Raw genomic sequence first — 242,375 nt, forward strand, 5'->3', positions numbered from 1 at the left:
TAAATAAATAAATAAAAAATATGGGCCAGTAAGAGGTCATCAGGGGGGCTGGAGAGATGGCTCAGAGGTTAAGAGCACCGGCTGCTCTTCCAGAGGTCCTGAGTTCAATTCCCAGCACCACATGGTGACTCACAACCATCCATTATGAGATCTGGTGCCCTCTTCTGGTGTGTAGATATACATGGAAGCAGAATGCTGTATACATAATAAATAAATAAAATCTTAAAAAAAAAAAAAAGGCACTTGCCACCAAGGTTGATAATCTGAGTTCTCTCTCTGGGACCCAAACATGCCCCATGGCATGAGCACCCTACATATATATCATACCCACTCACACAAAAGCAATAACAAAAATAATAAGGTAATTTTTTAAACCTTGTGTAGACATACTTCCTGTTATTCATGTTTTCTATCCAGAATGCCCTCTTCTTCCTGCCATCCTAGTTTCCTCTCTTCCAAATAAACTGAGTTCTCAGTAAACTTTTCCCAAGTTCTACCTCACAGCATTCCCTCCAACCTGCCAACTGTCTATACCTTTCATTTTGTTCGATAGATAAGAGTTTTTTTGTTTGTTTATTTGTTTTTTGTTTTTCGAGACAGGATTTCTCTGTGTAGCTTTGGAGCCTATCCTGGCACTCGCTCTGGAGAACAGGCTGGCCTCAAACTCACAGAGATCTTCCTGTCTCTGCCTCCAGAGTGCTGGGATTAAAGGCGTGCGCCACCAACACCGGCAAACTTAAAGGTTTTTGTTTTGATCCAGTGAGATGGCTCAGAGGGTTAAAGCCCTCACAACAAGCCTGACAAGGACCCATGTGACAGAAGGAAAGAACGGACTCTTGAAAGTTGTCCTCTGACCTACACACACACACACACACACACACACACACACACACACACACACACACAACAAAAAAAAATCGTCTCTAACCCACTACTGGGAATGGTGCTTTCTAGCATACGTTCTCAAAGGGTAGGTAGTGGGGGAGCTGTACCTTAATTCTCTCTCTCTCTACACCTGGTTTGATGAACTTCCCCAGCAGCCACTTCTCCTGTGACTTTTTTTTCCTTCCACTCTCTGGACAAAGAATGGAGTTACACACTTGAACAGCAGTTTTATATTGGATCAAGGACACGTCTGTCAAACTCTCCAAACTTTGAAATGGCCCAAACTTCTTTCTGTGCTCTACAATATTGACGGACTTCCTTCCACGGAGCAGTCTGAAAGCTTCCAGTTCCTTATCAGAAGCTGTATTCAACACGTGCAAGATAGAGGCCTGCTGTTCCGGGGAGAAGAGCTTGTCCAGTGCCTTCTCAGGCGTCCTTCCTTTTGTATCACAAACACTGGCAACAATTTTCTCAGGTGCAGTAGATTTTCTCCTAGAGCAGATATTATTTAGGACCGGAGGCAGGGATGAGTACTCTGAGACTGGAAGCCATCTCCACCTCCCTAAAAGGAAAATTTAGAAAATTTAAATTGGAATGTTCTCCTTTGAGTGTTAATTTCCAAGCTTGTACAGTCACAGAGACTTGCATATAAACCACGTTATCACAAAGAATTGTCTTTAAAAAAAGTGTTTACACTTCATGGTAGTTGAGCATGCCTTTAATCCCAGCACTAGGGAGGCAGAAGCAAGAGGATCTCTACAGAGCAAGTTCCAGGATAGCCAGGGATACAGAGAAACCTTGTATCAAAAACAAATACAACAAAGAGTAGTTTTAGAATTAATAATCATCTCTATCATTTGAAATTTTTTTGTTTGATTTTGATTATTGGTGATGGGGGGTTTGTTTTTTGCTTGTTTTGAGACAGGGTCTCACTAGATAGTCCAATCATGCCTCAAATTGCTATGTAGGTCAGGATGGCCTTGAGTTCACAGTAATCCACCTGCACCAGGTAGAAACTGCTGCACAGAGGCCCTGGCTTGTGCAGAAGAAACTGTAGTTCCCTGGCATTGTAACCACATATCTATAATCTCAGCAACTGAGAGTTGGTAAGCTTGCCACCAGTCCAGGCTACATGAGACCTTGTCTCCAAAAAAATAAATTAGTTAAAATAAAAAATGGTAGCTTGCCAGGTGTAGTGGAGCCCATCCCGGCATTTGAGAGGCAAAGACAGGCAGATCTCTAATAGGCATTTGCCTAGCCATGGTGTCTATCTCTAGCACCACTTCATTCTAATTAAAATTATTCCAAATGTCTGATCTTTCTGGTATTTGTAATTTTCTCCTTTGTTTTTTGCTTGTTTGAGACAGGGTTTCTCTGTATAGCCCTAGTTGTTTTGGGACTCGCTCTGCAGACCAGAACGGCGTCGAACTCAGAGATCCACATTAAAGCAAGAGGATCTTTTTTTCTTTTTTGTGACATCGTTTAAGATTTTTCTCCACTTCCGTGTTCACTAGTTTCTCATCTGATGGAACTAAAGACAATTCAATCTTATACGTTTATAATAAATGTTTTAACTGGTCACGAGTGATGGTCCTCGCTTGTAATCCTAGCACTTGGGAGGTGGGGGCAGGAAGATCAGGAGTAGAGTCATCCTCAACTACATTGAGTTCCAGGCCAGCCTGGGCAACATGGAGCTTTGTTTGGGGCGTCAGGGGCTGGTGGTATTAACTAAGTGGTTGAGGGGGATTTATTTTGTTCTGCACATTTCTCAATATCTCCAACTGCGTTTTTGCAAGCAAAGCATACACCATGCAATGGATAACTCTGTGAAACAGTAGGAAGTCATTCTGACTTAACGGCCACAGAAAAGAAATGCAGCCAGCACACGCTACTGTTAGTGTCTGAATCCACTGCGAGAAGCCCGGCCCGGATAGGGGCGCACGCGGACCCTGAGCCACAGAAGCACCGGGTCTCCGGGGCAGGGAACGCCGTAAGCTCCCCTACAACTCCACGCGGGAGAGCTGGACAAGGGACAGAAAAGAAACACTCCAGGTCACAGGCTAATGGCAGGCAAGCAATCAACCTCGTGCTCAAGAACCCCTACCTCCGGCCTTGATGAGGGAAGCAAGGTTAGTCCTCAAAGCCATCGCCAGGCTGTCTCCCGCTTGCCTTCCTCCACCAACTTCCGGTTGCGTGTGTTCCAAATAAAAGCGCTCGACTCGGGCTGGGCAGAAGGGTTCCGGGGGAAAAGAGGGTCCGAGGCCCAACCACAGGGAGATGCCCCTCAGTTCCTAGTGATTGATAGCTAATGGTCTCAGAACGCGTAGGCGGGATCTCCGAGAAGGAAAGGACTAGACCAGGTTTAGATCCGCTTTGGGGCGAGACTTCTCTGGGCTCATGGACACACAGAGACAGCCTGGAGCGGACAGAGGGGGAGCTTTACCCGCACAGATAACCCTGTGCTGAGTTGAGAGGAGTAACTAGGAAAGATGCACAGGAAAGGGAAGAAGATCACTTGGACGCTGGGCATTGTTGGCCATTTGAGAAGGATGGAGGGAAGAGACTCTGGAGCCACATTTGATCCTTAGAATGTGGAATGGAACAGTTGAAAAAGTCCGGCAGGACGCTTGCGTTTTAGTTGCAAAACCAGATTGGAGGGGGTTTCTGGGGGAAAAAAGAGTGTGCGGGGGGGGGGGGTGTCATTTGCAACCAAGGTAAGGCCGGATTAGTAAAAAGAGCAAGAGGAGTCGGAAGGTGATTATCTTGCCAAGGCAAAATGAACCTGGGAGATGGAAGAAGAGTGGGGCGGGGGAAAGGATTTTTGCTAGAAGCTGGGTTGGGGTACTTTATTTACCTCTCTCTCTCTTTTTTTTAATCGGCTTTCAGGAGGAAGGTTTGTGTTTATATTAGACATGGTAGCTAACCTGCAATCCCTGCGTTTAGGAGGATGAGGAGAATTACGATGACTTTGAATCCAGCCTGGGCTATATAGTGAGTTTGAGGCCTTCCTAAACTATAGACTGAGACCCTGTCTCAAAAGACAGCAACAAATGTTTTTCACAGCTCAGCCGTTAAGAGCACTTGCTCTTGCAGAGGACCTGGCTTTGGTTCACAACACCCACATGGCAGCTTACAACCATCTATAATTCCTGTTGCAGGGTAACCCAACACCCTCTTCTGACCTCCACAAGCAACAGGCACATATGTGGTACACATACATACATGTAGAAAAAAACTCATACACGTAAAATAAAATAAATAAGTCTAAAATAAAAGGTATTCATGGCTGAGCAGTGGTGTCGCACCCCTTTAATCCCAGCAGTCAGGAGGCAGAGGCAGTCAGATCTCTGTAGGTTCGAGACCAGCCTGGTCTACAAGAGCTAGTTCCAGGACAGCCTCCAAAGCCACAGAGAAACCCTGTCTCAGAACCCCGCCCCCCCCCCAAAAAAAAGGCTCTCATATTCATAAGAGAGCCTGGTGTGGTGGCACATTCCTGCAATCAAACCTGAGTCCCAGGTCAGACTGCTACATAACAAGTTCTTATCTTTTTTTTTTTTTTGATTGATTGATTTTTATTTTAGTCACATTGGTGTTTTGCCTATATTTATGTCTGTATGACAGTGTCAGATTCCCTGGAACTGAAGTTACCGACAGTTGTGAGCTGCAATGTGGGTAATGGGAATTGAACCAGGTCCTCTATAAGAACAGCCAGTGTTCTTAACTGCTAAACCATCTCTCCAGCTCCAGCAAGATCTTGTCTTAAAAAACCAACCAAACAAATAAACCCAGCAGAGGTGGGAAACACTTTTTTTTAAAGATTTATTTACTATAATATACAGTATTCTATCTGCAAGTACCCCTACAGGCAAGAAGAGGACACCAGATCTCATTACAGATAGCTGTGAGCCACCCTGTGGTTGCTGGAAATTGAACTCAGGACCTCTGGAAGACCAGCTAGTGTTCTTAGCCACTGAGCCATCTCTCCAACCATGCTGGGACCACTTTTAATCCCAGCACTCAGGAGGCAGATGCATGGATCTCTATGAGTTTGAAGTCAGCCTGGTCTACAGAGCAAGTGCCAGAACAGCCAGGGCTACACAGAGAAACCCAGTCTCGAAAAACAAAAACAAAACAACCAAAAGAGCATTTCATATGTGAATGGTCATAGAGCTGCTAAATGAACCATGAAAAATTTATTCTCTCACAGTCCAGGAGTCTAGAAATCTGCAATCAGAATGGCACTGGGGTTGGTTTCCTCCAAGGACTCTGCAGGAAATCTGTTTCATGCCTCTCTCTGACCTTCAGGCCTCTAGACCACCTCCCTTGGCATATAGATATGTCATTCCTCATTACTAGGCAATCACATGGACATCTCAGAAGGACAGTAGGCATGCTGGAATGGCATTTCTTTCTTCTTTTTCTTTCTTTTTTTTTGGGGGGGGTTGAGACAGGGTTTCTCTGTGTAGCTTTGGAGCCTATCCTGGCACTCGCTCTGGAGACCAGGCTGGCCTCGAACTCACAGAGATCTGCCTGCCTCTGCCTCCCTAGTGCTGGGATTAAAGGCATGCACCACCAATGCCCCGCAGCATTTCAATTTTTAATTTTAGAATTTTTGTTTTAATGGGCTGGTGAGATGGCTCACTGAGCAAAGGGTCTTGCCACCAAGTCTGGTGACCCGAGTTTGATTCCTGGGACTCACTTGGTAGCAGGTGAGAACCAAGTCCTATAAATTGTCCTCAGACCACCATGCAAGCATAATGTGCATGTGCACAATCCCATCACACACACACACACACACACACACACACACACACACACACACACACACACACACGAATGAATTTTAAAATGTAAAACTTCAGAGTAAGTGCTCCAGAGATGGCTCAGCAGTTAAAAGGCAGTGCTGCTCTTGCAGAGGACCTGAGTTCTATTTCCAGCGTCCACATCAGGCAAATCACAGCCAAACGGAATGCTAGCTTCAAGGGATCTTCTGGTCTCCTTGGGCACCTTGCACTCATTGGCACCCCGCCCCCAGCACACACATACACACATAATTTTTAATTTTAATTTGTATTTATTTATTTATTTATTTTAGACAGGGTTTCTCTGTAGGTTTGGAGACTGTCCTGGAACTCTCTTTGAAGACCAGGCTGCCCTCAAACTCACATAAATCTGCCTGCCTCTGCCTCCAGAGTGCTGGGATTAAAGGCATGTGCCACCACCTCTTGGCTGAAATCTTTTTTTTAAGCTTCTAATCCAAGAAGAAAGGACTACCTTTTCACTCTAGAACCTAACTCTACTTAATGGGGCATTGTGACTGAATTACATCCTTCAAAAAAAGGTATATTGAAATCTTAACTCCCAGTACCTCAGAACGACCTTATTTGGAAACAAGGTCATTGTCTATGTCATTAGTTAAAATAAGGTCAAGCTGGAGTGTGAGTAACTCTTGCACACGTGAGGCTCTGGATTTAAACCCCAGCACTGCACAATCAAAAGAGTGAAAGTGACCGTGGGACATGGTCCCAGGTCCTTGGATGACTGAGGTGAGAGGATCCTCTGAGCCTAGAATTTCAAGAGCACCCTGGGAAGCATAGCAAGATCCTATCCCAAAACACCTCCACCCCCAAAATGAGATGACACTGGACTGGAGCCATGGCCATTCCAGAATTCCTGCTGTCCTTATGACATGTCCATGTGAATGCCTAGTGATGACGGAGTGACATATCTATATACCAAGGAAGGTAGTAGCCTGAAGGTCAGAGAGAGGCATGCAAGAGATTTCCTGCAGAGTCTCAATGACAGTCTGATTGCAGGTTTCTGGACTCCTGGACTGAGAGAGAATAAATCCTCCATGATTCATTTCAGCAGCTCTGTGACACACATGAAACAAACACCTAGGAGAACTGGTGGCGCCCTGAGAGATGTCACAGTTGAGCAAATCCCAACTTAGCACTTGCTAGCCGAGAGTTTCCTGTCTGAGCCTCAGCTTCCTCATTTGGAAATTGGAGACTGAAGTACCTGCCTGACAGAGCTGCTGATAACACCAAGAAATTGGATGTAGAAAACCTGTGTACAATATAGGCTCGGTTAGTGCTAGTTTCTCATCAGAGCATCGCCTGTTCTTCAGAACTAATGATTAATAGCACTGAGAGGAAATGTCCTCATCAGAGTTGTACTATTCAGAGTTGTACTTTGACCGGAGACTGGAGGTGGTAGAGCAAGAGACAACCACATACTCAGGATTCACTGCAAACCAGAACCAAGTTGTTCAAAAATGAAAGTGGTCACCTTCCTCCTGAAATCAGCTCCTTCTCATTTCCCTCTTTTGATTTTCAGATAATTTTCCTTGGAACAAATTAACTTTGTAGACATTAAAATTAGTTCTCCATAGCCAGATATGGTGGTGCACACCTGTAACCTTAACACTCAGGAGGCTAAGGTAGGAGGATTGTGAGGTCAAGGGTGTGTTGGCCAATTGGTAAAAACCTGGCTGGGGTGTGTGTCTCTATCCAGAATGAGGCTCTGGATTCAAGGCCCAGCATTGCACAATCACAGAGTGAAAATGTCAGTGCCGGGGCTGGAGAGATGGCTCAGAGGTTAAGAGCACTGACTGCTCTTCCAGAGGTCCTGAGTTCAGTTCCCAGCAACCACATAGTGGTTCACAACCATCCAGTATGAGATCTGATGCCCTCTTCTGGTGTGCAGATATACATGGGGGGAGAAGGTTGTATACATAATAAATAAATAAAGTCTTAAAAAAAAAAAGAAAATGTCAGTGCCAAGGCCGGCATGAGGGCTCAGCAGGTAAAGGCACTTGCTGCTAGTTCTGAAAGCCTGGTATGTTAAGTCCTTAGAAGCCATGGGGTAGACTTGACTCCTACAATTTATTCTCTTACCTCCACACATGCATCACAGCACACAAGTGTGGTGTGAATACATACATACATACATACATACATACATACATAGATGTAACTAAAAAAGGACTAAACAAAAATTTTATAACTTAGAAATATGTGAATGTTTCCCCCATTCCTTGAGATAGGGTTTTTCTGTGTAGCCTTGGCTGTCCTGGAGCTCTCTCTGTAGACTAGGCTGCCCTTGAACTTTTCAAAGATCTGCCTTCCTCTGCCTCCCAAGTACTGGGATTAAAGGTATGAGGCCACCACTGCCTGGCATTAAATAAAATCTAAAAATATGACACATAAAAATTTAAAAGGGGGGCTGGAGAGATGGCTCAGAGGTTAAGAGCACCGACTGCTCTTCCAGAGGTCATGAGTTCAGTTCCCAGCAACCACATGGTGGTTCACAACCATCTACAATGAGATACGGTGCCCTCTTCTGGTGTGCAGATATATATGGAAGCAGAATGTTGTATATATAATAAATAAATAAATTCTTTAAAAAAAATTTAAAAGGGGGGCTGGAGAGATGGCTCAGAGGTTAAGAGCACTGACTGCTCTTCCAGAGAACCTGAGTTCAATTCCCAGTACCCACATGGCAGCTCACAACTGTAACTCTAGTTCCAGGGGATCTGATACCTTCACACCAAGCACATAAAATAAAGTTAAAGAAGTTAAAAAAAATTTAAAGGAATGTAAAATGGTATGAAACTATGGTTTGGATCATATCAAGTTATGTATGAAAGACCAGAAGGAGACTCACACACACACACACACACACACACACACACACACACATGAGTGTTTGGAGCAGGGCTGATAAGTGCACTGTACAGCTCAAATGCCTGCCGTTGCCTTTTTGGGGAGGTTAGGTTCACAGCTCAACCTGATGCATTGGTGAAAATGTGCCAAGGTAAACTGGATTCAAACCCCAACACCAGTGCTGCATCCAATAAGGGTGCTTCATCTTAGTCATGTGACCTGTAACTAAATGTAACTAGTCAATGTAACTAAATCGCTCTGTCTCTGGGCTACAGTTGCCTTGTTCACCAAGTGGGCCTAAAACTAGTCTCTGACTGGAGGTAGTAACAAAGATAAAATGAACGTAGGCAGCCTGACACAATGCAATCCATGACCCCATCAGTGGGAATGATGTTTTCTTTCATTGTGTTTTCCAAATTCCCTATAATTATGGTTTTCTTGAAAATTCTAAAACAAATATATATATATATATATATATATATATATATATATATATTTTACATTTTCAAAATGGTCATGCTCTATTCCCTGGAGATCTCAAGCCTATTCTGGGAACGTAGTGGAAAGCTTTCTTCCAGGCCTGCTGTGGCTCATCTTAGCTGGACAGCAATGATCTTCCACCAGGCCTAAATGTTTGTGTCCTGAGGAGCCCTGGGAGTTTTGTTTACAGAGGACATTCTGTCCCGGCATGCTGGCTTCTCCATCACTTGAGCAGCTGCTGTCTGGACTGAGCACCCCAGAGAGGCTGTCTCAACCCACCCCCGAGTTCTGGTCTCAGTCTTCAGCAGTGACCTGGGGGCATGACAGCCTCTAGCTCAATCCTCTTCCCTAGGGAACAGCTTCCAAATTCTTTTCTCCTTTTCTCTGCCCACCCCTTTTCCTTTCCTTTCTTTTAAAAACATCTTAGGTTTATCTATGTGAATGAATGTTATCCCATATGTCACAGAGGCCAAAAGAGTGTGTCAGATCCCTAGACTAGAATTATAGGCAGTTGTGAGTCGCTGTGTGGGTGCTGGGAACCAAATCTAAGTCCTTTGCAAGCACAGCAAGTTCTCTTACCACCACACCCCTTCCTTCCCTTTTTGTCAGTATTGGGTATGGAACTTAGGGTCTCATGTGTACTAGGCAAATGCCCTTCCACTAAATTACAAAGCCAGTTTTGTTGTTGTTGTTGTTTTTGGTTTTTGGTTTTTTGAGACAGGTTTTCTCTGTGTAGCTTTGGAGCCTATCCTAGCACTCGCTCTGGAGAACAGGCTGGCCTCGAACTCACAGAGATCCTCCTGCCTCTGCCTCCCCAGTGCTGGGATTAAAGGCGTGTGCCACCAACGCCTGGCAAGCCAGTTTTCTTTTTACTTTTTTTTCTCTTAAAGATTTTTTTCTGAGTCCTTTTGCTCCACAGGCACAGCACAGCTGCTGCACTGTGTCTGTGACATCAGGGTCAGACCCCAATGGCAGAGACCTCAAGGGCTAACCAAAGGGTTGCATAGTTAACATTTTAGCAAGTTACACTTTGGAGTTGGAGGTGTGTGGAAACTGGGTTTTCTGGGGGACATTTAGAAGGGTCAGGGAAATACAAGGAGCTATCCATTCATTTTCATTTTCCAGATCCAGAATCCAGGAAAAATAAGGCTCACCTCTTGGCCACATGTCTGGTCAGGACAGGTGCAGATATGACTTAAAGCCATGGGACTCAGGCGTGGCCTCTATAACCTCACCAGAGACCTACTGTACCACCCATACAGGCTTTGGGCAACTCCAGACTTCTCATCCTGGTAGCCCACATCCTAAATTATGAACCACATTTGGGTTTGACTGTCTTCCCAATATTGGTGAAGTGAGGACTGTGGTAGTGGCACTAGGGGTAGGGGTCCTCTAAGACTCAACATTCCCATCTACCCAACCGCACATGGCCTTAGATGTGATAATTATGTAGGAGGGGGAAACTGGCCTGTAGGTGCTGTGACATAAATTTGTTAATTCTTGATGGGAAAAAAAAAAAAAGCAGATTAGGGCTGGAGAGACAGCTCAGCGGAGTGCTTTTGGTTCTTATAGAAGACCCAAGATGGTGGCTCATAACTACCTTTCTCTCTACCTCCAGGGGATCCAATGCCTTTAGACTTTATACCAATAAACACATGTAAATTAAAAATAAATAATAAGCCAAGTGTTGGTGGCACACGCCTTTAGTTCCAGCACTTGGGAGGCAGAGGCAGGTGGATCACTGTGAGTTTGAGACCAGCCTGGTCTACAAGAGCTAGTTCCAGAACAGGCTCCAAAGCCACAGAGAAACCCTGTCTTGGAAAACCAAAAATAAATAAATAAATAAATAAAATAAAATAAATAATAAATATTTTAAATGATTTATTTTTACACACATACACATATAATAAATACTAATATAAAGCTTTAAAATGATTTGGCTTACTTTTATTTATTTAAATATAAGTGAAATGTATGTGTGATGAAGAAAAGAGTGTCGAATCCCAGGCAGATCTCTGTGAGTTTGAGACCAGCCTGGTCTACACAGCAAGTTCCTGGACCGCCTCCAAAGCTGCAGAGAAACTTTGTCCTGAAAAAACAAAAACAAAACAAAAAAGATTGTCCAGTTCTCTGTAGCAGGACTTACAGGTTGCTGTGAGCTGCCTGACATGGCTGCTGGGAACCCTGACTGGGTCCTCTGCAAGAGTAGCAAGTGTTCTAAACCACTGAGCTATCTCTCCAGCCCCTCTTTTTACTATTTTGTTTGTTTGGTTGGTTTTGGTTTTTTGAGACAGGATTTCCTTGTGTACCCCTGGCTGTCCTGGAACTCACTATGTAGAAAAGGCTGGCTGAAAACTTACAGAGCTCCACCTGCCTCTGCCTCCAATGTGCTGGGATTAAAGGCGTGTGCCACCATCCAGCTTTACTTTTTATTTCTAGACAAAGTTTTGCTCATGTGCCTTGGGAACTCATTGTGTAGATCGGCATGCCTCAAATTCTCAATCTTCCTGTTTCAGCCTCTTGAGCTATCATGAGAGGACCGATACCATATCCCCTTGACTTGTGATTCCGGAACACAGAAACAGAGTAAAGCTTATATTGTGCCAATCCAGGAGTCTGTAACAAAGTTTCTGTTGGGGATGATGAACATGTTTTGAAAATCAGCAGTAAAAATACAGAGTACAAACTTTGAGTTATAAGATGAACACAGCAGGCAGGTGGTGGGTGTGGGTTTTTTATTGTTGCAGTGGTGATGATTGTGTGTGTGTGTGTGTGTGTGTGTGTGTGTGTGTGTGTGTGTGTGTGTGGTGGTGGTTTTAATTAAGGTTAATTTTTTTTAAGTATGTGTAAGCCTGTCTGTCTGTGTTTATGTGCACTTGATTGCAGGTGCCCTCAGAGGTCAGAAGAAGGCATCAGATCTCCTAGAAATGGAATTACTGACAGTTGTGAGCCAACATGTGAGTGTTGGGAATTGAACCGGGTCCTTTGGAACAGCAGCCAGTGCTCTAACCACTGAGCAATCTCTCTAGCCTGGATGTGTTGAATATGATGATCATTACACAGTGTACCAAATCATCACTTTGTTGTATGTTAGGGTATGCACATGGAAGGATAGAGTGGAATTTTAGCTCAGAGATAGAGTGCTTACCTAGTATGCACAAAGCCATAGGTTTAACCCCTAGCACAGAAAGATAAGTAAAAATCCAGGATGAGAAGGAAGAGTGGTTTCATGAAGTAAACAGACTAAATGACACTGTGACAGGAAATCTGGCTGTAGGCACCTGTTGCACACACTATTTGACCACAAGACCTTAGGTAACAGCTCCCCTGGGGCTTAGCTCTCAGCCTCTTCTGTGGACGAAATGCCTGCTGTCCACCCAGGACATCCTGAAGCTCAAAGGCATCAATGTCTGGAGCTTGGTCTGCTGAGCACTCAGCCAGTGTTATTTACCTCCTACCCCCAACACAGAGGCCGGAGGTAAAAACCTGGCACAAAGTACCAGATTACTGTCATTTTTTCTTCTTCTGATGGTTGAAGAGTCCACCTTAAGTCTTTGCTATCTTTTAAACTACAACCTCCTAATATGAGGATGGGAGAAGAAACCCAAGGGGACCTTTTCAGTCTCAGATTTCTCTCAGAACTGAAGGCTGCTGTGATTCTTGATGGGGCTTCTAGGGAGGGAACAGTTAAGAGTTCAGAGGCGCTGGGTGGTGGTGGTGCACACCTTTAATCCCGGCACTTGGGAGGCAGAGGCAGTTGGATCTCTGTGAGTTCGAGACTAGCCTGGTCTACAAAAGCTAGTTCCAGGACAGCCTCCAAAGCCATAGAGAAACCCTGTCTTGGAAAACCAAGAGAAAGAGAGAGAGAGAGAGAGAGAGAGAGAGAGAGAGAGAGAGAGAGAGAGAGAGTTCAGAGACGCAGCAGGGCCCACGCCTTTGATCCCAGCACTCAGTAAGTAGAGGCAGGTAGATCACTGAGTTCAAGGCCAGCCTGTTCTACAGAGTGAGTTCCAGAACAGCCAGGGACACACAGAGAAATCCTGTCTTAAAAAAAAAAAAAAAAAAAACCAGATGCTACAGGAGACTAAGGCTGTGGCTCCAAACGGCCCAGATTTGCAATGAGGATGAGCAGAGGGCAGATGTCCTGGGTCTGTGCCCTCTCCCCCCACTCCCAATACCCTTCTCCCCTCTGCTCATACCTTACATTGTTGCCTTTCCCATCCTCCTCCTGGGAGACTTATTTCTGTCTCTTTTTATCCAATGCAGCGGAAATGAATCATCTCTGAGTTCGCTTAGTAAATAGTTTGATGCCTCCTGACCCCAGCTGTCCCATTTACTGGTTCCTTTATGTATGCTCCTGGGATATTCACCCCCAACCCCACAATATAGTCAAGACCTCTACAGACTGGCTCTTTCTGGAATGTGCTTCTTCTCCCGGTCTGGTGGCGTGACCTCCTTCCTCCACCGTGGGAATGATGAGAAATGAAGTCTAGCCTTCCAGATGAGTCCCATCAGCTGATCAAGAGATAGGAGAAGCAAGGGAAGCTCTGGGTTCAGAGAGCTTTGTGTATCTCAGCATTCCTCAAAATCCTTGTCTCACAGATGAGACCGAGGTTAGGAAAAGGATGGAACAGACTTCCTTCACAAACAGGAAAAGATGGAGTCAGAGCCAATATTCTTATCTTGAATTTGTGAAATCCTAGATTCATCCCACTATATCATGCTATTGTATGCGTGTGCATGTGTGTTGAATAGAAATCCAACATCTCTGGCATTAAGCTTTATATGTGTCATGATGAATGGCAGGAGTCCAGTGAGTCATTGGAGATGGTGTCAAAGAAAGAAATGTAGGGAAATAGGTTCAAAACCCCCCAAGCCCTGCCCACCCCATGATGATGGAATTTCACAGGCTCCAGCTCTGTCCGGGTTGGTCTGCTTCCTGGTGAATGGATAGAGGCTGTTTCCCAGAACAGAATATTTGCTTCCTTGAATAGAATATTGACACTGAACACTATCGAATCCATAGGGATAGAAATTAACACAGGTATCTAAGCTACTATAATGTGACTTGGATCACAGATGTAGTCAGAGATACAGAGGATAGATTACCCTATTAAAGGATTGTAACAGGACCGACGGAGTGCTGGAGACCAGGGTTCATGGAGGGTGTCCTGAGGAGGGAGCAATTTGCACCTAGCTGTCTCTAGACAGATGTAAAACCCGCAGAACTCTTTAACACAAATTAGAGCATGTTCAGTGTTTCCAAGGAGCCCTGAAGTGCAGACACATGTCTCTCTTTTCCTGAAGAGACATGAATAAATGTCTCTTCATCCTATGTAGGGCACCAATGATAGGCTAAAGAAATTGTACCCAAGCCTAGCTTGACAAACCAATGAGTTTATTAAGGCTACTTACAGGAGCATGGGTGACTCAAAAGAAGCAGCATTGCCAAAAAGTCCACCCAGCAGGATTCACATTTCCATTCACAAAAGCTGTTTAGTTGGATTTCCCTGTTCAATTTGTAGGCAGCCCCAGCAAAGTGGCTTCTCTCCAACCTTGTGAATTTTCTATTTTTTGAACTCCCTGAGTCTTTTTATTTGTTTGTTTGTTTGTTTTTGTTTTTTCGAGGCAGGGTTTCTCTGTGGCTTTGGAGGCTGTCCTGGAACTAGCTTTTGTAGACCAGGCTGGTCTGGAACTCACAGAGATCTGCCTGCCTCTGCCTCCCTGGGACTGAAGGCTTGCGCCACCACTGCCCGGCCTCCCTGAGTGTTATGAGCCACACCCCTCCTCACAGAGCAGAATATTTCAATGCTGAGGAAACAGCTACACTGCCCTTCTTTTTTGTTAATTAATTAACTACTTATTTTATTTCATGTGTACTCGTGTTTTGCCTACATATTTGTTTGTGTGTGAAAGTGTCTGATCCCCTAGAGTTACTGGCGGTTATGAGCTGCCCTGTGGGTGCTGGGTTTGAACCGAGGACCTCTGGAAGAAGAGCCAGAACTCTTTTTTATTTTATCTATTTATTTAATTTTTTGAGCCAGAACTCTTAACCGCTGAGCCATCTCTCCAGCCCCTATACTGCCCTTATATGCCTCTTTTTCAGATGTGGAAACTGAGGCCTAGAGAGTGAATAAACCACTTAGCAAGTAGCCAGTCAGGATTATATCTGGAGCATGCCCCTCCCCTCAGGTTGTGGAACTGGACTGCCGGCCTTGGGGGCGGGGTATATTGTCCAGGGGCGTGGTCGAAGACCTGGAGGAGGGGCATGCTGTCCCGGGGGCGGGGCCGGCGGCCGGACTGGACTGAAATCTTGGAGAGCTGAGTCCTTCTCCCGCGGCCGAGCAAACGCAGGACCATGGGCGTCCAGAAGCGGGAAGCGCAGAGGCGGCGGGGCTGAGCCCCGCTGAGACCTCCGGTCCGGCCATGGGCGACCGCGAGCGCAACAAGAAGCGGCTGCTGGAGCTGCTGCAAGTTGCGGGCACCGGCAACGCGCACTGCGCCGACTGCGGGGCTGCGGGTAAGGGCACGGCGTGCGGGGCAGGTGCAGCCAGGCACGGCCCTGGCCCCTGGCTCGTCGGTCCCTCCCCTGGGAGCCCATCCACGCGCGACCCAGCCTCGCTCCTCGCCTGGGACCCCAGTCCTCGCTGGAGCGTCTCCGGCGGCCCGACGGTCCTCCGTCCCCCTGCCCCGAAGCCCCGGACCTCAGTCCTCGCTCTGCACCAAATGCCGTCCATGCCCTGGTCCCTCTCGCTTCCCCACTGGGCATCCTACCACCTTGGACATCGTCTCCGACCCTGGGCCCTTCCCGCGCCCCCGGACCCCGTGACCCCTCACTGAGGCGCGTTGACCCTGAGGGTGCTGATGCGGCTCGCGTCCCTGAGCCTCCGAGCGGGTCTCTCGCTTGCTCCCTCTTCTCGGTTCCTCCTTCCGAGGTCTCCTGGGTGTCGCTGCGCCAGAGGGTGGGCTAATCACGGTTTATGATGTTACCTCAGTTGTCCAAGGTTGGGGACCAAGAGAAAAAGGATTACCGGCGTGGGCGGAGCTGGCCTCCAACTCAGAATCCTAACTGTCCCGGCCCAGCCCGTCCCGGCACCCCAGCCCATTCCTGGTCCGACTCAGCGGCGAACCTGCCCTTCCACCCTGCAGATCCTGACTGGGCCTCATACAAGCTGGGGATTTTCATCTGTCTCCACTGCTCTGGCGTCCACCGCAACTTCCCAGATGTCAGCAAAGTTAAATCCGTGAGACTGGACTTCTGGGACGACAGTATGGTGGAGGTAGAATGGCGCACATATGCAGATTCTTGGAATTGGGCTTGGGGAGAGGAGGCGGGACGCAGATGTTGCTCCTATTCCACAGAGGAGGAAATGAAGCCTAAAGAGGTGCAATGACTAATGAGAGGAACAAAGAGTTGTAGTAGGTGGTGGCTTAGACAAGGGCCCTGAGTTCAAATCCTAGTTAATCACTTGCTCCCCTTACAAGGGGCGAGACCCTAAGTAGTGCCTTTAAATGTGTGTGTGTGTGTGTGTGTGTGTGTGTATTTAAATATATGTGTGTAACTGAGTGTACATATGTGCACCACATATGTGCAGGAGCCCACAGAGGTCAGAAAGAGGTATTGGCTCCCCTGGAATTGGAGTTACAAGTAGTTTTGAGCTACCATAGTAGCGCTGGGAATTGATTGAATCCTGGTCTTCGGAAAGACCAATAAGTGTTCTTAACTACTGAGCCATCTCCCTAGCCCTTGGGCTAGTTCCTTAATCTTAGCTATGGATTCTATTTCCACACCCATGCTATGGACACGTGCCACCCTCTCCCTGGCTGCTGTAAGAATAAAACACAGCTGGGTGATGGTGGTGCGCGCCTTTGATCCCAGCACTTGGGAGGCACAGGCAGGTGGATCTCTGTGAGTTCGAGGCCAGCCGGGTATACAGAGCAAAGTGCAGGACAGCCAAGGCTACACAGAGGTTCTATCTCAAAAAACCAGAAGGAAAAAAAAAAAAAGAATAAAGCACAGGTTGAGCACAGACACAAAGTGAATTAACAGTTACTGTCATCCTTCATGGGAGCCAGGAACTGAGGAAAGAAGAATCCCAATTCGTAGCTCAGGGTCCTTCACGATTCCCTAGCCCACTCTGCTTTCCTGTCCAGTTAGTATGGAGGAGCCTTCAGCCTGGATGAAGCCATTTTGGCCAGAAAACCTGAAGAGAGCAGACAGGTCTACAGCACACTGGTGAACTGAGAGGTTCAAGGGCCATTGGGGAAGCAGGTAACATTGTTGAGCATTCCCATTCTATGGCAGGACTATCTGGACTGGATTTTTACCAGTCAGTACACACAGATGTAACTGTAATGTCCTTGATGGAGAAGAGCACACTGACAAGACAGAGTGACTGTCTAGTCCAGACTTACGTTCTGTGCAGGGGAAACACAGGGACTCAGTCAACCAGCCCATACACCCACAGTTTTTTGCCTTCTAACTCCCTGTTATGTCTTCACTGGGACAGGTGAGCTCCCCCAGTCACTCATTCTCTGCTGGGGTCCACAGGCAATGCTTATCTATGCCATGGCTCCAGAGACCCCAGGGAGGATAATAGTGGTCACTGTATCCAGAGATATGAATTACAGACCTACTGTTCCTGCCTCCCCACCCCCATGTCACTGTCCACCGACACATCAGCATATCACTGGACAGAATGTCCACTCTGAGTCTCAGGTGACATTGGATATGCTATGGGGCTGGCAGCCACTTCCATTCTCCAGCTATCCCAGCTATTCTGTAGACTTTAAGGGCTGTGAGGGGGGCCTGGCTGTCTGTGGAAGGAGTGAGATAAAGAACATGAGCTTTGTGGTCCAGCAGAAACAGGTTGACATCATCACTTTGTATTAACTAGCTGTGTTGTCTTGAGCAAGTCACCTAACTTCTCTGAGACACGATTATCAGTCCTCCATGTTAGGACAAACTAGGGCTTTGCATGCCTGCTGAGACGCTACCTTAGAGGCAGTTTCTCCTGGCCCTACCTCAGAGACAGTGAAAGCCACAGACTTTTTATTTTTTGAAATAGGGTCTCTCTACATAGTCCTAGACTTCCTGGAACTCACTGTGCAGAACAGGCTGACCTCAAACTCACAGAAGTCCACCTGTCTCTGCTGGGATTAAAGGTGTGTGTGCGTCACCTTGCCTAGCAACCAGTCTTTGGGTGGCAGACCATGGTTTCATTTCATGTAATTTTTTTTTAGTTCTACAATTACTCCAATTTTCTCTTGTCTTACAGTTCATGACCCACAATGGAAATCTCAATGTGAAAGCCAAATTTGAAGCCAGAGTCCCAGCTTTCTACTATGTCCCTCAGGTCAGCGACTGCCTGTAAGTAAGTGATTCCCTAAGAACTGGGGAGGGATCTTCCAGGCCCTTCTCTCTTCCTGGTACCTTTGTCTGAGGTGAGTTCTCCTGTGACCTGGTTATAAGTTCTTTCAGGGATGAATTTGGTATCATCACATAGGGCACACAGGAATCCTGGTTTAGATCAGGTGTGTTGGCACAAGCTTGTAATTCTAGTGCATAGGAGGTGAATAAAAAGGGTATGATCAGCGCTGGGCAGTGGTGGCACCCGCCTTTAATCCCAGCACTCAGGAGGCAGAGGCAGGCAGACCTCTGTGAGTTCGAGACCAGCCTGATCTACAAGAGCTAGTTCCAGGACAGTCTCCAAAGCCACAGACAAACCCTGTTTCGAAAAACCAAAAAGAGAAAAAAAAAAAAAGGGTATGATCAGAAATTCAAGGTCAGCCTCAGCTACATAGTAAGTCAGAGACCAGCTTGGGCTACTTGAGACTATACCTCAAACAAAACAAATATTAAAGCATTAATATTTGCGGAGCTTTATCCATATGCTAAATGCTGTGTGTGTTATTGCCAAATATTCTCAGCAAACCTGCAAGTATGATTGTTACCCTCTGTTTGAGAGACAGAACAGGATGGGTGTGAAAGAATATAGAGCTGGGTATGGATCATCTGACACCAAGGGACATTAGGAAAATACAGTTTTAAATAATAATTTAAAAAAAAGGAAAACACAGTTTAGTAGGAGGGTTGTAAAGGGGAGGGATAAGGGGGACCCTAGACCCTGTGACGCCAAACCTCTGAAAGGTTGACTCCCTGAACACCTGGGCCTCCTTCTCAGGGACTTGGCCTCATTCAGGGCAGTCAGACAGTGATCTATCTATCTATCTATCTATCTATCTATCTATCTATCTATCTATCTTTTTAAGATTTATTTATTATGTATACAGTGTTCTGTCTGCATGTATGCCTCCAGGCCATAAGAGAGCACCAGATCACATTACAGATGGTTGTGAGCCACCATATGGTTGCTGGGAATCAAACTTAGGACCTCTGGAAAAACAACCAGTGCTCTTAACCACTGAGACATCTCTCCAGCCCTATATCTATCCATTTTATGTGCATGTGTGTGTGCATGCCGAAGCTAGGCAGCAGTGGTGCATGCCTTTAATCCAAGCACTTGGGAGGCAGAGGTAGGTGGATCTCCATGAGTACAAAATCAGCCTGGTCTACAGGGTGAGTTCCAGGACAGCCAGAGCTACACAGAGAGATCCTATCTAAAAAGACAAAGACAAAAACAAGAACAAAAACAGCCCCCCCCAAAAGGTGGCCAAGCCACCAAATCCCTTGGACATCCTTCTACATGTACTTCAAGTCCCTCTTCAAATGCACTGCAACAAAACCTGCCTTACAATGTAATGTAGGTCAAATGACATCATTTGTTAAGCATCTCCCATGTCATCTAGCATGGTAATTTTAATGCATTTCTTAGTGTCAGCCTTACAGTGATACCAGGTCCCTTAACCCTCTGTGGGTTACGTTGGACACCACTTGAAATAACCTATCCCATCTTTCCCCTATTGCTACCATTCAGTCTTTGCTCCAAGCCCCTGGACAGTGTCACCTGGGCTTTCCATCCTGTCCCCTCCAGCATTGTTTATCATGACTCCTACAAATGTCTTTGCATTTTAATCCCTGTTGATTGAGAGCTGGTGCCTGTTTTCTTCCAGTTCTAACACTACTGCATTCCCCACCACTGGGACTAGAACAGGAGCCCTCAGTGTCTAGTTTTTCCCCTAGTGCTGATCCTATGGCCTAGGATTCCCACTCCCTTGTTGGGTGTGGTGCCGTCCTCACTGTCCCTTGGGGAAGACTGTGCCTGAGGAAGGTATTGGGGGTGTATACTGAGAGTCAAAAGCATGGCCTGTGTATATCCAGCCAGTATTCTTCCTCTGAGCTACATCTCAAACCTAGAAAGAACTCATGATTGTAAGGGACAGAATTCCAACTTAAGCTGGCTCAGGTACCAAAAGATTTGGGGGGTTCTGAAGATCAGACATCAGGAAGGACAGGTGTGAAGCCACCCTAAAAAAGTATCCTGCCAGCCGGGCGTTGGTGGCGCATGCCTTTAATCCCAGCACTTGGGAGGCAGAGGCAGGTGAGTTTGAGGCCAGCCTGGTCTCCAGAGTGAGTGCCAGGATAGGCTCCAAAGCTACATAGAGAAACCCTGTCTCGAAAAACCAAAAAAAAAAAAAAAAAAAGAGTATCCTGCCAAACCAGGTACTGTAGTACTGTAGTGCATACCCATAATCCTAGGATTAGGAGTCTAAGAAGGCTGACACCATCATGGTGTGAGTTTGAGACAAGCCTGGACCGAAGTGAGACACTGTTTCAAAACAACAGCAAAGGCCTACAAGATAGCCCAGTGCATAAAGGCACCTGCCATTAAGCTGGAGAACCTTAGTTCCCATTCCTGGGATCTGCATGAAGGAAGGAGAGGACTGGTTCCCACAAGTTGTCTCTGACAACCACATGTGCACTGCAGAGTGAGCCCTTGCATACACACACGTGCACATAAGATAGATAGATAGATAGATAGATAGATAGATAGATAGATAGATAGATTTTTTAAAGAGAGGAAACAAAAGGAAGGAGGAAGAGGAAGGGAATCATAATACCAGGAGCTCAATCATGACCAAGGAAAAGAAGGGGAGATGGAAGGACCACACCAGATGCTCAAGTGTGACACAGTCCTCATATACTGTCCTGGCACTTGTCCCTGAATCTTTCTCTCAGCCAGATTTCTACCTGCAGCTGACAGCAAATCTACTTGCAGGTTCATGCTGTGTGTCCCAGCATGGCCCAGAGAAGATTTCTGGCCAGTCTCTTAACTTTTGGTTTCTTTTACCCCTAACAGCCCCGGGCAACCCAGAGCTCCAAGTGACCTGCTTAGGCCAGATTCACAGCTCCAGGTCACTCCCATTCCCAGGGCATTTGATCAGCTAACCTTTGAAACATGTACCTGGAAAAGATAAGAAGGAACAAACAATGAAAATAAGCTTGTTCTCAGCTGCACAGGTTTATTGCACCCAAGAATAGCATTGGATTAATGCTAGCATTAAGAACCTACTATGAGCTGGACAGCAGTGGTGCATGCCTTTGATCCCAGCACTCGGGAGGCAGAGGCAGAGGGATCTCTGTGAGTTTGTGGCCAGCCTGGTCTACAGAGTGAGTTCCAGGACAGCCAGGGATACACAGAGAAACCCTGTCTCTAAAAACAAAAACAAACAAACAAAAAAGGACCCACTGTGAGGCTGGTGTTGTGAAGCACACCTTTATCTATCTGGGAAACAGAAGCAGGCAGATTTCTGTGAGTGGCCAGCCTACATAGTAAGACCCTGTCAATGACACAAAAAGTCCTACTATATGTTGAGTATGGTGCTGGGCCTTTTGTAAACCACTGCCCTCCTCAACAGCACTAGAGAAGGCAGGTATGTTACTGGCTCATTTCCCAAATTTAGATCTCTTCAGTCATTTGGTCTGGAATGTGGCACAGGTGGTAGAGTGCCTACCTAACATGCTTAAAGCCCTGGGTTTGATCCCCAGGGCTGCATAAAGCTGGAATGGTGGCACACGCCTGTAATCCCAGCACTTGGGAGGTGGAAGCAGGAAGATCATGAGTTCAAAGTCATCCTCAGTTACTTTAGCCACCTGGGTCAGCCTGGGATACCCTCATCAGTCTGCTCTGTGCAGTGTGGTGGCTCAGGGCCCATCAACAGGTCCAGGACATTTCTGGCTGAAGTTCAAAAACAGAGAGTTTGGGGTGTGCTGAGGATGGGGTAAGTGTCTAGGGAACTCATGTCTTCACCAATGACATAGAGCCCTGAGGGACAGTGCAGTGCTTCTCAACCCACTGGAAAACAAATTTCCCTGGTGTGTCATCTGGAGAGCATAATCTAGGAGTAAAAGCCAGAGGTACTGCCATACATTCTATAAAGCACAGGGCAGTCCTCACCCCCACTACAGAGAATCATCCAGCACCAATGTTAACTATCCTAAGGTGAAGAACCTCTGAGTATTCTGAGATGCTAGGCTGTTCCCACCCTCCCCTATAGGGTCTTGGCAAATCACTGTGGGAATGGGAAGACACTGCAGCAGACACAACTGACCAAAAGTTCTCTTTTTAGAGTCTTAAAGGAACAGTGGATTCGAGCTAAGTATGAAAGACGGGAATTTATGGCTGATGAGAAAGCTGTCTCACCCCCAGGTAAAGTCACTATGAGGTCTGCATGTATGTATATGCACCATATGTATGCAATGCATCCAGAGGCCAGGACAGGGTATTGGATCCCCTGAGACTAGAGTTGTGGCAATTTTGAGCCATGTAGGTGTTGGGATTTGAACTTGGGTCATCTGGAAGGATAGCCAGTGCTCTCAGCCACTGATCATCTCTGCAGCCTAAAGTTACCATCTTATGTGTTGAGGTCTACATTCTAATGAGCTCTAGAAAAATGAAAGGTGGGAGGTAGGCTTGGGGAGGAGCTTGAGCTAGATCCCAGCCTCTCTTCTCACACTGACAGCCCTCCACCTGGGGCAGTTTTCATTCCACTGACTTGAATTCTCAAGTTGGCACTGCCCAGAGGACAAAGCTTGAAAGGACAAAGCTTTCAGAAGATTTGAAGGATGCAAATTATTCTTCACACTAGTGTCTTGAGGTCACTCTTATAACTCTTTTCTTTTTCTATGAGGCAGGATTTCTCTGTGTAGCTCTGGCTGTCCTGGAACTATGTAGACCAGGCTGGCCTCAAAGTTAGAGATCTGTTTACCTCTGCTCCCTGAGTGCTAGGATACATAATTTACAGAAATTATGTATATAATTTACATAATATAAAAATTTTTAGGTAGGGTCTCACTCTATATCCCTGATTTGCTTAAACTTCTTTATGTATCCCAGGCTGATCCTAAACTCACAGAGATCCATCTGTCTTTGCCTCTGAAGTGCTGGCATCAAAGGTGTGTTCCACCAGACACACACTTCATTCTTTTTAGGCAAGATCTCTTCTGTCCCAGGCTGGCCTTGAACCCACTGTATAGCCAAGGATGACCTTGAACTCCTGATTCTCATGCCTCTACCTTCGTAATGTCAGTATTACAGATGTGTGCCACCACAACTGAACTTATGTAGTTCTGGGTGTTAAATCCAAAGTGTCTTGCATGCTATACGAGACTCTGCCGGTTGAACCATGTCCCAGGACCTTTTTCAAAACCAGTCCAGTTTCTTGACACTTGGTCTTCTTTTTTTAAAAAATATTTTATTTATTTATTTATTTTGTATACAACATTCTGCTTCCATGTATGTCTGCACACCAGAAGAGGGCACCAGATCTCATTATAGATGGTTGTGAGCCACCGTGTGGTTGCTGGGAATTGAACTCAGGACCTCTGGAAGAGCAGTCAGTGCTCTTAACCTCTGAGCCTTCTCTCCAGCCCAACACACTTGATCTTCTTAAGAGATTTTTTTCTTTCTCTCCTTACCAATCCTCCTCTCTTCTCTTTTCTTCCTTTTTTTGAGACAGGGTTTCTCTGTATAGCACTGTCTATCCTGGAATTCACTCCATAGACCAGGCTGGTCTCTAACTCAGAGATCTGCCTGCCTCTGCCTCCTGAGTGCCACCACTGCTGGCCCTAAATTACAGAAAACTTACTTTAGTCAGGTTGTGGTGGCACATGCCTTTAATCCCAGCACTCTGGGTGGATCTCTGTGAGTTTGAGGCCAGCCAGGTCTACAAAAAAGTGAGTTCTAGAACAGCCAGGACTGTTACACAGAAGCCCTGTCTCAATAAAAACAAAAAACAAACAAAAAAAATCATCTTTATGTGTACGATTGTTTGGCCTGAATGTCTGACCATGCACTACATGCAACACTAGTTCCCTCAGAGGTCAAAAGAGGGTGTTTGATCCACTAGAACTGGAGTTATGGACGATTGTGAGCAGTCATGTGGATGCTGGGACCTGGGTCCTCTGCAAGAGGAAGTGCTCTTAACTGCTGAGTCATCTTTCTTTCTTATGACAAAGTCTTGCTATGTAGCCAAGACTGGCACCGAACTCTCCTTCCTCAGCTGAAGTGCTAGGATTCAGGCTCTGCCACATCTGTCTTCTAGTGAAGCTGACTGACCTCAGGGAGAGTCAAGATAGGAAGGTTTGGCACAGTAGGTGGAGACTGAAATCATATAAGGTTGGCCCCAGATAGGGCCTTATGCCCTACATCTGAAATAACACAGTTAGACTGGTTGTATCTGAGTGGCAGGTGGAGGCTCTCCCTATACCCAGGACCTTGACGCACTCTTTAGCTGGTTTATGTTGACTTCATGATTCACTTCTTCTCACCCTTGGGGGTTAAGGTGATCGAGAAGTGTTCCTGTGGAAGCGGGGACGCAACAATGCACAGTTCCTGAGAAGGAGGTTTGTCCTTCTGGCAAGAGAAGGCCTCCTGAAGTATTACACCAAGGAGGAGGTAAGAGGCCAGGCTGCCCATGCTTCCTCAGGACCACTCTGCTCACTAAGGCCTTCGTGGACAGTCCCTTGTCTTACGGAGAACTTCCGCCCTGGCAAGCATGACATTCTGTTACTTTTCCTTGGCTACTGTCAATCCAGTCTGCTAGAAACCACAATGTGGTCACTTGAAATCACTTAGGTTAGTCCACTTCATTGTTGTTCTCTATTTTTTTTTCTTTTTGAAACAGAGTATCACTATGTAGCTATTACTAACCCAGAACTTGATATGTAGCTTCCAATAGCCTTGGCCCGTTGAGAGCCATTCCTGAATCCTGGGATTAAAGGAGTATGCCACCATGCCTGGCCAAAAACAATTTTATTGAGATATATGTACATATGTGACTTATTCATTTAAATGGGGTTGAGCAAAGTGGCTGGTGACATTAATCCCAGCACTCAGGAAGCAGAGGCAGTTGTATGTGGGTGAGTCAGAGGTCAGCCTGGTCTACATAGTGAATTCCAGGACATCCAGGACTATATAGAGAGACACTGTCTCAAAAAAACAGAACTAACTAACTAATTAACTAACTAACTAAACATTTAAACAATACTCAGGCATTGGTGGCACACGCCTTAAATCCCAGCACTCCGGAGTCAGAGGCAGGAAGATCTCTGTGAGTTTGAGGCCAGCCTGGTCTACAGAGTGAGTTCCAGGACAGACTCCAAAACAGTACAGAGAAACCCTGTCTCGAAAAAAACAATAAAATAAAAAAGAACTCTCCCTCACCTGCCCAGTGCCCTGGGAATGCTCTGTGGCCAGAAAGTTACCTCCTCTTCTATTTGTGATGTTAGAGATTGGACTCAGGATTTGTGCATCCTGGACCAGCAGTGTATCATTGAGCTAACCCCTCACACAGCTGGGTCAGGTTTCTTCATGGTATAGACTCTGTTTCCTTTCTTTCTTTTTGCTTTTTGAGACAGGTTTTCTCTGTGTAACCAACCACCCCCAACAATGACAAACATCCATAATCTGTTGAATAGCCAAAACCCACCCATACCCCATCTCTTGGGAATGTGGGGATCATTCTCTAGACTGCTTCCTGTTGTCTGTGGGGGGAGGGAGACCTTGAGAATATCAGGATAATTGTTAGGTCTTAGCTGGAGACCTAACAATTGTGAAGCTGGACCATCTCAGCCAGCAGCCTTGAAGCTGTTCTGGATGCAGAACTCTGGGGAGACTGTAACAGAGGCATTCTGAGATGCTGGATCACCTGGGCCATCCATTTTCCTTGGTGTCTGGTCCCCTTGTTCTCAAAATACAAAAACTTTTAAAGGTAACATACATTTCTCTATTAATACAAGTGTAGACTCTGTGTTGTACACAAGTTAGCCAAAGATGATTTTTTTGTTTTATGTTTGAGCAGGTAAAATACACTTTATGTGTTTTGTGGTTTTTCTAATTTTATTTATGTCTTAGCCAGAGTTACAGGGGGTCTTCCATGATCAAACCTGACCCTTATCCACCTGGAATGAATCCACAGCCTCTCATTTCCTGTGGAAATAAAAGCATAGCCTCTCCCCCAAAGCAACATACCTTTTCACTTCCATTTTGAAGTCAAGGTATTTTTTAAATATGTAGGTTGGTTTAATCTTGCAATTTTCATAATCAAATGTCTTTTAGCAGCTATCTCTCCTTTGTTAGTAGTCAAAAAAATCAAAGACATCACAATAGCATACAGAATTCAGACTCTCTGTATTTTCCATCTTTTTTTCCCCAGACAAGATTTCTCTGTGTAACAGCTCTGGCTGTCCTGGAACTAGCTCTATAGACCAGTTGGTCTCAAACTCACAGAGATCTTCCTTTCTCTGCCTCCCAAGTGCTGGGATTAAAGGCTTGCGCCACCACCACCCAGCGTATTTTCCATCTTTACATGCCTTGTTTTTTATTACTTTATTCCATTCTTAAGGACTTTATTATTTTTAAACTACTTTTAAATCTATGACTATATATTCTTTGTCTTTCTTCTCACAAATCTATGTATATTTTTAAACACACTATAAGCCGTTTAGATTTTTTTTTCCAATCTGGATCTATCTTTACTGAGCATTTGTATTGTTTTTTTGATCACTTGAGATGGATCTTAAACTGCTATGTCAGCCACCAGCACTGCTCAGTTTAGTGAATAGTGCTAGAACATGACAGTTGGTGCCTGGCTCTGAATTGTCGCCAGCATGAGAGACATGAGAATAGGAAGCTGTGTTTGCCTCCGTTTTTGTGTGTTTAGAACATTTTTACAGCTTTCTTAGGACATAGGTGGATGTAGGTGCTTCACTTTGGACACCATATGTAGGTGGATTTTTCTGTCCTGCCAATAGCTGCCCAAATAACCACACAGAGACTTCTTACTAATTATAAATGCTTGGCTGATAGCTGAGGCTTGTTTTTAACTAAATCTTCTAACTTAAATTAACCAATTTCTATTAAACTATGTACTGCCCCAAGGATCATTTACCTCGTACGTACTTTCCATCTTGCTTGCTCTGCATCTCATGGCATCTCCTCGATTTTAGACTCCATCCTTCTTCCCAGTGTCTTCCTAGTCTGGCTCTCCCTCCCAATCTCATCCTGCCCAGCTATAAGCCAGATAACTCTTTTGTTAACCAATGAGAGTAATACATATTTACAGTGTACAAAGATTGTTCCAGAGCAATGCATACTTTACCATTGAGCCCTGCCTCCATCCTGGTGATGTTATATTTCTTTTGAAGTTAGCAAGAAGGTTGGGCATGATGACATACACCTTTAATCCCAACATTCAGGAGACAGAGCAGATGGAGCTCTGTGATTTTGATGCCATCTACAACTGCATAATGAAAGTCTGATTCAAAAGGAGAGAGAATATTGATATAACTATGCATTTTTATTGTGTGTTCATAAATAATCTTGCATATGTAATATGCATATTTATGTGGTTTTTGTTTTGTTTTTCTAGATAGGCTTTCTCTGTGTAACAGTGCTGGCTGATTTGTGGACCAGGCTGACCTTGAACTCACAGAGATCCACCAGCCTGTGCCTCCCAAGTGCTGGGATTAAAGGTGTGCCCCACCACCACCTGGTTATTTATGTGTATTTTATAATGTGTTCCTGATATATTTATTGTTCTAGGAGTTGGTATTACTCTCTAATAGATGTTATGAATAATTTTTCATATTAATAATACTGATGGGGACTGATGGAGAATCTTTTTGGGGTACTTGTTTTCTTGTTTTTTTTCAAGACAGGGTTAATCTGTGTAACAGCTCTGGCTGTCCTGGAATCTACCTTGTAGAACAGGCTGGTCTTGAACTCATAGAGATCTGCTTGCGTCTGCCTTCTGAGTGCTGGAATTACAGGCATGTTCTACCACAACTGGGAAATTTTGTTTTGTTTTTTGAAGCATGATTTCTTTGAATAGCTTTTGCTGTCCTAGAACTCACTCTGTAAACCATGCTGGCCTTGAACTTAGAGATCCACTTGCTTCTACCTCCTGAATGCTTAAAGGTGTGCACCATCTCTGCCCGAATGGGAAATCTTTTTGTCAGTGCTCATGATAGACTGGTGGTATACCTCTGAGCTACATCCTAGGCCCTGTTTTCTTTTTCTTTCTTTCTTTCTTTTAAGATTTATTTATTTATGATGTATACAATGTCCTGCCTGCATGTATGTATGCAGGCCAGAAGAAGGCTCCAGATCTCATTATAGATGGTTATGAGCCACCATGTGGTTGCTTGGAATTGAACTCAAGACCTTTGGAAGAGCAGCCAGAAAGGAAGAGCAGCCAGTCCTCTTAACCTCTGAGCCATCTCTCCAGTCCCCTATGCCCTATTTTCATTGTTGTTGTTTTATTTTGAAACTGCATCTGGCTTTAGAGCCCAGCCTGACTCAGAATTCCTGAGTACTGGGAGTATAGGAGTGTTTATTATTATTATTATTATTATTATTATTATTATTATTATTGGTTTTTCAAGACAGGGTTTCACTGTGTAACACCCTCAACTGACCTGGAACTCACTTTATAGACCAGGTTGGCCTGGAACTCACTGAGAACCATCTGCCTCTGTCTCTGCCTCCCAAATGCTGGGATTAAAGGCATGTGCCATCAATGCCTGGCCTATTTTTCAATTCTGTAGTATTCCATTGTGTGCCTATACTATGTTTTTTTAACCCATTATAATTGATAACATTTAATTTATTTCCCTTGTTGTTTTGTGGTGTGTGTCTGTGGTGTGTATGTGTGTGCTTGTGGTGCTGGGATTGAATTTATGGCCCTGGACATGCAAAGCAAACAATCTATCACTATGCTACATTCCCCAGAATTTTTGCTACTTATACAATACTATAGCAAACATGGTTTGACATATGTTTGCATAGTCATGCAGTTATTTCCTTGTAGTAGATTCTTAGATGCAAACTGTAGGTCAGACAGCACTCAGGTGAGGAAGGTGCTCATTGGGTGAAAGTGCCTGGCTGTCTGAGTTCAAATCCAGGAGCAGATGATGGGAGGGGAGAACTGACTCTTGAAGGTTGGCCTCTGACTTTCACGTGTGTACCGTGGCACACATGTACCACGCAACAACAATAGTATTCACATCGACATTTTAACAGATAAGACCAAGTTTCCCTCTAGAGATGTTCTGTAGAACTTTCCTTGGTGATGACGTATTTTGTGTATGCCCTGTCTGGGTCTCATAGCTTGCTAGTGAGCACTTGGCATGAAGCCAAGTGTAACTAAGAATGGAATTTTTAAATTGTGTTTAAAAATTTTGTGGATTCGCTGTGGCTCCTGCAGGTGTGGGGGGCTTGGAATCATCATGTCTCTGGTCAAGATCTCTTTTTGGTATCATTTGGTGCTCCACCATGTGTCAGAGCCCAAGGATCAGGCACCGAGAATGTGTGTGTCAGGGGTGCTCTGAGCCCCCGCTACTGCTTCTATCTGGCTGTTTATTTCACGCCTGGTTGATTTACTCTAGGCATGTTTCTGTGGTTAAAACATGAGAAAAGTTCAAAGTGAAAGGTTTCTAGACCAGACTCCAGCTCAGAGGGGCCAGTGTGACTAGGCAGGAGGAGGAGGATGAGTGTAGGCAATCAGTAGGACAGCTGTGCCTTTGGCTATTAGAACAACCCAAGGCTATATATTGGGGGATTCTTTGTATTAAAGGCACCTATTGCCATCAGTATCTTGAGAATCGTCTTTCTCTCTTCTAGGGTAAAACCCCAAAGGCTGTCATCAACATCAAGGACTTGAATGCCACCTTCCAGACAGAGAAGATAGGACATCCCCATGGGCTGCAGATCACCTACAGGAGAGAGGGCCACACCAGGAATCTCTTTGTGTATCATGACAGTGGGAAGGTGAGATGGCTCAAGTGGCTTCTGCAGTCTCCAGCATGGCATCCGCCCTTTGGGCTCTGCTCACTACTTCTACCCCACAGTTCATCATGTGCTTGCTCAGCAGCCCCTGAGACCGGCTGCTGCTGCTGCTGCTTGCCTTAGTCTGTTTCCACTTTGTAATAAGAGATCTGAGGACAGTAGAATGGGATGTAGTAGATGAACCTTCCAGGTGCTGAGAACAAAGCCTAGCAAGGCATAGTCATCAGTGAGGGAAAAGGTAGCAAAGGGGGCCATAGCTAGAAATGGCAAATCCAATGGTTGTGGCATCACACACCAGGCCCCAGCACTCAGGAGGCAAAGTCTGGTAGATCTCTGTGAGCTTGAGGCCAGCCTGCTCTGCAGAGTGAATTCTAGGCAAGTCAGGACTGCATAGCGAGACAACAACAACAACAACAACAACACACACACACACACACACACACACACACACACACCAAACAAACAATGAAGAAATGGCAAGTCCAGGTAGGCCTGAGATTGTGATTTGGGAGAAAGAGTGGATAGATTGGGCCAGGGCTTTCTTTCCACATGCCACACACTGGACCGAAGTTACCTAAGACCTTGTGAGTCTTGTGGCTGGAAGAATGGCTCAGTGAAGCATTTGTTGCTTTTGTAGAGGACCTAGGTTCAGTTCCCAACACCCACATGGTGGTTCACAACTGTCTGTAACTTCAGTTTCAGGGCAACCAATGCCTTCTTCTGGCCTCTGTGGGCACAAGGCACTTGTCTATGGTGCACAGACATACATGCAGGCAAAATACTTTTACACATTAAATAAAAGCAAAGAATTATTTTAAGAAAATTATTTTATGTATGAGGTGTTTTTGCCTGCAATTCTGTCTGTGTATCATGTACGTGCCTTGTGCTCACGGAGGCTAGGGTGAGGTATCTGATTCCCCTGGAACACAAATTACAAATAGTTGTAAGGTACCATGTGGTTGCTGGCAGTCAAACCTGGGTCCTCGGGAAGAACAGCAAGTGTGCTTAACTGCTGAGCCATCTGTGCAGCCTCCAAATAAATAGATAAAAGGACTAGTCTTAAGACACTCAGACCCTCTCAATTAGAAACTTTAACAGAGTCTTGGGTGATTAGAACATACAATAATGCTTGAGAACCATTATGTTTTTATAATACCAGAGGTTGGCAGGCTGAAGCAGGAAGATCATGGGTTTGAGGTCAAATTAGACTACATAGCAAGACTGGGACATAGGTCCAGTCAGAGGAGGGCAGTCAGGCAAAAGGGTATGTGTGAGAGTGAATTGGGTCAGATCATCAGCACAGTCAGTGATGGGACAGGGTGGAGATGCCAAGTGGACATGGCAGAAGCACTGGCTGACATTTTGGGATCATTTAACTTTGCTAGACGTGCTCTTGGTGGCTGTTAAGCCTTTTTTGTTTTTTGTTTTTTTGTTTTTGGATACAGGGTTTCTCTGTGTAGCTTTGGAGCCTGTCCTGGCACTCAATCCATAGACCAGGCTGGCCTCAAACTTACAGAGATCCTCCTGCTTCTGCCTCCCTAGTGCTGGGATTAAAGGCATGCACCACCACCACCACCGGCTAACTTTCATTTCATTAGAGACAGGATTTCTTTCTGTAGGTCTGGCTGTCCTGAAACTCAATCTAGACCTGGCTGGCCTCGAACTTGCAGAGATCTGCCTGCCTCTGCCTCCTGAGTGCTAGGGTTAAAGGCTTGTTTTCTATTTTCAATGCTGGGAACTTAGCCATGTGCATACTGAGTACCATTTTTTCTGGGGTGGCCCCACTTATGTAATACCTAAGACCCAAGACCTTTTGTGTTTAATGTTTTACTTTTCTTTCTTTTTTCAGGAGGACTTATGTTTTACTATGTAGCCCAACTGGTTTTGAACTTGGAGCAATCTTCCTGCCTCAGCCCTCCTCCTGCTGAGATTATAGACATAGGCCAACATACCCTGCCGAGAAAGCCCTTAACAAACACCAGGACAGGAGAGCTCATATATCCTGGGAGAGAGAACCTAGCTGATAAATCCTGTCCTACCTCTGTATTGGTCCAGCTGCTATAGTTAAGTCAGGGTGGGAATTTTAGGTGTGAGGTTGAGGATTGGGCCAGCAATTATCAGAGAAGAAAGGCTGGGATGGGAGCCAAATGCCTGAGAATCTATCCCAACATCTAAACTAACGTATGTAAGGAATGGACTGTTGTAGGTAAAAGAGGGGGAAGGCAGGAGGGAGGAGGGCATGAGGTGGTGTGAGTGTGGGTAGTGAGTGAGGTGTGCACCATCTTACTCTGTGTTTCATTTTGTTATTTTATGTATGTAGGTATTTTGCCTGTGTGTATTATCTCTAAACCATATGCATGCACTGTCTGTGGAGGTCAGAAGAGGGAATCCCCAGGAACTGGAGTTACAGATGGTTGTGCGCTGCCATACCAGTGCTGGGAATCAATCCCAGGTCTTTGCAAGGACAGTGCTCTCAATCACTGAGCCGTCTCTCCAACCCCTTGCTCTGTATTGACACTACCAATTGTCTTGGTACAAGTTTTCTTCTTGTTTGTTTGCTTATTTGAAACAGGGTTTCACTATGTAGCCCTGGCTGTCTTGGAACTCACTATGTGGACTATGCTGGCTTCAAATGAATATAGATTTGAAGTGCCTGCTGAGTGCTGGGATTAAAGGTGTATCTACCATGCCCGCCTCAGTATAAGCTCTCAATGAAAATTCATTTAGGAAAGAAAGAAAAAAGAGAGAAAGAAAGAAAGAAAGAAAGAAAGAAAGAAAGAAAGAAAGAAAGAAAGAAAAAGAATAAGTGTGGTGAAACACACATAATTCTAGTACTTGGGAGGTAGAGGTAGGAGGCTCACAATCAGGTTCAAGTATGGACTACATGGCAAGACCCTGTATCAAAAATAGCAATAAAAGGGCTGGAGAGATGGCTCAGAGGTTAAGAGCACCGGCTGCTCTTCCAGAGGTCCTGAGTTCAATTCTCAGCAACCACATGGCAGCTCACAACCATCCATTATGAGATCTGGTGCCCTCTTCTGGTGTGCAGATACACATGGAAGCAGAATGTTGTATACATAATAAATAAATCTTTAAAAACAATCAAAATAAAATAAAAAGGTATAGTGATGCACACCTGCAATCCCAGTGGTGGGAGGAAGAGGCAGGAGGATCAACAGTTCAAGGCTAGCCTCTGCTACTTAGCAACAAGACGAGCTTGAGACTGTACCTCAAAAAACAAAAAGCAAACAAACAAAAAAGTAAAAAGGCTCTGGCGATACAGATCAGTTATAAAGGGCTTCCCTAGATACTGTAAAAAGCAGAGGCTGGAAAGATGTCTCAGGAGTTAAGAGCACTTGCTATTCTTACAGAGGACCTGAGTTCAGTTTCCAGCACTCACATGGTAGCTTACAGCTGCTTATAACTTCAGTTACAGGGAATCCAAGGCTCTCTTCTGTCCTCTGCAGGCAACACACACATACACACACATGCACACATGTAGGTATTCACACATACACATAAAGTGAAAGCATGGAGGTAGACTGAAGAAAGGAGAAAGGATGTCTGATTGGAGAGCAGCTGAGAACTCCAGGCGAGATGATGTTGCCCCGTGATTATGTAGGATGTAGTCTCTCACCGTGGCAATGTAAAATTCCATCCAGTTGTGGCCCATGTGCATTCCAGGTCCTGAGCATCTCTGATGGAGGAGCTTCTCCATATGCAATCCCCCCCCAACCCAAAGAAGTGTGTGCATCTTAGGGTGAAGGGGTGTAGTCTCAGCCCACTCCACACCATTGAGTCTCCTATTAGCAATCCAGGGGATCCTCACAAACTTTAGGAAGTGAACTAAACCGTTTTGTGCAGCTCACACTGGTCTTTTTTCGTGGCTGGGAGCTCTTCCTGTCTGTGACTTCCGACTAGCTTAGGGCAGTCCCCTGGGCTCTGACATCACCCTCTCCAGATGTCTCTAAACAGGACTGCGTGATGTGTCTACTGATGTGTTTGCTGAACACGTGTGTGTCTTTGTAACCCTGATACCTCGAGCCCTGCCACTCGGGCCCTCACACATCCACCCATCTCACCACTGTGTATACTTTGAATTTTCCCTGGCAGGAGATAGTGGATTGGTTCAATGCTCTCCGTGCAGCCCGCCTGCAATACCTAAAACTGGCCTTCCCTGATCTCCCAGAGTCTGAGGTGAGCTAAATGTGGGCCTAGCTTCTGGGTCTCCCATCCCCTCCCCTTTCCTCTTCCTGTCTCCTGACCCCTAAAATACTCAGGGGCTAGACCAGGTTTATTGTAGGTAAAGCCCAGGGAGACTGGAGGATAACAAGTCTCTGCAAGGTCAAAGGTCTCAGCCTTCAAACATCTTTCTGACCTCACCCATATGCAAATGGGCACCACATACTGTATGCACAGTGTTTTTTGACCCATTTTATCTCATAACCCCTTCTATACAGTAATTACTCAGACCAGGCAATTGGGCTGGGTGATTATTCCTGTTAAGTGAGTAATGGAACGAACCCTTCCCTTCCCCAGTGTATGCTGTGGTGCCCTGCCCTTGGGAAGGTGTTGGGGTCCTCATTATTACTGGGGTGCATTTGCCTGTGGTGGTAAAGGTAACAGTAAACTGAGAACTTCGTTTTGATTGTCTCAGACATCTGGGACCTCTATCTATTTCCCCAGTCTTGTTGAGGGACACTGGAATGACATGGAGCAGAGGATGATGTTTTAAGTCAGGAGGTCTAGGCCTCATGGATGCCTGGTCACTGATATGCTATGTGACCCCTACAGATCTTGATGCCTTTCTGAGCATGGGTCATATTAGGAAGATGGAGGCTGGTCCCTTTACCTAGGAGGTTCTACAATTGAGGATATGGTTTGCTCCTTTTTTTTTTTTTTTTTTTTTTTGTGGTGGTGGTATTTGTTTGAGGCATAGTCTTAGTGTGTAGCCCAGTCCGTCCTGGAACTCACAGAGATCCACCTGCCTCGGCCTCCTGAGTGCTAGGATTAAAGGTGCTCGACACAGACACCGTGCCAGCCTTGAGGACATTTAAGCTTCCTGTTAAAAGGACTTAATTAAGTGATAGGAACAAAGGGACCATGCTGATCCTTGAGTCTGCCTTTCTTTCTTTTTGACAGAATCTTTTATAACTGAAGCTGGCTTAGAACTCACTGTGCAACTGACGATGATCTTGAACTCCTCACCCTCCTCCCTCTACCTCCCAATACTGATATTACAAGCCCAGTCACCACACCCTGAAATCCTGAACTTTCCTTTTCTTGAGGCTTTCTGTCTTTCTCTTTCTTCCTTCCTTTCACTTTCTTTCTTTCTTTCTTTCTTTCTTTCTTTCTTTCTTTCTTCCTTCCTTCCTTCCTTCCTTCCTTTCTCCCTTTTCTTTTCTTTCTGTCTTTCTTTTTCTTTCTTCCTTTCTTTCTTTTTAAAGTTTTTGACATATATTTATTCTTTGTGTGCACTAAGTCATCTTACCAGCCTTAATTCTGTGTGTGTGTGTGTGTGTGTGTGTGTGTGTGTGTATACACCTGGAGGCCAGAAGTCAGCCTCATGTGTCATTCCTTAGCTGCCACCCACCTTTATTTTCTCAAGACAATAATCCCTCTTCATTGGCTTGGGCTTTCCCATTAGGCTAGGATGACTGGCCAGAGAGCCCCAAGGATCCTCCTGTCCGGTGCTGACGTTACTGCACTGCACTCACGGCCATGCTCAGGTTTTGTTGTTTTTTTGTTTGTTTGTTTGTTTGTTTCGTTTTGGTTTTGGTGTTTTTTGTTTTGGGGTTTTTTCCTTTTTTTGTTTTTTTTTTGTTTTGTGTTTGTTTGTTTGTTTGTTTTTTGCAACAGGGTTTCTCTGTGGCTTTGGAGGCTGTCCTGGAACTAGCTCTTGTAGACCAGGCTGGTCTCAAACTCACAAGAGATCTGCCTGCCTCTGGCTCCTGAGTGCTGGGACTAAAGGCGTGCGCCACCACCGCCCGGAGTCCATGCTCATTTTTTAATGTGGGTACTGTTGCTCAAAATTGGGTGGGTCCTCATACTGGCATGGCAAGCATTTTACCCACGGGGACCATCTCCTCAGCCTGATCCTGGAGTTTCTCGGTCTCCTCCGTTAGACCTTAATTGAAAGCCTAAATGTTCCTCAATTCCCAGCATTTACAGGGAGCTGGGTGTCTGGGAGAGGGATGACTTCAGGCCCAGTGATGTACCCATTTAGCAGTTCCCAGGCACGGTTCCAGCAAGGCTAAGGGCCAGGCCTCAAAGCTGAAGTTGCTGTGCTTAGTCAGCACCCAGAACTGGTTGCTGCTGGCTCAGTGAAAAGTGCAGGGTGCTGACTGCTGACCCAGGAGAGGGGAGGGTATGGAGCAGGTGCTCAGCCTTGTTTAATCTGGCTTCCTGTGTTTGCTAAACTGTGTGGAGGAAGTTAGTCTTTGACCAGTGCTCTCCATGCTCCCTTGTCTCCTTCATCAACCACAGTCGTACCTGCCCTGCCTGCTCCTCTTTCTTGCCTTCCCTATGTTTAGTGTGGTGCCTGGGCTTAAGAAATTGGTGCTGGAAACCCAGGAAGTCTTTGCAGAGATGTAATCCTCTCATCTGAAATGCACTGTGGCTCAATAGCAGAGGGCTTGCCTAGTTTGGGTTAGACCTTGAGTCCCATTCTCAGCACTGGAGAGAAAGAAGCTGGGCTTGGTGGTCTGCCCCACCCCCGAATCACTTTGGGGGCTGAGGTGCTAAAAGTCTGAGGCCAGCCTGGGCCACACAGTGAGTTCAAAATCAGGCCAGCTTGGGATACAGAAAACATGTTGAGGGTAGAAGAAGGAAAAAAAGGAGGCATGGAGGGAGGGAATGAAAAGAGAAGTGTGCCAGGTGGTGGCGCACACCTTTGGTCCCAGCACTCACTCGAGAGGCAAAGGCAGGTGGATCTCTGTGAGTTTGAGGCCAACCTGTTCTATATAGCTAGTTCCAGGACAGCTAGGGAAACCCTGTCACAAAAAAAAAAAAAAAGAAAGAAAAGAAAAAGAAAAAGAGAAGTGCATGTAGACCCTGGAGTCAGAGAGCCTAGTGTGCTGCCCAGTAAATGACATCATCTTTGAGCTTCAGAATGCTCAACTGTCATGTCACCATGGCCTGATGCCACCTGTCAGACTACCATGAAAATAGTGAGCCAATGTCTAAAGTATAGTGATGAGTACTCCAGTCAGGTGGTTTCCTTTGTTTCTCTTGTCCAGCTAGGCCTGTGCTACCTCAAATTCAGAGTTTAGAACAGTGGAGGGCCCTATAATCTCCAAACAGAAAAAATTCCTATAGAATGTATTTGAGGAGAAATGGAGTAGTCTAGTGTAGATTTTAATTTGGGGCCTCAACTTCTCTCTCTTGCTTCCTGTTGTGATTCCCCATATCCCACCTCAGTTTTACCCCTGTAACTCCAGGGACCCTACTGTTTTACTGCCATTGGAAGCTCTGGATTTGTCCATTTCCCCTCTCCTCACTTCTGAGAAACACAGGAAGTCATGATCAATCTGTGGGAGCTTCTTTCTCCAAGCATAGGAAAGCAGGCTGTGAGGGCTGTTGGAGGTCACAGTTGGAAATGTACCCCCAGAGACAGAAGTCTTACCAAGGTAACAGCTGGCTGAGGCCAGAAGTGGTGCTAAGATTCTAATCGCCTAACACCCAGTCCAGAGCTTTCTCTATTTGTCCTTCCTGCCGTTGCCTCTTCATGGCCTGTGCCAGAATCTGGGAGCAGGTCCCAGCTGGCATGATGGGGAGTCTGGTCAAAGGGCTCTGCCATATTTATATAGTGTGATGGTACACAGGGCTGCTGCCTGTCAGCCCCGAGTGTGAGTCCCACCTCTTCATTCTATCAGCCACGTGACTTCAGCAAAGTGTCTGCTCACATCTCTGTGGCCTGGTTTCTTAGTGAGTAAGGCAAGGCTTATGAACTCTACTACCCAGTGTGGTAGGGAATTGTACCCAGAGCCTGTTGCGGCAGACAGGCTCTCCCCATCCCCTTCTTCTTTTTGGTTTTTTTAGATAAGGTTTCTCTATGTAGCCCTAGATATCTTGGAACTCACTCTGTAGACCAGGCAGGCCTCAAACTCAGAGATCTGCCTGCTTCTCTGCTTCTCCCAGGGACTGGAATTAAAGGCAATTGCCACCTGCCTGTTGACAAGTGGGTCTCTTGCAACCTTGCCTGAAGGAAGGAAGGAAGAAGGGAAGGAAGGAAGGAAGCACTTAAATCATGACTGGGCCATGCTGGAAAACTCTACAGACACATCAGGGGCCCTTTGACTGGCTTTGATGAACTATTTGTATTATATCCAGCACACACTCCAAATATAACCCATCATCCATGTGTATACTCCCTTCTCCACTCCAAACTTTTGTCCCAGGCCAGAGTTCACTCTGGAACCTGAAAGCTCTGGGTGTGAGTAGGGAATCAGCCTTGTCTCTCCCTGCAGCTCGTGCCTCTCATCACCAGGAACTACCTCAAACAAGGCTTCATGGAGAAGACTGGTCCCAAGGTACATTTTCTGGGCTATTTAACATGGTCCTGTCCCAACCCCCAATAAAGCAGAAAGGTGTGGGTGGAGGTGGGAGGGAGGGCTGAAAAGAGAGGGAAAGGAAGAGTACCAGTATTTGTGAGTTTCTGTGTTGAAGGACTGAGTAGAGACTAGGAGTTGACTGATGTGTGATCCTCCACATTGCTCTAATGTCTGTTGAAAAGTTTTATACCTCTATGAGCCTGTCTGCTGAAGCAGCAATCTGAATTAGATCAAATCAACCCAAATGAGAAGAAAGCCCATGTTTAATGGATAAAACACTCCTGGATGATTTTCCAACCCCCCTCCCCCTCAGAGAGGAGTTGGAAAAGGGAGACCAGGAATCTGTTTTCTGGGGGACAGTTTAAATACCCTGTGGGAGTGGTCTTGAGCATTTCTGGGGGAGGGGTCATCATTTGGTGGGCTTTCTGAGATGTAGCAGATTTTGGAGATAGTGGAGGGATTGGGGTGGCACTTTCCACCAGAGCAGTTGTGTACCACCCTGTCATGTTCATTGTGTCTGTCACCATTAGACTTTAGCTAATCCTGGGAAAGCAATGCTGAAAAGGAGTTCCCTAGTGAGACGGTTTTGAGACAATGTTTCTGAATCCAGGAGACAGGGATAGTTTGAAAAAGCATGGCAAAGTATTCTTTCTCCTCCCAGTCTGGCTCCTCAGTGACTAAGCCCACCCCCTTCACCACAGCCTGTGCCTTCACACTTATCTAAGGAGGAAGAGGAGCTGCCCCTGAGGGGAGGAGCCTGGGGTTTCCTGTGAACCAGACAAGGGTTGCACAAACCCAGATTTTTAGGAGGCTGAGTCAGAAGAATGAAAGCTATCTTGGCCTACATAACAAATTCAAAGTCAGTCTGCACCCCCTCCAATCTCAAAATAAAAAAAAATTTAATAAGGTGGGATAGGGTGCGATGTGTACTTCAAGGTAAAGGGCTTGCCTAACATGCATTAAGGTCAGGTTCAACGCAAAAGCACAATTATAATGTGTTACAGGATGCTTTTTACGAGGACCCTGAAAGGTGTTGGAGTGAAAGAAAACCTTAGGAGCCAGGCTGTGGTGGCTCACACCTTTAATCCCAGCTCTTGGGAGGCAGGTGGATCTCTGAGTCGGAGGCCAGCCTGGTCTGCAGAATGAGGTCCAAGATAGCCAAGACAATGCAGAGAAACTATGTCTCAAAAAAAAAAAAAAAAAGGAGGAGGAGAAGGAGGAAGAAGGGGAGGAGGAGGAGAAGGAGAAAGAAGAAGGGGGGAGAAGGAGGAGCAGGAAGAGGAGGAAAGGAAGGAAGGAAGGAAGGAAGGAAGGAAGGAAGGAAGGAAGGAATGAAGGAAGGAAGAAAGGGAGGAAGGAAGAGAAAAGAAAGCCTCAGGAGTTGAAAACTTAATCAAATGGTATACAGGCTCCTTCCCACAGAAGCCAGGCACAGTCCCTGTGTTTTGCCTCAAGCCTTTCACTCCCCTGACCTAGGTTACAGTTGAACCAGAAGCCAGTACTTTCAACTTTGTGAGCAGGAGCCACTTCTGACTTCCCTGGCTTCCTTTTTCTGGCAGCCTGAGAAAGAGGGAAGTACCTCTTTCACTCCCAAGCAGCACCTGGCAGTGCAAAGCAAAGCCAAGGGTAGTGGGTGGAGAGGGGCTGGGCTGAGCCTTCAGAGTCTGAGCGAGTGCTGGCTCTGTGGTGTACTTCTTTAATTCCAGCATTCCCGGGGGTAGAAGCTGAGTGATTCCTGTGAGTTCCAGAACACCCAGGACTACACAGTGAGACCCTGTCTCAAAACAAACAAACAAACAAACAAACCAGAGTCTGAGTAGGTGTTCAGACCAGCAGACCCCAGAACCAGTTTGGCTGGACTCCAGCCCCAGCCCTGCGGGTAATGGGAGAGCATGCGTTCCCAGGATCTAGCCCCAGGGAGAAGCTGTGGTGTCTGATTGCAGAAGCCGGGCTGGAGAACCAGTGTGATGACCTCTTCTCTAAACTGGCTCTGACTTTTGTGTCTGCCTTCGCCATGTGTGATAAGAGGTTCCTCCTTTTGCAGCAGAGAGAACCCTTCAAGAAAAGATGGTTTGCCCTGGATCCCCTGGAGCGAAGGCTGCTGTATTACAAGAACCCCTTGGTACGAGCCATTCCTGATCCCCTCTTAGCATGTTCCCAGTCAGGTGGTCTAATACAGAAAGACCATCTCTTAGACTCCCAGGACAGAGGAACCAGTGACAGGAAAGCCTGTACCCTTGCTTCTCACCTGTGCCTCTGCTTCTCACTCAGCTCCATTCAGGATGCCCAGAGCTGACAACTGTGGTGAAAGTAAGGTGTAGGCAACTACTACTGCCTTGTAAGGCAGTAAGGAGGTCTGGAGTGGAGTGGTTAGGGCTGTGGGGCTCAGGAACCAGTTTGGCTGGACACTGGGCTCTAGTCTCAGCCCTGCCATTGTAGAGCCATGCCCTGGGCTGGGTATGCACTTAGCTTTCTATGCTGCATTTCCTTTCTTACCAAAATATTGGCTTAGCATGAATGCCTTGCTCAGAAGTGGCCATGATGAGTATACATGTTGCTAACATGTAAACCACTTGAGCTGGGCCTGGGGGTACCAGCCTGTAATCCCAGCTACTGGGGAAGTTGAGACAGTTGGATTGCAAATTCAGACTCCCTGGGCTTCAGAAGAAGTTCAAGGCCAACCTGTGTAATTTAGTGAGACCTTGTCTCAAAAATTAAAGAGAGGGGCCAGGGCTAGGCTCAGCAGTAGAGGGATTGCCTAGCATGTTTCAGACTCTATGCTCAGTCCCCAGTGCCTAAAACAAAGCAAAAACAAACAAAAAAACCCAAAAACAAAACAAAACAAAAACCCAGCCTTTGAGTTCCCAGTGCCTGGTGTATTCTCTGTATGCTAGTGTCTTCAGCAGATTCGAGTGCAATATACTTTGGGTTTAAATGTTTCAGATTAGAAGTCTGGCAATGACATGAACATCTCTTTACTAAGCCTGACTTTGGGAATGGCAGGGCTGGAAGGGCCCCTTTGCCCCAGAACAGCCTCTGATGACCACATGCCTTCCACTTGCAGGATGCTTTTGAGCAGGGCCAGGTTTTACTGGGAAGAAATGGGCAGGGATATGAAGTATGCGAAGACCTGCCCAAGGGCACCCGAGGGAATCGCTGGAAGGCTGGACTCACTGTCATCACTCCAGAGCGGAAATTCATCTTTACCTGCCCTAGTGAGAAGGAGCAGAGAGAATGGCTGGAGAGTCTGCGGGATGTCCTATCCAGTCCCTTGTCACCCCTCCAACTCCTCAGTGAGAATCGGGGCTGGGGGGTGGGCCTGGGGGCTCTTTTCAGTGAGGGCAGAAAAGGGCTCTTTCACTGTGGTCCGGGAAGGGCCTGACTCAGTGTTTTGCGTTACCCTTAACTTCCGGCCAGAGAAAAGCACACACATTGCACATTATTGCCAGAAAGTCCCCTCTGCACCAAGTTCCTCTATGCAGCTGTCCTCATGAGCTTCAGGAGGAGTCTGGCCCTAGCAGAACTGTGGAGACAGGCTCTGCCCAGCTGTTCAGATTCCCCACACCCTTGTCCTTTTTCTCATAAGAAAATGCTGGCCTGGTATCCTTAGCAGAGGTCACCCTGCCAGGCACCTCCTAGGATTCTGGATTCCTCCCCACCCAGAGGGGAGGCTATTTTTAGTGTTCTCCCTTTCCTTAACCCTCTCTTTTGTCTGTCTCCCTCCCCTGTTCCTCCTCTTCACCCCACATGTGTCACAAGGAGACTGTTCCCATCTGTTGACAACTCTGTGAAAAGCAGAGATGTGCTGAGCTAAGGAGGAAAAATCTGGCCCAGGGCCGAGCTTCTGGGGCATAAAGGAAAAGTTCTTGTGTTTGGAAAAGTACAGACTAAACAGGTGACCCCAACAACCCCTGGGGGGAGCCCTTGTGTCTTGCTAGACTCACCAGTATAAACACAACTGTTACATCCTGGCATGGTAGCTAATGCATGCCTTTAGTCCCAGGTAGCTAGTGCATGCCTTTAGTCCCAGTAATTGAGAGGCAGAAGCAAGCAGAACTCTGTGAGTTCTAAGCCAGCCTGGTCTACATAGTGAGTTCTAGGACAGCTGGGGATACTTAGTGAGACCCTGTCTCAAAACAAAAAAAACAAAACAAAACAAAACAAAAAGCAAAAACAAACAAACAAAAACCCCACTATCCACAACTTCAGCACTGCTCTCTGTTCTCTGTGGGCCTGCTCTGTGTCTCTGCCCCTGCCTTCCTTTCCCTTTTTACCTGTGTGTCTGTCTCCCATCTACCTCCTTCAGTCTTTTTTTTTTTTTTTCTGTTTTATTCTCCTTTAAAGTTTCTTTCTGCTTTCAGTGCTGTTCTGGCTCCCTGTGTCATCACACACTTCTCCCCTTGGCTATTCCTTTCTTCCAGCAGAACAGTGCTAGCATGGCCACCTTCCCCAGACCTCTTGTTTCCTTTGCAGATGCATCAGCACAGAGTGGCTGTGGCCTCAGGTGACCCATCTCAGAACTGACTGGCCACTGAGCACTTAAAATCCTGGAGAAATGTTCACCTCTGCCCTGGTTGTCCAGAGGAAGCCCCTGAGGCCAGAAGCTGCCCCGTCAGTGAACTCTGTCAAGACTGAGGGTGTGGTTTATCTTGTGGCTCCCATCATCCTTCCAGCAAACAGTTTTCAGTCTTAGGGAGCTGGTACCAAGAAGAATTTAGCTCTCCAAGCTCAGAAGTCCTGAGACTTTCTCATATCTGCACTGAGAGCTGGGTGTGGTGGAGCATGTCTGTCATGAGGCAGAAGTGCCATGAGTTCAGTGCCAGCCTGGACCATACACGGAGTTCAAGTCCAACCTAAATTACATAGCAAGACCTTGTCTCAAAAAACAAAGGAAGCAAACAAACAACAACAAAAACTACAGAGAATGGGTGGAGACACTGCACTAAAAAAAGCACCCTTGAAAGGTAGTGGTGGCACACACCTTTCATCCCAGCACTCAGAAAGCAGAGGCAGGCAGATCTCTGTGAGTTCAAGACCAGTCTGGTCTACAGAGTGAGTTCCAGGACAGCCTCCAAAGCTACACAGAGAAACCCTGTCTCAAAAAAAAAAAAAAAAAAAGCACCCTCAGCATCAAGATTGTACAAGTAGAAAAACCGTAAAAGTTTAATGTGAACCTAAATATGAAGAAATAATCAGACATTCAAAAATTACATGTTGCTATACAACTAGCCTGGACTTTTCAAATATAATATTAAAAAATAAAATTGGCAGGACATGGTGATGCATGCCTTTAGGCCCATGCACCCATCAGGCAGAGGAAGGTGGATCTCTGTGAGTTTGAGGCTAGCCTGGTTTATATATCAAGTTCCAGGAGAGTCCAGGATATACAAAGAGAATTTGTTTCAAAAAAACTGAGGGGAAGTCTGGAGAGATGGCTCAGTGGTTAAGAGCACTGGCTGCTCTTCCAGAGTACCCAGAATTCAATTCCCAGCACCCACATGGCAGCTTACAACTAACTGTCTGTAATTCCAAGATCTGACACCCTCACACAGACATACATGCAGGCAAAACACCAATGTACTTAAAATAGTAAATTAAAAAAGAGAAGCTGGGGTTGGAGAGATGGCTCAGGAGTTAAGAACACTGGCTGCTCTTCCAGAGGACCTGTGTTTAATTCCCAGCACCTTCATGGTAACTCACAACTGTAATTCCAGTTCCAGAGAACCTGACACCCTCACACCAATACACATAAAATAAAATGATTTTTAAAAAAGAAGCCACTGTAAAGGACATAATTGATGTTGCAGAAATTAGGACCTGGATAGTGTTCCTGTTCTTAGGGGATGCGTGCTGAAGTAAAGTGTAAACGATGTCTGTGGCCAACTTTTAAATGGTTCAGCTAAAAGAAAAAATCAGTATATGTAGACATGTACACAAGTAGTATGCACATATGTGCACATCTCTATCTATGTACACAGAGCACACCACTAATGAATCTAGATGAAGCATAGATGGGCATTTATTTTCATACTTGTGAACATTTTACACGGATTTGAGTTTTCATATTAAAAAGTTGATAAATCACCCAGTCTTGGCAATGGTTTTCTTTCAAGAATCCAATATCCCTGAAGCTGGGCATGCTGGGTACATCTGCAGACTCAAGCACTCAAGGAGGTTCTGCAGGGCCACTTGAGCCGGGAGTCTGAGAACACCGTTGGCAACTGGCTAAGATATTGTCCCAAAGTTCCTGGGAGCAGTGGAAGGCTGTGTATTTGTGTTCTGCCAGGAATAGTGGTGACCAAAGGGAGGTACTGGGGTAAAAGCCTTTACCAAACCAGAACAGATAGAAAAAGATGAAATAAAATGATGTGCCGGGCGTTGGTGGCACACGCCTTTAATCCCAGCACTGGGGAGGCAGAGGCAGGAGGATCTCTGTGAGTTCGAGGCCAGCCTAGTCTACAAGAGCTAGTTCCAGGACAGTCTCCAAAGCCACAGAGAAACCCTGCCTCGAAAAAACCAAAAAAAAAAAAATAAGATGATGCAAAAGAGACAGAGATGCTGGGCATTGGTGGCACACACCTTTAATCCCAGCAGTGGGAGGCAGAGGCAGGTGGATCTCTGTGAGTTCGAGGCCAACCTGGTCTACAAGAGCTAGTTCCAGGACAGGCTCCAAAGCCACAGAGAAACCCTGCCTCAGAAAAACAAAACAAAAGAGACAGAGACGTGGAGAAATCTCAGAGAACTCCTTTGCTGCCCAAGGGAAGGGGGTTCCTGCATAACACCTAAGGGGAGGTATTTGATTGAATCTCCTGTGCTGGTTGTGTATGCTTCAATCATTAGCACTTAAATAAACAAAATAATTAGTTTTTATTTTTTTCCACAAGAGGACTGGAGAGACAGCTCAGTGTTTAAGAGCACTTGCTGCACTGATAGAGGACTCTAGTTCCTGGCACCCACAGGGAGAGATGGCTTAGTGGTTAAGAACACTGATTGCTCTTGCAGAGGACCTGGGTTCAATTCCCAGTACCCACATGGCAGCTCACAACTGTCTGTAACTCTTGTTCCAGGGGATCTGATACCAGTGCACATAAAGTAAAAGTTAAGTAAATTAAGAAAAGAAAAGTTTCAGCCAGGCGGTGGTGGCGCAAACCTTTAATCCCAGCACTGGGCCTGGTCTACAAGAGCTAGTTCCAGGACAGCCTCCAAAGCCACAGGGAAACGTTGTCAACCCCCCCCCACCACCAAAAAAAGAAAAGTTTCTTGGAGAACTCCATTTTTGTGCACATTTGAGAAGAAACAAACCGAGATAATGAGAAGATGATGCCCCCTTCATTATCACGGCAGATGAAAGAAAACGGGCCGAGGAGTAATCTTGAAAACACAAGAAAAGTCACTTCACTATTTGCCTTAATTTTATATTTAAAAAGAGGAAGTCGGTAAGTTGGATGGCTCAGCAGTTAGGAGCACTTTCTGTTCTCCCAGAGGGTTTGAATTCCCAGCAGCCACATCTGCCAGCTCACCAGTACCTGGGACTTCAACTCCAGGGGGATCTATCCTCTCTGGTCTCCATGAGCACACACATGTGCACAGGTTTAAAAATTAAGTTTAACCTTTTTTAAAAAAGAAGAAAATAGGAGGAAGCTGTACTGATTGATGAAACTCAATGTAAATTACATGTATTTGATCACTAGGCAGGCTCGAGCGGGTGGTCCCTGCTGTAGCCGGCAGGGGCAGCAAGGAGCAAAGTGCTTAGGCTGCAATGAGAGTGGTAAGTGGCAACCAGGCATTTGAAAGGAAGAGGGAGCAGGGAAGCCTTCTTCCTCTTCCCTCTCCAGAAAGTGACATTAAAGTTGAAAATTTCCAAACTGTGTAGAGGTTAATCAAAGGGAAGGGGTAAGAAAAATAATTCAAGTTGAGGAAAGAAAATGCTCAAAGGCCGCAAGCTAGGAAAAGAACACTTAAAGAATTTTATATTGAAAGACTTAAAAAATTAGCAAAGAAATATAGCCCAGATAAGGAAACTCTCCAAACTGAATGTAGGGCAGTCTAACCCAGAAACTAAGGCCACTACTATGACTTAGTGCCTGGAATTTACCAGCTTACAAGGTTATAAGATAACTGGGTATCAAGAATTCCCAGATGGTCACCCTCCCCGAGGGGTCATGGAGAAAACAGATTGCCCCACTGGCCAATAATGTGTCAATAATGCGTCAATAATTAACAATTAAGGGTCCCTATGAAACAAAGAGATAGCTACCATTTGCTCAGGCAAGATAAACGTATCATGAGGTCTGCAGGTTTTACAACTGGTGGGTCAGGAGGCCATCTGATTCCCAGTCCTCTCCTCAAGACAAAGGGCCTCTTAGAAACCCATGACTCTGGTCACGTACTCAACGAACAGAGAGTCGAGGCCCCTCCCTAAGCTTGTGGTTTTTGCCTTTAAAAACACCTGTGCCTGGGGGACAGGACTGCTCTCTAGCCTGCATGCTGAGAGAGCCCGTTTGTACAAATGTCCATCTTTCATTAAAGCCTCTTGCTGTTTGCATCAAGTTTCCGCCTCCTCGTGGTGATTGGGGTGGCCGCAGTCCTGGGAAAAGATTCTGGAGGCCTGAGTTTCCATGTTTGGTGGCTTGTTGTTTCTTCTTATTTCAGGGAAAATGCAGAGATGTACTGGATGTTCTCCCATCCAACAGACTGAGATGTAAATATATATACATGAATATATATATATATTATTCATGTATATATATATATATATATATATATATATATATTCATAGAGTCTCATGTAGCTCAGGCTGGCCTTGTTTTGTTTCTTTGTTTTTGAGACAGGGTCTCTATGTAGCCCTGTCTGTTCTTGAACTCACTGTGTAGAGCAGTCTGGCCTCAAACTTACAGAAATCTACCTGTCTGCCTCCTATGTGCTGGGATTACAGAGAAGTGCCTTCATGTCTGGTGAGATTCTCTGAATTGACTGTACTTTCTTTGAATTCCCCCAAAGAAGCAGCAGCACAAAAATTCTGGATGTCTCTTTGCAGAATAAAGCTCCCGAGGGAAGTGAGTCCTCTCTAGCTACTAAAACTCTTTGGATACATCTACTGCATACCTGCTAGAGCAGTTGTTCTCAACCTGTGGGTCTCAATACCTATCTCCAAAAAACCTTTTTGTTATGATTTATAATAGTACCAAAATCCCAGTTATGAAGTAGTGACGAAAAGAATTTTATGGTGGGGGGTCACTACAATAAGAGGAACTGTATGAAAAGGTTGCAGCATTAGGAAGGTTGAGGACCACTGTAGAGCATGCATTAAGAGACACTCATCTGCCTATGCCACCCCTATGTGCTCCTAGGAGGGTCTATGTGGCTAAGTTCTGGGATAGGGAAATGAGTAAAGGCATGGCTTCCATACTGAAGGAACTCACCACCCAAAGGGGCAGTAAATAAGCAGTCATACCACTGATTACAAGGGAGAGGGTATCTAGGTGGGTGTTTCCCTCAGAGCAGCAGAGGAGGACTGACAAGAAATCTCAGTGAGATATAGCACATGGTCTGGCTTGGCTCCTAACCTCTCTGGATCTCTCTGTCTTGGTTTCTGAAGCTACCTCTCTGTCTTTATTTTATTATTTTCTTTTTAAGCGGAGCAAATGTATTTTTTTGTTTTGTTTTAAGGAACAATGAGGCGAGAACTTCCAAGAGTAGAAGTGGCCTCCAAGGCATAAATACTGTTTTCCCCCTTTGGGTTAGGTAGTTAGTTATTATTATTGTGTACCTGCGTGCATGTGCGAGGGAGTGTGTGTCACAGCATACTTGTTGTGAGAAGCAATCCTTTGCATCTTTCTGTGGATTCCAGGATCCAATTCATGTGTCAGGCTTGCATAATAAACACTTGACCTGTAGAGGCATCTCACCAGTCCTATTTGATTTCTTTTTCATTTTTATTTATTTTTTGTTCAAGATAGGGCTTCTCTATAACAGCTCTGCCTTGTCCTGGAACTTACTCTGTAGACCAGGCTGGCCTCAAACTCAGAGCTCTGCTTGCCTCTGCTTCCTGAGTTCTGGGATTAAATGCATGAGCCACCACCACCTGGCCCTATTTTATTCTTTTAGAGAAATTCTTAAGTATCCCAAACTGGCCTCCAACTGACTGTGTAGCTAAGGATGGCCTTGAACTTCTGATCCTCTTCCCTCTACTGGGTGCTGAGATCACAGGCCTGTGGCACCTTGCTCGGTGCTGGAGGTCAAACCCAGGGCTTCATGCACAAGGTAAGGGCTCTACCAACTGCTTTACATCTCCAGCCCACTCCTCGCCCCCTCCCCCGCCCCTCCCTCCCCCCACCAGCCCTTTGCAACTTGAACTACAGATGAATTTGATTTGACAGGCTGGTTTTAGTTAAAGTAGTAAATATTCTTCATAAATTCAGTGAGTTCAATTGACTCCTCCAAACTTTTAAACATATTTCAAGTATATAACATAAAATCCTTGCAAAAACATTAGCCTTCCAAAGATGTATTGAAATGAACAAGGGTCTAATTTTCCATTTTGAATATATAGGCTTAAACAAAAATACCAATAAGTAGAAGCTTAACTGGTTAAAATTGAGATTTACTTGACAAGCCTTAGAAAAAGGATGTTTGGCTTTTCTGCCTGCTATCCTCCCCCCCCGCCCCCCCGCAGCGCCGCTCTGGCTGCACTGCGCTTGCTCGGGACCCTCAGGCTAGGGCTTCTGTCCCCAGCCGCCTCCATGATCATCTACCCCGGACCTCATCAGCTATGACAGCTGTTCTCCACCATCTACAAAATCTGAGAGATCACGGACCGGCTGTGCCTGGAGGTGAAGGGCAAGATGGTCAGAGGGTAATAATGATGACTTGCTCATCGGTGGAAATGCTTCTGCCGAAGACCCAGAGGGCGAAGGTACAGTAGTCACCACTGTTGATATTTATGGTCAGGAACCACCACTTACAAGAAGCCAGCTTCACCAAAGAGGCCTACAAAAAGCACATCAAAAATTATGTGAAAGCACTCAAAGGCAAAATTGAAGAACAGAAACCTGAAAAAGTAAAAGCCTTTTATGACTTGGGTCGCAGAGCAAATTAAGCACATCCTTGATAATTTCAATAACTACCAGTTTGTTTGTTTTTTTTTTATTGGCGAGAACATAAATCCAGATGGCATGGTTGCTCTCCTGGACTCTGTGAAGATGGTGTGACTCCAGTCATGATATTCTTTAAGGACAGTCTAGAGATGGAAAAATGTTAACAAATGGGATCTATCACCTGTCACCATAACCGGCTGCTGCTTACCATCCACACAACAACAGGACGTAGGACAAATAGGACTGAGGTCATATTAAGATTTTTATTTTGACCATGATTTATTTGGGGTGGAGACTTTCCCTCCCCCTCCCTCCCTCCCTCCCTCCCTTCCTCCCTCCTCCCTCCCTCCCTCCCTCCCTTCTTTCTTTCTTTCTTTCTTTCTTTTTCTTTCTTCCTTTTAAGAAAAAAGCATGGGGGCTGGAGAGATGGCTCAGCGGTTAAGAGCACTGCTCTTCCGGAGGTCCTGAGTGCAATTCCCGGCAACCATATGGTGGCTCACAACCACCTTGAATGAGATCTGGTAACCTCTTCTGGAATGCAAGCAGAAGACTGTATACATAATAAATAAAATATTAAAAAAAAAGAAAGAAAAAGAAAAAATATGTCGGGGGCTGGAAAGGTGGCTCAGAGGTTAAGAGCACTGGCTGCTCTTCCAGAAGTCCTGAGTTCAATTCCCAGCAACGGCATGGTAGCTCACAACCATCTTTCATAAGATCTGGTGCCCTCTTCTGGTGAGCAGGCAAATATGCAGACAGAATACTGTATACGTAATAAAAATAAGTAAATAAATTTAAAAAAGAAAAGAAAAAACATGTCATGTAGGTTATTTAAAAATAAAGTGCATTTAAATTTTTTTTAAAAAAGTTTTTTGGTATAATTCCTCAAAAGTAAAAAAAGTGAATTTTGCTTGTTTGTTCATTTGCTTGGTTGTTTGTTTTTCCTACTTTTTTTTTTCTTTTTTTTTTCTTTTTTTTTTGAGACAGGGTTTCTTTGTGTAGTTCTGACTGTCCCGGAACTAGCTCTGTAGACCAGGATGGCCTCGAAGTCATAGAGATCCACCTGCCTTTGCCTTCTGAGTGCTGAGATTAAAGGAGTGTGCCGCCATCACTGCCCGGCCCAAAATAAAATATTTTTTTAAAAATTCAATTAAAAACCCTGCTAGGAGATTATTAAAAATAATTTCTGGGGACTAGAGAGATGGCTCAGCTGTTTAGAACACTGCTCTTCCGAGGACCGATGTGAAGTTCCCAGCAGCCACATGGCAGCTCACTACTGTCTGTAACTCCAGTTCCAGGGGACCCGACAGACACATGTGCAGGCAAAACACCAATGCACATTATAAATAAATAAGTAAACAAACAAATAAATAAAGTTATTTTAAAAAATAGGCCGGGCGTTGGTGGCGCATGCCTTTAATCCCAGTACTCGAGGATCTCTGTCGGTTCGAGGCCAGCCTGGTCTCCAGAGCGAGTGCCAGGATAGGCTCCAAAGCTACACAGGAAACCCTGTCTCGAAAAACAAAACAAACCAAAATAAATAAATAAATAAATAAATAAATAAATAAGTAGTCAGATGGTGTTGGTGCACACCTTTAATCTCAGCACTGGGTAGGCTAGAGGCAGGCAGATCACTGGGAGTTTGAGGCAAGCCTGGTCTAGAGAGCGAGTTACAAGACAGCCAAGGATATACACAGAGAAACCCTATCTCGAAAAACTAACAAACAAATCTGAATTCATCCTCAGCCTCGCTGCACTGCTACTCAGTCGTTTTTTTTGTTTTGTTTGCGCACATCTCAGAAAACAAAATGCGACACCTACTGGGCGCAACACTAAAATGAGTTCCTGTAGCGAGCCCTCTTCATAGTTTAAGTTGTTAGGGTTGCTTGTTATGGATGTAGGAGCGGGAGTCACTGGATTGACAGATGATTTTCCAGGCTGGAGGTCAACCAGCTAGCAACGCCAAGCACTTTTAGAGGCTGGGAAGAATGAGAGCGGCTGGGAGGGGCATACGGTGGGCTAGGCGGAGCTAGTAAAGTGGGTGGGGCAGACCAGAGCCTTCCAGGCCACCGCCCAGTATGGCGGCCCCAGTCCTAGGCACTTCGATTCCTGTGTGGTTGAGCGAGGAGGACCTGAGCTGCATTATCTGCCAAGGGCTGCTGGACTGTCCCGTCACGCTGCCCTGCGGCCACAGCTTTTGCCACCGGTGCCTCAATGGCTTGTGGGTCACGCAGCGCGCGGGTGTGGATGGCCGTCCCTGGGCATGCCCCACCTGCCGGGAGGGCCCCGAGGCGAAGCCAAAGCTGCGCAAGAACCTGCTGCTGCAGGACCTGGCGGACAAGTACCGCCAAGCGGCGCTCGAGCTCGAGGCTGGCCCCGCAACCGCGTCCGCGCCCCGGTCGCCGAGTCGCCCCGCGCCACCGCCGGTAGGAAGCCCACACCGCTCTGGCAGCCCGCGTGCGCCCCCTTGGGCCTCTCCTGCCTTCGCGATCTCTTCTTCCGCTACGTGATTTTATCAGTTTAATCTGTTTTCGGGAGTATCTTTGAAAAGTTCAGACTTGTATAAAGAAGTAGAAATGCCCGGCGTGGAGATCGCACGCCTGTAATCCCAGGATTTGGGAGGCTGAGACGGGCATGCCTCACAGCAGCCAAAGCTACATAGTAAGGTCTGGTCACAAACGATAGTTAAAAATCTCATAATAGTTGAAAATCTAAATCCCATCCAACCGAGGTGTATTTCCATTTATTCGACAGCCTTTCTGTGATGTCTAAAAAATTTGCCATTTTAACATTGTTTAATTCTATTTATCGGGGCAGGATCTAACTAGTGTAGACCAAGCTGGACTTGAACCTGAAGTGAGTAATGATCTCTGCCTCCTTGGCTTTCCAAGTCTGGGATTACAGGTGTGAACCACTTGAACTTGCAGAGCTCTGCTTGCCCCTGCTTCTCAAGAGCTGGGATTAAAGGCATGTGCCACCATGACTGGCCAACCATTTGAACAATTTTTTTCAGTGTACAGTTCGATGGCATTTGTCATATCTCCAACACTGTGCATCTGTCACCGCTGTTGCCAAAGTGATTTTATCGCCACATAGGACCTCTGTACCCACTAAGCTATAACACCTGATTCCTGTCCCTCCAGCCTCCGCACATGTCTCATCTACTGTACCAGGCTTTTTCTTTTGAACCACCAATCAGCTCCCAAATATGACTCCGAGACTTCTTTTTTGTAGACCAGGCTGACCTTGAGTTCACTGAGATCCACCTGCCACTGCCTCCCAAGTGCTGGGATTAAAGTTGTGGGCCACCACTGCCGGGTTTGACATGGAGCCTTCTTATTAGTTGTGAATGTTCAGCCTAGTTTAGGCTCGTTTGTGGCTAGCTCTTTAAGTTAACCTGTTCCCCCCTTTTTTCTTTTCCTTTTGCTTCAAGCTTTTTACTTTTCGTTCCTAAGGTTTATTTTAATTTACTGCTTCTCTTCTCTAGCTGGCTGGTAGCTGCCTGGCATCTTGCCCTGGGTGTATATCTCTCTTTCTTCCCTCATTCTCTCCCCTCTCTCCCTTTCTCCCTTTCTCTCTCTCTCTCTCTCTCTCTCTCTCTCTCTCTCTCTCTCTCTCCTGTCTCTCCCTTTCTTTCTTGTTTGCTTTTAAGATTTATTTACTACGTACACATTCTGCCTGCATGAGAGAAGAGGGCACCAGATCTCATTACAGATGGTTGTGAGCCACCATGTGGATGCTGGGAATTGAACTCAGGACCTCTTGAAGAGCAGCCAGTGCTGTTAACCTCTGAGCCAGCCCATGCCTAACTTCTTTCATTCCCATAATATTTTCAGGGCGAATTCATGTTGCAGCATGTATCAGAACACCCTTGCTTTAGGTGGCTATCATATCATCTATGTAGATATATCACTTTCTAATCAATTTATTTGTTAATGAACATTTAAATTGTTTCTACATTCGACTATTATAACTACTGCTACAATGTACATTATCTTACAATTGAGTTCCTATTTTCAGTTTTACTCTTTTCAATTGGGGACTTATCTGAGGGCCCCAGGGGTTCCAGGCATGCATTCTCACCCAGCCTCTCATTTGATTTTCTATATAGTATTGGGCAAGAATCTAACTTCAGGCCAGGCGTTGGTAGTGCACACCTTTAATACCAACACTTAGGAGGCAGAGGCAGGCAGATCTCTGTGAGTTTCAAGCCAGCCTGGTCTATGTGCAGAGCTCCAATATAGCCAGGACTACGTAGAGACAACCTGTCTCAAAAACAAACCAAAGGATCTAACTTCATTGATTGGTATAGGGATATACATTTCTAGTTAGTATTTGTTGAAAATACTTCTTGTGCCTTTAAGTAGTCTTGGCATTCTTGTAAAAATCTATTTCATGGTATATCTGAAGATTTGTTTCTTGTCTCTCTCTTCTTTTCCATCACTCTAAATGTTTTCTTTCATGTTGCTACCTTGGCGTTTATAGCTCCCTTTGTTGAGTGGTGGTTCTGGGTCCAGTTTTTGGGAACCAGAAGCCCAGTTTCACTCTTTTAAAGGTGGCAGTACAGAAAAACACCACAGAAGAGGTCATCCAGGAGCTGACAGAACTGATGCAACAGCTTGTAGACATTGTCAAGAGCCTTCAAACATCAAGACCGGGATCTGGATTGGACAATGAACTAGGCATCCTGGGCATGGTAGGTTCAGGTGGGAAAGGAGGGGCCAGGGTGAAGGACAGCTTCCAGCTAAAGCAGTATGACACATGGGATGCAACAGGTCTCATGTTTCTCTTTACTACCAAATATGGGTGATTAGAAATCTGGCATGCTCGACATGAGTTAATGGAAGCTTCGAGTAAGCTGGGATCCATCCTTCCCACTCTACCCAGTCAACTCTCTAAAATCACCAGCAAGCTCTTGGTAAATCCCACAGATTTGAAAGTCCTTATCTTCAGTGACCTTTACATTTTTTTAAAGATGTATTTATTTTATGTGTTTGAGTATTTTGTCTACATATATATATATATACACACCATGTGCATGTCTGGTGCCTGTAGAGGTCAGAAAGGGTGTTGGACCTCCTGGAATCAAAGTTACAGATGAGTATGAGCCATCATGTAGGTGCTGTGAACTGAACTCAGGTCCTCTACAAGAGCAACAAATGTTCTTAACTGCCAAGTTAACTCTCCAGCCCCATTCAGTGACCTTTTAAAAATATTTTATTATTGTATGGAAGAAAGAGTTTGTGTGTGTATATCAGCGAGTGTGTGTGTGTGTTGTAGGGGAGCGGAGAGGAGAGAGAGAGTAGGGGAGGGTATGGGTTTGTAGGGGAGATCAGAGCATAACTTTCAGGAATCCATTCTCATCTTCCACTGTAGGTCCCAGGGATCTAACTCAGGGTGTGGGGTTTGTTCAGCAAGCATCTTTACAAGCCAAACCATCTTGCTAATGCCCCCTTTCTCCTTTTGAGATGAGATTTTGTTGTGTTGTCCAGTCTAGCCTTCAACATGAACTCATGGTCTTCCTAAACCAGCCTCCTGAGTATCCCCATTGTGCTCACTCTCCAGGTTGCTTCATTTGCTTTTGTTTTATGCTACAGGATCTGTAGCCTAGGCTGGCCTTGAACTCAGAAAGTTGGCCTTGAACTCCTGATCCTCCTACTTCTACTACTTTCTTGCATCTCAACTTTTCCTCTTGGGTCTCTCAAAACCATCACAGTTAAGTGCCCCAATCCTCTGGGGATTCTCCATCACTGCCTTGGTCTCATTCTTCCAAATACACAAGCCAGAAGCCTGGAAGTCATGTCACTTCCTCTACCCTAACCGGTCTAGCAGCACACTGAGGTTCCACAGCCAGCCGAAGTATCTTCCAAATCTATTCACCCTGAGCTCCTATGAGAATTCTCTAGTCCAAGCCTATGATGATCTTTTGCCTGGATTGTCATCACAGCCCTGCAAATATTCCACTCTATTTTAGTCAACTCTCTTCATACAGATATGACCATGTAACTCATCTGCTTGAAATACTCTGATGACGTTTGTTTAACCCGAGACAATCAGTTTTTAGCTCTCTGTTTACAGGCGCCCATTGGCAATGGCAGAAACATGTAGTGTGCAGAATCTCGGAACTTCATGGCCGGGGAGTAGAAGAGAGGTAGAGGCAAGGAGTGGCTCATGCCCCCAATGGCCTAAAGAGCTTACTATGCTCACCTCCTAAAGGTTTCACTACCCCATTTATGGCGCCCTGGGGATTAAGCATTACTAGATGGCCTTTGGGGAGCCATGTATGATCCAAACTATGGCAGTGTCTGTTTGGGATTAAAACCCCAGCAAAACCATAAGGGATCCCATGCCTGTGTCCTCTCCTGACCACAGCCCTCCTGACCTCCTGGCTCTATGCTCTAGTCACCCAAGCCCAGTCAGTTCCTGTAGGATGTCTTGTTTCTTCTCATTAGAGGAATGCCTTTCACAACATTTGTTTCCTTTATTCGTCACCTAGGGGATGACTATGCCTCTGCCATGCCCTAAATCAGCACTCTCTGGGAGAGAAGCCTTCACTGATTTCTTTGAATGAGTTAAATTCCCTATCAGAGGTTCTTAGGATTCCATATGCCTTTTTTTTTTTTTTTTTTTTTAAATCAGTGATTACTGCTGCAACTTTCTGACTTGTGCAGCCACAGGCTAGGCAGGGTCTCTCCCTGAACCTGGGGCAAGACACAGTGATGTTACTGTGATTTGGAATTGGGGTTACAAGTGTGCCAGGGCTGGGGGAATGAGATTAATGTGATTGGCCTCACTCCAGGTTCAGTGAGAGACCGTGTCTCAAGGGAATAAGGTGGAGCCATGCCAGAACAGGAAACCTGATATCCTTTTCCATGTGCACATATACCAAGCCCCTCCCCCCGCATATTCTCTCTCTCTCTCTCTCTCTCTCTCTCTCCATATGCACATAACAACAACAACAAAATAAGAGAAAATAAAAAGTATCTTATAGACTGGGGATGTGGCTTAGTAGGAGAGTTCATGCACAAGGTTCTGGATTTGATCCCTAGCACCATAAAAAATACATTAAATAAATAAATGATACATCTTGTGCAATAGGAGGCCAGAGAAATGGCTCAGCAGTTAAAAGCACTTGCTGCTTTTCCGGAGGACCTGGGTTGATATTCGGCACCCACACAGTGGCTCACAACCACCTGTATCTCCAATTCTAAGGGATTTGATGTCCTCTTGTGGTTTCCTTCGGCACCAAGCACACATGTGGTACATACACACAAACCGGTGGGCAAAGAATTCATAAACATAAAATAAAAAGAAATTAATGTGCTGGGCGGTGGTGATGCATGTTTTTAATCCCAGCACTCAGGAAGCAGAGGCAGGCGGATCTCTGTGAGTTTGAGGCCAGCCTGGTCTACAGAACAAGTTCTAGGACAGAGAACTTGTCTACACAGAGAAACCCTGTCTTGAAATAAAAAATTGTGGAAAAAAATGCTTGAGCATCATGATTTTTGTTTTGTTTGAGACAGAATCTTTCTCTATAGCCCAGGTTAATGTTGAACTCATAGCAGTCCTCTTGCTTCAGGGCTCTTTCTTAAATTCTTTTTTTAAGCTGTATTCAGGACTCTTAAGTGCTTGTATTACAAGCTTGAGCCACTACATCCTGCTAGAGAATATTGTTTGTTTGATTGTTTTTATGTGTATGGTTGTTTTATCTGCATGTATGTCTGAGCCCACATGCATGCCTGGTGCCATGTGGGTCCTGGAAGAGCAGCTATTGCTCTTAACCATTGAGCCATCTCTCCAGCCCCTAGTTTTGTTTTTAAAAGCCTGTTTAGACCTAAACGAAAAGAAGACTGAACGTGGAAGGCAGCCCTTGAGTGTGTTTGATGAGTTCCCTAGTTGGCTTTCATTCACTTGTTTCCTCGTTGATCAATAGGCTTCTTCCTCTGAGAAGAAACAGTCCTTGAGTTCTCCAAAGCTAGTAATGTCCAGTGCATCCGAAAGGAAAATTCGAGAGATTCTCCAAAATCTAGAAGAAATTCAGAAAAAAATAAAAGGGAGTGTCACATGGAAAGAAGATCCTGGAGAACAAGTTCAGGGTGAGTAAGCTGATGTTACTTAGTTGAGCAGGACTAAGGAAGTTGGGTGGGAATGGCCCAGTGCCCCTGGCTTGTTCTTTGGGGACAGGACCAAGAGCATGGCTGCTTTTCGCTGTGGTGGTGTAAATTGAGTAGGAGTGGGCCGAGGTATGCCTGTGGCTGTATGCATTTAGGGATATGAACAAGAAGCATTTTCTGTAACATAGGCCCTGAATAAAGCAAAACCCACATTTTTAAGACTCGTGAACCAGGACCCCAGCTTATGGCTCATCTTTGCTATTTATTTATTTATTTATTTATTTATTTATTTATTTCTGAGACAGGGTTTCTCTGTGGCTTTGTAGGCTGTCCTGGAACTAGCTCTTGTTGACCAGGCTGGTCTCGAACTCACAGAGATCCGCCTGCCTCTTCCTCCCGTGTGCTGGGATTAAAGATGTGCTGCACCACCACCACCACCACCACCACCAGGCTCGTCTTTGCTTTTTGCCTGGGGAGTTTGGAAATAGGCTGATTTGGACTTTTTGTTTTAAATTTTACTTACATATGTGATGGTTGTTGGTGGTGGGCATGTGCCTGCTCAGCTCACATGTGGAGGGAAGTCAGAAGATAACTTGAAGAAATTCTCTCCTTACACAGCGTGTGATCTAAGGATCAGCTCAGGCTGTTGGGCTTGGCGAGAGGTGCTTTTACCGGCTAAATCATCTCTGGTCCCTGCTTTCATGGTTTTAGAGTTATTTCCTGTGTGGGGTGTTTGAGAGAGAGAGAGAGAGCTCACTTGGAGGGTTTTTTATTTATTAAGAGAAATGGAATGGAAAAGGAGAGGGGAGAGAGAGGGGAGACATCTGGGGTAGGCCAGGAGTAAGTAGCAGAAGAGAAAAGAGGGGTGGAGGAGACAGAGACAGGCAGAGAAGGAGAAACAGACAGACAGAGAAAGATGGGAGGTGGGCAGGGTCCTTTTAAAAGGGAATTAAGTGAATGTGCACAGGAGGTGCTCCTAGTGGCTGCAGCTGAGGGTGTGTCCTGTCAGAACCCCAGGGGCAGGGCAGTACAGATGCCTGAATAACAGCAGTTTACCAGCATGTGTATGCCTAGTGCCTTCAAAAGTCAGAAGAGGGTGAGAGCACCAGATCCTTGGGATTGGAATTAGGGATGGTTGTGAGCATGTGGGTACTAGGGCCCAAACCAAGGTCTTCAACAAGAGCAGCAAGTGATCTTAACTGCTGAGCCATCTCTGCAGCCCCCAGTAAATGTTTTTACTAACAAGACATGAGACTAAGTGTAGCAGTACATACCTCTAATCCCAGCACTTGGGAGGTAGAGATGGTAGCATCAGTTCAAGGCCAACCTAGGCTATATGAGAGAGACACTGTCTCAAAAAAGAGTGTAGGGGTGGGGTGGAATATTAGTAAGAAGGAAAAGAAGGCATGCAACTATATAATTGCTTCTTTTTTTTTTAAAGATTTTACTTTATTATATATACAACATTCTGTCTGAATGACAGAAGAAGGCACCAGATATCATTACGGATGGCTCTGAGCTACCATGTGCTTGCTGGGAATTGAACTCAGGACCTCTGGAAGAGCAGCCAGTGCTCTTAACCTCTGAGCCATCTCTCCAGCACCTTATTTTTGTTTTGCTTATTTTGAGTCTCTCTTTGTAGTCCTATCTGTCTTAGAGTTTGCTACTTCTTGATATATCTTATCAAAAATATAGTTTTGGCTGGGCTTAGGGACACACACCTTTAATTCCAGTACTCAAGAGGCAGAGCTAGATTAGATGGGTCTCTAAGAGTTCCAGGTATTCACAGTGAGATCTTGTCTGGGCGGGGGGATCTCTATATTGTATTGGAGAAATGTATTAATTTTAAACATTATCAATGTGAAGGAACCACTGTTCTTTCTCTTGTTCTCCTGGACTTACATATAAAAAAAATAATGCCTGTTAGGCATTAGACATTGGCTCTGGCCTCCCAAAACACTACTCACCTTGGCTACTGCTAGCTTTATGTACTTAGAAATGTGTATCTTATTATAGCTTTTTAATATTTACTCCTTAGATTTTGTCTTGGGGCTACTGAGGATAGACCCAGAGCTTCACACATGCTAAGCAAGCATTTACACTGAGTTTCACTCCCCCCCAGTTGCTTTTTTTAAATTTAAATAATATCATTTTTTCTTTAAAAGGTGTTCCTCTTTAAGTCGAAAAGTATGATTTCTTTGATAACGTTTATTAGAAGTTAGCTTGAAAAATAAATGTCCTCTTAGCTGTATGTGCTCCAGAATCCAGATTTTTTTCTGTTTTCATTCTTCTTTTTGTTAGTTTCTTTCTTCCTTTTTCTCTCTCTCTTTCTTTAGTTGCTTACAAAGCAGTCATTTAAATTATTATTATTTATTATTATGTGTGTATGGATGTTTTGGCTGCATGTTTATCTGTGTGCCACAAGCATACAGTACCCACAGAGGCCAGAACAGGGCATCAGGTCTCCTGAGAATAACATTAGAAAAGGCTGTGAAGGCCGGGTGGTGGTGGTGTACTCCTTTAATCCCAACACTTGGGAGGCAAGAGGCAGGTGGATCTCTGTGAGTTTGAGACCAGGCTGGTCTACAAGAGCTAGTTCCAGGACAGCCTTCAAAGCCACAGAGAAACCCTGTCTCGAAGAAAAAAAGAAAGGAAGAAAGAAAGAAAAGAAAGAAAGAAAGAAAGAAAAGAAAGAAAGAAAGAAAGAAAGAAAGAAAGAAAGAAAGAAAGGGCTGTGAGCCAAGGGGTATATTTTGGTAATCAAATCTGGATCTTCTACATGAGCAGAGCACTCTTAACTGATGAGCCATCTCTCTAGCCTCCCTCCCTTCCCATTGTTGTTTGTTTTGAGACATAGTCTGGCTATGATGCGTAAGTTGGTCTCACTTATGATCCTCTTGCCTCAACCTCCTAAGGTCTGGCTTTGTCATATACTTTCAAAAACCTAATAGATCTAGTAGGTTAGCAGTTTGGTTTATACTCAGGAAGTATAATTTACCATAAAACTTCATCTCCTTAAGTCACTGGTGTTTAGAGCTGTGCCGTCATACCCAGCTTTTAAAACAACAACAACAACAACAACAACAACAACAAAAACTAAGTATATTGCCATGCTCGCCTTGGCAGTATATACACCATCTTCCTCCTCCTCCTCCTCCTCCTCATAATAATAATAATAATAATAATAATAATAATAATAATAATAATAATAGACTTGAAAAAAATGGAATAATAAAGAAAAGATTAGGATGGCCCCTATGTAAGAATGACACACAAGTTCATGAAACATGCATACTTGCAGGCAGTGGTGGCTCACACCTTTAATCCCAGCACTGGAGAGGTAGAGTCAAGTGGATGTCCTGAGTTGGAGGCCAGCCTGGTCTATAGCATAAGTTCCAGGACAGCCAGGGCTTGCAGGGAAACACTGTCTCAAAAAACTAAACTAAGGGCTGGAGAGATGGCTCAGAGGTTAGGAGCACTGACTGTTCTTCCAATTCCCAGCAACCACATGGTGGCTCACAGCCATCTGTTATGAGATCTGGTGCCCTCTTCTGGTGTGCAGATATACATGGAAGCAGAATGTTGTATACATAATAAATAATTAAATAAATTCTTAAAAAAAAAAAGAGTACAGGTGTTACTATTTTAAAAAAACTAAAATAAAATAAAATAAAAGAAGTGTATTGCCATATTTTGAATAATCATTTATTCATTGATGGATACTTGAGTTATTTTGGTACTGACCTGAATTTTGAGACTGGCTCTTCATCCAAGCCTAGTGGTGTATACCTTCGATCCTAGCACTTGGGAGGTGGAGGTAGGAGAAGAAGGAGTTCAAAGCCATTCTTACCTTATTTGTAAGTTTAAGATCAGCCTGGATTACAAAAGACCTTGTCTACAAACAGAGAGTGGCTTCTGGTTGGCCACTGTCCTGCTCTCCTGCAGTAATCACAGCCCTCACCCTAGACAGTCTTTCACCTCAATCTGAGCCTTAAATTTGCTCTATTCTGCTGTCACAAGGTACAAATTGGGGGTTGGGGTGACAGCTCAGTGCTCAAATCATTTGTTGCACAAGTGTAAGGATTGGAGTTTGGATCCCTGGAACCCTCACAAATGCCAATTGGTTGTGGTGGTTCACCTGTAATTCCAGTTTGGAAAGGAAGTGATGGGGGATCCCCAGAGCAAGCTGGCTAGCAAAGCCACACAGACAAGCTCTGGGTTTGATTGAGAGACCCTATCTCAATGAATAAGGTGAAAGAGTGATTGAGGGTGAATCTCAACACTACTATCAGGCCTTCACATACACCCATGTACACACATATGCACAAGCAACCACACATGCAAAAATTTACATATACACATACACACACACACGCACACACATATACACACAAACAAATGGAAAAAAGAACAAAAACAATTCAAATGGAAGATTTCATCTTTGCCATGCTGTAGGTTTTCCGTCACTTTCTCTGTCCTGCCTTCCCATGGTCACTATGGTTAGCATATATAATTGCTTAAGTTAATAATTATACTTTGGCTGGGCGGTGGTGATGTACACCTTTAATCCCAGCACTCAGAAGGCAGAGGCAGGTGGACCTCTCTGAGTTCGAGGCCAGCCTGTTCTAGAGTGAGTTCCAGGACAGCCAAGGCTATACAGAGAAACCCTGTCTGGGGGGGGACCACCCCCCAAAAACAAAAAATAACAATTAAACTTTGGAACATGGAGAGGGAGTTGGAGGTGTCTGAAGTTGACATGAACCTTAAATCGGCTCAGGTTACCTGGCTTACATAATAATGGTTTAGGGTGTTGACATATGGGGGTTGTGGGTATTTTGGATATGAGGGTGCTACAATCTCCTGGAACTGTATTAATTTATTTGATAAACATGCATAAAACACTTTCTATCTCTGCTGCTTGTATGGGTCTTAATGCTTAGAACATAAAGATGAACAAGACCTCTGCTAGCAAGCAGTTTGAGCTTTTGTGGGGGAAACAGTTAAAAAACAAAAAACAAAAAAACAAGTCCCACATATGGGACTTGATATACTTAGTCTGAATGTGGTAATCTGGCACAACCCAGACACCCAGAAATGTGCTAATGAGAAAGAATGCAGGCCTGTGCCCATATCATGACAGTTGGGTACCTTCAGCTTGCCTTTTGCTAATGGGACTTCTTCCTCCCAATTATTCTTTTAATTCCTAGAAATGCCATCTTCTTCCTTATGCCAGCTGCCTGACCAAAGGTGTCCTGTACCCAGGAAATCTTCCCAGTTTGCTCTATGTAAGTATGAGGTCCACTTAAACATACCTACTACTAGGGCTGGGATATAACTCAGTAGATTAGCCAGGCGCTGGTGGCACACACCTTTAATGCCAGCACTTGGAAGGCAGAGGCAGGTAGCCCAGCCTGGTCTACAACCAAGGCTACATAGAGAAACCCTGTCTTGAAAAACAAAACAACAACATAATAATTCAATAGATAGAGTACTTTCCCAGTATGCAAAAGACCATGGGTTCAGTCCCCAACACTTCGTAAACCAGGTGTGATGTTACATGCATGTCATCCTAGAACTTGGGAGGTAGAGGCAGGGGATCAGTGTTTTAAGGTTATCCTTAGCTATATGGTTTGAGGCCAGCCTGGGCTACATGAGACTCAATCTAATAAAAACAAATAAAACTACTTATATATGAGGCTGGAGAGATGTCTCAGTGTTAAAAGCACTCACTGCTCTTCCAGAGGACCCAGGTTCAGTTCCCAGCACCCACATGGCAGCTTATTACTGTCTGTAACTCCAGTTCCAGGGGATCTGACACCTTCACACCAATGCACATAAAAGGAGGGAGGGAGGAAAGGAGGGAGGGAGGGAAATATTATATATAAATTTGGAGGAGTTCCAGGACAGCCTCCAAAGCCACAGAGAAACCCTGTCTCAAACCACCCACCCCCCAAAAGATAAAATGCTACCTTTTGCTATTAAGTTAATGACTTCTAGCATGGATAGTCAAAAACTGGCTATCCCTAGCTGGAGGGACCGTTCAGTGGTTATGAGCACTGGCTGTTCTTCCAGAGGACCCAGGCTTCATACCTAGCACCCCCTTGTTGCTCCTAATGGTCTGGAGGATCTAACACACTCTTCTTGACTTTGTGGGCACTGCATGTGTGTGGTGCACAGACATATATACCCATACCCAGGCAAAACACCCATACACATAAGTGAAAAAATAACTGACTGTCCATGTTCTTGCGGTGTTTATTTCTCCCCAGGGGCCATCAGTCCAACATTTGACTTAGGAAGCATCTCCTGTAACCTGGTGGTTTCCAACAATTGCCGGAGAGTGACCGTGTCTCATTGTCAACAGCCCTATCGTTGGAGTCCTGAGAGATTTTTAATTAGCCAGGTCTTATGTTCCCAAGCTCTCTCTTCTGGCCAGAAGTACTGGGAAGTGGACACTAGGAACTGCAACCACTGGGCTGTTGGAGTGGCTTCGTGGGGCATGAAGCGGAACCAGATGCTGGGAAGGACTAAGGATTCTTGGTGCATAGAGTGGAAAGGGCCTGGCCAGTTCTCTGCTTGGGCTACAGAGAAGAAAACTGACCTTCACTTAGGCCGCCCTGAGGTCGTGGGTGTGTGGCTGGACCTTGAGCTGGGTGAGCTTGCCTTCTACTCATGCTCTGAACAGGAGAGGCTTCTGTATGAGTGTGAGGTTTCTGTCTCCTTTCCACTGCACCCTGCCTTCTGGCTGTATGGCCTAAGTCCTGGAAACTACCTGGAAATAAAGCAGGTAAACTCATGAAGCTTCCCCAGGGTTAGAATAGTGGCTTCCTAATCTCTCTGTTTAGGGGAAATTAGGAGAATTCCACTTAAGGAAACTGGATATGGTAGTATGTGTCTGTAACCCAAGCACTTGGGAAGTTGAGACAGGAGGATAACTGCAAGTTTGCGGCCAGCCTGGCGGTCAGCAAAGTTAAGGCCAGCTTGGACTAAACGGTATGACTCCACCCACTTTTGAAGTTATTCTTTTTTGTGTGGGACAATATTAACTAAATGGGCTTGAGCTCTTTGAACCTTGGGCATTTCAGAGAAAGAGCTGGCCTGGAATGTCTCCCAAAGGCTACCTCTAAGGCCTCAGAATAGCCTGCCTCATAAGAGGGACTTTGGACCATTGTCTTTCACTTAGGCCTCATCTGGGACTGTTGGTTCAATCATCCTATGGCCAGTGAGTCACACTTACATGACTGACCCCCTAGTTAAAAGCCTAATGCCACTGCATAGCTGGATAAACATCCCTAACTAGCATACACTATATATGTTCCATGTACCACTGTTGGGAGGGTGGAGCACTGTCCAATGACAGTGAGAGGGAGCCTTTCTGGATCCTACCTTGTGTGTCTTTAATATTGTTCTTTTTATCATTTAGCCTTTCAATGTAATAAATTGAAATCATGAGTATCACAGCTGTACTGGGTTCAGTTTGTCCTTGTGATCTTGGAAGCAGATAGTAACCATAAGGACCCACAAGTAAAGGGATATATGCTACTTAGCAATTGCTGTGTAATAGTGTTTCCATGAATTTAGTGTTTTAAAGTAATACACCGTTGGGGTGTGACTTAGTAGTAGAGCCTTTTCTCTGCACACACAAAGTCCTAGGTTCTATTCTCAGCTTTCCCTGCTGCCAGAACCAGGACTTGATGGCCAACCTGAACTTAATGATGGCTGTTACCTAGTGCAATCACCTTGAGTTTTCTATTGCTTTTGTTTGTTTTTTGAGACAGAGTCTCTCTGTATATCCCTGACTGTCCTAGATCTCACTCTGTAGACCATGCTGGCCTTGGAACTCAGAGATCTGCCTGTCTCTGCCTCCTGAGTACTGAGATGAAAGGTGTGCACCACCACTGCCTACCTTCTTCAATATTTATTATCTGTATCTGTAGTAAGCCAACCATGGATGAAAAATACTTAGGAAACAGGCATGGTGGCACACACCTTTAATTCCAGCAGGCAGAGGCAGGTGGATCTCTGTAAGTTCCAGGCCAGCTGTGAGTTCTAGGACAATTAGGACTGTTATACAGAGAAAACCTATCTCAAAACACAGTAACGGGCTGGAGAGATGGCTCAGCAGTTAAGAGCAGTGGCTGCTCTTCCAGAGGACCTGGGTTCAATTCCCAGCATCTACATGGCAGCTCACAACTGTCTGTAACGCCTGTTCCAGGGCATCCAACACCCTCATACAGACATACCTGTAGGCAAAACACCAATGTACATAAAAATAAATAAATTATTTTTTTAAAAAGCCACAATCTATGTCAAGCAATGTAGTGACATGTGGACCCACACTCCATGTCAAGCAATGCAATGAATGCTTCGCTAACATCGTTCCTTCTCAAAGAGAGCCCATGAGATAACTTTGTATGATAGATGAGACTTATGCATTTCAGAGACATTATGCTACTTGCCTGGTGCTGAACAGCTGGCAACGTATTGGAGAAGAAATGCAGAATTCATGGTCTGTGCCTTTAACTGCCTCATAAGGGGATTCAGGCCATTTGTGGGGGAGGTGATCAGATAGTTTCTCAATATCAACTCTTATCATATCATCTCTTAATCAAGAGCACTTGTTTGCCACTGTACTTGAAGGAGCTCGAGAAAACTCAGAAGACAACTAGATGTTTCCTAATCAACAGATGAGGTCTGAAATGTTTCTTCCACAGGGTAGTGGTGGCACATGCCTTTAATCATAACACTTGGAAGGCAGAGGCAGGAAGATCTCTGTGAGTTCAAGGCCAGCCTGGTCTACAGAGTGAGTTCCAGGATAGTCAGGGCTACACACAGAAAGCCTTTCTAGAAAACAAAAGAAAAACATCTTTCCCAACATAGTTTTGAACAAGTCCCCTTAAACTAGCAATTGTGCCAAGTGATATGCCTTCAAGCCAAACCAATCAGAGACTTTGTCCTCTAGGGACTGACTCTTGGTACATAAAACCACAGTTCTCATCTTAAAGGGAATAAGATAGTTTATTCTGGAGCCATTTTGAGTGACCATAGCCCAAGAACACATTAGGTTATCCCAGATACCCCATGTTCCAATGTGGAAGCAGTTTCATGAAGTTTGTATAGTTTTACAGAAAGAGAATGTATCAAGATAAGTTTAAAATACATTGGTGGGTACGTAGGAGACACAGGTATATAGAGATGACAGAAGTTTTTCTATGGGTCAAGATGCTGTCTGATGGTATTCTTTGCTTTTGGATTGGTAGAAGCTGAGATTCTAAGAGCCTTAATCTATTGTCACAAGATGTTAGTTTTAATGGGGTTGAATGGCTGTTCCAGAGGCCAGAATTTAGCCCAGGATAAGTTGCCTCTGGACCTGCAACATTCCAATGTCTCCACAGTACTGAACTTCTAATCAGCCAGTTGGTCTCTGCAGACACAGACTGCTTTTAGGAGCTTTCCTTCTTGGGGCCATGTAGAGGACATGGGGATTTGAACACTGAATCAAGATCAACTTTGCTGAAAGCCTAGAGAACATTTACCAGACATCAAGGCATTATACTTTTTCCCTGAGAACAGCATGGTAGGAGGAAAAGCAATAAGCCTTCTTAAAGAACAGAAATGAATAAGGGGAGCCTGTGGGGCTCCTGGTAGAGCAAGACTACAATCCTGGCTTCTTGAGAGGCTGAGGCAGGAGGATGCACCTGTTTAGGTTACAAAGTGAGTTCAGGCCCAGCCTTGGCAACTTGGTGAAGCTCTGCTTCTGAAATAGGAAGGGTGACAAAGGAGGTTAGGGCTATTACTCAGTGGTGGAACACTTAGTATGTACAAAGCCCTGTGCCAATCCCCAGCACTAAGAAGGAGTGAGGAAAAAAAGTGAAGACAAGGCAGATAGATGATAGACACTTCTTTGGGTTTAGCTTGAGAGCCCAAGATAGATGGCCCTGAGGGTGGGATTGAAGCCAACCCAGTTTTATTTGGCTTCTTGCCCAGGCCAGTGAGGAACTTCAGAATCACAGATGAAGCCCTTGTCCTGCCCAATGTCAGTCATCTTCCTGGCACACCATCTCTTTTACCCAGCAGGCCTGTCTACTAGCCTGGGATGTTGCACCCTCCTGGGACTCAAGAGGTTGTGTTGCAAGTTCTCCCTTTGATAGGCACAAAAGACAGATCCTTTTATCGGTAGGCAGAGCCCTTTGCTCTCACTTCTCAATGGTCTCTGCAGGGCAGTGGCATAATGCTGTCTTGTGAAAGAAAAGCTCCCCATTAGCACACTGGAGTAAAATCCCATCAGTGCCTTCTAGCTGCCAACATGTCCTCTCAGCTTCTCTCGTTCTATTTGATACACTCAAATAAATCTGTGATAGTCCATGGTAGGGTCACTGCCAATGATGACTTCTTCCTTTTGTTTTGTGGTTGTGTATTTTATCATGGGGCTTGATCCTCAGACTCTGAGAGGTAGACAGAAGTTACTTCCCTTTAAAGGGTGTGGTGCATATGGCCCTGGAAGGTGAGGGAAGAGGCAGGCAGAAATCAGAGTTCAAGGATAGCCTAGTATATATATTGAGTTACAGGACTGCCAGGACTACATAGACTCTGTCTCACAAACAAAACAAGAAGTTACTTCACTCAGAATTTATTTTATATTCAGTATTTAAATATCATTTACCATGTACCAGGCAGTATTCTTAGGGATTTCTCATTATATAGGTGTAGCCCAAGTAATAAAAACCCAGAGACAGATAGTGGGGTTAAAGATGAAGATCAGAGAAGCAAAGTGGCCATCCCCTAGAGTTCTGACCTCTACCAATGCTTAGACCAAAGGGGTGATCCATTGAACCTCAGATTGCCTTCTGCCTAGACTGCATCTGTCTGCACCTAACTTCGAACTGCAATGATTTCCCATCTCCTCCTGCCTTATATTCTTCTCGTCAACCAGCCCAAGCCATATCACTTCTGTCTCTACCTTCCCAGTGCTGGGATTAAAGGTGTGAGCTCTGTTTCTCTTTTAGACTGATTTACTTTCATGTAACCCAGAGTGGCCTTGAACTCATGGAGATCCATCTGCCTCTATCTCTTGAGTGCTGGGACTAAAGGTATGTACCACCACTGTCTGACTTTTATGGCTGTGGCTAGCTTTGCACTCTGATTTTCAGGCAAGCTTTATCAGATCATAAATAAAATACCACCACATATAGGATAATTAATTTTCATAACAATCTCATGTTAATATGTCCTATTGTTGTTTCTGTTTGGCATGGGTGGCAACAGAGAGGCCAAATAATTTGACTAGTAATGCCAAGTAATTGGCAGCGTTGATGTTCAGAACCAAGCAGGGGAACTCTGAATTCCCTGCACTTACCCATGATCCAAGCTATCTTTAGGAGAAAGTCTGAGTGACTTCTGGTAGACATTTGTTAGCATCATGAAGACATGGCTCAAGGCAAACCATGGGGGCCAGACTGGCTCAAGGACAGGGAGGGAGAGAGGGAATGAACAAAGAAACACATCAGGTGAAGGAAACTCCAGAGTGTCAGATTCTCTTTTCTCTCCTTTAACGAAGTTCTGGCCTTGGTTAGTATTCATCCATAAATATTGCCAGCTGAAATTGCTTGTTGTCACCTCCTTCTTATAGGTCTAGGTTTTTTGTTGCTGTTGTTTTGCTTGAGACCATATGGTGCCCAGGCTGATGTTAAACTCACCATCCTCAAGCTTCAGCCTCTTGAGTGCTGTGATTATACCACCTTCAGTTTGGATTGTTTTGCTTTATTTATTTTATGTGTGTGGGATGTTTTGCCTGCATGTATGTCTGTATTGTGTGTGCATGCTGAGTGCTTCAGAGGCCAGAAGAGGCCACCAGATCCTCTGAAACTGGAATTACAGGCAGCTGTGAGCCACCATATGGGTTCTGGGAATCAAACCTGGGTCTCTGGAAAAACAGCCGGTGCTCTTAACTGCTGAGCCATTTCTCCAGCCTCTCTGCTAGGATTTTAAAGTAAGTGTTATTTACAAAGTGCAAGAACATCAGCAGAGTCCTTCCAAATCAACATTTCTCCCTAGATCCTTGCTTAGCAGACTTTCCCCCTTGATAAACAAATGTAAAAACATTTAGCCAGCCCACATCTACCATACTGTCAAAGCATCACCTCTTTGTCATATCACAGAGTGGGGTTTTGTTGTTTGCTTGAGACAGGGTCTCACTGAGTAGCCCAGGTTGGCTTCCAACTCATGTGAAAGACCCCCGAAGAGGTACTTTCGTAGAAGGAGACCCGCACCCAGGAATCAGCGAGGCCACGAACTTGGATGCAAAAGCAAGAGGCTTTATTGGAGACGTGGGTACCCGGGGCGACTTAGCTTCTGTGTGGCTAAGCGCCCCGAGCCAAGGGAAAGGGGTCCTTATATAGGGAAAAAGGCGCAAGCTAGGAGCAGGGATTCTATTGGATAATTCTAATGAGGCATTGTACAGAGCTATTCCCATTGGTCAATGTATATGAGGCGCTATACAGGGTTATTCAAATGAGGCAAAGTACAGAGTTATTCAAATGAGGTGAAACATAGAGTCTTTCAAATGAGGCGAAATACAGAATCATTTCTATTGGATGGTTCAAATGAGACACAGAGCCATTCCAGATCAGCATATTCTCAAGGTCTGGTGTCTGGTACAACAGACTCAATTCCCCCCCCCTCCGCGTCCAGATGGCTGACCTTGGGGGCGGAGACCTTGGGACGGAGTGTTTCTCATCGGGCGGGGCTCAGTCCAGGCCGGCTCACTTGGTGTTCGTTCTCGTGCCGGCCCACCTGGTGCTCGTTCTCGGGCCGCCCACCTGGTGCTCGTTCTCGGGCCGGCCCACCTGGTGCTCGTTCTCGGGCTGGGCGTGCGGCGGGTGGCGGGGGAAGTGGAAGCCGCCGGGGGTGGGGATCGGGGAAGCCGCCGACAGGAGGAAGAGGAGACAAACTTGAGAAAGAAAGGGCTAAGGGGCAGGGGTCTTTCACATGATCCCTCTTCAGTTCTTCGACTGCCAGGATGCTATGGTGCATACCACCACACTTGCCTTCCCAGGCAATTTTTAGAAAGGATTTCCTTCTTTCTATATATGTATATCCATATCTATGTGAGACAAATAGGGTGAATTACTGTAGTGTCCATAAGGCATTTGCCTTCATGCTCGTGAAGAACTGTTTTCGGGCTTTTACGATTCCCATGCTGCCTGAGATCAACAGAGCACATCCTAGTCCTGTCACAAATGCTGGACATGGCAAGACAGTATATTTTTCTTTACAACCCCCTAGGAGGAAGGTATCACTATCACCGCCATGCCACATAAGAAGGAATAGGTTCAAGAAAGTAAATGAACTTATTCAGGATCATGTATCTGTTGGGTGATGGAATCTGGATTGAAACCCAGGAAATTGCTCAACATGTCTGAGCTGACACACACCACATGACTTATAGATATCATATCCACATTTGAATACCTTTAAATTAGTTCCATATGTGTATAATATATGTATAATTTTTGGTGTGTGTGCTGTTTTGAGACAAAGTCTCCTGTAGCCTGTCTGGCATGAAATTTCTCTATGCAGATGAGGATAGCTTTGACTACTCAACCCTCCTGCCTCCACTTTCAGGTGCATAGCACCATGCCTGTTTAGGGCTCATCCTATAGCCCAGGCTAGCCCCAAACTCATGACAATTCTTCTGCTTCAACCTTCCACATTCTGGGAATTATCATACCCTGCTTTAAAAAAAGTGGAAGTTTGAGACTGGGTCTCTCCTCATAGCCCCGACTGTCCTGGAATTCACTATGTAGTTCCAGGCTGGCCTGGAACTCACAGAGATACACCTGCTTCTGTCTGGAGTGCTGGAACTAAAGGCGTGTTCAATCACACCGGCCAACTCATGCCGACTGTCCTCTGACCTCCACACACTCACCTTGGAAGGCACTCAAACAAATACAAAATAATACATTCTGAAAAACAAACTAACAAATAAACAGGGTGATGTGCTCTGGGGAGTATACACACCCCGGGAGCCAGTCACCTTGTTCAATAAATCATTCTGAAAACCAGGTAGGCAGGTCACTTGCCCTCCTGGACCTTATCGTTTAGTGAGAAGATTGCCCGCTCTGAGTCATGACCAAACTCCTGTTGTGTGACCCTGGACAAGGAACTTACTCTGTTCTTTTTCTGTAAAACAAGTGGGACCTGGTCCTGGGGGGATGGCTCAGAGGTTAGGAGCCCTGGCAGCTCTTCCACAGGTCCTGGGTTCAATTCCCAGCAACCACATGGTGACTCACAACCATCTGCAGTGGGATCTGATGACCTCTTCTGGCATAAAGGTATACATTCAAGCAGAGCACCTGTATACGTAAAATAAATAACATAAACTAGCTTAAAAAACAAAAGCAAGTGGAATCTGACTACGGAATCTGACTACGGAATCTGCCACCTACATCTCTGGCAGTGTCCGGAGTGCGATGACAAACTTCCCGGGTTTTGCGCTACCGTCAGCCTGCGGCATGCGAGGGCGCTCTTCCTGCCACGAGAATGTTGGCGTTCCGAAAACGCTTGTCCCTCGCCGCACGCCGTCGTCCTCGCCGCCGCCCGCGTCCGCGGAGCCGGAGGAGGCGGAGCTGGCTTGTCCCGGCTCCAGAGCGGAGCAGCAGCCGAGGAGGCGGTGCGGCGAGTCCGGGCGGCCGAGGCTCGGGCGCAGAGGCCCGAGAGGCTGGCAGGAGACGGCGGTAGCGCGGGGAGAGCGGCGCCACGGGCTGGGCGCTCCCGGCGTGAGGCGTGCGCTCCATGCGTGCGGGCCGAGTGCGGCCCCTGCGAGCCTCCGACATGAAGAAAGACGTGCGGATCCTGCTCGTAGGAGAACGTGAGTCCGCGCCCGGCCCGGCCTCGCAGCCCGGGTGCCTCCTCCGAGCCTGTCAGCCCCTCATCTCATCCCTTCCCAGGCTTCGGCCCTGTCCCCTCAGTGCTCCTCGCAGGCCTCGTCCCCTTTAGTCCCTAACGCCCGACCCTTTCGCTGCGAAGGTTCTGGCCGTCGCCTCCTCGAGTCCTTTCCTCTTGGGCCTCAGCGTTTCTCGGGCCACCTCCTGTCGGACCCTCTGGTCTCCTGTCAGTCACTCACTGCCAGGCAGATGCTGGAACAGGCCGACTGAGCACTTGGGACTGCGGGAACGGGCTCGCGGGGACACGAGGGGGAGGAGGAGTGCAGAACTAGGCGACTGTGGGCAAGGTCAGGTTTCTGGATTTCTTTTCTTTTTCTTTTTCTTTTTCTTTTTTTCTTTTTTTTAACTTGCTGCCTTCGCTGCTACTGTGCATGGGCATTAAGAGACAGGGCTGGGTTGCTTGTGTAGCTCAGTAGTAGAGTTCTAGCACCTGAATACATAAAGACCTGGGTTCAGTCTCCAGCACAAGGGAGAAAAAGACAAGACAGTTTAAGGTAGCGGTTTCTTTTTTAATAAGATTTTTTTCTTTTGTTTTTACCTTTTGTCATACTTGTGTCTTGCGTTGGGCCAATTCCTAGTAGTCGAGATATTTCTACAAAAATTTACTCGCAACTTCAAGTTAACCCGAGAGTACTTAGTGAGCGGTACTTAACTAGGGAGGCACCTTTAGTTGAGGCAATTGTTAACCTAAAAGTCTTAATTTCTGCTTCTTGTTAGCCATGCCATAGTTATGTGGTATTTTATGAACAAGAGAAGACATATAAGACAGAAGAATATATACACGCCTGCCTACCCAAGACTCCCTAGAAACTGTTAGGATTTGCTTTCTTCGGGTAAAAGAAAGCAAAACAACAAAAACAGCGCTTTTGCTGGCCGACATGAAGACTACAGTAGGGATTCCTGATCTCACTGCAAGTTACATGACTCAGTTATAGGCACTACAATTAAAGAGGACTAAAAGAGGACTTGAATTGGTTTAAAAGTTCATTAGTTAATGTTTTGCTATTGCTATTTACAGTACTTTATTCTAAGCCCCGTTACATTTGGAGAAGCCTCTTAGGTCACTGTGATACATTCCAAAGGAGGAAAATGCACATTTTTTTTTTTTTTTAAACTTGGGGTATGAACCCTAAGCCACAGTTACAGGTGGTTTGAGCCACCCTACTGGGTGCTGAGAACAGAACTTGGGTCCTCTACTCTTAACCACACCAGCCCCAAGTCTGCAGATTTTTACTATGGTTATAGTGTTCTTTGAGAAACCTAGTGTGGTGACTCATGTCTGTAATTCTGGGACTTGGAAGAATTAAGGCAGGAGCATTACTGTGAGTTCAGTGCCAACCCAGTCTACATAGAGTTAGAGTCTTCTAAGCCAGTCTGGACTAAGTGAGCTGGCCTCAAAAAGAGGTGTGTATGTGGGGTGGGGGGTGGGGGGAAGAAGCACAGTGCTGTAATGCTGGACTATTTAACCCATGTAGCTGTAGTTTTTTGTTTTTTTTTCTTTTGAGAAATCTAGTCAGAATTTGGAAGTAAGCTTAGCTTGCCTTTTGGCTTTCAGGTTTGTTTTTTAGGTTTTATTTATAATGATATATATATTTTTAAAGATTTATTTATTTATCATATATACAGTGCTCTGCCTGCATGTGTGTCTGTAGGCCAGAAGCGAGCACCAGATTTCATTACAGATGGTTGTGAGCCACCATGTGGTTGCTGGGAATTGAACTCAGGACCTTTGGAAGAGCAGGCAGTACTCTTAACCACTGAGCTATCTCTCCAGTCCCAGCAAAAACCATTATATGTATGTATTTTCCCTCCTCTCCTTTCCTCCCTTCTCCTCCCCTTTTTTCTTTTCTTTTTTTTTCTTTTTTTTGGAGTGGGAGGGAGAGGGAGGGGTTCCAGACAGGGTTTCTTTGTGGCTTTGGAGGCTGTCCTGGAACTTACTCTGTAGATCAGGCTGACCTGGAACTCAACAGAGATCCACCTGCCTCTGCCTCTGGTATGCTGGGATTAAAGGTGTGTGCTACCAATACCCGGCTACTCCCCTTTTTTCATTTGAGATAAAGTATTAAATTTGCTAGACTGCCTGTCTTGAACTTTTTATTTTCCAGTTGTATTGCCTGAGAACTGGAATTACTGGCTTGAGCCTCACTTCTTAAATCATTCTGTGCTTGGTATCAAACCTAAGGCAAGCATTCAACTGAGCTCCTCAGCCCTTGGATACATAGGTTTCCTAATTTTAATGTTATAAGTATAGTTATACCCAATTGAAATGTAGGATTTCAGTTATTTTAATGGCTGGTATTTGATAGGGAAATTATTTACCCTTTCTTGCTTCTTTTTTTCTTGTTTTTCAAGACAGGGTTTTTCTGTGTGTAGCCCTGGCTTTCCTGGAACTTGCTTTGTAGACCAGGCTGTCCTTAAACTCAGAGATCCACCTGCCTTTGCCTAGTGAGTTCTGGGATTAAAGGTGTGTGCTGCCACACACAGCCTAAGCCTTACTTTTAAAATTTATTTCTTACATTTGTTTATTTGTATGTGTCTAAACCTGTGTACAACTTGAGGGAGTTTGTTCTTCCCTTCTACCATGTGGGTTCTGGGGACTGAACTTAGAGAGTTAGGTTTTGAGGCAAGTGCCCTTTTCTGCTGAGCAGTCTCACAGGCCCTACTTTTTGAGAGTTAATGTAAATACTTGTCAGCCTTTAGTGTAGCATTTTAAATCCTAGATTTCGTTCATATACTTGTCATCCTACTCAGGAGGGAGGCAATACCACAGGTTCAAAGCCAGTCTGGCTTTTCTAGTGAGTTTCGGGCAAGTCAAGTCAGCACAGTCAAGTCAGTGAGATACTATCTAAAATGATACACAAAAAGTATTTTAAAATTTAATGATGAAATATTAGGTAAATGTGTGTCAGAGACTGTTTTAACACAGATTTGACACATAGTATCAGTTCTTCTAGTACTAGGAAAAGTAGTTATGATTTGAGCTTTTCATATATTTATTTAAGCATATCTAGTTTTCAGTTGTTTTAAGATGGTTGGGGTGGAAGAGGCAAGGAGAAAGTATCCATCCTTTCTAGTATTGCCGATTTCAAGTCTATTCTTTTGTGTCACTCTGTTACTTTGTATTCTGTCAGTGTCTGTCCCTGAACCAGGCAGTGGCAACTTCATTCACTGTTAATCTGAAATGAATGGTTTCAATATTGTGCTGTCTCAGTCATCCTGCTGTACTGCTGAGGTGAAAAGGATATTTTCTTGGCCCATTTATGATCCATCTAGGCATCATGCTGCTAACTACTTAGTGAAAAGATGAAGGAACTTAGGTTGTCTGTTAAATCTTAAGACATTTTGTTTGCAGAGAATGACAGTATTTTAAATGTTATCTATGCCATAGCTTAATTATTGTTTACCAAATACCATTCAGATCAGATCAAAAGTGAATTACTATTATGAAACATATTCCTAAAAGTTTTTAAAAGTGCACTCATAGTCAAATGGTAGCGGAGGCACAAGCCTGTAATCCCAGTATAACTAGAGAATCAAAAGTTCAAGACAGCAGCCTAGCAAATTTAATACTTTATCTCAAATGAAAAAAAAAGGGAAGAGAAGGGAGGAAAGGAGAGGAGGGAAAATATATACACATAATATGTTTTTTGTTGTTGCTTGGTTGGTTAAGGTTTTTTTTTTTTTTTTTTTTTCAGTCAGGGTTTCTTTGTGGAGTCCTGACTGTCCCAGCAGTCAGGAGGCAGAGACAAATGGATCTCTGTGAGTTTGAGGCCAGCCTGGTCTACAAAGTGAGTTCCAGGATAGCCAGGGTTACACAGAGAAACCCTTTCTCAAGAAATACATATACAAACACCTACACACACCTTCATGCGCACTCACACACTGCACTTGCATAACATGATAAGGCCTTGGTTTATGAATTGTAATGTAAGCATACGATATACAGGGTATCTGGTATGCAACCTCTATAAAAGGATGTTAGACCCCTGTCCCCAAAGTCAAGACCCACAGGTTGAAGACCACCCATCTAGGACACTCTGTGGCTAAGGATAATCTGTAGTCTAGAGAATGATCTACAGTTGCCATACATTGATTGTGAATGAGTGAGTTAGGTATATAGCAAGCCAAAGTAAAAGAATAAATAGTAAGTAACAGATAGGTGATAGATAGTAAAACATCCTCATATTGAATGCTCAGAACATTTAATAGAAATTGACTAGGCTGCTGGAGAGATGACTGAATTGCTAAGAGCAGTTGCTTTTCCAGTAGACCTTGGTTCTGTTCTCAGCACTGACATGGTGGCTTACAACTGTCTGCAATTCCAGTTCCAGAGGATCCATTGCCTACTTCTGACCATTGTGAGCACCAAGCACAGAAATATATGCAATCAAATAACCCTTCACATAAAATAATAAAAATAAATCTCTCAATTCTGATTGTGGAAGCTCTAGTCAGCTAGAGTTCAAGATAGAGGGAGTTTCCAGGCAGAGCAGTGTGTCCCCTGCAGTGAGGCTTCCAAATAAAATAACAAATAACTGCAGAATGTTCGTCACTCAAGGGCTTATAAATGTCCAGAAGAAACAGACTGGGGAAGGTCCTTTAAGGCAACCAGCTATAGTTCATTATTGAGATTTCTCTCCATGAATAAGCATCCCATGACTGGCTGAACTTCTGGCTTGTTTCCTATGGCAAGCACTTTTTTTTTTTCCTGGGTTTTTTTCGAGACAACGTTTCTCTGTGGCTTTGGAGGTTGTTCTGGAACTAGCTCTTATAAACCAGGCTGGTCTCGAACTCACAGAGATCTGCCTGCCTCTCGAGTGCTGGGATTAAAGGCATGTGCCACCACCTCCCGGTTTGGCAACCACTTTTATATCCTGGGATAAATAATAATAACCTCTGTTGGAAATGGTTAACCTTTTAGCTATTCTTGAGGACACAATAATTTTGCTCTTGGGCTGTTTTGCTCTTCCCCCTTCCATCTCCAAAAGAAAGCCTTGGTGGACACTGTGAAACAAACATGTTTGGGTCTGGAATGGGAGTGGGAGCAACCCTGCTTCCAGAACAAGGTTCTCAATGAGCTCAAACAAGACATGACACCTTACCAGTACATCATACATTACAGAATGTTTGCACAAGGTAGTCTGTTCATGAAGAATATATTGTTTACAGAAAGACTCTATGTCACTCACAACTATCAATCAAAATCTACCCTTAAAGGTTAAGGAGGCCAGGAGTTGGTGGTGCACACCTTTAATCCCAACACTCAGGAGGCAGAGGCAGGCAGGTTTCTGTGAGTTCAAGGCCAGCCTGGTCTACAGAGTGAGTGCAAGGATAGGCTCTAAAGTCACAGAGAAACCCTGTCTCAAAAAACCAAACCAAACCAAAACAAAGGTTAAGGAGATGGATCAGTTGGTAAAGTGCCTGTCACTGTCACTGAAGCATGAAAACCTGTACTTGGATACCCAGCACTTACATAAAAAAAAAAAAAAATGGGCATGGAGCTGGAGAGATGGCTCAGTGGTTTATTGAGACAGGGTTTCTCTGTATTGCTTTGGAGGTTGTCCTGGAACTCTTGCTCTGTAGACCAGGCTGGACTCGAACTCACAGAGATCTGCCTGCCTCTGCCTCCCAAGTGTTGGTATCAAAGTTGTGCCACCTGCACTTGCAACATCACATTTGGCTAAATCACCATAAATTTAATTGTTCCTTGGGAACATAGTTATCTCCTCACTCTTTTTCTTCCTGCCCTTTTGAGACAATGTATCACTTTGTAGCCCAGGTTTGTTTGGAAATCATTATGTAGGCCAGGCTGGTCTCACACCCATGGCCATCCTGCTTTAGCTTCCCATTTTGGGGAAGATCCTTGCTGGGATTATTTTTCCTAATGCTAAAAGTTATTAGTTAATAAGTATAACTTCATAGTCACCCTCCTCCCCATTTTATTATGATTACAGTTGTTTAGGAAGAACCAATACTTTTTTTGTTTGTGTTTTTTGAGGCAAAGTTTCTCTGTGCGGGCTGGCAACTCTGTAGATCAGGCTGACATGCTCACAGAGATCCACTTGCCTCTGCCTCCAGAGTGCTGGGGTTAAAGGTGTGCGCCCCTATACCAAATGAACCAAGACTTCTTAGTAAAGAAACATAAAATGAAAAGAACCTTTTCTTTTGCCATTTGAAGAAAAGGGTGTTTGTTAGCAAGAAAACTAGCCAACATGGCTGGAAGAGTAACTGAAATGGCAGAATGTTATTTCTCCTTCATAAATATTAGGAATTTTCTGTCATTTGGAACTACACATTCAAAAGACCTGATAAAAAGACAGAAATTTCAAACCCAGATAAACCTAGATAATTTATTTTATATTATATTTTTCCAAGGATGGCTTGTTTAGAAGCATGGAATTTCAGACAGGTGATGTGTTGTAATGAGTTGGATCAGTGGCCTCTGTCTTTAACAATAACTATGACTTTGCATTTTATAAATCACTTAACTATTTCTCAGTCAAACTAGAATAGAGAACATTAGATAGTTGGCTAACAAAAGATAATGTGTATCCTTCATATTAATATGTTATATATTTATATAAAATAAACTTACATTTCAGTTTATATGTTGCTTGTAACATTTTATTTGTAATACATTGTCATAGACTTTATTATAAACATATTTTATATAATATTTATGCTATAATCTTTATAGTAAGTATAAATTTTTAACTTGTTAGTATTTAAAAAGAATTGAGTATTTCTTTTTGTCATGGAAATGTTTCTGGAGCAGTTGAAAGGAAAAAGTTCTATTTATTTTTGAGACAGGGTCTCACTATGTAGCTCTGGTTTACCTGGAACTCCTTATGTAGACCAGGCTGGCCTTGGACTCAGAGATCCTACTGCCTCTGCTTCCTAAGTACTGGGATTAAAAGTGTGCCATCATGTTTGTCTCTAGATGGAATTTTTATGATGTAGCGAGTTAAATTGCCTCAGATTGTTTTTTAGATGAGGTAGGATATGAGCAAATAAATAAAGTCACACTTTGAGAAGTGGTAACTGATACAAATTACTTTAACGGAGTTATCCACACTCCTTGGGCCCAGTGTTTTGTGTGTCCGTGTCTTCAAGCATCAGTAAAGTTGTTTAGTTGTCTTCTTTACTCCGGCTAGTGTTAGAGGCCTTCCCTACTGAATATGTCTGGTCACAAATCTGTGGTTTAGTAGGAGCCTGCTACTGTTCAGGCAGTCAGAACTGCCCTTTGGACTGATGAGCTGAACAGTGAAGAAATCTGAATTTCCTCATAATACTGTTCTCTCTTCTGAAACTCATAGGAGACCAGTCGATCTGTGGCAAAAGAAGGCAGCCACACTAGAAAGAATAAGGTTCTAATGAGTTTGTCATTTGGTTTCCTTGGTGCTAGGGATGCTGTAGTGAACAACAAATAGTCTCTGCTCTTGAGAATTTCTACTGATTTTCTAGAAATGCATAGTAGCCGGTGAGAGATATCCCATTTTTATTAAAGTTTAGGAAGACCCTCAGGAGCCCACTGTTGATATGTTGGAGGGCTGTCTGGATCTTATGCAGATGCAGCATTCTTAAGAATGTACATTTCATTTCTTTTTAAAAAAGATTTATTTATTATTATCAGTGTTCTGTCTGCATGTATGCCTACATGCCAGAAGAGAGCACTAGATCCCATTATAGATAGATGTGAGCCACTATGTGGTTACCTGGAATTGAACTTAGGACCTCTGAAAGAGTGCTCTTAACCATCTCTCCAGCCTGTTTTGGTTTTTTTTGGTTTTTTTTTTGGTTTTTTTGTTTTTGTTTTTGGTTTTTCAGTGCTGGGATTAAAGGCGTGCACCACCAATGCCTGGCTGCAATTGACATTTATTGGTAGATAATGAAGGCAGATAGTTGGAAACTAAGAAATGTCTAAATGAAAGAATCAGAATTAGACAAAAGGCAAGCAGAGAGAGACAAAAACAAAACAAAACAAAACCTCAGGCTCAGTCCAGCATGGCAGGTGCCATTGGTTCTAGCACTTAGGAGGTGGGAGAACTGCTTGGAGGACTGCCCAGGAGTTCCAGACTAAGTTGGGCAATGTAGAAGGTCTCCTCTAATAACAGTGAGAAAAATTTAACAGAATTTCAATGCAAAATAAGAAGCTGAATCAGGGATTGCTGTTTATCCTGCTGTGTAGAAACAAGTGTTGACTCTATTGATCATTACCTTAAAGCCTGTTAGGATGTCATTTTTATAAAAGGAGTGCACTTGCCTAGCACTTGAGAGGCCCAGTGTTTGATCTCAACACACACAAACTGCATACACACAAGAAGATATATACTTGTTGAAGACATAAAAGAAGGTATCTCAGCTGGGTGTTGGTGGCACACGCCTTTAATCCCAGCACTTGGGAGGCAGAGGCAGGTGGATCTCTTGTGAGTTCGAGACCAGCCTGGTCTACAAGAGCTAGTTCCAGGACAGCCTCCAAAGCCACAGAGAAACCCTGTCTCGAAAAACCAAAAAAAAAAAAAAAAAAAAAAGTATCTCATTTGTCAATATTTAAGATCTCAGTTGATGTCTGTAATCTAGAACGTGCCAATTTTTACCACAAAAGTAACTTTAAATTGTACTTATTTGGCAGTTTTTAGTAGCATAACTTTTATTTTAGAAAATATGGAAGGCCAGGCATGGTGACACATACCTTTAATCCCAAGAATCAGAAGTCAGAATCAGGGTGATTTCTGAGCCCAAAGCCAACCTACATAGTGAGTTCCAGGACAGTGAGACCCCACCTCAAAAATAAATAAATAAATTCAAATTTATTTTCAGTTATATACACATTGTGAGTTCAAGGCAAGCCTAGTCTATATGAAACTCTGGCTCAAAACAAGCAATGCTTCCAGTTTAAAAGAGACTAAAGAGACATGACAGCCATTTTTTTTTTTTTTTTTTAATTTTCTGTAAAGGATAGTAGTGAATAAAGTCAATAGATTGAATAGTGGTACTTTGTCTACATAGGAAAATGAACTTACCTTTAGGAAATACTAAGATACAATTATTGGGGTTAGAGAGATGGTTCAGGGGTTAAGAGCACTGGCTGCTCTTCTGGAGGTCCTGAGTTCAATTCCTAGCAACCACATGATGGCTGATCTATAATGGGATCTACTGCCCTCTTCTGGCCTGCAGGCATGCATGCCGACAGAACACATAGCCCCCCCTCCCCCCCCAAAAGATGCAGTTATTCTCAAATAGTCCTGTGTCTGTGTCTATTTCTAGCCATTTCTTAGTTGGTAAGCTTATATGATGTAGTTGATACAGATACTGCTAGAGAAAGAGTGAGACAGATAAAGGATAATGCACACACAAATTCTGTAATAATGTTGTATGTCATGGGGATATTTGGATTAAGGATAGACATAGCTTTAGCTTGGTGTTTTATGCCTGTAGTTTAAGCACTTGAAAGGCTGAGGTAGGCAGAATGCTGTGAGTTTGAAACCAGCCTAGTTTAGACTTTGAGTTCCTAGACTATATAGTGAGGCCCTGTCTCAAAGAGGGGTAGGGGGAAGCAAGCCTGTGAGATGGCTCAGTGAGTAAAAGTGCCTGCCACCAGCCCTGAAGGCCTAAATTCCATCCTTGGGACCCACATGGTGGAAGTAGAGAACCAACTCTCACAAGTTACCCTCTGATCTTCATTATGGGGCTTTGGCTCAGGTGTGTCCATATACAGATCCACAAAGACACACAAGTAAATACATTTTGAAAAAAATTAGACATAAACCTTTGTAGGAAATATATTTTTTGTCTGAACTTTTCTCAAATTAAGTTTGAAAAAGTAAACAAAACAAAATCCAGGTGGCACATACCTATAATCCTAGCCCTTGGAAGGCAGAGGAGTTCCAACCTGGCCTAGGTACAGAGCGTCTTCCAGGACAGCCAGCACTGTTACATAGAGAAACCCTGTCTCAAAAAAGCAGAAAACCTGGTTTGGTGGCATATAGATTAGAAAGGCAGAGACAAGAGACCAATCTGGTCTACATAGCAGGTTCCAGGGCATCCAGAGCTACATAGAGAATCTTTGTTTCAAAACACATATGTAAAACCACACACATACACCCAAAACAAACAAACAAAAAGAAAGAAAAAAGTAAAAATTGAGTGGGTGTTACTCTAATTAGTCACCAATGAACCAGTGACTGTTTTAACTAAATTTATTACTGACTTGTGAATGCTGCATGCTGACACTAGATAACCATTCCTTTCTGTATTCTTAGCAGTCTTTAAAAGTATGGCATAAGAGAACACTGGCTTGACCATCAGGAGACAAGCGCTTCTCTTAGGTCCACAGCTCATCTTTTAGTGAGATCTTAAGGAAATCACTGTCTTTGAGTCACCTTTCCTGTCTGAAAACTGGAGAGCTGTATAAACTAGTATTGTTACTTAGGTTCTAGAAGTTTTGTGATGTTGGCTTTAATCAAAACCAATAATTTGTTGTGGGCCACATGAAAAAGGCTTGAGCCTTTTTGACACAAGACAATCAAAAAGTCTATAGAGGGGCTAGAGAGATGCCTCAGTAGTTAGGAGTGCTTGCTGTTCTTCCAGAGGACCCAGAATTGTTTTTCAAGCACCCACATGGCAGTTCACAACTGCCTGTTTTAGGAGATCCTATACTATCTTCTGTACTCTGTGGGTAGCCACATGTGTACATATACCTGCATACATATATACACGTACACATAAAATAATAGAAGTATTCTTAAGATAGTCTATAGAAACTAGAGCTAGAAGCCACCTGTTAAACCATATAATTTGTCCCTCAACTTGCACAAACTCTCCATGCTGTTTGGACTGTGCACTCTCCTGTGTGTTGTAGCCATTCATTGTTTTCCAGGATCTGACTTGTGCTTTCAGTTCACTCTTTCTTTTAATCACTTAGGGAGGGACTGAGGTTGTTCTTAACTCTCAAAAATTACCATCTTTCATATTTGGACTTGTTTTTGAAATTGAACTTTGCCCCTGTGGCAGAGACTAACAGGCAGGTGTCTGTTTTCCTTGGGGAGCTTGGACAGACTTGGTTGGTAAGAACTTAGTTTTGACTGTAGTATTTATATACTGCAATAGAGAAGTCAGATTTCAGGATAAAGATTGAGATTTTAACTTTCCTTTATTAAAAGATCACTGGGACAGAAAATTTGGGCTTTTAACCTTGTAACCAACCCTTAAAATACAGAACAAAAGGAAGGAATGTACACATGTAGGAATATAGGCACTCTGATACCCTTCTGTTGGTGAGGATGTAAATTGATGTATTCTTTTGTGAACATAATTAACAATGTCAGTTAAATACAACAGAGCAGAGCCCAGAGCTAACTTAAATTTCACTTCAAGGAATTTATGCTGTAGAATATGAATTACAACATTATTCATAAAGATGAAAATTTAGAAATGATCTAAATGTTCATTTGGGAACATTAAGCAGTTTATGTTATGGGATCCGTTCTTACACAACTCTCAGAAGGTAATGCAGGAACGTTTTTGTTACTGTGTTCTGTTCCCTTCTTTCCTCAAACCTGACATTCTGTTATATCCTCAGCCTCCCCAAGTAGCTGGAATTACAGGCAAGCACTGATACACTTGAGCTGCAGGAGGCTTTTGTAGTGCTGCGAAATGGGCTTATGATTGCCTTTCCTCCAAACAGCTAATAAACTCCCTATGTGGTTACTGGAGTTGAGTTTCTGTAGAACCAACATAGTTTATTAAAGTAATGATTTTTCTTTTCTTAACAGCTAGAGTTGGGAAGACATCACTGATTATGTCTTTGGTCAGTGAAGAATTTCCAGAAGAGGTAAACATTTAATTTCTTATGTAATGTTTTTTCTTGTTTGTTTGTTTTAATAGCCAAAAAAAAAAAAAAAAAAGTGATATGTCAATGCCCCCTTCAACAGTCAGGATTTTTGTGTGTGTGTGTGGTTTGAGTACTCTGTCTGCATGTGTGCCTGCCAGAAGAGGGCACCAGATTTCATTATGGATGATAGGACCTCTCAAGAGCAGCCAGTAGCCCCCAACAGTCAGGACTTTTAAAAAGCTATATTTGTGAGCTGGGCTATAGTGGCACCCCCCTTTAATTCCAGCACTCTGGAGGGGCAGAGGCAGGCGGATCTCTGTGAGTTCGAGACCAGCCTGGTCTACAAGAGCTAGTTCCAGGTCAGCCTCCAAAGCCACAGAGAAACCCTGTCTCGAAAAACCAAAGGAAAAAAAAAGCTATATTTTTTTATAGAGGATATCACTTTAAGAAAGATCCTAAGTTCTCATTTTGTGCCTTTGACTTTGTCATAAAATTGTTTTCTTTTACATTGTGTATGTTTGCACACATACATGTATGTCTCAGCACAGCATGGCTATCAGAGGACAACTGGTGGGAGTCAGTTTTCTCCTCCTTCCACAGGAGTTTAAGGATTGACTTCAGATTGTCAGTCTTGTTGGCAAGTCACTGAGCTGTCTTACCAGCCAATGGCCTTGTCAGTTGTCATCTCTTTGTCTTGGGTGTTTTATTTTATTTTATTATTATTATTTTTTCGAGACAGAGTTTCTCTGTGTAGCTTTGGAGCCTATCCTGGCACTCACTCTGTAGACCATGCTGGCCTCGAACTCACAGAGATCTGCCTCCCTCTGCCTCCGGAGTGCTGGGATTAAAGGTGTGTGCCACTACTATCCGACAGTTCTTTTATTTTTAAAATAGTGGCAATAAGGATCGCCTGGGTAACCTGTTCTTAGAAGTAAAATGTTTTCCAGAACCTCAAATGTGAAAGAGATAGTAAAAATACAATTAATGTTGGAGTTTGCAGTTACCCTTTCTTTACTCTTATTTAGAAAGAAATAACCTTATAGTTTTATTGCTGAGCTAGGAATTTGATGTGTCATGTGGCAGTGTCTGTGTTTTTCTTGATTCTTGTGGCTGGGATTAAATCCAGGGTCTTGTGCATACCAAGCAAGAGCTTTACTACTGAGCTATATCTCCCATTGGTAGTGTTTTTAGCATTCATAATTCTGTGACTGCTTATTTTCTTTGTTCCCCTTAGCATTAAGGAAGAATCAAATAGTAATTCCTTAATTTGAAAAAAAAATGGAGTATATTGTGGAATCACTAACATTAGTTAAGAATTATTTAGGTTGTAATATATAAAGTTCTCTGCGAAAGGACACCAGGCATGCATGTGATTCACAGATACACATGCAAGTGAAATCTATACATGTAAAAAATAAATTAATTAAAAACAAAGGAGTAAGCCACCACACTTTGCAATTTTGCTAAAAATATGCATCTTTCTGAAATGTGGAGTTATAAACACAAGACTTATGGAGCCAATCAGTTATCTAGCCTAGGTAAAATTAATATTTATTGGTTACCTTGAAGGTTGTCACTTGTTTTGTGTTTTTGTGGGTTTTGCAAGGCTGAGGATTAAACCCCAGACTGCACGTGCAAGACATCATTGAGTACACTCGTCAAGACTGCTTTGGATTAACCTAGCTGCTTATTTGTAAAGTGTTTTAAATTCTCAACAAAATAGAATGAAAACCATACAGTTTTTAAAGAAATCTAATATTTGAATACCAAATTAAGAATTGTTTTAAGTTCGTGAAAAACTTGAGATATCGTTATTATGGCCTCTGACTACAAAGATAGAGTTTTTTTCCCCTTTAACCTAGGGCTGGACATTGCTAGACAAGCACTCTATTGTATGTACTCTGCTGGGAACTTATTTTTTTTCTTTGCTTTTTATTTTATTGTTAAAATTTTTATTTGTTATTTCTATGTGCATTTGTACCACAGTACACATTTGGAGGCAAGAGGACAACTTGTGGGAGTAGGTTCTCTCTTTTTACTATGACAATTTCAGGGATCAAAAGTCTGATCACTCAGGTGGTCAGACTTAGTAGCAAGCTCCTTACCTACTGATCCATCTTACTAGTTCTTAAAAATGTTTTTATGGGGCTGGGGAGATGGCTCAGCAGTTGAGAGTACTGGCTGCCCTGGATTCAATTCCCAGCACCCACAGGGCAGCTCACAACTGTCTGTAACTGCAGTTCTAAGGGGACTGACACCCTCACACAGACATACATGCAGACAAAACACCAATGTAAATAGAAGTAAATAAATTATTTTAAAATGTTTTTATTGTAGTTTTATATAATAAAGCACCTCAATGAAAGCATTTTAAAATGCAGTGAATAAGAGTAGCTTTTGAAGAAGGGCCTGATATAGATTAATCTACATGGTCTATTAGAAGATTGATGGATAATTTCTCCACATTTATTCTTTTTAATATTTGTTTTCAAATAAAGGTTCCTCCTCGGGCAGAAGAAATCACCATTCCAGCTGATGTCACCCCTGAGAGAGTTCCAACACACATTGTCGATTACTCAGGTAATCAGTGGTCTCTTGTGGTGAGGCTCTGCAGTTAATTTAATAGCCCTGAAAATAGAACCTCACTGAGCTTGTAAAAATGTTCAGAAGTTCAGCATTTAAGATCACATAATCCTCCCGCCCCTTTCCCCCCCAGGCAGGGTTTTTTGTGTAGCCCTGACTATCCTGGGATTCACTCTATAGCCTAGGCTGGCTTGAACTCACAGAGATCCACCTACTTTTGTCTCCTGAGTGCTTTGATTAGAGGCGTGTACCACCATTACATGGCTAGGTCATATACTACTCCCCAGCATCCACATCAGATGGCTCACAACCTCCTGTAACTCCAGCCTCAGGGTTATCCAGTACCTCTGGCCAACACAACGTGTATACCATATACACATATTCAAAACAGAGTCAGAAGATTCTGAGTCTTAAAATTTGTTGAAGAGCTGAGGATGTAACTCATTTACATAGTGTTTTCCTAGCCCTGAATTTGATCTCCTGGATCACACACAGACATGTAAATATTCTAATGATTTGTTAAACTCTGTATGTGTTCTTAAATTTCTCAGCCTTTGAGCCGGGCAGTGATGACGCATGCCTTTGATCCCAGCACTCAGGAGGCAGAGGCAGACGGATGTCTGTGAGTTCGAGGCCAGTCTGGTCTACAGAACAAGTTACAGAACAGCCAGGGCTACACAGTGAAATCCTGTTCGAAAAAACAAAGAGTAGAAAAGAAAATAAAAGCATTACCAAAGATAAAATTATCTGACTACATTTTTTTTTTAATAAAGATTTATTTATTGCCAGGTGGTGGTGGCGCACGCCTTTAATCCCAGCACTCGGGAGGCAGAGGCAGGCAGATCTCTGTGAGTTTGAGACCAGCCTGGTCTACAAGAGCTAGTTCCAGGATAGGCTCCAAAGCCACAGAGAAACCCTGTCTCAAAACCAAAAAAAAAAAAAAAAAAAAAAAAAAAAAGATTTATTTATTATGTATACAGTGTTCTGCCTGCATGTGTTCCTGCAGGCCAGAAGAGGGAATCACTCTTATTTTGGTACTTTGTCTAGTTCTACAGTATGTCATTTTGAAGATTAATTGTGGGTTTTTTGTTTGTTTTTTGTTTTTGAGACAGGGTTTCTCTGTGGCTTTGGAGGCTTTCCTGGAAGTAGCTCTTGTAGACCAGGCTGGTCTTGAACTCACAGAGATCTACCTGCCTCTGCTTCCCGAGTGCTGGGACTAAATGTGTGCACCACCACCACCCGGCAATTAATTGGTTTTTATCAGAATGTGTCTGTGCCTGCAGGTATGTAAAATGTTCAAGCCTAGTGCCCATGGAGGCCAGAAGAGGGTGTAGGATACCCTGAATCTAGAGTTATAGATAAGACTATACTTTCAGGGATCATTTCTATAGTTCGTTACTAGAGTTATTGACAGTTATGAGCTGCTGTGTAGATGCTGGGAACCAAACTATGGTCCTCTGAAAGAGTAACAAGTGCTCCTAACTACACAACCATCTATGTTGATTTTGTTAGGTGGATGTTACATGAGGTTTTTTGTTTTGTTTTGTTTTTTTTGCTTGACTGTTAGTTATGAAATTTTTAAAATACAAAACATTGACTTTTATCATTTGTAGAAGCAGAACAGAGTGATGAACAACTTCATCAAGAAATATCACAGGTATTCATAACAAAGTCCTTCTGTGTGTGTGTATGTGTATGTGTGTGTGTACATGAACAATGATAATTCTATGAGTCTATTTTTGTAGTTCTCTTACCAAGATTATGCTTTTTCTGAGGAGCAGTTGGGTATGGAGACAGTTTCTTGTAGCCCAGACTGGCCTTGAATGCCCAGTGTAGTTGAGACTTGTCTTGACCCCCTCTGCCTCTACTTCTTGAGTGCTGTATAGTTGTGTGCTATCATACTCCAGTTTACTAGGAGTTTCTCAACTCTTTGTTGTCATTAGTGTTTGAGTATGTATTTTTTGCTCCTGTTCTTTAGGGATATTTTCCTCTTATAAGCAAGTTTTTCTTCAAAAAATTTCCCCCTTTGGCTCAAAAATCTTAGGTAGTTGATAATTAAATCCTGTTGTGTATATTTTACTTCAAAGTGCCACTAATTTGTTAATTTTTCTTCTAGGCTAATGTCATCTGCATAGTTTATGCTGTTAACAACAAACATTCTATTGATAAGGTATATTTAAATTTTCTTTATATTTAAATTAAATGTGACACTATTTATTTACTTACTTATTTTGAGGCAGTTTCTTTTATTTTTCCAGACAGGGTTTCTTTATGTAGCCTTTCTTTTATAGGAACTAGTTCCATAGACCAGACTAGCCTTGAACTCACAGAGCTCTACCTACCTCTCTGCCTCCAGAGTCCTGGGAGTAAAGGTATGCGCCACCACTTCCCATTGAAACAGGTTCTTTTTTGTTGTTGTTGTTTGTTTGTTTGTTTTGGAGCCTGTCCTAGAACTCTTTCCATAGACCAGGCTGGCCTTGAAATCACAGAGATCTGTCGAAGCAGATTCTTAATATGTAGCTGAGGTCTGGAATTGTTATATAGCTCAGGGTGGCATTGAACTTGCAGTCCTCCTGCCTCAAGTTTTTGTCTCCCCCCCCCCCCAGACAGGGTCTCATTGTGTAAACTTGGCTGTCCTGGAACTCTCTCTATGGATCAGGCTGGCCTCAAGCTCATAGAGCTCCATCTGCCTTTGCCTTTCAAGTGGTGGGATTACAGGCATGTACCACCACTGCCCCAGCTTTGTTTTGTTTTTAAGGTAGAGTCTGGCTCTGTAACCTAGGCTGACCTGGAACTCATGATCTCCTGCCTTACCCTAGGATTCCAAATACATGCCTAGTTTTAATGGGTCATATCTGATCATCCAGTCAGTTTTATGGAGAGATGGCTCAGAGGCTGCTCTTCTTCTGTAATTCCATTTCAGTTCTAGGGGTTTGCTCTCTTCTGCCCTCTTGCCCCAAGCAAGCACATGCAGACTGAACACTCATAATCATAAAATAACAATTATTAAAAAGTATGCTTTTTCTTTTTTGTCCTGCAACCTTTTATTTATTTTTTTAAAGACAGAATCTCTCTTTGTAGCCCTGACTGGCCTGGAACTCCATATATAGACTAGGCTGGCTCAGAAATCTCCCTGTCTGTCCCTCCTGAGTGACAGGATTAAAAGTGTGCAGTTTTTCTTTTCTTTCTTTTTGTTTTTTTTGGGTTTTTTTTTGGTTGGTTGGTTGGTTGGGTTTTCAAGACAAGGTTTCTCTGTGTAATAGCTCTGGCTGTTCTGAACTTGCTTTGTAGACCAGGCTGTCGTCAGACTCACTGAGATCCACCTGCCTCTGCCTCCCAAGTGCTGGGATTATAGGTGTGCGACACCACCACCCAGCTAGTGTGTAGCTTTTCAAAGAAGATCTGTATCACGGTTCAACTCCTAATTATTTTCATTTTAGGTAACAAGTCGATGGATTCCTCTCATAAATGAAAGAACAGACAAAGACAGCAGGTATTTTTTTCCTTCAAACTTTTTTTTTAAAATTTCACACTTAGAGAAAAGATGTAAGAAGCAGTAACAAACGTATCTGTAAAGCCTTTACTTAGATCTACTGGTTGTTAATGTGTTCTATGCTGGTTTTTCTTTCAAATATTTATTGTGTGTGTGTGTGTGTGTGTGTGTGTGTGTGTGTGTGTGTGTGTGTGTACATAGGTGTCAGAGTGACATATGCAAGATTTAGGGCTGAAGTGGATAAGAGCACTTGTTTCAAAGGACCTGGGTTTGGTTTGGATTTCAAGTGCCTACATAGAGGCTCACCACCTCCTCAGGCACCAGGCACAAGTGTGGTACACAGGCATACATGCAAGCAAAACACTCACACATAAACTAATAAAAAATAAATCTAAGTGGGTGGTGGTGGCACATGCCTTTAACCCCAGCACTCAGGAGGCAGAATCAGGTGGAGCTCTTGAGTTTGAGGCCAGCCTAGTCTACAAATTGACTTCCAGGACAACCACTGTATTTTTCAAAAGGTTTTTATGGGTCAGTGAAATGGTTCTGTTACTAAAGGTGACAACCCCGTTGACATATGATCCCTAGAATACACACATACACACGCACACGCACACACACGCAGAGAAAGAGACAGAGACAGAGATTAAGTAAATAAATTAAATTAATAAAAAAAATAAAAATAAAAGCTTCCAAAGCTACACAGAGAAACCCTGTCTTGAAAAAAACAAAACAAAAATAAATAAATAAATAAATAAATAAAAGCGTTTTCCAGAATTTGAGATAGCTTAGTTGGTAAAAGTTCTTGCTGACTAACTTGACAACCTGAGTTTGATCCCCAGGATCCACATGGTAGAAAAAGAGAAATGAATCTACAAAGTTGTCCTCTGGTCTCTACTTGGACATGGCATACTTGTACACATACACATAAACATACAAATGTAGTAAAGAAATGTTTTAAAGAGCCTTTTTATTTATTTCTTTTACTGTTTTCATTTTGGTTGTTTTTCTTCAGTGAGTGAAAGCTCATAATTTTATTGTCTTCATGACAAAATCATCTTAGCTGGGCTGTAGTGGCAGATCTCTGTTGAGTTTGAGGCCAGTGTGGTCTACAGAGAAAGTTCTACAACATCCCGGGTTACAGAGTGAGACCTTGTCTTGAGAAACAAAAACCTTAAAATCATTTTAGACCGCATCACTTGGCTCTTTCTCTTCTTACTACCTCCCAGTTTATAGAGCTCACATCTATGAATAGCCAGCATCCTCTTAGATCTGCAGTCAAGCTTAGCACACTCAAGCCTTAGCAGTCTTTGTAACTTGAGCCTTTTTGTGGAAAATAAGCATAGTCTGCCTACCATAGCTGTTCCACCTCCTGTCATAATTCTACTTTACCTAGACATACAAAGATTCCTTCCCTTTCTTATACTGTGTCACTTTGTGGGGCTGGTGCTTGCCACATTTCTTGCAGAAAGTTTGGTGTCTCTTAGGAACATTCACCATGTTTGTAAGAGTTATCAGCCAAGGGTGGGTGGGTAGGTTCCTTCCTTCCTTCCTTCCTTCCTTCCTTCCTTCCTTCCTTCCTTCCTTCCTTCCTTCCTTCCTCCCTCCCTCCCTCCTTCCCTCTGTCCCTCTCTCTCTCTCTCTCTCTCTCTCTCTCTCTCTCTCTCTCTCTCTCTTTCTTTCTTTCTTCTTTCTTTCTGTTTTTTGAGACTGGGTTTCTCCATGTAGCCCTAGCTGTTCTGGAATTCACTCTGTAGACCAGGCAGGTCTTGAACTCACAGAGATCCCCCTCCCTGCCTCTGCCTCCCCATTGCTAGAATTAAAGGCATGCACTACCACCTCCTGGCTCCAAGGCTGTTTCTTTTGTTTGTTTGTTTGTTTGTTTTTGTTTTTGTTTTTCGAGACAGGGTTTTTCTGTGGCTTTGGAGGCTGTCCTGGAACTAGCTCTTGTAGACCAGGCTGGTCTCGAACTCAAGAGATCCAAGGCTGTTTCTTAATGAGAAAATTCACACATAAATAAGAGAGAATAGCTGGGTGTGATGGCACATTTGTTTATTTCCAGCACTTGGGAGCCAGAGGCAGGCAGATCTCTGAGTTCAAGGCCAGCTTTGTTTACAGAGTGAAGTCCAAGATAGCCAAGGCTACATAGAGAAACCCTGCCTTGAAAAACCAAAAAGAGAGAGGGAGAGAGGGAGAATGAGAAAGTAAATAATGTCACTCAGCTTCAACAGTTAATTCAGGACCAGTCTTGTTTATCTATCCCATTGGGGCCATTTTGAAGCAAACAGACTTCATACCAAGTTGTAAATACTTCACTATGTATCTCTGAAAAGTTGCTGATCACATTCCCAGAACCCACATGATGGCTCAGCAGTTAAGAGCACTGGCTGCTCTTGTAGAAGATTTGGGCTTGGTTTTGATCACCCACATGGTGGCTTATAACTGTCTATAACTCTAGTTGTAGGGGAATCCAATGCCTTCTTCTGAGTTCTGTGGGTGCCAGGCATGCACGTGGAGTACATACTTTTATGCAGGCAAAGCACTTATGGATGTAAAAACCTAAAACAAAACAAAAACTTTAGTGTTGAGTTCAATAGTATCAGATACATTAAAAATAGTAATAATAAAAAACATTGATTAGATCAGATCTTGCCCCTGCTTTAACTCTTCATTGATTTCTCTTTTATCCTAATGATTCAACCTACATTCCTTATAAGTCTTAATGTACTTAATGTATCTGCCTGTTCATCCTCAGTGTAACCCACTTTTTTTTTTTTTTTTAAAGATAAAAAGCACGAGGCTTTATTGTTGTTTAACGAGCTAACCCATGTTAGCTCGGGTCTTTCATCCACCTGCCATGGTGGATGGCTAGAAAAGATCGTAACCCACTTCTTATGCTTTCCTTGTTCACCACTCTCTGTTCTGGCATGCTTTCCTGTTCTCTGACCGCCCCCCCCCCCCCAGGATGTTCATGCCTCTCTTTTCCCCAGCAAACTCTCCTGCCCTCCATGTGGCAGATTCCATCTTGTCCCTCAATCCTTGGCTCAAATGTCATCTCCCTCCCGCTATTCTGTCCTGTGCCTCCCTTTTCAGTTCCTTCATTATACTTGAGCTAGAAATTATTTACTGCTCATTTTCTGGTTTGCACTATTTGAATGAGAGGGACCTTTTCCTTCCTTCCTTCCTTCCTTCCTTCCTTCCTTCCTTCCTTCCTTCCTCCCTCCCTCCCTCCCTTCCTTCCTTCCTTCCTCCCTTCCTTTCTCCCTTCCTTCCCTCCTCCCTCTTCCCTCCCTCCCTCCCTCCCTCCCTCCTTCCCTTCTCTCTCTCTCTCTCTCTCTCTCTCTCTTTCTTTCTTTCTTTCTTTCTTTCTTTCTTTCTTTCTTTCTTCCTATTTTATGTTTATTGGTATTTTGCCTGCATGTGTGTCTGTGTGAGGGTGTCAGATCCCCTGAAACTATAGTTTCAGATATTTAGTTCTGGGTATCGAACCTGGGTACTCTGGAAGAGCAGGCAGTGCTCTTAACTGCTGAACCATCTCTCTAGCTCCCAGGAACATTTTTCTTAATGCCTTTAATATTTAGAAGAGTGTGTGACTTGAAAGAGGCACTCTATAGATGGGTATTGACTGACTGAATAAACCTACTCTCTAGGGGCCTTGGCCTGAGAATAGTAGAGAAGTTTTGTTGGGAAGTTAGATTAAAGCTTTTTAGTTAGAGTGGGCAATGGTGTAAGTGGAAATATAAATCTAACATCTTTTGATTTCTTTACTGAATTAATGTCCTACTTATTTCAGGCTGCCTTTGATATTGGTTGGGAACAAATCTGATCTGGTGGAATATAGTAGTATGGAGACCATCCTTCCTATTATGAACCAATATACAGAAATAGAAACCTGTGTGGAGGTATGCCTGTGGGAAGGGGGGATTATGTGGGATGGTATAAATTTTCTGTTCTTTGTGAAGTCATATAAACCAAATAAAACAGAGAATTTAGGTCGGGTGGTGGTGTTGCAGAATTTGAAAGTTTTCCCCTTAAGCTAGATGGAGACATTGGTACTGTCTACAAAGAAAAATTTATTATTTAGTTTCTTCAAGGTATCTTTTTTTGTTTGTTTTCTTTTTATTTTTTTCTTTCTTTCTTTTTTTTTTTTTATTTCTCTATGTATCTTTTAAGCCTGTCCTGTAATTCACTTTGTAGATCAGGTTAGCCTCGAACTCACAGATCCACCTGCCTCTTCCTCCTGAGTGCTGGATTAAAGGCATGTGCCACCACTTCCTGGCTCTTCAAGGAATCTTACTCTTACCTTATTGCCTTCCCCCTCCCCCGACTAAGCTGAGTATATGTAGTAAGAGAAAATGAGGAAAACTCCTGAGAGTGGGAAGGGTTCCAAGGGAGGAATATTATATTGACACTTGAAAAAATTGTTTTTAGCTATCATAATTGATTTCAGAGTACAAAATTTAAAACTTTTGTTTTTTATTTTTATTTATTTTTTAGTGTTCAGCAAAAAACCTGAAGAATATATCAGAGCTGTTTTATTATGCACAGAAAGCTGTTCTTCATCCTACGGGGCCTCTGTACTGCCCAGAGGAGAAAGAGGTAAACCCCAGGCTATGTTCTGTGGGCCTGAATGATACAGTATGGTTGTGGGTTTTAGTAGTGTTTAGCATTTTATAAAGATGAAACTACTGAAGTTGAATTGTGTTGATTATTAAATTGTTAACTTGGGTGTTCTGGTTGTGTCTTCATTAAAGTTTCCAGTTTCAGTATTCTTTCAGGTAGTGCCATTGGCACACAGAACTGGTGACACTAACAAGGCAGCCAAGACTCGATTGTTTACTTTGCAACTATAAAATCTATGAATTTTCCTCTTAATTTTCTATTTATTTATGTTGTGGGGTCCATGTATGCCATGGCGTGCCTATAGAGGTAGGAGGACAGCTTGTGGGAGTCAGTTCTTTCTTTCTACTCTTTGGGTCGCATGTCAGGCTTGGTAACAAATATTCTTTACCCACTAATCCATCTCATCAGCCCTGAAAAATCTACGAATCTAAGCAAAAACTTGGGTAGTAATTTTGTTTGTTTTGTTTTGTTTCAGTTGATCTCAGGGCTTTGTGCATAGAAAGTGAGTGTGCTACCCCTGAGCTACCTTCTTGGACCTCTTATAGATTTTCGTCCTGTGTACATGTGATGCAACTTGGATATACTTTTTTAAAAATAATTTATTTATTTTTATTTTATGTGCATTGGTGTTTTTCCTGCATGTATGTCTGTGCGAAGGTATCAGAGTCCCCTAGAACTGGAGTTACAGACAGTTGTGAGCTGCCATATCGTTATTGGGTATTGAACCAGGGTCCTCTAGAAGAGCAGCCAGTGCTCTTAACTGCTGAGCCATCTCTCCAGCCCGGAAATACTTTCATAACTAAGAAATACAGTAATTCCACTGAGAAATACCCAGAATTTAATAAAATTTTGCAATAGATTTAAAACTGAGTTTTTAAAAGATATATAACACAAAGCTCACTTCTTTCATATATACTATTAAGTGATTTTTAGTATATTCAGAAAGTTACATGCCTCTTATATCCTTCCCCAGAAAAACCCTGTGGTCATTAGCAATCACTCCCCAGCCATCTCTGTCCCACCCTTGGCAACTGCTGATCTACTCTGTCTCTCTTGGATGGTCCCCAACGGTGGAGTCACCAATGAGTAGCTTTTATTTCTCTCTTCTTTCACCAGCACTGTGTGAGGTTCACTCGTGCTGTAGTGTGAATCAGTATTACTTTCTAGTTAAATAAAATGTCATATGGAGGGAACAACTCTTCATCTTTTTATCTTTTGATGTCTACTGAAATAGTTTCTTCCGTTCAACTATTGTGAATAGGCTGCTGTTCATGTTAACTTGTTCTTTTGTTGTTGTTGTTAAACTTGTTCTTCACATACAAGTTTTTTTTTTTTTTTGAAACACCTGTTTTTAGTTTTTTTTTTCAATCTATATGTACTGTTGGCATTGATGAGTAACAAGACCACTGTATGTTTAACTAAGGGAGGAACCGCCAGATATTCCCACAGTATCAGGTAATATTGTCCATTCCTACCTGCCATGTATAAAGATCCAAATTTTGTTTGTTTGTTTCTTTGTTTTGTTTTGTTTTGTTTTTCCAAGACAGGGTTTTTTGTCTCACTGTGTAGCTCTGTCCTGGTGGTATTTTCAATAGGCACTAACCTTGCCTAGTACAGTCTGGGGTTGTAAATTGGCATGGAAATTTAAAGCAGGTTCTTGTTGGTGCACAGCACAAATTAGTTATATATGGGATGGTAGTTTTTTTTTGGGGGGTGGGTTTTCATCTTCAGTTGTCTCTGATGTAGCTTATATGAAGATAATTGTTCTGTTAACTGAATATCACTCTAATTGCAAAAAAAAAATTGCAACTGTTTTGTTGGCATTCTGAATGCTTCTAAATAAATACAATTTTTTTTATTAAAAAAAGAACTACAAAAATAAAACCTAAAAAACTTGAGGCTATGTGAAGTCTCATTACAGATCAGCAATGATGTATAAGAATTTGCAGCTGATCTTCCCATAGAGAACACTGACTTTGAATCTTAAGTTAGTAAAATTTGATACATTCAGAAGAATTATTTTTTGTTTGTTTTTGAGAAAGGATTTCTCTGTAATCCTGGCTGTCCTAGAACTCACTCTGTATTCATGGCTGGCTTCAAACTCTAGAGACCCGCTTACCTCAGGAGTGCGTCACCACCACCCTGTGAATGCTATTTTTTCTAGTGACCTACATGACAAAATTATACTTACTTGTTACTACATTAACATTTTAATGTCAGTAAAAAATAAGGGAATTCATGCTATGTAAATAAACCCATGATACCCATATGATTTTGCATATTTGGCTCCAAAACTTAAAATGTTTACTATGTTGTCTTGACATAAAAGTTCTCACTCTTGGTAAATATAATTAGTCTTGAGTTATCCCTTAATCTGACTGTGGTTTCTCATTTTTTATTACTAATTTATGATTTCTTAAGTTTTTAAAAATTATTCGTTAACCTAGTGTTTCCTAGACTTGTCTCAACAAAGTTAACTGGTCAGAAATGTATTCCAGTCCAGTCCAGCTAGGAGCTATATTTCATAGTCAGTGAAATTTTAAAAATATTATTATTATTATTATTATTATTATTATTATTATTATTTGGTTTTTCGGGGCAGGGTTTCTCTGTATTGCTTTGGAGGTTGTTCTGGAACTCGCTCTGTAGACCAGGCTGGCCTCGAACTCACAAATATCCTCCTGCCTCTGCCACCCAAGTGCTGGGATTAAAGGCGTGTGCCACCAATGCCTGGCTTTAAAAATATTTTTGAATTATAGAAATTTATTTCTGAGACCTTTACCCCAGGGATACATTGAATTCCCTATTAGGTGTTTTTTTGTTTGTTTGTTTTATTTTTTATTTTGTTTTATTATTTTTTTTAAAGACTTTATTTATTATGTATACAACATTCTGCTTCCATGTACATCTGCACACCAGAAGAGGGCACCAGATCTTATAACGGATGGTTGTAAGCCACCATGTGGTTGCTGGGAATTGAACTCAGGACCTCTGGAAGGGCAGTCGGTGTTCTTAACCGCTGAGCCATCTCTCCAGCCCCCTGTTTGTTTTATTTTTAAGACAGGATTTTTTGTGTAGTCCTGGTTGTCCTGGAACTCACCATAGCGTGCTGGAGTTAAAGATGTTTGCCACTACCACCTTAGTTTATTCTAAATTCTTTAACTGTTGCTCTGTTCTTAGGCCTGTTATTAGGCCTAATTTGCTGATCTCCTGTTCTGCCCCCAGTCCCTGAATAAAACCATCTGCTACTCTGTTTTCAGGTATATCTAATAAAATACCATATGAAATTTTTACTTTTAGACTTTATATTTTTTTTATATGTGTACATGCTTTAAGTCTAAGCTTTACCAGAATTTTTTTCCTTTACCAGAATTTTTTAAGCTTTTCCAGAATTTGTAATAATACTACGATGCCTATGAGTTTAATCACAGCACTCAGAAGCAGGTGGATATCTGAGTTGGAGGCCAGCCTGGTCTATAGAGTGAGTTCCAAGACAGCTAGGGCTCTGTAGACAGACCCTGTCTCAACAAACAAAACAAAAGAAATGTAATAATAGTAATTTGATGAAATATATAACTAACGATGTATATTTTCCATCAGAGTATGAAATGCTTCAGAAACTAAAATGCTCTAAGGTGTTTTTCCCCCACAAATATGTCTGTCTGCATGTGTATGTGTGTGGGTGAGTATGGAGGTCAGAGGATACATTTGGAGCTGGTTCTTTTCTTTCCATCATACTAGTCCTGATGATCTAACTCAGGTCGATGGACTTGTAGGCAGGCATCTTTACTGCTAAGCCATTTAAAATTCTGCAATTTGGTTTCATATTGCAGTCACAACTATTAACATTACCCTTTTGCTCCAGGTAGTCATAGGAAATGACATTATGAATTAATGAAAATGCTTTTTCATCCTGCCATTTTGTTTCTCTGATTCAAATGAATTCGTAAGCCTCTACCACCAGAAAATATATGTAAAACATAATAAGCACTCTCTTTTTTTTGGGGGGGCGGGCGGTTTCCAGACAGGGTTTCTTTGTGGCTTTGGAGCCTTTCCTGGAACTAGCTCTTGTAGACCAGGCTGGTCTTGAACTCACAGAGATCTGCATGCCTCTGCCTCCTGAGTGCTCGGATTAAAGGTGTGCGCCATAAAGAGATTATTACAGTTTGTATTGAATTTGACATACTCTTGCTGAGAGAGGGGAGAGGGCCAATAGGAATGAATCTACCTCCAAGTTTAAATAAACTTCAAAGATCTTCCTCCAAGTGTGATGGGCCATACTTTTAATCATAGCTCCTGGGAGACAGAGTCAGGTGGATCTCTGTGAGTTCAAAGCCAGCCCAGTCTACATAGCAGGTTCTAGACAGCCAAGAAGACATAGAACAAATCTTGTTGTTGTTGTTGTTATTGTTTTTGTTTTTTTGAGACAGAGTTTCTCTGTATTGCTAGGAACTCGCTCTGTAGACCACACTGACCTCGAACTCATAGAGATCCGCCTGCCTCTGCCTCCCAAGTGCTGGGATTAAAGGCATGTGCCACCAACACCCGGCCAACATAGAGAAATTCTGTCTCCAAAAATCTTCCTGATAATTTTTTTCCCTGAATAGTGTTGGGAATTGAACCCATAGCCTTAGGCAATGCTACACAAGCATTCTACCACTGTATTGTATTACTAGTCTCTAGAAGTCTTTTGTTAAGCATTGTTGGCAATGATTACCTTGTAGATAAGTATCAGTCTTTGTGTGCGGTGTGTGTGTGTGTGTGTGTGTGTGTGTGTGTGTGTGTGTGTGTGTGTATGCATGTGACCAGAGATTAATGTCAGGGTGTTTTTCCTCAATCACTTTTCCATCATACTTTTTGAGACAGGCTCTCTAACTTGCTGTTTCATCTAGTCTGGTTGACCAGCATGCCCAGGGATCTGCCTGTCTGTACTCCAGCATCAGGTTTATAGACATGGGCCACTATGCCAGGCTTTTATGTTGCTTTTAGAGATCCAAACTCAGGTCCTCATGCTTCTGCTAAAAGTACTAACTGAACTATCTCTCTAGCCCCATGAACCTTATTCTTAGGTATTCTATCCTTTATATATCCTAAAATAATTAAGGAAGTTGCCACAGTGAATTTCTGTCACCATTACTTACATGTTTTACAGATCTCAGAAAGACAATATTCATTTTCAAAATATAAGTAATCTTACAATAGCAAGATAGTAAAAGTCATATACTTACTAACCATGATATTTTGTAACCTTATTTGTGAATAATTTCATTTTTTACCTAACTTTTACATATGCATGGAATAAATAAAAATATTGAGTTCCTTTGGTTGAGATTATACCTCAGTGCTTGGTTAGTAGGAGGTCCTGGGTTTGATGCCCAGCATGTTTGTTTATTTATGCACTCTTTCACACGCACAGAACCAGGTATGATGGCATTTGCCTGTAATCCCAGCCTGAGCTATATTATTGTAAGACTAAGTCTCAGCAAAAAGGGGGAGGGGAGAGAGAGAGAACACAGGAGAATATAATAAAAATCATGGGCATTGCTGGTCATACTGGGGCAGGCATGCAATCCCAGTTACTTGGGAGGCTAAGCTTGGGCAAATAAGTGAGGCCATGGCTCAAAATACAAAGTAAAAGTAAAAATAAGATGGCTGGGTAAAGTGCCTGCTGCATAAGTTTCTTGAGAACCCACCTAAAGCTGGATGCAGTATCCTGTGTCTATAATCCCAGAGCTCCTCCGTAAACATGAGAAGGTGAGACAGGAGACTCCCCATAAGCAGGCAATAGATCTTGTCTCAAACAAGGTGAGAGGTGAGCACTGACAACCAACGTTGTCCTCTGACTTCTACACTTGGCACATGAACAAAATTTGGGGAGGGAGGGCGGCGCTGGAGAGATGGCTCAGAGGTTAAGAGCACTGGCTGTTGTTCCAAAGGTTCAATTCCCAGCAACCACATGGTGGCTCACAACCATCTGTAATGAGACCTGGTGCCCTTTTCTGGCATGAAGAGACACATGCAGGCAGAATACTGTATACATACTAAATAAATAAAATTTAAAAAAAAATGTTTGTGGGGTTGGGGATTTAGCTCAGTGGTAGAGCGCTTGCCTAGCAAGCTCAAGGCCCTGGGTTCAGTCCTCAGAACTGGGGGAGCGGGGGTGGGGGGGGGTGGGGAGACAAAATAACAAAAAAGAAAAAAAAAAGTTTGTTTTTTAAAAAAATTGGCCTGTAGGCAAAAAAAAAAAAAAAAAATGAAGGGGGCAGATTAAAATTGGATTGAGGAGATGGCACAGTTATAGAATGTTTGCCCAGCAAACCATAGTTTCAATCCTCTGTACTTAATTAAATGGCTGAGCTTCAGTTCATTTCTTCATGTTGTCAGTTTTTGATGCTAAATAAAAACTATTAGAAGTTTTCTCAGTATTGTGAAAATTATATTTTAAATTATTTTTTCTTTTCTCTCTGTTGTGTAGATGAAACCAGCTTGTATAAAAGCCCTCACTCGTATATTTAAAATATCTGATCAAGATAATGATGGCACTCTGAATGATGCTGAACTCAATTTCTTTCAGGTAACTGTGTTTAGCTTCAGATTAAGAATGATAGGATTGGGGCTGGAGAGATGGCTCAGAGGTTAAGAGAACTGACTGCTCTTCCAGAGGTCCTGAGTTCAATTCCCAGCAACCACATGGTGGCTCACAACCATCCATTATGAGATCTGGTGCCCTCTTCTGGTGTGCAGATATATATGGAAGCAGAATGTTGTATACATAATAAATAAATAAAATCTTAAAAAAAAAAAAAAAGAATGATAGGATTAACAGTATGCCTCTAAGCAACCTGTTCTCGTATCTGTAAAACTATCACATCCAACTATTAAATCTTATGATGAAAAGCCTATTATGCCTAGGAACTGAGACTTTGATAATTTGAAGTTGTGGTATTCAGTGGGTGTATGAGGAATGACGAACTCTAAATGACTGTGCCTTCTGGATTTTGTATTATGTGACCACACAAAGACTTTTATGTTTCTGAACCAGAATGAGGAGTGCTGCAAGGCTTCTTTCTTCAAGGATGACGTCCTTCCCTTAGATAACAAGAAGTAGGGATGGCATTTACTTGTTTCTTTTGGGTGTAGCACTTTGATTTTGTAGATGAGCATTTTTACATTATTTGTGGATTATATTCTGGTTTGTTTTTAAATTTATTTTATTATTATTTTTTTTTTTTGCTAGAGAATTTGTTTCAACACTCCTTTAGCTCCTCAAGCTCTGGAAGATGTCAAGAATGTGGTTAGAAAGCACTTAAGTGACGGTGTGGCTGACAGTGGGTTGACGCTGAGAGGTAGGGCATGGTTTCTTTATCACCTTCTTCCCAGGTGCCTTAGGGCCTTACTCACGTAGGGCATATACCGCATTCATTGCATTTCTAGCCCATTTCCCACCCCTATAAATTTAATATTTTCAATAGCATAATTTATACATTAAGGAAATGTTAGTATTGGTGGGAGATTATTATCTTTACTTTCAATATAAATTAGAGGTAGGGTAATTGGTTAGATCAGATATGCAGAGAGCTATGTGATGGAAAGATATACATGTAATAAGCATCTTAGTACTCTTAAGCCATCTTTAGGCAAAAGTTACTTTTAGGGACTGTGTATGTGAGTCAGATTTACCAATTATAGTGTTTCTTGTTAAGTATATTGCTGAGTTATGATATAATTAAAAAATGAAATTAAAGCCCAGAATTTTCCATTATAGAAGTAAGCCAGGGGACCTGTACATCATTTTCATTTGTTTTTACCATATAGCTCTGGCTGTCATTGTGTTTCTGGGGATGTAAATTTGTCCCTTTTGTCCATTGCTTGCTCTTGCAGAGCTGGGTGTTTATGGGAAATGAATCTGAAATGAGCTTCTTCAGACACTGAGGGACTGTGTTTTGTTCCTCACTGTGAAACTAGTTCATAAGTTCTCACAAATCCAGCTCACATTGTATGCTTTCCTCCCTGCCACAGTTAACAGTCTTCACATCAAGTGTATTTACTGATTTACTTTATTTCAGGTTTTCTCTTTTTACATACACTTTTTATCCAGAGGGGGAGGCATGAGACAACTTGGACTGTCCTTCGACGATTTGGTTATGATGATGATCTGGATCTGACGCCCGAGTATTTATTCCCCCTGTATGTACCTCAGCTTTCTAATTTATTTCACTTGCCAAGTATTTTTTAAGTTGTATTTAGTTTATGCATAGTTTTTGTTAAGTGCCTGATGACAAATTTAGAATTATAGAAAGTTACTCAAGTTTGGCATTCTGAACATTTTGGACCAGAGAGTTTTTTGTCTCTCTATTATGTAGTTTCAGAGCCTGTCCTAGAACTTGCTCTGTAGACCAGTCTGGCCTCAGATCTACCTGCCTCTGCCTCTGCCTCCTGAGTGCTGAGATTAAAGGCATGTTGTAGATGTAGGTTCTGTCCTGCCTGGTCCTGCAACTGTGCAGTCCCATATAAACACACTGAGGCTTATATAAATTATAAACCATTTGGCCAATGGCTCAGGCTTCTTACTGACTCTCTCTTAATTATTAACCCATTTCTATTAAACTATGTATTGCCACCTATAATGCTCTGGCATGTTACTCCTTTGGCAGATACATAGCATCTTTCTGGCAGCTGTCTCTCTGTTTTCTTCTTCCTAGTCTGGTAGCCCTCCCTATACTTCCTGCCTGGCTACTGGCCAGTCAGCATTTATTCACCAACCAATTAGAGAAACATGTATTCACAGCATACAGAAGGACATCCCCCATCAACGTGTACCACCACACCCAGCCAGAAAATTCTTTATTGTAGATATTGTCTTGTCCTCTCCGCTATAGGATGATGAGATCCTTAAATGACAGAAACACCTCTTCAGTTTTGACAAGCAAAAAACAACCTCTCATAAGTAAAATCATCCACTTGAGAGCCAGTACATAATAATCACTTTTCTTTTTTTTTTTTTTTTTTTCTTTTTGGATTTTCGAGACAGGGTTTCTCTGTGTAACAGCTATGGCTGTTTTGTAGACCATCCCACTTTGTAGACCAGGCTGGCCTTGAACTCACAGTGATACACCTGCCTCTGCCTCTGAAGTTCTGGGATTAAAGGTGTGTACCACCACCACCTGACTACTTAGTTGAAATTTTTTTCTTGTTTTAAGGTGGGTTCTCACTGTGTAGACCAGGCTGGCTTTGAATTCACAGAGACCTGTCTGTCTTTGCTTTCCAAGTGTTGGGATTACACATTTGGGTAACCATACCCAAATTTATGAATCGTTTAAAAAATTTTTATTGAGAACAGAGGGGTAAAAAAGATACTGGGTAATCATATTTTTAGAGTCAAAAGTTGAGAAAAATGTTAGTTAACATTATTCCCTTTTTTATTATTTCTTCCCCTTCACTTTTATGGCTTTTTTTCTAAAGATGTATTTATTGATTGATTATGCTTACAGCGTTCTGCCTGCATGTATACGTGCAGGCCAGCAGAGGGCACAGATATCATTACAGATGGTTGTGAGCCATCATGTGGTTGCTGGGAATTGAACTCAGGACCTCTCGAAGAGCAGTCAGTCCTCTTAACCTCTGAGCCATCTCTCTAGACCTATGGCTTGTTTTTAATGCACATTAAGTACTTTTTCCTAAACAACTGATGTATGTGTAGTGATTTTCCTTTGGCAGTGCTGTTTGAGTCTTATGTGTTTAAATGTGGGCTCAATGATGCCCTTCCAGGAGAGAATGCCTGGTCTTGGGTGCCTCTTCTCTACTTTTGGGAATTGTGGTCTGTCACAATTGGGCCTTGACATCTTCTGGCCTTTCTTACGTTTTAGTCATATATCACCTTCAATGTGCCAAGGTCTAAGAATTGTATCTCCAACTATCTGTGCAATGGTTCAGAAAATGTTCTTCTAACCTCCATTCCCAAGGAGCCAGAGCATTTTTCTCATTTGATTATTGGCTCATTACTATGTTCTAGGTTGCAACTTAAGGAACTGAATGATGGCTAAAGTTCAACAGTTTTTCAATACATATGTACTAAATAAATGAGTTTATCCTAGGACCCGTCACAGAATTTTCTTTCCTATGCTGTTTATATGAGTGCATACATTCTTCAGGAGATTGATTATTATTATTATTGTGGGGGATGCATATGTGTGAGTGTAGCCTTAGAAGAGGACATTGGTTGTCCTATTCCATCACTCTCCTACTCACTCTTTTGAGACACCCTGACTGAACCTGGAACAACTCTGGCAGCCAACAAGCCCCCTTGATACTCTATGAAACATCTCATCCCCCACCCTAGCCTTGGGGTTATGGGTGTTTATGTTACCCCCATGTTACAGCCAACTTTTTATGTGGGTGCTAGCAATTTAAATCCACTGCGTTGCCTCTTCAGTTCCAATCACTTAATTTTTTTTTGTATGGATATTTTGCATGTATAAATGTCTATGCACAATATATATGTCTGGTGCCAATAGAGGTTAAAAAAGGGCATCTGATTCCCCCAGAACTGGAATTACAGCAGATAGTTATGAACCACCATGTTGGTGCTGGAACACAAAGTAGGATCCTCTGGAAGAGCAGCCAGTATTCTCACTTGAAGAGCTGTCTCTCTAGTCCCCAATTATTACATTTTTGTGTGTTTTTGGTTTTTTCCCAGGCAAAGTTTCTCTGTGTAACAGCCCTGGTTGCCCTGGAACTCACTCTGTAGACTCAAACTCACAGAGATCTGCCTGCCTGTGCCTCACAAGTGCTGGGATTAAAGGTGTGCACCACCACTGCCTAGTTTATTACCCTTTTAAGAAGTGGCTTTTCAGGGCTCGAGAGATGGCTCAGGAATTAAGAATGGTGCTGCTCCTGCAGAAGACCTACCTGAGTTCAGTTCCCAGCCTTTATATTGGGTGACTCATAACTGCCTATAACTCCTCCTCTATGGAATCCTAACATCCTCTTCTGGCTTCTACAGGTACCTGCATTCACATGCCACATACCCACATACAGACACACATCTTGTCCTGTAATTGTGGTTCACGTCTCACTTGAATATATAATTCTTAGAATTAAGGAGCTGTAAGTATAACAAACCAAAACAATAACTAATAGTGCAGAAGAGGGGGAAGTCTGATTCAGTGTTAGTGACAACACAAATGAGCATGGAGGTTCCTCAGAAACCTAAGAATAAAGTTTTGAATGACCTGTATGACCCAACATTTTCACTGATATCATATGTAATAGAAATGGAATCATCAGAGAGATACTGAATTTCCTGGTTTGCTGCAACACTGGTCGTTAGAGTCACAATACAGAGTGGGTGAATAAACAGTTCTTTAAGTTGTGGCTGGGTAGCTCAGCAAATAAAGGTGCTTCTCAAGAAAGCTTCATACTTGAATTCAAACCCCAGAATCCACTTAAATGTTGAAAGGATGAATTCACTCCACAAAGTTGTCTTCTGACCTCCACAACATATAATAAATAAAAAGGTGCTATATGAATATAATTCCTTAGTGGAATGTTTATTTGACCATAAAAAAAGGTCAGAAAATTTTTATTTATTTTTTTGTTTCTTAAGACAGGGTTTCTCTTTGTACAACCTTGGCTGTCCTAAAACCAGCTCGCTTTGTAGACCAGGCTAGCCTCAAACTCATTGAGATCCACCAGCTTCTGTCTTTTGAGTGCTGAGATTAAAGGCATGTGTTACCGTAGTCCAATAATTAAAAATTTTTTAAGGTTTTTTTTTTTCATGTTTGTGAGTGTTTATACGTATGTAAGTAAATCATGAGTGTGCCTGGTGCCCATGGAGGGCAGAGGAGAGTGTTGAGTTCCATGGAACTGGAGTTACAGAGAGTTGTGTTCAGCCACATAGTTGCTGGGAATTGAACCTAGGTCATATATAAGAATAGCCACTGGGCTCCCCCCACACACAGGGTTTCTCTGTGTAACAGTCTTGGCTGTCCTTGAACTCAGTTTGTAGACCATGCTGGCCTTGAACTCACTAAGATCCCTCTGCTTTTGCACCCCACCCCAAGTGCGGGGATTAAAGGCGTGCGCCACTATTGCCGGGCCCCAAACAGGGCCAAAGCCACTGTTTTTAAACTGTTGACCCATCTCTCTAGCCCCAAAATGATAGATGACATCTTGTTATCTGTGATAAGGTGAATAGAACTTGTGGATACTAAGTTCAGTGAAATAGGCAGACAAAGAAGACAAATGCATGTCCTTACTCATTTGCAGTTGTTTAAATATTTGATCAGGAAGTGAGTACTAGGAGAGGAGAGTGAGTGGACAGAAGTTACTAATGGGCATCAACCTGCAGTGCCATGAGAAAAAATTCTGATGTCTATTTAGTATGGCAGTGTAACTATAGTTCTTTTTTTTTTTTTTTTTTTTTTGGTTTTTTGAGACAGGGTTTCTTTGTGTAGCTTTGGAGCCTATCCTGGCACTCGCTCTGGAGACCAGACTGGCCTTGAACTCCCAGAGATCCACCTGCCTCTTCCTCCCGAGTGCTGGGATTAAAGGCATGTGCCACCAATGCCTGGCTACTATAGTTCTTAATAATTATACATTTGAAAATCTTTGGAGCTGGGCAGTTGTGGTGCACACCTTTAATCCCAGCACTCAAGAGGCAGAGACAGGCAGATCTCTGGGAGTTCGAGGCCAGCCTGGTCTGCGGAGCGAGTGCCAGGACAGCATCCAAAGCTATAGAGAAATCCTGTCTCCAAACTCAAAAGGAAAGAAAGAAAGAAAAGGAAAGGAAGAGAGAAAATCCCTAGAGAAAAGATGTCTAAGGGTGTCTAACATGTAGACATGATGGTATTTGAGGAGATAGAAGTACTAATTATTATGATTTTATCATATATTTTATACAGATAAGTAATTTTTTCCTCACTATGTAGCCCTTACTGGCCTGGAACTTACTATGTAGTCCAGGCAGGCCTTGAATTCACAGAGATCTGCCTGCCTCTACCTCCTTGGTGCTGGGATTAGACATGTACACCACTACACTTAGCACAGATATGAATTTATAATACTGTAGTCTATAAATAAACACAAATATTCCATGACAGTTGTCTTAGGGTTACTATTTCCTGTGATGAGACACCATGGCTAAAGCAACTTGACAAGGAAGAAGTTTATTGGCTTTCTCTTCCACACTACAGTTCATCTTCAATGGAAGTCAGGATAGGAACTCAAGAATGGCTTTAGCTGATGCAGAAGTCATGGAGGAGTGCTGCTTACTGGCTTGCTCACCATGGCTTGCTCAGTCTGCTTTCTTATAGAACTCAGGATCACCAGTCCAGGGGTAGCCCCACCTACAATGGATTGGACCTTCCCCCATCCATCACTAATTAAGAAAATTCTCTGTAGTTTTGCCTATTGCCTGGTCTTATGGAGGCATTTTTCTCAATTGAGGCTCCCTCCTCTCCAATAACTCTACTTCGTCAAGTTGACATAAACTAGCCAGCACACCTAAAAATAAAAATTAGTCAGGCTTGTTGGTATACTCCTATCATCCCAGCACTTGGGAGGCTGAGACATGATTCAGAGGTAAAGGAAAAGTTCAGCACAAAGGAAATTTATTTACCCAAGAAGGCAAAGGACAGACAGGAGAGACAAAGACAGGAGATAGAGAAGGGAGAAGGGGAAGGGTAGAGAGGAGATGGATGTGGCACATGGGAAAATGGCAGTTAACAAAGGTACAAGGGGAAACCTTGTGTTAGGATGAAGTATCTAATTTTAATTGGGCAAGTTAATTAGGAGAGACAAAGGATGCTTCTGATTGCTGGACGCCAATACTTTGATAGCTGGACCTTGGTAGTCAGCCTTAGGAGGAGGAAGTAGCCAAATAAGGGAATAGACCTTGGTGGCTAGCTTTAGGAATGTAATCTAAAGTTTTTTATCAAGGCAGAAGAAACTAGGGAGAAGGGCAAGACCTGCCAGAGCCACATGCTCAAGTGAGCTAGTGTCCCTTTACAGAGTCCAGGGTCATTTTGGTTTGTGTAGTTTTTGTAGCGCTGGTTGTCCTGAAACTAGCTCTGTAGATCAGGCTGGCCTTGAACTCACAGAGATTCATCTGTCTCTGCCTCCTGAGTGCTACAAAGTCTTGTGCCACAACAACCGGCAGATTTTACACTTACCTTATTATATCTGAACAAATGTACAGGTGGGTTTTGTCTTAACAGTGACATCTTGTCTCAAAAATGAATAAATAATGAAAAATTCCAAGACAGTAAATAAACAGAAATAATTTTTTAAAATTCTAAAGTAGGAAGCATATTTTGTTATTTCTCTAACACCCAACTTACTACATTTGACATTTGTTAAATACTATCTCCATATTTCAATTCATTACAATACCACCATTAATATTAAGCCCATAGTTGTGACTTACACCATTGAATTTTTTTTTTCTTTGTTTCTTTTGTTGTTATTTTTCGAGACAAGGTTTCTCTGTGTAGCCCTGACTGTCCTGGAAATCACTCTAAGACTAGGCTGGCCTGGAACTCAGAGATGTGCCTACCTCTGCCTCCTGAGTCCTGGGATTAAAGTCATGCACTGCCACTGCCCTGCATGAATATTTAATATATATTTTAAAGATTTATTTATTATTATGTATATAGTGTTCTGTCTGTATCCCTGCAGGCCCCAGGAAGGCACCAACATGTGATTTCTGGGAATTGAATTCAGGACCTCTAGAAAAGCAGCCAATGCTCTTAACCACTGAGCCATCTCTCCAGCCCCTACTTATGTATTTTTTAAGAATTGTTTATTCATGTATTTTTATGTATATGAGTGCTTTGTTTTCATGCATACCAGAAGGGGGACCACATCTCATTACAGATGGCTGTGAGCCTCCATGTGGTTGCTGGGAATTGAACTCAGGACCTCTGGAAGAGCAGTCCAGTGTTCTTAAGTGCCAAGCCATCTCGCTAGCCCTGTGTCTATATTTATAAGTGTATAAAAAATATAATCTACTACCAAAAAATGAAAAATCTGTGAATGCTTAAAACTAGAAAGACAATTGCCTTTATGTTCATTACTTACACTTAGTCCTTCCTCATCCCCTAATACTGACCATTTCTTGTTCTTCTTTCTGCATATTATATTGTACCCACTGGTACATTTGCTTATATATATAAGCAAATAACATATATATTATCTTAATATATATGTATATATAATATATATATTATTTGCATATATATTAGGGTAAGAATTCAATAATGAAAGTGTAATATCTGATGGTTGTAGTGGTGCATATCTTTAATCCTAGCATTTGGGAGACAGGTAGGTGGATCTCTGTCAGACCAGCCAGGTCTACAGAGCTAGTTTCAGGATAGCCAGAACTACACAAAAAAATTCTGTCTCAAATAACAGCCAACCAACCAACATCAAAAAACATTTGTCTTTTTATCTGTGTCCTGGGGATGGAACTCAGGTTCTGATGCTTTTATGACAAACATTTTACTACTGAAATATTTTCCTAGCCCCTACCTTTAATATTCATTTATTTGTGTGTATATCATATGTGTACACTTGCTTATATATGTGTACATGTTTATGAGGGCAGGTGTGTGTCATGTTACATGTTTGGAGGTCAGGAAACAACTTTAGGTATTAGTCTTTACCATATACTTTTTAAAATTAAAATGTATCTTTTTTTGTTTTTTAGTACATTTATTTATTTAGTTTGTTAGTTAATTAATGTGAGCAGGGGATTACAGACAGCTGTAACATCTTTTGGCCCCTGTTTTATTCTTGTTTTTTCTGTTTTCAAGACAGGAGTTCTCTGTATAGCCTAGGCTATCCTAAAACTCATTCTGTAGACTAGGATGGCCTCAAAGATTCACCTGCCTCTGCTTCCTGAGTGCCGGGACTAAAGACAATCAGTTTGCATTGGCTCCTGTTTTTTTAAGCATGGATATTAGGGATCCAAACTTAGGTTGTCAGGCTTGCTTAGCAAGTGCTTTTATCTGCTAAGTCATCTCCTGGCTCCTTTTTAAAATTTTCTATTGTTTGAGATTGGGTCTGAAGTTGTACAAGCTGGCAGAAGGTGCCCTTGAATGCCTGATCCTCCTGCCTCCACCTCTGGAGTGCTTGGATTATAGACATGTGCTGTCACTCCCAGTATATATTGTTTTGGAAATCAAGCTGAGGGCTTTGTGCATAGACAAGCATTTTGCCAGACGACCAGGTTGTTATTTCAACCTGCCCTAATAACATTGGGAAGAATATGTATATGTTGCTTTGGAATGAACATTATTAATAAGTCTTCTGAGGAATGCCATAATCACCCCAGAAACTTTTCCCTAAGAATGTCTGTCTATGTGACTTCAGATCCTACAAAAAATAGTTACTTCAATTTTTTTATTCATTTCTTGTTAAATTTTAATCTTTGATTAATGATTTATTCTTAAATTATTTCGTCAACAGGCTAAAAATACCTCCTGATTGTACTACTGAATTAAATCATCATGCATATTTGTTTCTTCAAAGCATCTTTGACAAACATGATTTGGTAAGCCTTTGCTTACAGTTTTACAAAGTACATAGTCAAATACTTTTCTTTTGGGGGAGGGGGTTGTTTCTAGACAGGGTTTCTTTGTGTAACAGTATTGGCTGTCCTGGAACTCACTCTTCAGACCAGGGTGACCTTGAACTCACAGAGATCCACCTGCCTCTGCCTCCCAAGTCCTAGGATCAAAGGTGTGTTCCATCATGGCTGTCAAAATTCTCAAAGCATGCCCGGCTCAAATATTTTTCTGTGAGTGATTTTCTTTTATCCTTTGAGCTGCCTGCTGCTTATGATATGTCACCCAAACTTTAAGCTTTTTAATTCAGTGATCTTATTGTTTTATTAGGACTAAAAATATCTAGTTTTCTGGTAAGTAGTAGACCTTCATAATGTGAAGAAATATCTTTTGTTTTGTTTTGTTTTTTTGAGACAAGGTTTCTCTGTATAACAATCCCTGCTGTCCTGGAACTCCACTCTGTAGACAAGACTGGCCTTGGACTCACAAAGATCTGCCTGCCTTTACCTCCTGAGTAATTGGATTAAAAGTTTGCAAGTGGTGACTGCTTGGCTTGAGGAAATGTCTTAACAAAATATATAAAAGTTCTTATTTTAGGCAGGGTGGTAGTGACACACACCTTTAATCCCAGCACTGTCTTGAAAAACAAAACAAAAACAACCACACACAAAAAAATTCTAAGTGCTGGGATCAAGGGTGTGTTACACCATGGCTGGCAAAATTCTCAAAGCATAATTTTACTAGGCTAGGTAGCTTGTTTGAGGATTTTTCTCTCAGTGACCTGAATGTCATGTTACTTCCTTATGTGTCTTCAGGACAGAGACTGTGCTTTGTCGCCTGATGAACTTAAAGATTTATTTAAAGTTTTCCCTTACATACCTTGGGGACCAGATGTGAATAACACAGTTTGCACAAACGAAAGAGGCTGGATAACCTACCAGGGCTTCCTTTCCCAGTGGACGTGAGTATAGAGCTCATCTCTTTGTTCTACAGTCATAGTTACTTTTAAATTATAGTGGTGTTGTACTTGTCATTTTGTATCTCTGTTAAGTTTAGCAAATCCTTCAATCCTAGCTTCCTCTAACCAGCATGTCTCTGAGAAGAACTGTGGAAGTTTTATAAGTTTTTCAAGAAGGGGCTGTTTTCTTCCCATGATGTTGTAGGAAATAGCATTACATCAAAATGAAACTAAATTTTGTACTTTTTGTTTGATTAAGCACACTGGAGCTTTTGTTACTATTCACAGTCCTTCAGCAAATGGGGAGAAGCATATTTTACTGGGCACTGGAGTTTGGAGTTTGCATTCTTTTTAAAATGATTTTTAATTAATTCTCTGTAAAACTTAATGAGGATATATCTAAAACCTACTTAGAGCATGGTTGGCATTGTGCCAAGAGCATTAAGGGAATTCTCTGTTCTTCATGATGTCATCATTACTTTAGCATTGCTGAGAAAAGCTTCTTTTTTCCATAGAGGAAGTAGATGTATTAGGAAAGCCAGGCTTCACCTCAAGGAAGGTACCTGAGGCAGACTTTTCAACATTTTTTCTCTCTCTTTCCCTCTTCTCTCTGCACCACCTCTCTCCCTCTCCCACTCTTCTCCCTTCCTTCCCTTCCCCCTTCCTACCCATCTCCCTCCTTCCTGCCCACTGTCTCTCCCTTTTCGTACTTTTTTTTCTTGGTTGTAAGCCTACTTTTCAACAACTGAGCCATCCAGTCCTCTCTCCCTTTTCTGAGTCCAGGTCTTAGCTGTCATAAGCTGTCCTGGAACTTACTATGTAGGCGAGATTGGCTCTTAACTCCTAATCCTCCTGCCTTTACCTCATAAGTAACTAGGATTTCATACTCATTTTATGTGCTGTTAGCGATCAAACTATCAAGTGAGCTACATCCCAAACTCTCCCACCCCCCAAGTACATAAGAAGAACCAATTTCGGGTACTCTCAGGATATATTTTTTTGCTTTTCTGTGAAACCTTTTCTTATCTGCTTAGTTTTTGTCTGGTCAGTGTGTATAGGATATTATGTTAGCCTGGGAAGCAGATACTATAATGTATCTGTGTTGTAGGTTGTAACCAGCATTTATCTGTACAGCAGCTCATTGCCCAGGCTTGCTTCCTCTGGCAGGTGGAATACAGGAATTCACCTTTATCCTGTATTTTCCACAGGAATGGCAGTATAGGAAAAGTTATGGTTGGATACTGGGGAGACAGCTCAGTTGGTAATACACTTAGAAGGACCTGAGTTTTATTTTAAGGACCAGTGTGAAAAAAGCACAGATATACCATGTCCTTATCATTCCCTCAGGGAAGGTGGAGCCAGGCAGATAGATTCCTGAACCTCATCTGCCCTCAGCTTATCTTTCTTGGGGAGTTCCAGACTAGAGAGAGACTATCTCAAAAAACAAGGTAGACCTCTCCCAAGAAATGATACCAAAGATTGTCCTGTGACCTGCACAGATGTGAATACCCACTTTTATATTTACGTACATACAGACACATACACACAGAGTCATAGTTGGACACATAAGACAGTAGAGAAGCCTGGCAAATATTATCTGAAACCTAACAGTGGGTAATTTTTTTTTTGAGTTATTGGAATTTTTTTCTGTGAATGTTCATTTAGGACATAAGCCTTGTAAACTTCCTGGTTTTAGGCTCACAACCTACTTAGATGTGCAGCGTTGCCTGGAGTATTTGGGCTATCTAGGCTATTCCATACTGACGGAACAAGAGTCTCAAGCTTCAGCTATTACAGGTAAGTATATATGGATTCCATTTAGCTCATGACTATGATTTTTTTTTTTAACTTCAGTTTAGGGGGAAGGGAGTATAGCTCAGTTGATAGAGTGCTTGCCTAGTGTGCATGAGGGTCTTATCCCTGGTGCTGCATACCTAGTATCAGCAAGAGTTCAAGGTCATTCATTCTCAGCTACAAATTCAGTTTGAGGCCAGCCTGTGCTATATGAGACCCCTCTCTCAAAATAAATAAATAAATAAATAAATAAATAAAAATAAAAAATGACGGATCTGAGCAGATGGCTCAGTGGTAAAGAGTTCTGGTTGTTCTTACAGAGGACCTATGTTAGGTTCTCCAAACTTCCACGGTACCTCACAGCCATCTATAACTGTTCCTGGAGATCCAGCATTCTCTTCTGATGTCCATGGGTACCAGGACATCATATATATAATATATATATATATATATATATTATATATATATATATATATGTAGACCAAACACTCATACACATCAATAATTTTTTCTTTCTTTTATTATTTTATTTTATTTTTTTGTTTGTTTTTTGAGCCAGGGTTTCTCTATGTAGCTTTGGAGCCTATCCTGGAACTCCCTCTGTAAACCAGGATGGCTTCAAACACATTCATTTTTTTGTGTTTGCTTTTGTTTTCCTTTGGGTTTTTTTGTTTGTTTTTGTTTTTTTGAGACAGGGTTTCTCTGTGTAGCCCTGGCTTTCCTGAAACTCACTCTGTAGACCAGGCTGAATTTAAATTCACAGAGATCCACCTGCCTCTGACTCCCAAGAGCTGAGACTAAAAGTGTGCACCACCACCCAGCATTAGTAATTTTTAGTAATTTTTTTTAATTAAAAACAAAAACATCCTAGAGCCTTCATCCAGTAGCTGATGGAAGCAGAAGCAGAGATCCATAGCTCAGCATGAAGCTGAACTCCTGGAATCCAGTTGTAGAGATGGAAGAGTGATGAGCAAAGGGGTCAAGACCATGCTGGGGAAACCTACAGAAACAGCTGATCTGAGCAAGTCGGAGCTCATGGACCTCAGCCAGACAGCTGAGGAACCAGCATAGGCCGAAATCAGGCCTCCTGAATTTGGGTGATAGTTAGGAGGCCTGGGAAGTTTATGGGGCCTCTTGGAGTGGAACCAATATTTATTCCTAGTGTACAAATGGACTTTGGGGGCCCATTCCTCCATGGAAGCATACTCACTCAGCCTAAATACACGGGGGAGGGCCTAGGCCCCGCCCCAAATGGCTAGACAGACTTTGATGATCCCGCATGGAAGGCCTCACTCTCCCTGGAGGAGAGTGGATGGGGGTTGCTAATGGGAGGGAGAGGGAACTGTGATTAATATGTAAAATAAGATTGTTTCTAATTTAAATTTAAAAAAATAAAAGAAAACAGGATTATTGCACAAGGTCTCACCCCTCTCTGAGGATGTATAGGAAGTTAATACTTGCTGTGGGAAGGAGGAGATATTTTCTTTAGTGGTATAGCCACTGCTAAGTGGTAAGATGCCTATCCCTGTAAATAACCCCTCATGTTCCTGTAAGTAATGCTAATGAGTCAATAAAAAAACCAAAACATGAAAATGGGGCTGGAGAGATGGCTTAGTGGTTAAGAGAACTGGCAGTTCTTCAAGAAGACCTGGGTTCAATTCCCAGCACCTGCATGGTACATCACAACTATCTATAATTCTGATTCCAGGGGATCCAACATGCTCACACAGACATACATGCAGGCACAATACCAATGCACATGAAATAAAAAAAAATAAATTAATTTTTAAAAAGACATGAAAGACTGGTTGGAAAGGAGCAGGGATCAGCAGGAGTGGGAAAGAAGAAATGAGATGGTCATGGGGAGGATCTTAGGGCACTATATCCATGTGTGAAAGTGAGACCCACTACTATAATAATACATACTAATGTAAATATTTAAAAAGGATTCAGAAATAGGAATGAAGTTATCAGGAGGCCAAAAAGTAGAAGAAGAAATCATTTCAAATATTATGAAGAGTGAAGTTAAGCTCATCTCACTCTATGTCTGTATTAGTTTTGCTCATGATTTGGCAATTTCTGTTATTATTTATCAAAGGGAATAGAATTCTTTTACTTCTGTTCTATTCATTGGTGCTCCAATGATGAAAGTGAAGGTGTGTTTATCCTCAGCTAGTAAGGAGTTAGAAGTCTGTCTGGATGACATGAAAATCCCACCTCAAACTCCCCACCCCACCACCTCCAAAAGAAAGAAATATGGTGCCTTATTGTGCTGATTACATGGCTTTGTTTGTTTCTTCTTTTTTGTTTTTGTTTTTTTTTTTTTTTTTTTGAGATTTTTTTTTTGTGTAGCTCTGACTGTCCTAGAACTCACTCTATAGACCAGACTAGCCTCCAATTTAGAGATCTGTTGGGATTAAAGGCTTGCACTACCACTACCCAGCATTATGTTTGTTTATAAATGAAACATTTCTAAAAGTGAGATGCACCAATACCTAATTTTATAGATGGTGGAGTAGAGGCTTAGTGAGTCTTAATGGTACATGTTTATGTTTTTTGTTTTTCTTTTTAGTAACAAGAGATAAAAAGATTGACTTGCAGAAAAAACAGACTCAAAGAAATGTGTTCAGATGTAATGTAATTGGAGTGAAAGGCTGTGGGAAAAGCGGAGTTCTTCAGGCTCTCCTTGGAAGAAACCTAATGGTGAGGATTGTCAGAATATAATTTCTTCTAACAAATGTTTATAATAATTTTACAGCCGGGTGGGTGGTGGTGGTGCATGCCTTTAATCCCAGCACTTGGGAGGCAGAGGCAGGCAAATCTCTGTGAGTTCGAGACCAGCCTGGTCCACAGGAGCTAGTTCCAGGACAGCCTCCAAAGCCACAGAGAAACCTGTCTCAACCCCCCCCCCAAAAAAAAAAGATAATAATAACTTTACAAAAGTTTTCATAGACATTATCCTTTTAGGTAATTATTAGAAGCCATTGGCCTACTTACATTAGTGCTATACACTAATAGGTATAAACAATAGGTACACCCAAGAGGCTAGTCTTAGATACATAGCTAGTTCCAGGCAAGTTTGAGCTACTTCGTGAGGTTCTGTTAAACAAACAAAGCAACAGTAATCCTATTGAAGTATGTATTTTGCTTTACTGGTTTTAGCTGTCTTTTAGAAAATTAGTATTTAGATAGGGATTAAATGACTGCACACATGAAAGCACCTGAGTGTGGCATAAAGTTCATGTATCAAATGAGTGCTGATACTTAGTTCTGACTATTCCCTTGGCTAAGAATACTGTTTACACCGAGCATTGGTGGCACACATCTTTAATCCCAGCACTGGGGAGGCAGAGGCAGAGGCAGGCGGATTTCTGTGAGTTCGAGGCCAGCCTGGTCTCCAGAGGGAGTGCCAGGATAGGCTCCAAAGCTACACAGAGAAACCCTGTCTCGAAAAACCAAAAAAAAAAAAAAAAAAAAAAACTGTTTACATATGGTTCTCATGTGAGGTCAGATTGCATATGACTTGCCAGCAGATGGCTCTAGAATCTATTGATGGGGGATGTCCTTCTGTATAGATGTTTGTCTTATTGGTTGATGAATAAAACACTGATTAACCAGTAGCCAGGCAGGAAGTATAAGTGGGGCTATGACAAGAGAATTCTGGGAGACAGAGTTAGCAGAGAGATGCCATGCAGCTGTTGGAAAAATAGGACATTGGGCTGGGTGTTGGTGGCGCACGTCTTTAATCTCAGCACTTGGAAGGCAGAGCAGAGGCAGGCAGATCTCTGAGTTTGAGGCCAGCCTGGTCTACAGAGTGAGTGCCAGGACAGCCTTCAAAACAATTCAGAGAAATCCTGTCTCGAAAAAAAGCAAAACAAAACAAAAAGAACAAAAAGATAGGACACTGGACGTTCTCTGGTAAGACAGACCATTTAAGATACTCAGTCCACAGTCTATGCTCACTAATCCTGTTTACTTCCTCTTCAGCTTCTGCTTTTACTTTATGCAAATAAATGCACCTTTTGTTCAAGACCCTCAGAACTAAGAAATATAAAACCTATGTTCCGTTTTTACTGATAAATAGCAATATATAGAGAGATGAATGCCTTTTTGTTTGTAATACACCCACATGGACAAAGGTATGTGCTGATGAAGTTACTTTAATATTTTACTATAAACTGAAGTTTTTGGTTCTGTTTTTAGAGACAGAAGAAAATCCGTGATGATCATAAGTCCTATTATGCAATTAACACTGTTTATGTATATGGACAGGAGAAATACTTGTTGGTAAGATCTTCTGTGATAACAAAGACTTGAAGTATTGGGTACATTTTTAAATGAGTCTGAAATAAATTAGCTTCATTTAATGGTTGTATGTAGAATGTGTGTGGTACTTTTTATTTTGGGTTATTCATTGGAATGTTAATTTCATTGATTCTGTGTGATTATTACACGAGTATAGATAAAGGTAAAACTATTTATGCACTTAACTGTATGTTAGCTACCCCATAAATAAGAAAATCAGACAGGGCTGGAGAAATGGCTCAGTGGTTAAGTGCACTGACTGCTCTTTCAGAGGACCTGGGTTCAATTCCCAGCACTCACATGGCAGCTCACAACTGTTTGTAACTCCAGGATCCAACACCCTCACAAGACATACATACAGGCAAAACAGTAATAAAAGAATAATAAATAATAAATAATAAATAAATAAGAAACTCAGAAGGAAAACAAACCAAAAAATCTTCCCTTTTCATTCTGCCATTTTGATTTTAGAAATCTGTTGTTGGTGGGCTAGAGAGATGGCTCAGCAGTTTAGACCATGTACTCCTCTTGAGAGGATCCAAATTTGATTCTCAGCACCTACCTACATCCAGAAATTCACAACCACCTATAACTCCAGCTCTAGAGAATCCAGTGCCCACTTCTGGTCTCTAGAGGCAAGAACCTCATGCACAAAATTCAAACACCCCCTATTTCCCCACCCTCACATACACACAAATACATAAATCTTTCTGTTTGTTTAGTTTTTGTTTTAGGTATTTTGTTTGTTTTTTATATGGTGTCTCACTTTATATCTTTGGCAAGCCTGGAACTCGCTGTATAGACCAGGCTGGCCTCAAGCTCAGAGATCCCATTTGTCTTTGCCTCCCAAGCGCTTTATTTATTTATTTATTTTTTAAAGTTACTGTTGGTGAGATGGCATCAGTACTTGCCACAAAACCCGGTGTCCTGAATTTGATCCCTGGAATCCACATAAAGATGGAAGAAGAAAACCAAATTCACAAAGTTATTCTCTAATGTTCACATACATGCAACACATATGTGCCTTCCATGCTAATAAATTAAAAAAAACAACAACTAATTGCTTTAAAATAATTAATTTTAAATTCTAGTGTTATTGGCTAGAAGTTAGTATGAAATCAGTGTTGGTGCTTGGTGATTTTTCTATAATCTGAATCAAGTTTATGTGTTTATCAGGGAGGAGTGTAGTATATAAAAAGAGGAAAAATAGTGTGAAATACAGTAGAAAGATTATATGCTCTCTTTGGATGCTATGGTTTCAGTTTCAGACTTGGTTCACAATAAATTAACTTTGTGATAACACAAATTTCTAACCAAGTTAGAACCTTATGGGGAGATTCTATCAACTAAGTATTAGTAAACATCCACAGTGGTGTCATATGCTTTTAGTTCCAGCACTTAGGAGGCAGAGGGAGGTGGATCTCTGAGTTCAAGGCTAGCCTGGTCTACAGAATGAATTCCAGGACAGCTGAGACTATTGTCTCACAAATACCAAAAAGAAAAAAGAAAACATCCACGCTTTGTTTTTGGAAATAGTTTCTCAGATAATCATATTGAACAAATATTGTACATTTTATGATGTGATAATATTTTACTCTTTCTGATAAGGGTTTTGTGAGTTTCTTATTAAATAGTTTATTTCATGTAGTTCTAAATATTAGTACTCAGTGGACATTCCTGACTATTAATATTCTTACGTTATTCTTTGTTAATCAATCATTTTCTGTATTTTGGGCTATGCATGTTTTCATAATGTTTTATTTGAAATTTCTCAAGCCACCTTTATACCAATATTACGATTCTTAGTTTCCATTATCTTTTTCTTTTTACAAGCTGCACGATATCTCAGAGTCGGAATTTCTAACTAAGGCTGAGATCATTTGTGATGTTGTGTGCCTGGTATATGATGTCACTAATCCCAAGTCCTTTGAATACTGTGCCAGGATTTTTAAGGTTTGTTCTTATGTGCATGATTAATTGTAACTTTATTAGGATTTTATGAATCTGTCTGCAGCGTGGTATTTCCTATTCAGAAAAGTACAACAAAATAGACTGCAGAGGGATTTTTGTTGTTGTTGTTGTTGTTTTAAATATATGCATCTATGTGCCCTATTCCTGAAGAATCCTCATTTCATTGTACACCAACAAAGTCCCAGTCATGTGACTTTGATGTGTATTCCTGATTGAGAACGTTTAATGGAAGGTCTTCTTGGCTGTTAGGAATGCAAATGGATTATGTATATTGCCATTATCTGAAGAATAACAGCCAGAGCAAGGGAATAAACCACAGGTTTGCAAAATGTATCATTCATTTGGAGATTATTGACAAGAGTCTATAGAAGGAGAACGCTATATGTATAAAAGTATTTAGCCTAGTATTGCTTTTAATATCAAAAACCTTTAAAAAAATCCAGATATCTAACAGTTGAAGAGTGGTTTTCCAGAAAAGATAATATCTTATGAAATATTAAGCAAACACTAAAAACAATAGTTTTACATTCTACAGTACAGAGATGATATAACTTTATATTTTTAAATGCTGTGTGTGGCATAACTGCAGCTATATAAATATAAATGTATGTGGTAAAAGTCTAGTGGCAATATAAAGAAAATGATACTTTTCAAAATAGAAAATAGGTATATATTGAAAATTAGGGTAGGTCTGTTTGGTTACCTATACCAGAATAGCAGTCCAGGTTATGCATAATGACAGGAGACTGACCTAGTGCTACCAAACATTTCTTCTCACTTCGTTTTCTCCCTTTGGAATTACCGTTGCTTTGTCTGTCTGGGGAAGTCTTTTCATTTAGTTAAATAGTAATTTTTGAACTTGCCATCAATATTTGATTTCATTTTTTTATTCCATAGCAACATTTTATGGACAGCAGAATTCCCTGCTTAATTGTAGCTGCAAAGTCAGACCTGCATGAAGTTAAACAAGAACATAGTATCTCACCTACTGATTTCTGCAGGAAACACAAAATGCCTCCACCTCAAGCCTTCACTTGTAACACTGCTGATGCACCCAGTAAGGATATCTTTGTTAAATTGACAACAATGGCCATGTATCCGTAAGTACTTGCTCTGTCTTCATTTTCGTGTTGCATGGTTCATAGTAACATTGCATGCATGCCATTAGCCATGGGTTATCTTTGTCACATAGAAATTGTTCAGCAACAGAAAGAAACTTTGCAATGAGAAGGGATAAAATTTGAGCAACTGCAAGTTTGGTTTGCATGTCATAAATGATATAAACAGTACTTCTAGAGTACTTGTATGTTTTTTCAGCAGGCTGTAGCTGTCTTAACAGGATAGCATAACAAAGCATAGATACCACCCAGTATTGGACAGTAATCCTGCTATGATAAAATGGAGTTGACATCATGTCGCTTTATGCGTATAAAGCATTTCCACATGGACACAATTTCATTTTTAAATTTTTCTGTTGACTAATTTTTCTTTGGTGTGTCAAGACTTCTGAAGTCTTTTGATAATTTACATTGAATTTGGGTTTATGTTTGAATTCAGGATTTGTCTTTTTTTAAAGTGCTTTAAAAAGTTACAAGTGGAATGTCCACTATTTAGATATTTTACATTATTATAGCCACAAATTTCATGTACATTTATTATATCTATACATGCATATGTACAAGCATATAACTATGGTTATCTTCATAGTTCACTAACTGCCTTAAAAATTGCATGATCTTAATGACATCCTACTCAAATAGTGTGCTTGTATAAATTCTGTTTTGTAACAAAACAGCTTTTCAGGCAGTGCGTTTCTCAGGACTTTAGAGCATATTCTGTTTATTATTCTGTTAGCCTTGAAGTCATTTTCTCATGAAAATTAGAATAAAGTATAATCAAATACAACAGTAGTAATTAAACATTGTTATAAACAAAGACCAAAACTTTCCAAAAAGGTATTAATTTGTACAGATTTTTGAAGTCATGGTATACTGGTATTTTATTAAACATTTTTAAAAAAGCAGCAAGCCTTTGACTTTCTATTTGTATTGGAAGACAAATCATTCCTATTAATATAAGATTTAAAAAACCTTATTTCTGTTTTACCTTTGCTTTAAAACTCTCATGTATGTTATCTACAGAGAGGATCATTACAGAGGCAGCCTCTCCCGAGACATGGGCAGCACTGATAGAATAGAGAATTTGAGAAAAATCTGGGTCTTTCTAAAAACTGCTTTGTAAGTTACTTTTTCTTTATGATTCTGTGGGATTTTGTTTACATTTTCTTATAGGGTGGCCAAATCTCCTTCCTTGCTGTTAATATTTAGAAATATCTAGAAACGCACTGCTTGGTCAGACTCACTGCCTAGCTGTAACTTACGGTGCCGTCTCTCTTATGTCAATGTATTTCTTCAGCCTCATAGGTAACTGCAATGTGACTAGAGCTGCGTCTCTAAAGCACGTCATGCTAACTCGTGTGTGTGTATATATGATAAATGTACATACATAGACACTTCTTATGTAATTAATACCAAACTACTTCTCATGAAGCATCTCCCTGTTGCTCAGCATACTTTGCATCTCTCCTTTTTGGTGGGTGGAGCCTTGTGGATGTGGAAGTCAGATTCAGTTTATAAAATCACAGATGGATTCCAGTATGACAGCTGGCAGTGTCTTGGTAGCAGTGATGTAATTCCTTATCACAAGCCAGGTTTTAAAAAGAAATATCTTATTGATTCTCAAAATTCTTGTTTTTCTTCATATTGGGAGTTAGGCACTGTTGGGATGCTGCTAATGCCCACAACCATGCCACCGTGCACTGTGGTCTCATCAGCTCTCACAAGCTAAGCCAAGGCAGATTGGGCCAGTCCTTTGACTGAGAAGCCTGTAAAAATGATCAGATGTCACAGGAAGTGATGGCATTAATTCATCAGATGGTGCTCTTCTCAGTGGGTTCTGCTCCAGTCAGTACCTCATCATGGGTGGTATGATGGCTTTGTTTGTCTGACCACTGAGAAGTCATTGAAGGTCCCCACATTGTAATCAGGGTTTAGGTGAAATGGGTCACGTCATGTGCCTGCGCTAACCGGTGAAACCACTCAACCAGAAAGGAGTCAGAAAGCCCTTTAATTTCATAACTGATTCAATTGGCTCACTAGATTTTTACATCCTTAGAGTCTCATCCATCATACTTATAGCTGCTGTGTTTTGTAGCTGAAATTAACCCTCTATTTCTTCTAGTACAAATTTATGAAGCACTCTGATTTCCTTTGGGAGCCAGGGTGCTTGGTGAATTAAAGACGATGTTGTTCATATCTTCTCAGGGTTGAATATACTCGTCTGTTGACTTTTGTGTATTTGTTACTCTTCTCCTTCCTGGTTTTCAGGCATGTGTGTATGCTGAGGGAGGAGGAAGAGGAGGGAGTGGTTATTCAATGCTAGCAAACCTTGTCCTTTCAGTTGGTGCTATGGCTTACTCACAAGTTTCATTTTTATTAATTTAGATGAGGGTGCCATCTATTGCTGTGCATATTTATTCCACTAAAACTCATCTAATAATGATTCCATTCCCCCTCCAACATTTTTCTAAAGTGTTAGCTAATATTCCCTAGATTTCCTATAGGGAGGAAGAACTATTACTGCTTACTATGTTTTCACCAAATGTGGAATTCTGCACAACTTTAGCATGCCCCACACTGTCCTTTTCCTTTCTACAAAGAGTGTTGCATATGCCTAAATCTTTCTTTTTTTAAGTTGGCACACTCGACTTGTGCCATATTTGTAAGAAAGAACTCAACCCTGTCCTTCTGTGTGTTTTCACAGCCATGCCCGGTTACGCTGTATGTGCACCTGCAACAGGTGTACATTTTGCATCTGTCAGAACTTCCTCAACTCAGACTTGCTGCAATCTGTAAAGAACAAAATCTTCACTGCAGTTCTTAACAGGTTCTTAACTTTATTTACTGGGTACCAGGCATTCTGTTAAAATACAAGAGAAAAAGTGAATAAGTATTTATTATACAGCTACTCCCTACAAAGGCAACAAGTCAACTGACCCCCCACTAATTCCCACTGAAAGTCTCAATGTGGTGACAATGTTTAGTTTGGGATTCATCACTAATAGTGTCTTTTAAATTAATAGCTCTATTTTGGGAACTATAAAACAAGGTTTTGAGTCTTTTTTACTAGGAAAGTTAGTTATCTGTTCCATTTAGGAGATAATATGTACATGGATCTTTTGGGTGTGAGATGTAAACTAGGAGGACTTTCCTAGTAAGGAAAAGACATGTCAGTCTAAAATCAGAAACATTGTATTGTACATAGTTGGTGTTCCTATGATATATCAGGTGCAAACTATACTAATATGAACCAGATTCTCTCTCCTTGAAACCATTTATAATTCCAGTATTCCTTTTTGGGGAATGTGTATCTGAAAGAACATGACTTCTGGAAATGAGAGTAATAATCAACTTTAAAGACTTTAAGGAATATGGAAAAAGAAAAAAAGAGCCATAATGCTGTGCTGGATCCTGAGCCCCCCTCCTCCAGGTTTATTAGTCTTGTTTATTGCAAACAGGCAGATTACTTATTGAAGTCATTTTAAGTAAGCTAAACTATGACATAGCCCTATAATATAATGTATTCTTTCAAAAATGAAGGAGGGAAAGGGATGCATTCATTCTCTTAAAGCAGTGAACTTTATTCTTATTCTGGTCATGCTACTTGTAAATCAGTGATTTTTTTTTTTTTTTTAGTTTAAAAGCCTACATAATGTTAGTTTGTATCTGTTTAAGGATGAGTTTGGTTTTTGAAGTCATCTAAATATCATTAAGAGCCAGGCTTAATTATAAACAGATGGCCAAGCTAAATAACAGACTTGGTTTAAGATGGCCTAGCTACTTGGTCCTTCCTTGAATACTCTAGCCACATCTGTATCCTGGCTAGACTCTAGCTGGATCAAATAATCATGGTATATAGTTACCACCAACATAGTAGCTGAGCCTGTAAAATGCTGCCTGTTCTCCAAGAGTTGGAAGCTAATTTTGAAGGCATTCTGTAAGTGTTTCGGTGATGCTTTTGCACACAACAGCTCCAGAATAAGAATGCAGACCCTGAAGGCACTGCTTTGAAGGGATTGCCTTGCTCTGCCTCTGACCTTTGAAAGCATCTTATAAAGGAGTAACCAGACTCCACCTTGGTGACTGACAGAAATGCAAGGCTAGTTCAAACAAACATAGGAGCACTAGTGTTGGGGATCTTCAGAGTTGGAAGATTCTGGAATGCATCTGGCTATTCCCATGATAATGCTTCCTTCCCTGCATGCCTTCCTGAGAGGTGGCTATTTGCTTTGGCCTTTTTTGGAGAGAGAGGCTTTGCTTTTGCTTTGAATTTTTTAGCTAAAATTTTTTCCTGTAGCTTTCTCTCTGTTAGTTTAAGTCCTGCCCTTTAGAACAACTTATAACCACTCTCCCACATCAACATAGCAATGCTTCAGATATGCAAGAACAACTGTCGTGTCTCCCCTTGTTTTCTATTCTCCAGGTAGAACATCCCATTTCTTTTAGCTTTCACTTAAATTAGGTACTTTTAGTGACCTCATCATTCCTGATTGTCATCATCTGAAATTCCCTTAAGTTAGCAGGTATCAATAAGACTGGCTAACAGTGCTCCGGTTGTTGTCTGACTGATTCAAAACTGAGAGCAGCCATGTTATGAACATGTTCAGCACCTTACTAGTATGTGACTAAAGTTTTTATCAGCCCATCTCACTGTTGACATATATTATTAACTTGGGATTAATTGAAATTGCGTTTTTTCTTTATATGAAGAAATATTAAGGCAAATGTCCCTTCTCTCTAATTGTGTTTTTAATATTTAGTTGACATTTTAAATGTAAATGTAGGTACATATATCTCTTTACTAAGCATTATTTTTAATCCATGTGTTCTAGCTCAGTCAAACATTATTTTTGTAATCTGTCCCATTATATAACTTTCATTTTGTTATTTGCAAATTGCATAGGTTAGATGTGTTTTAGTTTTTAAGTTACTGATAAATAATACTGCCTACTAAAAAACTGGAAAGAGAGACGTGAACAAGCCAGAGGGAACTCTGTCAATGATAGGTGTAAAATTCAGTTAGTGAAAAAAAAATATTCTTGAGCCATGTATGAAAGCATACACCTGTAATCTGTTTCTCTTTATCTATTTTTGCCTCAGAGCTTGCTTGCTTTCTTTTTCTTTCCCCTCTCTCCCTCCCTCTCTCCCTCCTTCCCTCCCCCTTCCCTACTTCTTTCTTCCTTACTTTCCTTTTCCTATCTATCTATCTATCTATCTATCTATCTCTCTCTATCTATCTATCTATCTATCTATCTATCTCTATCTATCTATCTATCTATCTATCTATCTATCTATCTATCTATCTATCTATCTATCTTTCCTGCTGTCTCCATAGCTGGGGGCTGCTTCTCTTTCTCACTCATTCTCCTCTTTCCCCTCTCTCCCTCTCTCCCTCTCTCCATCTCTCCCTCTCTCCCTCTCTCCCCCTCTCTCTCTCTATTCCTCCTATTTATTCTCTCTGCCACCAGCCCCACCGATCCCTCTTCTGCATGCTGTTGGCCCTTCATCTTTTTATTAGACCAATCAGGTGCCCTAGGCAGGCAAGGTAAAACAAATGCAACACATCATTACATAATTAAACAAATATAGCATAAACAAATGTAACACACCTTCACATAGTTAGAGTAATATTCTGCAGCATAAACAAATGTAACACATCTTTGTCTAGTTAATATTCCACAACAGTGGCACACACCTGCAATCCCAGTACTCAGGAAGCTGAAGCAGGAGGATCTGCAGTTCAAGGCCAGCCTAGTTTACACAGTAAGTTTGAGGCCTGACTGAATTCCTTTCCGAGAACCTAGCTTCAAAAAAATCAAAATAAAATATTCTTACCTAATACACATTGCATATTGTATTATTATCTAGTATACATTGCATATTATTAACCTATTATAATTTCTATATTACCTAGTACTCGTTGTATTGCCTAGTATACACTGCATATTGCTATTTAGTATACGTTGTATGTTACTGCCTAGATATATTACCTAGTATACATTGTATCTTCTTATCTATCAGGAGTTTCAGGGAAGGTTTTTCTGAAATCAATGAATAATTTTTATCACATTCTCCTGACTTACAATGGGTTGTTTTCTTTATTTCTTCCGCCCCCCCCCCCCAGACAGGGTTTCTCTGTGTAGCTTTGGAGCCTGTCCTGGCACTTGCTCTGTATACCAGGCTGACCTCGAACTCACAGAAATCTGCCTGCCTCTGCCTCCTGAGTGCTGGGATTAAAGGCTGCTTGTCCGTTGTTTTCTTTTTTAAGAAATATTTATTTATGGGGCTGGAGAGATGGCTCAGAGGTTAATAACACCTGCTGCTCTTCCAAAGATCCTGAGTTCAATTCTCAGCAACCATCTGTAGTGAGATTGGATGCTCTCCTCTGGTATGCAGGTGTAAATGCAGATAAAGAACTTGCATACACAAAATAAATAAATCTTTAAAAAAAGAAATATTTATTTATTTATTGTACATCATGTATGTCTGTATAAAGGTGTCAGATTCCCCTGGAACTGGAGTTACAGACAGTTGTGAACTGCCATGTGGGTGCTGGGAATTGAACCTGGGTCCTTTGGAAGAGCAGTCAGTGTTCTTAACCACTGAGCCATCTCTTGAGCTCCCAATGGATTGTTTTATCTACTAAATATGAAATGACATCTGTTTGACATCTTATTCTTGGTAAACCCATCTTGGTTTACAGTAATTACTGATTAAAAACCACCTATTTCATTATCTATTCTAGAAGCTCTTAATTGCTATCATAGGAGACCGATTCATTTCCTTTGTCATTAGTGACAGTTTTCCCTGTAGGTTGATTCAGTTTCCAGGTGAGATAGTTTAGAGATGTTTTAAATTAATGTGCTTGCTCTACAGTGTGATCCTCAAACAAGGCAGACCTTTCTGTCACATCTGTTACAATGGGAAGTAATTTAATAATGGTGTCAGCACTCATCACTGACATTTGGTAATCAAGAATGGAAAGATGAGGAGGAAAACTATGTTTCAGAGGACTCCTTTCTTACCTCAGTTGCTGCTTCACCATGCATTGGATAGAAGTGCAGTGAACTTCAGGGTTTCTGTACTAAATTTCTTCTGTGTTATAAAACGATGTAGGAAAGCAGCGTAAGTGGGTTGAAGTCAAAACTCAGTTCCCAAAGGATCTAGAATTCTGAGTGAGTGATGTGGAAGTGTGAGGAGAGATGGCGGCTGAGACGGGCCTGTATGTAACAGGCTGTATGTACCCCTGTGCTTTGTAGCACTGGTGATGGCTGGATTTCTGATTCTACATAAAATTTAAAAATCAACAATTTTGCCGGGCGTTAGTGGCGTACACCTTTAATCCCAGCACTCAGGGATTAAAGGCAGAGGCAGGTGGATCTCTGTGAGTTCGAGGCCAGCCTGGTCTCCAGAGTGAGTGCCAGGATAGGCTCCAAAGCTACACAGACAAACCCTGTCTGTCTGACATGAACTTGATATGGTGGCCCATGTCTCTAATCCCAACACTAGGGAGGCTCAAACAGGAGAATTACTATGGATCTGAGGCCATCGTAAACTACAAAATGAGTTCTAAATCAGTCTGGGATAGACTCAAAAACAAAATTAAATCAAGCCCAGTGTAGTGGTGCACACCTTTAATCCCAGGCACTTGGGAGGCAGAGGCAGGCAGATCTACAGTGTTTGGCAGTCTACAGAGTGAGTTCCAGAACAGCCAGGTCTACACAGAGAGACTTTGTCTCAAAAAACAAACAAACAAGCAACAAAAACAAACCAACAAAACCCACCAAAAAATAAAATTCAACATGAAATTAACGGGGAATTGAAAAAATACCAATTACAAACTTTAGAAATTATCAGGACAAAGCATGTTTACAAGCCACAATTTAAGGTAAAATTCCCTGAAAATGAAAGCGAACAGAGTATGGTGTAGTGAAGCAGGGATTGCCACAAATTGAAGATCCTGTCACAAACAAATATGACAGAATAAAAGACCACCCAAGGAATGACAGTGTCTGTTCTTTATCCCACGGTTTACTACTCACACAAGAAAAAGTGCTTGGACGGTGGGATGACAGTATTTGGTGGTTTGTCAGTATTGGTTTGCCAAGTTTAACATGTCTTAGTTAATATAATTAATATAAGCAGTATAAAAAAAAGAAAGAAAAAGACCAGTTATTTTATTAAAAGTCATCGAAGGATGTTTTGCTAAGCTTTATTCCCTGAGGAGGGTTTTCACTTTGCACTAAGTGTTTGCTTTAAAGGAAGTGGCACGTGGTGGTAGGCTCACAGATGCCTGGTTTACATAGTTCTAGGACATCAAAGGCTGCATAGAGACACATATTTCATATCTGAATCGTTTTGTGTTTTTCTTTAAAACAACTATGAATAACTAGAATTGTATGAATTAAAATATATTTGAAGGGTGATTAACATGTAGGAAGGCTGGGCAGTGGTGGCACCCGCCTTTAATCCCAGCACTTGGGAGGCACAGACAGGTGCCTGTCTCTGTGAGTTTGAAGCCAACCTGGTCTACAGAGTGAGTTCCAGGACAGTCTCCAAAGCAGGAAACAAATGGAGGTGGGGTATGGGGAGTGTGTGGGGGAAGCATGTAGTCAGAGGTTAAGAGCACTAGCAGCTGTTCCAGAGGTCCTGAGTTCAGTTCCCAGCAGCCACATGCTGGCTCACAACCATCTATAATGAAATCTGGTACCCTCATCTGGCCTGCAGGGACACGTGCAGGCAGAACACTGTATATATAATAAACAAATCTTTAAAAAAAAAGACAAAACAAAACTAAAAAACATGTAGTCAGATTATTTATCTTTGGGAATGCTTTCATTTTCAATGGTGCAAAATAGCTAATCAAGAAAACACCTTTTGAGATTATTTTAATTTTTACATACTTTTTTGGATCTGAAGATGGTAAACTGAGTATATAGGAGTGAGCTTGAATGTTGGTCTGAACTACCCAGAATTCTTACTTATTAGCTATTATTCTGACTTAAGAGCACTCCTCCTTTATGTGATGATGTATAAAAGGGTGCTACAGAATCGATCTGTCCTTTAAATATTCTTTTCATTCAGTCACCTGTGCAGTGATTTTTAGTCATCTTTTTCAATTTTTCATACAGTATATTTTGGTCATATTTTTTCTCACTTTTTGACTACTCTTGATCTCTTTCTTTCTTTCTTTTTGTTTTTGTTTTTTTTGTTTTTGTTTTTTGAGTCAGGGTTTCTCTGTGGCTTTGGAGCCTATCCTGGCACTCTCTCTGTAGACCAGGCTGGCCTGGAACTCACAGAGATCCACCTGAGTGCTGGGATTAAAGGCGTGTGCCACCAACGCCCAGCTCTTGATCTCTTTCAAAGCAAGGTTTCTATATGTAATCTTCCCACGTTTCCTAACTTACAATTTAATCATAATTGTTAATTTTACAATTCATCATTTTGGTGCTATTTTCTTTGGTGCTTAGTTTGGTTTTAGGGTCTTTTTCATTCCATTTTATTTAAATTAGATATATAGATTTTTCATTCATATTTGGTGACTAGGTGCATAATTTATGCTATTTGCTAACGTAAAGATACTATGGATAGACATTGTTCCCATTGTATTTTTAATACATTTTAAAACTGACTATATGTGGAGTTTATTTTAAGCTATTTACTGCTGGGTTACTTGTCTGTGTTTCTTTGATAATCACCCAGCTTATTCCCTTATAAAGTTTGAATTCATGTTACTTTAGTTAGATGCCCTTCTAAAAGAAAGACTTTATTATTGTCACACCAAAATGAATTGCTTTTTCATAGAATTGTCTTATGAAAAAGATGGGTTCTTAGAATCATAGATTCCAGGAAGTGCTCTTAGAATACTATGCTGTAGTAAAGTAACATATATAAGGAAATCCTGTTTTAGTGTCTTGTATGCATCATCTGCTTTACTTTGTTGAATCTCTATAACATACAGATGATAGTTTTTTTATTTATCTTATTTTATGTATATGACTTTTGCCTGCATGTGTTTATGTACACTACCACATACATTCTTGGTGCCTGAGAACGCCAGAAGAGGGTGTCAGATCCTCTGGAACTGCAGGTACAGGTGGTTGTAAGCCACCATGTAGGTACTGGGACTTGAACCCAGATCCTCTGTAAGAACAGCCAGTGTTCTTACCTGTTGAGCCATCTCTCTGGCCCCTATAGTTAAATTTAAGATAACTCAAGAACTTGTATTACAGATTTTCATCTGCTGATGGTTAGGATTTCAGATTATTTTCCATTTGGTTCGTATATTAAAGAACATGACAAGGTGGAGTATGCCTGATTTGCTCTTTAAGCATCCGTAGTCAATAGAGATTGTGGAGCATTTCCTGTGTATCTAAATCATGTATAAGCTGCGGTCTTGCTGCTTGGGGAAGCATTTCTTGACACTGGTGCATATCTACACCCTTTTCCAAAGGATGTCGCTATTAGACGTGCTCAGCTAACAGCTTGCTTGTGATTTCTGTCCCAGTTCACCTCTATTGGGTGCTGTACACTGATTTCTTGCTCTCTCCTTTAATTTGTTAAATTTAATATTTCATACCTTCTAGCTAGCTCTGTTAGAACTGTACTAGCAGGGCCAGGATTGTAGGTCATTGTTAAGAGTGCTGGCCTCGGGGGCTGAAGAGATGGCTCAGAGGTTAAGAGCATTGACTGTTATTCCAGAGGTCCTGAGTTCAATTCCCAGCAACTACATGGTGGCTCACAACCATCCATTATGAGATCTGGTGCCCTCTTCTGGTGTGCAGATATACATGGAAGCAGAATGTTGTATGCATAATAAATAAATAAAATCTAAAAAAAAAAAAAAAAAAAAAAAGAGTGCTGGCCTCACATGTCTTAGGCCAGGCTTTGATCCCTAGCACCACACACATACCAAAAATGAAGTCAAAACAATAAACTGATAGCAGTAATGGCATTATAATTGAACGTAAATGTAGGAAATACCAAGTAGAAACACTTGAAGAATTGAAGCAAGGAGGTCCAGAAACCTTTTTTCATAGAGTATTTAGAAACAGAACTTGATTGTAATTTGGTAACTTTGGTATAGTTTTAAACTTTAAATATGTAATTAGAAAAAAGCTATATATAATACTTCTGTGTCCTAATAATGCAAGCATTACAGTTATCTAAGAGTATTTTCTTTTTTTAAGATTTTATTTATTTATTATATATACAATATTCTGCTTCCATGTATATCTGCACACCAGAAGAGGGCACCAGATCTCATAACGGATGGTTGTGAGCCACCATGTGGGTGCTGGGAATTGAACTCAGGACCTGGAAGAGCAGTCAGTGCTCTTAACCTCTGAGCCATCTCTCCAGCCCCTAAGAATATTTTCTTAAAGTTCAACCCTGAGATACATAAATGGAGTTGTAAAATTAGAATACCACTTATATTAGTGCATTTGTTTCCTATGAGTTATAGTTAGAAAGGATAAATGGAAAGCTGAGGGGAATGAAAATTAAAACTTCAAATTCCGTTCTAAGAAGTTATAGAAGAATACTAATTAAAGTAACACTGAAAGTATAACAAATGGGCTAGAGAGCTGGCTCAGTGGTTAAAAGCACTTGTTGCTCTTGAGGAGGACCCAGTACCCACTTGATGGTTCATAACTATCATAACTCCAGTTCCAGGAGATCCTATATACTGATACTCTCTTTCTGACCTGTAAGGGCAATAAGCACACATGTAGTGCATATACATACATAAAGGCAAAACACATTTTAAAAACCTAGTAAATTTAGCTGGGCAGTGGTGGTACATGCTTTTAGTCCCATTACTCAGGAGGCAGAGGCAGGCAGATCTCTTGAGTTGAGGCCAGCCTTGTCTACAGAGTAAGTTCCAGGACAGCCAGGACTACACAGAGAAACACGCCCCCCCCAAAAAATAGTCTAATAAACTGTTTAAAAAATACAACAACAAACATAACAAAAAGAAGCTGGCTGTGGTGGCACTGTTTAAAATCCCAGGAAATGAGGGCAGAATTAAACCTTGTCTCAAATACAAATAAGGGACCAGCAAGATGGCCCAGTGGATACAGGCACTCTCCACTAAGCATGATACCCTGAGTTCAATCCCTGGGGTGTACCAAATGTAAGGAGAGAACTGACACATTGTGGCCTCTGACCTCCACATGTATGCCTAGTCACCACCCTGTCCCATTTCCCTACCCCCATAAGTAATAAAATTTGAAAATGACAGCAACAAGGGGAGCTTTGTGAAGCACATATTCATTTAAGGGCTGCTCGTTCGAAGTAATTCTAGTAGAACTAATGTGATTATGGCTAACTTTAATGCTAATCCCTTTCTCTGCACATGTATACTGAAGAATAAAGGAGAAAATTAAAAACAAAAGCAAGCTGTCTGGACATTGTGGCTCCTGCCTGTAATTCCAGCCCTGGGAGGCAGAGATGGACAGGACCAGCCTAAGCAGCATCACAAATCCCTGACTTGAAATAGCTCAGAGATGGAAAGTGCAAGGCTCTAGGTCATTCCAAAGTATTACCCACAAAATATGCAAAGTAGAAACAAAAGCTCTAATATATATTCAGCCTGTGCTATTATTTTAAGTCAGTGGTTCTCAGCTTTCCTAATATTGCAACCCTTTAATACAGTTCCTCATGTTGTGGCCCCCAACCATAAAATTATTTTGGTTGCTACTGTTAGAATCATAATGTAAATATCTGTTTTTTGATGGTCTTAGGCGACCCCTATGAAAGGCTCTTTGGACATCCCTTCTCCTACAGTGTTGAGAATCACTGCTTTAAGTCATCTCTATTGGAAATACAAACTGTTCATCTCAGTATGGATCCTTGATGTTCTAACAGTTTGGAATGTTGTAGTCATTTTTTTAGTGGATAGGACTTTTAACTTTTCAACATTCTGAAATTCTAAGCATATAAACTTCATGATTAGTGATTGTTAACGTCAGTTGAATGACTGGGGCATATGTTGTCAGGTAATGTTTAAGAACAGCCTCCTAGGAATATGTAGGGGATGCATGTAGCAGCTTCAGATTTCCTTGTTCAGTGTATGAATGTTTTAAGAGTACATGGAGATCATTTTTAACTCAGCAATTATCTGTGTAATGCATATATTTTAAATATAGAAAGCATAAGATTCAATCTTATAGAAAAGCAACCCGAAATATATGTAGGATGTTTATATGAGAGATGCTATTTTAAGTTCCGTTCTTTGGTGAGCCCTGCTGTGAACTGCCAACTGTGTGCATGTGTATGAAAGGTTAAAAGCCCGTGTAGCTGAGTGGGGTGCCATGCTGTTAGCAGACGACGAAGGCAGTATTACTCACCAGGTGCACGCCGTCAGCTCTGTAGAAGATTCCATCTTCATGGAGTCATCTCATGGTCAGCTTTTTCTTGACAACAGGTAACAGTTCCCACCACCACTGGGTTGACCTTGTTGGAATCTTCCCAGCTAGAAAAACTGAAATTTCAATGTTCTCTTCCCTAACCCTTTAAAAAAACAAAACATTGCCTGTTGGAAGAATTAACTTGCAATGTAGAATAAACCTGTGTTATCACTTTGCTTTGTAAAAAACGTAACTGAGAAGAGACTGCTGGTGAGAACTTGATGTGGAGTGCATGTGTTGTTTGGCTGTGGTGACCAGCATGGAATACTGGCTGTGTTGCAGTGGTTTCTAGAGAAGAACAGATTACATTTTCTGAGACTAATCCAAACAGTCTGTAACTATCACCAAGGCTAAGTAGTTGTGTACAGTTTGAACTCTTAACTCGTTTGCATATGACAGCATTTTGGTCTTTTAATATCTGACTTTTGCTTCAAATCTGCCTAATTGTAAAGTAACCAAGACTGTCTCACTAAGCTCTTAATTCTGGAGGTTTTTACATCACCTCAATTGTGTGCACTTAACCAAGAAGCAAGCCTAATTCTTTTCATGGGCACTTAAATAAAACGTCCTAGCCATTGTTTTAAACTTTATCCTCTTCATGGTAAGCTGTCATACTTGAGACACCTGAGGGTGCTTAGCAGTGTTATTAACTGAGCATGCTCACAAACTCAGTTTGGGTGTTAGGCTGTCCCTGTTCTTGTTGTGTATAATATAGCTTCATTTGTATCATTACCTTTTGATGCATCATATTCCATCATGCCCTTTATTTGGTGTCATTATCACTGCCTGTCTAACATCAAGGTTTGTTGGTTTTAGTTTTAGTTTTTTTCTGTTCAATTAGCAGTAACCAATCTAATGCAAGCTGGTCAGTCTTCCCTTCCTCTTTGGGGAGAATTTCGTAGAGGGGGTGAATTTTTTATAAGTCTCAAGTTTTTCACATATTAAGCATTGCTCTTGAGACAGTATTATTGACACTTGTCAATTCACTGCTTACAAGATAGTTTTTGACTCCTGAGTATAGAAGAATTTGTCTTACATTTCATGAATATGACCCTCAGAATTGTGAGACTCCAGCCTAATTCTCATTTTGAAGGACTGTGGTGACATTAAAATGTACTCAGCTAATTTATCTAACTTTATTTCCCATGTGACAAAAATATATAACATTTTAGATGTCAGCTTCCAAGTAGTCGCTCATTGTAAAGACGTTTGTCTTTACTGGTGTCTATATTGTGTGTATAGCTATACTTATAAATGTTTTGGGTAAGCATTACTATATGCAGTTTGCCTGACAAGTGTGCTAATACTTCCCCCAGATAGATTATTAGATGATTGCTGTAAAAATTTCCTACTAATGTTTTAAATATTAATTCTATTTTCTGACTGCAGGCATGTGACACAAGCTGACCTCAAGAGCTCCACGTTCTGGCTTCGAGCAAGTTTTGGTGCTACCGTTTTTGCAGTCTTGGGCTTTGCTATGTACAAAGCATTATTGAAACAGCGATGATTAAAAAAAACAAAAACAAAAATGGCCTACCAAAAGCAAATACTTTTATGTACATTCTGAATGCTTTAAATTCTGCTAGAAATATTGAGATATTTATACATGCAGAGTTACTTTATTAATGTTTGTAATTCATGCATAAGAGTATTTTACTGATAGTAATGACTGCAGTATTGGATGGCATGTGGAGAGAAAACACCTTAGTAGCCAAACTTAAGTGGCTAAATTTCATAGGCCAAAAGGGAATATTTTGTAAATAATGTATATATTCAAGCAAGATATGGTTTCCCACACTGAGTTCTAGAAATGGTATTTGCAAACATTTCTACATTAGTGTCATAGTGTTCACTTGGCTCATCCTGCTAGGTTTCAGTCACCAGAGATTGTGTTACTCATGGATCACATATTTATTTCACATTGACTCAGGATGATCCTTTGGCTTCTAGAGCCATTTCTCTGTGTTTTTAAGATCACACAGGAGTCAAGGTCAGCTTTCCAAAACCACTTCGTTTCTGTCACAGTAGGCTAGCATCAAAGCCATTGTAAAATCTAGAAAATTGTGTAGCTGAGTGTGTGACTGAGTACTGAGGCAGAAGCAGTTAGCAAAGGTGTTACCTATGTGACTATATTGCTTCTTTGTCAGTGTGTGGGATTTTATAGCCCTTTCAATCAAATGGGAAAACAATTTGTATATTATCAATGTTTTTAGTTTAAATAAACAAGCCACCCTGACCACTGCTGAATTTCACCTGAAGTGAAAACCATTCTATAAAGGCTGTGTCTGTTGTATATTGCTATAGCTGCATGTGTCATGAAGTGTTCTATATCTGGCCAGGATAATCTAGAGACAACACTTTTTTAATGGTAAAATAAATCTAATGAATATAAACTCTCACAATAAACCTATTTTTTCCATCATTGACCTTTTCAGGTATTTAAATAAATAAATGCTGTGTAATGTGATCTTGGGGTTTTTGTCTTATAAAGTAAGTGTCTCTGTCTAGATGTGAGTCAGCTCCTCTGGTTTCTATCTTCCTTAGTGGTAGAGTTGATTTGAACTTACAGATGTACCTCCCAAGTGCAAGGATTAAAGGCTAACAGAGTGTGCCACCATGCCCCATTTGTCTTTGTTGGTGGGTGACCCACACCGTACAGCCTGGCTACCCTCATCTGTCAGCTGAGACAATGTGGTGAGCAGAGGTCATATCACTGCTTCCTCTTCAACTTGGAGGTGTGTAGGTGTGTTCCTTTGTCTTACATACTCTTTAGGAACAGTTAATATGGGAAAAAACAGTTTTTTCTGACTTTGACAGTTTGCTCCAAAAAATGCAAGCTGTGAGAATACTAAGAAAAATGAGAGAGTCAGAAACTAAAGAATCACAAAAAAAAACTTTCACTGAATACCAGTTGCATTATCTTTTAAATGGATAATCCTGAGATTACTTGTTACAATGCTTCTCTTTGAACATTTTCCTATTTATACTTTGCATTGTCTTTTATAATTGAATAACCCAGAATTTGTTATCAGAGTGATACGTATCAGAGCGCATGTAGCAGTTTAACTTAAAGGTTGCAAACTCTTTCTGTAAAAGGTGCAAACAGCAAACATCAGGCTTCCACTACAGAACCCTGTGTAGAATGAAGACCCCTGTAGACACAAGGTAAGCAAATGTGACTACATTCCAGTAAAACTTCATGTATACTGAAATTAGAATATCCCACAACCTCTACATGCCACAAAACAGTCTTTCTGGATCAGTTTTTTGTTTTTGTTTTTTTCTCTTGTGTAATGTGAGTTCATGTAAGTATATTAGAGTATATATGTGTGTATATATCAGTGTATGTATGTATAAGAAGGCCTAAGGCTGACTCCATGTGTCTTCCTTAATTGCTTTTCACTTTATTGCTGAAGCAGGGTCTCTCATTTGAATCCAGAACAGGCAAATTTTGCTAGTCTAGCTAGCCAGCTTTCTCAGGGGAATCCCATCTCTTGAATTATGTGCAGACCTCCATGCCCAATGGGCATTTACATGGGTTCTGGGATCTGAACCATAGTCTTTATGGTTATACTGAGTCATCTCCCCAGCCCCTTCTATATATTCTTTCTTTGTTTTATTTTTTGAGACAGTATCTCACTAAACATGCTATTAGATCAGGCCAGCCTCAAATTCACAGAGATCCACCTGCTTCTGCCTTCCAGGTGCTGAGGATAAAGTTATGAGCCACCACACCTGGATCCCTTGGATTTACTTGACAATTAAAAATCTAGAGTTCACTGGGCAGTGGTGTTGCATGCCTTCAATCCCAGCACTTGGGTGGCAGAGACAGAAGGATGTCTGTGAGTTTGAGGCCAGCCTGGTCTACAAAGGGAATTCTATGACAGGCTCCAAAGCTACACAGAAATCCTGTCTCAGGGAAAAAAAAAAAGAATCTAGAATTCATACTTAGATGTACAGAAACTGATTTAATTGAGCAGCAGTTGTTAAATCACCTGATTATCTTGGAAATGTACAACACTGAGAAGAATGTAAAAACACTGTACTCATGTTTGTATGGAAACAAAGATTGGAGGTAGAAGAGGTGTCTATGTATTTGGAGCCTCCTTTATATAGATTCTGCCCTGGGTGTTAGGGCACGTGTGAAATAATTTGGAATGGTGGTGCCTGATCTTCCACTCCCATGGGGAGAGGCCATAGTAAGCACCACAAGTGGAGTAGTTATAAGTGTGGTGGGAGCTAAGCTCAGCCACCAGAGATTTTTCTCCAATTGAGTTCCCAGTAAGTTCTACAGAAGGTGATGTTCCATTTAGACCTGAAATAATTCACACTTAAAAAGTTGTCTGTCAACTGTGAGGTAGTGGCACACACACCTTTAATCCCATCACTTGAGAGGCAGAGGCCAGCCTGGTCTACAAAGAGAGTTCAGGACAGCTAGAACTATTATGCAAAGAAACCCTGTCTCAAAAAAAAAAAAAAAATTCTCTCTTACTGAGTTGGAAAGTTCAAGAGCCTGAGTGTTTCTTGCTGGGGTTGGAGGTCAGTCCCTATCTCACTGAAAAAACTGCCCCCAGCTTGGGTTGTATAAGAATTGAAATTCATACTTCTGTAAAATCTGTCAAAACAGCAGCTGAATGTGAAAGTACCCTGTGTAATAATGTGCTTGGAACAGGATAGGTATTCATCTCAAACAGCATGGGAGCAGTGCTTGGCTGTTAGCTCTGAGTGGCAGCTGAAGTACACCAGAGTACAACTCTGTTTCCAGCCAGGTGTGGACAGAACATAGGATTCACCTTTGGAAAGGAGGAGTGACTATGTCCAGACCCAATGAGAAGCTCTGCTTGGCTAGCAATCAGATAAAAAGAATTAAGAGATGGCTGGCCTATACAAGTTCTAGGCTAGCCAGCCAGATCTACATGATAAAACCCTGCCTTAAAAAAAGGAAAAAAAACTATATATATATATATATATATATATATATATATATATATATAGAGAGAGAGAGAGAGAGAGAGAGAGAGAGAGAGAGAGAGACCCTTCCGGAGGCATGTGGATCTCTATGAGTTCAAAGCCAGCCTGGTCTACATATTCCAGACCATCCAGGGCTACATAATGAGACCTTGTCTCAAAAAAAAAAAAAAACAACAAAAAAAACCCCCAAAGATTGTGAAAAGAAAGTCAACAAGTCCTTTGAAAGAGGGTACAGCAGGTAAAGTATCAACTAAAGAAGATGGTTAATTTTGCAGATAGATTTTTTGAAATCATGTGTCCTAGAGAAATAGGAGTTCCCCTGACAGTTTCCAGGGTGGTCCTCTGCAGTGCATCAAGCAGTGATAGCCTTTGTTGGAAGATACAACTTAGGATACCCTGAGTTTGCAAGGCAAAAATGTGCACCATCCTGGCCTGGGACAGTCTGAGGTCCTGGGCATGGAGAGACCATAAACTTGGCTCCCGTGCAGAACAAGATGGAAAGGATTTAGAAGCATCTGAATTTATCAGGTTTCCAGTTTTCTGTCCCCAGTCCTCACCTTAACCCTCTGTAAAGTGTGAAAGGAAAAACCAACTCTGCTCTTACTAAAAGTGCCTCAGAGTCTACTCACTCTTTCAGGACAACTATAGCCTCGTGGAAAACTTGACCTTAGGGGAAATTTCTGGCCTGTGAATATCTCACATTCTCCTAGAATGCAGCCAATGCAGAGTTTTAATTGAACTAAGCAATCCTTTTTTAGGGATTTATTCACTAGCTTTCATTTTTCTTTTCTTACTCTCCCTATTTCTAGAATTCTGGGAGCTGTACTGTTCATTGTTTCTACCCATCATTAAGGGAAAAGATAGGGAAACATTCCCATGGTAACAGCTTCATCTCAAAATATCTGAATGCTCTCAGTTGCCCTCCTACTCCAGGGAAAAGATGAGCTGCTCCCTCCCCCCCCCATCTTCTCAGAATACAGCAGATTGGTCCATCTCATGCTGCAGTGAGGACTGCTCAAACCAGGACCAGAGAATCCCAGAGAGCCAGACTATCCAGTGAATTCTAGGACAGCCAAGTGAGTTCTGAAACCCTGTCTTGGAAAAACAAAACAAAAACACAAGAATAGAGGTTCTGTCCAGGCCTGGTGGCCCTTTAATCTCAGCACTCAGGGTTTCTCTATGTAGCCCTGGCTTTCCTAGAACTTGCTCTGTAGACCAGGCTGGCCTTGAATCAGATATCTGCTTGCTTCTGCCTGCCTAGTGCTGGGACAAAAGGCATGTGTCACCACCACCCAGCAGTTTTGCTTTGACTGGCTTCAAACTCATGAAGATCTACCTGCCTCTCCCTCTGGGACTAAAAGTGCGCTCCACTGCTCCCAGCCACCTTCGTTGTTATTGCAATAAATCTGCAATCATCTGAGACTTTATTGGATTCCTTCTGTCTGATTTATAATTGTTTTGCACATTTATTTATTTGTGAGGCAGGGAATATGTACATGCCATATAGTATGCATGTGGAGGTCAGAAGTTAATTTATAGGAATCAGTTTTCTCCTTCACCATGTGGCGTCTGGGTATTGAACTCAGATCATCAGACTTAGTGGTGTCATTATGGATGGAGATTGCTCGCTGGCCTTGCATTTGTAAGTTTTTTTATTTACTTTTATTTATTTTTATTTATTTATTATTTACACACATTTTATTTAATGTGTGTGTTTTGCCTGCATGTGTGTCTTTGTGCAATTTGTGTGCAGTGACCAAGGAGGTCAGAAGAGGGCATCAGATCCCCTAGAACTATAGTTTCAGATGTGGGTGCTGGGAATTGAACCAGGATCCTCTGGAAGAGCAGAGGAGCTCAGTTTTTTAAACTACTGAGCCATCTCTTCAGCCCCTTTAATTTGTCTTTTTAAATTATGTGTATGTGTGTTCAGAGTACAGAGTCCAGAAGAAGGTACTGGCTCTCCTGGAGCTAGAGTTACCTGTCAGGGCCTCTGTTGGTGCAGTAGGTGCTGTTACCCACCTTGCCATCTCTCCAGCTCCCCCTCCTCTGGGCTCGATGTACACAGCTGCTTGATGTTCCACTGGTCACTGATACTCGATTGATTTTCGTTTTTTTCCTGTGTTTGCAAGCTGACTTTTTTTTCCTCATGTTTTCCAATGTCTTTCTCTTTAGACATTATATTTATATCTCTAAAGATCCAGTTTGGGTTTTGTTTGTTGTTTAATATCTCTAACCCTCCCAATTTTCATTTTTGCCCACCTTCAGACTTTTCTACACAGGTCACCTAGAGTGCTCCTAATATGGTAGAACATGAGAGAGCTGGAGTTGGTGGCACTCACCTGCAATGCCAGCACAAAGGTGATCCAAGCAAGAGGATCATGAGTTTGAGGCCAGCCTGGCTACATAATGATACTCTGCCTCAAACATGAGCAACAGAATGATATAGCACAGGCACTGATCTTTTCAATGGCTTCTCACTTTAGATATAAAGACATTTTTAGACATTTTTAAAAGTGGCCAATAAGGCCTCTCAACACAATGTTACCTGACTCCATCTCATACTTTCACTCCTCCAGCTACTCTGCTACCCTTTATTCATAAACTGTACAATGTAAGCATCTACTCCAGGGCCTCTGCACTTGGTTGCCACTCTGACAGACGTACCTATCTACCATATATCCACATAGCATATCTGACCTCCTTCAGGGTGTATTCAGATGTCATCTTAAACAAGTTCTTTTCTTTTTTTTTAATTTATTATGTATACAACATTCTACTTCCATGTATATCTGCACAACATTCTGCTTCCATGTATATCTGCACACTAGAAGAGGGCACCAGATCTCATAATGGATAGTTTTGAGCCGCCACGTGGTTGCTGGGAATTGAACTCAGGACCTCTGGAAGAGCAGGCAGTGCTCTTAACCTCTGAGCCATCTGTCCAGCCCCAAACAAGTTCTTTTCAGTCTTCCAACTTAGAATTCATGCATCATACAGGTACTTCCTATCATGAATACTTCATTTTTATGCATAGTGCTTATCACCATCTTAAACACGATGGTCTTTTAAAAAGATTGGCCTGCCAAAGCCAGAGGCATTGAATCCCCTGGAGCCAGATGGAGTCACAGGCAGCTGTGAGCTGCCTGACACTGAGAATTGAGTTGAGGTCTTCTGCAACAGCAGTGAATGATTGAAACGGATAAGCCATGTCCTCACGCCCATGCTGTGTCCCCACTCTCTTTGATACAGTCTTATTTTGTAGTCTGAGCAAAATCGGTCCTCCCATCTCAGCCTCAGGTACTAGGATCATATTCCCAACCACACCCAATGCTATATGCTATATTATACTCTTTTAGGTTTTGGGTTTTTTTTTTTTTTTTTTTTTTTTGAGACAGGTTTTCTTCTCTGTGTAGTCCTGGCTGTCCTGTAACTCACTCTGTAGAGCAGGTTGGCCTCGAACTTACAGAGATTCACCTGTCTCTGCTTCCCAAGTGCTGGGATTAAAGGAGTGCACCAACACGCCCACCTATACTCTTCTATATAATCAGTCAGCTTTGTTACTTGTTAATACTGAAAGCTCCCTAAGGCCATGATTTTGTCCGTTTTAGTCACTGTTTCTAGGATGGTATCAGGAATAGCAGATGCTGAGGTATTTATTGAAGTGAGAGAGAGAGATTCCATTTAAGGCAGAGCTTCTCAACCTGTGGGTTTTCACAGGGGTCACCTAAAACCATCACAGAACACATGTTAGATTACAATTCATAATAGTAGCAAAATTATAGTTATGAAATAGCAATGAAATAATTTTATGGTTGGGAGGTCACACCAAGAGGTGTTAAAGAGTTGAAGCATTAGGAGGGTTGAGACCATTGATTTGAGGGTTTGGTAATGTAATAAAAATGTAAAAAATAGCCAAGCATGGTGGTATACACCTATAATTCAAACACTCAGAAGTCAGGGAAAGGAAGATCACTTGGCCTACATAGCAAGCTCCAACCTGTGGTTACAGAAGGAGACCCTGTCTTTTAGAGAAAAAAAAAAGGAAGAAAAGAAAACCACTGAAAATTAGCACATTTTATAAAATGTGATTTCTAGAGTTCTCACATGTCATTTAATTATAGTAACGAGGAATCAATTATTACCACCACCACCCCCATTATGAATACAGTGGTGCTGAGGCTAAGGGAGTTTGGTTAGCTCAATGTAGATCTAGCCTTGCCTTAGGACTAGGCTTAGCCCTTGTCCTGTACTTACAGATGCCACCTTGGCCTTTAGAGAGAGGCAGAAAAGCTCTTCCCAGAGTTGACTCTGCTTGTGAGCCTTCCCCCTAGGGAACATGCAGAGCCTCCCCCATGGACATGGTATAAGCAGCCCAACATTTCTGAATTACACTAGCTCGAGAAAAGCCCAGCATGGCACAGTGAGCACACCACCTGCAAATGCCCAGGAGAGCTCAGGGCTTATTTTTAGCCAGGATAGGGAAAGTGCCGAGTATCTTCCAGAAGAGTTGGCAGCTGGCAGGCTGCTGATACAGTTGTGCTTATGTAAGCTGGTGGCAGAAGGGAGTCTGAGGTTACAGAGAAGCAGGAGCTTGCCCCACCTCTGCTTGCCCAGGCTCTGTCAGCCAGCACATTCTGTCGGGTCATAGGTCAGGAGTTGTTGCTGGAGAGAGTGTGATTTGGAGTGTGCAGAGAACATAGGAACAGCTGGCTGGTTCCCTCGGTCTGGGTAGACGTTAAAGCCGCCCCTTCAAAGTTCTGTTCACCAGTGTCTGGTTCTCCCACGCTGTTACCCAGGGTAAATAAAAGAACAGAGCTCTTTCAAATGGTACAGTTGTTAAGCAGAGCAGTTCAGCTCATTTGACCACACATCTCGGGTGTGCCAAAAGAAAGTGAGCTATAACATCCCATCCTGGAGAAGCTGCCAATACCCAGCACTTGCTTTGTTCTATAAGCAGCAACAGCTGACTTTTACTGGATCTGTGAGCCCTTTCATGAAGAGTCAAGATAGAGTGTTTTTTTAACAGGGATTGATTTTAGTTACATCTAAATCAAAAACAAAACTTAGAGCCAACAGTGTAATGAAGCCTCCTGTGCCCATCACCAAGCTCCAGCAATAATCAACATGGCAGTCTTGTTTCATCTGTTCTCCCACACACTCTGGAATTATTTGGAACATATTCCAGACAACACATTATTTCACCTGGAAATTTTTCATTGTGTACCTCTTTTTTTTATATAATAAGGTTTTCTTTATTTGTTTCTCTGTGTAGCCCTAAATATTCTAGAACTTGCCACCACTTCCTAGCAACCCCTAATGAATTTTAAAGAACAAATGTGGTCTGGTGGTAATGGTGCACACCTTTAATCCCAGCACTCGGGAGGCAGAGGCAGGTGGATCTCTGTGAGTTCGAAACCAGCCTGGTCTACAGAGCGAGTTCCAGGACAGCCAAAGCCATTACAAAAAGAAACCCTGACTCGAAAAACCAAAACAGAAAAAACAATAAAAGAAAATGTGACTGAAATGTCTGTCTCTAATTAATACAATTAGGAGAGCACCACTTGTAAAGTGTGTTGATTGTTACTTTCTGAAGTCTGCCTTGGTGCCTGCACTGCTTAGATGTTAAGGAGTCGGCCCTGGCTGTGTTTCCCGGTGACTTGTTGGTCCAGCGGGGGCGCTATGGCTGTTCTTTCCACTAGAGGGCACTGTGGCTCCAGGACTTCACGTGGCTTCTAGCCAGCTTTGCTACTGCAGTGCCTCTTAGGAGGCAGTATTTAGTGAGTGCATTTTTATTATTAGGCACCAACTGGGTGCTTCCTGTGTCAAGGATGGAGGTAGAAGAGGCCAAACACAAAGTCCTGTGACATTGTATTGGGAAATGGTTTCTTCGTATTGCCTTTTTTTAAAAAAAAAAAATTTATTTATTATGTATACAACATTCTGCTTCCACTAGAAGAGGGCACCAGATTTCATAACAGATGGTTGTGAGCCATCATGTGGTTGCTGGGAATTGAACTCAGGATCTATGGAAGAGCAGTCAGTGCTCTTAACCTCTGAGCCATCTTTCCAGCCCCTTTGTATTGCCTTTTAAAACATCAGCTATACTGGGCAGTGGTGGCGCAAGCCTTTAATCCCAGCACTCGAGAGGCAGAGGCAGGAGGATCTCTGTGAGTTTGAGACCAGCCTGGTCTACAGAGCGAGTGCCAGGATAGGCTCCAAAGTCACAGAGAAACCCTGTCTCGAAAAACCATCAGCTATGTCATCCGGTGGAAACCAATTTTGCTCTCCACAGGGGGCTGCCTCCTGCTATAAACTGCAAATTCGGTTACCTGGTTAGATTTTTCTAACCGCCATCCATATATGGTCTTTTTAGAATGTGAATGTATTCAAGTAAGATGTCAAGGTGAACTTATCTTTGAAATAATTTATTTCTGATTTTGATACCATGTGTCTGTTGGCAGGAGGGAGGAGACTGATCCTTACAGAGATCTGCCTGAGCCATACCCTGTCCATTTTCTCCTTTTTATCTGCATCCTAGCAAGATGGATGGTAATAACCTATTTAAATCCCAAAGAAGAAAGCCAGACAGTGATGACACATACCTTTAATCTCAGCACTTTTTTTTTTTTTAGATCAGGCTGACTTTGAACCACTGAGATCCACCTGCATCTGCCTCCCAAGTGTGAGGATTAAAGGTGTGTGCCATCAGTGCCTGAATTAATCTCAGCACTCTTGAGGCAGAGGCAGGTAGATCTCTGAGTTTGTAGCCAGCATGGTCTACAGAGTGAGTTCCAGGACACCAGGACAGCCAGGGCTACACAGAGAAACCCTCTCCTGAAAAACAAAAGAAAAGTTCCAAAGAAACATGAGGCTAGGCGAGTAGCTCAGTGGCAGAGCACCTGCCAACTTTATATAGGGCCTTGCATTTGATCTTCAGCACCACAAAAATAAAACACTGGCCGGTGCAGTGGTGGCACATGCCTTTAATCCCAGCACTCAGGAGGCAGAGGCAGGTGGATCTCTGTGAATTCGAGACTAACTTTGTCTACAAGAGCTAGTTCTCAGGAAAGCCTCCAAAGCCACAGAGAAACCGAGGTCTCGAAAAAACCAAAAATGTTAAAAAAAATAAAATAATTTTAAAAACACTGGTAACTGAAAAGAAATCTGTCAGCTTTAAACTCACCCTGTGATCCTATTGGTTGGAAGTCAGAGGCAGGAAGATCACTAAAAGTTCCAGGCCAGCCTGGTCTAGGTGGTGAGGTCCAAGCCAGTCAGAGCCGTAGGAAGAGACCGCGAATCAAAATTAGCACCAAACTAATTAAATAAATAAACACAAGGAAGCAGATTCATTGAGGCTAACTGACCACTTACGAGTTACAGGTGGACTCTTAGATGAATAATTTTTTTTCCCACCAAACCTGACAGGGCTGCTGTGGTCCTAGAATATAGAAAACATTGGGCTTTATAAAGACACCTTGATATTTAGGAGGTCTTGGCGATAGCACTACAACACGGAAGTGACAATAGACATCTGATTATGAGATTCTAATGAGTGTTGTTGTCATGACGCCCCATGTACTGGTCCCCACAAACCCATAGCTATGATGCTGGCTTCTGCAGAGGGAAGCCATCTATCATTAGTAACATGACATCATCATTGGGCTTTGTTCATGGAGATACGTTTGTGCTGATGTCCACTTGCCTCTCCCCTTCTCCAGGACCAAGGCTTTTTGGGGTATTGGCACAATGCTCCCCCCTCCCCTCCCATATACCTGAAACAGGTAACAAAGCCAAGACCCACCAAGTCTCTATTCAAATCCTGTAGTTTAGTGAAGAAAGACATGTATGATCCGAGCAAAACCAGTGAACTCTTGAATGTTCTGTATTAACACAGTGTGTGTATTTAAATGCTTTCCAGCTACTCGTTTGAAAACCCACTTATACATTCCCTTCTCCTGCCCTGGTAACACTAGACCCCTGTCATCAGAACTCAAGATGTGCCTGTTAATGCCTTGGTTACATTAAGGAGCAAATGACATCAGGCAGTGGGGAGGATGGATTTATACTGGTTTAGGTTAGGAAAGAAGATACAGGTGGTAGGTATCAAAAGCAGCAGAGCCAGGAGGCGGTTAGAGAAGCCCAGTCCTGAAAATTCTGCTTTAGGCAGTCACAGAAGCCAGGTTCTGGGAAGCAAGGACAAGCGTGGGTGTGTTCCAAGTCACCAAACTATTCCTAACAACCCTGGGATAATGAATGAACCTTCAGCGGGAGTCTTCTGTCTGGTGAAAGGACTTCCCCCTCCAGACTGTCCCTCTGCAAATGCCATTGTGCTCCAGGAGCCATCTGGCAAATGTGCTCCTTCCTTCATTCCTTCAGTGTTCCTGGTAATTCCCCCTTCTTGGATATAAATTGCTGCAGCAAGCCAAGCCAGTTGAATGTTTACTGGAGCTTCCCAGGCTTTCCCTAGCCCTGTTAACCGCATAGCTAACTGCCTATGGAGCTACTCACAGCTAATGAGCTCTTGGAAACATGTCTCTCCCTTCTCTACTGTTCTTGTGCGTTTTGGTGTGTGCAGAGCCAGGCACAGGAGCTGCAAAACAGAGCTACAGCAAGCAGATGGAGAAGCTGGGCAAAGCACATGCATTCTTATGGTAAGACGTCCTTCCTAGAGGAGGGACAGGCTAACTCTAGCTCTGCAGAGGACTTGGACCACTCCCTGAGGAGCCACTGCAGGCTGCCACAGCTGTAGGGCAGATCACATGATCTATGCTCCTGCTGCACAGGGGTGAATGCCTAGGAAACAGAAAACTGCCCACTGCAGCCTCTGGTTCCTGTTTTACACAAAACCAGTTTCGTCCTCTGACCTGGCTTGATGGTATACAAGGCTGGAAAGTTGAGGGTCATGTTGGGACCATTTGAGCAAGCCTCCTGCTTCTAGCCTGCTTCACTGATTGCATTCAGAGAATAGAGATGAAAGGATAGATTTGGTTTGTTTGTTTTTGAGACAGGGTTTCTCTGTGTAACAGTTCTGGCTGTCCTGGAACTCAATCTGTAGACCAGGCTGGCCAGGAACTCAACTGAGATCCGCCTGCCTCTGCCTCCCACGTTCTGGGATTAAAGGTGTGTGCCACCATCACCTAGCTAGATTATTTAGTTGTTCACTGGTGGAGCCCTTCACAGGCATTGATGGCCACACTGAATTCTCGACTGTAGCCCTACTCATTCACAACCATGTGGTCACTGGGTTATCCTAAAGGGATTGAGAGATGAAGCAGTCAATACCTAAGACTGAGAGTGTCACAATCACACTAACAACAGCAAGCAGCTCCTATGCAGATTCACACCTGATCTTAGTACACACAGCCCTTCTGCCTTGAATACCTCAAGCCCTATCCACTTGTTGATCCTTTAGGATTTAGCTTTAATCACCTACTTGGACCCCCTTTTGCATTCATCTCTACTCGGTACCTTCAGGTACCTGACACTGTCCTCACTAAGGCAAAGCCATGCCTCACTAACCTCTGTGTCTGGATACAGTGTCAGGAAAGATGTTTATCTGCAAGGGAAAGCCAGAAATAGAGATGCAGTTCAGTTGGTAGAATGGTCATCTAATATGCATCAGCACCAGCCCCAGCACCACTTAAACCACTTGTGATGGCTCTTGCCAATGATGCCAGGAGAGTCAGAAGTTCAAGGTCACTCTCAACTACATAGTGAAATAGGGGTTGACCCAGGGCTATCTGAGAGCCTGGAGGTAGGTTGGGGTGAAAGAGACATTTACAGAAATTAGAGATATAGCCTCCAGGAGCTGCAGAGATGGCTCAGTGGCTAAGAGCAGTTGCTGCTCTTTCCTAGCACCCATGTTGGACAGTTCACAGCCACCTGTAACTACACCTGTATCTAGGGGATACAGTACCCTCTTTGGCTTCTGTGGGTAACAATATACATGTGGCATATATTCACACAGACATATGAAGAGCACATCTTTAAAAAATATTTTAGTGCTAGGTGAGGTGACACATACTTTTAATACCAACACTTGAAAGGCAAGGACAGACTGAGTTCAAAGCCAGCCTGGTCTACAGAGCAAGTTCCAGACTAGCCAGAATTATGTGGTGAGACCATGTCTATAGATACATAGATAGATAGATAGATAGATAGATAGATAGATAGATAGATAGATAGATAGACTAGAGTAATATAATAGCTCAGCAGTAAAGAGTACTGGATGCTCTTCCAGAGGACTTGGGTTCAATTTCTAGCATCCCATATAGTACCTGGCAACCATCTATAAATCCAGTTCCAGGGGATCTGATGCCCTCCATTGGCCTCGAAAGGCACTGCATGCATGTAGTACACATACTCACATTCAGGCAAAACATGAATATACATGAAATAGTTCAATTTAACTTTAAAATAGACACACAGAAATCTATCTCCCAGGTTCTGGGGCTAAAGAGTATGTGTTTTCTTTTGTTTTTTATTTTTATTTTTATAGATGCAGCCTTCTGCAGAAAACTCCAGGTCCTCTCCCCTGTTCCACAAAAGATTAGATTAGGAGCTGTGCCTTCCCCAGAGTCATAGGGCTAAATAATGACAGAGCTGGAATAAGAACACAGCTCTACTGACCCGTTTTCCTGCTGCCAGGCACTAAGGAATCATATCCTGAACTGCATTTTCTCTGTCCTGTCTGGGAAAGAAGGCTTGTGGGTAATGATCAAGCTTCTGGGCTAGCATGAGAGAGAGGAGGGTTAGAGAGACAGCTAGTGAATCTTGGAGCTCGGAGGGAGGTCATGGCTCATCTAGTCCAACCTCTGCATTTGCAGATGAGAAAATGGGGGCTGGTGCAGATGAAGAGATTGCCCAAGGTCACATGGCAAGCTGGTGATGGAGTTGAGCATGCGCGCCTCCTGCTCTCTGGGGCTGTGCTCTTGTCCAACTGCTACACTCCGGGGAGCTGGGAGTTAACCTCCCGTCCCAGAAAGGTGGATGGCCTAGCCCTCCCAACCAGCTGCTCTCCAAGGGGCAGGTCCCTAGGGACCTTGCCTCTTCCAGGCTTTTCTTCCTTCTCTTGGTGGCACCATGCTTAAGTAGGGTGTGTTGTGCATAAATAATAATGAACATTCTCCTTCCAGGGAGGAAGGCCACGTCTGGGCAGGCAATGTGACAGATGGTATTTACAATGCACACTGAGGAGTTCCCCCAGAGCCTTGCTTGGGCTGTGTAGATGAGACATGGAAGAAGCAGAGTTAATGCCCACTGCCTCACTCCCTCCTCTCCGACTCTCAGGAAGCTACTGCTGCATTGCCATCTACAGTAGCTCCCAGGTGCTATCTGGCTCTTATGTTCCTAAATGTGAAGGTTCAGGGTGCTGTTCCTCACTGCTGCTGCCACTGCTGCTGCCTTGTCATAAAACCTGCCTTGTGCACTTCAAGCCATTCTTCACAGAAACCTGCACTGACATTCTCCCTAAAAGGAGCCTGGTGAAGTCCTGTTAGGACACACTGCCTCTGAAATGCCATTGAAGGCCTGGCGGAGTAGAAAAGAGATGGACTCATTCATTGAGTGCATATTTTTGTGTGTCTATGTGTATGCAAGAATGTTATTGGCAATTGAACTCAAGACCTTGTGCATGTTGGGTAAGCACCCTACCACCGAGCTACATCCCCAGTTCAGGGCATCATTATAACTTAGGCTGGCCTTGAACTCACTCTGTAGCCCCAGGCTAGCATTGAAATTGGCACCATTCTGCCTCTCCTTCCAGTTTGCTGGAGTTACAGGTGTGTGCCACCACACCCAGCCTTTTTGTAGATTTTTCTATGTGTCAGGAACCAATTAAGACACTACAAACAGTACTAAGTCCTTGCCTTTTTGAACAGTGCATTCTCTAAAGATTAACCACAGACACTGTAGCTAACTGCCTTTGGTTCTCCAAGATCCCCGTCAGTTCTCTACCTCTGGAATCTGTTGAGCAACTGGTACCTGGCTCTGTGCGGTGGTATATCAAGGGAAACCACCCCTGTCATTCCACACATAGCATCTAAGAAAAAACGACAGAGGCTGAGTCAAGATCATGAGCCCAAGGCTAGCCTAGGCTACACAGGAAGATTTTGAGAGGTAGGTACAAAGTGCAATCTGGTATAGTGGTGTGCACTGATGACCCCAGCCATTAGGGATGCTGAAACAGGGGGATGTGAGGTTTAAAGCCAGTCTGTACTGCATAGTGAGATGCCACATCCTTTTTCTTCCTTCCTTTCTCCTTCAAGAAACAGACAAGTAGACTCATGTTTGCTCCATAATGTGGGATACACCCTAAGTTCCTGACCCCTGCAAACCCATACCTAGACCAGTCCTATTTGGCACTCTGAGCCTCACTCAGTTGCTCTGGGAGAACCTTGTTGCTGGTTTAAGCCAAGGGCATTTATACCATCATGGACAGGAGGTTGTACTGTTTGTTTATTGGTTCACTTGTTTGTTTTTGTTGCAGTGCTAGGAACTGAGCTATATGTCAGGTCAGAGCTCTGCCACTGAGCCCTATACTTTAACTGTTACAATGAACAATTTGGTGAGAGGAATGGGTATTCAAACCTCCTCCAGTTCCAAGGGTCTTAATGTCCCTTTGGTAAAGTGGAGGTGCCTTTCTGAGGATAACGTGAAATGACAAATGAAGAAGCATGTTGAAATAAAGGCTCACGCACATGAGTGTATCGTTATTATTATGCAGAATCATCTTTTCTTCATAACATAAAACTTGTCTTTTGTTGGAGGCTGAGAGTAATAACTATGTAATTAGACTTTGTGTCATATCAAGCCAGGCATGCTCTGTTTTTCATTAAATAGACATTTGTTTGGCTTCTACCGTGTGTAGCCTTGTGCAATGTGATGGATGTGAAAATTGAATAAGCCACAATCTTCTTCAAAGAATGCACATGCTGGTATCAGGGAGATAAAACTTAGATTAATGCAATGCAAGGTCAAAGGAAGGAAGTGCTTCCGAAGGAGGGAGGGAAGAAGGGAGGGACAGAGGGGGGGGAGGGGGGAACAAGTAGGGAGGAGGAGGGAGGGTGGAAGGGCCCACCTTGGTGAGAAGATTGGGGAAAGGCTTGTTGGGCCTCAAGGTTTTCACCAGAGGGTTGGGCAACATGGTAGGACCTTCATCCAACTGACAAGACCTAACCATTGCATAACCAAATGTCATACAGAAGAGCTCCAGGCCCAGAAATGGGACCCTAGGGACTAGCCAACCCCCAAGGAGATGGCAGGGAAGGAAGGTGAGATGAGGCAAAGCAGCTGGCAGGGGATCCAAGTGTGTGATTAGATCAGTCTTGGGCCTGGCAAAGTTTCCTCTGTGCCTTTTTGAGCTCAGCCTTTGGGTGCCCACACCTCTCTTTGAAAGGGTTTGGTGTCTGTGAACCTAGACATCTTTCAATAATGATTTAAGTTACTCAAAAAAGTGAGGGCCCTGGAGTGAAGAGACGAAAGGAAAGGGGAAAAAACTCTGCTTAGCAGCCTTGTTCTGTTTGATCTCACAGACAGCAGGCAATAACGGAAGAATGCTGGAGTTGGGGATGGAGGGTGGTTGGATTTCAAGTGATGTGATGGCCTCCTCCTGGAGCTAGGTCTGCTGTTTGGACTTGCAGACTTCAAACATGACTCGGGGATTCCTGGAAGACAAAAGAATTCAGGGCTGAACCTTGGATCTCAGTCAAAAATAACTCATGTCTTCATTTCAGGCAGGCAAAGGCAGCAGCCCATGCCTGGCTTGCCAGCTCTGCAGAAGACTGGAGCTACAGGTGCACTGAGAGGGTCAGCTTAGATTTGCTGTGGAGAAAGCAGAAGCCTTGAAGGGGTCTGGCCCTGGCTGAAGATGATAGGAAACCCACATGTAAGAGGTTATGATAAAAGCTGCCCTTTTCATCCTGCTTCCGGGTGCTGCCTGCCATTTGCTTTGAGTGTTAATTATACCCCTTAATGTTCCTGCCCTGGCTTCTCATTAGCTTTAAGTATCCACAAACAAACAACTTGCTTCCATGCCTCTTCCTCCCCGTTCCTCCTGGCTTCCCCTGCCCCTTCAGTACAGTGGTTGGAGCCCAGGGTCTTATGCATGCTAGGCCAGTACCCTGCCAGTGAGCCATTGAGTCCCTTCTGGCTTTTCAATGACAGCCAGACTGTTCTAGCACTGAAGGCCAAGTTTTCCTCCCTGAGAGGCTATGATTGAGAGACAGGCCCCCTGACATTCTCTCTGCTATATTATGCCACTGGGTTGTCATTAGAGGGTTGTCTAATTTTCTTCCAGAAGGGCAGGCTTGGCTCTTTTCTAACAGTTTGTAGTCTCAGCACCTTGGCCAGGGTCTGGCAAATAATGGACACTCAAAACATGTTAGTTGAAGGTGCTATTGAGCAGCTGCCAGCTTAATCCTCCTAAAATGCTGCTTGGGTTAGAAGCTGACCGCTTCTCCATTGTCTGCCAGGCAAGGGTCAGCCTCCTCAGACCGCATGAAGGACTTTCTCAACTCGGTCCTCCTCATTGGCTTTACCAGACTTATTTGTGTCCATCCATTTAGCTGTTCCCCCTCAAGGTCTGCCATGGTCTGACCTGTCTTTACCACAGCCATTTCCTCCATGCAGGAACCCTTACACATGCTATCCCAAAGCTGCCTCATTCTCACAGTTCATCCCAGCGGTACTCTCCTGCCCCCAAGTTTGAACCACTCTTCCCCAGTGCTATAATTTGGATAATAAAAATTCCCCAAAGGATCATGGATTAAAGGCTTGGTCCTAGCTTGGAGCTCTTGGAAACTTTTAGGCATGGAGTCCTGTTGTAGTTTGTTGTGTTCTTGGGGTATGTTCTTTGGTTATCCCTTCTTTTCTTGTTCTTCCCAGCCATTAGGTATGCAGTTTTACTCCGCATACCCCACAGTGTGCTGCCTTTCCATAGCCCCAGAGCAATAAGCCCAAACAATGATGGATTTCCAAAAGTATGAGCCAGAATACATCTTCCCTCACATGTTTTTGAAGATAGAGCCTCACCATGTATATAGCCTTGGCTTGCCTAGAATTCACTGTGTAGACCAGCCTGGCCTTGAATTCATGGATATCCCCTTGCCGCTGCCTCCCAAGAGTTGGGATTAAAGATATATACCACCACACCCAGCTGTAGGGGAAATGCTGGCCATGCCCATTTGGAGGCTGGCACACAGACCACGCACACTTGGGAGTAGTCAGAGTGACGTAGCACCCAGCTAGACCTTTTTGGTTGTTTGTTTGTTTTTTGTTTTTTGTTTTTTTGTTTTTTTTTTTTTTGGTTTTTCAAGACAGGGTTCCTGGAACTTGCTCTGTAGACCATGCTGGCCTCGAACTCATAGAGATCCACCTGCCTCTACCTACCAAGTGCTGGTGTTAAAGGCATGAGCCACTTTTTTTTTTTACAGATTTTATTTATTTATTATGTATACAACAGTCTGCTTCTATGGTTATCTACACACCAGAAGAGGGCACCAGATCTCATTATGGATGGTTTTGAGCCACCATGTGGTTGCTGGGAACTGAACTCAGGACCTCTGGAAGAGCAGCCAGTGCTCTTAACCTCTGAGCCACCTCTCCAGCCCCCACCTTTTTTCTTTATAAGGTGTTTGTGTCAGATACTTTGTTACACTGGCAGAAAGTTGACTTACATACTCAGGACTTGCCCTTGTTCTCAGTTGCTTCAGTCTGTTTTGTTGGGTACTTCAAAAGAGGTCATGGAGCTATGGGTACTGCTTAGTAGTAGAGGACTTGCCTAGGATGTATGAAAAAGAGGGTTTGACCACAGTAAAACACACACACACATACACACACACACACACACACACACACACACACACACACACACACACTTAAAGGTCAACAGCTTTGCTTGCTCACATTTGTCACTAGACTCTATGTATGGACTCAAGGCAGACTCATGTACAGTATGCCCCTACCACCTACAGCATGCTGTTGAATGAAAGTGGCCATTCCTTTCTCTGTCTTTATCAGAATGTTCTGGTGCTGTTGGCCTTATATTGGAATGGAACGAAAGCTACCAAATTGTCAGGTTGTTCTATTCTTTGAAGGTTTCTAGGCATGGCTGCTGGCTCCAAGTCCCATTGCCTGCTGGGTGGTGGGGGAGGGACGTGGTAAATTCTCCTAGAATTAAGAGATGGATCGGGTTGTCTGGGGAAGCTGGACATTCCTAAGACAAAAGGGTGAACTCAGATTTACAGAGATTGGGTGTCACAGATGGTCTTAATGGTTTCCAAGACCAAGTAGTCATTCTCCTTCCAGCAGAGGACTCCTACTGGGGTGATTCCTGGAGAGAACCCAGGGTTCTTTCCTAAAGGGTTTGGGGAACATGGGCAAGGTTGATCACCTGTTCCTAGGGGCAGCAGATGGTATGTATTCTCAGGTCCTTCTCCCCTTTGTCTTAACTGCCGATACTCATGTGACAGTTCCTGTCCTCAAACCGAATTCCCTTTGAACTACCATTAGAAGGATTTACTTATTATTGTATTGTGTGGGTGTTTCATCTGCATGTATGTCTGTGTATCATGTGTGCAGAGCCCAGGGAGGCCAGAAGAGGGTGTCAGATCACCTGGGACTAGAATTACAATTGTTAGCCACTGTGTACGTGCTGGGAATCAAACCTGAGCAACCAAGTGCTGTTAACTGCTGAGCCATCTCTCTCCAGCCTCTATTTATTTATGAATGAGATGAGGTCTTACAATCAGGCCTGATGTGCAGATGTATAATCCCAGCCTCTTGGGAGGCTGAGGCAGGAAGATTCCCAAGTTCAAGGCCAACTTTAGCAACTTAATAAGACCCAGTCTCAAAATAAAAGTGAAGGGGCTGGAGAGATGGCTCAGGGGTTAAGAGCACTACCCGTTCTTCCAGAGGTCCTGAGTTCAATTCTCAGCAACCACGTGGTGGTTCCCAAACATCTGTAATGTAGTCTGGTGCCCTCTTCTGGAGTGCAGGGATACATGCAGGCAGAACACTGTATACATAATAAATAAATAAATAAATCTTTTTTAAAAAAAAAGTGAAGAGAGGAAGGGAAGAAGGAAGGGAGGGAGAAAAAGAGAGAGAGTGCTATATTGACCTGGCCTCTTAATATATAACATCCTCTGGGCTCAAATAATCCTCCTGCCTCAGCCTCCCAAGTAGCTGGCTCTGAAGGCTCCTGCCATTGCATCCAACTAGAAGGGATGTTTTTCAAGTGTTACTGTCCTGCTCGCTGTTCTTCCATGCTGCCCTTAGGATGGAATCCAAACTCCATTTTCAGGAAACCAGCAGCCCTCACACCCCTGTCCCTCTAGGCTGGCCACTTCTACTGATGCTTTACTTTAATTTCCAACCATGCCAGACCCCTTGCAGTTCCCTTCCCATGTTGCATGCTGTCCCCTCTGCCTGGATTGCTGCGTCACCTTCCACTTGACCTAGTTATGGAAGAACTTTCTTTGGGAAGACCTCCTGGTTCCATGAAGACCCCTCTTCTTCCTTACACCCTGCATGACCTTGAGCGTCTATGGAATCCAAGACTTGTTGAACACGGCTGTGCCCCACCCATCCCCAGCTCTACATGCTTGCCCAGTCAAACCACTTATGGAGGACAGAGTTTGCGTCTTACTCGTGTCTGTACTTTCAAAGATCTCCCCTAGTATTGAATAAGAAGTCAATAACTGTTCAGTGATTTCATGGAGCCTGCAAAGGTACCTTCCTCAGGAGGGGGTGACTGAGTTGACTGTGTTGCTATGAGCTGTCGGTCCCGTGTTGTCTTTCTGTGCCCCCCCCACTAGAGAAGAGAAAGTACATGAGGAACAGAACAGCTGAGATCCCATCAGTGGATGCTGGGCTGCTGGACATCTCTGCAGAGTGACCATCTTTTTCATACACCTGTCTCTGTGTCTTTCCAATTCCCCTGTAACCAGGCTTTCTGAGCTATCTTTGCTGCTGAAGTCTGAGTGTTAACAGAGCCAGCACTATGCATGTCATGTCAAGTCAACAGTAGCGGGGCTAGGAGACGCAGGGACCCGTGGCCTCAGGGCCCCCAGCAGCTGCTTATTCTTGTAGGCTTCTTTTCACAAAGATTCCAGCCTCTCTTCTGTCCCCTGAAGGCTGTTTTCAAAATCACACCCCCATGCAGACAGTTTTATTTACAAAGAAATCTTGGCAGGATCTTGACTTGTTAGTAGAGTAGGGATGGGGGAGGGTGGTAAGAAACAAAAATAGTTGAAATGATCACACTTTCTGAAACCGAGATGAAAATTGGTGTCTGTTGCAAACTCACCTAATTAGGATGGGACTAATTTTCTTCTGTGTTTAAGGGGAGTAGTCATTGCTGGGCGAGATGGTCACAGGTTGGATCCTGGGGTTTTGTGATGCAGTTACATTTGTTTTTTGAAAATGAAGGCGTTAATTGCACCTTTTGCTAATAAAACAGATGCTTCCCTCTGACAGGACGTTGAGAAGGGTGAAACTGATGGCAAGAGGCTAAGGGGCATAGCCTTGGTTTTATGGGGGCTGCCTGGGGCACTGCACCAGGAATGGGTCCTCGAGCCTTCCTTGGGGAGCATCTACCCCAGCCTGGGCACTGGCACAAATTATAGTCATTCCGGAAGGCCGCCTTCCCGGAGGGCTTTTCCCGCAGGTAAACTGCCTTCCACTCTTCTTTAAAGATCTATTACTGCTTTGCTAACTTCATTGCTGCTTTTTAGTTTTAGTTTTTCCTCCCTCTCCCGCCCTTCTCTCTGGCTGGGCGCTTTCCTGGGTCAAGAAGCATGAGTAGGACTTGCAGCTCTGGATAGAGGTAGGGCAAAGGTTAGGATTTGGGGGTCCCAGACCTCCTGACTTTTCTCTCAACCCTAGGCTCTCCCGGTCCTCCCAGAATCTGAGACGGCAGTGAATAAAAGACGTGAGGGTGGCTGGTGGGATCCACTCCTCACATCTCACTCTCAATTTCAGTCCCAGTTAACCCCGACATGGCCACCTCGTGGGAACCTCGCTTCTGATTCCGTCACACAATCTGCCGCCTCCATGTGATGGTCAACCAGGTGCCGAGCTGAGAAGGCTGAGGGTAACGCAGTCCCTATCCCTGGGCGTGAGGAGCAGCCGCTCGCTGCCCGCCCCGCCGCAGCCTGCCCTCCCTCCCTCCCTCCCCGCGGGCGGCCTGGGGGGCGGGGGCCCCGCGAGCAGCCCCGCCCCCGCTGCGCGCCGCCCCGGAGGAGTCCGTGGGGAGGAGGTGGAGGAGGCTCTCGCGCAGAGCGGGGGCTGCGCGGAGCGGGAAGGAGCACGGGGAGCTGTAGGGCCCGGCCGGCCCAAGGGCGCCCTCGCCTCGGGCCCGCGGCGGAGGCGGAGAAGTTTGGCGGCTCGGGGCCCGGCGCCCCGGGGTCGCGGGGGCCGCGGCGAGGGCGGCGCGGAGAACACGGCCATGGGGATGAGCGCGGAGGTGGCGAGGCGCGCAGCGAGCTCCTGGAGCGAAGCGGCCGAGGCGGCGCAAAGTTAGCCCGGCGCCCCGGGACGAGCGCCGCAGCCTGGGCCATGGGCGAGCACCCTAGCCCCGGCCCCGCAGTGGCCGCTTGTGCCGAGGCGGAGCGCATCGAGGAGCTGGAGCCCGAGGCCGAGGAGCGGTTGCCCACCGCTCCAGAAGACGTGAGTGCCCCTCCTGTGCCCCTCAAACTTTCTGGGGGGAGCCACGCGGGGAGCCGCCGGGGCCTCAGCTCCCTACCCTGGGGGCAATTCGGAGGCTTCAAGGTTATGTCACTGGAGCGTCCGGGATGAGCTAGGGGCCCCGCGCGTGGGAGGGATGGGTCTCCCCAGATGAACCGGCGCGCTCCCAACCCCGCTCGGGTTCCCACGGCTTCCCTGCGGGATACAGCCTCGGTCGCTGCGCCGGGAACCTGTCGGCAGCGGGAACCCCCTCCCCGCCGCTGGTGCAGTGCCCGGGACACGGCGTTTTCCTGCAGAGACGGCCGCGTCATTGTAGTGACTCCCCCTCCCCTCCCCTCGGCGACCTGCGGACTCTGCAAGCCCGAGGAAGGAACCGACTCCCCAGGCTCTGGACAGCGCAGATCAATCTGGAGACCCCCCCTTCGCGGATCCCAGATTAGCTCGCGCTCGGCATCTGCCTTGTCGCGACACTGATTGAAATTCAAACTGGCCTTAGTCCCTGAACCCTGCTAGAGCTAAGAGAACCAGAAAGCTGGGACGAAACGCTCCCAGCAGGGGGCTCAGGAGTCCTAAACCACGTCCGTGCCAGGAATGGTCCCCCGGGGCAGGCTAGAGAGAGGCTACCCCAGAGGGTTTCCCTGCCATCTGCCGCTCAGATCTCTTGTCCGGTTGTCCTCGGATTCGAGGTTGGGGTCTGAACTGGGAGGCCCTGGGCAATTGAGTTATTAAAACTCCTCCCTCCCGCCACCCTGCTCTGACCTGTCCGTCCCCTTGGGTGAAATTAAGCCGGGAACCCCAACCCACTGAAACCACAGCCAGCAAATCTGAATGGACCGGGAGCCTAGCATCTCTCCGGCGTGTGTGGTCAAGCCTGTCACTTTGTCCTAGCCCTAACTCCTGAAAGAGTCTTATGTACTCAGTACTTACACTCAGTCTTGGAATCATATTGAGGACCCCCCCCCACACACACACACAGAAACACACACAATCAAGTAAGTCTCCTGAGTACAGTCCTCCAACAGGCAGGGTCTGAGTACAGTCGGACTCCGGGTGTGGATGTGGACCTGACCTTTTGGCAGCAGAAGTTATCAGAAACCCTGAGACATGGTTGGGAATCGTCCTTGTTCTCACTCCTGCATCTGACTGTCCCATCCCAGAAACACCCCATTTCCACCCTGTACTGTGCGTTTCTGCCTTTGCTCAGCTGGGGAATTTTCGGAGTTCTTCTGGTGGGCCCCTGAGCCTGGTTCTGACTGCTGGGCAGCAGCTGGGAGGTGATGTTGGAAACCTCAGAGGTCTGCAGAAACCTGGGTGATAAGTGCCTTTCTCTTCTTCCTTTGCTGCATGGTCTCCCTCTCTACCAGCACTGGAAAGTCCTGTTTGAAAAGGTATGTGAGCAGTTAAATCTCTCCTTTCCTCCCAGCCCTGCCTGAAACCGGTCTCAGTCTCCCTGCCTGCTTGCGTGGGCTTCGCTAGCTCAGTGCTCCTAAAATGGTGACGTCCTTTGGAGGCGTGGCTTAATATTATCTAGGGCGGAGCCACACTGCTCTGGGCATCCAGAGACAACAGTAGGCTCCCTAGAGAGAATGCTTTCCTCCCTCCAAATTCTTGCACAATACCTGGGCTTACTCCACTTAGGAATTGGACAACATGTGTAAAGTTTTCTATATGCAAGTATGTTGCAGTAAGAGGTGAGGGAGGTGCTTAAAAAAAATCGAACTCCCTTTCCGCTCCTATTATGAAAAATGTCGTCGTCGTCCCCCCAGTAACAAAATCTCTGTCATCCTTGAGGAGGAAGGTTTGTTCACAAAATGGGTTCTTTGAAGGCCGATCTTGTGTCTCATTCTGCAGTGAGGATGGGCCAATGCTGGACCGTTTACAAATGAAAAACGGTATGTGATTATTTGCAGTGCCTGGAGTATGGGCATGAGGAATGCAGCTAGAAACTGGAGATGGACACTTGACCTTCATCAGGGAAATAGTTCTTTTTTGCTTGGTACTTGGGTACTACTGGGTATTTCCTTTCCATGTTTGTACCATAGTGCAGGAGAAAAGATAAGGTGTTCCAGTGTGGGTGGATACGGAACACTTCAGTCACAGCCAAGAGTAACTATGTCATGAAGTTTGTGCAACTTGAGGAGATCTGCTTGATTAAGCCAGGCATGGTGGCACACACTTGGGATGCCTACAGTTGGGAGGTAGAGGTAGGACAGTCAGGATCAACTTTGGCTATAGAGCTACTTTGAGGCTAGCCTGGGTTAGTGAGTGGGGAGGTGGGTACCAAAAGGCATCTTGATCCAGACCTTTGTCACAGGTGGAGTTTTCAAAAGCTTCTATTGGTTTCTTAATGTGTATGGGCATTTTGATTGTATGTGCACCTTCTGTGTGCAGTGCCTTCTGAGGCCAGAAGAGAGCATCAGACCCTCTGGGACTGGACTTATTGATGCTTGTGAGCTGCCATGGGGTTGCTGGAAACTGAACCTGGATCCTCTAGAAGAGCAGCCATCTCCAGCTCCCTCCCCTCCTTTAAAGCAAGGTTGCAGGATCCAGATGAGAGAGGTGATACAGGGATACAGGAATGAGGAAACTATTTAGGAGCTGGTGAAGGGAATGCAAACAAGCAGCTCATGTTAGCCAGTTTTCCATTGTCAGTATAGAAAGAGAAGAGATTTATTTGACTTGTGGTTTTGGATATTCTTTTGGGGGCAGGGGTGGTTCTTATTTTTCTTGACAGGAGACAGGGTTTCTCTGTTTATCTCTGGCTATCCTAGAACTCCATCTGTAGACCAAGCTGGCCTTGAACTCAGAGATCTGTCTGCCTTTGCCTCCTGAGTGCTAGGATTAAAGGAGTGAGCCATGGCCTGGGTGGTTTTAGATATTTGTCATGATTGGATGGCCCCTGCAAGGCAGTAGACCAAAGCAAGTATGTAGTGGGGTGAAAGTCACTGGCCTCTTGACCATAGGGCCAAGAGAAGGGAGACACTGGAGTCCCACAGCTCCCTTCCAGATGTACTCAGTCACCTAAAGGCTTCTTACTAGACCCAGTAGCTCCGAGATAGAGATCAAACCTTTGACACATGTCACTTTGAAGGTGACAATGAGGTTGGAAAGGAAAGATATGGTGGTAGGAGACTAGGAGGATATTAATAGACCTGAGTACCCGAGGGGAACCACATCCCCAACTGAGATTCTGAACTTAAGGGGAGAGGAGAAAGTGGGGGTGGGGTTGACAAAAACCAACAGCTTTAGTTACAGACAAGTTTCATGTGGGGAGTCTGCCAAATGCAATTACCCCATGGGACTGAACATGTGGGCTTATGGGGGAAAGAGCCTGGGTGAGGATCTTGGGGGATATAAGCCTTGATGCCTGGCTCCCATCATGAGGGCCACCTACTCTCCCTCTGGTCCCTAGGAATATCCCAGCTGCCGGCCTGACATCTCGAGGCAGGAGGGAACCATGGTGCTGCCACCACTGTTACTCTTCCCACCAGGCTGCCAGCCCTTCACACCTCCCGCCAGATTTAGACTGAGAGCGAACCTAGAACAGAGTGTATCATGCTTTTTTTCCTCTGTGTCTTTCACATTTGACTAATTTCCTTTGCCAGTTGCTATGTGTGTATTTACATTTTAAAACAAACCATTTAGGTGAATGGAAGAGAACTTCCAGAGGAAAGTGTGTGCAGCTGGAGAGTGTGTGACACTCAGTCTCAGCCATCAGTCTGTAAAATCCTACTGGAGGCAAGTCCTGGGCATCTTGTAGAACATACCCCCTGCTTCTGGAGAAGCCCACTTAGAAAGCCTCCTAGACTGGGGATGTAGTTCAATGGGAGAGTGCTTGCCTAGCATGCACAAGGCCCTGTGCTAGACTTTTGGCACTGCAGAAATGAAAATAAATAAATAAATAAAAGGAAAACCAATCAGTCATGCTGACAGACAAAATGAATTCTAGGAAAGCAGCCACCGGGTCTTATTCTGAGCCATTTTTCTCTTACAATAAGTTCTGCCTGATTTCTTTTTCCTTCCTTCCTTCCTTCCTTCCTTCCTTCCTTCCTTCCTTCCTTCCTTCCTTCCTTCCATGGTTTTTGGAGACAAGTTTTCTGTGTAACTGGTCTGCTTGTCATGGAACTCACTTTGTAAATCACTTTTCTTTTTTCTTAAGATTTATTTTAAGTTATGCACGTGGTTGTTTTACCTACATGTATGTCTGTGTACCATGTGTGTGCAGTGCCCATAGAGTCCAAAGAGGGCGTTGGATCCCTGGAACTGGAGTTACAGACAATTGTGAGCTGCCATGTGTGTTCTGGGAATTGAACCCAGATCTTTTATAAGAGCAGCCAGTGCTCTTAACCACTGAGCCATCTCTCTAGCTCCTTGCCAAGTCCTACTGTTCGCTCCGCATAAGGCATCTGAAGCCTAATCCTGCCTGTGGCTCTTCTGTGTTTTAGGGTCACTGCTTCAGAGCATGACTTTGGGCTCTGTTCTGTGTCCAGGCCCTGTGCACTCACCGCCCTGATCTTTTGACCCTCCCTAACAGGGCTAAAGAAAGCAGGTGTGAAGCTCCTTCAGTAGACACTTGGCCCATGTCAGGTTGTTTCCAAAGCAGGTTTGTCTTTCCTGCCTCTGCCTCTGTGTCTGCCTAGAAGTAGGATTTGGCCATTGGTGAACTTGTGACCACTGGAAAGAAAGTTTGGTTGGAGATGGCAGGTAGGCTGCCCAGCATTTGCTACAGAGGTCAATAGCCTTGACAGGCTATCTAGTTAGTGAATTGGTGAGTTAGGGAGACATGGTACCTGTCACAGTCCCTGCAAACTCATGTGGTCCATGAATTCACCTCCCAGAGGTTGTTAGGGATAGAGCCTGGGCCTTGACAACCCTAACAAGCAATACTTGGCCACTCACCCTCCATTAGATCAATTAAACAGACACACTTGCAGGAAAAAGTAGAGAAGGAAGCTTTATTCAATGTGGCCACCTTGGAAAGAGCAATAAAGAGATCTAGTGGTCCTCAAATCCATTTTCTGTGCATAGACACTTGGGTTTCGGTATTTATGGCAGCAAGAAATACGCATAACTAAGTCATCATGGTCAAGGTGTGGTCCCACCTGTCATTGAGCCATCTTTACCTTACTCAATTCTCTCCTGCAAAATGCTGTGGCTAGTTAGCGTTTCTATTGCTGAGAAGAGACACCATGACCACAGCAACTCTTACAAAAGAAAGCATTTAATTGGCGCCAGCTTACAATTTTAGAGGCTTGATCCATCATTGCTTGATCATGCTTCTCCAAAGGAAGGGGTACAAAGTTCTCTTCAGAATAGCTTTATTCCTGCTGGTAGTTACAAAGGTCAGAGGTATTGGATCCTGGACCCACTGGGGCAGGGCATGTCTTCTTTCCCCTTCTTGGGTCAGGGGGACACCAGTGGTCATCTGTTTCCCAGGTATTGGAAGTAGAATTGGCTCAACTTCTCATGCCATGTGGTTCTCTAACATTCTGGGAAGCATTGCCCAGCATGAAGCTGACTGGACCTCAAGGGTGAGAAGCCACCCTGTTAGCCTTCTGTGTTGACCCTTCAAGTAAATGGTCAAGTTGCCTTCTGGGGATTGGTGGTGAGGAGATCAGGTGACCCTGGTCTTTTGGAAGCTTCTCTGTCCCTACAGTTCTGGCCCTTGTCTGATGTGGTCACAGTGACACAACAGGTATTGTCCCTGACACTCCTCATATAAAAGGTAGGAAACTGAGCTAGGTGGTGGTGGTGCACACCTTTAATCCCAGTACTCCGGAGGCACAGGCAGGCGGATCTCTGTGAGTTCGAGACCAGCCTGGTCTACAAGAACTAGTTTCAGGACAGTCTCCAAAGCCACAGAGAAACCCTGTCTCGAAAAACTACACACCCGCACACGCACACACGCGCGAAAAAAAGGATGAAACTGCAAGTTTATTTTCCTGTCTACCTAATGTCCTGTGTGTTCTCTTCACCTCTCCATAAGGAGTTGTCTTTTCATTGGTGGTGGGGAATAGAGGGGATCTGGAGAGATTTGTCTAAATATTTAAACAGGTGCTTAAGTTACTAGGCGAATGAGATGGCTCAGCAGGTGAAGGTACTTGTGTCTAACACTAACGATCTGAGTTCAATTCTTGGAACCCACAGGTAAAAGAGAAGAACTGACTCTCAAAAATTGTTCTTTGACCTTCGTGTGTGCACTGTGTCCCATGCCTGTCCACAAAGAGTACTTGTAATCAAGTTAGCATGAGACTAGGGGTATAACTGAGAGGCAAAATGGTACATAGCATGTGTGAAGCCTTGGGTTCAAATCCCTAGTGCTGCAAACAAACAATTAGTAGTAATAGTAATAACTAAGGGCTCTGTGTTGTTATAATGCAATATCATAGCAAAAATACCATTTTTTTTATTGCTAAGTCTTTGGGACATTTCTTTCACAATTCCTTCTGTGGTTTCAGATCTGAGACCGTTTCTGCCTCTCCCCTGGCCTCTTTTTTTTTTGTTTTTTTTGTTTGTTTGTTTTTTTGGTTTTTTGAGACAGGGTTTCTCTGTGTAGCTTTGGAACCTATCCTGGCACTCTCTCTGGAGACCAGACTGGCCTCGAACTCACAGAGATCCACCTGCCTCTGCCTCCCGAGTGCTGGGATTAAAGGCATGTGCCACCAACACCCTGCTTCCCCTAGCCTCTTAATTAATCCACTCTTCTATATGTTACTGGAGTTACAGAGATGTGCTTGAGAGACGCCACGTGGGTACTGCTAATTGAACTGTGGTCCTCTAGAAGAGCACCAAGTGCTTTTAACTGTTGGGTCATCTCTCCAGCCCCAAAAGTCACTTTATTCTTAAAAGTTGAATTTAAAAGTATAGATATATGGCTGGGCACTGGTGGCGCACGCCTTTAGTCCCAGCATTGGGAAGGCAGAGGCAGGTGGATCTCTGTGAGTTCGAGCCCAGGCTGGCCTGCAGAGTGAGTTCCAGGACAACCAGCACTGTTTCACAGACAAACCCGTCTCAAAAAAAAAAAAAAAAGTTTAGATTTGTATGTGTATTTATTTGTGGGAAGCGTGCATATATGTATGTGTATAGGTCAGAGGACATCTTGTAGGAATTGGTTTTCCATTCTTTGGGTCCTGGGGATTGAACTCGGCTTGCCAGGGTTGGCAGCAAGTGCTTTAACAGCTGAGTGAACTGTTTCCTAGGTCCCCCGAAACACTGCTGAGCCCAAAGGAAATTTCTGCTTTTTTTCCCCCAGAGTCCCCTGAGCCTGTGGGTCTTCTCTTGGCCAGACCCAGACTCTGACCTCATTAATAGTTTTCCTGCAAGCTGGCTGCAGGTGTGGGGGTGGTCATGGTGCATTGGTAGATGAGAGGAAGTTCAGATGAGACAAAACTGCTGAGTGGATTATGGATGAGCCACAGAGAAAAAAACCTTCCCCGGAGACAGTCACATTGGTCATGGCCCCGGAACACATGATTAACCAGCAGAGCAGGGGTCTCAGAAAACAACAAAGCCATGGTTTAGCCAGAACCCACCCTTGGCCTCTGCATCTCAGCTCCATGTCAGGAGCCTCCAGGACCACATCCCTGCCCTTTTCCTACTCCAGTGACCTGGTAGATCAAGATTCTATTAACTCTTTGATCCCTGACCATTCACAAAAATGCAGCCAGCAGTTGAGCAGCAGGGCCAAGAAATCCTAGCTTATGTACTGCCTTGTGTGTAATAGATCACAGAAGTTTGAATGAATGACAGGTCAAACTACATCTCCGGGGGTTAGAAAGATGGCTAAGTTGTTATGAATCGTAAACAACAACAAAAACAAACAAACAAACAAACAAAAAAGCAAAACTGTAGCCCTGTGTGTATTACTTGGGGCTAAGGTATCCATCCTCTCCAGGAGCAGCCCTTGACCACAGGGCTTCATGATCAGTGTTCACCCTCATCCCCACCACTGTGAGCTCCTGCCCCATCAGGGGCCACAGGTTATTAGACAGTGTTCATTCTGCATGTGAGGAAAGAGGATCTCTTGGTATGATGATGGTATGAAAGAGATCCTTGGTAAGGATCTCTTACTTAATAAGCTCCTGTGTGCTTGCCACCAGGTACTGCAAGCTCCTTTGCTTGGTTGGTACCCTGAATGGTGATGGAGACAGGTGAAGAGATGACACCCCACTAGTCTGGCAACAGTGGGCGAGCCAGGCAACCTCCCCAAGCCACAGACTTTTAATGGAAACCATAGAATAATAGCTGACCCAGCATTGTTGGGAGGATGGGTAGAGTGTGCCGAGCTCTTGGCATTGCTAGGAAGCACCAGGTAAATACTTTTGTTACTGGCATAAAGTGAGGCCTGTTTCCCAGATGGGTTTGGAAATGTAGCACATCCAAGGCTTGAATCAAAGTGTCCAGATTCCTAGTCTGTGGGGGCTGCCTTCCTAGGACAGGAGCTAAATACCACATCCCCTGCTAAACTCTCCAGAAAGAGCCTTTGAACAAAGCTCTCTCTCTCTCTCTGGTACATGTCTGTCTGCTCACCTGGTTTGTCTGTGCACTGCAAGTGAAAGGTGAAGGGCCAGGACAAGGTATTTAGCCACCATGTGGGCAGGGCCAGGCCCCTTCTCTTCCTATTTGGCAGGTTCTTACTGACCCTTGGTGGCATAGTGACATTGGGCCCAGGGTACTGTCTTGTTGTAGGAATGGAGTCAGTGTGTCTTGATCTGTAAACAGACATAATCCCAAACCCCTTTTGGAGATATTTGTTTGAAAATTAGTCTCTGCATGAGTCATCCCACCCTTTTGAGATAATTTCAATATAGCTCCTGCTAGACTCAAACTTACTTAATATGCTTCAGCCTCCTGAGTGTTGGGATTACAGGAATATGCCAGGTAAAATTCCTTTGAGAGAAGAAACACAGGTGTCAACTGTGTGTGTACATGTCTATCATCTCGTCTACCTTAATTTCTCAGCAAACTGAAAGGTGAGGCTGTTATGTTCCTTGTTATTGTTTTGAGACAGTATCTTACTTTGTTGCCTTGGCTGGCCTGGACCTCTATATATAGACCAGGATGGCTTTGAACTCACAATGATCTACCTGCCTCTGCTTCTCCCTCCCAAGTGCTGGGATAAAGGGTGTGTACCATCACACATGACTCTGTGTCCTCTTTATAGAGGAGGAAATTACAGATGGAGGGAACAGGGCTTCCCTGGAGATACAGAACAAAGTGGGAGCCTCTGCTGTGGGTGGGTCTGTTTGTCTGAAAGCCTTCTGGGTGGCTTCTGCAACCAGACAGGAGATCAAGGCTCCTTCATTCCATTTGCCTGCTTCCCTTCCACCTCCCAACTTCTCCTGGACTGTTCACTCCCTCTGTTCTGGGGACTAGACGGATTCTGGGGGTTTCTAGGGAAGGTAGCAGGAAGCAAGAATTTGGGCAGAGGAGTCAGGGCAGGGCAAATGTCAGAACCCCTCCTGGTCTCACCTCCTTCTGCTACTTCTGCCTGCTGCTCCCTGGAGGCTTCTGGATTTATGGCTATGACTCGGCTTTGGTCCCTGGGTAGCCTTGGGTGGCTGGGCCAGATGAGTCAGTCCAGGCACTACGTCTATTCCTGATCCCCTGGGATATTGCCTCTGAGTCACAGCTCCCGTTTGTCCCCTCAGAGCCTGTGACATGGCCAAGCAAGAGGAGGGAGAGCTGTCCATGAGCCTCTCAAGAAGCTCTGGGGTGGTGCTGAAGGAGTGGGGGTCTTCTGGGGGCAGGCTGACAAGTGGAAGGGCCAGAGTCTGGTAGAGGGAGACTGCTCCTGCCAGTCAGTGTTCTCCAGTCACAGTTCCCTACACTCTGGAACAGGCCGGTCTCTTCCCTCCTCCAGTTGTTGGCAGAGAAGGTAGTTTTCTGGAAATGCTGTTTGTCCTGCCTCTCCAACCAGCCTGCTACCTAGCCCCAGCCATTGGGATTTTAGCTCTGTGACCCCATAAAATGAGAGGAAGGATGTTCAGGAGCCTGGCATCTGGGTTGGTGCCTGGAGAGGCCTGAGCTTCATCTCTAGCTGCCTACAGTCGTCTTAGGACCAGTTCCTTTCTACTCAGACTAAGGCTTGAGGTCTGGGGAGAAACACCCCTTGCTCATCCTAGAGCAGGTCAGGTGGGACATCTCTAAGGGCTTCAGTTTCTCTGTCTGTTAAATGGGACTAAACACTTAATTGTGTTCTGAAAGTCAGTGTTTTGAAGAATTAGAGGAAGAAGGTCATGGAAAGGACAAGGGTGGGTTCTCTCTCTCTCTCTCTCTCTCTCTCTCTCTCTCTCTCTCTCTCTTTCTCTCTGTCTCTCTCTCTCTCCTCTTTGGCTGGATCAGTGTCCTCATTTGCAAGAAAAAAAGTAGGAGAGAAAGCCCCCACTCTCCCATCACCAGCCTCCTGACCTCGACAGCTGCAGCCTGGACTTTTTAATTTATGGGGCTGTAAATATCCATGAATGGGCCAGAGTTCCCTGGTGGGCTATGGCGTGCTGGGTGGGGAAAGCTCTGTTGAGCCAGGAACTCCCCGTAGCCTCATTAGTTTGCTCCGCTTAGAGACCCAGGAATGAAATAAGGAGCTGACAGATGGGGGACACCCCACCCCCCAGGAGGGCAGCTGCCTGCATCTTACCCTGTCTACATACCCCATGGCCATTTCCTTCTGGAAGACAGGAGACATTGTGGATGAAGATGGGAACTTACCCAGGTCCCAGGTTCCCATGTTGTAGACCTCAGAGGTCTACACAGGATGGCAGCTAGCTTGTCGGCTCCAGATGTTGCCTTTGGTATCATTTGAGTACTCACAGCTTCTGTTCATGATCTCTATACATGTCGGAGGACAGGGTCTGCTCAGGAGCCAGACTCGTGATTGTCCCAGAAATGCGGTCTGTGCAAGTCACACAAGCATAATAGATAGGAACTAGACTTGTCCCCATCTCCTCTCCTGCCTTGAGAATGCTGGGACATTCTGAAGCCTGGGGCAGCTTTCTGGCCCACAGGGGGAGCTGGGACGCTGTCCTGGGTGCTGAGCAGGCAAACCCCTTGCTCTGTCTGGCAGGGTTTGTCCTTGAGAGCTCAGCTCTGTGGCCCCATGAGGGCAATCGATGATTTCTCAGCCTCTCTTGGGACCTGGTATCCCCAGTCAACCTTTTAGCTGGGACTGGATCCCATGAACTTCTAGTATCAGCTGCCTGAGTGCCTGTGACACTCAAGAGCTGGAGGCAGAGTGGCTGCCTAGGTTTCATGAAGGGAAGCATGATTGTACTGTGGACTTGTGGTTGTTCCTAAAGGTTCCACATAGTGTTAATGTGAAAAAATGAATGCTCTGGTCAAATGAAGTTGGTAGGAAAATGTGGGGCTGGACCAAATCATTCAGGCTTTTCCACTGCTGGGCCTGACAGAGCTCTTTCTGTGGGTGCTTGCATCACGCCCTTCCAAAAGGGCTTTCTAACTTTGGGGGGAAAGGGAGTTTTTGCTTAATGCCAGATTTCCACCTGTGCCTCCTCTACCCCCATCATCATCATTCCATCCCATAGCCTTCTGTCTACGAGAAGGGATTAATGTTCCCACTGTACTCTCATGGACCACCTTGGGTCCAGGGTTTCATGAGACACACATTGGGAAGATCCTGTGTCAGGAGTTAGATCTTTTGTACAACTGAACAAGGCTGAGGAAATCAAGGGAGGGCAAGGCTGGGGCCAGTGAGGCCCTGGGAGAAATAACCTCAAGTTATTTCTCTCTTGGCCACTCATTCACTCTTTAACCTTCAGATATTCTTTCTGGCTATTTTTAGTCTCTGCTTTCTTACCCATCCATAAGATGAGGGTGATGCCTGGGCCACAGTGGATCCTTAGCAAACATGTGAGTTGGATGGATGTGTGGCTGGATGGATGGATGGATGGAAAGATGATGACTGGGCAGTCTTTTGAACTCTTTAGCTATAGAACCCCAGTGGTTGGAGGGGGCCCAGGCTCTCTACTCTCTAGGTATGAGTTTATCTAAATGAATTGCCATCTGTTCAGACTTGAGCAGCTCAGCTCTTCCCACCCTACTCCTGCCCCTAAGAAGTGGCTCTCATAATAGTAAATACCTTGTAGATTCTTGTAAGGTGTAAATAGAAGGAAGGAAGACCATGGAGTTTTTCAGCCTAGTTAGGACACCTTAGAGTAAAGGAGGCACAGTGAGTCAATGTTGGAGAATACGTGTGAACCGGTATGACCTCAGAGAAACCAATGTGGATGGTGAGCTGAGGGTTCAGTGAAGTTAGTACCTAATACTTAGTGACATCCCACATACCTCAGCTCCAAATGTTGTGTTGTTCAATTGGGAAGGAAACAGGAGGCCAGAACATAACCAGGCTCAGTAGGGCTGCTTGGCACAAGGAGGGGCCTTAGTAGTCCCCTCCCTACTGCCTCTGGGTTCACAGGCCTCAAAGCCCCTAGCATTCTGCAGTGCCCTATAGGTTCCTTCCAGAAACTTTGGGGGCTTTGTTTTTGTTTTGAGGTTGGTATTTGTGTGTGTGGTGTTTTTTGTTTTGTTTTGTTTTGAGACAGTGGTCTCCTGTAATCCAAGCTGGCTTCAATTTGCTATAAAACAAAGGGTGACATTGAACTCCTGATCTTCCTGCCTGTCTTCCAAATGTCACTATTAGAGGTCCTCACCATTATACCTGGCTTCCATTCCCACTGTTTGAACCCAGATTTATGAGTTCCAACTGTCTGACTTGCTAAATAAATGGTTCCAGTACCTCCTCACTTCTCATTTACTCTTCAGTGGTACTGGGGCTCAGAATAGAAGGTCAGCTGCCCCCAAAGGCTTAATGGGCTATGATTTTCTCCACCCTATCCTTGCTTCTATATCCAGGGATGGATATGGCCTCTTCCATTCCCACAAGAAGGCAAGAAGGCAGAAGAGCTCCTCCTACTAATTCTTTGATGGGGAAACTGAGGCACTGTAGTTGATGAATTTCCCTCTCCGCCCCACAGCAACTGAGGATGAGCTCCTACCTAAACACAGGGAGAATTTGGCGGGTCATTTCCCCAGACTAAGTGGGCCAAGTGGCCCAGGAACAAGCAGAGGGTAGGAGATGATAGGAGATGAGAGATGAAAAGGTGTGTGTGTGTGTGTGTGTGAGAGAGAGAGAGAGAGAGAGAGAGAGAGAGAGAGAGAGAGAGAGAGAGAGAGAGTCCTCAGACTGGGAACAGCAGCCACCTAGGGGATTAGCAGCCTATGAGCAGGGCACTGGTGGGATTAAAAATCCCCTTGGAGCCTGTAGAAGCTCTTTTCAAGGCTGAGGGAGGACTCTCTGGCCTCCTCTGTGGTCAGCCTCCTATGCTTGTGTTGAATGTGCCCCCCAACCCCCTGCACTCAGTGCACCCCTGTCCAGCACTGGGCCCTCTTCTGCAGATCAGGACCCACTTTGGCTACTGCCTTCTTGCCAAACTTCTGCCTCACTGACTGATATATCCATTCCTCCAACTGCACTAACTGACCATTCTAGCCCTGAGAGGCTGCCTCCAGCCCATGCCACCCCTAGCTCATCCTTCAAGCAGCCTGCTGCTCCAAAGAGTGATTCTAGGGCCAGGACCTTGGAAGGGAAGCTTCAGGGGCTCTGGCATGTTCTTAACAGGGAAGTTGTGTTTAGAGGATTTGCTCTGTCTCCCCGCCCCCCACTTCCCACCCAAGTCGCACCCCACTCCTGGTGTGATCTCACTCCTATAGGCCTGAGGGCAGCTGGCAAGTAGACAGACCTAGGAGACAGACCCCCATTTGAATAAGTGATGAGAATAGCCCTTGGTTAGCAGCTGCCCCAGGTTGATATCAGCCCACCCAACAGATGGGCCAATCAAGGCAGAGCTGTGCAAAGACAGGAGTGTGATTTTTGCTTTGCTTCCTGCCATCTTGAGGGACACACAGTCTCAGTCAGCTTCCTTCCTAATAGTGGGACCTTCCTCTTCTGACATCTGTGCATAATACCCCCCTGCTCCTTTTGTCTCCTCCTATCTCTTTTGTGACCTACACCCTACTGGGTGCCCTATGCCCACTGCCAGCTCTGCCCTCACCGCCGTCATTGTCTGAGGTATTTGAACCCCAGCAGCCAGCCTGGCTCTAGCTCTCCCCCACCCCCAGTCATCCAGAGTCCCTGAGGCCTCATTATTAGGGTAGTGGTGATCCTCCCCCCCCCCCATTGTCTGGCCTATCTGGCCCTGGCACGAAAGGTAGAGTTTTGGCAGAGAGCAGAGGCTCGGCCTGATTCCAGCTAGTTCTCTGCAGTGTAGATAGAGCCTGTAATGTGTTTGGGGCTAAGAGGCCTGGGGAGCCACAGGGCAGCCCCTGTCACTAGGACAACAGCAGGGAGCCCTGGAGGGGTCAGGGAAGGAGGAGAGCAGGTGGCTCTTTGTCTGGTGCCTGATCCCAACCCCTACTTCATCTTCCTCTGCAGGCAGCCCTGAGGAGGCCCCTGGGAAGGGATTGTGGGCTGTGTTCCCAGCATGTGCAAAACCACTGGGCTTCCTCCCCTAGTAAGGCAGAGGAGGTCCTCTGATATGAAGAGGACCCTTGAACCCTGCAGGACCCAACGGGCTTCTTCCCAGGGCCTACAACACAGTCCTGAGGTCAACATGGCATGAGCACAGTCAGGGCTAGGTTATAGGGTCCCCATGTAGAGAGTCAGGGCTGGTCCTTGTGGATTAGGGTAGAGATCTCCTGAATGGACTATTATCAGTTTCAACCTTTCCTCCCTCTGGTCCCCTCCCACTCTCCCTCTTCTTCCCTCTCTCTGCTCAGTTTCCATATCTAGCATCAAGGAGGCCAGACCAGCTCTGTTTGGACCCCTTTCCTACTGAAAAAACAAAAACAAAAACAAACCTTTTTAGGGGAGAACGGAGGGTTCCTGGAGCCCTATTTCTCTCTGGTTAAGAGTACCTGTTGCTCTTTCAGGAGACCTGGGTTCAATTCCCAGCACCCACATGACAGTTCATAGCTGTCTGTAACTCCAGGCACAAATGTGCTGCACAGATATTCATGCAGGCAAAAATCCATACATATAAAATCAAAAATAAATATATCTTTAAAAAAAGAAATTCTCTACAAAAAGAACATCAGTGTTTGGCTCATGAAAACATGGAAATATTAGGTGTTATAACTCTTTATATAAAATTACATTTAATCAGGCGGTGGTGGCACATGCCTTTAATCCCAGCATTCAGGAGGCAAAGACAGGCTGATCTCTGTGAGTTCGAGGCCAGCCTGGTCTACAGAGTGAGTTTTAGGACAGCCAGGACTGTTATACAGAGAAACCCTGTCTAGAAAAAAACCCAAAAAATAAAAAATAAAAATAAATTATATTTAGAGTATGGGTCTGGGTATAATGTTTCTGTCTGTCTTTCCATCTGTCTGTGTGCCACAGCACGTGTGAAAGTTAGAGGGCAACCTATGGGAGTCAGTTCTCACTTTTCTGCCGAATTAGTTTTGGGGATTGAACTCAGGTCATCAGGCTTAACTACAAGTGCCTTTACCTGCTAAGCCATCTCCTTGTCCACTCCCCCCCCTTTAAATCTATAATTAGCTAGGTATGGTGTCACATGCCTTTAGTCCCAACACCTGAGAGGCAGAGAGGCAGGGCTCTGTGAGCTCAGTACCAACCTAGTCTACAGAGTGAGTTCCAGGACAGCCAGGACTATAGGGAGAAACCCTGTCTCAAAAAAACAAACAAAAATCTGTTGTTGTTGTTGTTATTGTTGTTATTGTTATTGTTGTTACTAGTATTATTATTCTGTGGCAGGGGGCTTATGTGGAAATATCAGAGAATAGCTTTTGGGAGTCAGTTCACTCCTCCCTCCAGAGAGTAAAATACAGGTTGCTTAGCAAGGACCTGTTGAGCTATTTCGACAGCCCTAACATTTTTAGTCTTGAAAATCCTTTTGAGTTTCCTGAAATACTTGATGGTAATAAGCAAATAGGTGTCATGTACACCTGGTGCTGGGGAGGAGGGTGTGATCTGAATATGGGCCTTCTTAGAGTTTTCTCCAAAAGAGTTCTGGAGAGAGCTGAAGTGTCCCTGGATGTGACTTCTGGCCGTCAGTCTTAGATTGTCTAGAAACACTGTATGTAGAACCTGCTTTCCCCAAACAGCCTTTGTTAACCTTATCCAGAGAAACGGGCAACATGGGTTTGGCCTTCCAGCCACACCCCTATACATTTCCAAGGTCCATTGTAATTTAGTGCCCCTATCCCTAACTGGGTCAGGAGCTCCTTTGACCAGAGTGCTTTTGGTACCACAAGAGATGGGGTGTCATTCTCTGGCAGGGTACAGAGGTTGGGCTGTGGATGAGCTCTGTGGAAAAGGAGCAAAAAGGGATAAAGGCCTTTTCTCCCTGAACCGAAGAGGCTTCTCATGGAGAATTAGTACCTGTCTGTTCATCTGAACATCCCATTTATTCATCCAACAAATGTCGATTGAGTGCCCGTAAGGCAGACACCGTGACAGGAGGCACTGGCCTGGGAGGAATTGCAGCCCTGGGGTGAAGCAGAAGTAGCTACAGACAGGTTGGGTGGGAAGCCTGGCTGCTGTCCAGGGCACAGAGGAATTTCAGATTCAAGAGAATGGTGTAAGATGTCCATTGCCCACACAAATGCAGAAGCATACCCCCCACCCCCAAAACCAAACAACAGAGCACATATCTTCAGTGAGTCGGCCACCCATGGATGGGGTGTGAGTAGGACCCTGGGACTGTCCATGAGGAAGCTGGGTGTACCTCCTGCACAGAGGAGGCTCAGGTCCTTCTTTTGCTGTCCCAGAAGTCCTTTGTCTCCTCCACTTACTGAACTCCATCCCTGCTTTCCTTCCCACAATTAGAAGTGGAGGGGGAGGCCTGGAGGATAGTTGGGGCTGGGTTGTAGAGTACCAGTACCATTGAAAGGAAAATCAACTGGCCATGGTGGTGCACACCTTTAATCCCAGCATTTGGAAGGCACAGGTGGGCAGATCTCTGAGTTCGAGGCCAGCCTGATCTACAGAGTTCCAGGACAGCCAGAGTTGTTACACAGAGAAACCTTGTCTCAAAGAACTAAAATCATTATCATCAGCCAATTGTGGTGCATATGTCTTGCAGGAAGGTTACTTTTAGAAACAAAATAAAAGACCACAAGAGAGTAAAGGAGAGGGACTTTCTTCCTCCCTGTCTCAGTTTGCTTCTCCTTAGGAGGTAGTCAGATTGGATGATTCTGACTGTGTCTTTAGAAATGCCCCATGGGCCCCTGTGGGGAGAGGATGGAGGTGGGAGTGAGGGAGGTCTGGGCCCAACATCAGCACTGGAAGGGATGGTACCCCACTGACTCCTCTGCTTTCTGTGCTTCACCCTCAGTTTGACACTGGGAGCACCGGCTACATCAGCACAGGAAAATTCCGGACCCTCTTGGAGAGCCACAGCTCTAAGCTGGACCCACACAAAAAGGAGGTGCTGCTAGCTCTTGCTGACAGCCATGCAGATGGGCAGATCTGCTACCAGGATTTTGTCAACCTGGTGAGCATTCTGGAAGGGGTGGGGCTTAGACACTGGAAGTAGTTTTAGGCAAAGGGGTTTCTTGACTGACAGAATTTGAGCAGCTACAGCTTCAACAGGTGAGAAGACACCACAGTCACTGGGGGAAATAGCTCTCACTTCAACAGAGTAGGACATGGTTTGTTCTGGGGCAGTGTGAGTGACCATGGCCTGAAACCATGTCAAATACCATGTTTCCAGAACGAAGTTTCATAGAGGTTTTTATAGTCATAGAACAAAGAAAGTTATAAATCAACATGTTTTTACAAACACATTAAGTGTAAACTTCAAAGAGATGGGTTAAACAAGATGGCAGCCTCTTTCCTATAGACTTCAGATGCTGACACTGACACACACACACACATACACACACACACACACACACACACACACACACACACACACCAACCTCAGATGCTGTCCAATAGCATTCTTAGCATTTGGATTGATGGAAGCTAAGTTAATAAATTCCAAAAGGGTTGGGTGTGGTGGCATATGACCTTAACCCCAGCAGAGGCCAGCTTGGTCTACATAGTGAGTTCCAGGTCAGCCAGAGATACACAGTAAGATCCTGTCTCAAAACAAAAATGAAAACAAACAAAATAAAAAATTCTATTAATCATAGCATAACTGGAGGTCAGAGCTTTTAGAATGCTAGTGATTGTCCCTGTTCATGGGAGACTTCGTGAGTCTTGCCTGTTGTCTGTTATCTTTGGTGGAGACACCCTCCCCCCACCCCCCCACCCCCGCCTTCCTGGGGGTTGATGCAGTTCTTTCAGAGGGTGCTGTGAGTGGGTACACTGGGCTTCAAGTGACTTAGGCAAGCCACATTTCCCCACTTCATGGACGGGACATCAGTTCAAGCTACATGGACTAGCAAGGTAAATACAAGGCAGGATGCCTTCACTGGTTCCCCATTGGTGCGGCTGTCCAATCTCTTCATGTCCCCCTACCCCCATGAAGGAGAAAGAACTCTGTGAAGTCCCCTGTATTCTTAGGCACTGAAGGCCTCAGGCAGGGCCAGGGAAGCCTGCTGTCTCCGTCCCATCTTAACTCTCTGTGACATGGCTGCCCAGATAGCAGCTTCAGTGGTCTCTCAGCTGCAGGTTGCCAGTCTGTGGATTTGTGGGTTTGCAAGGAACTGCTACAGTCTTTCAGCAGTAGAATAGAATTCCACTATTGTGAGTAGACCCAAGGAGCAGACCTGGAAGCCTGGGCCCAAGCTGAGCTTAGACAGCTGCTCACAGACTGGGCCACAGAAGTGTCAACCTCACCAAGAAGCAAAACATGAGCCTGCCTCTGGCTTGTGCCCAGCCTGACCCATATGCACCATGTGCCTGCCCAATCTCAAGGCCTGGCCAGGCAAGGTGTTTGTCTCCTGTCTGGCTCCATCCCAGTGGAGCCCTCTGTGTGAGCTCATGACATGACATTGTCATGATACTGTCACATTTTTCTGTCCAGACTCTGACCTGGAACAGCTAATCATAGCCTGCATTCATGTAAAGGGGACCACCTTAGAGCCTTGGTCCTCACTTTGCTTTTGCTGCCAACTCTGCTTCTCTTTTTCCATTTGTAAAATGAATCTAATGGTTCATACAGGTTTCTTTTTTTTTAACAAAGGACTGAATATGATAAAGGACTATATTTGCATGTTTCTGCTTTCTCTTAATGTACTTCTGGTGGAAAATCTCCCTGCATGATTGCTATGGCCCTTCTTTTACCAATCCACGCAGAACAAATCACCATCATCTGGAGGGCAGCCATGGCTAGAAGGGCTTCACTGAGGCCAGCCAGCCAGAGAAGGATGACTTGATGCCACACGGGGAACAGTGAGAAGCAGGACTCAGGAATGTGGAAGGGGCCTCTGCAAGGGAGGCTCCCACTACACAGCCTTATCTAAACCTGGATCCTTCCAGATGCCCTCCAGGAAGAGCCTCAGACTCCTATGCCCTGCTCTGGCCCCATTCACTTTGCTAGACCTGCCTGGATTTTGCCTTTGGGTCTGGCTGCATTATCTCCTCCTGTGGTCTGAAGTGTATCAGTAACTACATGCCAGTAGCTATGGGCCCCTGGGCCAGGAGATCTGGGTCTTTTGGGCTTTCCCTCTGGGAATAGTTTACAGTATAATTTTGGCAAGAAAGTCAAGGCTGGCAGAGGCTTCCAGAGGCTGGAAGTCAGGCTAATCACCAGGTGAAGCAGATGGTTCTATGGGGGCCAGGCCTGGAATGCTGAGGGCAAGACCTGGTCTTGGGTAAGGCCCTGGGCTCAGCGAGTGTCATATGTCCCAGGAGACACTCGGGAGTCATAGCTTCCATGACATTGGGTTCTGACTCTGGCAGTTTCTAACAGCTGGCTGAACCAAGACCTGCTTGCACCTTCCCAAGCTGGTATATCTGAGGATACTCACATACCCCTGGTCTTCACCTGGCCATCACCTCCTTCAAGAAAGCCCTTGATGGCCACCTTGAGATACATTGGCCGGCATCATGTGCCTTCCCACAGCAGCTGTCACTCTGAACTGTGACTGCTGGTTTCCTCTCTGTCTGAGGGCCACTGGCTCCCATGTCTGGGGATGGGGGATAAGAATGAGTGGGTAGGAGGAATGTATGAGTACAGGCCTGGGTTTGAACCTGTGTCTTCTTGTGCGCTCTCTGTACCTCAGTTTTCTATTAGGAGATGATCTGTGAGGTCAGAGGTCGACACAGTGGCATTCAGGGAGTGCTACTCAGAACTCAGAGAAGAGGGTTTAGGATTGCTCTAGGGGACACACAGGCTGAGGTGTGGGTATGGTGCGCCTGACCGGCTCTCACCCTCTCCCCACATCATTTCCTGTGCAGATGAGCAACAAGCGATCCAACAGCTTCCGCCAGGCCATCCTTCAGGGCAACCGCAGGCTGAGCAGCAAGGCCCTGCTGGAGGAGAAGGGGTTGAGCCTCTCACAGCGGCTCATCCGCCACGTGGCCTACGAGACTCTGCCCCGGGAGATTGACCGCAAGTGGTACTATGACAGCTACACCTGCTGCCCTCCGCCCTGGTTCATGATCACAGTCACCCTGATGGAGGCAAGGACCAGGGTGGAAGCATTTCTAGACCTGGGGTCGTGTGGGAAGAGAATGTCAGAGGTACTGAGGGGAGAGAGAAAGTTTCAAGTCAAATAGCAGTTGTCCTGCAAGTCAGCCTTGCTAGGGAAACCAGGGGTTATTATTCTTTGGGCTGCAAAGAGAGTCCAAAATTTTGGGGCTTTGGGGTGTGTGTGTATGTGTGTGTGTACATGTGGGAGTGCCCACTGAAGCCAGAAGCCCACTGAAGCCAGTGGATGTGGAATTGCAGGCTGTTACCTTGTGTGGATACTGGCTTTACAATCCCTCTGGGAGAGCTTCAAGGACCCTTAACTACTGAGCCATCTCTCCAGCCTCTTGTTTGTTTTCTGGGTTTTTTGTTTTTGTTGTTTGTTTGTTTGTTTGAGACAGTATCTTACTCTAGTCTCAGGCTAGCTGGATCTCACTAAGCAGCGCAAGCTGGTCTCTAACTCTTATCCCCTAGCCTTGGCCTTCAGCTCCTAAGCTGGCCTATGCCAGTTGCCTAGCCTAAGTGCTATCAATGTACACTCTCCCAGGCAAAGATTACTTGAGGCAATTTTTTTGCTTCAGCAAAGTCCCCTTATTTCTTCACCCTTCAAAACAGCAAAACAATGCAATAAACTCATGGATTTGGGGATTTATCCAGACAAACTCAATAAAGCCAATTTATGTAAATTCCTCTCCCAGAAGGCTAGAATGACAGCTGTTAGCCACTTGGGACTTAATTTTCAAACTGTAAAGCAGGAGTCACCAGAGCTTCCCCATGCTGTCACTGGAAGGACACCTCCATAGTGTGAGAGAATGGCTGGGGTGTTTCCTGAACACAGAAGCACACACTTGCCCCTAGGAGGAAGTGTTTGTGACTAAGAAAATGAAGTTTTTAAAGAACATTCCCTCTTTAGGGAATCTGCCATACATTGTTTAACAAAAATTACAGGCCAGTGCTTCCCCAAAACAAATCATTTCAACCAAGAGCCATTCCTTTTTTTTCCACTTTATTGTGTGTGTGTGTGTGTGTGTGTGTGTGTGAGAGAGAGAGAGAGAGAGAGAGAGAGAGAGAGAGAGAGAGAGAGAGAGAGCTTAATCCCCTGGATCTTGTTGGCAGTCGTGAGCCTCTAATGTGGATACTGGAGACGGAACTGGGATCCTCTGAAAGAGTAGCCCTCCTAGCTATATTTACTATCATACAAAAAAAAAAAAAAAAAAAAAAAGCCTGTGCCAACAAGGGACTCCCCAGGTGCTCCTGCTGTGTCTTGCCCCTGTGTAGTGGAACTCAGTTCTCAGTTCAGCAGGAACCCCAATAGCCCAGCCCACTCTGGCTCCTGTAGGGATGCCTGGATTCCCTTTGGCATTTTCCAGTCTCTGGCCATTTCTCCTCCAAGGCCATCACCACCTCTGCACGAGGTCTCATGATGCTCCTACTTCCTCAACTGGCCAGGTCACTCAGTTTTTCGGCATCCTTTTTTACTAAATCAGAAGTAATTGGTCTGGCTGAGCTTGGTGACTCATACTTGCAATCCCACAAAGGGTCACCATGAAATAAAGGCCAGGCTGAGCTACGTAATGAGATCTTGTCTCACAAAACAGGACTGGAGAGATGGCTTGGTAGTTGAGAGTATTGGTTGCTCTTCCAGAGACCTGAGTTTGATTCCCAGCAGCCACATGGCAGCTCACAGCTGCCTGTACCTCCAGTTCCAGGGGATCCAACTCTCTCTTCAGGCCTCTGGATGGCACCAGGCATACTTGTGGTGCACAGATATATGTGCAGTCAAAACATCCACAGAAATAAAACAATAAAAAATAATAAAGAAAAATATTTTAGCTGGGCAGTGGTGGCATACCCTGGAGGCAGGGGCAGGCAGATCTCTGTGAATTTGACACCAGCCTGGTCTGCAGAGAGAGTTCCAGGACCACCCTGGCTACACAAAGAAACCCTGTCTCAAACCCAGCCCCCCAAAAAAGAAAAAAAATATTTGTAAGAATCTCTAAAACACAAAACAAAACAAACAAACAAAAAACAGAAACAAATGAAAACCTACCCTCTCTGTTCTGCAGGTCGAAATCTGTTTGTTGTTACGGTGTTTTTCTGAGTTTTTCTTCGATATGTTCTTCCACTGCTTACTGGGTGGAACTATTTATTAACTTCTATTTGAGGACCAAGAATAATGAGATACCTTGGAGGCTCTGCTTGTTGCCAGGACACCTGCATAGCATTATGTAGAAAAAACAACAGAGAGAGAGAGAGAGAGAGAGAGAGAGAGAGAGAGTTAGTCAAGCACACTACCGCTGGTCTCTATTCCCAGCTGCCCAAGCAACTTCTTGGAGAACAGTAGGGCATGTAGCCTTTGTAATCTAAAGCTATGTCCAAGCATGGTCCTTAATTATAGCTTCCTTCCCTGAGTGTGTGCTGCCTTGAGGTGCCCCTTTATGTTAAACTTGATTGTTTGCTATTGTTGTTATTTTGTCAATTTAAAGTTTTAAATAACACTTATCTGTTTGTTTACTTGATTTGTGTGTGGAGAGTGCACGCACAGTGCCCGTGTGTAGGTGAAAGGGCAGCTTGCAGGAGTCTGTTCTCTCCTTCTACCATCTAGACTCTGGGGCTGTGCTCAGGTTGTCAGGCTTGTTGGCAAGTGCCTTTACCCACTGGACCTTCTGTCCCTCCCCACCCCCACCCCACTTTTAAAAATATCTCCTTTAGTAATTCAAGATACGGTTTTTCTATGAAGCCCTGCCTATCTTGGCACTCGCTCTGGAGACCACGCTGGCCTTTAACTCACAGAGATCCGCCTGCCTCTGTCTCTCGAGTGCTTGATTAAAGGCGTGCGCCACCACCGCCTGGCTGAATTTTTTTTCAGTTTTTATTACATGTATTTACTTTATGTGAATGAGTGCACCACATGTGTCAGAAGAGAGTATTAGATCCCCTAGAGCTGTAGTCATAGATGATTGTAATCTGCCACGTGGGTGTTAGGGACTGAACCCGAGTCCTTTGTGCTTTGTTTAATTTATTTATTTATTTAATTTTTTTATGAGTGTATGCGTGCCTGAGTGTATATATGTGCTGGCAGCCATCTTGTTCTTTTAAGAAAGAACATACTGGGGCTGGAGAGATGGTGCAGCGGTTAAGAGCACTGACTGGTCTTCCAGAGGACCTGGGTTCAATTCCCAGCACCCACATGGGCAGCTCAACTGTCTATAACTCTAAGATCTGACACTCTCACATGGACATACATGCAGGCAAAACACCAATTAACACAAAATAAAAAAATAAGTCATAAAAAATATATTAAAAATAAAATTAAAAAAAGTCGCTGGGTGTTGGTGGTGCACGCCTTTAATCCCAGCACTCGGGAGGCAGAGGCAGGTAGATCTCTGTGAGTTCGAGGCCAGCCTGGTCTCCAGAGTGAGTGCCAGGATAGGCTCCAAAGCTACACAGAGAAACCCTGTCTCGGAAAAAAACAACAACAAAAAAAAGTACATACTGGTGCATGCCTTGAGTCCCTGCACTTGAGGCAGAGGCAGGCAGATCTCTGAGTTCAAGCCCAGCCTGGTCTACAGAGTGAGTTCCAGGGTAGCCAGGACAACACAGAAAAACCCTGCCTCAAAAAACTAAACTAAATAAATAAATAAGAAAGAGAAATAAAAGAAAAGGTCTCACTCTTTATTCCAGCTACCCGCAGACTTACAGCCTTCCTTCCTGTCCTGCCTCTGGAGTGCTGGGGCCAGAGCTGAATGCCACCACTCTCAGCTGCAGTATCACTTTGAAACTTGCGACCACTGGACAGTCTAATTATTGGCACCCATTTTCAGATATGGAAATCAAGGACCAGATAATTTGAGTAATTTGCTTAAGTTGGTCCAAAGGATGTCCAGACTGACTCAGATTTTAAAACTCTACAGCTGTATGAATTTGAGCCATTGATACAGAAAAAAGGGAACTCAAACAGCTGATTTAACTCTCTTGGAGCCCAAGGCTTCTGTTTTCTAAAGAGCTCTAGTAGTCGGAGTCTTTGATTCCATAACAGATAGAAAATGAAAGAACACGGAGCCGCCAGCCAAGTCCAATGACAGCAACACTACAGAAACCACAGCTGGCAGCAAGAGAAGAAACCAAAGAACAAATTCAGGGACACTGTGTTTAGAAGGAAAACCCTACCCTCCTGGATTTCTGTACTGTGGTAGCCCAGCCTGGTACCAGAGTTTCTTTGTGTAACAGTCGTGGCTGTCCTGTCCTGGAACTCACTCTGTAGATCAGGCTGGCCTCAAATTCACAGAGATCCACCTGCCTCTGCCTCCCAAGTCCTGGGATTATAAAGGCATGTGCCACCACTGCCTGACACCCAAACATTCTTTTTTTTAATAATTTATTTTTATTTTATATGCCTTGGTGTTTGGGCTGCATATGTAAGAGTGTCAGATCTTGGAGTTACAGACAGTTTTGAGCTGCCATGTGAGTGCTGGGAATTGAACCTGGGTCCTCTGGAAGAGCAGTCGGTGCTCTCAACTGCTGAGCCATGTCTCCAGCCACCCTCCCAAACATTCTTAAATGGCTTTGCATATGCTCTAGATTATGAACACAAGAACACAGCGATGACTTTTACAGTGAGTTCCAGAGAAATCACTAGGGCCTGGATAAATATACTTAGTCATCTAAACAACAACAACAAAAAAATCAACATACATGGTCCATAGGTGAAGATAAGGAGAAACCAGAGACTGTGCTGTTGATGTGAGTGTAAAATGGTACAGCCACTAGGAAAACTGTCTGGCCTTTCTTCAGAAAATGAAACATGGGGCTGGAGAGACATCTCAGTGGTTAAGAGCACTGGCTATTCTTCCTTTGATTCCCAGCACCTACTACATAGTGGCTCACAGCCACTCTAGGTCGAAGGTATCTGATGCCTTCTCTGGCCTCCTTAGGCACCAGTCACACATGTGGTGCATAGACACATTGCAGGCAAAACACTAGTACCATAAATAATAACTTGCTTTGTTTTGAGATGGGTTCTCTGTGTGGCCCTGGCTGTCCTGGAACTCGCTCTGTAGACTAGGTTGGCCAGAAACTACTCCCAGAGATCCACTTGCCTCTGCCTTCCCAGTGCTCGGACCAAAGGCACTTGCCACCTCATCTGGTTTTAAATAATAATAACTTTTAAAATTTAAACTTAAGATTGCCATATAGTAGCAATTCCACTGCAGAGTTAAAAGCAGTGAATAGAGGAGCTACTTGTCCACCTTGTTCATAGAGATTCTCCCAATAGCAAAAAGATGGCAACAATCCAAGTTCCCACTGACAGAAGAATGCATTGTCAAAGAGAGGCAGATACATACACTGGAACTGCTTTGCTCTACTCAGAGTGGTAGGGTATTTCTGTGAGTTTAACACTTGAGATGCTGAGGCAGGAGGATCGTGAGTTAGCAGGCAGTCTGGGCTGTATAGTGATTCTAGACCAACCTGGGTTACTTAGTAAGACCTTGTGTCATAAAAAGAAAAGGGGAACTGACATGTGATATAATCAGGTCATCCTTGAGAATATACAGTTTAAAATCAGCCAGTCACAGAAGGAGGAGTACTGTGCAGCCCATCTGCATTCTTTGCAACCCCGGCTGCCTGAAGCAGCAGCAGGATAGGCATGCTGGTGGCAGGACCTAGAGGGGGGGGGGGGGGGATTGCAGGGAGGAGCAGCAAAGAGTTCCTATTCCTGGGTACAGAGTTTTAGTTTTGCAAGGTGAAAGGAGTTTTGTGGCACAATAGTGCCTGTAGCTCAGCAAGGGTATACCTGGTGCCATCAGCTGTATGCTGAACACTGGCTAAGATGCTAAAGGTAGGCTAAGATGGCGCAGCTGGGGAAGGCACTTGCTGCCAAGTTTGGCAATATCTGAGTTCAGTCTCTGAAACCCACATGATGGAAGGAAAGACCCAAATCCTCCAAGTTGTCCTCTGACTTCCACAGGGTACCATGGCACACAAGTGTGTGGGCATATACCACACATACACACACACACACACACACACACACACACACACACACACACACACACACTCTTACACTAAATAAATAAAGTATTAAAAAAATTAGCCAAACAGTGGCGGTGAATCCCAGCACACAGGAGGCAGGTGGATCTCTGAGTTCAAGGCCAACCTCATCTACAGAGCAAGTTTCAGGACAGCCAGAGCTACAGAGAAACCCTATCTCAAAAACAAACAAACAAACAAACAAAAACCAAAAACAACAACAAAAATTTAAAGGTTCTAAATTTTATGTCTGTTCTACCACAATTTTTTTTTTAATTTCTTCTTTAATAAATCAACCTATATGAAATGGGAGAGTGAGGTTTTACTAGAATTAAGGTTTAAAATCATGCCCACCAAAGAAGCATAGACAGAGAGATCAAGTGACCCCATTACACAAGAGTATCAGATGGAAGTGGAGTAGGGGATGTTTTCTGATAAGTGGGTGCTGGCTATGGGCACCTTTCATGCATGTGGGATTGCAGCCTGTTGTCATGTGCCCAGTGCCCGTCAGGAATACCGTCCTGAAGGAATGCCAGTCTTGTGCCTAGTAACTGGCCCCTCCACTCCATGCTTCGTCTAGGTTGCCCTTTTCCTGTACAACGGGGTCCTATTGGATCAGTTTGTGCTGCAGGTGACACATCCTCGCTACCTGAAGAATTCTCTGGTTTACCACCCGCAGCTCCGTGCACAGGCTTGGCGCTATGTGACATACATCTTCATGCATGCAGGGTGAGTATGTCTTTCCACAGTCCCTGCAGAAGTGTGAGTGGCCTGATTATCTGGGGTGAAATTATTACATATTATATATACATATGAAATATATACATTTTATATATAAAAACATTATATTTACATATGTATGCCTTTAAACTAAATTTTTTTGGGGGGGACAGGGCTTCTCTGTAGCTTTGGAGCCTGTCCTGGAACTTACTCTGAAGACCAGGCTGGCTTCAAACTCACAGAGATCCACTTGCCTCTGCCTCCCAAGTGCTGGGATTAAAGGCGTGCGCCACCACCGCCTAACTATAAAAGTAATTTTTTACAGTATTGAGGATTGGATTTAGGGCCTCTGGAATGCTAGGCAAGTGCCCTAAAACTGAGCCCCAAACTCTGGAATTACATTTTGGGTTACTTTTATTAACTTGGATGCAGATCTGAGATAGCTTTTTGAAACTAATCCAATACCAAACGTACTGTCCGTTACTGTGTGTGAGAAAGGACAGGCAGAGAGAGTCGGATGCTGAAAGCTAGCAATGAGATTGGCACACACAGTTCACAGTATGGTTCTATGCACTTCCAAGCAGTAAATTGAGATGTTCCATGCTTCCTAGTGGCCAAAGCAAAAATGGTCATGGGACCGACCAGCCACCAGAGTTATTCATAATTTGTGTGTGATTGTTCCCACAAGCCAAGTAAAGGACTAATTTATTAGAACTACTTATTTCCCAACATAGTCTGTTCCAGGGGAAGAAAGCCTGGGGTCTCTTCCCTAGCCCTAAGAAGTCTGGAGTAAGTAAAGTGGTCAGGCCCCTTCTCACTCCAGAAAGAGAACTTCTCTCTATAAGATTTAAAGAGAGCCGGGCAGTGGTGGCGCACGCCTTTAATCCCAGCACTCGGGAGGCAGAGGCAGGCGGATCTCTGTGGGTTCGAGACCAGCCTGGTCTACCAGAGCTAGTTCCAGGACAGCCTCCAAAGCCACATAGAAACCCTGTCTCAAAAAACAAAAAAGCGAAAACAAAACAAAACAACAACAACAAAAAAGACTTAAAGAGAAAATATTGCATTGCTAAGTTACAAGAGTTCTCAAATGCTTCGAGAGCATCTGTGATCTCAGGCTCCATAGTGCTTGTAGGTATGGTGAAAGATCAGAGTGAGCCCAGAGCTGGTGAATGGCTCAGGTCAAGATGATCGGACTCCTGGGCTGTGACTTCAAGCTACTCACTGCCATTCTCTGAACCTTGGCATTGCCCATGTTAGCCCTTGGTGCTGCTAGGTCTGGGCATGGCTAGTCCTTATCACTGCTGCAGATGCAGACTGTACCTGTCACCACCAGGTCCCTTATGTGTATTCTGTCCCAGCTGGAAGGAATTTTTTTCCATGGCAGTCGTCCCCTCCCGAGCCCATGAGCTGCTCAAAGGCAGATATACCTTGCACCCTGTGGCTCCGCAGTGTGTTGGCACACAGTATTTGTCAGGTGAGTTAATGAATGTGGTCTGTCACAGGGTAGAACACCTAGGACTCAATGTGGTGCTGCAGCTGCTGGTTGGAGTACCCCTGGAGATGGTGCATGGAGCCACCCGAATTGGGCTTATCTACGTGGCCGGTGTCGTGGCAGGTAGGCTGGTGGGCCCTGTGGTGACCCTCCCAAAGGAAGGTCAGAGGAGATCCTGTGGGTAGAACATCTCCAAGGTTCCTGACTCTGGATTGTCCTCCAGGCAAACTTCACGTAGCCACCCAGACAGGGAAGTGTGTCCTAGTAGCAGGGCAGAGCACATGATTTGGAACAGGACTACTGACAGAATTCCTGTTGACAACCTGCCATGCTCTAGCTGTGTAAGCCTGGGGAAATTCCTTGCTCCTTTTGGTCCCATCAAGTCTGTAAACTACAAAAGCTGCCTGCTGTTGTTGGGAGGCCACACATGTGATAACAGATTCCTTCTGCTGTGCAGGATTCAGAGGGACACCTGCAATGTAGATGAAGCCAGGCAGCTCTTAGGCCAATCTGAACCCATAGGGAGCAGCCATGGATCCCTTGATGGACACTCTGAGGATAGTGCAGTCTGGCCTAGGAAGTAGTGAATACTCCTGTTGGAGGAAGTCTGTGTGACTGATGTGGGGAGGTGGGACAAATGAGGTGAGCAGCAGGACGATTTCTCCAGGGAAGGTAACTGCAGGGCAGCCTCTGAGTGCCAGATCTCCAACTTTACTGCTGCCTGGTGAAGCTTTGCCACCTCAGCTCTTCGGCTTGACAGCTGAGCCCAAGTGAGCTCTGTGTGTGTGTGTGTGTGTGTGTGTGTGTGTGTGTGTGTGTGTGTGTGTGTTTAAGATCTTAATCCTTTCTGAATGGCATTAAATTTGTCATCAAGAGAGCTGGGCAGCCTTGCAGGCATACATGAAGGCAGAGCAGTGATGGAAGTGACTTCAGAGCAGGAAGTACTCCACTCTACCTCCAACAGGCTACCCTGCTTGGTAGTAGAACCTGTGCCAGGAAGAGCCTCTCCCTCCCTGCACTGTCCCTGGCATTTCTGTGTGTGCCCTTGCACCTTGGACTGTCACAAGCCTTTCCCTGAATCCAGCATCTACTGTGTCCTTAACAGAGGTTTAGTGAGCACCTCCAGGTTCCGGGCTGTCTCAACCACCCACACACCTTACAGTCATGCCACCTGGGATTTATAGATGTACGTTCCCCACCTAGATTCTCCGAGTCCCAGATGTTAAATGGCAAGGAACGCGCGGAAGGCACTTGTAACACTTGCAGTTAGTAGTCAATTAGACTGGGGAGGGAGGCAATAACTTGGAAGACAGAACTGAGATTTAAAATGACTCAGCCTTCACCCAGAACAGATGACACAGTGGGGAGACAGCACGAGCATCCCTTCCCAGTGATGTCAGTGCAGGGTGGGAAGGTGCAGACAGAAGCAAAACACATCACCAGGATATGAGACTGTGAGGCTGCAGCCTGGAGCCAAGGGTACACAGCGCTCTGCCTGAGCCATCGATTCAAGCCACAGGGCTTTCTGGTCACTACAAATCATGTCATTGACCTCCATGATTGAGTGGATTGATCTCTCTACGGTCTCCCACTCTGTATCCCCAGAGGGAAACCCTTACAGACAGGTAGACCTTGACTAGAGAGCTAGTTCTTACCTATGACCAGCATGCATGGTGACCTCACTTCCAAGCCATGTGGCCAGTAGCTACACTTCTCTACCTGGTGTGGATACAAAGCCTGAGGCTGAGGTGTGGTGGCATATTCCTGTAATGCCAGGGCTTCAGAGATTATTACAAGAGGATCAAAAGTTCAAGACCAGTTTAAGCTACATAGTGAGAGAGCAACAATAAAACAAATAAACAGAAGCCAGGGTTTAGAGGAACAAGTGACTTGCCCAAGAAGACATAGCTCATAAGTGGTAGACATGGGTTCCCACACAGATTCTGTGACCCCAAAGATTGCCCTATAAACACCAGAGAATCAAAAGGCAAGTGTTTGCTTTTGCGAAGAAACTCTCAGAAACCAAGGGAGGCCTTGATCAGTATCTGGCCCTGCTTTAATCCCTGCCCACCAAAGTAGTCCAAACCCAAGGCCATCCTGTTTTATCGAGCGATGGCTAACTGCCACAGCACATATATAGAGTTCAGGCTTATGGTACAGGTCTTGTGTGTCATCACCAATACACATCACAATTTTATAAGATCTCTAAGGTGTCCACTATCACTGCCATTGTACAGGCCATTCAGAATGGTGAAATAAACTCTAAGCAATCAAATAAGGGTAGAGCCCTGTGCACCGATCCAGCTCCTGTGGCCAACCCTGAAGACGGACACTCACATCACTAGCAGTCTTTTAAACCCAGTATCTTAGCAGGGCATGTGGTCACACACCTTGGAAGGTAGAGGCAGGAGGACCAGGAGTTCAAGGTCATCCTTGGCTGTAGAGTGACTTTGAGACTGCCCTGAGTTACGTGAAATACTATGTCAAATACAAACAAACAAACACAGTAGCATTTTATTGCAGAGTTGATAGAAGCCAGTGTGCATCCCTAGAGCTCCACACCTGTTAGGTAATAAATATTTGTAGAGTAGATGAAAGAATACATGAATAAATAAAGTAACATTGCTCAGAGGTAAATGTTCTGCCAGTGTTAATTTGAGTTTTTCCTAATGGCCACGGGAGTTGTTGGAGAACACCTGCCTTCAAACTTTTCAGGCTAAAACCACCGCAGCTGTGCCTTAACAGCAAGGCCACCAATTCACCTGCACAATGGCATGGACTCACAATATGTTTTGGGAACCAGCCCCTTGGTCTATGCTGGTCTGTGCTGTGCAGAGGTGAGGTGTGGTGTTCCAGCTTGCCATAGTCTTCCTGGCTTCTGTCCCCACCACCTTCACGGGATTTGTCCTGACCTTATGGACCTGACAACCATGAGTTTCAAAACAGGCTATAAGGGGATCCTGCCTGGTCCACAATCTCCCTTGATGTCTTTTACTACTCTATATGTGTAGATTCCTGTGTCTTTTGGTCCCAGCCAGTCCCTCCAGCCCCCAGCTGATGCATGGACCTTAGGAAAGTCTTGGAATAGGGTTATCAAAGGAGACAATGGTGCATGCTTGTTACCCCAGCAGCAGGAGGCAGAATGGGAGGGTTTCAGCAAGTTAGAGGCTAACCTGGTCTACATAAGACCTGTCTTTAGGGGGCTGGAGAGATGGCTCAGAGATTGCATGATGGCTGCTCTTCCAAAGGACCAGGGTTCAATTCCCAGCACCCACATGGCAGCTCACAACTGTTTATAATAACTCAGGTTCCGGGGGATCTGATACCCTCACACAGACTACATGTTGGCAAAACACAATGCATTTAAAATTAAAAAATAAAAATAAAGAAATTAAGACCTGTCTTTAAAAGATATGTATATCTCAGTACAAAAATCGGAGCCAAACCTGGGTCCTTGAATTTCTGGTCTGGGAGGAACTGTGGAGCCCCCTCACGTGGGAGACAGCTTTGCTCCCCAACCCCACCCTCATAGCCCGAGGGTTCCCTGCTCTGCTCAGTGAATTAGGGAACCCAAGAAAAAGGTGTTTTCACTGCTCGGAATGTTGGAACTTTAGACTTCCTTGTGTCATACAAGTGAATACTGAAGGCAAAAGAATTTAGGAGCAGTGCCTAAGGTCGCAAAACTGGTTGGTCACATCTCCCATTGCACACTCCTGCTGGGATTCCTAGCTGGCCCCTGGCCCAAGGGTCAAGACTCTAAACATGGGGAGGGTGAGGGAAAGGTCAGTGTGGAGTAGGCTTGCCCCCAGTAGGGCCATTCTGTCCCCGGAGGCTGCCCTGGTGGACTGTTCTGGGGCACAGAGAAGGGACCAAGTTGCATGGGTCTGTCAGGGAGAGGGAAGGGACCAGCTGGGTGAGGCTGGGGCTTGCTCACTGCAAACAGTAATTAATGAGGAGCTGGCTTGGGCAGCTGGCCCAGCGCTATTCTGCAATGCAGCCCTCACACGGCGGCCAGGAGAGCGTGGGAATCTTTTGTCATGCAGATCCTGCTGCCTGTTTGTTTGCTGCGGTGGGATTCCCTACCCCCACCCAAGGTCCCCTGCTTTGGAATATTTATGGCTGAACCCTATGGGTAGGCCAATAAAAGGAGAAAGTTATCAGACAGTTGTTAGAAACCGAATTAAGGCTGGAAGAAAAACAAACATGACAAAGGTAAAGGAAGATTTTCAGTTGCCATGGGCTGGGAAAAGGACTTCTGAGTCCTCGGGTCATGATAGCTTGTGGTTTGTCTGTTTAATTTTTTTCTGAGACATTACATAGCAAGAATTGGTCATAGGGACCTGGAAAGGGGGTGCCAAAAGGTAGGCAGTCAACAGTGCTCCCATGGGGACCTCTCTCTGGGTCCCCATCCAGATGGTCTTGGGTCCTGGTTCAGGAACTCCCTCCTAAGATGTGGGCCCCCACCTTTGTAGAACTTGCAGATTTGGGCTCTCAGCCTGTTCCCCCTCTCTCCAGCCCTCTCTCCAGCAGCTAATTGACTCCTGAGCCTTCAGGCATTTTCCAACCGAGGTTTCTGCTTGCTCACCCTGGCCAGCCGCTATTCACCCTCTGTGCCCTGGGCTCTACCTCCTAGTTATTTTTAGTCTCCTGTGCCCTTCCCTGGAAGCCAAAGCATTGATCACACTTAAATTCGACCAGAACAATAAATTTCCCATCTCCTCTCTGCCCACCTTTCCTCCTAGGACCAAAGTTTGTCATCCCACACACCAACAGCCACGGAACTGCTCTCTTCCCAGAGTGTGATGTCATCACTCTCTGGACCTCTCAAGGACATTCTCCCTCCAGAGAGGCCCCACTTGGGGGAGGTCCTGTGGGCCTTTTGTGCTTTAGCTTGACTGGCAGGAGGTGGGAGGTGATGTTAACCAAGTTTATAGATTCAGCTGAGTACAGAGAAGTGGACGCAGGCAGGAGCCACCTCTGAACTAATGTGGGAAGTGGCTGCCACTGAGGCCAAGAGCGTGGGTTTTGGTCAGCATGGCTTTCAGGCAGGGGGAACTGCTCTGTGATAGACTGCTTGCCCAGCTTATGTAAGGCCCTGGTTTAATTCCTGGTGCTGGGGAAGAAGGAAGGATTTTTGTGTCAAGGAGCAGGGTTCAAATCCTGGTTCCAGTGTTGGGATGATATCCTTTTCTGTGTCTGCGGTGAGTCTGTTAGCATCTGCCTCAAAGGCTGGCCTTCAGGATGGAAACAAGCCTTGAGGGTAGGAGGTGGAAACGTTTGTACACTGCCTACCTGGCTTTTTGCCGCCTCCAGACATTGCTGAAGCAGATGACCTGGTTTGGAATCAGTCCTATTTCTCCCTTCCCATCAGTAAAATGGGAAAACTGAGTCAAGGCGTTCATTCCATCCTACACAGATCTGGCTGGTCCAGAGGAAGCATCGAGGCAGCATGGCATCAAAAGGGAGAGGAGTTGGAGCCCCTCCTGTGGAGCAGTTCTGCTCTGGTGGCAGAATACACGGGCCAGGGCTGGGCTGCACAGTGAGTCCAACATTCTTGATGGTTTTCACTCTCTCTGTGCCAGGCTCCTTGGCTGTGTCTGTGGCTGACATGACCGCACCTGTTGTGGGCTCTTCCGGAGGGGTGTATGCACTGGTCTCTGCCCACCTGGCCAACATTGTCATGGTGAGCAGCCCCTGTTCCCTGTGGATGTACCCTGTCTCTCCTCTGCCATCACTGGGCTTGGACATTAAGCCCCCGCTCTCCCAGCCCGGGCCAGCCTGGCTGGAGCACGGTTCATGTCTATATCTTTCTCTGCAGACCCATTTCAGCTGGATCCGCCCCAGATGAGGTCCTATGTTCTCCAGCCATGCTCAGCCTGCAGGTGTGCCTGTCTCCGTACTCCACCTGGTCCCTCAAAAGTTGTTAAACTCTGGCTACTAGTGTCTTAGTTAGGGTTACCATTGCTGTGATGAAACACCATGACCAAAAGCAACTTGGGGAGGAAAGAGTTTGTTTGGCTTACACCATAGCATCACTGTTCATCCGTGAAGGAAGTTAGCACAGAAACTCAAGTAGGACAGAAACCTGGAAGCAGGAGCTGATGCAGAAGCCACGGAGGAGTGCCGCTCACTGGCTTGCTCATTATGGCACCAGCCCAGGGATTACACCTCCCACAATGGGCTGGGCCCTTCCCCATCAATCACTAATTAGTAAATGCCCCACAGTCTTGCCTAACCCATTTTTTGGGGGGGGGGGAGCTCAAGACAAGTTTCTTTGTGTAGCCCTGGCTATATTGGAACTAGCTCTGTAGACCAGACTAGTCTTGAACTCAGAGACCCGCTGGCTTCTGCTTTCCAGTAGTTGGGATCAAAGGTGTGTGCCACCACCTCCTATATCTTATGGAGGCATTTTCTTTTTTTGTTATTGTTGTTTTTTGTTTTCCGAGATAGGATTTCTTTGAAGGTTTGAAGACTGTCCTGAAACTCTCTTTGAAGATCAGGCTGGCCTCAAACTCACAGAGACCCACCTGCCTCTACCTCCTGAGTGCTGGGATTAAAAGAGTGCACCACCAAAGCCCAGCTGGAGGCATTTTCTTAAATAGGTTCTCTCCTCTCAGATGACTCTAGCTTGTGTCAAGTTGACAATAGAACTATCCAGCACAACTGGTATACGTGGTCTTCAAAATTCTTTGTCATAGAGTGTGCAAAGAGGACTTTGGGGCTGAGGAGATAACCCAGTCCGTAAAGTACTTTTCACACAAGCATGAGGACCCAAGTTTCTATCCCCAGCAGCCACATAAAAAGCATGGTAATGGTGCACACCTGTAACCCCAGTGCCAGGGCAGCACATGCCTAGAGTTTGCCATTGCCAGCCATCCTAGCCAAATCAATCAGTGAGCTCCAGGTTTGATGCCTCCACATGCACCATGAGCTACACACAGGCACACATACGTAAGAGAGCCTTAATGATCATGTCAAACTTCTCAAATAGAAAAAGAGCCCTTGTAGGGGTAAGTGATCTGCCCAGTATCAAGCCCGCACCTCCTGGCAGTCATCCAGTGTTGTCCCCTGCTCCTCGAACTGTCAGGGTCCCATTCTCGTTCCCTCCCTCCCCTTTGCAGTACAGTGGTAAGGGTCTGAGCATGGCCCAAGGGGACAGGCAACCTAGGTTCCAATCCCTGGTGCCCACTGCTAAAAGGTCACCAGGGTCAGGACACATGCTTCTTCGTACCTTGGGTTCTACACCTCTGAAGTGGGGTGGTATGCAATAATTAAGAAAAAATGAACATCAACACTTAAATACTAACCTAATTCCTCATTCCTTACAAAAGAACCCAGGTAGACTCAAACTGGCATGTTGAAGCCCTGTTTTATGAAGCTTGTCTAGTTTAGAGGCAGATAGAGGCCTCTCTAATGGGACATAGCTGTCTGGCCTCACACGCGCATTGGCCTAGGAGCCTGTGTTCTACACCTATTCCCCTGTGCCTGACATACTCATGCTGCCTGTAAGATTTGGCAGGGAGGGAGGGGTCCAGACAGGTTACAGATTCTCATGAGCCCCTTCTGCTCCTGCCCTGTTCGCCTTCACCTTTTTTCCACCTGGCAATTACGATGCTTGGTGGTAGCAGTTTTTTGGAGTCTCTACATTCTCCCATGGCTTCATCTGGGTTTTTGCTTTTCAGTTGGGCAGGTCATTGCCACATAGCCTAGGAACTCAATCCTACCTCAGCCTTCCAAGTGAAGAGTCTGCCTTCTCTTCTATCCCTCCCTCCCTTCCTCTTTTTGTGGGGTTGGGGCTGGGGGTGGGGCTATCCCTAGCTGGCCTGGAAATCCCTGTGTAGTCCAGGCTGACCTCAAATTTGTGGCAATCCACCTGCTTTGGCAGCCCAGCACACCTGCTGGAATCCCTGCTTTCTAGACCAGCCAGTCCAGTTCTTGCTGCCTCTCTCTCTCTGAACGCTCTCTTCTTCTTTTCACTTCCACCCCCTTTGTGAGTTGTGAGAGCAAGGGGTGGGGGCGGGGAGAGGAGATGCTGAGTGACTGACTACATTTGCTGCTGAGCTAAATTCTGGCAACTTCCAGTATGTGTTAGTAGAGAGACTGCAGGTGGGTGTGGGAAATCGTGTCTGAGTGTGAGGGTTCGGGGTGTGTTCCTGTTTACACACACAGCACAGTCTGCTGAGGGTCTGTGTGCACAGGCCTGCCTCACATGCCCCCTTTAAGTGGGTCATTCTCTGTCAATGCTGTCTTTTCTCAGACACAGCTATTCCTCTGAATTCTGCCTCCTCCACCCTCCCCCTGCCCCAATTCCTCTCAGTTGGAGAAGAAAGTACTGACCTCCTCCCTCCTTTTCCTACAAGACAGGGATGGGGACAGGGATGGTGGGGGGATGAGCAGGCACAGTGGAATGAGAACACAGGAAAGAAGGAAAAGGCAGGAGTTTATGAAGATCTGCCCACTCTCCAGCTCATGAGATGCAGCCATGGTACCCCAGAAGTTCCCATGGGGAGAAGAGTCCACTCAGCACTGACAGACTGGCCACATGCACCTGGGGACCTGTAAAAACAGTTTTGTTCAGTTTACACTCCCATAGCCATGGCCATGGAGATGAGCAGTCGGGTTTAAAACCCTAGACCTTACCAGAAGAAAGCAGCTCCCTGCCTGCCTCCTGGGAACTGACACTCCTAGAGTTCTCTGTAATGGGCCACTCTAGAGAGGTGTGTTGTGCTTGTGACACTGAAGAAGACTTATTCTTATGACAAAGGTCAGTTTCCTCTCATCAAGGGACTGCCTTTGCCCAAATTAGCTCAGTGCTGAGCTGTATCAGGTCAACCCATTTGAAATAGTACACGCCTTTAGTCCCAGCACTGGGGAGGCAGAGACAGTTGAATCTCTGAGAGTTCAAGTCTAAGAGTTCCAAGACAGCCATTTCTGTGGCTGGAGAATGTTTAAATGTTAGCAATTTCATATTCTTCACCCTAATAGATATACTATTGATGTACTTCCAAAATGAGAGTGGAGTGTTTATTTATTAGACAGTATCTCATCAAGATACAAGGTTGAAAAACCATGGTTTTGATGGTCAGGAAATCTAGATTGAGAGCCATCTGACGGCTGAGTCTGTTGCTACAAATCTTTGGGGCTCCAATTGCTCTCATAAGGTGGTTGTTACAAACTGGAACATGCTTTCCACATGGCAAACCACCACTCAGCAGTGAGAGCCTGTGTGGATGTACATTTGCATATGTAACTCATTACATTTATGTTTTATTTTGTGTGGGGGTGGAGTGGGGGCGTCATGTGTGCCACAGGGCAAGTGTGGCAAAGGACAGCTTTGAGAGTCTGTCCTTCCCACCTTGTAGTTCCCTGTGATTGAACTCAGGTTTGGTGGCTAATGCCTTTACCTACCCAGTCATCTTGGTTGCCTTGTGTGCTATTTTTTTTAAATGTGTGAATTATGTTTCATATGTACGGAGAAATCAGAAAATGTTCTCTTTCTTTTCTTTTCTTTTCTTTTTTTTTTTTGGGGGGGGGGGCTTTTCGAGACTGGGTTTCTCTGTGGCTTTGGAAGCTGTCCTGGAACTAGCTCTTGTAGACCAGCCTGATCTTGAACTCACAGATAACCACCTGCCTCTGCCTCCCAAGTGCTGGGATTAAAGGTGTGTGACATCAATGCCCAGCCTTTTTTTTTAATGTGTGTTGGTGTTTTGCCTGCATATATGTTTTTATGAGGGTATCAGATCCCCTGGAACTAGAATTGCAGACAGTTGTGAGCTGCCGTGTGGGTGCTGAGACTTGAACACAGGTCCTTTACCACTGAGCCATTTCTCCAGCCCTAGAAAAGTGTTCTTTTTTTTTTTTTTTTAAGATGTATTTATTTATTATGTATACAGTGTTCTGTCTGCATGTATGCCTGCAGGCCAGAAGAGGGCACCAGATCTCATTATAGGAGGTTGTGAGCCACCATGTGGTTGCTGGGAATTGAACTCTGGACCTGTGGAAGAGCAGCCAGTGCTCTTAACCTCTGAACCATCTTTCCAGCCCCCCAGAAAATCTGTTCTTAAAGCTTCTGATATATCCCAGGAAAATGTGTAGCGCTTCCGTTCTCAGGTCTAGCAGTTAAGTTAGAGATTTAGCTTTACATAAAAGTATGTCTTATGGTTATGGTGATATACACCTGTAATCATAGCTTTTAGGAGGCAGAGGCAGGAGGATCAAGAGTTCAAGGCCAGCCTGGGCTGCATGGCAAGCTGATGTCTCAAAAAAAAAAAAAAAACAAGGAGCTGGGAAGATGGCTCAGTAGGTAGAGTTGGCTACAAAAACATAAGGACCTGAATCCAGATCCCCAGAACCATGTTGAGCTGGATGTGGAAACCCATGTTTGTGATTCCAGTATTTCTGGAGGTGGGACAGGAGAATCCCCATTAACTCATGGACCAGCTAGGCCAGAAAGTAGCAAACAGTAAGAGACCCTGTCTAGATAAGGTGGGAGGAAGAGTTGTCCTTGACCTCCACACATGTACCTGACACACACGTGCCTTCACTAACATGCACAGGCATGCAGACACACATAATATACATACATACATCACACACATATAGATTAAGCCCTGAAAGTAAGTGTGTGTGTGTGTGTGTGTGTGTGTGTGTGTGTGTGTGTGTGTTCATTTCTTAAAAAATTCCAGTTTCCACCAAGGAATTAAAGTCAGATGATATTTCAACCAAGGACGTGGCTCACAAAAAGGCTTTCAATCAAGACTTCTTATTTTAAACCCTGAAAATAGGAAGAGCCACCTGTGTGAATAATTTATTAATTGCCTGCTACTGGGGCCCATAAGCCAGAGTTCCATTTTTAAATATGCAAGATATTTACTTACACTTTGCTGTGTGTTAGGTGTTTTCATAAAATATTTGAGAGCCAAATATTTGCAAATTGAATTTCATTGTTAAAGCTCAAGAAAGATAACTGTTAAAAGCAAAGAAAAGCCTCTGCCATAAGGTTTAAGTAATTAAATGAGTAGCCTCTTGTAGGATAGATAAATCAGGAATGATTTATATGCCATGCTTTTGTGGTTGGGGTGTGTGTGTGGTGTGTGTGTGTGTTTGTGTGTGTGTGTGTGTGTGTGTGTGTTTTGTGCTGAGCATTGAACCCAAGGCCTCACACATGCTAGGAAAGTGCTCTTAATTGGTTGGGTGAACTTGATATTAAGGCAACTGGTTACCTTCTTGTTCTCGGTGGCTGAGTTACCATCTCACCCTGCTAGACTGGGGGAGAGAATGAAATGAAAGGGCCTTTGAAAGGTCTGGCTCCCTAGGGGCCGGGCTCTTCCACATTTATAGCAGCAGCAGTGCCTGCTGTGTGAGACCCCTCTTCTCTGCTGTTGTTTCCTTGCACTCATGTTATTGGAGGGAATAATGGGTCCTGAAATGGCCAGGGAAGACTTTCTAGTTTAACCTCTTCACTGCTGGGACATTACAATTCACTGGGATTCCCTCAGCTCTGGGAGCAGCTGGGTAGACAACAAAGGCAGAGAAAATGTTTCACAGTCTCTTAGAGGGTGGTTGACAGAGCTGTGGACTGGGAGGACCACCATCTATCTGCCTGTTAACCTCCTGGGATCTTGCAGTAGCCCTCCTGGATCCTCATCTTCCTCCCTAAAGCGCATGCAAGGTGTTGAACTGGATAAGATCTGGCAATTCAGAGCACTAATTTGCAGCTGGGGCCAGGCAGGTTTGTATAGTTATGAAACTAATGGACTGGAAGCCACACCTGTAATCCTAGGAAGTTATGGAGTTGAGGACATCTTGTGGCTGCTGCAAAGTGAGTTTGAGGCCAGCCTGGGATACCTGGACCCTGGGTCAAAACAAAACAAAACAAAACATGAACTTGGCCTCAGTAGTGCTACGGTAGAGCAGAGCTTCAACTCTGTCCAGGGTAACTTGGACTCTATATTTGTTTGTTTTGAGACAGTTTGTCTGTGCAGTCCTGGCTGGCCTAGAGCTCACTCTGTGGACCAGGTTGGCCTCTAACTCACGGAGATCCACCTGCCTCTGCTTCCTGAGATTAAAGACATGCACTACCACCACCTGGCCGAAATTTACCTCTTTATTACTTTTCCTTTCTTCCTTTTTCTTCCTTTCCTGTTTCCCTCTTTCTTCTTTTTCCTGGGTCTTGTATTTTCTAAGGAAGCTCTCCTGCCATCCTGCCTCCTTCCCACCCCATGGTAGCCATTCCATGTGCTGTCCAATGGCATCAAATGCACTCACACTCCTGGGCAGTAGCCAGCTCCATGCTATTTACCAAACTTTTTTTTTCTTCTTTTTCTTGAGGCCACGTGGCCCACCACCTTCCTGCTGCAGGAGGCAGGAGGCTCACTTCAGAGATTGGATTGCTGGCTCCATGGGAATCACTGACCCCTGTTTTGTTCCCTGTCTCTTTGGTCAGGTGCTGTCCCAGTGTTAGCCTGCCATCTGCTTCTAAATAGAAAACTCAGCAAGCAGATGTTAGACACTCTAGTTCAAGAGGGGCCATGTGCTCCCCACCTCACTACTGAAGAAGCGTCTGTTTCCCATGCTGGCCTGGGACTTGCCATCCTCCGGCCTCCCAAGTGCTAGCCGATCTCCTCTTTTAATTGGAAAGAATTTAAGTTTATTGAATACAAAGCACTTGTGATTTGCAAAGCAATTAGCAAAATAAATTATTAATTATTAATACCAAAGGGGTATTATTTAGACATTACATTTTAAAATACTCCTTATTTAATTTTTTTGTCTTATTCACTTGTGTATGGTGCTGGGGAGCATGTGTGCCATGGTACATGTGTAGAGAGATTGGAGGACAACTTAGAGGAGTCAGTTCTTTCCTTCCACTGTGTAGGTCCTGGGGATACAATTCAGCCCAAACATGGTAGCAATCCATCTAGCCAGCTGACAAAAAAGTTGTTTGTTGGCTTGTTTGTTTGTTTTTTTAATCTATAATTGTACATTTGATTTTTCAAAGTTTACATGACATCACCACAGTGCCAATGTACACATAGTCATCAACTGTAGAAAACACAGAACTAATGGGAGAATTACCAATACGGAGTCAGGTAAAAATATAAGGGTATTTATTAGGGAGATGCCTTACTTACAGAGCAACCTAACCAGCCTGCAGGGCAGGAGTAAGTACAGCAAGCCAATGATGAAAAGGAAGAAGGGGCATCCATGTGCTCTTAAACCTTCCCTACATCACCCTGACCATGCCCTCGAAGGCGTACCTGTAGCCAGTCCCTAGCAGGAGTGGTTATGGTGTCCCCTACACAGAACAGTGTCTGTGATGGAGCAGAGGGATGCTTTTCTTTTTCTTTTGGTTTTTCGAGACACGGTTTCTCTGTGTAGAACTGCCTGACCTAAAACTCCCTCTCTAGACCAGGTTGGCCTTGAACTCACAGAGATCCACTTCTCTCTGTTTCCCCAGTTCTGGGATTAAAGGCGTGCACCGCCACAGACTGGCAGGAGCCCTTTCTTTATCTTAAGAAAACGAAACTCTGCTCAGTAAATGAGTAGACTAGCCTGGTCTACTGATGGAGTTCCAGGACAGCCTCCAAAGCCACAGAAAAACCCTGTCTCGAAAAAAAAGGAAAAAAAGAAAATGAAACTCCTACTCCTACAAGTGAAAGCTTGTTCACAATGTTAAGACATCAGAATACTTTAAGCAAATCCTCTTTGTCTTTAAGAAACAAGGATGTTGCCGGGCGTTGGTGGCGCACGCCTATAATCCCAGCACTCAAGAGGTAGAGGCAGGTGGATCTCTGTGAGTTCGAGGCCAGCCTGCTCTACAGAGCGACTTCCAGGACAACCTCCAAAGCAACACAGAGAAAACTGTCTCGAAAAACCAAATAAATAATAAAAAAAATAAAATAAAATAAAGATTGTATTATGTTCATCGACTCTGGAGGCTCCGGGTTTTCAGAGACTCAGGAAAAAGAGACTTGTTTGGAGGCCATCTGGCCCACTCTCCTCCTGAAGCTCTCTCCTCAAGTGCTGAAGCCCCATTAGGAACCGTGGGGACAGGAAACTCATGACCGACACAGCCAATCATTCATTACATTTTGTTCATATAAGAAATGGAAACTTGGCCAGGCAGTGGTGGTGCACACATTTGATCCCAGCACTCAAGAGGCGGAGACAGGCAGATGGCTGTGAGTTCGAGGCTAGTCTGGTCTACAAAGTGAGTTCCAGGACAGCCAGGGCTACATAGAGAAACCCTGCCTCGAAAAACCAAAAAAAAAAAAAGAAAGAAAGAAATGGAAATTTGTCTTGAACAAGCGCAATGATTGCATGCTGGCATGAGAGAGTGAGCTGGAGAGAGAGCATGGACTGAAGGGCTCCATTGACCCCTGTGTCTGAGAGCTGTAGGATCCTCATTCATTCTTCCTGGATTCTGATAGTTCCACTTTGACTTTGCTGGGTGTCCTGCCCCACATTTCTTGTCACCTGTGGGGCACAGCAAAGAATTCTTCTTTCAAGGAGTTCCCTGTCTGAGGTAGGAGATAAAGACTCTTGCTGGATCTACGTGCTCTGTGCTGTGTGAGTCAAGAACTTTTATGACAGGGATAAACTTAACATTGCCTGAAATCCCAAAGCCACGCTGTATTGGTGTACTGCAAAGCCCCAGCCCTCACTTGGTGCATCAAGGGATGGCTTCTGTGTACTGGCAAGCTGACAGAACTCTCTCTCTTTCCTTTAGAACTGGTCAGGCATGAAGTGCCAGCTCAAGCTGCTTCGGATGGCTGTGGCCTTGATCTGTAGTGAGTACTGACGGGGCGGGCGCTCAGGGTGCTGGGGGTAGGGGTGCAGGAGTACAGAGATACAGGCTCTGTCTTTGCCTTCCAGAACTTGTGGTAGAAAAGAAAAGGTGAGGCATTATCAGTAATGTGCCCAGAGCAGGGACAACCTGAGGAAACCTTTCTCTTTACCCTGCTTGATCCTTCATGATCTTTTGTTGTTTTGTTTTTTGTTTTTTGAGACCAGGTCTTGTGTGTCTCATGTTTGCCTTGAACTCACTAAATAGTCAAGGGTAACCTTGAACTTTTGATCCTGCTTTCTTCTCAAGTTCTGGGATTAAGACTTGGGTCACCACACTGGTTTTTATGTGGAGCTGGGCTTTGGGCATGCTAGGCAATCACTCTCCCCAGACCTTTATTATTTTTCTTTTTTTTTTTTTTTTTTGTGGCTTTTCTAGACAGGGTTTCTCTAAGTAGCCCTGGCTGTCTGAGAACTCACTCTGTAAACCAAATGCTGGGATTAAACTTTAAAAATTATTCATGTTTGGGCTGGAGAGATGGCTCAGCGCTTAAGAGCACTGACTGTTCTTCCAGAGGTTCTGAGTTCAATGCCCGGCAACCACATGGTGGCTCACAACCACCTTGAATGAGATCTGGTGCCCTCTGCTGGCATGCAGGCAGGATACTGCATACATAATAAATAAATAAAATCTTAAAAAAAATTTTTCACGTTTATTTTATGTATACGGGTGTTTTGTCTACATGTATGTTTGTGTACCACATGCATGCCTGATGTTCAAGGAGGTCAGAAGAAGGCATCAGACCCCTAGAACTGGATTTATAGACAGTTATGAGCCACCATGTGGGCGATGAGAATTGAACCTATGTCCTCTGCAATAGCAGTAAGTACTCTTAACTACTGAGCCATCTCATCTCCCCAGCCCCACTTCTTAAACGCTTCATAGACATAAAGTGTGCAAACAGAAAAGGGTCCAGTGACCAGAGGGATCAAGAGAAATAGTTTCGTGACTTCTTGATGTGAACTTGACCTTTTAGAATGTGTTTCTTTGTATGTGCACCTGTGTGTACATGCACATCTAAACCTGCAGGGTCTTCAGGCTGTAGAGATATCTCAGAGGTTCTCAGCACCAACACAGCAGTTCATAACTGTTTGTAACTCCAGCTCCAGGGAATCCAAAGCCCTCTTTTTGTCCCTGTGGGCATCGAACATGCCTGGCGCACATACAAACATACATGCAGGCAAAACACATGTACACATAAAATATAAACAAAGAAATTTCTTTTTTGAAAAAACTTGCAGTCTTAACCAATGGTATGACACATGGCTATACTCCTAGCACTTTGGGAAGCTGGGGCAAGAGGGTTGGAATTTTTAAATTTTTATTTATTCATTTTCTTGTGCATGGGTGTTTTGCCTGCATCTTTATGTCATATGTATGAAGTTCCCAGGGAGACCAGAAGAGGGCATCAGATCCCCTGGAATAAGTTACAGATAGTTGTGAGCTACCATGTGGGTGCTGGGAATCAGATCTACCTCCTTTGAAGAGCAGCCGTTGCTCCTAACTGCTAAGCTATCTCTCCATCCCCAAGAGAATTGAATTTTGTAGCCAACCTAGATGACAAAGTAAAATGATGTCTCGGGCTGCCCCTGCCCCCACACTGAAAAACTTGACCTTATAGTAGAGTCAAAAACTGTGGTGACTTCTTTCTTTCTTTTTCTTTCTTTCTTTCTTTCTTTCTCTCTTTCCTTTTCCTTTTCTTTTTCTTCTTCTTCTTCTTCTTTTCTTCTTCTTCTTCTTCTTCTTCTTCTTCTTCTTCTTCTTCTTCTTCTTCTTCCTTGGTTTTTTCGAGACAGGGTTTCTCTGTGGCTTTGGAGGCTGTCCTGGAACTAGCTGTTGTAGACCAGGCTGGTCTCAAACTCACAGAGATCTGCCTGCCTCTGCCTCCAGAGTGCTGGGATTAAAGGCGTGCATCACAGCCACCCGGCAGTGACGTCTATTCTTAGCTTGTACTGGGACCTTAATCAGACAGGTCAGTTCTACTGACTGAGAGGCCTGAACATAAAGACAAGCATGGCTAAGCAATTGACCAAATACAAGAGAACATATCTTGGTGGTATACACCTTTAATCCCAGCACTTGGTAGCCTGAGGCAAGAGGAACTCTGTGAGTTCAAGGCCAGCCTGGTCTACATGGACAATTCCAAGCCAACCATATACAGTTAGACTGTCCAAAAAAAGAGGAAGTGAGGAAGTAAGTGGCTTGTCTGGCAGAGGTGCCACAGGAATAAAGGACTTGGTTGGCAAAAGATGTTGGCAGGGAAAATGGGGGCTTGGGACTGTGTATAGTTGTGACAAGAAATAAAGCTAATGAGATCATAATGGTTAGATGATAGTGGCTTTAAAGGCAAAGGCAGAAACATGCATCACCCTACGTATACTTTGAGCCCACTGCAGGCTTGTGGCAGGAGAGACACTGAAGGTGTGACACATAGGAATGTAGCTGCATTGTGATGTAGAAGAATGGATTGAGGGGCTGGAGAGGTAGCTTGGTGGTTAAGAACCATACCACCTGCATAAAAAAAGCCAAGCATGGTACACATGCCTGTGATCCTAGTGTTGGGGGCTAGATAGAGGAAGCTCCCAGGATCCCACTGACTGGCCAGCTCATCCTAAAGAGTGAGCTTCAGGCTTCAGGTTCAATTAGAGATCCCATCTTAAAAAAAGACAGTGAAGAGGGGCTGGAGACATGGCTCAAGGGTTAAGAGTACTTGCTATTCTTGCAGAGGATCTAGGTTCAGTTCACACATCAACTCTCAACTACAACTCCATTTTCAGGGGCTATGACACCCTCTTTTGGCGTCCATGGGTACCAGGTATGCACACAGTACACATATATACATGTAGGCAAAACACTCATATATAAGTTTTTAAAAGTAAGGTGAAGAGCAATGGAGGAGGGCATGTAATGTCTTCTGTCCTCCATATGTGCATGCGTAGGTGTGTGTATGTGTGTTTTGGAGGCTGTCTTGGAACTAGCTCTTGTAGACCAGGTTGGTCTCAAACACAGAGATCCGCCTGCCTCTGCCTCCCAAGTGCTGGGATTAAAGGCGTGCGCCACCACTGCCCGGCCAAAGGGCTGTCTTTTAATCTGTCAGATTTGCCTTGGCTTCCCTCCCAGTCTGGAAAGTAAGGATAAGAATACCTACTCTCTCAGGAACTAAAGAAATGACTCAGTGGTTAAGAGTGCTTGCTGCTCTTCCAGAGGACCCAAGTTCAGTTCCCAGATCCCACATCGGGCAGCTCACGATGATCTGTAACTCCAGCTCCAAGACATCTGATGCACTCTTCTGAACTCAGCAACACTTTCACATTCACACACACACACACACACACACACACACACACACACACACACACACACACACACACCCCTGTGATTTAAAATTAAAAAGGGGAGTGTGCTAGAGAGGGCTCATCAGTTAAGAATACTGGCTCCACTTCCAGAGGACCCAGATTCAATTCCCAGCACCCACATGGCAGCTCAGAGCTGTCTGTAACTCTTGTTCCAGGGGATCTGACAAGCTCACATAAATATACATGGAGGCAAAACACCAATGAACATAAAATACGTATATTTTTTAAAAGGCCAGATGATGGTGGTACACGCCTTTAATCTCAGCACTTTGAGAGGCAGAGGCAAGCAGATTTCTGAGTTTGAGGACAGCTTGGTCTACAGAGTGATTTCCAAGACAAGCAGGGCTACACAGAGAAACCCTGTGTCAAAAAAAAAAAACAAAAAAACAAAAAAACAAAAAAACAAAGCCGGGCATTGGTGGCGCAAGCCTTTAATCCCAGCACTTGGGAGGCAGAGGCAGGTGGATCTCTGTGAGTTCGAGGCCAGCCTGGTCTCCAGAGAGAGTGCCAGGATAGGCTCCAAAGCTATACAGAGAAACCCTGTCTTGGGAGAAAAAAAAAAACAAACAAACAAAAACCAAAAAAGAATACCTGCCTTCAGCCAGGCTTGATGGTGCACACCTTTAGTCACAGCACTTGGGGAGACAGAGCTCTGTGAATTCATGGACAGCCTTGTCTACACTGAGTTTCAGGATATCTGGGACTGCATTGTGAGGCCTCGTGTCAAAAAGAGAAAGGAAAGAAGGAAGGGAGGGAGGAAGTCCTTTTGCTGGCCCTTGGGTATTGGGAAATGGGGTGGCACTATTGTCCAGCCCTTTTCCTTCCAAAGAGACAACATCCTATTTGATTGACTGACCTAGAAGGTTCACAAAGGAACCATAGTTGGTGACATGCTGGGATTGGTTAAGGGAGAAATTCTAAGGTGTGCTGGTGAAAGTGGAGTTCAGACTATTAGTTTAATTCCTTGTTTACCCTTGCTCCCTCTCCATCTCTTTCTCCCAAGCACAAAGGCACTGGCTCTCAGTGTTTCTAGGTAACACATAGAAACACTCTGTGGAGTGTTCAGAGCATATAGGAGTTGTTGACCATGTTCTACTGGTGCAATCAGGTACACTGGGGCTGAGCGTTTATACCAGTGGACAGATGAAGAAATGGCCCTGGGATGTAGCATGGCCACAGAGATGCCAGGGCCTTGACAGAGCTGTGCCTTCCTTAGGGTCTTCTAGCAAAGGCCCCCTTAACATTCAGATGACAGTTCAAACATTTCCTTTTTTGTTTGTTTTGTTTTTGTTTTTGAGATAGGGTTTCTCTATGTAACAGCTCTAGCTGTTCTGGAACTCCCTCTGTAGACTAGGCTGGCCTCGAACTCACAGAGATCCACCTGCCTCTGCCTCCCAAGGGCTGAGACTAAAGGCCATCACTGCCTGGCTTCAAACATTTCCTCTTACGAGGCTCTGTCTGACTCCCCAAAGAATGCCCTGCCTTGTGCCCATCATAGATTTTATATTGTCTATTTGCCTCGTGTCTGTAGCTCTTAATGAAATTGTCCTGTGAATGTAATTGATTGTTGATTTATCGACAAGTCCTGTAGGCTCTTGAGATACTTTTGTCTCCTTGATTACTGTATTGGGTGACGGGGAGGCCGGTGTGCCCAGCCTCTCCCCGGGGCCCTGCTTGTGATGTCTCTCTGTCTTTTCCCCTTGCAGTGAGTATGGAGTTCGGGAGGGCTGTGTGGCTCCGCTTCCACCCATCGGCTTATCCCCCATGCCCCCACCCAAGCTTCGTGGCGCACTTGGGTGGCGTGGCTGTGGGCATCACCCTGGGCGTGGTGGTTCTAAGGAACTATGAGCAGAGGCTGCAGGACCAGTCGCTGTGGTGGATCTTTGTGACCATGTACACCATCTTCGTGCTGTTTGCTGTCTTCTGGAACATCTTTGCCTACACTCTACTGGACTTGAAGCTGCCACCACCCCCCTAAGGGACTGGAGGACCAAGGCAGGGAGGGGAAGAAGCATCCAGAGGAAATACCGGCATCTGTTTCTCATCACCAATTCAGGGAGACCAGGGGACGCAGGAGACTCTCTGGGCCGGATATCAGTTTAGAAGGATGGGGGAGGGGATGGATGCAGCTGCTGTCATTTTCCTAGGCTGATCTGATGCTCTGGGGTCAGGGGAAGGTCTGGGTTAGGGTGAGAGTAGCTGTCCCGTGTGCTCCCCTCTCACTGGCACAGAGTAAGCAAGTAGCCTTCTTCCTGGTCCTCCACCTGGAGAGACACTGGGACACAGAGAAGTTTTGAGGGCACCAATAGCCAGGCAGGCCTTCCCCATCCCAGAAGTAACTGTAGGCTAGGTCATGTTCTCTCTGCAGCTCAAGGTCTGGTGCTCTCTGGTGGTAGACATGTTGGCTTTGATCTGGGGGAGCCCAGAGCACCCCAGGCTCAGAGCCTTTCATTGGGTGCGGTAGCATGGCCACTAGGACAGGGCAGGGTGGGGAGATGTTATATTCTTGCCCTGGGGTATGTGTATGAACTTCATCCCAGGTTCGCCTTGGGAAAGGCCCAGCACCAATTTTCTCTCTTCCTGCCTGTAGTCGTGAATACTGACTGGCCTCTCACACCATTGCTCCTGCATCCATGCCCTACCTGGACTTTAGGGTCTTTTCTTTCCTCTCTACTGCCCTGACCCTACTTTGTGCCTCTTTTGGGTGTGGAGACAGGGTTTTGGTGTGCGTGCATGTGTGTGTGTGTGTGTGTGTGTGTGTGTGTGTGTGTGTGTGTGTGTGTGCAATGTCAGGCAAGTCAGAACCTCAAAGGGAGGAAGTAGGGGCATTGTACACATGAGGATGTCTGTATGGATTGCTGGAATGGGTATCTCAGTGTGCTGCAGTGTGCTTGCTCAGTGGCCTTGATTTTAGCATAATTCACTCCCCTTCCCAAACACTTCCTGAGCATCACTGGCCAATAGAGAAATTGTCCACGCTAGAGGGAAGACCAGAGCTCCACCAGGACCTTTGGGAGGGAAGGCCCAGCTGTGTTCTTGTTCCCTCTGGGATAGCCTTCATGTCTCTTCTGCCTCCTGAAGAAGAAAGTCTTTTGGGGCCGGGCAGTGGTGGTGCATTAAAGGCCGGGCTTTAATCCCAGCCCTTGGGAGGCAGAAGCAGGCAGATCTCTTTGAGTTCGAGACCAGCCTGGTCTACAAGAGCTAGTTCCAGGATGGCCTCCAAAGTCACAGAGAAACCCTGTCTCGAAAAACCAAAAAAAAAAAAAAAAAAAAGTATTTGGGATAGAAGAAAGCCCAGGACAGTGATACTATGGCCATCTCTCCAAGGAAACTGTAGTAAAAGGTATTTTGGTGAATTTGCCCTAGAGAACAGCTGCTGGGAGCTTGGGTAAGTGTCCAGGGTGAGAGCAGCTGTAGATTCGTTTGATCTAGAGAAGAGTTGGAAGTGAGATTGAGGGAATGGCCTTGTGCTGCCCATGTCCCAGCAGCCTCAGCTGCCAGGTCAGAGGTTTAGCAAGGCACCCAGTGCCTCTGCCCCTCCAAGACAGTCTACTCAGGCTGGCACCAGGAGCGGCTGGGAGCTCTAAATGGAGGCTGTGAGGAAAATGACCTTTATGTCAGCTTTGGGAATCTCAGCTCCCCCCGCCCCCCCCACTCCCCGGAGAGTCTAGGATAAGGAAGCACAGGGCTGGGAAATGAGGGGCAGGGCCCACAGGAACAAGGAGAGGAGGATGGGAACTACTCCTGGGTCCCCTCACCATCCCAGCAAACAGTTGCCACCTGCTCTCTATTCTCCTTGAGTCCCTCAACCCTTCCTCTCCACTGTGGCCACCAATTAGGGCTGAGATTCAGAGAGCAGTGTCACTCCTCATGCTGGTGGCCTTAAGTTGGCCTCAAAGGCTGGGGAATCCCCAAACAGCAGCTATGTAGACTCACTTGCTTTTAAAGGGGAGAGGAGTCATGGAAACCAGGGAAGGGAAACCAGGCCTTCAAAAAAGAGAAATTTCACTTTAATGACACCATTCATCACTCGTTTTTTAATTAGGAAAAGCTCCCTAATGGGCCTCTTTCGACTCTCAGTTTCCATGTGAACCATTCTTGCCTACAGCATTAGTGGAGGCATTGCTCACCAGACCCAGATCTTCCTCTAGTGCCCAATTCAGTTTGCAGATAATGAGGATTGCCCAGTGCTGTGTGCTTCCCAGGGCTGGCTGCAAAGTGGTGACTCTCCTCTGCCTTAAAAACAGTGCCCGACAGTGAGCTGCCCCTCCAAGGACTAAGTAAGTGAAAAACAAAACACTAGCCACGGTGTTGGTTTCTAAATATTTTTGTATTGTGTACATTCTGTATATTTTTGTTGTAACATATTATTTGAGCACAGATTCCATTAAAGATTTTTTTTAAAGCTATCAGTTATTCAAGAAGTGACCACAAGGGCTGCCATGGGACTGTTTTGTCTTCGTCTAGCTCCTGGTGGGTGGGAGAAGGAAAGCACTGGTGGTGGTGGGTTGGTGGTTTGGGGCACTGGTGATTGGCACTGTTTCCCTTACCCTTCCCTGAGTGGCTGGTGAAAACTGATTGTTCTTCCCATAGCAATACACTCAGGAAGGGAGACTTCTGGACAGTTTTGAAGGTGGGTGCCAGTAGTTAGGGAACTTAGCCTGAGTGACAGTCTCAGTGCCAGTGTCCCCTCAGGCCTGCCTTCCCTTCCACTCATCCAGCTGTCGTAAGTGCCTCGCTCTACACTGCTCTAGGGATTGACACGTGGCAAGGGAATGAAGAAACAGCAAACACATGAACTCAAGGACAGAAAAGCTGGGATCCGATGGTCATGGATGGAGAAGCCACAAGCCTGCCCCACAAGCTCAGTGTTTATTATATACTGCTGAACAGGAAAGGAGGCGGGGTCTAATCTCAGATAGGCGCAGTCTCTGTTAGGGACACTGTCTTCAGGACATAAACATGTGGAGGAGCAAAAGCTGAGCTGGACATTTTCTACACATACTGTCTCAGAGCAGAAGAAACATTTGCCATCCCTCTGAGCCTCACTCAGCGGAGGCTTTACCACTCACTCCCTTGAGTGACGCTGACGCTGACACATTGGGGTCCTTGACATGGCCTTGGTCATGTCAACAATACACTTCACTCAGGACTTCACTCACTATACAAATGCCCCCCCACACACACACACGCTTAATATATGATTGTTATTATTAGAGAAGTCTTTGAAATGCCTAAAAGACCTCGTTCTCTACCTCAGTAAGCCTAGTCTTTAGGTCCTCCTAGGGGCCATCAACAATTTAATGTTGAAAAACAGGGCATGGTCAAGTTCACATCCAGAAGGGGAAATGAAAGCAGCCTATATGCTGAAGGCAAATCCTAGGACTTCTGAAGTTTAGTAACTGAGCTGGCTTTACATGGATGAGGCCTGGAAAAGCCAACTGTGTGCCCACCTTTTCTAGATCAGCATCAGCCTCTGTGGCTTCACTGGTAACAACTACTGAATGCTTGAAGATTAAATTGCCCTGTTAAGTGTAGAATGGGGGTCGTTTACCTTCACTATCAATTTCCTGTGTATTACTGAAAAATGTTTTCAAACACTGCAGGAGCCATCCCAAAACTAACATCAAGAGTGCATTTAGTTCAGGCTAACTAAACACCCACTTTTACTTGCAAAGTGCAGAGCTGAGTTGGCTGCAAACATTTTCCACTGCGGCTTCCTAAGATCCAGATATCTGAGGCATCAAGGCAGCTCCTTGGAAAATCAAAAGCTGTTTAATGAAATTTGCCTTTGGCCTCCTCCCATTTCCCTTTACTTTTCTGTTTCTTCCTTTCTGTCAGATTCTCATTCATCATATAATGTACTAAAATGTTTACCAATGATAATTTTAAAAAATGAAAACAGAGCCGAGCGTTGGTGGCGCACGCCTTTAATCCCAGCACTCGGGAGTCAGAAGCAGGTGGATCTCTGTGAGTTTGAGACCAGCCTGATCTACAAGAGCTAGTTCCAGGACAGCCTCCAAAGTCACAGAGAAACCCTGTCTCAAAAAAGCAAAAACAACAACAACAACAACAAAAGATGTTGATGTCCTAATGTTGCTCATTTTTACAAAATGATTTCCAAGTGGCCAACCAAGTGCATTAGGAAGAGTCCAGAAAAGTGCTGCAGAGCCGCTGACTATCCAGTCGTCAGATGGCTATAAAAATGCTACTTGGACTCTTTTCTATACTGCCTATAATTCAAGTTATTAAACTTTAAAGCCATATGAAAGCATTTATGAAGATCCTGAATTGTATTTCCCATTAAAGGAAAAGAAAGGGCGTCATGTCCCTAGGCTGACATATGGAGAGAGAAGGCAGAAGGCCACTGTCACTCATGAGTTTACAAGCAGTTAAGAGTTCCTCTGGTTTACATTGAGAATATAAGGCTTCTGTTTTTCTAAACCAAAGTTATCAGCAAATGGATTCATTAAAGAGCTATGCAGAACAACTATGTGTGTGGCTGTAGCTGGCATCCATGGCAATTAGAAATGGCCACCCAGGGGCACTTATAATTGAGTCAGGGTAAAATAAGGCTGTGACACAGGCCCAAACAAAAATCAATGTGCAATTGTGAAAGGAAGAATTTGTTTGCATTTTTAAATTTTGTTTTTTGTTTTTTTCAAGACAGGGTTTCTCTGTGGCTTTGGAAGCTGTCCTGGAACTAGCTCTTGTAGACCAGGCTGGCCTGGAACTCACAGAGATCCGCCTGCCTCTGCCTCCTGAGTGCTGAGATTAAAGGCATGTGCCACCAATTCCCCAAGGCATTTTTAAACTTTTTAAAATATTTACTTATTAAGACAGCGTCTCACTAGCTCTGGCTGACCTGAAACTTGCTATGTAAATCAGAACACCAGGCTGGCCCTGAACTCATAGAGCTCCAACTACCTCTGGCTTGTAGAGTGATGCATCAAAGGGACCCATCCACCACACTGGCTTTCAGTTTGCATTCTTATATTTGCTTGTACAGGATATTTACTGTGCTTGCTGGTTTTTTTTTTTTTTCTTAATACTGTTTAAAAACCCCTGCATTTTCATCTAAAACAAAAAAGGAAGAAAATACAGGCTCCTGGCAAGTAAATACCTATAAATGATGTGGCCCCTTCTGCAAAAGTTTACATCTGAGAGAATGTTTCATATTGAAGCTAGTATAGCCATTTCTTTCTTTCTTTCTTCCTTCCTTCTTTCCTTTCTTTCTTTCTTTCTTTCTTTCTTTCTTTCTTTCTTTTAGATTATTTTATGTGTGTGAGTGAAGCCTGCATGTAGATCTGAACATTACATATGCCCCTAATAGATGGATGTCAGAACGTGGTATCAAATTCCCTGGAATTGAACTTACAGCTGTTGTAATCCTCCATGTAGGTTCTGGGAACCAAACCTGGATCTTCTCCAAGAGCAACCATGCTCTTAAGCTGCTGAGCCACCTCTCTAGCCCCCTATTTCTTACTGTATTTATTGTATGTGCATGTGTGTGGGAGGGTGTCACAGGGCAACTTGTGGGAGTGGCTTCTCTCCTGCTGTGTGGGAGTGGCTTCTCTCCTGCTGTGTAGGAGTGGGCTCTCTCTCTCCTGCTGTGTGGGAGTGGGCTTCTCTCCTGCTGTGTGGTCCCTGAACATAGGTTGTCAGACCTGGTGGCAGGCTTCTTTGCCTTCTGAGCCACCTTGCCAGCCCCAAAGCATCTATACACAATGTAAAGATCATTTTTAAACTTGTATTTTATTTTTTGGTTTTCAAGACAGTGTTTTTCTGTGTAGCCTCAGCTACCCTGAAACTCACTCTGTAAACCAAGCTGGCCTCAAACACAGAGATCTGTCGGCCTCTGCGTTCAGAGTGCTGGGATTAATGAAATTTGTCACCACCACCCAGCTCACTTTAAAATTCTCATACACTTATTTTATTTGCACATTGGCTTTAAAAAGGTGGCATCATTGTTCATGCCAACCATCAATATGTATCAGGCATCCACAGGGTAAACAGTGTGGTCCTGCAAGTGAGACCAGTATGATGATGGTTGCTGTTAGTCCAAGCTGGATACAAACTTAACTCTTGTAACAAGCTGGCCTGCAACTTGAAACCTCCTGCCTCAACCTTCTGAGTAGCTGCGATTACAGGCGGTTATCGCATTTTACTAGGATCACATACTTAAAAAATTCTACAGTCAGCCGGGCGTTGGTGCCCCACGCCTTTAATCCCAGCACTTGGGAGGCAGAGGCAGGCGGATCTCTGTGAGTTCCAGGCCAGCCTGGTCTACAAGAGCTAGTTCCAGGACAGCCCCCAAAGCCACAGAGAAACCCTGTCTCGAAAAACCAAAAAAACAAAACAAAACAAAACAAAACTACAGTCTATTGAAAAAGAGCTACTTTTTTTTTTTTTTTCCTTGAGGAGAAGGAAAACCTGCTAAATACTAGAGTAAGCTCCTGAGAAGGCAAACATCACTTCCAAAGCTTTTGAGGCAGCCACATGTTTGAAGCTTAAAATTTATGAGACTAGCAATGTAGTAAAATTCCACAATTGTAATAGACATTATCTGCCTAGGACTCTGTGATGATAATCCTCAGATTTTTGTGTTTAATTAAGTTCAACAAAAAAGTACAAAAGGAAGAAAGAGCCTGGGTGTTTCCAGTCATCTTAGGATCAGTGTAATCCTATAAACGATGACAACTACAGTTCCACACATGCATCCTCAATACACGTCATGATCAAAAGCTCAGTCGAGTGCTTCTCTCATGAATTCTTCAAGGACTGCCACCACACTTTTGGCTTCGGGCATTTCTTCATGTTCCACTTTAACAATCTTCAAAAGAATATCTCCACTGCCACAGTTCTTAAGGAACAGGTAACATTTAAACAAAGCATAGTGATTCATCTCTGCCTGTCGGATAAATCTCTTCAGATTGTTTGTGTCTTGTATAGCCTAGGAAAAAATTACCCAGTTAAATCTATTTAGTGAAGTAATGACAAGATGTGAAGAATGTCCCCTCTCAAGCTGAACACTCAGTGTATGTTGACAATATAGGCTTTTGCTTTATTTTGTTTTGTTTCTTTAGGATAGGGTCTCACTATGGAGCCCTGGCTGTCTGAAAACTCACTTTGTAGACCAGGCTGACATCAAACTTATAGAGGGTTTGCCTGCCTCGGCCTCCCATTGCTGGGATTAACGGTGTGCACCACCACACCTGGCTAATGTTGGGCTTTTTAAAAACCACCCCATTATTTCTATGGCTAGTATGCTTTGCCTTCGGTGTAACAGAATCTCACATTTAAAAAGACTTTAAAAAAAAGTCTTCTGCCAGGCCTTGCTGGCATACACCTTTAATCCCAGCACTTGGGAGGCACAGGCAGGTGGTTCTCTGTGAATTCAAGGCTGTTACACAGAGAAACCTGTCTCAAAAACACACACAAAAATTTTTTTTTTAATTTAAAATCTCCTAGGTGACAGCACTTAACTACCAGAATTTGAAATCATTTGTTTCTGTATATTGTAACTGATATGCATCACAAGTTATCAGCTTGATGTCCCCTAAATATAAGCAAGCAATTCACCACAAAGTACTGGAAATGAAATTGCATGCATGCAATGCTGCTGGCCAGCAGGTGCCTTTTGTGACACAAGAACTGAGGAAGCCTCATTTAAAGAGCACTGTGACTGTGAAAGCCAATCACTGATGCTACCACCTGCAGTAATTAGATTCAGAACAAAAACACTGTACGTGGCCCTTGGCATACAGCCAATTCATTACCTTTAGTTTAAAATTCTCCAGGATTTGTCTGAAAAGAAAAGGGTTACCCGCTTCAGCACCATGTAAAAAAGCCTGCATCCAGTCCTCACAAAAACGGTTGCTTCCTAAACAGTAAATAAACAAAATTAAATACCACAAAGCATGTGTGTCAGTTTTAACAGATCTTACATTCATTATTTTCTTGTTTTGTTTTGTTGAGACAGGGCTTCTTTGTGTAGCTTTGTAGACCAGGCTGGCCTCGAACTCACAGAGATCCGACTGCCTCTGCCTCCCGAGTGCTGGGATTAAAGGCGTCCTGCTGAGTTGTGTGTTTTTCTCTGTACCTGTTTCACTAAATAGTATGTTTCAGAGACATATTAACATGTATCTCGAGTTTGATTTTAGCCGCTCTATATTCCATTGTGTGAATATTGATTTCTTGTTGTTAAACATTTAAGTTGCATCTAATTTGTTATATCAAAAAAGTGTCTTTAGAAGCCAAGGTGTGTTAGTACACACCTTTAATCTCAGCACTCAGGAGGCACAGACAGGTGGATCGCTATGAATTTGAGGCTAGCCTGGTCTACAAAGTGAGTTCCAGGACAGCAGCTGGGGCTACACAGAGAAACCCTGTCTTGAGATGGCTCAGAGGTTAGGAGCACTGACTGCTCTCTCAGAGGTCCTGAGTTCAATTCCCAGCAACCACATGGTGGCTCACAACCATCCATTATGAGATCTGGTGCCCTCTTCTGGTGTGCAGATATACATGGAAGCAGAATGTTGTATACATAATAAAAATAATAAACTCTTTTAAAAAAATCCAAAAACAAGAAAATGCCTGTAAGCCAGGCATGGTGACTCATGTCTATAATCTCAGCACTTGAGAGTCATGGAGGTAGGAGGTTTAGAAGTTCAAGGCCAGTATAGCCTACATGAGACCCTTTCTCAAAAGCAATCAACCAAACAAAAAAACCTTTATATGAAACACACTTGTAATCCTAGGAGAGCTAGGCAGGGGGATTGTCAGATCAAGGCCAACCTAGACTATACCATGAGAATCTGTCTCAAAATAAAAAAACAATTTTAAATGTCTGTATGAGCATTTTTATATTTGTTCCTGTGTACACATGTGTGAGTTTTCTTATGTGTACTGAATGGACTACCAGGCATGACTTCAGTCCCATGTTTCTAGGATCACTAAGGGTTCAGCAGGCTTAATTCAGCACAAAAACATGTCTGTGTCATGTGTTTTCAGTGCAGGAGTCCCACAAAAACTGCTTCTAGCTTTCCAACTCACCTGCATTGTAGAACTGAGGCTGGGGGCCACTACAATCAACGATCACAGACTTATGTTGCTCCTCTGTCATGGCCATGCACAAAGAGTTCATGGTGCCTTCATGAATAAGTCCTTGGAGACTGGCCACACTCAGAAACCTGTCACATACACAAGTCCTTTTCCACAAACAGTATTGCAGAGCAGGAGAAAACAAATGCATTTTGTACTAGGGCTGGGAGGTTAAAATGTAGCTGTTCCGCTTGGGGTGGGTGGGTGGGGGCTTTCTTTGGAAATTATGTTCTTTACCTGTTAATGTCTCTCTTTGTTTTTTCATCTGATTCTTTAAGTTCAACAGGAGTATAACTTAGAGCCTATGAGAGAGGGAGAGGAAACCAGTTTGATACATGCCTCCTCTGTTCCTCACTGACCCACCATTCCCGCTCACATGCACCATCTGCCGTGTGATCACACGTGGTTACTATGAACACTGCCCATTGAACCTTTTGCTCAGTGGCTGCCTGTAACATTTGAAGGCAAAATTGGTTTTCCATTGCTGCAGATTATACTCAGGACCTTATATACCCTACACAATTGCTCTATGATAAAGCCCTGCTCAGAAATGCTTTGTTTTTATTTATTTATTTATTTTTGGTTTTGAGAGACAGGGTTTCTCTGTGTAGCTTTGGAGCTGGAGACCCAACTGAGTGCTGAGATTAAAGGCATACACCACCACCTCCTGTTTTTTTGTTTAGTATGTTTTAAGATAGTCTTGCACTGTGGAGGTCAGAGGTCAAGTTGTAGGCATTAGTACTCTCCTTCCAGCCTGAAGGCTCCAGGGATCGAACTGAGGTTGTCAGGCTTGGCAGCAAATGTCCTAATCTATTACACTGGCCCCCAAATCTGTCTATTTATTGTGTATGTGTACATGTGTGTGCTTGTATATAAAAGTGTCAAGGAGTACATATGGAAGTCAGGACAATTCTGGGATTTGGTTCTCTCCTGCCACCTTGTGGGATCTAGGCATTGAATTCAGGTCATCAGGCCTGTGCAGAACCCAAACATTTTCACACGGTTAAAATGAGTTTGCATTTTGCTTTCGTTTTCAGATATTCTGGAAATGACCCGTCTCCTAGTATTTTAAACAGTAGTTATTTCTGGCAGGTGTGGCTGGGCAGGTCCATAATCTCAAGAAGCTGAGGCAGGTAAGATTGAAAGTTTGGAGTCAGGGCTAGAAATGGCTCAGTTCAGTATAAGTGCTAGCTGTTCCAGACAGACAGCCTGTGTGCCATCCCCAGAACCCACATAAATAGCTAGATCTGGGGGCATGCACAATCCCAGCACTCTCACTGTGCCATAGGGGGCAGAGATGAGATAATCAGCAGAAAGCCTGAGGGCCAGCCAGCCAGCCTGTTAGTGTGCCACACAAAAACAAGGTGGGAGATGAGAACTCACAAAAGTTGTCCTACACACACACACACACACACACACACAACACACACACACACACACACGATTTAAGTCTTTAAAAGAAAAAAGTTAAGTCATCCTAGGCTAAACAGCGAAGCCCTATCTTTATTTTCTATTAATTTAATTTCTTTTGGTTTTTTTTTTTTTTTTTTTTTTTTGAGACAGAGTTCCCTTGTGTAGCCTTGGCTGTCCTTGAACTCCCTGTATAGACCAGGCTGGCCTCTAACGGCCTGCCTTTGCCTCCCAAGTGCTGGGATTAAAGGCATGCACCCACCACCGCCACCTGGCTTGCCGAGGAGTTTCTACCTGGGCATACTCTTTGATGCACAATACTTACGGCATGTAGCAGAAAGGTCAGTTTCTCCTGAAAGAGAAGAACCACCCTTTGGATCGGACACACCACATCCTCATACCAGCTGTTCAGATAGGACTTTACATCATTCCCCAGGCTGCTTTCCTAGATTGAGAGAGAATGTCACTTGCTTTAATATCATAAAAGCTCACTTAGTGGACTTTTTTCTTCAATATACTCTTTCTCTGTGTGCATGGTATATATATTTGTGTGTATGTGTAAACTCAGCGTTGACATTAGGTGTCTTCCTCAATTGCTCTCCACCTTAATTTTTTAAACTACACTTTTGGAAGTGGGGTGGTGGTGGTAGACACAAAGTATGCCATGGTGTCTGTGTTGGATCAGAGGACAACTTATATAAGTCAATTCTGGCCTTCAGCCATGTGGGTGCTGGAAATGAACTCAGGTCAGTCTTGGTGGCAGGTACCACCTCTCCAACTTCTCCATCTGCTTTTCTTGAGACAGGGTCTTTCACTGAGCCTGGAGCTCACTGATTTGCTAGGTTGGCTAGCTAATGAGGTATAGGGATCTGCCTGTCCTCCACTGGGATTGCAGGTGCATGTCACCATACCCAGGTTTTTATGTGAATACTGGGGGTCCAAACTCAGGTCCTCAAAGCCACCTTCTTAGTCCCTTCTTCAACACAATTATTAAATTTGTGTGTGTGTGTGTGTGTGTGTGTATTCTTGTGGAAGCCTCCCTGAGTCCAAAAGAGGGTGCTGAACCCTTCAGGACTAGAATTATAGGTGTTGATGAGCAACCAGACTTTGGTGCTGAGAACTGCATTCTGGCCTCCTGGAAGAACAGCAAATGCTCTTAACTGCTGAGCCATCTCTCCAGCTCCTCTTCAATATACTCCTAATGGTTGGAAAACAAAAACTAGGACAGGTAGCTTTTCTGTTTACTTTTGAGACATGGGTTAGCCAGGTAGTGCAGGCCAGCCATGAACTTGCAATCCTAAACTCTCAGACACTGAGATTATAGGTATGTGCCAATGTGCCAGCCATACTTTCTTTTTTCCTTTTGTGTGTTTTTTATTTGTTTTGTTTTTTTATTTGAGAGGGAGGGGCAGATTTCGAGACAGGGTTTTTCTGCGTTACAGTCCTGGCTGACCTGGAACTCACTTTGTAGACCAGGCTGGCCTCAAACTCACTGAGATCCACCTGCCTCCCTAGTGCTGGGATTAAAGGCATGTGTTACCACTGCCTGGGTGTTTTGTTTGTTTGTTTGTTTGTTTGGCTTTTCAAGAACCAGTGTAGCCCTGGCTGACCTGGAACTCAAGAGATCTTCCTGCCTCTGCCTGGGATTAAAAAGTGTATGCCACCACTACCTGGCTATTCTTTTTTTTTTTTTTCCTCAAACACAATAAAAGGAATTTTGAGCCATGCATCTTTGTGCAAAACTGTAGTTTCAAATTTAAGGCTACCCTGAACTACAAAGTGAGTTTGTGAGACAGACTACAGAACAAGACCCTATCTCAAAAAAAAAAAAAAAAAAAAAAAGTAATTATGACATAGTTTTTCTGGGATTGGACTGCAGGAACAGAGTTCTATGCAGTTCTTCACTGCACTTCACCCTCACTGGAGAGATGCTTCAAGACAGTGGTTCTCAACCTTCCTAATGCTATAATGCTTTAACACAGTTCCTCATTTTATGATGATCCCCAACATAAAATAATTTTTGTTGCTACTTCATAACTGTAATTTTGCTACTGTTATGAATCATAACGTAAATATTTTTGGTGACAGAGGTTTGTTAAGGGGGGTCTCGCCCCACAGGTAGAGAACCAATGCACCAAATAATCTCATTTCTCCATCTTGACTTTGTTTGAACACATTAGAGAGTGCAGACAGTAAGTTCACTCAGAATGTAAGAAGGGAGACAAGGAAGTAGTTAAAGTATGGAAACCCACTAGTGATCAGACATGGTCCCATGAGCACATCTGGCTCTCTAGATCATGTTGCTCTCTGGGGACAACTGTCACACAGGAAGAGCTCCAGTCTGGGAGAGTCCAGGACCCCAGCAGCAAATCCTGGCTCACAGCTCTATTGTCCTTTCCTCTCCTCCTGCATTAGCTTCTAAGTCCAAGAACTATCACTAGATGTGATAGGAGTCTTGACTAATAGCTGCTGTAAGCTAAAGGTGTAGTCTTTTCAGACAGGGTCTCACAGAATTTTGGTGGGTTTGAAACTCTCTGTTGCTATGGCTGGCCTTCCACTCCCTGAAAGCACAGTTTTGACAGGTTTGGATAAATTAGTCAATATAGACATGTCTAATTTATAAACGAGTAATAAAGCTGGAATGTTTTTAAAATATCTGTAGACTGTAGCAGAGCCTATCTCTGATGTCATAAGTTGCATGGACCCACTCGTGCTAATCAAAATATAGATCCTATGTGCCTACAAATGAGATAAAAGGCATCTTCTTCCCCATCACTGAATTTTGCCTAGATTTGTCTGTTTTTACACTTTATTTCTATGTATATGTGCATGCAGGTGACATATATATGCAGAGGTCAGAGAACAACCCATGGAAGTCATTTCTCTTCTCACAGTGTGAGTCCTGAGTATCAAACTCAGATAGACTTGGTGGCAGGTACATTTACTTTTGAGCCATCTCACCAGCTGTGCTTGGTTTTTAATTTATGTGGACGGGGGATTTTGTTTTGTTTTGTTTTAAGATTTTTATTTATTTATTATGTATACAACATTCTGCTTCCATGTATATCTGCACACCAGAAGAGGGCACCAGATCTCATAACGGATGGTTGTGAGCCACCATGTGGTTGCTGGGAATTGAACTCAGGACCTCTGGAAGAGCAGTCAGTGCTCTTAACCTCTGAGCCATCTCTCCAGCCCCTGTGTACGGGGGATTTTGCCTGTATGTATGCCTGTGTATCACATGTGTATAGTGACTACAGAGGCCAGAGTATGGTGTCTGATCCCCTGGAACTAGAGCTACAGATAGTTGTGAGCCACCATGAGGGTACTGGGTTCTCTGGAAGAGCAACCAGTGTTCTTTTTTTTTTTTTTTTCAAGACAGGGTTTCTCTGTAGCTTTGGAGGCTGTCCTGGAACATAGACCAGGCTGGCCTTGAACTCATAGAGATCTGACTGCCTCTGTCTCCTGAGTGTTGGGATTAAAGACATGGGACACCACCACTGGCTACATTACAACCAGTGTTCTTAACTACTGAGCCATCCTTCCAGTTCCTTGTTTTCCTTTTGAGACAGGGTCCAACTCTGGTTGGCTTGGAACTTACTATGTAAACTAGGCTCGCCTCATACTCTGCCTCCCAAGTGCTGGGAAGACAGATGGGTTTCCACAACCAGACTGAACATTGAAGTTTTTTCATCAATGCTACACATCAAAAGCAGAATCATAAAACCTTCAGCACCTATAACACAGCTGCATCCCCTGCTTGTGTCCTATATCACTTATCTACTGCCTACAGTAAGGTGAGGAACTTAGAAGTGAAGTGTCTGGTGGCTACCACCCACTGACCAGAACCCGAACAGTACAGCAGTCCTGATATGTCCATCACTTTAAAGTCAGTTATCTTACCTCGCAGTTCATGTTATTTTTCAGCCCTTGAATATACTTGTCCAATTCAAGCCTGAAAGTATGTTCTTAAGGAAGAGATATAGAATGATCAGTCAATACTTTTACCTCTCAGCAAGAGATACAAGGTTGCTGGGTGATGGTGGTACACACCTTTACTCCCAGCACTTGGGAGGCAGAAGCAGGCAGATCTCTGAGTTTGAGGAGGCCAGCCTGGTCTACAGATCGAGTTTCAGGACAGGCTCCAAAGCTACACAGAGAAACCCTGTCTTGAAAAAAAACAAAAACTAAAAAATTAATTAAAAAAAAATACAAGTTCTCAGATGGGCATCATGGTGCACAACTTTAATCTCAGCTCTCAAGGTCAGAGGCAGGTAGATCTCTTTAAGTTTGAGGCCAGCCTGGTCTACACAGTGAGCTCCCTGCCAATCAGGACTACAAGACTACAAAAAAAAAAAAAAAAAAAAGAAAAGAAAGAGAGAGAGAGAGAGAGAAAGAGAGAGAGAGAGAGAGAGCGCCTCTCAAATAACACAAACTGAGTTAAAACAAGCCTAGGCAGGGCTGGACAGATGGCTCAGAAGTTAAGAGTGGTCCTGAGTTCAATTCCCATCAACCATGTGGTGGCTCACAAACATCTATAATGAGATCTGGGGCCCTCTTCTGGTCTGTAGGCAAACAGGCAGACAGAACATGGTATAAATAATAAATAAAAGCAATCTTTTGTTGTTGTTGTTGTTTTGTTTGTTTGTTTGTTTTTTCCGAGACAGGGCTTCTCTGTGTAGAAATAAAATCAATCTAGCAGGGCAGTGGTGGCGCACGCCTTTAATCCCAGCACTCGTGAGACAGAGGCAGGCAGATCGATGTGAGTTTGAGACCAGCCTGGTCTACAAGAGCTAGTTCCAGGACTGCCTCCAAAGCCACAGAAAAACCCTGTCTTGAAAAACCCAAAAAAAAAAAAAAAAAAAAGCCTAGGTAAATAGCCACAATTGACATTCAGACACACCCTATTGGGTGGAGAAGGTGGTAGCAGGATGAGAGCTACTAGCCCTTCCCCTGGATGTTTTCCCTCCTGATACCCTCAAATACCAAAGAAAGGATATAGCTCCAGTCCTTTTTCAGACCCTCCTAAGAAGCAGACCACATACTCAGAAGGGTTATGTTCAGATCCCATTGCTGCTGTTTCAGGAAGCAGTTTGTCCTGCTGGAAAAGGCAGTAATAACAACCAACTCGGTAACCTGGAATTCTAGAAAAGGAAGAGAAAGGTAAAGTGGCAAATCTGGTCCTCATGCTCCTCACTTTGCAGATGGCTCTGAACCCTGGTCTTGATCTGGTAACACTTTCAGATCCCACTCATGCAGAGATTCCCAACCTCACCTTACTCATCTTAGCAGAGGATCGTGACTGTGCACCCAGGTGAGGTCTAATTAAACAGCACACCAATCCCTATTCTAGGAGGCAGAGACAGGCAGACCTCTGAGTTCAATCAAGTATAAGCTGGTCTACATGGTGAGTTCCAGACCACTTGGGTTACATGGTGAGACCTTGTCTCAAAAAACAAACCAGCCTCTAACAAAGGTTTGTTCACTGAATTCCACTGTCTTATGTGAGAAATCTAGGAGCTGGAGAGATGGCTAGGCAGTTAAGAGAGCATTGGCTACTCTTCTAAAAGGCCCAGGTTTGATTCCCAGTACATGCTGGGTCATAAACATCTGTACCTCCAGTTCCAGGGGATCTGACACCCTCTTCTGGGCTCTATAGGGACCAGGCACACAGTTTGTGCACAGACATTCATGCAGGCAAAACAACCAATCATATACATAAAATAAAAAAAAATTAAATTTAAAGAAAAATCCATATAAAGTTCAGCTTTGTTCATAGAATACTCATGTTTACATAAAAATTAGCGTGTTCCCCATCCTTTAAACCCTCACGTGTCATGGATGTTCTATGCCGATGTGCCAGGCCTATCCTCTAGCATTATCCTTTGGCCACAGGGAAATACTTGTAAGGGAAAAATGCCTGGTCTTCAGGAGTGCAATGGCAAGACAGCTGGGATTAGGCTGAGAGTGTCTGTGACCTGACCTCCCTGTGACCTGTGACCATGGGCTTCCAATTTAACTTTTCGGTGTTTACTTCCTCACTGGAAAATAAAATAACTGCCCCATTTCCCTTTGTAAGAAGAACTACATCAGCATTTGTGAAAGCATGTTACAAACTGTAGGCATACAATTTCCACTTTGGTAATTAACTTTTTAAAATGGTGCTATGGGGCAGAGAGCTCTGCACACACTAAGTAAGTGTTCTGTCTACATCAGGGCCACATCTCCAGCCCTGCAATCTACTGTCTAAGTATAAAGCAGACTAAAGTACAGTGAGGTGCCAGAATCTCACTCAACTTAACTTCACAACGTTTATGTGTGAGATTCATTGCTCTGGCTGGGAGTAGAAGGGGATGAAGTGCTGAAAAACAGAAAACAAAGATGTTTTCTACAGGTCTAGATTTTTTCAAGTTTCCCCACACTTCTCATGTTTAGCTCAGAAATAAAAAACACAGGAGACAGCATATTTTATACTTACCTCAGCTCTACAGATGCAACATTACCCAGCCCTTCAAAGAAGGCTCCCTTGGAAAGACGCTTAGCAATGAAACTGCGAAGCTCTGGCTCCACTTCAGATGGTAGATTTGTATCCAGCAAGGAGAGGCTTGACAAATCAAAGACACACATTCCTTACCAGCAGTGCATGCACACCCATAAATCACATATAATACACCAGAGCGAGGGCCTCAGTCTCTCTCAACAGGGTCCCTATGTAGCCCAGGATGGTCTTGAACTAACTATAGATGAGGTTAACCTAAAACTTGTTCCAAGCTCTTAGGTGCTGGGATCACAGCTTTGCATTGCCATACCAATTTTAGGGTCTCTCTTAGGACTGCTTTCCACTTGATGACCCCTGCTGGTAGGTGTTACTGTCTTTAGTCCCAACAATTGGAAGGTAGAGGCAGGTAGATCCTTGTGAGTTTTCTCCTTCTACCTTATGAATTCTGCATATCAAACTCAACTCATCAGGCTTGGCAGCAAGTGCCTTTACCTTCTGCACCATTTCACTGCACCTGTTTTGGTGGATTTTTGTTTGTTAATTGTTGATGTTTTAGAATTTTTTTTCTGTTTGGTTTTTCAAGACAGGGTTTCTCTGTATTGCTTTGGAGCCTATCCTGAAACTTACTCTGCAGGGCAGGCTGGCCTTGAACTCAAGAGATCCACCTGCCTCTGCATTCTGAGTGCTGGGATTAAAGGTGTGCACCACTAATGCCTGGCTTGATGTTTCAGAATTTTTAAAAAGATCTATTGCTATTGCTATTTAAGTATATGTGTATGTATGTCTGCATATCTGTATGAATGTGTGCCACATGAGTCTGGGTGCCCCAGAGTCCAGAAGAAAGTGTCAGATAACCTGGATCTGGAGTTAGAGGTGGTTGCAAGGCACCTGACATGGGTGCTTGGAACTGAACTTGAGTCCTCTGAAAGGCAGTATGTGTTCTTAGTCATGGAGCCATGTGTCTACTGTCTTTTTTTTTCTCCAATTTTATTATTTTATGTGTGGGGGTGTTTTGTCTGTATGTTTGTGTTCCACATGTGTGCCTAGTGTCTGTGGAAGCCAGATGAAGGCATCTGCTTCCCATAACTGGAGTTATATATGGTTGTGAGCCACCATGTGCGCACTGGCCATTGAGCCTGGAAGAGCAGCCAGTTCCCTTAATCACTGAGCCATTTCTCCAGCCCCAATCATTTTTCTTTTCTTTTTTTTAAAGATAGAGTATCATGTAGGTCAGTTTGCTTCAAACTCAGTGTAACTGAAGATGACCTTCAACTGCTTTTGTATGTGTACATGAAAACTACATATTCATGTGTGTGCAGGGACATCTGTGTATGCATGTGCACATACTTATAGAGGCCAGAAGTTAACCTGTTCCTCACATGCTGTTCATCTTACTTTTTTGAGGCAGGCTCTCTCACTGGGACCTGGGGCTTATGGATTAGGCTAGGGTGGCTGGCTAATAAGATCCAGGGATCTTCCTCTCTCTGCCTATCCTGAACTGGGATTACAAGTACATCACTCTGTTCAGCTTTTACCTGGATTCTAGGAACTGAAGTTGGGTCCTCATACGCTTTATAGATTGAGCTATCTCCCCAACCTGACATTGAGCTTCTAATCTTGATGCATTTCACCTCCCAAGTGCTGGAATTACAGGTGAATGCCACCATGTTTGGCTGCTGTTTTTATTTATTTTTGTTTTATTTTGTTTTGTTTTTGAGACAGGGTTTCTCTATGTAGTCTTGACTGTTCTGGAACTTGCTCTGTAGAACTAACTGGCCTCAAATTCAGAGATCCATCTGCCTCAGCCTCCTGAGTGCTGGGATCGAAGGCATGTCCCCCTTACTTTATTTTTTAATATAAATCTTGATAGAAATATTATTTGAGGCAGGCGGTGCTGGCACATGCCTTTAATCCCAGCACTCGGGAGGCAGAGGCAGGCGGATCTCTGTGAGTCCAAGGCCAGCCTGGTCTCCAGAGCGAGTGCCAGGATAGGCTCCAAAGCTACACAGAGAAACCCTGTCTCAAAAAAGAAAAAAAAAGAAAAAAAGAAAAAACAAACAAACAAAAAAGAAATATTATTTTGAATTTTTACTGGAGTTCCAGTCAAGAAACTCAAAAAAGAATTCCATCTGGCTAATCACAGGGGCATTATCAGTATTTGCATCTGCCCCTCCCTAGAGTGAAAGCGCCAGGGAGAGAATTAGGAGAGGTTCCTAGGGGATAGGAGGAGCTGATGGTTTACTCAGAGAAAGCTCAGTAGCAACAGGACATCCACTGATATCTACAGATACGCACAGATCATGAAAGCATGCAAGTGAATTACACTTAACTGTTTTTACCTGAAATCATCACCAGAGGGAGTTTCTGCATTTGTACTACTTGAACGGCCATCATCACTCTCCCCTCGATGTTGTGTCAATCTGCAAGATGCAATACAACAAACAGTAGTATCAGTTATAGGCTGTAAATCGAGCAGAGTACCCAGCCTTTGCAAGCTGGGTAAATGCAAGGAAACAAATAAAATGCTACAAGGCCAAAGAAATCCCATAAAAGAGTGCTGTCAAGAGCCCCTTTCTCTTCAGGGGATTTAATAAGTGGAGAAAAGACCTAATGTCCCGAAAGTTTAAAGAAACTGTTCTTTATAAATAAATTAAGGGCTGGAGAGAAGATGGCTCAGCGGTTAAGAACACCGGCTGCTCTTCCAGAGGACCTGGTTTCAATTCCTAGAACCCATATGGCAGCTCACAATTGTCTGTAATCCTTGTTCCAGGGGCTCAAACACCCTCACACAGACATACATGCAAGCAAAATACCAACGCACATAACTTTTTAATTAAGAAAAAAATAGCTAATTAAAAAAGCAAACAGGGCCTGGAGAGATATCTCAGTGGTAAAGAGCACCCAATGCTCTTGGGGAGAGATCCATATTTAGTTCCCAGTACCCACTTAGGGCACCTCACAACCGACTGTAACTCAAGTTCTAGGTGTATCTGATGCCTCTGGCTTCAGTGAGCACCTGCATGCATGTGTGAATACCCACAGAGACACATATTTAAAAATGTAAAACACATCTTAAAAAATTGCAGGAAAGTCAGCCAGGTGGGCAGTGGGTACCGAGGGGAGAGAAAGGCAGCAAGAATCGAGGAAACTAGAGGGCGGGATGAAAGTGTGTAATAGAAATGAAGGCAACTTGGGGGCAGCCACTGAGGGCAGAGAAGCCACTGAAGGACCGCGCTGAATAGATGTCAGGTGGTGCGGTGACCCGGGTTAAAAGAAGATAGGGGGCTTGGGAGGGCAGGGCATAAAAGCCCAGACGGGCCGTGAAGAACCGACTGAGGCCAGGAGGGCCCATCGGGCCAGAGACCTTGGATGGGAGAGGAGGTGGCGAGTGGGGGCTTCGGGGTGCAAGGCCGGGCGGCGGGGCCGCGGGCGCAGCGGGCAGGACGCGGGCACCTGCTTCCGCGGTAGCTGTACAGACAATAGTGTCTGCTGGGTGGCGGCTCGAGTCTCCGCTCCTCCGCAGAGCCACCCTCCTCGCTGCTCTCCAGCTCCTTATCATCCCCATCCAGCGACTCCTGCAAAGACGGGAGCATCGCCGCAGCCTCCTCGCGGCCCTGTGTCTCCCTCAAACCGTTCCCCCGCAGCTGGGCGGTCCTCTGTGAGCCGACTCGACCTCCTCCCGGTCCTCGCACACCTGAGTTCCGCTTGCTTTCTGAGTCCAGGGCAAGAAAGCCCGTTTGGAGAACCGGCTCTAATCAGGTGGGCTCTCTTACTAATGTTTTTAAACTATTTCTTTTTAACTGACTTTCCTCCACCAATTGACGTATCAAGGAGACCTATGTGCTGAAGATGGTACCGCTGCTCTCCTGCCTTCTTTCCGTGTGCAAAAAAGACATGCATATAATACAGTTTGATCAAAGACACGAATTTAGCCGGACCTGGTCGAGTGCCCCTTTAATCCTAGTACTTTAGAGGCAAAGGCAGGAGTATCTCTGTGAGCGCAAGGCCTCCTTGGTTTACATACCGCGTTCCAGGCCAGCCAGAACTACACAGTGAGACCATACCACCAAAATAAAATTATATAAATAAAGACAAGACGAAAGGAGATGGTGGCGCACTTCTTTAATCCCTGAAGACAAAAGCAGGCAGAACTCTGAATTCCAGGCCAACCTTATCGACAGAGTGAGGCCCAGGACAGCCAGGGACATACAGAGAAACCCTGTCTCAAAAAACCAATAATAGAAATAATAATAATACACGGATTTCATCATCATCATAATACATGAATGTGTGGTTTTTCGAGACAGGGTTTCCCTGTGGCTTTGGAGGTTTTCCTGGAACTAGCTCTTGTAGACAAGGCTGGTCTTGAACTCACAGAGATCTACCTGCCTCTGCCTCCCGTTCTACAAGCTAGTTCCAGGACAGCCCCCAAAGCCGCGGAGAAACCCTGTCTCAAAAAACAAACAAACAAACAAAAAAGATTGTAGGGCTCCCTACAGTCAGCCAAGGTCAATCTTCAAGCTCTTCAATGTAGAGCAGGCTTTTTAGGAGAACTTCAGTTCAAAACATAAATGATAGTCTTTGAAAAATTTTTCCCACATCTATATTAGATGAAGGGCTTTCATTTATGAGAACCAGGGAGAGAGAAGAGAAAGGAGTGGAAAAAAGAAGCAGTTGGCTGAAGAAAAATAAAGACTATATAAATAACCCACTCAATATTAAAAAAGTATGATTGTGTATGTGGTGGTTTGAATGGTACTCATAGGCTCTTATATTTGAATGATTGGCCCCCAGTTAGTCCACTTGTTTGGAAAGGAGTAAGAGGAAGTGTATCACTCGGGACAGGCTTTGAGGTTTCAAAGGTTCATGCTATTCCCAGTGTGCTCTTGCCCCTTGCTTGTGGTTCTGTGATGCGAGCTCTCAGCTGTTCCTGTCACCAGGCCTTCACTCTACTATCATGGACTCTAACTCTCTGAAATCATGAGGCCAATTAAACATCTTATTGTATAAGTTGCCCTGTCATGATGTTTTATCACAGGAACAAAAAAGTAACTAAGATGAGCACCATGTGAAGATGAAGGAAGACTGGAGTGATGTATCTACAAGCCAAAGATGGTTGCCATTGCCTGAAGCTTTGGAGAGAGGCATTCAAACACATCATCCAAGCCTTCAAGAGAGCATGGTCCCACTGATACCTTAGTTTCAACTTCAAATCTCCAAAATGGGAAGAAAATTAATTTCTGGGATTTTTATTGTTGTTGTTTGTTTTGTTTTTGTTTTTTGAGTTAGGGTTTCTCTTTGTTTCAGCTTTCACCATACTGGAACCTGCTTTGTAGATCAGGCTGGCTTTGAACTCACCAAGATCTTCCTGCCTCTGTCTCCTGAGTGCTGGGATTAAAAGCATGCACTACCACTGCCTGGCTAATTTCTGTTGTTTTAAACTGTTTAGTTTTGGGTACTTTGCTAAGTTGACTCAAGAAAACCAGTACAGAGAATTATTTTCCCACAGCCCTTTGTCCTACTCCAGTAATTATTGTTTATTCAAATCATTTCCTAATGGATTTGATTTTTATCTAGTTAGGTATGACTTGCTCTCCCAATTTACTGAGTTCTTCCTCCAAGACCATCTTCTGAAAGAATGTCCGAAGAAAATTTTTAGATTTTATTTTGTGTTGCCTGCATGTATATGTCTGTGTAAAGTTGTTAGATCTTGGAGTTATAGCTGGGCATTGGTGGCTCATGCCTTTAATCCCAGCCTGATCTACAACAGCTAGTTCCAGGACAGCCTCCAAAGCCACAGAGAAACAATGTCTAGAAAAACCAAAAATAAATAAGTAAAAAGATCTTGGAGTTACAGACAGTTGTGAACTGCCATGTGGGTGCTGGGAATTGAACCCAGGTCCTCTGGAAGAAAAGTCAATACTCTTAACCACTAAGCATCTCTCCAGCCCCTGAGAAGAAATTTTGTTTTTGTTTTTGTTTTTTTTGTTTTTCGAAACAGGTTTTCTCTGTGTAGCTTTGGAGCCTATCCTGACACTTGCTCTGGAGACCAGGCTGGCCTCGAACTCACAGAGATCCACCTGCCTCTCCCTACCGAGTGCTGGGATTAAAGGCGTGCGCCACCAATGCCTGGCCCAGTGAAGAAATTTTAAAGTCCTTAAATGTCTGAAAATGTCCTCATATCTGAAAGTATGTCCTCAAATACCTTTATTGTATTCTCCTGCTTGATTGGAAAGGCCCTAGAAATATGAGTTTTGATCAATACTATTGGACATTGAATTCTTTTTTTTTAAAGATTTATTTATTGTGTACAGTATTCTGTCTACATATATCCCTTCAGGTCAGAAGAAGGCACCAGATCTCATTACAGATGGTTGTGAGCCACCATGTGGTTACTGGGAATTGAACTCAGGACCTCTGGAAGAGCAGTCAATGCTCTTAACCTCTGAGCCATCTCTCCAGCCCGGATATTCTCTTTTTAAAGATTTATTTTTATTTATTTATGAGCATGTGTATGTGTTGGCTAATCTTGGTTGTCAACTTTACTACGTTTGTAATCAACTAAAGCCCAAACTTCTGGTCACTCCAATGAGGCCATTTCTTCACTAGATTATTTGAAGCAGGAAGACCCATCCTTAATCTTGGCCACACCAAGATTAGGGGCAGGCAGCTCAGATAAAAGAACTTGAATGAAGGAAGTGTTGCTTTTGTCTGCTTGCCCTCATCTTGCTAGCAAGTTTACTGACCCATTACTTTAGTTGCTATTTAATCCGACTTCTCCAAGATTCCAAGGTAGACTAGAGACAGAGTAGCTCTCTAGGAATCCTCCAGGACTCCATCCCCAGATTGGAACTACTGAGACACCCAGCCTAGTGGACTAAACAATGACAGGATTCTCAGCTTTTCCATCATGAGTAAGCCATTATTGGACTACCCAGATCACAACCTGTGAGCCAGCCTAATAATCCCCTTTTAATCTATGTGTTCTGCCCCTTTAGAAATTCCTGACTAATATAATGAGTGTCTCTGTGTGATTATGCCACATGTATGTAGGTGCCCAGAAAGTTCAGAAGAGGGCCGAATTCCTTGGAGTGGATTTATAAGAGCTTGACAGGCACCTGGTGTGGGTGCTGGAAACTGATCTCAAGCACTCTGGAAGAGCAACAGTGCTCTTAACCACTGAGATATCTCTCTAGCCCCCAATTGCATGAATATTCTTTAAAATGTATACACATGCGAGTTGGTTGTAATGGTATACACCTTTGATCCCAGCACTCGGGAGCCAGAGGATCTCTGCCAGTTCAAGGCCAGGTTGGTCTACAGAATGAGTTTCAGAAAAGTCAGAGCTACACAGAGAAAACCTGTCTCGAAAAAATAAACAAAAAAGTATAGACACGCCTAGTATGAAAGGGCATGCTTTTAATCCTAGCATTTGAGAGGCAGGAGCAAACAGATTTCTATGGTCAGCTCTGATTATATAGTGAGCCCCTTCCTCAAACAAACAATAAACACACACATTCAGACACACAATCACACATAGATAAACACACATATATACTCTCACACAAACACTGAGCATGGTTCATTCCTGTAATCTCAGCACTTAGGAGGATTAAGAGTTCAATGTCATCTTTGGCTACATAGCAAATTCAAGGGCCAACCTGGGGTACATGATACTTTATTTTGAAAAACAGAAACAAACTAGCCATTACAAAATTTAAATGACTTTTTAATTTTTTAAATATTTATTTATGTGTAAGAGGCTTTTTTTTTTTTTTTGCTGGAATGTAGTATGTGTATTACATAAGTGCCAGGTGCCTGTAAAAGTCAGAAGAAGGCATTGGATTTGCTAGAACTGAAGTTACAGATGGTTGTGGACCACCATGTGAATGAGAATAGAACCGTGGTTCTCTGAAAGACCAGCAGATGTTCTTAACCACTGACCCATCTCTCCAGCCATTTTAGAACAATTTTAGATGTACAGGAGAATTAAGAATACCATATGGTTTCTATATAGTGCCTTACCTAGTAGCATGGCACATTAGTAAGATATACTTGTTACAAGCTGGGCGTTGGTGGTGCACTCCTTTAGTCCCAGCACTCGGGAGGCAGAAGCAGGCGGATCTGGCTGAGTTTGAGACCGCCTGGTCTACAAGAGCTACTTCCAAGACAGCCTCCAAAGCCACAGAGAAACCCTGTCTCGAAAAACCAAAAAAAAAAAAAAAAAGATATACTTGTTACAATCACTGAATCTGTATTGATACTGTGTTATTAACTAAAATCCACAGTAAAATTTCTTTACTTTTCATGTAGTATCATTAGTGAGATACTGTTACAGAATTGCGCCAGATTTGAGGAATACTAGTCAACACTTTGGTAGAATTCCCCTCCATTGGTGGTTTGTTTTTTTTTTCTTCCTCCTACCTCAGCTTCCTGAGTGTGTGCAACCATACCCAGCCCCACTATCATAGCTGCTGTTTATCTCAGAGGTGTGGATTTCGATTATCAGTTTGGGGGTGGAGGACCACAGTTAGCACCTGCCAAGCTTCATGGAATGCCAAGGATACAAGTTCTCAATACCTTAATAACTTTGTTCTCCTGACTGAAGTCCAGTTTCTTTATTGTTACTTTATTGTTACTTCCCTTACTGGATTATCTGGATTATCTCTCCATTTGAGGTACCCACATTTCAGGGTGTAGAGTTTCTATTTAAATCTGTGTACTCTTCAAAGGACAGTGTGTTCTCCACAACCATCTATCCCTGGCCTTTCTCTTTCAGTGAGTCAAGATCTTAGTATGTAGCCCAGCTGGCCTTGAACTCACAGAGCTCCACCTGCCTGTGCCTCCAGGGTGCTGGGATTAAAGAGGTGCCATTCATACCCCACTGACAACAATCTCTTTTTCCTCAGATGTCTTCCCCAAATACACCCAGTTAAATTTTTAGTTTATTTTTGTTATGTACATAAATTTTGTATATATATGCATATATATGTATATAATTTAAATTTAAGTGGGGTTGGAGAGATGGCTCAGTAGTTAAGAGCACTGACTGCTCTTCCAGAGGACTTGGGTTCAATTCCAAGTACTCACATGGCAGCTCACAACTTTCTGTAACCCCCGTTCAAGGGGACCCAACACCCATGGCAAAAAACACCAATGCACATTAAAAAAAAGACTATTTAAAAAAAAACCTTTTTGTGTAATCTCTCTCTCTCTCTCTCGCCCCCCCACACGTGTGTGTGTGTGTGTGTGTGTGTGTGTGTGTGTGTGTGTGTGTGTGTGTGCACATTCAAATTTTTGAGACAAGTTCTCATTGTGTATCCCTACTGGCTAAGAATATACTATGTAGACCAGGCTTGTATATATGTGGTGGTTAAAGAACAACTTTATAGAGTCAGTTCTTGAGCTGACTTCTTGACACAAGCTTTCAATCCCAGCACTTGGGAGGCAAAAGTGATAGAGTTCTTTGAGTTCAAGGCCAGTCTATTTTATCTAGTGAGTTCTAGGATATCCAGGGCTACATAGAGAGACCCTGTCTCAAAAAGAAACAAAGTTAGCTCTTTTCTACCACCATGTGGGTCACAGAGTTTGAACTCAGATTGTAAGGTATGGTACCAAACATCTTTACCTACAGAACCATCTCTCCAAGCCTTTAATCATATTGGGTTGCAGTAAATGATGTTGTCATAATACAATATGTACTAATGGTTTTGCTCAGACTGTGACTTGTACCAACTTTGATCATTAAGAGCATTTCAGTGATGCTTTTATTTGTGGCACTATCACTTGGATGGTGGAGTCAGGAGGATTAGGAATTCAAAGCCATTCTCAGCTATATATCCAGTTTGAAGCCAGCCCATGCTACCTGAGACCAACTCTCAAAAAAAAAAAAAAAAAAAAAAGTGGGACTGGAGAGATGGCTCAGCAGTTACAAGCACTGTCACATAAAATCAAAACACAAAACTAATGGGTCCCACCATGCCTGGCACTTCATTACCCTTCATAGCCAGAGAAAATTCCATTTCATCAGCATACCTAGATGCTAATCTAGTCTTTCTTTTCTTTCTTATAGCGGGAATTTACCCCAGATCCTTGAGTATAACAGGCAAGACTCCTCCCCTTGTTTTACATTTTGTTTTCAGATAGTGTCTCACTTGTGTTTCAATAATGCTGTAAGAAATGTTCTACACAGTGAGTACTCTCCTTCGAACCACAGATAATGTTTATCCTTTGGAAGGGAAAATGAATGGCTTTAGCACACCCTATCACTCACAGTAAGATTGCAAAGTGTGGCTTGCCTCAGACAGTTTATAGGATTTTAATGAGTAACTTGTAACAAATCTGTTAGGAGAGACTTGGAACTGCAGGGAACTGCTCTTACTGATGATCGAGTAAGTCAGGGAAAGAAGGCAGGAGAAAGTCAGGCTATGAGAGTTCTGGATCTGGAAGACACTCATTTATGAAGAGTCAGAAACACAATGGACAGTGTTCAGGCCAAAGGGATCCATAATAGAAGCAACTACGGTAAAAAAAAAAGTTCTGTTTTGGTCTGTTATGTCTAAAGATTTACATCCTTTTCCTTTTCTTTATTGCTTGTTCTTTAAGACTCAAGAATGTCTCTTCTTTTTTTTTTTTTTTTGTTTTGTTTTTCCAGACAGGGTTTTTCTGTGTAGCTTTGGAGCCTGTCCTGGCACTTGATCTTGAGACCAGGCTGGCCTCGAACACAGAGATCTGCCTGCCTCTGCCTCCCGAGTGCTCGGACTAAAGGAGTACACCACCGGCCCCCGGCAAGAGTTTCTCTTCTTAACCCTGGTTTTCCTAGCACTCTGTAGACCAGACTGGCTTCAAACTCAGACAGAGATCTACCTGCTTCTGCTTCCTGAGCGCTGAGATCAAAGTGCTGGGATCACCACCATGGCGAGAAGCAGCAGCAAACTGAATAGGGTACAGAGCTTCTATAAGGTTTCTTGGTGGGGGCAGTGTGGGGGGGTGAGGGACTGTTCCAGGATGGCTTGGGATTGGTGGGGTTTGGTGGTCTGATTCAGGGGCAAGCAGAGAGATTGGTGGGAATGCATGGTCATGGACCTCAGTAATTGGTGGGATTCTGCAGCCTGACTATAGGGCAAGCTCAGGGTTTGGTGAGATTTCAAGCCCTGGTCCTAGGGTCAAGTCAGGGTCAGGGTTGCACCCGTTTAATCCCAGGTCTGGGGAGGCAGAGGCTAGCAGATTTCTGTGAGTTTGGGACCAGTCTGGTCTGCAGAGGGAGTTTCAGGACAGCCAAGGCTATATAGAGAAACCTTATCTCAAAAAATCAAAACCAAGGGGCTGGCGACATGGCTCAGTGGCTAAGAGCACTTATTGCTCTTCCAGAGGACCTAGGTTCAATTCCCAGCACCCACATGGCAGCTCACAACTGTCTGTAACTTCAGGATCTATCACCATCTCACAGACATACATGTAAGGAAAACATCAATGCACACAAAATAAAATAAAAATAAGTTAAATGGTAGGGGGCACCATAACCATGCCTTCGATGGCATGGTCAGGGTGATATAGGGGAGGTTTAAGAGTGAGAGGCACGTATGTGGAACTCCCTTCTTCTTTTTCATCATCGGCTTAGCTATACTTACTCCTGCCCTGCAGGCTGGCTAGGTTGCTCTGTAAGTAAGGCATGTCTCTAATAAATACCATTATATTTTCACCTGACTCCATATTGGTAATTCCCTCATTAATTAAAAAAAAAATCAAAACCGGGCCAGGCATTGGTGGCACATGCCTTTAATCCCAGCACTCGGGAGGCAGAGGCAGGTAGATATCTGTGAGTTTGAGACCAGCCTGGTCTACAAGAGCTAGTTTCAGGACAGGCTCCAAAGCCACAGAGAAACCCTGTCTCAAAAAAAAAAAAAAAAACAAAAAACCAAAAAAACCAAAACCAAACAAACAAACAAACAAAACAAAACCAAAGCATGAAACTAACACATATGTCACCATCCTAGCTATTACTGTGTGCCAAACACTTAAAGATAATCTGACCAAGTTAAGTGATTTGTATAATTATATGTAATTATAATTAGGCCAACATATAGTTGTTAGCATATAAACAAAAATAGCCAGGTGAGGCAGTGCATACCTTGACTTCTAGCACTTGGGGGGCTGAGGCAGGCAGATCTCTGAGTTCAAGGTGAACCTGGTCTACAGAGGAAATCCCAAGAAAGCCAGGGTCACACAGAGAAAGTCTTGTCTTGAAAAATGACAAAACAAAGCAAAATGTATAAACAGAAGTGCTGGACTCTAAACCACTTTTTGCTTTTTCTCTCTCTCTGTTTTTTTCTTCTTGTAATAGTGTTTCAAATCCTAATAGCCCAAGCTGGCTTAGAATTCACTATTGTAGCTCAGGCCTAGCCCATGGCTAGGGACAACATTCCTGCCTTAGCCTACAAAATTCTGGGGCTATAGGCATGAGCCACCATGCCAAATTCAAAGAATTTTGTTGTAGCCCATCTTTGTGGGGCTTCAGTCGGACCCAGCTGTCTTGCCTGGTTTGTACCTGAGAGGGGGAGTATGGATTGAGAAATGGCAGATAAAGACAGAGACACAGAATAAAATCAGGAGGAAAATCCAGTGAATACTGGATGTGCCAAATTTATTCTTCAACATTCTTAAATACTCCAACCCAAAAGGGGAAATGGGAAAAGACTTCTTTATCAAGATACATGGAAGAAACAGAACTTTTTTAATTCTCCAAACATTTGGTAATCACCTGTTAGATAAATCTCTTGTTATCTGGCCTTGAGGGTTAAGAGTAACCACACCTGAGAGCAAGTTCTCTTGTTATTTAGATAAGACATCCACACTTAATACCAAACATCCTACAGTAGCTACGCTTAGACCTTTAGGTCCTATGACTTTAACCTTGGAAGAGTAAGGATAGTTTTGAACTCTCTGACCTCAAGTCAAGATGAAGCAGAGCCAATTTTATGGGCCTCGACAGCATTTATTTTATTTTTTTTACTATTCTTGTTTTTTATTTGTCTTTTTGGTTTTGTTTTTTGTTTTTTTTCAATACAGGGGTTCTCTGTGGTTTTGGAGGCTGTCCTGGAACTAGCTCTTGTAGACCAGGTTGGTGTCGAACTCACAGAGATCCTCCTGCCTCTGCCTCCGGAGTGCTGGGATTAAAGGCGTGCGCTACCAATGCCCAGCTCTGAGGACTTCTTTGACCATATATAAGCCCCGCTACCACAGGATCCATCCGGCAACTGATACAAAATTTACAAATTGGCCAAGTCAGAAACAGGTACATGCCTTTAATCCCAGCTGTCAGAGTCAGAGACAGGAGCCAGCCTGGTCCACATAGAGAGTTCCTTGATGGGCAGGTTTTTGTAGAGAGACCCTGTTTCAAAAATACGAACAACAGCAACAAAAATTATTTAACCCCTGCACTCCAGAGACAGGGGCAGGCTGGTCTCTGTGAGTTCAAGGCCAGCCTGTCCTACAGCGCAAGTTCCAGGACAGCCAAGACTACAACAAAGAAACCCTGTCTTGAAAAGACAAACCAAGAAACCCGAATTGGTCATGTCCCAATTATTCCTTATTTATTTGTAACTTATCCGTAACTATACTGATAATTTCCCCCCCCCTCCCTTCAATTTGCGTACGCGAGGGCTGACCTACAGGCCAGATAAACACGAAGGGTTAAGCATGTACAGCCCGCGAGCCCGCACCTCTTAACCCCATAAGATGGCGATAGCGTAACTCCACCCACTCGAGGGGGGGGCGGCGGCGAGCCTCGCGTCACGTGACCCTCACCAGCTCTCGCCGCGGTGGCCGACGGGAGGTGGAAAGAGAACGAGGGTGTCGGCCATTTTGTGTCTGTTTCCTGTGGGACGCGGCGGTGGCGGTTGGTTCGGAGAAGTCGGCGATTTCCTTCTGTTTTTTCCAGCTTCTTTTCGCCTCCTTCCTACCTGGTCCGTAGAGCGCGGTTATGGGTCGCAAGAAGAAGAAGCAGTTGAAGCCGTGGTGCTGGTATCCTTTGTGGGCCTGACGTGAAGGCCGAGCGTGGGTGTCGCTTGCTTGTCGAGGACTCAGTCTGAGAGGCCTGGGTTGGGCCTGTGACGGGGCAGGGCCGGGCCCGCGTGCTTCGGCGGCTGGGTGAGGATTTGAGATGGTTTTCTTGTAAAATGGGGTACCCACGGCGGAAAGGCTCCGGCATTTGGTGGAGCTAGACTCGGTGGCGTGGGACGAGCTTGTTTGGTGTGAGCGTTGGGCCGGGAGTCCCTCCCTAGTGCAGTCGCCCCTAAAGACTCTGGTCTCCGTTGTTTGGTTGAGAATCCCAGAAAGGGACTTGCGTTGGGGGTAATATGCTAATTGGCTCCTTGGAGAATTGGGTTGTGAGTGTCCCGAGCGCCCCCTTCCCCCCAATGGCCGACGGCTGGTTTCCGCGTCTCTTTCTGGCGCCTTCATCAGGAAGCGTTCGCTTAACTGGGTGGAGTTCCTGGTATCTGTTACCCAATTTTGTTGGGCTGGGGGAAAGAAAAAAAAAAAAAGCTGTTGGATAGGAAGCGATCTTTCTCATGTTTTCTGGAAGCGTTTAAAGTGTTCTACATTACATTTGATTCCCCCCCACACATCTATTATATGTAAACCATTAGTCTCAAGATCTGTTACTAAAATAGGTAAAAAATCGGTCACAAATTTTGTAAAAACGCTCATAGGGAAAGTCTTGAGGTCAGAATTTATGGTGTTGTGGATTAAACATATGTGAGTTTGCATTCTCCGGTGGCATAAATTAATAGGCAGTTGTAAGGCGGGTTTTTTTTTTTTTTTTTGATTGTTTGTTGAATGCGCCTCTGCCGGGAAGTTGATCTTAGAATATTAATATTGATGAATTCCCAATTTCGATTCTTCTGTACATCTAATGAGTCCTGGTGAAATTGCTCCTCCCCCCCTTTTTTTTTCCGCGGCGGGCGGGGGAGGGGGTGCGTTTATCTGCCTGGTCCTGTAACTTGCTCTGTAGACTAGGCTGCCTCTGCTTCCCAAGTACTGAGATTAAAGACATGGGCCACCACTACCCTGTTTGAAATTGTTTTATCTTTTGAAAATTTTTTTCGAGACAGTTTCACTGGCTGACCTTTCGCTCACAGCATCTGCTTTTGCATCTCCAGTGGGGTATGCCACGATGAAAGATTTCTATTTTTGAGATAAGGTCTCACTCGGTCTGCATACCAGGCTTGCCTAGTTTGGATATACTGCCTACAGATTGTGCCAACTCTCATGCCTCAATTTAGGTTTATTTAAATTTTGGGAAGAGTTTAGAAGTCTTCAAATATACATTTGTAAATGTTTAGCTACAGAATAATTTAAAAGGTCAAAATTTTGGGGGTTTTTTGAGGCAGGCCTTCATGTTATACCATGGACCACAAAACTGATCAATTCTGCTGCCTCCACTTAACTACTGTTTGGTGTTGAACCCCTGGCCTCTTTTGCATGCCAGATAAGTACCTATATTCAGACCAAGAGGTGCATGACATGTAATTTCTAAATACAAATGCTAAAACTAAGTTATATTAAGTCTCCTCATTTTTTTATTAGCATTAGTGGGTGTGTGTGGGTGTGTGGTGCCTACATTTCTGGTACACCTAGTGCTGTTGGAGGCCAGAACATTTACTCTGGAGTTAATTACGTTGTGAGCTGCCTTGTGGGTGCTGGGAGTAGAACCTGTATACTCTGAAAGAGCAGCAGTAAGTGCTCTTAACCCTGAGCCCTTTCTGCAGCCCTTTGTTTTTTGTTTTTGAGATGGGCTCTGACTATGCATGTATACTAGGCAGGCCAACCTCAAACTCCGCTGGATTTCCAGGCAGGGTTTCTCTTTATAACATCTCTGACTATCTTGCTTTTTTGTAGACAAGCTGGTCTCAGACTCACAGAGATCTCCTTGCCTCCCTCTTGGATGCTGTGATTAAGCCACATTCTGGTTCTTTTTTTTTTAATTTTATTTTGGTTTCAAGAAAG

The 242,375-nt window shown here is 44.0% G+C and overlaps 6 protein-coding genes, 2 long non-coding RNA genes, 2 other non-coding genes and 2 pseudogenes across 16 annotated transcripts in view; 9 read left to right on the forward strand and 3 right to left on the reverse strand.

Annotated features, from left to right (window-relative positions):
* The window catches only part of Tefm (transcription elongation factor, mitochondrial), a 6,383-nt gene extending 3,242 nt beyond the window's left edge, over positions 1-3,141 (reverse strand). Inside the window, exons 1-2 of the mRNA XM_027426525.2 lie at positions 2,990-3,141; positions 993-1,447 (exon numbers count right to left, since the gene is read on the reverse strand). Of these exons, the coding sequence (XP_027282326.1) occupies positions 993-1,447; positions 2,990-3,032 (498 nt within the window). The 5' untranslated portion in view covers positions 3,033-3,141. The remainder of the gene's footprint in view (positions 1-992; positions 1,448-2,989) is intronic.
* Positions 3,142-10,964: 7,823 nt separating this feature from the next.
* On the reverse strand, positions 10,965-13,769 carry LOC118239217. The gene is made up of 2 exons (XR_004770896.1): positions 13,232-13,769; positions 10,965-11,121 (listed from the first exon to the last, which is right to left on the reverse strand). It is a non-coding gene; the product is annotated as an uncharacterized LOC118239217 (long non-coding RNA).
* Positions 13,770-15,458: 1,689 nt separating this feature from the next.
* Adap2 (ArfGAP with dual PH domains 2) lies at positions 15,459-43,840 on the forward strand. Its single transcript, XM_027426523.2, has 11 exons — positions 15,459-15,552; positions 16,182-16,312; positions 18,311-18,402; positions 22,563-22,642; positions 24,777-24,889; positions 30,116-30,262; positions 34,394-34,477; positions 38,749-38,811; positions 40,877-40,954; positions 41,897-42,125; positions 43,306-43,840. Exons 1-11 carry the CDS (start codon positions 15,459-15,461, stop codon positions 43,338-43,340), a joined length of 1,146 nt encoding a protein of 381 aa, XP_027282324.1. The 3' UTR covers positions 43,341-43,840.
* Positions 43,841-49,087: 5,247 nt separating this feature from the next.
* LOC113836744 lies at positions 49,088-50,093 on the forward strand (annotated as a pseudogene).
* Positions 50,094-51,981: 1,888 nt separating this feature from the next.
* Rnf135 (ring finger protein 135) lies at positions 51,982-65,500 on the forward strand. Its single transcript, XM_027426522.2, has 5 exons — positions 51,982-52,352; positions 54,482-54,622; positions 57,860-58,022; positions 63,248-63,325; positions 64,310-65,500. Exons 1-5 carry the CDS (start codon positions 52,005-52,007, stop codon positions 64,837-64,839), a joined length of 1,260 nt encoding a protein of 419 aa, XP_027282323.1. The 5' UTR covers positions 51,982-52,004; the 3' UTR covers positions 64,840-65,500.
* Positions 61,237-61,340, forward strand: LOC113836874. Its single transcript, XR_003487396.1, has one exon. It is a non-coding gene; the product is annotated as a U6 spliceosomal RNA (small nuclear RNA).
* A 7,188-nt stretch (positions 65,501-72,688) lies between the features above and the next one.
* Positions 72,689-138,104, forward strand: Rhot1 (ras homolog family member T1). Of its 6 annotated transcripts, none has more exons than XM_035447662.1 (21): positions 72,689-72,909; positions 84,760-84,818; positions 87,317-87,398; positions 89,015-89,058; positions 89,518-89,571; positions 90,842-90,894; positions 94,688-94,796; positions 95,392-95,493; positions 101,993-102,091; positions 102,755-102,863; positions 103,584-103,704; positions 111,985-112,069; positions 112,898-113,043; positions 114,737-114,837; positions 117,407-117,537; positions 119,038-119,121; positions 120,973-121,092; positions 122,008-122,210; positions 123,252-123,347; positions 124,933-125,055; positions 135,511-136,966. In XM_035447662.1, the coding sequence occupies exons 1-21, from the start codon at positions 72,834-72,836 to the stop codon at positions 135,656-135,658; spliced, it is 2,145 nt and encodes a 714-aa protein (XP_035303553.1). In that variant the 5' UTR covers positions 72,689-72,833; the 3' UTR covers positions 135,659-136,966. The 6 variants fall into 6 exon arrangements, with proteins under 6 accessions (XP_035303553.1, XP_035303554.1, XP_027282318.1 ...); XM_027426517.2 differs by lacking the exon at positions 135,511-136,966 and adding an exon at positions 137,027-138,104 and having other exon boundaries at positions 72,692-72,909; XM_035447663.1 differs by lacking the exon at positions 123,252-123,347 and having other exon boundaries at positions 72,690-72,909; positions 135,511-136,965.
* Positions 88,762-88,862, forward strand: LOC113836858 (annotated as a pseudogene).
* Positions 138,105-160,165: 22,061 nt separating the features above from the next.
* On the forward strand, positions 160,166-209,333 carry Rhbdl3 (rhomboid like 3). Of its 2 annotated transcripts, XM_027426513.2 has the most exons (9): positions 160,166-160,276; positions 161,659-161,682; positions 177,664-177,822; positions 180,678-180,902; positions 187,520-187,668; positions 189,162-189,274; positions 194,734-194,834; positions 203,883-203,943; positions 209,062-209,333. In XM_027426513.2, the coding sequence occupies exons 1-9, from the start codon at positions 160,166-160,168 to the stop codon at positions 209,331-209,333; spliced, it is 1,215 nt and encodes a 404-aa protein (XP_027282314.1). The 2 variants fall into 2 exon arrangements, with proteins under 2 accessions (XP_027282314.1, XP_035303691.1); XM_035447800.1 differs by lacking the exon at positions 161,659-161,682.
* Positions 209,334-215,939: 6,606 nt separating this feature from the next.
* Positions 215,940-229,986, reverse strand: C7H17orf75 (chromosome 7 C17orf75 homolog). Its single transcript, XM_035448338.1, has 10 exons — positions 229,821-229,986; positions 228,707-228,787; positions 226,347-226,472; positions 224,869-225,012; positions 223,772-223,829; positions 220,194-220,313; positions 218,696-218,760; positions 218,411-218,565; positions 217,135-217,238; positions 215,940-216,308 (listed from the first exon to the last, which is right to left on the reverse strand). The coding sequence occupies exons 1-10, from the start codon at positions 229,958-229,960 to the stop codon at positions 216,102-216,104; spliced, it is 1,200 nt and encodes a 399-aa protein (XP_035304229.1). The 5' UTR covers positions 229,961-229,986; the 3' UTR covers positions 215,940-216,101.
* A 7-nt stretch (positions 229,987-229,993) lies between these two features.
* Positions 229,994-231,624, forward strand: LOC118239225. The gene is made up of 2 exons (XR_004770915.1): positions 229,994-230,126; positions 231,406-231,624. It is a non-coding gene; the product is annotated as an uncharacterized LOC118239225 (long non-coding RNA).
* Positions 231,625-240,176: 8,552 nt separating this feature from the next.
* Positions 240,177-240,266, forward strand: Mir632 (microRNA mir-632). The gene has a single exon (NR_105258.1). It is a non-coding gene; the product is annotated as a microRNA mir-632 (primary transcript).
* Positions 240,267-242,375: the final 2,109 nt, after the last annotated feature.

The sequence above is a fragment of the Cricetulus griseus genome, chromosome 7 (genome assembly GCF_003668045.3).
Source record: "Cricetulus griseus strain 17A/GY chromosome 7, alternate assembly CriGri-PICRH-1.0, whole genome shotgun sequence".
NCBI classification, from domain to species: domain Eukaryota; kingdom Metazoa; phylum Chordata; class Mammalia; order Rodentia; family Cricetidae; genus Cricetulus; species Cricetulus griseus.

Bases quoted from the DNA above. Each gene is read 5' to 3' on its own strand.
- Adap2 (XM_027426523.2), top strand. From the start codon at position 15,459: ATGGGCGACCGCGAGCGCAACAAGAAGCGGCTGCTGGAGCTGCTGCAA. The intron at 22,643-24,776 runs GTAAAGTCACTA...TTGGGGGTTAAG, and splicing joins GAAAGCTGTCTCACCCCCAG to GTGATCGAGAAGTGTTCCTG. The intron at 42,126-43,305 runs GTGAGAATCGGG...TTTCCTTTGCAG, and splicing joins GTCACCCCTCCAACTCCTCA to ATGCATCAGCACAGAGTGGC.
- Rnf135 (XM_027426522.2), top strand. From the start codon at position 52,005: ATGGCGGCCCCAGTCCTAGGCACTTCGATTCCTGTGTGGTTGAGCGAG. The intron at 58,023-63,247 runs GTGAGTAAGCTG...TTTAATTCCTAG, and splicing joins TCCTGGAGAACAAGTTCAGG to AAATGCCATCTTCTTCCTTA. The intron at 63,326-64,309 runs GTAAGTATGAGG...ATTTCTCCCCAG, and splicing joins ATCTTCCCAGTTTGCTCTAT to GGGCCATCAGTCCAACATTT.
- Rhot1 (XM_035447662.1), top strand. From the start codon at position 72,834: ATGCGTGCGGGCCGAGTGCGGCCCCTGCGAGCCTCCGACATGAAGAAA. The intron at 87,399-89,014 runs GTAATCAGTGGT...TATCATTTGTAG, and splicing joins ACACATTGTCGATTACTCAG to AAGCAGAACAGAGTGATGAA. The intron at 122,211-123,251 runs GTAAGTACTTGC...TGTTATCTACAG, and splicing joins ACAACAATGGCCATGTATCC to AGAGGATCATTACAGAGGCA.
- Rhbdl3 (XM_027426513.2), top strand. From the start codon at position 160,166: ATGGGCGAGCACCCTAGCCCCGGCCCCGCAGTGGCCGCTTGTGCCGAG. The intron at 177,823-180,677 runs GTGAGCATTCTG...TTTCCTGTGCAG, and splicing joins ACCAGGATTTTGTCAACCTG to ATGAGCAACAAGCGATCCAA. The intron at 189,275-194,733 runs GTAGGCTGGTGG...TCTCTGTGCCAG, and splicing joins CGTGGCCGGTGTCGTGGCAG to GCTCCTTGGCTGTGTCTGTG.
- C7H17orf75 (XM_035448338.1), bottom strand. From the start codon at position 229,960: ATGCTCCCGTCTTTGCAGGAGTCGCTGGATGGGGATGATAAGGAGCTG. The intron at 223,830-224,868 runs ATATCCTTTCTT...TTAAGAACATAC, and splicing joins TCTGAAAAAGGACTGGAGCT to TTTCAGGCTTGAATTGGACA. The intron at 220,314-223,771 runs GTAAGATAACTG...CTCTCAATCTAG, and splicing joins AAAATAACATGAACTGCGAG to GAAAGCAGCCTGGGGAATGA.